The sequence below is a fragment of the Castor canadensis genome, chromosome 13 (assembly GCF_047511655.1).
Source record: "Castor canadensis chromosome 13, mCasCan1.hap1v2, whole genome shotgun sequence".
Classification (NCBI taxonomy): domain Eukaryota; kingdom Metazoa; phylum Chordata; class Mammalia; order Rodentia; family Castoridae; genus Castor; species Castor canadensis.
Genome location: NC_133398.1, coordinates 23,817,595 through 24,105,952, shown reverse-complemented (window position 1 = coordinate 24,105,952; position 288,358 = coordinate 23,817,595). Strand labels below are relative to the sequence as shown.

Here is a 288,358-nt window from a genome sequence, read left to right as displayed (position 1 = left end):
ATTTTTTCTCCAAATAACTGCCCAATTGTCACAATACCACTTACTGATCAAATATTCCTTTCCTGTGATTTGTGATAACAATGATGTAAGAAAAAAAAGCAGCCATATCCCATCCCAAGGAGACTTTAGAAATAAATAAAAAGTATGATTGAAATGAAAAACTTTCCTCGAAAATGCTAATGAATGCTACCAATGCAGGGTGTCCCATATTGTCCAAGTAGCACCTCCAGGGCAGCAGGAAATAAACTAAAAGGTGTGCAGGGTTGAAGACTCTGGAGTAAGGATGAGATTCCCAGTAATCTGAGGAAATATTCCTTTTTTGTATGAATTTAATTTGTATCTAACCCTCAACATAGTGTCTGTGGTTGAGAGAGATGCTTGTGTTTAGTCTAGCAGGTCTGCTCTTGAAAGGAACCCCATTCGTATAGCTCATGCTGGAATGTTCTGTAAAGGAACTTAGACCAAGAGGATCACAGAGCCACTTTGTACAAGAGATCCAGCCATTCATTGAGACTTGGGTAACAACAGATGTCACTTACCACTGGGGCTCTGCTCCAGAATGACTCATACAGCAATGGAAAGGTCAGCCCTCAGTAGGAAGAGATTCAAAAACTTGGAGAGGAAGTCCTTAGGGGAGCTGGTGGGAGAGCCAAAGTCTGGGAGAGCCAGGTGTTCTGTGGGGTTGGGGAGACCGATCCTGTCTTTGCGGAGGACTTCAGTTTGGAGTTCCACTTGGGACTCCAGGAAAGTTTCTTATTTCAATCCTTAGCTTTCTTTTCCCTACAACAATTTTGGTCAGGTATGATCTTACCCTACAGGCTAGTGAGGTAGCCTCAGAGAAACAGAAAGGGTAGGATGGAGAGAGAAGGGAGGCCTCCTGGGGCCATTTTCTCCCTGATTGCAGTGGCTGTGGGGTTCATCCTCACATGGGCTGTGATTTGGGGGTTTGTGTGGTGAGAGGCAGTGTCCACAGGAAAGCCAGGTACAATCGGGAAGGACTCAAGTATCAAGAACTGTTCCAGGACAGACAAATTCACAAATTCCAAGGTCTCGGCCTTACAGAGTTAGGAAGGTTCCTCTGCAAAAGAAGAGGGCAGACCATGGATAACAAAGCAATGGTTGCATTCATTGAGCTCAAACTGTAATGGACCAGGCACGTGCTAATCCCCATGAGCAAAATCAAAAATTTTCTATTGTGGTAAAACATGTGTGACACGAAATTTATTATTTTAACTGTTTTTAAGAGTATAATTCAATGATATTAAGTACACTTATAATGTAGCACAACAATCACCATCATCCATTTCCAGAACATGTTAATCATCTCAAACAGAACTTCTGTATTGGTAAATAACAATTCCTTTCACTCCAACCACTGATAACCTGTGGAAAACTTTCTGTCTCTATGACCTTAGGTTTTCCATATAAGTGGGATGATACGATATTTATTTTTTTGTATCTGGCTTATTTTACTTAATGTGATGTATTGAGGTTCACATCTGTAGTAGGTATCAGAACTTCAGTGTGTTTTCTGATGGAATAAAGTTCCATTGTACAGACATTCCACATGTTGTTCACCCATTCACCTGTTGGTGGACACTTGGGTTGTCGCTATCTTTTGGGCGTTGTGAATAACACTGCTATGAACATTGGGGTTCAAGTAGTTGAGTCCCTGCTTTCAATTCTTTTGGAAGTCTTAGACCATACTTCTATGTTTACAGTAATTCAATGGTTAACTTTGTGAGGAACCTGCAAAAATCAAATTTAATTTCCTATGAGAATATTCTGAGAGAATATATTTTCTCCTTCACCTTGTACATGAGATCCAGCCCCAGGCCCCAGCAATTCCAGCTCTGAAAGATATCTTGAATCCACCTGCTAGTCTCTGCCTCTACTAGTCTATGTTGTCATCTTTCTTTTTTCCTGGACCACTGCAATAGCCTTAAAAAATAAATTTATCTATCTATCTATCTATTTATCATCTATCTATCTTTCTATTATCTATCTATCTATCTTTCTATTATCTATCTATCTATCTACCTATCTATCTATCTATCTATCTATCTACGTTTGAGACAGAATCTCCCTATGTAGCCTGAGCTGGCCCCAAACTCACGAACCTCCTGCCTCAGCCTCCCGAGTCCTGGGATTACAGTCATGCACCACCATGCCTGGTTGCAATAACCTCTTCACTGGGCTCGCTGATTCTACTTCTGTCCTCTCCCATCCAGCCACCTCACTGCAGTCAGTGTTGTTCTAAAGGCACAAAGCAAATTGAAACGTGTGGCTTCCCCTGGCTAAAATGGCTTCCCAGAGCACTCAAACTCAAGTCCTTTTCATGACCTGTGGGGTGGGGCCTGTCCTTGGTTTGTCTCACTCTTCAGTCTCTGTGTCAACTTTCCCATGTTCTCAAGCTTCCCACAAATTCTTTATAGATATGACCCAGATTAGACTCACAGAACCTGGGCCGGCTGCCTCCAGGCATAAACAGCTCGTATTACACTGGCTGCAATGGCCCCACAAACAGTATCATTTTCTGGTGTGCATGGTGTGAATAAGGGGAGAGAGTTCTCTTCCTCAATGTCTTCCTCCTCAGAGACTATGGAGCTAGACTATATGTGTTTGTATTTGACTTTCCCTATTCTTAGTGTGCCTCTGGGCAAATTACTCAACTTCACTGTGTCTGTACACAGAGCAAATCCCAAAGAGAGGAAGGATGTAAGCTAAGCAAACCAGCAAGATAGACTTTGTGGAACATTATCTTCCTTCCAGATGCTAGGCACTGTAGCAATATTACTCGTGTGTTGATCGTTTATAGGAAGTAGGCCTCATATCATTATTCTCACCCTTGCTCTCCTGATGGAGAGCTTGAAGCTCTGCAATGGTAAGTGGATCAGCCAAGACCAAGACTTTCCAATTCCAAATGTTCCACACCTCCAGAATATCCATGTTACCTATGATGGGAAACGCTTGGGAACAGGGAAATCCTGACCTCCGGTATCGATCAGTATCCAGCTCAGGAAACAGATCCCCGACTGACCAATTTATACTGAGAGAGATTTCACACAGGGACTTAGGTGCTGATGAAATGCTTAGGAAAGCAGAAAGAGCAACGCTAGCTCTCCAAACCACCCTGTCACTGCCTTAGGTTTTTCTCCCAAGATGGTATAAGCATGGTCTTCTACACACTTTTTGCAACCGAGTTTGCCAATCCCTCACCAAGAGGTGGAGCCTTTGTTATCCTCTTGAGTCTGGGTTGGTTGCCCAACAGTGTGGTGTACTTAATGCTACGCCCATTCCTGGTGTAGCCCTTAGCTGTGACTTCTGTCAGCTTCTGCTTCCTGCTTGTCAGAACACCTTGTGATTTGCCTTCTTTGACCCTAGACACCATGCTGTGAATAGCCTGAGTGACATGGAGAGGCTGCCTTTAATTGCTTCACTCAACAGCCTCAGGTGAACTCCCAGTCAACAGCCAGCACCAACTTCCAACAGAGAGTGAGCTCCCACTACTACCCAGTCCCCCCCTAAACATCCAACCCAGTTGAGCCTTCAGATGACTGTATCCCAGCCAACATCTGAGTGGAGCTTTAAGAGAGACCCCAAGGAGAACTGTCTACCTGAACCCAGTCAACACACAGACTATAAGAAATAATAACACATTGTTATTTTAAGTAACTAAGATTTGGGATAGCTCATTACATAGTCATGGATAACTGGAACATTCCTGGCTACTGAAACTACTGAATATGGGAACAACCTGCTAAATTAGGAAGCTTCTAGGACAACTCCCAACCCCCAAACCACAGCACCCCTGCTATGAACCACACCTACGAAGTGGATGCCTGTATCCTGCCTCTCTATAAAGTCTTATGAAAGTCTTTGAAACTGTGACCACTATACCAGCTGCAAGGAAGTCTGGGAAATGTAGTTTTAAAACCTTCTCAACCTTCATAAGATAAAAAAGGATTGAAATGGACACTGAAGAAAGCAATGCACAGTATCAGTCACCCATCCTGATTCCTAAATGTCCAAGCAATTGCAAGACTCAAGAAAATTAAGAGATTTTTTTTTTTTTGGCAGAACTGGAGTTTGAACTCAGGGCCTTGTGCAGGCTAAGCAGGTGCTCCATCACTTGATTCACACTCCCCGCCTTGTTTTAAAATTTTTATGGAGCATAATTGAGACTCTGTTTTCACCCAAAAGATCTTTTGCATTTATTACTCTATCGGTCCTTCAAACTCAGTTATCGCACTCAATTATTATAAGGTGGAAAGAAATCTTATCTGTTGGTAGTTGAGTGCCTACATCTCTTCTGAGAGTTCTTTGATGTTTGCTTTTTTTAAAGCAAGTACAAAGAGTAATTGAAACATAAGATAGCACTTTAATGATTGGTTAAATATTAACAAAACGGATGGGCTCATTGTACATGAAAATGGAATAGCTTAAAGTCTTAAAATACAGGTAAAATTTATTTTAAAAATTTGTTGTGGTTTGTGCCTGTTTATTTTTTTATTTTGGTTGTCTTGGAGTTTAAATTAGGCCCTGAGGACTGGAGGTGTGGGTCAAGTGGTAAAGTGCCTGCTTTGCAAGCGCAAAGTCCTGAGTTCAAACCCTAGTACTGACAAAAAAAAAAAACAACTAAAATTATGAACTTAGGACCTTACACTTGCTAGGCAAGTGCTCTGCCACTTAAAGCAGCTCTTTTGCTTCAAGTTATTTTTTGGGTAGAATCTCACACTACCCTCACCCCCTGCTAGCCGCAGACTGTGATCCTCCTGTCTACGATTACTCCTTAGCTGGGATTACAGTTGTAGGTCACCATACCTGGCTTGTTTGTGGAGATGAAGTCTGGCTAACTACCTCCTGCTCCCCACCACAGGCTAGCCTCAAACCACAATTCTCTCCATCAATCTCTACCTTTAGAATAGTTGGGATTACAGGCATGGACCACTTCACCTGGTTCTCTTGAGTCTTTTTGTAGAGGTAAAACTCACATACTGTAAAATTCAGCATTTTAAGCAACCAATTGAGTTGCTTTGGTACACTCCTATTGTTGACAAGTGCCAACTTTCATTGAGTTCCAAATCATTTTCATCTCCCCAAACAAAAACTATATACTCATGAAGAAGTCAGTGTCCCTCCACTTCTGTCCCCATTCCCTGGCAACTACTGATCTACGTCCTGTCTTTATGGACCTGCTTAGTCTGGATATTCCTATAAACAGAACTGTACTATAAGTGACCTATCATGTCTGGCTTCTTTCCCTCAGCACAATGTTTTCAGGGTTCATTTGTGTTGTTGTTCTTCCTTTTAATTGTTGAACGACACTCCACTGTGTGAATGTATCACTTTAAAAAAATCCATTCATCCTTTGATAGACATCTGGGTTGTTCCACTTTTTGGTGCTGTTCTAAATATTTGTGCATAGCTTTTTGTCTTTGGGGCTATATACCTAGGAGTAGAATTGGGTTACATAGTTCTTGTACATTATTTTCATAAAACTTCCTAAGCTGAAAATATTCTGCATTTTGATGATATTAAAAGATTTTTGCACATATGCTTTGTAGAAAACCAAAATTTCTAATTACATACCAAGAGTTCTGTGTCCCCACCACAGGTGACCTTTGTGTGTTGGTTGGTTAATATCTGGAGTTTTTAGAAAGGGGACCACAGGTTATAATTCTGGATCATGTTTTGACAAAACAAGTCCCCAGCTAAAGCACAATTTTGAAAGAAAACGACATCTGATCTGTTTGTACTTTCCCTCTGCATCCTTCTTATTTCAAGTGGATTAGGAGTTGATTGTGACAAATTCATAGAAGTTATCACAAACTTGTTTTTCTGTGTCCTCTCAGAACCATTACTTATGCAGTTACTGCTTGGTGTAATAATTGTATAAAATTCTTAATAAAAATTTAGAGGCAGTGTAGTGATTGTGGATCTGAAGTCTGCAGTCAGAACACCCTTGTTTGAACTCTGGCTGTTCTACTTCTTGTGATATCCAGGGAAGGCTTCTTATCCTATCTGTGTGCCTCAGTGTCCTCATTTGTAAAATGGGGCCAGTAATAGTATCTTTGTAAGGATGCAAAGTCCTTAGGGCAGTGCCTGGCATGAGGTCAGCATTTATCGAATGAGAATTCATTCAGATCAATTACAATACCCAATCTTAATAAAATGTTAATAGCACAAGTTCTTCTGGTTTTAGCATATAAAAGTCATTGAAAGAACTCTATGGAACAACCAAACTTAACACCTAAAAACAGCTGCTATAAAATTTGAAAACAATTTTATCAATAGCAAAACACAATGTATCATAATAGCTTTCACCTTTTGGTTTTGAAGTCAGGATTTTTAAATTAATTCAACAAGTACTTATTCAGCTATTGCAATGTTCCAGACACAGGCTAAGTGAATAAAACAGGTGTTATCCTTATGGAACTTCCAGTCCAGGGGTGGGGGCAAAAATGAAAAGCAAGTTAAGTAACAAATGTGTAATTATAACTTATAGTGAGACCTGGGGAAAAGAAAGTAGCAAATAAGGAATGATGCATATGAAGTATTTAAGGGGGTCTGAACCCTAGAAATTGTGCAACAAATGTTCCGTACTTATTATTATCATTCTAATAATTATAATTTATCCAGTTTGTTCACTGGATAAACAGAAAGGTCCATCATCTTAAGTGTAAGTTTTCTGCCCCCTAGTGGGGACTCTCAGTCATAGCCACACAAGCAGCTGAGAAAAAAACTCATCCTTGTCTTTCAGCAGCTAAAATGGCTTCCTGATGATTCAGCATGGTTCATCACAGAGACAGTTGGAGACACATGGAGACACTTGCTGCCATAGGGCCTATGCATGGGAAACTCAAAGGGCTTCTTTATGCATCTTGGTGCCATGTGACTCACCACTCTTCCTGGGCAGTCGTGTATGGTTAGCCAACAGCTGGTGAAGTGACCTGGGGTAGAAGCTGTACTACCTAGCGTCCTCCACACAATGGTGGCAGGCTCTGCTAATCAGACCTCCAAAATAGAGCAAGAAAGAACCACTTCTCCACAAAGAAAAGGCACGGGAAATATATAAACCATGACGATAGCAGAGCATCAGAGTGAAGGATGCCTGATGTTCAGGTGGTCAGGCTACCTCCCATCCCAAAGAGATAGCAGGAGCCCAAGGGAACTCCAGGCGGGGCTCACAGCTGTGGTCTTTTCCCTGCTGTCTGTGACTGTCCTCATCATAACCCAACATTAGCCCATGCAGTTCCAACATCAACAGCCTGACTAACAAAGGTATTCCTTTCATCCTAACGAGCCCCTGAAAAATGGCTATTTTTATGCCCATATATAGATGAGGTGCTAAAGGCTCAGACCCAGCCAAGTAAACAATGAACTCAAGGTTTACACTACTTCTTTCTGTTCTCAAAGCTGGTGCTCACTCCACTAACGCCATAACCCTCCTACCATCCCAGTGTAACCCGAGTTAGAGGACTGTTAGGAAAATGCTGCACACTGCACACAAAGGAGGCTCATGAGAGGTTTCTCGTGTCCAAAAGTTTACTAAGCAGGCTGAGAAAAAATGGCGCAGCAGCTTCTCTTGGCGGGTCTGGCCTTAAGTAGCATTTGGGAGAAATCAAGGGCTAGGGATAGACAAAGAGAGGTGGCAGGAGATAAGGGACAGTGGGGCTTTGTTCTGCAAGGGGTGAAACCAGCTGCGGCTCAGGCTGCAGAATGGTGGCAAGGGGCAGTTCTTATCAAGTATGAGACTGCATGTTCTCCCCATTTTTATTTCAGTAAAATCGTCTTTTAGAAATTTAATCAGGGAATCATATAATGTTTTGTGAAATCTTTGAAATAAATTAACACCTAGGAATGACTTGATCCCTTGCTGTATCATCTTTGTTTTCTTTTAATCAACTCATTCTGAAACCGATCATTGATGGAGGAGTTTTCCCAAGAATTTCAGACTCACGTTCTTGAGAACTGTTCTCTGTTCTAGTTGTAGGCACATAATTGCTATCTTAAGACTGCGTATTAAGAATCACTTGAGAAGACGCCATCTTGAAAGTAGAGAGCAGCTCTCACCAGACAGGGAACCCGCTGGAGCCTTGATCTTGCATTACCCAGCCTCCAGAACTGTCAGAAATAAATTTCTGTTGTGTATTTAAAAACACAAATAAGGAGTCATCTGAGTTACTTTTTAAAGGTACATGTGGTGGGAATCAGCCCAACCAATTGAATCAAGTCACAGAAGGAGGAGGGATCCAGGCAAAAGCAATTTTAAAACTTGCCAAGGTGTGGTCAAAACCAAGAGCCACTAAACTACGTTTAAATGGTTGCTTGTCAAGCTATCTACTTTTGGAGAAAGTTTTTGCTTTTCGCCTTCCTTGCTGCGGAGCAGCATTTACAGGGAAGCAGAAGTGGATGGAAAGGGATTTGCTTCCACTCTCTGCCTTCCTTGATTTCCTGCCCCAAGTCTTCTGTCCTAACAGATTAAATTTAGATCCTCTGCTCTGCTCTCTGAACTCCAGACCTGTTACCCAGATTCAGGGAGGCAAAACAAATCTAATTTCATAGACTTACAAGCTGGACTGTCCTCACAACTGCCTGACCTGTGACTTTTGCCCTATCTTCTTATTCAGGCTGTGTCTTTTGTCCAAGACACAGGCCTCTGCTCTGTGGTTCACTTACAGTGGTGGCATCTGAAGAGTGTGCTAACCTGTGCACAGATCCAGATGTGTGCACTGAACTCCAGGAAAATGTACTGAAAATCCTACTGTTTCCTGCTTTTGTTTTTACCAGAGACTTCACCTGCATCCATTTGTGTCTTTTGGAACATGACCTCTTTGTTGTGGTTATTGTTGTTAGTTTATACCTTTATGTGGCAATCAATAAACTCTCACCCACATAAATCTGTAGATTTTTGAAAGTCCTAACAGGTATTTAGGTAACAACAATATAGAACTTGTTTGGTAAGTCTTTATCCTCTTACGTTTCCTGGACAACCACACATGGACACAGTAGGATACATTTCTTGTTCCTTTGGTCAACTAGGAACAAGTTCCTTTGGCCTACTAGGCTCAACTAGGCTTTGTTAAGCCCAATATCAATGCACAGGTTTGCAGTCCTCATCTTCTTGGTCAATTTCTGGATCTCTTTGTGTGTCCAAGGGACATGCTTCTTGAAGTCCACTCTGTGGAGGCACTTGTGAATGTTGATGGTGTGTTCTCAGGTCACCTCCTCATCAGAAGAGGCAGAATGAGGCCTCTGTTCTTGCCATCCTTCTTCGCAGGGGTCACCATGCCCAAGTTGGGAAGGAAGGTGGGAAATGAATTTTGAATTCCAAGGTGCTTTGCTAATGATTCTTGAGTTTCTAGAAATTACCCAAATCAAACAATCTAGGTAAAAGCTGATCAATTTGGCATAATTTCCCTTTTGAGTTTTGACATTTAATTTGGCCCTTCCTGGTATTTTGATTGGCTATGTTTGTCTTTTGGTGGATTAGAGGATGTGATTAGCCCAAGAGCAAATGGCCCTTTGAGAATCAGTCATGTTAGAAAATTCCAGAAGTTCCTTTTGTTCATTCTCAACTACTTGGTTCTCTTCAGAAACTCTGGGTGGAGATAGGCCTGGAAGGCCTCTCCATTTCCTCACTGGATGGTCATAAAGGAATACGTCTTTTATGTGTCTCTGTTTCGCTGAGTGTCCCCAATTTAGTCCAATATCCTGGGAGAGTGGACAGTGTTACGAATGGTCAAATGAGAAAGAATGTAGCAAGGCATTTGTCTGTGACAAAAAGATAAACAATGGGGCCTTTGGGAAGTTTGTGAACATGGAGGAGGTCAGGTAACTGAGTAGCTGATAATCCTAACTTCTTGTCTGTGCTCTGCACAAGCAAGTAGTCATAGAGTAACAGTTGGAGGAAAGCTTTGATCTATGCATAAATTTGAATTTGTATCTTATCTTGAAGGCCAATATACTCCTAGAAGACCCCCTCCCTGACTGTCTATTGATGCTTATTAAATCCAAAAATAGGTTCGTATTGAATCCACATAGGGACCAAAGTGGAGTGTCAATAAAAAAGTCAATTTCAAGCTATGCATAAATTCATGTAAAAATGGAAAATTCTCTTGAAATAAAGCAGCATTTATGGTCATAACCAAGATGGCTCTGTGGCGCACCAGGGGTGACACGATATTTTTAAGTCCATGAATATTCATGTGGGAATAAATCTTGACTTGTATCCTTACAAGGTATACACAACTCAGTTCTGGATGAGTTGTAGGTTAAACATAAAAGGACTGTAGATCTTGTAGAAGGAATCATAGAATATTTACTCGGAAGGCAAAGATTTTTTCCGTTGGTCAGAAGAACCATGAATGAGGAAGACCATGATTCATAAAACAGTCTAAATTAAAATTAAGAAATTCTTTTAGTATTATTGAAATACTATTTAAGAGTAAAAATGCAAAGCACAGAGTAGATATAAATATATTAGTCAGTGACTTATACTAGAATATATAAAGAACTCCTAAAATCAATAAGAAAAAGATAGATATCCAATACAGAAATAACCAAATACTTAAATAGGCACTTCAGAAAAGAGGCAGTAAGCACAGGAAAAGGAACTCGGTTTCCAAAACACTGTAGTCAAAGTGGCACTTTCTACAAAAGACGTAAAGTGGGGGAAATAATTCATACTGACTTGTTTTCTTCTTCTGGTAATTCAACAATATGTATAATAACTGCTAGTTGAAATGACTTTTATCTGTGATAATCTTATTAATGGAATATAAATTTCCTTTTTGAAATATTATGATTTTTTTTTCTAGCTACAAATCCATTTTGAATTCTCCATCCTGGATAGTCGTCTTTTTTTTTTTTTTTTTAAATCTATTCAGCCATTTTAGCAAAATCATTTATATTACTTTACCTTGGTCTCTATAGAGATTTTATACTCAGTTAAGCAAAGATTGTATCAACAGGACAGAAAACACTTCACTTAATCCTGTTTTTTTGAAGAACCTCAAGTCAATATTCCTACTCAGTATTGACTGGTCTCTGTCCAACATCAGCGGTACTTTACTGTTTGTTCACCTCCTTTTCATAGTTCTAATAACCACATCGTGCTTCTTTTTTGTATGCAAATGGCATTTCATATTCCTTTAATGAAGAATTGGTACAGACGATACCAACATTTACGAGTTGTAAAATATGTAGCAGTAGTAGCAAAATACTTTTCCTTGAAGGTAGAACATAAAAGCTAGTTCTACAGTTCCTTTCTCTGCTTTAAAATGAAAGTTTTATTATTCAGGTGTAGCAAGGCCAACAGATTAGACAATGGCTGCCATTGAAAAGATAGTGTTTTACTGACAGTTCCCAGGACTGGAGAGCTGTGGGTGAAAGAGTTCATGGTAAGTCATTTGCCATCTCTAGAAGAACAGTCTCCCCTGGGTCAGTAAGGCCCTAGATGTCAAAGCATCAGAATAAAAAGGCATATACATACTTTTGGGAAGAACTGGTGTTAAATGAAATACTATGGTTTCTGTTTTGTTTATCCAAAGGAAAATCATTATCGTTACTTTGAAGCAATTGTGTTTTGCTATAAGTGATCTCAGAGGGCTGGGAAAATGGTTTAAGAGGAGTGTGCCAGCCAGGCACTGGTGGTTCACACCTGTAATCCTAGCTCCTCAGGAGGCCAATTACCAAGAGGATCGTGGTTCAAAGCCAGCCCTGGGCAAATAGTTTGGGAGAGCCTATCTCGAAAAAACCCATCACACACAAAAAAGGGGCTTTTGGTGTGGGTCAAGGTGTAGGCATTGAGTTCAAATCCTAGTACCACACCAAAAAAAGAAGGAAAAAAAAAAGAGGTAGAGCGCCTGCTTGGTCCATGTAAAGCCTGAGTTCAAATCCAGTACTGAAAAAAAAAATGAAACAAAAATAGAAAGAGTAGAAATGATCTGCTGGCACGAGGACTGGGGTCACCCTCCAGTGATTATCCAACAACCATGGTAACACCCAGAAGTTTGTCTTTTTTTGACAAACTTTCAATTTCACGGATATGATTTTCATTATCTTGCAAGGTACATCCCAGAGTTACACTTCTTCCGAGTTATGCCTTTGATGTGAATAATTCTCTTTTTTATCTCAATGTTCGAATTAGTAGTTAAAGAGTCATTTAGCAAATAATACAAAGTTGCAAGGATTTAATCTGACTTGAAGTTCAAGCTGTAGATTTGATAGGAATGATTATCTTCATTCATTTTCATTTTTAATGAGTAATTGTCTTCTTTAATAATTTATAAAGTCCTATTTCTGAGTTTTCCGTGGATTTTGCTCGGTAAATCTGCTGATTTTCAGTGTTGTCAGTCTTAAAATTAAACTATCCTTCTTACTTGAAAATTTTCTATTTTCATTTTCAGTGTTTTTCTCTTCAGAGCTTTACTTTCATATTGCCTATTTGTATTAAGATTCTGACTGACACTCATTTTAGTGATCTAAAGGATTAAGACATGCCATATAGTTATTTTCAAATATTCAAAATTTGAATATATTCTTATTTAAAATTAATGCTAGAAAATAAAAAGAATTAGAATGCTCTCATGTTTTCAAAGGTAGTTTTCTCTTTAAATATTCAATATCCTCACCTACTTGGGATGTGAAGTTTCAGAGGATTGTAGGTCAAGGCCGATGAAGGTGGGTGGGGATGGGAGTTAGTGAGACGCTTCCATTTCAAAAAGTAGGCTGAGCATAGTGGTGAACGGCTGTGGTCTCAGCTAAGTGGGAGGTATCGGTAGGAGGATGGTGGTCTGAGGCTGTGCCCTGGCAAAACGCATTACTCTAGCTAAAAAATAATGTGAAAAACAAAAAGGGCTGGAGGTGTGGCTCAAGTGGCAGAATGTTCACAAGGCCCTGAGTTCAAACTCTAGGACCACCACAAAAAAATGCAATATTGTCTTAAAAATTAAAGGACAAAAAAAAGGAATTATTTATTAAGGTGAAAAAATTTAATTCGTGCAATGTTATTTAAATATTACTAAATATTAAGACAGGTGTGATGGCACGTGCCTATAAACCCCATACTTGAGAGGCTGAGGCCTGAGAATTGCAAATTTAAGGCCAGACTGGGCTACACAAGCAAGATCCTGTCTCAAAAAGCTAAAAAGAACAACAACAAAAAACTTACTAATTTTTTTTTTTTTTTATAAAACGTAAAACTAGGGAGTGGGGACATGGCTCAAATGATAGAGTGCCTTCCTAGCAAGTGGAGGTCCTGAGTTCAAACCCCATTACTGCCAAAAAAAACCCAGAAAAATAAAACTATTCAGTTCTAATATTCAGTGTTCATCTACTTTCCAATGTAATGAATTACAACTAGGATCATGTTACACCTAGGCCTACATACTTACATGCAAATTCAAGAACGAGATGAGTTTTGTTGTGTATACAACGTCCCTTGGCTGCCACTGCAACTTTTGATGCATTGCACTAGCTGCCAGTGCCTAGGACTGAGAATTGAAACACAAGAAAATGCAAGAGGATGAATTCTCCTGAGTTACAGGGAAACACTTTGTAATACAAGTATAAGGAGTGGGTCTGTTGATTAATTGTTCTTCCCTCTTACCTATCGCCTCTTCCTCTCAATCCACTCCCACCCCAACTCTGAAACAACGCCCATCTCTTATGTGGGCTGGACAAATACCTTCACAATTATAATGTATCAATTACACAGTGCAGTGTGGCAAACAAGGTCAAAACCAAGACTTGGGAAAACCAGTGTGTTAATTCTCTGAAAATCGGCCCCTTAGGTTCTTTTGTTGGTTTCATTTAATTTTATTAATTGCTTATTCTACTACATGTCTTTTGGGAATTTAGGAATTCTCTGGAGAATTCTTAAAATCTGTTTTTTCATCCTTATATTAATACCTATAGGCAATGACAGAATGCTCTAGGCTCTACGTCTAAAATATCTATCATGTCTCAAACTTCAGTGTTCTGAGAATTGCTTATTTAACATACAGATGACTGGGTCCCACCCTTGGCAATTTTAATTATATAGATGAGGTCCAAGGAACCTGTCTCTGATAGACGTTTCTAGGACCACAGCATAATACTGGTCTGCATTTGCATTTGCTCTTGGACTCCACAGTAACAGAGCAGGTCTCTAGCTTCTCCCTCAAGGCATAGACTCACTGCTGATACCCCATCCTGGGGCAACTGATCTGCCCATTCTCATCACCAGCTGTCCATTGAAATCACCTGAGAACTTCTTAAAGAAGTTTAATTGCTCTTGGCAATTAAATCAGCTTCTAGGGGTGAGACCCCAGCTACCACTATACTTTTGAAGTAAATCAGTAGATCTAACATCCAACCACAGCCACCAGTGAGGACTTCAAGTATTTGAAGATGGCTTCTTTATAGAGCATAGCTTTCCAGTCTGTATCCCAGAGAAGGCAAGCAGGCTACAGGTGTGGCAGCCTCTGCTGTGGTTCCTTGAATGTCGCCTGAGCTAAGCCAAGTTTGCCCATGTTCTCTACAGCCTACTTAGTTGTCCAGATGCAGGAGGACATGACCCAAGGTGCCCAGGAGCTCAGCCCAAGGTACGGCTGGTTGGGGAAGGGACTGCCACAGGATCAGTCCAAGCAGTAGCTCAAAGTTCTGTCTTGACAGGTATTTGGTTCGTTTCCTTCATCATCATGGACATGTCCTCTGCAGGACTCCAGAGTGTCTTCTGCAACAGCACGTGCACATTCTGAAAATTGGTTATTTTAGCATTTAGCAAAATTTGATTTGAGGACATGAACTTGGATTTGAAATCTACTAGCATTTCACAATAAATTCTAACCATATACTGGGTAATGAAAGACAAGGAAGAGCGGCTATTTCTTTTAAGTACAATTTCAGATTTAACAATTCCATACTGATTGCTAAGTTGTTTTAAATCTTTATCACCTACTTGTGTGATTAAAGTTTTTCTTTTATTGGTTACTAGCTAAAATAGAAGAGAATCATTTTATTTTAGTTTTTGCAGTTTTTATAGTAGCCTTTTTCATTTTTTAAGTTAGTATGTGCATTAAAGTAAATTAACACACAAGAAGCAAACAACAAAGTCACCCATAGCCACAAGCAGCTCAGTGAGATCCTGTGTGTACACACAACAATGAATTTTAGGTAACTGAATTTATGTAACTGCATTTATGGTCTATGTCATGCTTTTCCACACATTGTGAATTCCACACATCATCAATTCAGAAATCCCAAAGCTACATGAATATTTTGATAACCAATAATAGACTACACCAACTCAATCTGTTAGGAAAAACATTATAATTCTGCTTTCCTTGGGGACAAAAATTTTACTGAAGACAGAAATGCCAACAGGTCTCTAGAAGGGAAACATTTTAAAACTTGACTCAGAACAGGAAGTGTAACTTAAACTGTCATAAAAAAAGTCTGTGATGTTACAGGTGATTATCTAGTTGACCTCAATATCTCATCAATGTCCCAATCAAGAACTTCACCCACTCCATGAAGTGGGTGGGAAGACAAGCTCCATATTGAGAATACATTTGCAATACCAAGAATCAACAAAAGATATCTATCCAGAATGGATAAATAATGCCTAAAAACTAATAAGGATGGAGATTAAATCCCTATAATTTCCTCATTTTATAATTGCAAGTTTCTTTTCTTTGATTAACATCTTCCCATTATCCCTAATCCCTATTAACTACTTTTCTGCTCCTATGAGTTTGACTTTTTTGAGTCTATGTGAAATCAAATAGTATTTGCATTTCTATGTTTAAGCTTACCTCACTTAGTGTAATGTCCTCCCATTCTTTCTTAACTACATTAGGAATTCCCTTTTATTTATTTTCTATTCCTAGTTTTATATTTTTTTTACATTTTTATCTTGTTATTTACTGGGGGTATATTGTGACATTTACAAAAGTTCTTATATCACAGTTGAATTCATCTCCTCCATCATTCTCCTTTATCTCCCCCGCCCCTAATAGTTTCAACAGGTCTCATTTTTCCATTTTCATATCTTTATGAAGAGGTATCCTATATCTCTTATAGTCAATACTTAAAATGTATCATTTCTGTTTACATGATGGCAAACCCACCATACTGTTAGGAAAATGCTGCACACCGCACACAAAGGAGGCTCATGAGAGGTATCTCATGTCCAAAAGTTTAATAAGCAGGCTGGCTGGCAGAGAAAAAATGGTGCAGCAGCTTCTCTCAGCTGGTCTGGCCTTAAGTAGCATTTGGGAGAAAGCAAGGGCTAGGGACAGGCAAAGGGAGGTGGCAGGAGATAAGGGACAGTGGGCTTTGATCTGCAAGGGGTGAGATCAGCTGTGGCTCAGGCTGCAGAATGGTGGCAAGGGACAGTTCTTATCATTCCCCCATTTTTTGTTTCTTAAAGAGAGAGGGAGAAGAAAAGGGTTGGGTACTGGGGCATAGTTTGATCCTCTGGCTGCTTCTGGCTGGCGGGGGGTGGTGCATGTTCTCAGGCAGGGTCCTTAGGGTTTGGTGTCTTCGTAGGGGTTAGCATAGGGGTCCCCTCGGTGGCCCCGGAGAGGTTGCTATCCTTGGAGGAGGAGTTGATTGAATCTGATTGGTGGCTGCAGATATGTGTGCGGTCTAGTAAAAACTTTTGTAAAGTTTTTATAACACAGGGGAGAAAGCTCAGGAGGATAAAGACAACAATAAGGGGCACTAGGAGAGACAGTAGCCAAGAGAGCAAAGGGGATTGAGTCCAGTCTAGGACAGGGGAGTTTTTAGTCTTGTGAAGTTGGATTTCTTTGCTTAAGCAAGACAGGGTATCAATATTTTGTTCCACTAGGCCTGAGTCATTAATGTAGTAGCAACATTCCTCTCAGAGGAAAAGGCAAGTGCTTCCTTTCTCAGCGGTTAAGAGGTCTAGGGCCCTGCGGTTCTGTAAGGCAACCTGAGCTAATGGGGTAAGTTGTCGTTGAAGGGAGGCTAGAGAAACTGAGGTTGATTCAAGAGTGACCTGTAGGCGATTCTCGAAGTCACTGACTGAGATGAGTCTGTGGCAATTGATCATAAGCATGAGACCAAAGGAGAGAGTGAAGAAAGGTAAGGAGAGGATTGAGGAGAGTGGGGGAAATATTGGGAGTATTTGGCTGAAGAGAGGAGCTTGAAGGGGCTGAGCATGAGTGGTCTTTTTGGAAGGGCCTGGAGGCTTTGGGAAATAGAAGAAACAAACTCAGGCCCATTGTTTGATTGCAGGGAGGCCGAGAGGCCAAACTGTGGGATAATATCTGTGACCAGAATTGTTATTGTGGAGGCCCTTTTGTTAGTTGTAGGGAAGGCTTCTACCTATCCTGTGAAGATGTCGACCAGTACCAGGAGGTATTTAATTTTCTTTACTGGGGGCATATAGGTAAAGTCCACCTGCTAGTCCATGGCAGGGAGGCATCCCCTGGCTTGATGGGTAGGAAAGGGAGGGGTTCTAACATTGGAGCTAGGGTTTGTGCGCTGGCAGATCAAGCAGGATTGGGTAACCTGTTTGAGGTATTGTATGTTTTCTGGGGAAAGGGAAAGAGATTGGTGGAGAAAGGTGTAAAGAGCATGAAGGTTAGGATGAAAAAGTGTATGTAAATAGGAGAGAAGAGTTTTAACTCAGAAGGTGGGGAGAGAGAGTTTAATGAGGGGAGAGGAAGCTGGGGTAAGGGGGTACATGGCCAATTGGGGTGCAGTTTTGAGGGTTGCTTGCTTGGACTCTGTATCCACTTGGTTATTTCCTCTGGTAATTATGGAGGAGTCAGTCTGGTGGACTCCCGGGAAGGGAAGCGTGGGGCCTCTAAGACCTGGGCTATTAAGGCAGCATTGATAATGGGAGTTCCTCTTGTAGTTAGGAATCCCTTTTCCTTCCAGATAGCAGAGTGGGACAATAAAGTGTGAAATGTATATTTAGAGTCAGTGTAAATGTTGACAGTTTTGTCTTTTGCCAGGGTTAGAGCTCTGGCCAGGGTAGTCAGTTCTGCCTTCTGGGAAGTAGTGTCCAAAGGGAGAGGGCATGCCTCAATGATGGCAGAATCAGATACGATGGCATATCCAGCTCTTCGCTGTCCATTGTGAATGAAGGAGCTGCCATCAATAAACCAAGTGTAGTCAGCCTGAGAAAGGGTGCCCTCCTGAATGTGATCTGGGCAGGGGAGGAGCTCTTGAAGGATCTCAGGGCAGGAGTGAACTAGGGGTGTTGAAGAGAGAGGAAGAAGAGTGGCTGGGTTAAGTGGGGCACATGAGACGAAAGTTAGGGTGGGATCCTTGATACTGGAGGGGGGCATAGAGTAAAGACCCTTATATGTGAGGAGTTCTGAGAGGCCATGGGGGGAGCAAACAGTGAGGGGGGGACTTTTTACTTTCTTGAAATTAGGAGAGAGGCACCCGCCAGGGCCCTAAGGCATGGGGCCCACCCCTGGTTGTGGGGTCTAAGTGTTTGGAGAGGTATGCTACTGAAGTGAAGGAGGGCCCTATGTTGTGTCCCAGAACTCCTACAGCAAATCCTTGCCTCTCAGAAACGTAAAGGAAGAAGGGACAAGTGAGGTCTGGCAGGTGAAGTGCTGGGGCTTGTCATAGGGCTTGTAAGAGGGTTTTAAAATGACCTACAGGCCAAGAGGGGTCCAGGGGTTCTTGGATGGGGACCCTGGATGCCTCATATAGAGGTTTGGCCATTAGACTGAAGTTGGGTGCCCAGGCTCTGAGGTAGCCTGTCAGGCCAAGAAAGGAGAGAATTTTAGCCTTGGTGGTGGGGGCAGGGAGAGAGGCTAGCAAGGCCTTACGATCTGTGGTGATAGCTTTATGAGTAGGGGAGATGGATAGGTCCAGGTGAGTTACCTGGGTGAGAGACAGTTGAGCCTTGTTAGGGGACACCCAGTATCCCTTTTTTCCCAGAAAATTAAGCAGGAGGGCAGTGTGTTGTTGGCTATCCATGAGTGAGGGGCTGCAGAGCAGGAGGTCATCTACATATTGGAGGAGTTTACTTGGGGAGAGATGGAGGGTGAGGAGGTCCCTAGCCAGAGCTTGGCCAAAGAGGTGGGGACTGTCCTGGAACCCCTGAGGCCGAACAGTCCAGGTCAGTTGTTGGGAAGTATGAGAATCTGGATCAGTCCAGGTGAAGGCAAAGAGGTTTTGGGACTGTGGGTGGACAGGGATAGTGAAGAAAGCATCCTTTAGGTCCAGGACTGTGAAATGGGTGGTGGTACCAGGGATGAGAGACAGGAGAGTGTAGGGGTTGGGTACCACTGGGTATATAGGAGTCACTGCCATGTTGATTAAACGGAGGTCCTGCACCAGCTGGTAAGACCCACTGGGCTTTTTTACAGGCAGAATAGGAGAGTTATAGGGGGAGTGGGTTGGGCAAAGTAGGTCCTTAGTGAGAATCTCTGAGATGATAGGCTTTAGACCCTGTAGGAGGGTTGGAGAGATGTGATATTGAGATTGGTTTGGGAAAGTAGAAGGATCTTTGAGACTGATGACAGCTGGCTCATGATGTGAGGCAACAGAGGGGTTTTTGAGATCCCATACAATGGGGTCCACCAATGTTGCCAGTTAGAGCAAGGAATTGGGAGAAGCTTGTGGAAGCAAGGCACCTACGATGGCGAGGAGGGACTGTGAGGATGGAGACGAGGGGTTGATGGGTCGCAGCTTTTGTGGGGATGGATGTAAGGTGAGGGTGGCCTGAAATTTTGTTAAAATGTCTCTACCTAAGAGTGGAGTGGGACAATTAGGTAGCACTAGGAAGGAATGGATAAATAGGGTATCTCCCAGTATGTAAGTTAAGGGAAAGGTCATTAAGGGCTGGGAAGGAGTTCCCTCCACCCTGACTATGGAGGTTGAAGAAGGCTTGGTAGGTCCCCAGAACTCCAGCAAGGCAGAAAAAGTGGTGCTGGTTTCTATGAGGAGATAGGCCTACCGTCAATGATGGCCATTACCCTGGGCTCCCGTGAAGTTATGGTCGTTGGGCCTGGGAGTCCTGGGCTCTGTCAGTCTTCTGCCACAGTTGCTAGTTCTAGAAAATCAGTTAGGGAGGAGGAACATCGAGGTGGTCTAGACTCCTCACCTTGAGGGGCAGAGGGGCAGTCCCTTCCCCAGTGGCCCTCATGTTTGCACTTAGGACATGGTCCTGGTGGGCAGTGTATCTTAGGACAGGCACAGGCCCATTGTCCCTCAAGGCCACACTGAAGACATGAAGTGGGAGGTGTTCAGGATTTTCCCTGGCCTTGTGAGTTGGGGGCCAGGGGGTTTTGTTGGAGAGCTTGGGCCAACATCTGGAATTTGGTTTTCTCTCTCCTCTCCTTATCAGCCCGTTGTTGTTTCTCACAGTAATTATAAACCTTAAAAGCCACATTTAGAATTTTAGCCTGTGGAGTCTGAGGACCATTTTTTAGTCTTTTTAACTTTTTTTTTTTATATTTGGGGCTGACTGGGAGATAAAATGGGTCATAAGAATAATTGTCCCATCTTGTGTTTTAGGTGTGGTATGGCGTCATAGTGCCTCTGTGAGTCAGGACAAGAAACTGGCTGGATTTTCTTTTTCCTCTTGTTGAATTTCCCTGAGTTTATAAAAATTAACAACCTTTTGGGCAGCTCTCTTTAACCCTGCCACTAGGCAGGTGACCATCTGATCTCTGGAAGTTGTGTCATTAGTTTGATAGTCCCAGTGGGGTTCTGCCTCTGGAACCGCCAATGTTCCCATGGGGTGGGCAGGGGTGGTAGGGTGAATCTCATTTGCATGTGTCTTAGCCACGTCCCAGACCCTACGTCTCTCCTCTGGGAGGAGGGTTGAAGAGAGGAAGGTATAAATGTCATGTCAGGTGAGGCTATAAGGTTGGGCCAAATATTTAAATTTTTTAATATAAGAGTCAGGGTTAGTGGTGAAGGAACCAAGGCATTTGTGACAGGTCTGTGAGAGAAAAGGGAACATGAACTCACATGATACCCTTGGCACCAGCCATCTCTCGGAGGGAGTAGAAGGAAACCGGCTGGCTGAGGGGTCCGTGACAGCGAGTGTGTGGGGGACTCAGGGGATCTGGTGGTTCTGAGTTGGTAGGAGGGCAGGGGGAAGGGGAAGCAGAGGGAGGAGTGGAGAAAGGGGTGGGAGGAGGGGTGGGGGAAATGGCAGAAGGAGTGACAGAAGGAGGGGCAGGGGCCAATGGTTGAACAATGGCAGCCCGTGTCTGATAGGGCAGAGGCTCATTAGCGGGATTGAAAGAAGGGAAAGCATCGGAGTCAGGGAGAGTAGTTGGGGTCTTTGTAGCCAGAAGGACCTGGGCAGGGGAGCAAAGGTTACACAGAGAAGGTTTAGAGTGGAGGTAAGAGAATGCCTGGACATACGGAATTTCCTTCCACTTTCCAGTGCATTCTCAGAGATCCCTGAGAACGTTAGGGTTGAGTGTGCCATTAAGCAGCCATTTTGAGTCATTGTGCAATTGGTATTGTGGCAAAGCCGATTGGAGAGAAAAATGAGTTTTTGGGCTTTGAGATCAGGTGAGAGCCGTGAGGGCTTGAGGTTGGCCAGTAGGCAACCCAGAGGAGTGTCTGAGGGAATTTTGGAAGGTCCAGTCCCCATGGTGAGATCTGGTCTGAGAAGAATATTGTGGGCATCCCCAAGATATTGCTTTCTTGGACGAAACAGAGGAGTGGAGGACCTCAAGGGAATGTCTTCACCGAGAGGATTGTCCACGCCCCAGGAACCCAGTTCCTAGGGAGAGTGATCCAGGACCTAGTACTATGATTTTGACCAGCCAAGAGAGAGAGAGAGAATCACAACTCACGGTGCAAGGGAACTCATCAAGGGAGGACTGAGGAAATCAACTGGTGGTGGGTGAGTAATGGGAGCGCACTGACCTTGAGGAGCTTCCCTGTGAGTGAGAGTGGTGATGGTGGCACTAGTCTGGGGTCAGGGGTCCTGGAAAAGCAGGTCAAATCCCAGTAAATTTATCCAGGCTTAAGGAAGGCAGCTCCCACCTACATGGCTTTGGCAGGCCGGTATAATCCCCCGGACAGGCTCCCCTATATAGGGGATGTCTGCCTTGTGGCCAAAGTAGGCTTGGGAGTGCAGCATATATCGGGAGGGCCTGAATTTACTGATCGGGAGAGCAAGATCGATGCTGGAAGCTCACCTGGATCCGAGTCATGGCACCAAAAGATTAGGAAAACGCCACACACTGCACACAAAGGAGGCCCTTGAGAGGAATCGCATGTCCAAAAGTTTAATAAGCAGACTGGCTTGCTGAGAAAAAATGGTGCAGCAGCTTCTCTCAGTGGGTCTGGCCTTAAGTAGCATTTGGGATAAAGCAAGGGCTAGGTATAGGCAAAGGGAGGTGGCAGGAGATAAGGGACAGTGGGGGCTTTGTTCTGCAAGGGATGAGACCAGCTGTGGCTCAGGCTGCAGAATGGTGGCAAGGGGTAGTTCTTATCACATACTAGTCTGACACACAGAACACTTCTTAACTCCATCACTCAACTCTACTTTCTAGCAAAATTCCACATGGGTTCTATAAGCCCTGCCCTCACTTCTATTTATCTTTAAAATATTTTTAATTTATGAGCAATGCACAGACACATCTGCTGTAAAGAAACATCTAAACATTTATAGTTAAAACACAAAACCATCAATATCAACTGGCCCTCCTCTCCAGAAGTCACTGCTGTGAAGGAAATGTGTCCTTGGAGAGATTTTCCTGGTAATTTATACACAGATTTATCTAGAAATACCTAGCAGTGTTGTTCCTTACAAAGGGAATAATGCTGTTCTGTTAATAAAGTTGTGCAACTTGTTTATTCAGTAGCAACAATGAGATTTTTTTCTATTTCAATATTAATAGCTCTTACTCTATGTCACCTAGAGAGGATTTAGCATGTTTTGCTGCTCAGAATGATGTAAGAGTTATCATTAGACATTCTTCACAAACAAGGATACTTAGATATGAGAAGTGATTTCTGTTCCCACAAACCTGGCTTCCATCCCTAGCACTCTACAGGAAATTTTTGTTGCAATCACCAACTTCCATTTATGAGTATATATTAATTTTGTACAAACTGGTTTTGTCATGACATTTCTACACACGTATACAATGCACTTTTATCATATTCACGCTGTTACCTGTATCCTCTTTTCCCCTCCCCCTTCCCCTTTCCTCATCTCTAACCGTCCTCCTTTTACTTTCATGTCCTTCTTCCTACCCACAATTCTACAAGAGATAACATCTTTGTCTTTGTGAATTTGTCTTAGTTTGCTTAACATGATGATTGCCAGTGCCATCCATTTTCCTGTAAATGACAAAAAGTTCTTTAATTTTTTTTTTTTTGTTGATGCTGGGGTTTGAACTCAAGGGCTCATGCTTGCTAGGCAGGTGCTCTACCACCTGAGCCACTCTGCCAGCCCAAAATTTCATTTCTTTGTGACTGAAAACTCCAATGTGCATGTTATCACATTTTCTTTATTCATTCAACAGTTTGTGGACATCTAGGCTGGTTCCATAGCTTGGTTATTGTGAATGGCTCAGGGATAAACATGGATGTGCAGGCGTCTCCATACCCAGTTGACTTCGATTCTTTTGGATATATACCCAGGAATGTTATGGCTGGATCATATGGAATGTCTAGTTTATTTATTTATTTGGTAGTACTGGGGTTTGAACTCAGGGCCTTGAGGTTGCTTGCCAGGTGTTCTATCACTTGAGCCACAGCTCCAGCCCTTTTTGCTTTGGTTATTTTTGAGGTAGTCTCACATTTATGCCCTGGCTGGTTTGGTCTATGATCCCCCTTCTTTATGCTTCTTGCCTAACTAGGCTAACAACTGTGCATAACTGTGCCCAGGTTTTTATTGATTGAGATGGGGCTGGCTAACTTTTTGCAGTGACTGGCATCAATCATCCTCCTGCTCTCAGCCTCCCAAGTAGTTAGGGTTACAGGTGTGAGCCACCATGCTAGGCTGCAAGTTCTATTTCTAAGTTTTTGAAGCACCTCCATAGTGATTTCCATAGTGGTTGCACTAATTTACATTCCAACCAGCAGTGTATAAGGGCTCCCTTCCCTGTACCCTTGCCAACATTTGTTACTTTTGCTTTCTTGATGAGAACCATTCTGACTGGGGTAAGAGAATCTCAGCATAGTTTTCATTTGCATTTCCCTGATGGCTAAAGATGTTGAACATTTTTCATGTATTTATTGGCCATTTGTACTTCTTTTGAAAATTGTTTGTCACATTTGCCAATTTATTGACTGGATCATTAGCTTTTTTGTTGTTTAATTTTTTGAGTTCTTTATATATTCTAGATGTTAATTTAGTGAGATGAGTAGCTGGCAAAGATTTTCTGTAGGCTGTCTCTTCACTCTTCTTTTGCTGTGCAGAAACTTTAATTTAATGCAGTCCTATTTGTCAGTTGGTATTGTTTTCTAAGCTATTGGCATCCTACTCAGGAAGTCATTGACTATGACTAGATCTTGAAGTGTTTCCCCTATGTTTAGCTCTAGTAGTTTCTAAGTTTCAGGTCGACATTAAGGCCTTTGATCCATTTTGAGTTGATATTTTACAGGGTGAGAGACAGAGGTCTTGTTTCAGTCTTCCACATGTGGATATCCAGTTTTCCCAGCACCACTTATTAAAAAGTCTCTCTTTTTTCCAATGTCCATTAAGTTTTTTTTTCACCTTTCTTGTCCTATCAGCAGCATTTGATAATTGACACTCCTTTTCTTTTTGAAATGCTCTCCTCAGCTTTCAGGATAAAGCCTTCTGGTGTCCCGCCTATGGTTACCCATAGGTCTTTGTTCTTATTCCACTCCATCTCTAAGTCCTAGAAGTTCAGGCTGTATCTTGAGTTCTCTTCACTTTGGATTCTCCTCCTAGGAGTCCTCATATGCTCCTAAATGCTGTCTACATGATGATAGCTTCCAAATTTCTATACCTGTTTACACCTGTCTGTTGAGCTCTAAATTAGTACCCAGCTGGAGATGTAGCTCAGTGGTAGAGCACTTGCCTACCACTAGCATATACAAGGTCCTGGGTTCATTTCCCAGCACTGTTAAAAAAAAAAAAACAAAAAACCAAACTAGTACCCAGCAGCCTACATGGCAACTTCATTTGAATGTACAGCCCAGAAGCATCTATCTTAACATGCTAGAGACTGACTTCTTGATCATCTGTATCTGCTTCCACCAACCCTCATGACAGGCACCCCAGCTACCCAGGTGCTTAAGCTAGAGTAGATTCATTCATGGGTCCTACTCCCACGTCCTTGAATTCTTTGGTCTCTACCACCACCCATAGCTTCTCTAATCACTGCCATTATTAAATCTACCCCTGGTAACTGCAGAAACCTACCTGCTTTTCATTTTCAGTTTTTTCCATACAGCTATCAAAATGAGCTTTCTATCAGAGCATGTTACTCTTCAATGACTTCTCATAGCATTCATGGGTCCTGCTGCTCGATCCAGCTTTATTCCATATTCCATGCTTCTCTGATGGTCCTATAATGTACCAGCCTTTTTCAACTCAGGGCCTCATCTGGAAAGTGGACTCCCTGGCTCTTAGCAGGTCAGAAAGCCTTTTATCTATCAAGTTTCAGCTCAGTCACCTCATGGAACCTTACCCCAACCACCTGATCCAAAGCAGGTCTCCCTATTATTCTCAATTACTGAGCCTGGTCTCTTAGTTCATTTTGCCTCAGAATATACATCTATTACTACTTTGCCTTCCTCTCTAGCATGTATGCTGTATTAGGTCTTTACAGTTACAGCCCAAGCCTAGCACAGTGCCTGGGCAGACATTCTGTTAATGGTTTTGAGATCATCTAGTTCATCACCCTATTTTATTCTTTAATTAGTTATATTTAAAAATTATTACTGTATATAAATTGTACTAAGGGGTTTCATTGTGGTATTTTTATACATGCATATACTGTACTTCAAATTAATTCCCTCTACTACTCTGTATCTCCATTCCCTCCTATTTTTTTAGTGGATTTCATTATGCTGTTTTCATACATTGATATAATGTACTTTGACATTATTTACTCCCATCACCTCTTCCCTCTCCCCTTTCCATTAACTTTATGTCTGGACTCCACATGAGAGAAAACATGTAATCTTTCTGAACTTGGCTAATTTTGCTTAACATGTTCCACAATGTAATTTTTCTTCATGGTGAATACTACTCCTCCACTGTGCATGTATACCATTTTCTTTATCATTCATCTATTGATAGACACCTAGGCTGATTCCATAGCTTGGTGGTGATTACCCTCACTTTAGAGGAGGTGAGAAACCCAGGAAAGGACCCATTATTTTACTACATCCTCAGATCGCTACACTGAGAGGTGGTGTAGTGGTCAAGGGCACATGTTCTGGTGTCAGACCTCTTCGGTTCACATCCCAGCTTCTCCACTGACTAGTTGTCATGGTGGGGGAATTACTTAACTTCTGTGTCCTCACTGGTAACTGAGGATCAGAGCATCTACCTGATAGGATATTGCAAAAGATTAAATTACTAGAAGGATGAAGCCTAGATATAATTAAAAATTCTATGATTTTCATTATTAATTCTGGAAACTATTTCTTTAAGCAGCCTCCACCCCCCAGCTATATTTAGAACGGAAGAAACAAAGTTCTTTTACGAATAACTACTTTCCACATGGTTAATCACTCAGGCTGGAACCTCTATAAAAAACTAGGCTTAGAATCAAAATCTCTACTGTAATGTTTGGGGTAACTCCCTTGTGAGTGGACCATGGGGAATTTTTTTTTGGTGGGGGGGGCAGGATAGGGGTTTGAACTAAGGTCGTCTTTGTGCTTAGTAGGCAGGTGTTCTACCATTTGTGCCACTCCACCAGCAATTTTTACTTTTTGATAGGGTCTTGTTTTTATTCCAGGCTGGACTGGACTGTGATCCTCCTAGTTTATGCTTCTCACTGTATCTGGGATGACAGGCTCATTTTCTGTTGAAATGGGGTCTCGTGAACTTTTTTGCTGGGCTATCTTGGAATTATGCTCCTCCTGATCTCAGCCTCCCTAGAAACTAGGATTATAGGTATCTGCCACTGCACCCAGCTTCCATGGAGAATTTCTGATTGATGTAAGGTCTCTGTCACCATCGGATGTGAATTAGCAGTTCTGTGACCCATGCCACAGCAATCTTACAGCAGAGACGAACACTTCTATCATGGGTGGACATCAGTGTTGGTCATGCATACTTTCAGACGGCAGAGTGAGCTTACTTGCTAGAACAGAGAATACTATTTTTTTTCTGTTCAAAAAGACCAAAAAAGAGGAATTTTAACATACTGCTGTACTATGTGCATTGTCCATAATGAGATTTTTCTTTTTTAAGATAGGGATAATTTTTAAAAACTTTAAAATAATTGGTGGCTAAAATGTTACTAAAAAGTTGGAGAACCTATGAAAATAATTAGGGCATTGAACAGGCACTTCTCATTTACTTGGAACGCTATCCAGACACCAGGCAGTTTTACAAAGGGTAGAATTAATATTTTATTGTCATTTATAATCAGATGGCAATTGGAGATAGAGTCTCCACACTTCATACTTTTGTAAATTAAAAAAAATTACAAGTTTTAAACAGTTGACAGCTGGTTATGTTTTTCCAGAAAACACAATTAGACAAATTCATTAATGGTGGCTTCAAGCTTTTCCTTATTAGCTCCAGAAAATTCACCCACCTGTCAAGAGAATATTGAATTGACATTAGCTGTAATGATGCATCACTAATTCATACATAAGCTACAATCACAGAGCGAAGGAACCATGGGGGTTAGGGGAAGGAAGAGCACATATAATCTTATTTAAAATAAACTCTCTTGAATAACACAGTTCTTAATTAAAAACAAAAGAAATCAAAGAAACAAAAATCTTCAAGGAAAGACAGTGGTGCATTTAAAAAAAAAAACCATAAATCCCTCTAACAATGAGACATTTACGTAGGATATAATAGGTATTCAGTTAATAGTTGAGAGATCACCTTAGTCCATCACCTAATTTTAGACAAAGCAGGAAACCCAGGTAAAGACCCATCATTTTACTAACACTCAAATGCCATACTTAGGGGCAATGTAGTAGTCTAGGAAATCTAAGTCTAAGACATCCTGTATACTTTATGACAAAAATATGAAGCACTAATCACAAGGATTTAGGGTCTGCTTCTAACTAACACCAGCTTTTAACTAGAGATACCATTGTGTACTTCAGACAATGAAGAATGACATATTTAAATGTCCTTGAACACAGAAAATGATGACATGCTACAGTGTGAAGGGATAAGTTGCTTTGATTGTTTCCTCATTTATAGCACATTCTCCATGTGATTTTTCGTGAAGATCAGATGTACATACCTTTTTACCCTTTTTAAAAAACTGGAAGGTTGGCATGCATTTCACTTCACAATCTGCAGCAACATCCTTATGGGAGACAAGAGAGGATGAGAACAAGGCTGTGAGTACTGGGCTTTGCTTGGGACAGTCCACAACCAGAGGTTTTTCCCTGTTAGATATACTCCACATCTTAGCACTAGGAAATAAAAGCCATTTGTTTTAGCAAATGAAAACCAATGTAATGAATGCAAAAGAAACACAAAACTAAACTGGTTATATTCTCAATTCCTGGGCTGGGGACATGGCTCAAGTGGTAGAGTGCCTGCCTGGCAAGTGTAAGGCCCTGAGTTCAAATCCCAGTACTGTCCTCCCACACATTCCCTGCCCTCTAGTAAAGAATGAGGTAGAAATGCAATATCTTACCCCTAAATGGTTGTTTTTTAATACATGGTTAAAGAGCCTTGGTCTAAGTTTATCATTCCCCTCATTTAAAAATAGAAAGCTAGCCTATTCCTGTTTTTTTTAAGAATCTAGAAAATTAGCTTTTTAGAGTGTGTACAAGTTCTGGGAGTTTTGAGCAATGTACAGTCATGTAAAACCCTCACCATCAGATGCAGAACATTCCCTTCCTTCTCCTAATTTTCTTAAGATGCCCCTTTGTAGTCAAACTCTACCTGAACCAACCCCTGGCAACAGATGATCTGTTCCCCACCTTTATTGCCTAATCACAGATTTTTATTAGTAAATATAACAAAACTAACAACATTAAACTTAGGACATTTAATTTCATTGATTTCTAGGTTAGCACTCTATAGAGCCAGAGTAACTTTAAGAGTGCTTTTGTCATGTCTATTAACTCATTCCTAGCTCTTCTTATCAAAATTCAGACACATGGTATTTGAAAAGGTTGCAAAATATTCAGGTCTTAAACTACTTTGTTTCTTATTTTAGTTTATGAAGTTTGTATCAGACCCCTTGGCTACCAATGAGTACAATCAGTCTATCATTTTCAAAAGGGCTCACACTCTTCTATGAATACACAATTACTTCCCTGTGTACCGCATCACACATCCAGGCCTTCTAACTGTCCATGTGAACCTGTTATACCTACAAGATAATTTCTTCTCATTCATGTGTTTAGGAGTCTTTTAAGCCTCTCTGCTGCTCAATCTTTAAAGTACAGAGGCAAAGTTAAAGCCCCCAGTTTGAAAGAGGGTCACTTTAAGTTTTGAAAGACATTTCCAGGGTGATTTGTGTGCCCCAAGCAGTCAGGGAAGAAGAGTTGCCATTCGAAGGCCTTGCTGCTTTACATATGAGTTTAAGAGTGAGGCAGCAGAAGCACCTGTCCTCAGAGTGGTATGGGGCCCTGCTCTGCCCAGGTCACCTTCTGTGCTGCAGTCTCCTCACCTCTCAATGCGGATACTAATAAAATCTATTCTCCTAGTTACTGTGCACATATCATGACATAACACACGCAGAGGGCTTCCCACAGACTCTGGCATGTTATTACTTTCAAATAAAGATTACAGTGTTATCTGATAGGGTCAGTTATAGTGAGTTAATCTAGTTCAGGAGCAAAGCAAATTTTTCCTGGCTAAGTGACCATATAGAAAAAAATAAGACTGTAAGTTTACTAAAACAGGAAACAACTTTTTTTCACAAACGTGAACAATTATATTTGTATTTTTAAAGAAAAACTTGAACATATTTTAGAATGACTTTACTTAACCATAACATTTATTCACTCATTCCATACCTATACTACATGCAGACAGGTGTGCTAGGTAAAGAAGACAAAGGTGAGTAATACAGGGTCCCTGACCCCAGGAAATTTATGGAAACCAATGGCATAGAACAGAGCTGAGGATCCCTTATCCAGAATGCTCGGGACCAGAAGTATTTCAGAGGGTTTTATTTTTTTCCTTCAATTTTGTAATATGTAGAATTTACTGGATGATCCATTTTTGGATCTGAAAACCTAAAACTCCCAATCTGAAGCTGTTTAAGCATGATGTCAGCATTCAAAATGATCTGGATTTCAGATTTGGGATGTTGAACCTGTACCATAACCAAGTACTTACTCTGTGCCTGGCATTGTTCTACGTACTTGGGAGTTATTGCCTCATTTAATCTTGATAAGTACCTTATGTTGAAGTAGCACGGCTATTTTAGAGGGTAAAAGTGATGCCCAGAAAAGATAAGTAAGTTAACCAAGTCTCCACTGTCAATAAGGGACAGAACTAGAAAATTGAGAAAGTGGTCTGGGTACAGGTTCTGTTCCATTTCAGTACCATGAATGCAAAAGGAAAGGGGAGCAAAGACTATCACATGGACACAGACGAAGGGTAACAAATGTAGCCTGGGGTAACTGAAGAAGAGTGAGTAGAAGAGAAGAGATGAAACTTATGATGATGGACAGGAAAGGATGGACCAGGTAAAGAAGACAGCACAAGAAAAGACAGGTGTCTTCTGAGGCGTGGAATCAGAAACTCCACCAAGAATAAACAATCTGGGCTGATGGGCCCTTACATGTTTAGAAGGGTCTGCTGTACTCTTGTTTTAAGTGATCCTGTAGCACTTTAATTGGTCATTCCATGTCTGCTAAGCAAATAGCAACCTTGTGAAGTTGATGGTAGACAGAGAACCAAGGCTCAGGGAAAATGGGAGATTAGCTTAAAGCAGAAGCCAGTGAGCCAGAACCAGAACCCAGGTCCAATACCTCTACTGTCACATCACAACCCCCTAAATCCCTCTGTGACCATGGAGCTACAAGAAAATGCTCATATACCTGTAAAGAGCTGTGAGGTGCTACATCCTGAGGAGGAGAGGCAAAGTCACATGCTAAGAACATGATCTGCACTCATCACTAGACAGCATCCTCTAAAGTGTGGTGGGTAAGAGTAAGGGCAGGGAGCCAGATGCCCTCACTGTCACTCTTGACTCCGCCACTCCAACTTTACCTTTTTTTCACATGCACAATGGGGACAATAACAGCACAAAGGACAAAGGAGTCAACACTAGAAAGCACACAGACTAGTGGCTGGCCAGTACAAGTGTCAAACTGGAAATATGTTAAATAAAAACAATCCTGGCATTTTCCCCCAGTTACTCTCAGCTCTCTAAGACATCTTGGTGTTTGTTCCTTAAAACATTTGGGTTTTCTCATTGACTAAAACCAATCAAGACTAGAATAGGCTTGTGAATACCTGTTTCCATGCCATGAAAAGTTGACACGGAACCTTAAATGTGGACTTACAAGCTGATGCCATCAAATCTATGAATTTTATTTGCAAACTCAATTTCTACTTATTGAGCATCTCAGAATGGTTGGTAGAACACAAGGTCTTAGAAAGGTGGTAAGTGATGAAGCACTGTGCAATTTAGAGAAAAAGACCAATGTGAAAAGTTTAGTATCTCAAGTTTTCAACGACATACCTGACAGTCATCCACATCGACTTCAATGAACATCACATTGGGATATTTTTCAGAGAGGGCCTGGGGATTTCAAGTGAAAAATTGAAAGAGATTTAGAGCTGGATAATGGCAGGGAATACACTCAAGCTTCTCCAATAAATCTTAGTAAAAGGAGAGGCTAAAGGAACATACATTTTCTCTGAATCAAATTCTTCCTAGTGTAAAATAACTTAGCATGACAACTCTGAGGCCTGAATTCTAAATTGGGTCTATGTTTCAACTGGGAAGAAGGCAAAACCATTTAAGACAAATGAAATTAACTTCTGAAAGGAGTCTCTGATGGGCTACAGTTATCAAACCTATGTTACTTAAGTTGTTATGCTACTTTTAGGCCAATGATCCAGCAAAACAAAAACAAAAAATTCTAAACCCTTTACCATCCTCTCTCCTAGCTTTGTGGAGGCAGTGATCTCTTTACTCACATGAAAGAAAGGCTTGATCATTTTGCAAGGTCCACACCACGTGGCTGAGAAGTCAACTACAACAAGTTTATCTCCTGCAGCGTTCAAGGCTTCCTGAAAAGCATCCTAAAAAGGGTGAAAGAAAAGCTTATGTTAAAAATTCTGAGGACTTGAAAAGATGATAAAGCACAACTTAGAAGTCCTGCTATTTAGGGTCTGCTTTTTACACACTACTTTTGCCCCTCAACAAGCCAGATGAACTAGTTTTGACAGAACCCCACACAGTTAGTACTGTTATACTTGCTAAGATGAATTAAGATATAATGTTAGAGTAAATTGGTATTCATGTTTTTAGGAATATTTTACAAACTATTGTGAACTGGCTAATTTATATTCAAACTAAGCAAAAGAATGGAAAACAGATATTTGTATTAAAAATATTTCCACATCAAATCTAGATATGTGCTAGACATTCATTGAATTTTATAGATTGATGAAAGGGGTCACTGCAATTGAAGAAGTCACAATGTCACAGATTTTGACAACAGAAACATCATAAGCTATTTAACAACAGTAAAAACCCTTAATACTTTTGATTAATTTGCCTATGGTAGAATATGCCAAAATCCCCTACTCTTCCCCCACAAAAGTCCAGGGAAATTAACTGTCCCTAAACCCCAACACTCAGAGTGTCACTATGGGCATAAACATATTTTCTTGTTTGTGTGTGTGTGTTTTAAACAGGGTTCCCAGAGTTGAGATCATACTACCTATCAACCTTTGATTTTTTCCCATTAGCTCAAAAATATGCCCTCAATTCATTAAATGAACTGCAGCTTTAGTTGCTCATGAAGGAAAATTTCCTCAGATATTATTTTGCATAAGGAATACATGGCAAATGAAAATTCCCAGCAAAAGTGATGAAGAAATCCCTTACCAACCTCCCTGAATTATTTACCAACAGTCTCAATACTGTAACCTTAGGAACCTAACATTCTGGCGACAAGGGATTCATTTTTACCACAATTAGTCAGTTGGTGCTAAACAAAACCCGTACTAGGGCAACGAAGATGAATATAAACACAAACATCTGCATCTGAAGTCTAGGTTTTCTTCAGGGAAAAACATCAGTCAAATTGGTTTAATCTAAACTAACATTCCCCTCCCCCACGAGTTACAAATCACATTAGATTTGTTCCAGCTAAGGAAAGTAAATAAAGCACATGGTTTAACAGCCTCACAGAAAACTAATGTGAATTCACATGGAGCACAGTTACTTTTCCAGATTTTTAATTTCTACTTCATGTTTTTGGGGAAACAATTCACAAATTGTATTCATGAGAACAAATGAAGTGCTATGACATAACTTCTGTAATTTTTTTCAGTTATACAGGTCTGTCAATCCTATCTTTGTGTATGGAGAAAGGTGAGTGGGAGAGGGTGGGGGTGAAATGCAAGAGAATTAATTATGTTACAAGTATGAAAACTACTTTTCCAAAACATTACTGATTGTTCCAGATGAATTCATTCAAAGTCATTCCTAATGTGATTTTCAGATCAAATCAACCTTTTTTTGGTTTGGTTTTTTGAGACAGGGTCTCACTATGTACCTCAGGCTGGCTTCACACTCACAATTCTCCTGCCTCAGCCTCCTGGGTGCTGAGATTACAGATGTGCACTACAACACCTGGCCCAATTATTCTTTACTGTACAATACAGATAAGATGGTAGAAAGGTCAAGGACTAACAATGGTCTGATGGGCATTCAGTTTTGAAACACGGCTGACCTTCAATAACAACTCAGTAATATTAACTTTCAAGACAGACTATACTATACTTTCAGCCATCTTCAAAGTTTTCCCCAAAACAGTTGAATCAAATTCAAACAAAAGTACCTAAAATTCTGCAAAGAGGCCTGCAACTGTAAGTTTTGATTCAAGTGAACATGGATCATAAGCAGGTATGTGAAGACTTCATGTGCACATTCTCTTCTTTCCATACCCTAAGTTTTCCTGAAATAGGTATCGGCTTGAAAATTATTCAGGATTATTTAAGAAGGAAATCACAATTTCTAGCTCTCAGAAAGTAACAATTAGAATTGACAAAGGTCCCCATCACTGACACAAATAATCTGGAAACAAAACAACATAATTGGGGTAGATAACTAAGAGCAGAGTCTAACATCTTTTCCTCAATATACCCAAACCCGAAAGTAATAACCACAAATGGTTTGTAAAGCACTTAGCAATGTATCTTGTGTGTGTAGTTCAATAAGTGGTAACTATCATTCTAAAAAAACATTGTAAACCACTTGAGTTCTCCTTCCTCATTGCATTTATTCCACTTTTGTCTGCAATAGATACCAGTGGCCCTAAACTACCCACAGGCCTCAGGAACAAACCTGTTCTAGACAGCCAGAGGCATCAACTTTAGCCTACCAGGATGAAAATTTGAAGTGTACTCAGTATTTAAAAATAACAGATTAGTTAGCTCCTGATTGATGACTCTGGATCATAAGTCTGAAGATCAACTGTTACCAGGGCCATTGGGGCCCAAGCTTTTATCACAAGTAAGGAATTTCCTGTCACTCTTGTACATTTTTCTTACTTAGAGTGCCATAATGAGGACAACTCAAACACAGAAGGCCCCAGACCTGTGCTCCAGGAGCCAAAACCAACTTCTTGTGTTTAGTGGATGGATTCTAAGCAAACTAACCTACGCTACTCAAAGGTCTTCACAGTCCTTTATTGGGCTCTCACCTCCTGGGTTATCCAGGTGAGCTGCCAGACCAGATGCCAGAGAACAGAGCCCCACACTCCTTCCCTTCCCCAGGCAGACTAATTTGTCACACAGGTGTTGAAAAATGGATATGGAACAAAACTCAGTATTAAGGACCCCCTTTTCTACAAATGAGAAGGCTCACATAATTTAAAAAACGAGGATTCCAATAACAAGATTAAGGACAAGGCAGTAATAATGAAAAACACAAGAGAAAAAGTTGAGGTACTAAGAAAGTAACAAAAGACTCAGGGACCATCACAGACACTGTGTATGACATCACTTTGGCTTCTGAGGCCCAACAAGCACCAAACAGATGGTCAAGATGGGAGGGTGAAGAGGGTTCACCTTCTGCTGTTTTCCGGGGGCAGGTGTGGGGTTTTTCCATCAATTTCCCCCCACTCACTTTCGGACTCTCCATTTAACAAACATGTCCTGAATGGTTACAGTAACAGACACTGTATGTTAAGCTGTTTCCCAATCTTAAGTATGTTTGGCTCGCAGTAACTTTTGGATACCGGAACACTTTTTTCCCTTGGGCATTTCTAAAAGGACACACCACGAACTTTGGTACCCTTAGGTCGAAGGGCACACAAGAGACGGCTACTCCCAGTGGAGAAACCCTGGTTCTAGCAAAACCTACTGACTCTGGGTGAATCACACCACGGGTAGGGCAGCGAGGTCCCTGGGCCCAGCCTTGGGGACTGAGTCATTCCAAAGCCAGCCTGCCGGAAACACGCCCTGCGCTTGCAGGAGGAGGAGTCCCGCGGGCGCGGCCTGGACCTCACTTCCCGCAGCCACCTGGGGCACGAGCCAGAGGGTCTCCAGCCGGGACCCGCCTCCTCAGCACCGACACTGCCCGCGTCATCTTTGGGGCCGGCCAGTGATGGAGGTAGACGAGGTTCTCCAGGCTAGATCAGCTCCCAAGGGGTTCACCCCAGCACACATCGGCGGACCACCCGGCATACGGGAGAGGGACTGGCGGCCAGCGACCCCGCGCCTTCTCTAAGAGGCCCTCCATCTCCTGGCTTGGGCCGCAATTAGGACATCCATGGGTGCAAACGGTGGACCCTCTCCAGCCCTTCACCTTCCCTCTATCGGGGTTGCCCGGGCAGACGCGTGTGTCCAAGAGATGCAGTGCGGAGCTCGGGGCTGCTCCCCCAGCGCGTGCATTTCCTGGGCGCACCCGGCGTGGGCAGCACTGGACACCCCGCCCTCCAGGGGGCACCCGCCTGTCCCCTCCCTCAGGGCACGCTCAGCAGCCTTGGGCGCACCCAGGCCCCGGCTTCTCTCGTCCCAGGCCGAGCCACTGCGTCCCCTTCCCCCAGGGATGAGAAGGGACGGCCTCCCAACTCCGGCCCATCGCCTCCTCACTACGGAGGCTGCGCGTAACGCTCTGGTCTTTCCTGGTAGCACGTACCTTGCTCTCAATCTGCTTCACCATTTTGGCTGTTGGGGTTCTGACGAGCAACTGTAGAAACCGATGGAAAAGGATCCAAAGCGCCGCTCCAAGCTTAGAGGGGAACGCGCAGCCCGCCTTCTCTTTATAGCGACAGGGCGGAGCGCAGCGCGGCGGGGCGGGGCGGGCAGGCGGGCGCGCGCGGCGTGCGTGCGGCGGGGACGCGCCCGCTCAGCCTCCCGCGCTCGCCAAGGCTCCGCGGCAGGCCCCGCCCCCGGAGTCGTAGAGTAGGGGTGGGTGGGGCTTCTGGCGGGGGCGTGGCTAGCGCAGGCGCACAGAGGACTGGGGCGTGGACAGTCTCCCGCTGCTCCTCCCTGAATATGTAGCCGCCCGCCTGCGCTCACCCTCGTGGAATAGGTGTGCTGTGGGGGCGATCGAGCGACTTAAAGGGCGCTTGAGCCGCACATGGCGATGGGAGGTGGCACTCCAGAGCCACAGGGCCTCTCTAGGGTCACTTGGGAGTGTACCAACCAGGCCTTAATCAGACACGCCCAGACTCGAGGGGACAGTACTAGGCTCACCTAGGCAAGGGTCGGATTCCTGGAAAAGGTCGGCAATGTCCCGGCCCCCTAGCACCGTGCGCCCCACAAAATGCTGAGTAACGATGACTAGGAAGTCTGCGCGCGCCCTCGCCTCCTCTCCGGATTTTACTCCGACGGTTCTCCTCTGTCTTTCCTCCTTCCTATTCTTTCACTTTCGCCAGTGAACCGGCTCCTTCACAGTGACGCTGCAGTTCAGAGCGGTAGAGATGGCCGGGCGACATGTTGACCAGCACACCGCTGTAAGTGCGGCGCAGCGAGCCCGGCAATGGAGTCGTGCATTTGTGACCCTGGGCAGAGCCTCATCTCTTGGGCTCTCAGTTTCCCCTTCTGTAAAATGGGAATCAGGATGGTCTCCATCTCCTGGTGGTGGTGTCTTGAGGGAGTAAGTGCTTGAAAAACGATAGGACAGTGCTCGACCCCTAGTAAGCACTCACTAATTACAGCCGCTGTGAGTACTAATTAGGCTTGCTTGATGTCATGAGAGGCCTGGTGGAGCTTGGCTGTGGATCTTTACAATGGCTGCAGTACACACATTTGCGTGTTTTTCTCCCTAGGAGACGCCGGCGACCGAATATTGATACAGGGGTGCATGTGCGGGTCGGTTGAGATGACTTAGGGGTGTGCAAGGTGTGTTAGCAGCGTTGTGAAGTCAGGACCCGGCCTAAGCTGCTAGAGGAGGAGGGAAGGTGCAGGTCTGCAGTTCCACAGCTCAGCAGCCCTGGGTAAAACTGCATCCAGGGGTGACTGACTAGGGGTGGTAAAACTGCCTCCTGACTCTCCCCATCCCCTGTCTTCCTTTCCCCTGCTCTTTCAGAGATGTAAATCAAAAGTTTTGAATCAGTTGTGCAGTTTTTAGAGAGCTGAATAGCGCCAGGACATGGGAGAAGATGTGGACAAAGGGGTATGATCTAAGGACAGCCCTAATCAGGGAACTGCCCTGAATGAGGCCCTCCCAAAGAGGAGAGGGAGGGAAGTCCTGGAGCAGAATCCCTAACTTGGTTTTCAGTCCAGCTACATCTCAGCTTCCTGGCTTCGCTGTTAGGTGAATTTGTAGGCAAAGACAATATATCACAGAACTAGTAGGAAGTGGACATGCACACAGATCTCCAAAGTCCACCCAGACCACCCTTAGCTGACCTGGCCAGAGACCTTCCACATGGCCCATTCACTGAGTTGCAGAAAGTACTGACTTCCTCTTACCTGCACAGACTAAAACATGTTAAAAAGTGGAGGATGTTATAAATACAGAGAATATGGAGAATGAGGAAGTGGAAGGGTGGAGCATGTGTTGAGAATATTTGCTCTGCAAATAGATTCCCTCCTGGGAATAGCTGGGTAACTCCGGGCTGTCTAAATAGTCTTTCTATGCCTGGGTTTCCTCATCTGTAAAATGAGGTAATACCTCATGCTGTTACAAGGGTTGAGTGAGCTAACTACTGACTATGCAAAGTGACTAGATTGTGTGTCTGAGTGCCACATGAATTATGAGCACGGCCTATTAAATGGTATGCAGTCCGAGCAAGGATGGATAGGAGACTATAAAATGGTGTTAGTCTTAAGTGATTTAAGTAATGAGGAAGTTTGTAATGAACAGGGAACTCTGTAACATGAGTCTCAAGGAAAAGGGCTTTTTTTTTTTCACTCAAAGAATGAGAGAAAAGTGTGCTGGACTGGTTCTAAGAAGCAAGGGCCCCTGACTACATGGGCATGGGCATGGGAAACAATTCTTAGGATTTCAAGTATAGTAAGGAGGTGACATTCTGTGAGGAGAGTGATATGCAGGAGAGTTGTTTGGGACAGTCCAGGGAGGGAAGATCTTTTTGTGTAGAGTATGGGAGGCAAGAGGAGAAGCGGATGTAAAGGCCTTCATTTGGGGGACTGGTTCCATGTATTAATCAGTACTCTGAGTTGCAAGATCTAGCTTAAACTGACTTAAACCCAAAAGAATTAGGAACTCATTACCAGGAGCTCCAGGGACTCAGCACTGTCACAGGGGTATCTTGATTCTTTCATTCTCAGGTGGACTGTGTACCTGAGAGGCCAAGGCAGCTCCAGGCTTTGATTTCTCTAGTTGGGCATCTCTGCAGAAAGAACATCCCCGTCTCTTGTCCTAGATGTCCCAGAGGCTGACCTTCATTGACTTGGGGTGGGCTAGGGGTTAGCCTTGCTTGAACTATTGGCTTAGGAGTAGGGGAAATGCAAGGGGGTACCAGAGGAAGGGAAGGTGGATGGTAGAGGAGGAAACAGGTTGTTTTCATGTTGTCGAGAAGCACAGAAATAAGTGGGATGGTGTGTGTGTGTGTGTGTGTGTGTGTGTGTGTGTGTGTGTGTGTGTGATGAGCTCCCTTTGGGCTTCTGGGTCAGCACAGTTTGAGATCTGAGTCTGCTGCCTTACTTTGCTCTCAACCCCGATTTGAAGAACATGGCAGTCAAGGACTTCTGGAGCATGTTTTTCTCAAATTGCAGGTTTCTTTGACCATCTCATTTGGGATTGCTGGGGGTGCTGGGTGATACTGCAGAGTCCTGGACCACACCCAGACAAACATGAGGGAAGCACAGTTTTTTGAGGGAGAGCCCTGGAATCTGCATTTTAAAAAACATTCCAGGTGACTAGGTACATTAACATTTGATAAACCTTGACCTGGGAGGCCAGCATTAACTAAACTGAAACACTGTGTTTGCAAGGAGTTGAGGACGAGGACACAAAGGAGGACATGTTAAGTGTCATAAAATAAACTTAGGATACTATGGTGAGGAAAGTGGTAGAAGGAAAAGGAGCAAATAAGCACACGTGGGACAGTCATTTCTGCCGGGTCCAGAGCTGGGCATGTCTCATCATTCCTCTGAGTGTCCCAGGAGATAGATATTATTCTCCCCATTCTACAGAGAAGGATATTAGACTCAAAGAGGCCATCTAGTCATACTAAAGCTTACCAGTTCTTATATTCTGTTTATGAAGAGAGGGAAGTGCCACACAAATTTCAAACAGCGCATCCACAAATCTCTAGTCCCCCTCATTTCACAGTAACATTCCTTATGCTAATTTATGAAGTCTATAGGTTGCAGTACTTTAAAGGTTGGCTGTTTTGATTTTAAAAGTTAATGTATGCATATGTGAGATACTGCACTTTGAGTGCTAAGTATCTTAGTGTACATTATGGTTGCCATTGTGACCCCTGTGAGTAACCTACCCTGCACGCCACTGTTTTATTCCCTAATCTGGCCAAATGATCCATCTTTTCTGCCCCTAAAATCCTTTCACTGTGCACCATTGTATTCTTCTCAGGTGTTTCTTTTGCTTTAACCAAAACTTTAGCTCTGCTCAGTGTCCGTCACTGTCTGATGGCCACTAGGTCAGGCAAGTCCTTTCACTACTGCTTCCAAACTGTCCTTCAAAAATCTCATGAATTTTGGGGGAAATTTTCATATTTTTGGTCTGATCTTACCATGCAACAAAATTACTCAAAATGCACTTAATAACTTCTGGAAGACATTGGAGATAATCTTTGCAACCATGCCATGAACAAATATCTTTGTGGGTATATATGTGTGTCTAAATATATGTATGTATGTATGTTTGTACACACACATATCTGTGCTGAGTGGAAGTGGACTTTAAAGCTTAAAAGAATCCATTCATAGAAAGTTCTAGAACAGGTAAGTCTATAGAGATAGAAAGTGAATTCTTGGTGCTAGGGTGTGGTGTAGGGATGCAGAGAGGAATAGTGGAACTTTCTGGTGGTTGAATGGGTCTATGTATTTTCCACAACTCATGGAAAAATGTACTGAAATGATATATTTTATTATGAGTGTAAACTATATCTCCAGTAAAGTTGAATAAATACTAAAAACATGTAGTTGCTGAATAATCCTTTCCAGATACAAAGACCATCCTTAAGGACACGAACATACATTTCTAAGGCCACAAAGATGAGATAAGTTGAAACATTTAGACAGTGCTCTAATTTGGACTCTACAAATTGTAAGCATGGGTAATTGAAAGAATGCATTTAAAAGTAGATAAACCTTTTATAGCTATTGGAACTTTAAATATAGAATATAGATATTAATGTACAGTGTAATTGGGTGCCCTGCCAAGCGTATCCTAAATACAGAGACATGGAGACCACTGTGTTAGTCAGCTAACACTGGGACAAAATACCTGAAAGAATCAAATTCCGAAGAGGAAAGGTTAATTTAGCCCATGGTTTCAGTTCATGGTTGGTTAGCTCCATTGCTTTTGAGCCTACAAGAAGGCAGAACATGATGGGGGAACAAACCTGCTTACTTTAAGGTGGCCAGGAAGCAAAAAGAGGAAGGGGTACATGACTAACAGTCCGACTATGCACAGTTATGAACAGGTAAACTTTAAGGGAGAGAGACTCTCCCATAAGAGTTTTACATGGCTGTATCTTTGAGACAAAAGAAGTAAAAGTTTAATTAAAATACATGTCTGTCCAGGATCTCTAATCCTGGAACTATTCAGAAATCACTTGACTTCAACATAATAATAACTATTAATTATTAATTAAGTGCTCAAAGTACATTTGAATTTGTTCCTGGTAGTGGCAACTTTTGAGGGCATAGTCAAGGTGGCATAGCCAAGATATAACACATTATCATTGGATTTTTATGCTCCATTGGCATTTAGATTGTGTTTATCATGGTAAGTTGGCACCTCTTTGTGAAGCATAGGTTCTATCATAGCCCTTCTCCTAGTGAACAGGGTCAGTCCTTGAATAAAAGTCTTATCTGTTTAGGGGAACTGAAGGGACAACATTATTTTTTAGTTTTTATTTTTTTATTGTACTGGGGTACATTGTGGTATTTACAGAAGTTCTTACAATATGTCATAGTTGGGTTCACTCCCTCCATCATTCTTCTTTATCCCTTTCTCCCCCATTCCTGGAATAGTTTCAACATGAAGAGACAACATAATTTAAAAATGTATCCTAACTTTTGTCAGATATGAGGCCATCTTTATTTTGCTGATAAATGATGTCTACTCCAATAAAGCACTTGGAAGGCCTGATTCATGTAAAATTGCTATATGTTTATCTAGTTAACAGAAGTGTTTCTGAGAATTCACAAGTGATGCTTTGGAAAGGCCCAAATAGACAAAAAAAATTTTTTTTGAAAAGTACTTAATGGAAAATACAAAACTTGAGGCAGGGGTATAGTTCAAGTGGTAGAGCACTTGCCTGGCATGTGTGAGGCCCTGGGTTTGATCAAAACAAAACTTTAAATGGCAAAAAGGGAAGAACTTTTGGTTGAATGAAAGTATTCTGGCCCAAATGACTGTACAAATATACTATTACTTGAATTAATTGTGTCTAAACCACAACTTAGTTTTCCATTAGAGCTTCACTTCTGTGCTGGTCAAAATTTACTATAATCAAATAATAGTTAAAAAGTATTAATGCTCTAAAGACAAAAAATTGAAAGTAAAGAAAAAAGAAAAAAGTGGTTGCCAATTTTCTGTCCTGATTTAGTCTAGGTGTATTTGACTTTTCTTTTGATTTTGGAAAAAAGAAATTCAACTCCATATATTTAAGAACCTTTTATATAGTTAAAAAAATTTTATTTTAGGGCCATCCCTAAAATAAAAAAATAACCCCCCCCTCCCATGCCTGCCCTCTTGTTCTCCGATTTTGGCAAAGAAAAAACATAAAAGATAAAAAGAAAGCATAGCGTATTTGCTAGTTTGAGATGAAGATAGCTATACAGGGAGGTTCCTTGTGTTGTTTCCATGCACATGTATATTATAGCCCACATTGGTTCATCTCTACCTGACCCCTTCAGTACTTCCTGGTAACCTTCCCATAGTGGCCTCTGCCAGTTTAAGATTACTATATTTGCTCCTATAGAGTGAGCACATCAACCACATTCAAGTTTTAGGTGTCCTTCTCTTTTCCTATTCTTCCCGTGAGCATTCTCCCCTTAGTGTGTGACCCATATCCCTTTAGGTCTATAATCTGTATATGAGGGAGAACATGCAATTTTTGGCCTTCTGAGCCTGGCTAACTTCATTTAAGATGATGTTCTCCAGTTCCATCAATTTACCTGTGAATGACAAAATTTCATTCTTTGTGGCTGAGTAAAATTCCATTGTGTATAAATACCACATTTTCTTAATCCATTCATTGGTAGTGGGGTATCTTGGCTGTTTCCATAGTTTGGCTATTGTGAATAGTGCTGCAATAAACATGGGTGTGCAGGTGCCTTTGTAGTAACCTGAGTCACATTACTTCAGGTATATCCCTAGGATTAGTACTGCATGGCAGATCTATGTATAGTTTTTTAAGAAGCCTTCATATTGTTTTCCATAGTGGTTGTACTAGCTTACATTCCCACCAGCAGTGTGTGAAGGTTCCTTTCTCCCCGCATCCTTGCCAACATTTGTTGTTGGTGTTCTTGATGGGAGCAATTCTAACAAGAGTGAGGCGGAATCTTAGTGTGGTTTTGATTTGCATTTCCTTTATGGTCAGGGATGGCGAACATTTTCTCATATGTTTTTCCACCATTTGAACTTCTTCCCTTGAAAAAGTTCTAATTAGCTCAGTTGCCCACTTCTTTATTGGTTCATTGATTTTTGGGGAGTTTAGTTTTTTGAGCTCCCTGTATATTCTGGTTGTCAGTCCCTTGTCTGATGTATAGCTAGCAAAGATTTTCTCCCATTCTGTGTGGGTGGTTTCTTCAATTTAGAGACCATTTCTTTTGTTGTGCAGAAGCTTTTTAATTTCATGTAGTCCCATTTGTCAATTCTGTCTTTTAGTTGCTGAGCCGCTTGAGTTCTACTGAGGAAGTCCTTGCCTATACCTGTTGCTTCCAGTGTATTCCCTGCTCTTTCCTGTATTAACTTCAAGGTTTCAGGTCTGATATTAAGGTCCTTAATCCACTTTGAGTTGATACTAGTACGGGGTGACAGGCATGAATCTAGTTTCAGTTTTCTGTAGGCGGATAACCACTTTTCCCAGCAACATTTGTTGAAGAGGCTGTCTTTTATCTATTGTGTGTTATGGCACCTTTGTAAAAAATTAGGTGGGTGCAGCTGTGTGGATTCATATCCAGATCCTCTATTCTGTTCCACTGGTCTTCATATCTGTTTTTGTGCCAGTACCATGCTGTTTTTATTGCTATGGAAGAGTCTTTTACATTGATTCACTTTAAATTTGCAAGTCTGATAGCAATAATAAAACTGGGAGATTTAATTGAAATATTAAAGAATCTAATTTTTCATTTGGTATAGTTCATGCTCGAATCTCCTCACATGGCCTCATCCTACGATAGGTTAGACAGGGCTTCTTTACATGGAGATCTCAGGGCAGAGTTGGAAGAGGATGAGGGTACAAGTTACCAGGCCTCCTGAAGGTTAGGTTTCTAAGTCCTATAGCATCACTGCTTCTGTGTCTTCTGGCCAAAGAAATTCACAAGACCGAGGATGGGGAAGTAAACCCCATCCCTTGGTGGAAGAAGTTCAGAGTTATATTGCAAAGGTATGGACAAATCACTGGGACCATCTTGGCAAACCCTAGTCTTCATTTTCATGGTTCAAGAGATAGATTTAATCATAAAGGCCATGTGTTGGTCAGGATGGAGGAGGAGGAAAGGAGGGCCTTCTTTCTTTCTTTAGGGTTATGTCCCACATATCATATCCCTATCATTGATTAGAACTTAGCTGTATGGCTGTATTTAACTATAAGGCCAGAAACTGTAATCTTTTTTCCAGGTAGTCAAGTGCTCATGTGAAAAACATGGATTCTGTGCATTCTAGAAGCAGAAACAATAGTATGGTTGGGGGTGTGGTTTAAGTGGCAAAGTGTCTGCCTAGCAGGTTCAAGGCCCTGAATTCACCCCTCAGTGCCACCGAAAGAAACAAACAGAAAGCCCCAATGATATCTGCCAGATAAAGTACATGAATATAGAGTGCTGATTCTATACCCAAAATATTTTCACCTATTCTACATTTCTTATTTTTTTACTTCCACTGTTACTGCCCCTGTTCAGACCGCCTCATGGTCCTTGTGGTTCATACACCTGACCTGGACCACAGCCATATCCTCATAAGTCACCTCTCTTCTACAACGTTTGCTCCCCTATTGTCCATTTTTCACACAGCAGTGTGTAAATAAATATGAGCATGTCACTACTCTTCTTGAAACCTTTAATGATTTTTCATTGGTTTCTGACTAAAACTCAAATGCTAACCGTGATCACAAGACTGCCAGTGATCTCGTCCTCACCTGTTTCATGACCTCATTTCGTGCTGCTTTCCACATACACTTACTGTATCTCTAGGTACACCATGCTTCCCTTAGTTCCTCTTTCAAGTACTCTCCCATTTTGGAGGCTTTAGTGGAGGTTCTGGTCACACCCCTGACTCCTTTCAAGAATGTGGAATTCTTCACAGCGAGACTGTCTCAAAAAATTAAAGCAAAAAATAACAACAAAAAACCCAAAACAAAAACAAAGACTGAGGAATAGGGGATTCATCTTTACTTACTTCAGGCTCCTTTATTCTTAAATTTAATATAATTATTTTATTTTTTCTATACTGGGGATTGAACCCAGGGCCTTGCACATGGTAGGCAAACATTCTACCACTGAGCTATATACTTAGCTCTCTGCCTTCTTTCTTTCTTTCTTTTTTGAGGTACTGGGGTTTGAACTCAGGGTCTCCACCTTGAGCTACTCCATCATCCCCTTTTTTTATGATGGGTTTTTTTGAGATAGGGTCTAGCAAACTATCCCTGGGCTGGCCTCCTGATCTCTGCCTCCTAAATAGCTAGGATCACAGGTGTGAGCCACTGGCACCCAGCCTTATTTCTTAATGATTCCAGAAAGTATTAAATGATTTGCCTTATAGTAAATCAGCATGTTTTATGGTACCAGTTTACATCTTAAGCCAATTTTTTTTTAGTGGTACTAGGCTTTGAACTCAGGGCTTCATGCTTGCTAGGCAGGTGCTCTACCACTTGAGCCATGCCTCCAGCCCTTAAGGCAATTCTTGAGTAATTATAAAAACACTCCTCATTCTTCCTTTCAATATCACTTTTATAAATAGTAGGAAGTTTATAACTTTTGAAATTTATAGGAAATCAATTGTAGTTACACTGAGTCATTTTCTCAGGAAACACTGATAGAAAATCCTTGGCTCTTGTGGCAAAATCTAACCAAACCACATAATCTAACACCAACACCCTCCTAAGTAAAAGTAAGCAAGCTAGTAGATACATATCACTTAATCCTGAGTTGGAGGTAGGGTTTTGTGAAATATCATTTACTGAACATTATTGTATAGATTATTTATAGAATTAAAGATAGAACTTTTTAACCTTTTAACCATTCCCACATGAAAACAAGCCATGCACTCATAAGTGAAAAATGAGACTTAACTACTAGACTTAAATGTGAAGCCAAAAATAAACTGCAAGGTGACTGAATTAAAAGGCAATTTGCTTTGAAACTCTTATAAACAAAGGATTCACTCAAGGAAACACTAAACAAAAAAGTGTGGCTCCAAAGTTACCTCTTTTTGTAAAACTTTCTAGGTTGCTTGGTAAGCAAACACAGTTCTATGTTAGAACAGAAGAGTGAACCAAGTGCTTTTCTGTACCTGTTCATTATACACTGCTAATCCCACCTTGACCATGAAAGTCTCTAGGGCAGGTAAGATATTCTGTTAACAGGGAAGGAGTCAGAAACACTTACCTGAGGTGATTTGTCAGAAGTTACCCAGTGTAGCAGGAGATCCTGGATAAAACGCTGCCTAGTAGTGGTCAGAGGTTGAAGGCCTTGGCCCTCTGCCTGGCTCAAACTGTTCTTCATTCTGGACAGTCTCCTACCTGCATTTCTGTGGGGAGAACCAGTTGTATTAGTTAGAGGTCTGTTTGTTTCAGGGGATGGAAACCAAATTGACCCAGAAAAGAGAATTTCAGAGGCAGGGCTGATTTCAGTAATGGCTTGACAAAGGAGGTCAAGCAATGCCATCAGGACCTAGTTTCACTTTCATCTATTGGATTACATCCTCTACTTTGCCCTATTTTCTGACAAGTTTCTTCATTGTGGTAGTTGTTTGATTGAGTAGTCCCAAATCTAATTTCTATCACTTCAAATCCAATGAAAAATAACAAAAATGTTTTTCCTAGAAGTGCCAGGCAAGTTTTCTTGTGTGCCATTGGCTGTGACTGAGTGGACAGTCACTATGGCACTTTGGGCACACATGATATCATACCTGTCACATGCTTCCCTACTCTGGGTACGCTTGGGTAATATGAAAACCCAGGATTCTGTTGTGTCCCCCAGGAGCCTTCAGGGACACCTTCAGATTCTTTGGTAGGATGGCGGGCTTCAGTTTTACTGTCCCTTTCAACTTCCACATGGTGTGGGAGAGACACTGTTACTATATTTTAGTAACCTGTTCAAGTTTGGAATTATTCTCAAATGTCATGAGAATCTTTGCTTCAGATTTGTCTTCTAGAGCTGTGCCAACAGCTCCAGCTGTGAAGAGATGAAGCCGGAAAAATCTATGGAGGCTGCGTCCACCTTACAAACACTGCATTCAATCTCAGCAAACAATCTTTATCATCATGTAATCTGCTGCTAGACACCAGGCATGGTGTGCACTTCTGTATTCCCAGCATTTGGAAAGCTGATCAGGATGACTGAGAGTTCAAGATCAGCCTGGGCTTCATAGCGAGACCCTTCCACAGACAGACAGACAAAAACAAACAAGCTACTAGCCCAAGAGACCCATCATTCCTGACATGCATGTCAAGTTGTGAATTTCATGATCTAGAACCAACATGCGTCTTTCATGATGTAGAGAAGGCAGAAGCAGTGTTTCCATGCATAGCTTTAGTTCAAGTAAATTGCTTTAGATCCCCACCCATGATAACTGGCAGATTAGATCAGCTCTCCATTCAAAAGGAACCCAAACTATGAAGATATGTTATTCTGAAGAAGTAAGACAATAAGAATACAGAATAACTTAGACACCAAAATGTCCAAATTAATAATATTGAGGTTATTGTACAGGAGAAGAATTTAGTTTGACAAGTCAGGATAGGAAGGAGAAATCCTAGCAAAGGGAAGGCTTAGTCTATGCTAGAATTTTGTAATCCTTAGTTCTTAAGGCAATGAACATTTCAGAATCGTTTTCATTTTACACTTAGCTTAGTTGAAGCAGAAAGAATTGCATGAATTTCCTTCAACCGCTGACAAAAAAGAAACGTGCAAAGAACTCTGTTCTCCTAAGGGCCAGCCTTTAGACTAGCGCAGTGCATGCTACTTCTGCTTCAAAAGAAACATGTTATTTTCCTGCCTTTGTGTTTTATGATGGCCTCAGCGCTAGGGGACAGGTTCAGGGTTTTGTAGTGGATGTTGAGGTATGTGTGATCAATCTCCCTAGCTGTGAACCACAGAAGCTTACGTTGTATGATGTTTTCTGACAGAATTTCTGGTAATGCTACAGAGCTAGGCTTGGAAACTAAGCAGAAGAAAGGGAGGTGAGCAGCATGGAAATGAGTCACAAGCCCAGTCTGATGACAGTTCTCCTGCCTTTGCCACTCAACATGGCTGCCACTGCCAGACACTGGATGCTACTGGATTTGGCTTGTCAGATAAAGTGCAGTTAGGTATATTATTGGAATTTCAGGGTTTTTTGGGGGGCACTGAGGTTTGAAGTCAGGGCCCCCTGCTTGCTAGGCAGGTGCTGTACCACTTGAGCCAAGTCCCCAGCTAGAATTTCAAATAAATCATTTTTAGTTTAAATGTGTCCCCTGTAATATTTGGGGCAAACTTATACTAAAAATCATACTAAAATTATTTGTTATTTATATGAAATTCAAATTTAATGGGGCTACCTGTATTTTCTCTTTACACCTGGTGACCCTGTTCTGGATATCCCATTTCCATTGCCACCGCTATCCTGGAAGCTAGCTGCCACTTGCCACTCAAATGGATTTTCCAAGTTGTTCCAAGCTCCTTGGGCCATGGGTTGTAAACAGAACCTCACAGGTATGTGTGATCAAGAAGTCTCTGACACAAGCCCCTGCCCCAACGGAGAGGGAAGTCAAAAAGCTCATGGTGTCTTTAGCATTGTTAGTGGGAAGTGACCTCTGTCTTCAACTAAATCTCAAAATTTTCAAGCACATAGGTGGGGCAGTAGTAAGGTTGACATATTTGGGTGGAGGAGATCAATGCCTACCCTATTTTCTCTTTAACATATATTCCTCCTGTTTACTATTGCCTAGTGACCTGTGAGTTGGGGGCCAGGTATAATTGATGTAACTCTTTTTGCCAGTGATTGGTTCAAGAATCTAGACCTAAACCAGTTAGCAGATGGCATTTTGCTTTGGCCAAGGTTATTTTAAGATTAAGTATGTGACCCAGTGAGGTGAAAGTTTGCTAGAAGGGTCTAGAGAAATTTATTTTATTCCTGACCTGAATAAAGCAATGATCTTGGGGCTGGAGCGGGGGTGTTGCTCATACAAAGCTTGCCCAGCATGCCCAGGACCAAAAGAAAAGAAAGGAGAAAAAGAAATGATCTCATTCTTCTCCAGATTGTCTTCCTCCAGATACTTTTTTGTATGTGGTTGCATTCTGGAAATCCTGCAGACATCTTGCTTCCAGCCTGAAACAAAGAACATAGAGAGAAAAGAGGGGCAGACAACATCATGGAAATTAGCTGAGAATGGATCTGAAACCATTGAATTAAGTCTCCCCAGAAGCTTGCCTTACATCTGGACATCAGTTACATGCACCAATACTTTTTTTTTTTGACTTATGCAAACTTTAAGCTGGGTGTTCTGATACGTATAGCCAAAATCAACCCAACTGGAAAAAGGATTCATAAATATGTGAGGCACTTTTGTAAGCTTATCATTTAATGAAGTCTGAAAGTTTAGCATAACGTTGTTTTGATTGAATTAGAAATTATTGCTATTATGAAATTGTGAAACGTAAATTAGTATTTAAATTAATGCAACACAAACAACCAGAGAGCTGCTTCATTAGGCCAGAGAAAGAAACAACTTATAATTATTGCCAGATTCTTGCTCCTTTTGCATGACTGCCGGGACGATGAGACAGCCTTTCAGGGCATAAGTAACCATGAGGAGAGAAACATTTAAATTTCTGGAAAGGCTCACAGTGCATAAAGACAGCATTTTAGAAAACATTGCTTTCCCCTTCCTCTTTCTTCATGTGATAGACAGCTGCTGCTTGACACGCCTCATAACCATTCTCCCTGTTTTGGATACTGGCTCCTGCTTTTCCTTTGTATCACTCTCTCCTCCACTGCACCCTGTAGTCCTGTTGGGGCCAGTGATGCACAGATATCACACCTGTTCCCTGCCACTAGCCCCAAAGGTGAGTATGTATTGGCTTCAGATCATTAAAACTCTCTCACAATAACTCACATGTCTAGAGGGTGATGCAAGAAGAAGGATCTTGGAGTCATTCCCAAAGGGACTCTCCACGGGTGACTGTACTAAGAACCCCAGAGTTCCTTGATTCCAATTCTTTTTCAGACTCACTGCTAGGGACTCTGCTAAGGGAAGGGCTACAGGGTTTGGCTACAGTTTGAGTGTATCCAAGGGGTTTCTGTTTTGTAAGCTTGATTCTCAGTAAGGTGATGTTGGAGGTAGCAGAACCATCAAGATGTAGATAGAGCCAAATGAAAAATGATTGGGACATTAAGAGCATCACCGCTGGAAAGGATTAAGTGGTTCTCATGGGACTCCAGTTAGTTCTAGCAGGGAGGAGTGTTATGAAAGAGCGAGATTGGCTTCCCCCATCTCCTTAGCTTCCATTTCACTGTTTAATATCTCTGTCTTCCATACACTCCTGCTGTGATGCTACCTGCCATAGGGGTCTTCACCAGAGCTGAGTAGATGTCAGTGCTATGCTCTTGAATTTACAAAATTGTGAGCTAGTAAAACTCTTTTCTTTATAAACTATCTGGCTTCAGGTATTTTAATATAGTCATGAAAAATGGACTAATACAGGTAGACAGTATGAGTTTCTGTTGCATGCCAACAAAAACCTTAGGGATACTGTCCACCAAGCAATCCTTGAACAAAACCAAGTCTTTCTGTAGGAGTTAAATTTTTATTTTCACTAGGTATGTGTGAATATAAACCTGATATAAATCTGTTTATAGTAATTTCTATCATGTGCCTAAACGATCAAATGTTTAATTATTAGAAAAAGCTTATTAGAAGCTAATGCGTATTTTATTTATTTAACACTATATAATGTTTGTTGTTTACAAGGCATTACTTGTCTGTATATTCCTCCTTGCAGTCTAGTTGTATAAGTGCCATTGTTATGCCTCTTTTACAGATTTTGAAACTGGAACACAGAAAGATTAAGTAACATGCTCAAGTTCCACAGCAAGTAAAGAGCAGAGCTCCAGTTCAAACTGCGATAGTGTGACCCTTGCCCACAGTTCAACGCTGGCAACAGCAGAAGCCTAAGAAAGAAACTATAAAATTAACTCCTAATGAGTGAGAGCGGATATATGTAAAAGTGTCTTAATAATAGAATGTCGTCCAGGCCAGAAGCAAGGAAATTAAACAGATGCGTCTGAAAGCCCCTGGGTTCAACTGTCTTCTGAGCCAAATAAAAATTGCTTAGGTTTTCCTTGGGAGAAAAATGCTCATCTAATTAGTTTGGCAAGCATGAACCAAGCCCAAACACCTGCTGATGTTTTTCTTTCACTGTTGCCAGGTGATCCATGAGCAATCTTGGATCAACAGATAATTGGAATTCACGCTGACTATAATTAATTATGTAATTTTAACTTCTGAAGTTTATTTCCACTAGAATTACCCCATAAAACTGGGATGCTTAAAGGCTGCTGTGGAAAAAGGAGAGAATAGGGAACCAGAGACTTATTTACAGTTGACTCAGCTATGAGTCATATCCATCACAGTGTGAATTTTCTCAACCCACCATTATTAATTCTATCAAATATCTGTGTAATTATGCAGTCATTCAACTCCTGCAGTGAGTACCTACTAAATGTCAGGCACTGTTCTGAGCTCTGGGAATTTGACAGTGAGCAGGCAGATAAACCTCCTGCTCTCATGGTGTTCGTATTCTGTGTGTGTGTGTGTGTGTGTGTTGTAATCCCACCACTGCCCAATTAAAAAGCCTGAACTTCTCCTGGCTCCTTAATGTTTCCATTACTATCTGGAATCAAAGAATGTGTTTATCTGATGGATGTGCTGAATCTCTCAGGGAGGCATCACTTGGCCTAGTCTTTCCAGAGGCACCTAAGGAGAAGACACTGTGGCCAAAGTCTTCCTTGTCAGAGGCGACATCTGCTGGGAGATAATGATTTGTTATTTATTAGGTGTCCCAAATTCCATGAAAAAATTGTGTATTTCATATGTACTTTATTCTCACAATAATCTAAGGTCTACTACATGTCAGAAGTTTGATGATGAGCCTACTTCATACCTTAAACTTCTCTGAAGTTGAGATGTATCTTATAAGCCTCATTATTGGTGTTGTACAGGGTGACCAAAAGAAGAAACTGCAGAGAAAATTTGGGCAGACCTAATTTTGATCTCACTTTGCTTACAGACTAATCTGGGTTATTACTCTTAGGTAACTCTTCCTATCTGCTTGGATTTCTTTTTACAAAACAGAGTGGTTATGTGGATGGCATTCCAAAGACTGGTCAAGGACATAGACCAGGAGGGAGCAATTTTAATATATTCATTTTCTCTATTGCACTGACAAGAGTAACAGAAACGACACAAGTAACAATTATTGAATGTTGTTAGGTCCCCTTCAGTTTCCATGCCTTGTAAAAAGAAAGATGTCGGTGGCCTTTCTGGTGAAGAAAGTTGAACCTCATTCTTTGTCTCCTAAACTGGATGGGCTTGAGTACACATTTGAACTGAAGTGCTAAAGTGGCTTGGAAAAAACAACTTGACCAATATAGACTTCCACAGACTTAAACTTAGCATTGAGGAGACTGGCTCAATTAAAGGAAAAAAATACATCACACGTAAATTGTAAGATCTAAGAAGAGGCAGGAGCCATGACTACTTTGCTAAGACTGAGACTGTGTCATGGGAAAACAAGTTCAATGATAGCTGTAGTTAAATTAAGCTGGGAATGAGTGAGGACGAAGATTGGAGGATGGCCTCTGCATGGGTAGTGTTCATTTGCTGAGAGTAGACTGTCAATCACTCTGAACTCCTTTCCAGGGCAGCTGATGAGAAGGGTAGCCACCATCTTTGTTGAGGTGTTCTCTCCATGGTCCGTGCCTGTGATGCTGGCACATGTGCTGTAGAAAGTCTTGGTGAGAAATGCGTGAAGGGCAGTTTTTATACCAAAACCGTTCCTTGTTATTTTGAATATCTACTTCATTTCTCTAGTATTTCTTATTTGCCCAAACACAATCTGTCAATGATTAATAAAAGAAAGTATGCAGTGTACTAGTCACTTACAAAGGTTAATGTCTTGTTACACTTGTAGTTAAATATTGCCAGTTTTACGAAAAGCACTAAAACGAGCATTTTTAGAACTTGGGTTTATTTGGCTGTCTATAAGATGACTACTTTTTATTGCATTCTTTTTGTCTGTGGTACTGCAATTGAACTCAGGGCCTTGAGTTTGCTAGGTAGGCACTCTATCACTTAAGCCACACCCCCAGTCCTTTTACACTTGATAGTAGATGCTGGGAAATGCCAAAGAAGAGAGGAAAGAAGAAGAAAGATCTGGCTGTGATGGCATACACACACCTGTATTCCAAGCACTCACAGACTGAGGCAGGAGAATGGAGAGTTCAAGGCCAACCTAGGTTACATATTAACACCTGTCTCAAAAAAAAAAAGAAAAGAAGAAAAGGAAGGAAGAAAGGGAGGAAGGAAGGAAAGAAGGAAGGAAAGGAAGAATGAAAGGGAACAAAAAGAAAGACAGAAAAAAGAAAGTTAATATGTTCAAAGACATGGCAATCTGTCAAAACAACACTTAGATTTTATCTCACTCAGAATGGGCATAATCAAGGATAATAACAATAACAAATGGTGGCAAAGATGTGGTGAAACAGGAACCCTTATACACTGCTGGTGGAAATGCGAGTTAGTACAACCGCTCTGGAAAGCAGTATAGAGATTCCTCAAAAAACTAGAGATAGAACTGCCATATGATTGGTGATACTGTTCCTGGGCATCTTCCCAAAGGAATGTAAGACAGGATACAGTAGAGACACCTGTACACCAATGTTCATAGCAGCACTATTCACAATAGCCAAGCTCTGGAAACAGCCCAGATGCCCTACAACTGACCATGAAATTGTGGTGTACAGACACAATGGAGTATTATTCAGCCGCAAGGACTAATGACATGGGGTTTGAAGGCAAATGGATGCAACTGGAGGGAATCATGTTAAGTGAAGTTATCCAGGATCAGAAACACAAAAGACGCATGCTTTCTCTCATTCGTGGAAGATAGATCCAAAGATAAACATATAAATAAAAACGAGCATGATCATATACAAACTCAGATGTAGAATATGTTTGTAACAGTGGAACTTCTCTGTGGAACTCGGGGAAAGAGGGAAAGGAAAAGAGAGTGATGGAGCATCAGTAATATCGCATGACATAAGATGTGAAGGTAGAGGACACAAGGATGTGTATTGAAAGCTGTTGAAAAACGAGGGGTGGGAGGTGAAGGGGTAAGGGAGAGTATTTGAAGGGATTGAACAGACCAAATTAAAGCACACCCACAGGGGGCATACATTGAGGCATGCCTTCGAACATCAGCTTAAATATTAATAATGCAATCAGTACTGGAAAACAGGCACAGTGTGTGTGTGTGTGTGTGTGAGGGGTACTAGTGGGAAAGGGAGAGGGTGAAGGAAGGAGGTTAAGGTGATGGTATATGGTTGATGGATTTCATATACCTGTATGAAACAGAACTAAATAACCTCTTGCAATTGCTTTAAGTGGGATGGGGAGGGGAGGGAGGGGGAGAGACGATGGGGGCAATGTAAATAATGTACAATGTAAGTCTAAGTGGAATTGTCACTACGAATCCCCCCTGTATAATGAAATTTCTTAATAAAAATTTTATATAAAAAAAGGCATTGCAATCTGGCTGGGAAGGTAGAAATGAAGAGTCATCTTCATCACCTGCATAGTTGCCACTCTTGAACACTTACGGGCAGGTTCCAAACACAACGCTTCAGGTACATTATCCCATTTGATATTTTCAATGACGTTTTTGGAGGTAGCTATTATAACCTGGTCTACAGCTGAGAAAATCGAGCCCCAGGGAGAGTCCAGCTTGACACTGGCTGAGTGATAGCTGCAAATCTACGTCTGTCTGACTTCAGAGCTGTGATTCCTCCATGAATGCACACACCCACAGGAAAGCTTTCAAGCCAAACACAGTGATTAATTGGCAACTCAATTAATAGAGACAGAGCCAGTCACAACATGGAGTAGATTCATTGCTGGCCGGTGCTGCTATCTATTGTGTCTGTCTTTGGACTATGTAAAAGTTCTTACCTTAATAATGTGATCTGTGTGAGAGAAAACTGTAAATTTATATATAGAAGCCACAGGGGGTTAAATACAAGATACACATGTTAAATACAAGATAGAGAATAATGCAGACAACTTTGCTCCTTCCTACAGGACCAGTTTATAGATTATAGATTGTAGAATATATTAAATTTGAGCACATTAGCTTCTCTCTTTCTAGCTATGTTTCTAGGTAGAAATAGAAATGGGTTCCTTATGCGTTGTGAAATCCTATATGTAGTCATTCATGCAATAATTCATCCAATACTTAAAAGCTTCTACTAAGTACCTGGTACTTAGTACACAAAGATGGAAAGCTACAACCTTTGTCTTTAGGAAGCTGGCTGTCATTGGGACAGGCACGGCATTGCCAGATTTAGATATAAAAAATACAGGAAACACTGTACATCATGTTTAGGATATAGTTAGACTAAAAAATTTTCTTTTGGTAAGCTGAAATTGAAATATAACAAGGCACCATATATTTTAACTGGCAATCTTAAGAGACATGAAAACCCACTACATCAACAGAAAGATGTCTGCTGGAATGGATAGGCAAACATGGCTTCCTAGCCATACAAGGCTAAGGAACAGGTTTCCCTGTCTGAAAGGGCCAAGGGAAGCGTCACAGAAGAACTGTGTAGGTTGACTTGGAGGGTTGGGGAGTTTTTTGGATGATCTTGAAAGAAGAGTAAGATTTGATAGGCAGAGCTTGGGAAAGGAAGTTTCAGAAGCAGGGAAGAGCAAAGAGTTTAAAAATAAATCTTGGGGTACATGGGCACTGGCAAGAAGGGAAAAGTGAATGTGAGAGCCCATCATGGAAGAGTTTGGCAGAGAGATGAATGGTTTGAAATTCCATCCCATCATCAACAGGAAACCATTCAGAAAGTAGATTTATTTGGGGCAGTATTGGGGGTTTGAACTCAGGGTCTTGAGCTTGCTCCATCACTTGAACCACACTCTCAGTCCTTCATAAAGTAAATGTGACACTTATTTTTTTATGTAATCAAACTTTGGCTAATCAGTGTTTCACCAAATGTGGACTATGGACTAAAGTTATTTTGAGAGGAAATTTCCAGTAATAATTTCTAACAAGTTGAGGTAGTTAGAGAATAAAAATCTTGACTTACCCAGGGGGAATATTAATTTCCTAAAAAAGTTAGAAGTCCTAATTTTATTTTTATATGTATACTTTCAAATATTAAGACTTATTTTTGAGAGCAGTTTTAGTTTTCCAGAAAAATTAAGCAGAAACTACAGTAAGTTCCCGTGTATCTACTTCCTGATTTCTTTTCAATCCTCCTTAACACCACTGTAATAGTTGCTTCTCCTACTGGAGTGGGAAAGAAGGAAGGAAGGAAGAAGAGAGACAGCGATAGAGCACAGGTGTGTGTGAGTGCACACACTCAAGCTTCGGATCTTTGATGAGACACACCCCAAATAAGAATTGAACATAAAAGACTTTTTGCTTTCAGTGAATTCATTTTTATACTTTTCTTCGACTTCTGATAACAACATTCATCTTCTATTTGAGATAAGGTGATTTGGGCTTAGGGTGTAGCTCATGTGTTAGAGTGCCAGTCTAGCAAGCACAGAGTTCAAACCCCAGTACTGCCATAAATAAATAAATAAACAAACAAATAAATAAATAAGGTGATAAGTTGTGTTGTAAAAAATGTGATAATAAAGGTGGCCTGCAGATAACCAGATGACTAGGTTTGGAAAGCTGAGGAATTCTGGGAAAGATGACCTTCTTACCCACTGGTAAATTCCCACCTGGCCTTTTAAGCCCTAACAGAGTTTTCTAGGGAAAAGTCCCACTCTCTTGAGTGAGAAAGAGTAAGGATGGCCTTCTGGGAGCAGTGGCTTTAGAAAAATATGAAATATTGCTCTTTCTCTTCTCTGATCTTTCATTCCCCTACTGTTTCTTAAAAGTTGGAGGGATGCAGCTCAGTGATAGGGCATGTCCACAGTCCAGGTTCCATCCTCAGAACCACACACACACACACACACACACATAAATAAAATCTAAAAAGCCTGAGAGGAATAGTAAAAGGAATGCTTCCCTTTAAGAGGACACCTAAGGTGAAAACCCTAAATATTTGCTCTTAGAAGTTTGATTAAAAAAAGAGTGACAGGCTCAGAATTTTTTTTTAAATGGCGAGGATGCGGGGAAAAAGGAACCCTCTTACACTGTTGGTGGGAATGTAGACTAGTACAACCACTCTGGAAAAAAATTTGGAGGCTACTTAAAAAGCTGGACATCGATCTACCATTTGATCCAGCAATACCACTCTTGGGGATATACCCAAAAGACTGTTACTCCAGAGGCACCTGCACATCCATGTTTATTGCGGCACTATTCACAATAGCCAAGTTATGGAAACAGCCAAGATGCCCCAGCACTGACGAATGGATTAAGAAAATGTGGTATCTATACACAATGGAATTTTATGCAGCCATGAAGAAGAACGAAATGTTATCATTCGCTGGTAAATGGATGGAATTGGAGAACATCATTCTGAGTGAGGTTAGCCTGGCTCAAAAGACCAAAAATCGTATGTTCTCCCTCATATGTGGACATTAGATCAAGGGCAAACACAACAAGGGGATTGGACTATGAGCACATGATAAAAGCGAGAGCACACAAGGGAGGGGTGAGGATAGGTAAGACACCTAAAAAACTAGCTAGCATTTGTTGCCCTTAATGCAGAGAAACTAAAGCAGATACCTTAAAGCAACTGAGGCCAATAGGAAAAGGGGACCAGGAACTAGAGAAAAGGTTAGATTAAAAAGAATTAACCTAGAAGGTAACACCCACGCACAGGAAATCAATGTGAGTCAATGCCCTGTATAGCTATCCTTATCTCAACCAGCAAAACCCCTTGTTCCTTCCTATTATTGCTTATACTCTCTCTACAACAAAATTAGAGATAAGGGCAAAATAGTTTCTGCTGGGTATTGAGGGGGGGAGCGGGAGGGGGTGGAGTGGGTGGTAAGGGAGGGGGTGGGGGCAGGGGGGAGAAATAAACCAAAGCCTTGTATGCACATATGAATAATAAAAGAAAAATGAAAAAAAAATAAAATTATTGGAGTCACATATTTTCAGAAACAACCCCATCTGGGACAGGGAAAGAGGCCTGCAAAGGCAATTTTTCTGACACCTGTTTCCTAAATTACAGGGTGCGTGGGTGTGAGTATGCCACAAATAAAAAAAAAGTTGACTGAGGCAGATTTTATTTGCTCTGAGAAAAATCTTTGTCATATTATTAGTTTATCATGCCTTTAATTTTCTCCAGCATACCTGTGTTCCCATTTGACCTCAGTCATTTCCTAGCTGTGTGACCTTGGACAAGGTATCTTCTGGGAACTTTCTTGTCTCCATAATGAGAATAGTATAACCCAGTCATAGGGTTGTGTGAGGACTCCGTGAGATACTGTGTGTATGTGTATACATGTTGTGACATGCTCCTTTTGGAGAAGGAAAGGTTACCAAGTAGATGGTAACCTACTTGGTGAAATTGCATCCCTTCTAAAGGTAACTTCATGGAGCCAGGCTTGGTGGTTCACATCTGTAATCCCAGTTTAGTAGGAAGTCAGGTAGGAGGATAGAGGCTAGAGTCCCATCCCTGGCAAAAAGCACAAAGCCTGGGCTGGAGGCATTGCTCAAGTGGTAGTAAGCTCAAGACTTTGAGATGGAACCTCAGTCCCACTAAAATAAAATAAAAAGTGCGAAACTCTACTTGAAAAATAAACGAAATCAAAAAAGCCCAGGGATCTGACTCAAACGATAAAGCACTTGATTAAGAAGCACGAGGCCTGAGCTCAAACCCAAGTACTACCAAAAAATGTAACTCTGTGGTGACTTCAGCTATAAGGAGTTAGAAAAAACATAAACACCCCCCACTCCCAATGACACATATATTGGGAATATGACTTGCTCACTCAGCTGGTACCCTCTCAGTGTGCAGAATATATATATATATATATATATATATTTTTTTTTTTTTTTTGGTAGTACTGGGGTTTGAACTCAGTGCTTCATGCTTGCTAAGCCCGTGCTCTACTGCTTGAGCTATGCCCCCAGTCATGATTCCAGTATTTTAAGTTAATATTTTTCAAACAATTTGGCCCTAGACACAAGTCAACTATGCTACCTTCAATGGCCCCTCCATTGAAGACAGGATGATGTGTTCCAGGGCTGAAGAGCACGAAAAACCACATAAACTTACTGGGCCATGGACTGACTAGTTTTGTACTTTGTGGATAATCTTGACTGATGTTCTTTTTCTTTACCCACTGTATTTACATTTGATCCTTATAAAATGGGCTCCATTAAAGACTGTTTCCTGATTTTATAACTGTTTTTCTGAGTTGTTTACTTGAGATTCTTGGTTATCAAAAAGGGTTGCAAATTGTTTTTGTTATTATTCTTTTGTTCTAATGCCTGATTGTTTTTTTCTTTTGCAATAGGGTCTCACTGTGTAGGCCAGGTTGACCTGGAACTTTCAATCTTTCTGCCTTAGCCTCCCAAGTGCTGGGATTACAGGCGTGTGCCACCAAACTTGGAGTCACTAATGTTTTTAATCTTTGACATACTTTTCCAATGGGGCTCCAGCATGAGTGCTCATCAGAGCCTCCTGGATTTTCCACAAGTCCCCCACTCCACAGCTTCTGATTCAGGGTGTCTGAAAGGGATATAAAATGTACGTTTTTTATTAGTGTGTTAATTGTACAGAGGGGTTTCATTGTGACATCTCTGCCTATCCATAATGTACTATGATCAAATTCAGCCTATCACTCCTTCATATCTCCCTGCCTTGAAATGTGCTTTGCCAACAAGTTCCCAAGCGATGCTGATGCTCCTGCTTCCAAATCCTCACTTGGAGATCCCCTAGCAAAGACGAAACCCCACTGCATTGGCTCTCAGACTCCACTTACCAGAACCCACAATAGGATATGTATTTTATGTTATGAGACTAGTATACGTGTATGTACAACCAAACAGTTTTATGAAATAATACTGAACCAATACTATAGAGATGCCCTTTGATACTTTTTGTTTTAAGAAAATGCTGGCCCATGAATTGCATTTTATGAAAAGTTGAGCAATGTCCCAGCTGGAAAACAGAGTTAGTGTTTGGTAAGTAAAAATTGCATTGGTAAAAGAGCACAACTCAGCATTAGACATCAAGGCAAAATGGAGTTACGTCTCTTTCACTTTTCTTATTGTAAAAGAAAGGACATGGTAAGATCACAGGACCTCCTGCTCTTAGGCAAGTGGAGTCACATGAAGACCTTATCTGCTAAGGGTGAGATGGAGAAGGATTCTGAGGCATATGCTGCCTTATTAAGATGGAGGGCAAAGCTGAGATAACATGGAAAGCTGAACATCTGCCTGCTCTGACATGCAGGGCATGTGAATTGCCCAAGGTGGCTGGAGTCAGTCCATGTGTCACTTGCCACATCTGGGCATGGAATTCATTCTCCATCTGTTCCTCCTCTCCAAAGGCATTTCAAGGCTGCTTTTTCCAGATGGCAATGGCTCATGAGTCCTGATGCTAGAGCACAGGTCCTTGACTTTATCTAACGTGGGCACACTCCATGCTAAGGTTTGAACCCGTCTCCCAGATTTCATGTGTTGGGAATTCATCCCCAGTGCAACAGTGTTGCCTCCGTGCCAAGTCAGACTTGTGGCAAAGAAAGGCTGGAGTTGAGACAAGCAGCTGAAGCTCTCAAAAGCCGTGCACAAAAACTATCACAAGAGGATTCCTATCTGTGTCTTCTGCCTGGGGATGGGGAGGGGTGTGGGCTAGAAAGAGGCAAAGCATCGTTAAAAATATTTACAGTTTTTACTTAAGAAGGAAAAGGAAAAAACAAACCCCTTTAACCCAGGACCTTGTAAATGCACGCTATTTTCTTAAATCCTTGGTCTACTTTGGTATCTCACAGGCCAGGGTTTAATACAAATTCTTCTAGGCAAATTTGAGCAAGTCATTTAACCTCTTTGTCTCTGTTTTCTCTGGTGTGGAAAAATAGGGATAAAAGTAGTGCCTCCCTGGCTGGGGATGCAGCTCAGGGGTGAGCACTTACCTAGCATGCCTGGCACCCCAGGTTCCATCTCTAGCACCACAGGAAAAAGAAGGAGGGGTGGGAAGCAGTGTGGTGCTGCTAAGTCTTACCTGCTCCATGACAGCCTGTGACGCTTATCTCTTCCCAGATCTCTGTTCAATGATGCCTTTGTCAGCTTAAAATCTGTCTAGTATCTCCACTGTGGAAATTGGCAATGGCTACAATCCAGGATTTGTTTCCTCTAGAAAGCCAGCTCTTAAACACTGGCTCTGCACAATGCCACTGCATTGGTGATGGATGCAAAGGACTTAAGCATATTGCTCAGTACATAATATTTATATATGCAAACATAGTCGTATTGTGTTTCGGTGATGTTTTCTTTCTTTGAGGTAAGGTCTCCAGACGCAGGCTGGCCTCAAACTCACCATCTTCCTGTTTCAGCCTCCCAAGTGCTAGGGCTACAAACATGTACCATCACACTTGTCCAGCACAGATTTCTATATTGACAATTTCGTCTTCATTTTTTGGGGAGAATGATTTTGTTTTGATTGACACTTTAAAGTGTTTATTTTGCAGGGAGACAATAGTTTCAGTCCTTCTAGCCCCTTGTTTTTCTGGGATTCTTGTCATTCCCACTTCCACTCTCACAACAGGAGCACAATTGCTTTTTTTCAAAGTACTGAGGATTGAACGCACTGCCTCACCTTTGCTGGCAGGCGCTCTGCCACTTAAGTCCTTTTGTTATTAGTTTATTTTTGAGACAGGGTCCTACTAACTCTGAGGACCTGAGCTGGCCTGCGTCCATGATTTTTCCACCTCCACCTTCTGAGTAGCTGGGATTCCAGGCATGAGCCACCATGCCCAGTGGTGAAATTGTTTTTGATGTGTCTTCCTGCCCCTTGCCTATGCTTTCATAAGGCAATGTCTGCCTGGTTTCTTCAATGAAGACGACAATGGGCTCTTGGGAGTTACTGACAGGGACAATTTCTAGCTCACAGATTTAAAACTAAAGAACACCTTTCCTAGCCACAGAAAGGGTGATGAGGACAGAAATACCTGGAAATTCTTGGATTACCCGTAATCCTTCTGTTTCTCATTGCATGAGAAAGCTGACTCTGTCTCCAAGATGGATCCAATGAATCAACTCTCATTTTCAGTGACTGTAACAGTGGCTGGCATGGAGAAAGTGCTTGTAAGTAAGTGTTGGATGAGTAGCAGATGTGCCTTTTTGCTTAAGCTGGCATTTGCTTTTCCCCTTGCTTCATCGCCTAAAGGATTCTGACAAAGCGCAGGGCTCCTATGCTTTGTAAAAAATTATTTATACGAGAATTAATATAAGGTGATGTGTTGGAGAATGATTTCATACTGCAAACAAGGGTTCACTTGGAGAGAAGCTTCCATATATTTGGAGGGCACTGGCAATCTCTGAACAACCTCAATGACCTGCCATTGCTTAGCTGAGCAGGGCCTCTGCTGTGAAGGTCACAAAAACATTGCCCAAGGAATATGCTCAGAGCACACCCAAAGGCCAACTTAGAGAAATGACAAAACTCTGATATCGCAACAGTTTTAAGCAATGTTGCAGTGAGATTGCAGTATGGTTGTTCCTCCAGCAAAACACTATGAGAGAGACTGGTAGAACACTACAATATTTGCTGAAAATAAAACCACAAGCACATTTACTGTTGCCTTTGAAAATGTCACAAGTATATTTTGTTTTGGATAGTAGCTTACATTAGTTCTTGGATCTTCGCTTCCAATTTTTTAGCATCAGTTCCACAAAATTCAAATACCTGTTTCAAATATATAAAGGTAAAACACTTACTGGTTCAAGTATTACAAAGACATTGAAGCTTTGAGGAGTTTTGATCTCAACTGCAAAATTACTTCTCTTCATTTCCATAATCTTTAAGGTACTTTAAATACAAATATATTTAAATATACTTTAAATATCAAATTCATGATGTTTTAATATTTATCACCCTTTCAAAATTGCTTTTGATATTTTGCCAGGTCTGTATAGTTCTCTGCAATATTTCTTTAGTATAAGATCTAAAACCTATAAATGCATTGAAAATGATAAAACTCAATCCTGGAAACTTGGAGCTTTTCTACATTGGTGTCAAGGGTTTGTTAATTCATGTATACAATCTTCTGAAATCAAATGGCTTGTGACTTCCTATTTCCTGACTTCTTCCCAGGTAATAGTTGTATAATTGATTCTAAAAAGCACATTTAAAAATTTTTTTCCATCTCTGAATCAGGATGCTTTTACAATGGATAGTATGTTATATACATATATACTCTTTTTAGTAGTACCTGAAGTATTGGTAGTATGTCTTTTAATAAGCATCTCACTTTTGATAAAATATGGAAGTCAGGGACCCTGGCTACTCATTATTACTTTAGTATTAAGTGTATTAGGTAATTAGAGAGAAGGAAGAATAAGTAAACTGAGGCTGGGATTGAGTGAAGACTTGAGTTTTTAGTAATGGGGATTTCAGCCCCTCCCAGAAATGATGTTAGGACTTTGGAGCAGGGGCTGGAAAATTCTAGAACAAATTAGAGTGCTCACCATGCCACAGAGAAGTAACTATCCCACATTTAATGATTCTTCTCCAGGCAGCAGCACTCTGTCTAAGTGTTGTCATTTTATTTATTATTTGAAAGTGAACCCCAGGTATGAACTCCATCTGGATCTCATTTCACTTACCTCCTTGACAACGAATCCACTTCTATAACAGCATATTGTTCTTTTGAGTCTTGAGAATAGAGTTACCTATGTGTGGGTGCAAAATTTCATGATTTATGAGTTGTCCGGTTTGTATTTATAGGGGTTTGTTGCCCCCTATAAATAATTCTCTTGACTTTGGTCAGGAGAAGAAGTGTCAGAAAGAATCTGCAACAGATTCTCCTTAACAGTCTGATGGCAGCTGGGTGATTGCTGTGGGGCATGAAAGGAGCTTCATAATCTAGTCTTAAAGGAACTTGGTCCCTTGTCACTAACCAGAGCTGGAGTGGAATGAAGGGCGTGTGAGATTTTTGGTTCTACCTCAGTAGGATGGTACCACTATATGGGAGCAGTGGCTTTCACTTGTCCCCTTGTGCCTTCTGTCCAAGGATCTGCCCAAGTTTTTATCCTATATTTTTCCTCTACAGGGTAGCTTGATGCAAATGAAGGTATAAGTAAGACCATCAGAACAGAAGAGGGGCATTAGCAAGGACAGGATGAGAATTTCCTAAGGTGTGTCTGTTACCCACAAGCATCATCATGTTCTAGACAGTTTTCTGGACTCCAAGTGCTCTGCAGCAAAATATTTTTTGCTATCTCTTATGATGATAACCTTACTGGGTCTTATTATTTGTCTTAGCTTATCTCCTACTGCAAGTACAGTATGAAGTTAGAGTGTGGGGGGTCCCAAAAGATAGGATTCTCTTTTCTTGGAAGAAATTGCTTCTCATGGCAGAATGGCACAAGTTCTAGGAGTGCAAAAGGTAGGAGGGCACAGCCCTGAGGGGATATAGGGAGGGAGGACTTCCATGACTATAGGATTATAATGTGTCTGTTCTATGCCACCTGGACAGCCACCAAGCACCATCAGTAGTAGCCACAAAGTACAATAAAAGCCATGGCTACTGTAGAGCCTGACTCTTCCTTCTAGGTACACGGAATCTAGTTCAGGCACTATCACCCACCCTGCCATTCGAACCAGGAATCCAAAGACACATTTAAAAAATTTTCAGATACATTCAGAGAACTGCTAAATTCTGAGTATACAGCTTGGAGAATTATTACAAAGAAAGCACACTGTGTAACCATACCCATATGAAGACATACCCAGGTGCCTCCTTCCTCATCATTGCCCTATGCCCAAAGAACTTCTGTTTTGAATTCTTCACAATGAATTTCTTTTGCCTATTTGTGAGCTTTAAAAATGAAATTCTCCCATGTGTATCCATTTCTGCCAGCTTCTTTTACTCAGTATGATGCTCAGAAGAATTACGAGTGTAAGACAGTACATGCATTTTTCAGTATTCCATTGTATGCATATATAACCCAATTTAAGCATTTTGGCTATGACAAATGATGCTGCTGGGGCCATTCTTGCCCATATCTTTGTGGGGATGGAAATCTTTGGGACCACATATGAATTCTACTGTATCTCTAGAAGTGAGACTCTAGAGTTCTACTTTAGTAGAAGTTCCTCAATAGTTTTTTCAGATTTTACTCCATATACTTTCACATTATACTCTACTAGCAGGGAAAGAGTGTTCTGGTTGTCTCACATCCTTGACAACACTTGTTATCACCAGCCTTTTTTGTGTCAGCCAAACTGGTGGCTTTAGGTGACATTTGCTACCTGATTCCATGGTTTTTACCTTGGTCAGTGTTCATCTAGTCTTTAGTAACAACTCCCTCTGGGTCCCTTAGGTTCCCTCTCCTCCCTGAAACTCAAAACCATAAATACACTCAAGCCATCCTTCTTTGTAAACTTCTTCAGTGTTTATCCATCACCATGAAATCCAAGCTTCTTGCAAGCTTTCCTTGGTTTTGTCCCATCTACCTCACTGTGACTCCTTACCAGAAACTTTGAATACTAGTACTACTTTAGAGATGGATTCATTTTTTAGTTTAACAAACACAGATTGACAACCCATTATCTGAAATGCAACATACAGGACGTGTTTCAGGTTTCATGTTTCAGAATATTTGCCAAAACACAGTAAGATATCTTGGGGAATGGGACCCAAGTTTAAACAAAAATTCATTTGCTTCATATATATATACACCTTATATACATAGCTTGATGGTAACTTTATACAATTAAAAAAATAATTTTGTACATGAAACAAAGTTTGTGTGTATTTAACTATCAGACTTATGGCATTAGGTTGGTACTTAATAAAATTTCAGACTTTGGAGCATCTTGAATTTCGGATTTTTTGTGTTAGGGATACTCAACCTGTATTTCTTTTTTAGAAGCCTATATTTAACTAGTGCCTACTATGAGCCAGACTTTCTGTGAACAGAACAGACAAAATCCCCTCAGGGACTCATATGCTAGTGAAAATTTTCTGCTATTGCTCTATCATTTTGCAAACAATTCTTTCCACATACCCATGCTATTTTTTAACTCTTTGCTTCTTTCCATCTTTTCTCACTTGCTAGTCTTATCTATCCTTCATGATGGTTTAACTCTAATTTGCAAAGCCTCCCCTGAATCTTTTGTGATCCCATAATACTATTAAGTAATTGATTTTGTCGTCTACAGGACCAAGAATGGAGATTGTACCTTAATTTTTGTTTCATATTTTGGATGTCTAGTTTAGAACCTTACATAGAATAGGCCCTCGATTAATGGAGTTGTGCTACACTTATTTCTAGTTATTGAAGTATGGGCTCAAGCTTGGTTAGTGTTAAACTTTAGGGATTAGGCATTGCCTGTTTTATTCTTTGTCCAGTTTTCCAAAGACAAATGTTACATTTGTGTGTCCTCATTTAGAACTGGGCTTTGCATACCCAGGAGCTTAATAAATGGATTAATGTAGGGCAGCTACTGATAAGAGCTTATTTTACAAGCAGACTTCTTTTGCAGAGATAAACAGTCATCCATTGGTATTTACAGATTAGTTCTAGGAACCCTTGTGGATGACAAAGTCTATAGATGTTCAAGCCCTTTATTTGCATATAACCTACAAATAAAATCTCATAGTCTTTAAATCAACTCCAGAGTATTGCTTAATACAGTGTAATGCTTTGAGAATAGTTGTTATATTGTATTGTTTAGGGAATACTGAGAAGGAACAAAAAGTTGGTACAAATGTAATTTTTTTCAAATATTTTTGATCTGCTGTTGGTTAAATCCACAAATATAGAACCCACACAGGGTCAGCTATGAAGTATAACCAGTTTATAAATTCTGCCCTGTGTTTTCTCATTTTCATCTGATGTTGGGTCCTGCCTCCGAAAGGTGTGCTCCACTTGGAAGTAATTTTCTCTTCATTTTTTTTTGTTTGTTTTGGTACTAGTGCTTGAACTCAGGGCCTTCACTTTGGCTATTCCACTAGCCCTATTTTTGTGAAAGGTTTCTCAAGACAGGGTCTCATGGAACTATTTGCCTAGGCTGGTTTCGAACTGTGATCCTCCTGATCTCTGCCTCCTGAGTAGCTAGGATTACAGGCATGAGCCACCGACACTTGGCTCTCTTCATTTTTTAATGCATTGTTGCCACTCTAGTAATAAAAGGACATGCTCCAGTTTTGTGAAACCGATGGGATGGAGGGAGATTGCTTATGAGTAAAGAACCACCCATGCCCAACAATCAAGTTCCTTTAAAAACGTTTATTATGAACATTTTCAAACATGCACAAACATAGAGTAATAAAGTGACACCCCTCCCATTTATCTGTTACTTAGGTTCAGTCAGAGTCAATCAGAGACAGTTTTTTTACGTGCCAAAAGCATTCAATCACCTACAAAACATCTATTATTGCTTCTGGGCAAGTGTAAAGGCTGGAGACAGAGGCCCCCCTGCTATCAAATGAACTTCGGAGAGTAAAAATTAGACTTCAGAGTCTGATTAATGATGTATCCACAGAATAATTTTGATAAAATACTGTGGCCAGTTGAGATAGATCTGGCTGAGTGAATACTGAAGTTTTATTATACAGTCCAGATTGAGCTCATCAATTTTCAAGACATCTGTACTTAGTTGACAAAAAACAACAACAACAACAGCAAACACTGAAGCACCAGCAGCAACAGCAACAATAAACACAGACACACAAAACCACCATCACTGTAGAAATATTTGCACATACAAAACAGGGTCATAATTTATAATAATACATTCCTCTTCTTTTTAAAGAAGGGATCGCTAAGGCATTAGCTGGTATGAATAAGATGGCAAAAAAGGTCTGACAAGAGTTGCTTTAAAAGCACCTGTACCTCCTGTTGAGAGGTGGACAGCAGTGGTTACTGCTGATTCTATCTTGGCTCTTTCCTCTGACTCCACCCCACAAATTTCTTTCCCAGAATCATCGCATCACGTTGTGGGTGCCTGAATACTTCCCTTTTGATTTTCCTAACACTCCAGGTCCTTCTTGCAATTGCAAGAAGCTCAATTAAGTTTTTGGAGTTGAGCTAAATCTTTTCAAGAAGACCTCTTGAATATATTTTTGCCTTCTTTGTGCTAGCCTTCTTTTCAACTTGTTCTGTGAGATATGAGTAAAATATTGACTTTCATTTTCTTGTAGCTGATTTAGAGCATTGGTGACAACAGTAACAACAAAAGTGCTTTTCTTCTTCTGTGGTATGGGTCAACAAACTTCTGGTGTAGGGTTACAATACCTATTTCAGACTCCATAGGCTGTTTAAACTTGCTGTTAATACAAAAGCAGCCACAAACCATACATGTACAAAATGGGCATGGCTGTTCCTCAGTGCAAGTTTATTTACAGAAACAGGTGGAGGGTCAGACCAATCCTTGTTCTATGTTATCAACTAATGTTCTTGAGGAGACTGGTGAAGCTGCCTGAGGACTAGGTCCTCCGTACAGTGTGGCTTTCCACTGTAGGGATGGGAGTATAGGTCTGCAGTTCTGGGAATGAATCTCAAAGCGCACAAGGATTAGGAAGAGTGGTTTTGGACTCTGGCTGGAGATGTCATTTTGCCATTAGTGGAAATACAGGATTGAACTGTGTTCTCAGGGATGAACATGGATTTAGGGGCCATTCTTTTCAATGGAATGTACCCTTGTTCTCAGGTTTCTATTGGAAAAATTTGCTTAGATGCCCAGTATTGGAAAAACATGCCTGCTTCCTATAACCTTTCACTTACCTCCCCATAAGTTCCAAGGAGAGCCTATCTTTTAAGCATAGATGAAGCCAGGAGCCCATGTCTATTTTCTTTCTTTTGGGATTCACAGTTCAGGGACAGGCATGTGGTCCTCCTAGTCCTTCTAGACAGCACATGGGGAATGGGCCCTCTTCCTGCCTTCTGCAGATTGGCCTGGAAGGACACCAGCCCTTTCCTCACTTTTGGGTCTTGATAGTTGTGCAAAGCAGGAGTAACCCTTTTACCTGGGCAGGTAAATTTTCCTTCTGCAGCACCAGATTATCCCACAGATGGGTTATCTCAACGTTGAGTCTTCAAGAAAATTGTAAAAATCTTTTGACATGGGTTCTAGCCATGTTCTTCAATGAGCACAATTCAGCATCAGACTACTTACAATAAAAGTGATATTTTGATTATCAGAATGACGACTTGTGAGAAAAAAGCTAATGCAGCGGGCCTGGTTGTTCACTCCTTGCACGTCTCTAGGAGAATCCTGACTGACCTTTTATCTCTGCTAGAGATTGTGGCCCTCCAAGTGTGGTGCTCATGATCAATGACTTTGTTATGGATACCTGGAGCCATTGACCATGCCATACTGGCTTGTCAACTTGTTTTGCATAAACATCAATATTGGTGACATGCATCTGAATTTATTGTTGAGGCCCCGAGTTTCCATTGCCATGGTTGGCTGCTTAGCAATGATTGTGTAGAAAGATCTATCTATGTGACAAGCACCCATGATCACCTCAAAGACCTCAGTCCTCCTCAGCTCAAAGGGCTGTCCCTAGGTAGGGTCATTCCATACCTGCAGCTGAAGCTCATTGCTAGAGAGAGAGAAAGAGAGAGAGAGAGAGAGAGAGAGAGAGAGAGAAAGAACACACTACCATGTGTCCTCTGTGAAGGAAGGATATCAGAAGTCTGCTAGACCTTTCTGAACTCCACCAATGCTTATCATTTTCATGCTGTTTCTGTGCTTTATTCTTTGCTATAATAAATCTCACCTATGAGTATAACTTGCAATTAAGTCTTGTAAGTCCTTGTAAATCTCTGAATGAAATACTCCTATGTATCAACAATCAAAAATTCAGAGCAAATGAGCAGGGCCATGTGGAAAGTTTAAGGGGTGGAAAAACTCAGTAATCTAGATAAATGATTTTTGATTGATATTAAATAAAATATTAAAAGTAATGCAAAAACCTATGAAGAACAAAATATCAAACCTTTAAATAAAGGTAAGATTTGATACTATACGTAACAATATTTGGGCTCACTTGCCTCATCCTAAATCTTTCCCCTGAAGAAAAGACATACAAGCTGACAGCAGTATCTTTAGCAATGGCATAAAGGTGGCTAAACAGTGCTGAATAGTTGCTGTATTTTGATAACTTTTCCTTCATCTTGTTTAGTTCTTGCCCTCTGCAATTAATCTCTGCCAATGCTATCAGTTGCTCATGGGGCTGATAGGCAACACTTCAGAGTCCTGAAGACCAGGGAAGAATTGTTTTGCCTACCATATGCAGAGCCTCTTGGAGTCTAACACAATCCTTACCAGGTTGAGTATCACTGGGTAGGTGATTCCTGAAGATTAAGATGATTTAGACTAACTAGAAGTTGTACTTATTCAAAGAACTTTAGAGGCTTCTTGTAGACTTTATTTCCAAATTTCTACTTATTTATAAATTTTCAGGGAGACACGAACACAGCTAGATATTGGGGCTCTAATAATTGCTACATTTTTTATATGTATCAAGTTCAGTGCTTGGCACTTTCTATACATTTATTGCAAACATATCATGGTTCATAAAGGAGTGGTAGAGTATCTGTTTCACAGAGAAGGAAAGAGTCTCATGATAGTTAAACTACACGCCCAAGGTCCCACAGTAGCAAGAGGCAGAGTCAACATACAGTGGTCTGACTCCAGGGATGATAACAACCAGCTGCACACACTCTTTTGGGAAATGGATCAAGCACTGTTTGCTTATGAATTTGAACAATAAGCATTTGGGAAGATGGTTCTACACCATACTCACTTCTTATTTTCTCATTTTCACCCGATTTTTCCTACCTGGTCTTGAAGACAGTGAGTTTGTGACCTCTAGTTCTAGTCCTATCCTCTTTCTAAAACACCATGTAGACCATACTTGGGATTCCATTAATCTCTATGTCTCCTTTGAGGAGGATTCTTTGGCAATGATTTCCATGCTCTCAACAGGAGCCCTACAGTTCACAGACATATGGGCAAGAGCTTCTGCTCATTTAATATGAGAGTCCAGCAGATGGTTTCTTCTACATTATTCATTTGTGAATAATTCATTTATTAGCAGATATATACCCACATTCCATCACTAATATTCGTGAATCTGAGCGCTTTGGGAAGCCACTTCACTCTAATACGAAAGAATGAAAGATGAGGTAACTTTTGATAGTTGGCGCATATTTAGCAGTTGGCCAAGGCTTGCTAATTTTGTTCTTTCTTTCCTTTACCCTGTAAACATATGACAACATGAAACCAAAGTTAGTATTCTAATGGATACATTAGTGGGCCTTAGAGAGTCATGGAATACTCCAGAATTTTCTGTTCATGTTAGTTTTTGTGCCTATGTTCATTTTTTTAGAGAAGATTTTTAGCTTTTATTGGATTTTAGGTGGGCTTATAAATTAAATTTATGCACTCTAGTGGTCCCTCTTATCTGTAGTCTTACTTTCTGTGGTTTCAGTTCCTAGTTAGCCATGATCTAAAAGTATTACATTGACAATTACAGAAATAAATGATTCATAAGTTTTAAATTACATCCCATTTTAAGTTTCATAATGAAATATCATGCTGTCCCACTTGGTCCTGCTGGGAAGTGAATCATTCTTTTGTCTAATGTATCCAGGTGATATATACTACGCATCTGTTATTCACTTAGTAGTTGTCTCGATAATTAGGTCAACTGTCATAGTACTGCAGTGCTTGTGTTCAAGTAACCCTTGTTTTATTTAGTAATGATCCTAACTGCAAGAGTAGTTATGTTGAAAATTCCAATATGCTAAAGAGAAGCCCTAATGTATTTCCTTTAAATGAAAAGGTAAAAATTCTTGACTTAAGGAAAGAAAAATATTATATGCTTTGTTGCTAACATATACAGTAGGAACAAATAACAAAAACATAGTATATATAGGATTCAGTATTATCTGTGGTTTTACATACTCACTGGAGGTCTTGGAACATATCCTCCTTGTATAAAGGGGGAAAACTGCACTTATAATAGAATGCTGTAAGTGTAATATTCTAGTTATGAAAAAAATAGCCAAAGTTTTGGGTGCCCTGTCTAGAAGATACCATAGAAAGGTACTTGTTTCCACAATATATCTTCTTGGAACATGTTGTTATTTCCTAGATGAAAACACTAAGGCATTTAACAGGAATGAAATGTCAACTTATTTATTACCTGGAATTTACTTTGGCTCTCTCCTTTGACCTAAAACTGTGATGTAACTGTTGCTTATATGGCATTCCTGCCCAGATGCTCACCAATCTCTACACTAAAACTTCAAGCAGCCAGAGAATGTCCATTGATGAAAACATAAAGGATGGTGGTGTGGGAGTGTTAGTTAGGGAATGCCAAGAAACTGCAGGTAAGGGAGTTCTTAATTTGAGCAGAGATAATCTTAGCAGCATCAGGAAAAAGAGAAGCTCTAACTCTTCTGTTCCAATGCGAGGAAGAAGAGCATATTTTTAAGGGAGGCAAACATTCTAACCCTGTGTTAGGAGAAATTGTCATAGGCTTTTTATACCATGAATATTTGAAATAGCATAATGGAAATGGCTTTTTGCCAGATGTTTTACCAGAAATGTGAAGACATTTCTTGTAACTACCCTTAATAGAAACTGAACTCTAGCTTTAAAAAAAATTACATAAATGGTACTTAATTGCTTCAATAAGTCAATTTCCAGTTGTATTGTCCAAGATGAAAGAGTGCAGCACATTTATGGAGATGATTTCAGAGAAGTAAATTTAATTTCTACCCCTAGGAAGACAGTGGATGTCAATGAAAGCCTTCTCGGTCAGCTCTGGCGAGAGAGGAAGCAGATTTACAAGGAATGTGTGTTTTTGCCTGGCCACCCCAAATCTCCTGTAGTTCCAGTGGCTTTCCATGAAGACCATTGTGAGGTAGAACACAATGATATGGATTATTTGAATTATTGTCTCTTTAGAATAGCCTTCTCCTTGTCTTTTGCATAAAAGATATATATATATTATAATAATATATAATATGTATAAACGTATATATGTATATGTGTATGAATATACATAAATGTATATGTGTGTATGTGTATGAACATATATATATGCATATATACAACACACATACATACATATATTTTGTTAAATGAAATAAGCATTCTGATTTTTTTGAGGTTTTAAAAAAATTGATCCAGGTATAAATCTGTCAGGAGATATGATTACATATGAGAACAAAGTTTAGAAGTAAACTAAAAACAAGAAAAAGAGAAGTAAACTCATTTGTATATTGTGACACAAATAGTTTAAAATTGTGTTTTCTTTAAAAATTCTATAACCAAGGTGATAAGTTAATAATATTCATGAGAAATTCAATTCTTAAGAAAACTTCTTGAGACATGGCTATCCATATTACAATCAGAGGCTTTTTGGGTAACACTGGAGTTAGAATACAGGGAAGTAGATCAACTTACTGGCAGTATTATCAATTCAGTTAATTTTATGTTCTAATAACCACCTGGAAGTGAATTCAAATTTGGGATCCTTAGTGCTACAGTTTGAATCTCAAGTGTCCCCCAAAGGTCCATATGGCAATTCTTGCTTCCTGGTATGGCACTCTTGGAAGATGGTGAAGCCTTTAGGAAGTGGGACCTAGTGAGAAGTCTTCAGGTCATTGGGGGCGTGCCATTGGAGGGAATCGAGGTACCCCAGTCCTTTCTCCTTCCTCTGTCTTGCTTTCTGGTGAGTGGTTTTGATTTGCCATGAGCTGTCACCAGTGCTGCCTTACCACAAGCTTAAAAGCAATGGAGCCAACCAACCATGGACTAAAACTACCAAAACTGTGAACCAACATAAACCTGTTTTCTGTAATATGAGTATCTCAGGTATTTGTTATAGTAATGAAAAGCCAACTCACACAGTGATTCTTAGAGTACAGGCATTTTTGTTCCATCAGTTCAAAAGATCCAACCTTTTAGACACCAACCAAAATATAAATATTTTAAAATCCCTCACTGAGGGATTTTTTACTTCCATACAGAACTGAGACCAAGCTGGGCCAAGTCTTTCCCCAAAAGCATGGCTTGTTTTTACTCAAGAGCCTGGACATGTAATGAGATGAGTCCTGTATCATCATAACACAGGAGTGAGAATTGTCAAGTGTCAGCAGCCTCTAAACAATATCATTTGTAGAAGGAATGAAACCAGAAAATTGTACTGATATGTAGAGAAACTTGCCCTGAGTTCAAATGATACAAGGTCAGAGTTGGGAGGAGAGGCAGAGCTAGCAGTGGGATGTAGGGGAAAAAAGCATTCACTCATTCATTCATTTTCATACTCATTCATCACATACTCTACCAGTGAAGATCAACTAGGATTCTTCTAAACACTAGGCTTTTAAATCAGATACAAACTACTCCAGCAGCTTGGAATAGTATGAGAAATATGAAGTTAAGATCTGAGCTGGGCAGAAAAAGGCACGGAACTGTACATTGGGTCAAAATTACCAAAAAAAATGTGAATGCCAGCCTTGATTCTGTAGGCAATGACAGGGAGGTGTATTAAATTTTAAAAAAGGGAATCGCATTCATGGAGCTGTGTAAGGATCTGTTTGGAGATAAAAAAGCTATGGAGCTAATTTGGGGGTAAAGAGGGTTATTGCAATTGTCTAAGTAAAAGGTACTTATATCTGGAACTGGAAATAGAGATGAAATTGTTAAAGGAAAGAAAGTAGGATGAGAAGAGCACAGAGCCATGGGAAACACTTATATTCGAGTCTAGAGGAGACAAGCTAGATGAAGGCTGAGGGGAGGGAGGAGGGATAGAAGCCAATGTGAGGATGTTTCCAGAATATGGAAGCTTGTCAGTTAATAGTACTTCTATGTAAACAAGGAATACAAGGATGGAGAAAAGACTGTTTAAATTAGATTCAGGGTGATCCTTGGCGACTTCAAAAGAACAGATGGATGAGCGAATGTGTGGAAAATAAGAACTAGAAACAGTAAATATATTCTACTCTTTGAAGAATTAAACCATGAAATGAAGAAAAATAGTCTTTGGGAGCATCAGATGTCTTCATTACAAATATTTGGTTGCAAGCAACAGAGAAACCAACCCAAAGTTTACATAAATAAAGAATGTATGGAGATGATTTAGGCTCCAGACATGGACAAATTCAAGGTTCAATTAATGACATTAGTATTTCTTGGCTTGACTCTGCTTTCTTGGCTTCATTATCAGATTGCATATGGTGACAGGCTAGTTGTACCAGCTTCAACTCCATATTCAAATCTAGTTATATCAAAAATGAAGACTTTTACTTACCTGCTTAAGCAAAACCCTGAAATTAGCTCTAATTTGGCTGGAATTGGCTTGACTAGAGCCAAGGGCCCATTCCTGATGAGGATAGAGTTCACTGATTGGTTGAGACCTAGAGATGGTTTAGTCTAGGAAGCCCTAGACTAAAATGGGAAAGAGCATGGTTCCTTGGAGGAAAATCAGAGTATTCTTGATAGTCAATGGAGATTGTCTTAATAGACGATGAATGCTAGGTGACAAAAATACATGTCCAAACTCCAAGTTTCAAAAAGGTAACTGATGGATGGAGGCGTGGAACAGAAGGGAGAGGATGCAATCAAGGTATAAATGGAGGTAATCTATTTTGAAAGAAGGCATCCTCATTTCTGAGATGGGAAAGAAGATAAGAAAGATGATAGTAGGCAATTAGACATGTAAGCGGGGCAAGTAGAGGGTACATACTTTTGGCTAATTTAATTTTTAACTAAAAACCCAAGGGAGGGAATATGTAGTGTTTTATTTGTTTGTTTTTATTTTTGCAAGGCCAGCAAAGATGCATTTAGCAAATCAGGGAGAAATAGAAAGGGAAAGAGGAACCCCACCACTCACATGCAGAGGTGGGAGCAAAGAGGCTCAAAATGGTGGTCCTTATCTTTGGTATATTTATACCTTCTATATTAAGCTAGTGAGTGGTTTAAACTTTTCCTATATAAGTGGTGACTTCACTTGGCAAACTTTAATAATTCTTCTAAGTTCCTATTTTGACGTTATCCCCCAAACATGGAGATGATGAGTTTAGAGTGGCTTTACTATCACCCAAATGTGGAGACAATGGGTTTAGGGTTGGTTTATTACCCACACATGGAGATAATGGGACTAGTAAGTGGATACCTGCCTTTTGTGATCTTAAGCAGTACTTTCTGGTCAAAGAATTACCTTCTATTCTCAGACTTAATTACTCATTTAGAGAGGTTGCAACTCACTTAGTAGCTAATGGAAGGAAGGGGATGGAAAGACTGAAGGCATATACATTCAAGTCCTTGCTGCTGTAGTGATTTTTAGCTTTACTTTCTGGTTCTGTCTTAATTTCTGATTTTCCTGTGACTTCATTAAATAAGTTATATCTATTGCATCAATTTGCATACAAATAGAAACTGAAAATAAAATTCCTTTCAAATACCTTGCTATATATCAAATCACATAATCTTTACAAATGTTAAGCATGAAAATTTTTACTTTCCATGTATTCTTCCTAACATTAATTGCATAGACTCTCATAGAACATATGTATCATAATTTACTCAGCCATTAAAAAAAGACATTTAAGTTGCTTACATTTTTAAAATTAGAAACAATGCTATAATTATTATACATGATGCTATGTGTTTTTCCTCGAGGTATTACTGTAGCTTAAATTCCTAGGAATGCAGTAATCGTGTAAAGGGAGGGAACATTTCATGCCTACCAAGTTTATTGCAAAATGACATTTCATGATATATGCATGCTTGCTAATGTCCACTGGCCATATATGAAACTTCTAGCTTTATTATGAGTAAAATATTTTAGGCATTTTATTTCATTAATATCTTTCAAGATAACTAACATGACATGTTGGACCATTAGTTTCAGGATGGGTCTAGTACTTCAGGTATGTTAATATATTTAATTTTGAAAATTTTACAATAATACTTATCATGACCCCTGTTTTTACAGATAGGGAAGCTAAGATACAAAGATATTGAGTAAACTTCTCAAGGTTCCACAGCTAGGAAGTGAGAAAACTGGTATTCCAACCATGGGCATCTGAATCCAGAGCCTACATACTTAACCATGAGACCAGGTTTACTTGTCATAGTTTTTGATTAATATTTCCCCACATGTAGTCAATGACTTGTACACATTTGTGTGAGAATCTCATCATGCTATTCTCTGGAAGTTTCTTTTTTGATAGTTCTGCCCCAAGGTAGGGGAAATAGAGGGATAATTCTTTTTTTTTAAACACCTATAATAATGAGATGATTCTTATGGATTTGGACAATTCAGAGTCTAATGAGGAGACTTATTTTAAGTTATGCATTTTTTAGCCCTCACCAGTATGTAAAGTTTAAAAATTAATAATTACATTTCTAACTATTAAAAAGATATGCAGTAATTTCACCCACCCAGAATACCCTAGGGATTATTTTTTTGGATATAATGATTCTATAATCTAACTCATACTGATGGTTTCCATGGAGACATACCTTCTGGGTATTTTTGAACATCTGAAATGTGGGTATTGCTTTGATGTGACAATATTCAACCAACTCCTAGGAAAGAAAAGAAATGGCATGAAATCACAGTGTTGGTGTTCCAACATGCTATCTGGTGACTTCTCAGGAGTTGTGTTGTAAAGTGCGGGGGGCACTGACACTTTATAGACTCTCCTGCCAAGAACCTTCCTAACATATCTTCAAGGTCTCTAGGAATGTCAGGAGTGAAGAGAGCCTTCCGTCATTCCTAGGCTTGGTTATCTTAGAGCTATAGAAGAGAGATGAGAGACAGAGGTCAAACAGAATGGGCTCTGATTGACTTACCTCTACTTAAAGAATTTGTGAAAGATCACAGAGGAGTCCCAGGGGAGCACAATATGGAAAGACCTTACTGTGAGAATAGGAAGTAGTAAACATATCTGCATAAATCACAGTGAAGACATTGGGTGATACACTGGTCTAACACTTTAAAAAAGGCTTACACACTACTTTTTTTAAAACCCTACACACACTTCACTGCTCATCATTTTTTGTGAAAGATTTGGAGCCCGAACACAAGAAAATAGGCCAGATTACTGATAATTTTAATCCATTCCAAACTGCTCCCAAATGCCAGTTTTTGTTTCTCTTGTTTAGGAGTCAAAGCAAAATTAGCTACTCATAGAACGAACAGAATTGGACATCTCTCTTTAATATACTTATCATTAAACCTCTTTTACCACCCACAGGACATACATAGAAACACACATGCACATACAAACCAAATTATAATTTTCATGACCACAGAAATGACAACTAATGAATAAGTTACTATGAGAAACGTGTGCTTTTTCCCCTTCACCTTAAAAGACAAGGAACTGTAATAAAAACAACCAGACAATAACATTTGTTAGTAAGGATGTGGAGAAATCAGAACTCCTATTGTGGAGGTAGGAATGTGAAATGGTGTAGTTTCTTTGGAAAACAGTTTGTCAGTACCTTGAAAACTTACACGTAGTTACAATGTATCTCAACAGTTCTACTTGTATATCCAGGAGAAATGAAAACTTATGGTTAACAGAAGCTTATGTATAATGTTAATACCAATATTATTAACAATAGCCAAAAACTATGAACAACCCAAATGTCCATCAATGGATGAATGGATAAAAAATGCAGCATATTCACCATGGAATATTATTCAGTAATAAAAAGAATGAAATACTGATTCACTCTATAAATCGGATGAACCTTGAAAACATGCTAAATGAAATCAGCCAGTCACTGAAGACCATGTACTCTATGATTCCATTTATCTGAAATGTTCAGAATAAGAAAATCTACAGATGCAATGTAGATTTGTGGCTGCTTAGGTTTGGGATGGGAGATGAAGAAAACTGGGTAGTCTTGAAACAACATATGTTTCCTTTTGTAATGGTGAAAATGTTCTAAAATTGATTGTAGTGATGATTGCACAACTCTATGAACATTAAAAGAAAAAAAGAAAAAGAAAGACAAAAGCAGCCAGGCGCCAGTGGTTTACACTTCAAATTCTAGCTACTTAGGAGGCTAAGATTGGGAGTATCATGGTTTGAGGCACCCTGGGCAAAAATGTTTGCAAACCCCATCTCAACATAAAAAATCTGGGTGTGGTGGCTTGTATCCCTGTTACAGTGTGAAGCATAACATAGAAGGATCACGGTCCAGGCTGGCCTGGGCAAAAAGTGAGACCCTATGTACAAAATAACCAGAACAAAAAGGGCTGCAGGTATGCCTCAAGAGGTAGATCACTAGCCCAGCAAGCTCGAAGCCCTGAGTTCAAACCCCAGTACTGGAAAAAAAAAAAGAAAAGAAAAAAAAATACAGAGTTAATGTTCCTAGTTGCATATTTTGAATTCATAATGCACAATTCAGCAGAAAGAGCAATTAAACAATGTCACACTTTAATAGAGCTGGAAGGAAATGGAGAAATGGAACTTCTATTATACTCTGGGCACCATGGCATGTTTCTTATGTGTTTCATTTCATTTTCTCTTCTCTTAGTTATTATTGCCCTGTTTTACAGATGAAGAACTGAAGGTCATAGAGCTTAAATGGCAGCAGGTCACGAAACCATTAAAGTGTGAACAGTGGATAATGAATTTTTTTTTCACTCTAAAACTCAAAGTCCATCTAATGTATGTGTAAGTCACTCATTATTTATGGCTGTAGTCTGGAAGTAGAATGTCCCTAAAGGCCACCAAAGACTTGATCCCAAGGTGATGCTCCTGGGAGGTGATGGAACCTTTGAAAGGTGGAGTGTGGTGGGAGGTCTTTAGATCATTGGGTCATGCCTTTGAAGGGATTGTGGGATCTTGGTCCCTTATCTTTTTTTCTCTCTTTTGCTTCCTGACCATGGTGAGTGGCTTTGTTCTGCTGTGGGCTCCCTCCATGAAAATATGCTGCAGCCATGTCACAGCTCCCGAATCAACTGGGCCAACCTCCAAAACCACAAGACAAAATAAGCCTTTGCTCCTTATAATTTGATTATCTCAGGTATTTTGTTATAGTGACAGAAAGCTGATTGAACATAGTTACTTTTTCACATTATAAATTAACAAATATTAGGAAGAATAAATTTGTAGCGATATTGTGCTTATTAATAAGACACATTTGGATTGAGAATACAAGGTTGATTATTTTTTGGTGGGAGTGGGATAAGGAAGGATGACTCTAAGGACAAGGAAGGAAGTATTTTCTGGAATTCCTTATAATATTTAAGAAAACCCACAAAAAAGCACAAAATACAGCAAGAGAACAAGACATTAAAATATTATATTATAATGAGATACATTTTAGAAATTGATTAGTAACCTATCACAAGGTCAAAAGCATTTTTCACCATGAGCTCAAGGACTATGTGTTGGTAATGTCTGCCTGGAACAACCTGAGAGGATTCTGGGACAGAGTCCACAGCAAGTGTTGGGATTGATTCACTAATCAGGACAGGCAAAGCATGTATTTACTAACTGAAAAAAAAGTTATGTGCAACATAGGAGAGCATTACATGGGTGTTTACCACATTTAATCAGAAAAAAGGTGAAGTTCTACTTGATTGTACATTGATGATGTAATTATGAAGACAGTGCTATTCAATCACATAGCATTTGGGTTTTAAGAATTCCCACAGAGGAGTTAAGATTCTTACCGGAGAATTATCCACATCCACCGTAGCAAACAGTACATTTTTGTATTGCAGAGACAATTTCTGCAAAATAAAATAAAAAAAAATCCCCATTAACTAAGTGTTAACACACCAGATGTTTCTTTCTGGAAAAATGAAAAATGAGCAAAAAGATTGCTAAAAAAAAGAGTTAAGCATTGCTCTGGCATTTTGTTTCCACCAAGAACGTGAACCACCAAGTCAAATGCCTCCGTCAAGCAAGGATTAATGAAAGAACCAAAGTCTCAAGAACAAAACTAAATAGTGTTTCAACCTTGGAAAAGGACATCAAGCAAAGAAATAATGAAATACTATGTGGTAGGTCCAGAGTTACCCTGTGAAGAGAGGAGGGGGATAGTAGCTTTCCTCTAGGGGTACTGGTGGAGGGCACTATCTTCAGTGGTCATCTAGGGGCAATTCTCAGTGGTAGAGCTTGTGCCAAGGCCCCAGTTTTATTCCAGGAAAAGGTGCAATTTATCTGAACTAAATACCCAACTCCTACTTTTACTTTCTCTTCTTGCTGGCATTTTGGTAGGTGTTGGTGCTGTGCTGGCTGAGATGATATCAACATTTTCATGTTTGCTCATCAGCCTAATCAGAAGCCATGCTTCTGTGCTCTGTTATGGATTGAATGTAGATCTTCCAGACTCCTTTGTTAGCTGACTTCATTCGTTTCTGTCAAGGCAAGTGTTTGCAAGAAATGGAAGATGGGAAGGCAGGAGGAAGGAAAAAAGAAACTGTCTCCTACTTCTGTTTTGCTCTGGGAACCTCTTTGATAGCAGTGGTGACCGTGGCATCAGCCAGGGCTCTGGGAGTAGAGGATGCAGCACAGTAGTGACTATAAATGTCACCCTGTGTTTCTTTTCATACAGCTGTGTCCATACCTTGAGGACACTTGGCAGTATCTTGATTTTTTTTGCTTAAAAATTGTGACTCAAGCATTTCCAATGACCTATGTCAAATGAGATTATTCCCTGATGGTGATGTGAGGTGTCCAAAGCTTGCCAAGTGGAGACAGTTAACAGATATAGCTGTCGCTGGGGGATTCTCTCATGGAAATGCAATAAGGATGGCATAGAATTCTGCTGGAGGAAATTCTCCCCAGTTATTTGGTCTGTGGGTAGTGAATAAAATGTTTTTTTTTTTCTTCAATGGTTCCTCAGATGGTGAAATTGGGGTGAGGGGAACTCTTGAATGATAAACACAAAGATCTTTTGAAGTCCTTTTCAGATTGAGAAGATGTTGATTCTGAACAGCAGCATCTCTGTGTGTGGCAGGAAAATGGCATTGCCCAAGAACTGTGGAGTGACAGACTTGTACTTTTTGAGACTGAAGATAAATGGATGCTCCCTGATGGAAATCATGAGGATAGGTTTGATCTGTGGATGTGTATTTCCCAAGATCAGGTCCTATTTATGAAGTTTTCAGTCTCCCAAGTCTGTTAGGAAATGTACAGGTATATGGCATTTGTCATGTTTGTATCAAATAGTAGACAGAGATGTGGCTTGCATGGGAGATCCTTGCTAGGTTGGGGCTTTCTCATGGATGTTGTCTTTCCTCATTATCTCATCCCATTCTCCTAGAATTCCCTCCACCTCCAAACTACTACCACCACTACCACTGCTACAACTCTTCCTTCTGCTCTGTTCTTCCTCATATACACTGTTACTGCTTTGATCTTAACTATACAAATGTCTCCTGAATTTGATCTTTCCTGTCTCTCCAGTAGCCAATAGTGAGACTATTCACTTTGGGTAACAGCCTCCATTCTTTTCAGCCCGTTCTTATGCAAGTGACAAAGATATATTCTGGCCCGGGGCAGGGGGGTATAGCTCAGTGGCAGAGTGCTTGTTGAATAAGCGCAAGACCCTGGGTTTTATCCCAAGCACAACAAAATAAAGAAGAAAAAAGATCTATTTTTCCCCCCTGAAACTCACATTTGATTATGACAAAAATCCTTGTTAAAATTCTTCTGTTTTGACTATTAGCTGTAACTAATGAACTCACAAGATGAAGTCCTTTTTGATATAGGCTCAGCTTCCTTTTATTTTTGATGGTAATGGGGGTTGAACCCAGGGCTTTGTGCTTATTAGGGGGGCGTGCTACTACTCGAGCACCTTTTGCTTTGGTTAGTTTTTGAGAATCTTGCTTTATGCCTGGGCTTGCCTGGACCACAGTCTCCTATTTATGCTTCCTGTGTAGCTGGGATGCCAGGCACGTGCCACTCAGCCCAGGCGTTGTTGAGATGGAGTCTTGTGAACTTTACTCAGGCTGCTCTTGAACAACAGTCCTCCAGATCTCTGTCCCTCAAGTAGGTAGGATTACAGACTTGAGCTATGGTGACTGACTCAGCTTCCTTTTTTGAAGCTTATTTTATTTTTTGCCTCTTCCACAGTTTGGCCTCACAGATGTCTTGGCCTCCCACGCAATTTTTCATAAATTTATAGACTCTTTTTCTTCAGAAATGCTCTTTTCAGGATTCTATGCCAGGTGACCCTATTAGTGAAGGTCCCCAAATTGCATCTATGGACTAAATCCATCTGTTCATGTATTCGTGTAAATAAAGTCTATTTTTTTTGGTGGTACTGGGATTTGAACTCAGGACCTCATGCTTGCTAGGCAGGCACTCTACACTTGAGCCACTCCAACAGACTGTAAATAAAGTTATTAAAGCAGTTTGCTCCTTCATTTTTGTATTGCTATTGCCCTTTGTATCACAATAGCAAAGTTTAGTAGTTGGAACAGATTTGCTATCATGTCCTTTTAAGGAAAAGTTTGCTGACCCTTGCTCTTAGTCATCAAAGCCAAGATTAAATGAGACTGTGGAAGCTATTTTAAAGTTTTAACTTGCTTCTTCAAATCCATATTTTCTTAAGATTCATTTTTTTCTTGTTGAAATACATTCTTCCCCCCACCTCTTGAATAATGGTTTATCTAGCTAACCACATTTTCCACAGAGCTTGAAAAAGTAAAAAAGTAAAGATTTCTTGGACTCCCTTGCAGCTAGAGTCTAAGCATGCACTGTGTGTGGTGTTTGTGTGTGTGTGTGTGTACATGCATGTGCATGACTGTGTGGGGAGTGCTGGGGATCAAACCCAGGGTCCCATGCATGCTAGGCAAGTGCTGTGCCTTTGAACTCCATCCCCAGACCTACACATCTTGTTTTATCAATGAGATGCTTACAAGTGAGACTTGGAAGGCAGAAAGTGATTTTCTTTTGCCTTTGGGCATTGCTGCTGGACAGCAAGATAGAGAAGAAGGAGGTGGGTCTGCAGGAGGCAGTGGCAGCAGCCAGACTCAGGGCTCCAGTGACCAGAAATCAACTTATTCTACAGCCAGAGGTAGTCATGGCAACTGCAGCTCCCTGATGTGGGTTCTGGCTCCCTGGTCATTGTTCTGTTGGTGTTTTTTTTTTTTTTTTTTCCTAGCTGTGACCTTGCTTCTGATTATGGTAAAGTTAGGATCACCATGCCTGGTGCTATGCTGTTCTGCTGTTCACAAAATTTCAATCCAGAGCCCTTTCATCCAGCCTTCCAATAATTTTATAAGGATTTGATTCTTTGTATTAAATTCTTTTTATTTCTAATTTGGCTTCTGGTTCCTGATTTAACCCCAGATTGATATAGCTACCTAAAGTAAGTAGACTCTTCTCTCCAGCCCCCTCATGGACTATGAGTTAAAAAATACATGAATATGTTCTCATGCTAAAGGTCAATGATTACAAGAAAAATAAAGCAAAACATGTATTACCTCCATTTATAAATTCCCCTAACTTTCACTCATTGTTAAGCATTCTTCTGTTCTTTGTCTGCATATATAGTATATGCATATTACATAAGTGTCTACATGTCTACAGATAAAAGCTATGTACACATATCTTTATATGTCCCTATTTTACATAAATGAGACCATAATGTGTATGTTTTTCTATAATGTGTTCGTTTTGCTTGATATGTTCTCCTAGAGACAACTTCCCCATTACATTTGGGTTTACTTAATTCTTTTTTAACATCAGAGTATTATTTCAGTGTGAGTACACCAAAATTTATTGAAAAACTATGTTTAGATTAGTCTGCATTCCAACAGAAAACAGATGGCACAATCAAATTAGGATAATTTGAGGAGGTTAATTTATACAAGGACTAACTATACCTACCTATAAAGCGAAGATGGGTGTAGGAGGAGTTACAGTGGCTAGGATGCAGCAACAGAAGGGCCTGAAGGCATGGAGGAGGAAGAATTACCAATATTTCATTTTATTTTACCTTGTGAAAATATCTTTTATTGATTGTTGGAATTTTTTTGTCATTTTAAATTTTGTGGTATTTGGGTGGATTTGAACTCCCACACCTGAGTGCTGGCTATTTCTTTAGAAAAGTTAGAGCACTTCTCTTTCTTAAGGTTTTGAGTATCAGAATGGATGGGCCTATCAGATGTGAAAATGTTCCCTCTGGATATCCTGAGAGTTTTAGGAATAGCAAGGATGTTGAGTTGTCCTGTAGCCAATTTCTCTATCTGAATATAAATTCATTTTTAATCAAATTTCAAAGGTTGTGACTGTCATTGGAATTCATTCAGATGGATTCAAGAGTTCAAGTCATGAAAGTGGAAATGTTAGAAACCTCACAGAAGACAGACCAGATTATTTTCAGTCATGTTATAGAGGAATCAAAACTTCTCTATATTTGAAGAGAGGAATAAATTCAAAAAAAGTGACCATAAGTAATTGTGAAATTTTGCATAATAAAAAGAAATGAGAATAGAATTTCCTTAAATTCTTTCTGCCACATTTTACTGAAAACAAATAAATAAAATGATGACAGCTTTTAAGTGGGCCTAAAGAGAAATTGGATGAAACATTGTAGCGATGTTACCATTTTAATCTGGAGACTCTATAACTCCATGAACCAATGCATGTCTACAGAAAAGGTCTGAATATAAGCATATGATTCCAACTAAGTAGAATATTTTATTAGAACATTTTACAAAATAAAATGACCTTTCATAGAGCTCAAAGACAAGAAAGGAATGTGTAAGGCTTATGATTTACCCACCATTTGTGACAACATGAGCAGACTTGGAAGACCTTATGTCAAGTGAAGTAAGTTAGTCACAGAAGAAAAGATACTACCCGATTTCATTTACAAGAAGTGTCTAGAATAGTTAAACTTACAGAAGCAGAAATAGAATGGTGGTTGAGGTAGAGTAAATAGAGGGGTGTTTAATAAAGTTAGTTACAGAAACTAAATTAAGTTCTAGATTTCTGCTGTAGGATGTAGTGTATACTGCATGTAAAGGTTTGTTTGAAGTATAGTTTTCATGCTGTGTTCTTACCATGGGGTTGGGAAGGGGAAAGACAAAGAACACAAAAAAACTTGGAGGTGATAGATATGTTTATTATGATGATTGTGATAATGGTTTCACAGGTGTCTGTGTATGTCCAAACTCGTCAATTACATACATTAAATATGTTCAGCTTGGTCTATCAATTATTCCTTAAGGCTGTAGAAAAATAAAGAACACCTTTAAAAAGGACCTATGATTTGCTCTGATGAAAATGACTATTCTTTTATATTATAGCTAAAGATAAGTATTGTGTTTATCTGTAATCTATTCCAAAATTTGAATGCTCTGAGCTCTGGAACTTTGGTAAAATGTAGTTATAATATGAATATCCATTTTTTTGTACCATTGGACTTTTGTATGTCTTGTTCCTTACTAAACTACTCATAGACAGATAGTGTTAATCTTCTGGCATCATTAGATCTCAGAATATTATCTTTAGGCTCATCAGGATGCTTGAAAAGACTATTGTCCCATAAGGCTCATAAGTGCTAAACTTTTAAGAATTTACTGTGAACACGATTTTGGGACTTCCTTCTCCAACTGGTGATACTTACATGGAAAACAGGTTGAATCATTTTGCAGGCACCACACCATATTGCTGAAAATTCTACTACCACAAGTTTGTGTCCAGCTCCTTTCAAAAATGCTTCCAATTCATTCTGAAACCAGAACATACATGAGGAAAGGTGCATGATCTCAGAATCTCACTAAGTCTTGCAAAGGATAAAATGACAGGGTAGGGGTTAAATACCTTCACCCGGTTCCCTACTCCATTGTTCTGTAGGTTGAACTAATTTTTTCTTAATGTATCTGAAGTCAGATATATTTCTGGTTGTTAAGTACACATAAATGATGATAAAACTACAAAAATTAGATGCCTATTCACTAAAATGAAGGCTGGGAATGGTGGTTCCTTTTTCCCTGGGAGAAACTAAGATTAGCCAGGGGGAAGTGAGGATAAACTGCTGTTCAGGGTAGAAATCTGTATTTGTTTTTAAAAGCAAGGGCAAAAATGCAGTAATAGTGAAACAAAAATGAGAAGAACCAATCTAACACTGTGAGTCATTTCTTGTTTGGTTCTGGGGAAGAGATTATGATACCAAACATCTAAGGATTTGACATTTTTTTTTCTAAACATCTTAAGTGCATTTTAAATTAATTGTTGATATAATCTAACTTAGAGCTTTCCCTTCATAGGACCTCAGATCCCTATGTCTATATTCTCTTGCTTCATAAATAGTGACTATCCTATACTAGATATTACATGCCAGGTTTATCTCACAAGCTCCAATTGGACTTAATTCTGATTCACCCTATTTCTCCCATTGGTCCTTAACTGCTACATGCCAAATACTCATGGAATGTTCACTAGATGCATGAGTGGTTTAATACAGCAGAGTGGTTGGTTCAAGATTTTTCCTTTAGTCACTGGAATTGCAACAGCAGGTGCTCATTTACTCTATGCTTGATATTTTGTCCTAAAATCTCTATGCTCACCCTATTAGGTATGCAGTCTTATCATGTCCATTTCACAGATGAGAAAACTGAAATTAATTTTCTCATGGTCAGCCAACTGGTGAGTTGAGTAGTTGGGATTGTTAATCCAGGTGTCCCGACTCCAGAGCTGTTTCATTAACTGTTACACAAAACCATCTCCTGACTTCTTCACAGTAATGGGACACACTGTCCCTTTTCACCGCCCTTGATTACATTGTGTGCTCATTCCTGGACCAATCATTAAGTTGAGGAGGTAGGATAAGTAATTAGATTAGGTTGAAGAAGGACTATCCTTCATTAGAGATAGAACGAATTCTACACAAATGCTATATACTAGGGGGTCTAGACAATTTCAGTTGGTTTAGTTTCAAGCAAGTGAAATGGGTGATTCAAATAAGGTTCTTTCATGTCCTGTCCCAATTTTCCTCTAGGATGGGGTGACTGGCTTCTCAGAGAGCCAAGCCATGATTCTATTTCTCATTTGCTTCTGAAGTTAGAAGGTAGAGATGCCATCCTCAGATGCTCCCAACTACCCTTCACTCCCCAGTAGTTGTTCAGGTGTGAGTTGATGCAGTTAGATCCATGAAGTTGACTTGGCTAAGTTCCCAACACTAAGGGAATAGTTCCATAGTGTAGGTATATTTGTGCAACATGTGCATATTGAAGCCTATACACTGTCAGACACCAGACACCTTGCTAGAATATAACTTATATTAGAAGAGGAAGCTGACAGTAAGATTGACAGAAAAATATGTAGTATGTTAGCGATAACTGCTAATAAATAATAAATGGGGGAGGAAGAAAGTATGGGGTTGTTTTATAATTGTCTATTCCCAAAATAGATACCACCTGGAGGTTCACCTCAAAGAGAAGAAGACATCTAAATAAAGATGGGAAGGAGATAGCAGGTCTTTAGGATAGGTCTCTGGGGAGGAGAGGTAGAGAGATCCCCAAAAAATTAAAAACAGAAGTTTCAAAAGCATTATCACATGTGTGGTATTTTGAAACATTTTCTTAGATCTACAACTTACTACCTTCTTTTAGTATGGTCAGCATTATTTTTGTGATCATATGCATTGCTACATTTAGGAAAAATTACCTACATCCAAATCTGAGGTTACCAGTGAATGTGATGTTTAGGCCCTATGCCCTTCCCTGCCCCTACAGTTCTCACCCTCCTCTGACGAAGACGGGTATCAGCAAGTCTGGATTTACTGCCTATACCACTCTTAAATGAGGTAAGACCTTAACTTCCCTTTTAGAGGCAATTTTCTTTCTTGTAAATGAAGAATACTCTCTGCCCTATATACGGATTTAGATTTGTTGTGGCAGTAGCATTGGGCAATGGATAGAAAGTAACTTTACAAGAATCTACCTAAGAAATTGTTGATACTACTGGTCATCATTCTTTTCTACCAGGTTCCATCAGGGTGTCTGGGGTTTCTGCTTTCTTTCCTAGGATAAGATAAAAGATGTGGACTCTCTTACTTCCATAGAATTTTCCATGTACAGCTAAGGTGGAATCCATGGGATCAGATAAAGGACAGCACATGTTAGGAGCTGGTCTGAGTCCAGCTAGGGTAAGAGCAAGAAATAAGAATCAGGGAGGAAGAAATCCATTTTGATCCTTGGCTATCTCTCTAGACAGTGTCAACCCTCAGGGAACAACATGAAGAACAAGAATTTAAAAAGTTCCAGAGCAATGAACAAATACTGGGTAGAGCAAATAATTCTTCAAGTTTATCAAGTCTCATTGAATATTTCTCTTGAAATATTTCTTTTGAAATATTCCATGAAACCAAATGAGTACTTGCCATGTCTTCAATAATCTTCACCATGATTTACACCTGGTAATGGCTGATAAAATTCTCCCACTGATTCAGGTGGATCACTGTAGTTTTCTGTTAATTACAGGATCCTAGCAGGAATATACAGGTAACATCTCTATGACATCATTGAACGAGTCAGCTCAGAACCTGGAACTTTGGCAGATTTTGGACCTATTCTCCCTTTTATGCCATGACTCATTGGTTAACGTGGTGAGCCAAGAACCAGAGAACTGAAGGCCTTGTAAGCAGAATCACTCTCATTTTTGTCTTATATCATTGATACCCACACATTGCTCTTTGTGCTCTGACCCCCACCCCCAACCACCAAGTGAGAAGTAACCATGATAATATTAAATGGATTAAAGATAGTTTCATTTAGGATTTCAAAGAAAATATTTTGCCATTGAGAAAAATGCTAGAGCTATTAGCCTATAATAAGCTCCTGTAAATTCATTTTATGAGTCTCAGATCCTCTGAACTTTGCTATTTTGTCCTAACAATTTGAAAGGCAAAGAAACTTTACTTTTATGCACTAAATCAGGGGTTGGCAAGTTTTTTCTACCATGGGTCAGAAAATATTTTAGGCTTTATAGGCCATGTTTAGTTTTTCTTGCATGTTTTTTGTTTATAGCCTTTTAAAAATGTAAGAATCATTGTTAGCTAGCAGGTCACATATAAAAAAGCAGTTTGCTAAAAGCTATAATGTATCATTTGTGATTCTTCACAATTTAATGTCAGAGAAAAAGTAAACATGATCATGACCTATGTTCTTCAAATCTTCAGGGCAACAAGAAAAACATGTGAGAATTAGCAGATTCTATTAAAAAAATTAAAAACAAACCAGCGAATCCTTCTTTTGGTTTTCCCATACCTCCAACTCTGGACCATTAGTTGAGAACCATTGTTTAAATATGGGCTCCGTACCAGGCATCACTTTCATGTGTGTTATCTTATAAGTACCCATTTAGTTAAGGTGACTGTGTCTACTCTACAGATGAGAGGATCCAGGTGAAGCAAGTTTAGAAACTTTATGATAGATAGAATTAGTTTAGAATTCAAGCCTGGGTCACCTGTCACATAAGGAGGAACATAGGGTCAGCTAAACTATGGAAGTCTCTTAGAAAGCTGTTCAGCACCAGATAAATTGAAGTCAGGGTGCATTCTTTTTTTCTTCTGCATTAGGAAGATATCTTCCATTTCTGCCTTCCTTTTCTTTAGAGCACAAGCTCTTGAACTCACTCCACTGCATTTGGAAAAGAAGACCTCAGGATTAACTCAATCACTGCTACCAAAACAACACAACTTTTGCCACATCTGGGAGTTTCTGGAAGTTGAGTAAGGCTGGGCCCGGACTTCTGCTCTTCAGTGTTAGGGCTTGCAGACTTTTCCACAGAATTAGCTGCTAAGAAGCTCGCCCAGTCCATGGGCAGGGAGAGCACAAGCTGACGGCTCACAGAAATCTGTTTATTTCCAACTATAATTAAGCACTACTAAAATTCAGAAAATAGCCAGATTTACCAAAACTGACATCTTTTTTTATGTTTTGCAGTGAAAAGTGTCTAGTTAGCAAGCAAGCCAAATTTTATTCCTGGAAGGATGTTCCTAGTCAAGAACCTTCTAGAAAAGTGGAGCGGGGCATTCCCTTAAACTGACTGGCTCCTTGGTTTTCCTGACATGTGCTCACATGCCTTTCCTAGACTCATTTCTGACTTCTGGGTTGGACTTGTAAAGCTCCAAGACAGTCTGGGTGGAGTCTCTTTTTGAGAGTTCAGGGCTGTGTTTTGTTTTTTTAAATTTACCCAGGAGTGCAGTCCTGAGAGTGAGTTGGGAATTTTAAAGTTTAAAAAAATGACAAGAAAAAGAGTGAGAACGGGGAGAAAAGAAGTAAAGAGAGAAAAGAAAAAAAAAAAAGCCAGTGAGAGGAAAAGGGAAGAAGGAACAACAACAACAAAAAACTCCAAGGAAAAAAGTGAAAATGTAGTAAATGAATGAAGGAAGACAAGAAGGGACTTGTGTATACAGAGAAAAAACTACAGGGAGGACTTTCATTTCATGAAGTTAAGAGTAAATGCTCTTCAGTGCTCTAAGCCCTCGGTATTCAAGATCAAATCCACTGAGTAAAGGTCTGTATTGCAGATTTCCTATGTGATTCTTATGCACAATGGTGTTTTGAGAAGCCCTGGTCTCAGGTACATTCCTGACCCAGGCTGTCTGTGGACCTGTGGACCAGCCTCGGCAGCATCACCTGGGAACTGTGAGAAATGTGCACTCCTCCGGGCCCTGCCCTAGACTTACTGGGTGAATCAGGAGCTCTGAGGGTGAGGCAGGACAGAGCATGTTTTAACAAGCCCTCCAGAGATTCTTTTGCATGCTTAAATTGGAGAATTACAGGACTAGATTATTTTGTCAACAGCTGGATGGGTTTCTTTTGGTCATGTCTTCAACACCCTAAGGATGCAGGAGTAACATTCAAAATATTTAACAACCTCGGTACCTTGGTACTGATCAATCAGAATGGACCATATCTGTGCATCCTGCTTAGCTGGTCACTCTACCAGGTGTTAATCCTTTTAGTTTCTGGATTTGGAAGATACTCAGGGTGTTCTGGAGGAGGGACTGTTTTAGCCTCAATAATATGGGACAAGGTTATAGGGTAGGGGGGCCAGAGGTTATTAATCAACTTTTATGTTTTCTTTTTTGTGGTGCTAGGGATTGAACTCAGGGCTTTGTGTATACTAGGCAAACACTCTATCACTCAGTATTATGTATTTTAATAATTTAGTAACTGATATGCCATCCCTGCATGTATCACCTAAACATCAGCTGATGTGATATTGATGATAAATTGAACTGATGCTTGGCCTAGACACAAGTGGTCAACTGCAACATTCAGAAATGCGTTATTTGTCAGAAAAGAAATATACTTAACTAAAATTAGCATATTTGTTTGGAAACTCATCATTGAAATGGGGGTCCTCAACATAGTATATAACTTTTAGTGATTCTTTTACTATCACGGAACAAATCTCTGCAAAATCCCTTGGCCAAAGGCTAATGTCAGGGACAGGGCAGTAAGGAGCTCTGTTAGTATGTTGAAAGGCACTTCATACTGTCTCAAGGAGCCATGATGGTGGGTTGTACGGATAGCTTGCATGGTGGGTAGAGTGGAGAAGAAGGCAGGCAAAAGGTCAAGATTCAAAGAAAGATCAAGATGAAAAGAATCCTTCTCACTTTTTGCTCACCTCCTACCTTGTGCATTAAGGGAAATAAATGAATTTATTCAAATGTGTAAAAAACTGTGCCAATGGCAAATTTTTCCACATGTAAGCTCCTTAGTGTCATGTCAATTATTTGCATTATGAGACTTTTTTTTTTTTTGCCAGCATGGCCTTGGCTTTTATGGCCTGTGTCTGTGGTGTACTGCATGGGCCATGCAGACACTCTGATCACAGAGGAGGGGAAATTGGACACTGTTATCCCTCAGGCAGAAAAGAGTTGGAACCCAAAGATGGAGGTCAGGGAAATGCCTGCCTTTTTGTAGAAAGGCACTTGGAGTGCTGTTCCAGGGAACAGAAATGGATTCCAGTGAGTCCTGCATAACCAAGGCACAGGAGATCACATAAAATGAATATCAAGGAAAAGAATTTGCTAAAATCCAGTCATTTCTTCCTTTCTTGAAAGATGTCTTTGTTTTCTCTACACCAGGGAATGCAGAAGTCTTTACTGATTTTCTGTGTCATCTCATTTCTACAGGGGGCCTCAGTCTCTCCCAAAGCCTCCAGTGCCTCTTGTAGACATCTTTTGTTAGCTATACATTTCTGGTTATTTTTATAAACATTTGAAAACACTCAGAACTCTAGTAGAAAAATAATTAGCTGGGACACCATCACCAAGATTGTACTGTGCTATCACTATGGTTAATATTTTGGTGTGTTTATTTAGTCATGTATGTATGCATGTGTGAATATGTATGTAATTTAGTTAATTGAATTTGAATTACAACACGCTTTTGTATTCTGCTGTTTACTTTCGTGTCATGTCAAGGTCATTTGATTTTTATTGTTGCACACCATTCTGTTTTTTGTGTGCATAGTGCTTTAATTAACTTTTACAATTTATGTTCTTTAAGGACATGAACATAAAAGGGGGATTATGGGGGAATGTGGGAAGTGGAAGGAAGAAAACAGAGGGGGTGTAGGGGAAGGATATGATGGAATGCATTGTATGCTTGTATGAAAAGGTCACAACAAAATCCACTTACATTTTTTTTATGAGGTCTGGGATGTAGCTCGGTGGTACAGCGCTTGCCTAGCATGTGTGAGGCCCTGGGTTTGATCCCAGCACCAAAAAAGAAAAGACAAAAAAAAATTTTTTTAATGAAAAATAGATACAGTGTATGCGGAGGAGGTACTTTGTGGGAAGGGGAGGGTGAATGAAGGAGATTAAGGTGAGGGTATATGGTGGATGAACTTCACATACTTATCTGAAACAGAACAATGAAACCTCTTGCAATAGTTTTAAGTGGGACAGGGAGTGGGTGGGGGGGGAGATGGTGGGGGTGATCTAACCAGTGTACAATATAAGCCTATATGGAATTGTTACAGTGAATTCCCCCCAAACGATGAACATATTTTAATTTTTAAAAAATGGGGAAAAAACAGAAAAAAATTCTGTTTGAAAGTTAAAAAAGGCAAGGGGGGGATGGGGGAGAGGGGATAAGAAAACAGATAGGTGGTGAATATGGTCAAGGTACATTCCATGCATGGATGAAAATATCACAACAAAACTCCTCACTTGATACAATTAATAAACGCTAATCAAATTTTTAAAAATTTACATTCTTTGCAACCTTACAGTCATAATATACATTGTGATAAGTTTCTTTCTTTAAAGTCATGGTGGAAACTTATTTTTCTTAGGCTAATTTCCTAGGAATACAGCTATTTTTAATAAGTGTTTTGTTTTGTTTTTTGAGACCGTCTCTTTACGTAGCTCAAGCTGTTCTGGAACTCACCATCCTCCTGCCTCAGCCTCCCACGTGATGGGATTATAGGAGTGCATTACCACGCCTGGCTATTTTAAATGATTTTAATGTGCAATGCCCAACTTCGTTCTTGAGTGCTTGTTCCAATGCATGCATCAGCTGTGCACAAATCTCATCTCACCACAGTGCCACCAGCATTGCTGTTTAGTTTTATTAATTATTTTTCTTAAAGTGATAGCAGGCAGTATCTTTTTATAGTTTAAATTTGCATTTCTTTCATTACTAGTATAGCAAAAACATATTTCTATTTTTTATGTAAAATTATTTAGTATTTGTCTATTTTCCCCTTATGGAGACAGTTTGATTTTTTACTTGTGAGAGAATCTCTATATCTTTAAGTTTTTCAATAGCCAATGATTTTTTTAGGTGCAGAAATTAATTTTTTGAGTTAAACATACTGATCATATCTTGTCATAATTTGCATTTCTTTCACTACTGAGAACATATCGATATATTTCATACAAAATTGTTTAGTACTTATCCATTTCTTTTCTCTAAGGGGACTATCTGATTTTTACATTTTGAGAGGCTGTTTGACTAATTCATACTTTTTTAGGTGCAGAATATTATTTTAGTTAAGTCTATTGATCATGCCTTTTGTCATTTTTTCATTGGTTATATTTTAAAAAGGCATTTTTTGTGGTATTTATGTATTCTCATTTTTTTTTAATAGCAGCAAAAAAGTATTTTACTTTTCACATGAACCATTTTACATGGCAGTGATTCAAACATTTATTATAAAATCCAGTGATCTCTGACGTACAGGTGGTCTCACGGTTTCCCTCTTTCTCCCTAGGTCCCAGGCAGGGAAAAACTCTTTAATGTGATGGAGAGGAGTTCTCAAGTATGGCCCAGACCACCTCATCAGGATCTAAAGTGACTGACGCTAATTTATTTCACCTTTTTTTTTTTTTTTGAGACAGGGTCTTCCTACGTAGCCCAGGGTGGCCTCAAACTTGTCATTCTCCTGCCTTAGCCTCCCAAGTGCCAAGATTACAGAGGTGCACCACCATGCACAACTTTAGGGCTTTTCTTTTTTGCTGCTTCGCCATTTTGATTCCAAATTTTTGACTTATTTCAGGTGACCACTCCTAAACTCAAAACATTGTTACTGGTCTCAGTCTCTCAGTTTCCTTGTATGTAAAATGAGAGGCATCAATTAATGTTAAAAGTTCTTCACAGTTTTAATGTTTTGGCAAGAAAGAATTACCATGATAAATTTAAGGAAACTGCCTAGCATTGGAGCAGCCTACCATTGACAGGGACAGGAAGAGGTAGGAAGACATTACTAAAGGGGGTTCGTAAATGCTACAGCTTGTGGACAGAATGTATAATGTCACCTGTGTAGGAGCCATTCATTAAAATGCGTATGTGCTGTGGTTATGAATGATAATCATTCAAAACATTTCCTCAATCAATTGATACAGACATATGTAAATACTTGTGGGGAGGGAAGACTAGGAGAGTGTTTGAAGCTTAAACACCTGGTTTCATACTTCTAGAGTTCAGGGGAGTACTGTGCTAGGGTATTTACGGTAGGAGTCACAGGTCAAATTATTATAATTAGGTGTTGTGACTGATGTTGGAAGCATGGGATAGACCTGATGATCCTAGCTTCAGGCAGTCGAAGGAAAAGATTGATTGTTACCATGAGGATACTCACTTTGGGGAGGCCACTTTACTCTTTTATAAATAAGTTGAGATAAAATCAATAAATAGGTCAGTATAGGGGTAATCTTAGTTGTTCTAACTAAGGGAACAAAAGAGGAAGCAACAAGAAATTGTGGTTTACAAATAAGAGGGCATAATTCAGGTTGCACATGTACTTGTCACAACAAACTATCGTGTAGCGCTCTGTGTCTCAATAATATGGCTTTGTGGTGTCATGTAAGCTTACAGAAAAAAATGTGACAATAGCAGAAAAGGCAGATAGTCTCGGGATTAAAAAATTTACTATTTTCCCTCAGGCATTTCACAAAATAGTTTTTTAAAAAATAACATGCATTGTATCATTTTCTCTTTTTTATTAGCATATATTAATTGTGCAAAGGGGTTTCATTGTGATATTTCTCCACAGGCATATACTGTACTTTGATCAAGTCTACTCCCTCTATTATATAGCATTTAAATTAAAAGAATAATACATATTTTGGAAGAAAATTTAGAAACAAAGGAAAAAACACGTAAGAAATGTAACTCATCAACTAACAAAGAAAACCAGTTGGAGTGTCTTTCTAGCTTTTCTTGCATTTGCATGGATGTTCACTAAACTGGGAGTGTGCTATAAGCAGAGAGCTCAATATGTTTTTGAGAACCTATTTTAAATGTTTTTTATTTTCTTTTTAAGCAAGAAAGCAACATCTTTTAAATCACTCATTTATTTTCTCTGATTAAGGCCCTGTCTCAGGTTCTGGTAATTGAGTGGCAAAGTAGATAGGCATGGGACTTTCTTACCTAGAGTTTGTTTCATCCTTTTCCCTCAAAAAGCACTTTCTGAGCAAGGCAGAGTCCTCAGCAACTGCATTCCTGACAATCAAAGGATTTTTTGTTGAACTGAAGGGAAATTGAGCCTTTGATCACCTCCAGTCATTCTGCCAAGTGAAATTAGGAGAAAAGGGACACCTGGTTCAACACCCTTCCTCTTATCCCGTAAGCCTTCTCCCCTGCACAGCAATGACAAGACTTCATGGTAAGAAGCTCATTGTCTGGTGAAACATGACCAACAGTCTTCTGGGAGGGCCTTCTAGCTGCTACAAAATCTCCTGTGGGAGATGGAGCTGCACTTCGACTACTGGTTTAGGTATAAATTGCCAATTTCTACAAATTAGCCTTTGCTAGTCTTTACAGCAGGACTACCATGTCTCATTGAGGAGTGGTTAGCAAAGTTTTCTATGAAGGGCCAATAGTCATACAAAAGCATTCTCAGATAATAGTTAAAGAGTCATGGCTGTGTTTTAAAACTGTGTTTATAAAAACAGACACTGAACTGAATTTGGTCCACAGGCCTCAGTTTGATATCCCAGGCTCAAGAATAAAAAAAAAGCACTAATCAAAAAGAACCAAACCACCTGAAGAGGCATGAATAAATAAATATGAGCATCATGTGTATCAAGTAGGAGACAGTGGTTCAGTCTAAGGTAACGATCATTGCTAGGCCCCTCTGGACCATTCTGGACTGGGATGAGTCACAAGTGATCCTTCTAGAAACACTTGAATTGCAACCACTTTCTTTTATATTTCCCCAGTTGTTAATTAGTCTCTAAGATTTCTGTGCTAACCGAATTTATTTTAAAAAGGTTACATGGTTTCATGGAAAAAGTAGGAAAGGATAATATGTTATTGACTGCTTGTGTGACAGAAAGCCATTTAATGTCTTATTTTTTATTTATTAGCATATTATAGTTGTACTGGGGGTGCTTTTGTAATATACCTAGTTAATTTTACCCCCTCCATCATTTTCCTTTATTCTTCCTCCCCGCTTCTTACAATAGTTTCAACAGGTCTCATTGTTCCCTTTTCATACATGAACGAACACATAGTACTTCTACCATATTCACCCTCCTTCACCCTTTCCTTATGTCCTCCCCCCTCCCACCGGTACCAATGCCCGGATTAATGTCTTATGAATACGTATTTTCACTCATAGGTGTTTGTCTCAAACCATGATTCTTTGGAACACTAGAGTTCCTTGAGTTGAGCTGAGCTATTCTGTTGCTAACATGGCCAGATCAAGTGGTGTTCTAGGTGTGTCTGTGAAGGTGTTTCTGGGTGAGATCATCATTTGAATCCGTGGACTCAGTATATTGCTTTTTCCAGTGATGGGTCATCATTTATCTGCTGAGGGCCTGACTAGAAAGTAAGGTAGAGGAAGAATTCATCCCCTTTCCCTGTCTCACTACTTGAGCTGAATGTCTCATCTCATCCTCTCCTGTCCATGGACTCATATTTATACCATTATCTCCATTGGTCCTTGGCCCTTGAACTACCAACTTTCCTGAGTTTATAGCTTGCAGATGGCAGATTATGGGATTTCTCAACCTCCATGATCTCATTATTCAGTTCCTCATAATAAAACACCTCCCCCTCCACAACTGGGTCTCTTTTTCTGGAGAACCTTGACTAACACATTTACCAATAACCCTCATGGCTTCTGTCTGACCTCTAATCAGACACTGACTACCTCAGAATCTACAGTGAATTAGTACCTAATTTAAAACATTAATTGTTCAAGTTATTCCCCAAAGGGCACTATCACCTCTGATTGCTCTAAACCTAAACAAGTTTGAAAGCTGCTGATCTATAAAGTGGAGCCAAGACAACTCAGCCTGCTTATCCCACTGAGTTGTGAGGAACAAATGAGGTTACCTGTGGAAACTGGCTTTGTAAGCTATGATGGGCTCCACAAATGCATGAAGTTATTAGTGTCATCCATTTAACACTAAGCTAACAGTCACTGACACCTATACTCAAACCTAAAAATAAATGGCATAGTTAAGACATTTAGAAGCTAAATAGAACCCAGGACTTAAATTTACTGAAATGGAATTTGTCCATGGCCTGTTTGTGGAAAGAGGATCCTCTTTTGGGTTTTGATAATGCTATTTCACTATATAGAAGGAAAAGAAACTCAACTAGAGGATTAATGGATGGCTCCTCAGATTACCTTTCTCTCTCTGTCTCTTTCTCCTAAAACTATGCTTTTGTACAGGCGATGTGGCAAATAACTGGAGTGCTTGGGGCATCAAAGATGGAGATTTGGTTTCAGCATATGCAGGTCCATTCTTCTGGAAACTATTGGCTGATGAGGTAAATAGTTCACGCCCCTGTGACTCCCTGGACCTTTGCCACTGCCATTCTTTTGAATGATGCTCCTCCAGGCATGTTTTCTGGTCTGTTTGAGATCTGTACCACAGTGTGCTATGTGTGGTGCAGGGTGACGGAAAGGCACAGTCTGTGATTCCTAGTGTGTTTAACATGAACTATTCTGGGACAAAAATACCTGTAGGAGCCTTCCTTGGTGCTGGAGTTGGTAATTATTCACCACCCACTTTTGTCACCTGGAAACAGTTTGATGCTTGGTCAAAATCTTTTGTATTCCTGTCACTCTACCCCTTCTGTGGTCACATTTTCTTTCTCTCTTTCATCCTCCTTCTCCAAGAGATAAAGACAAAACATGGAGCAAAGCCCATGCAGGCAGGCCTGGGAAATTATATTACCACTTTCAAAATTACCATTTCAAGGAATTGAAATGTCAAAATAAAACACAAGGCTTTATTTAAGTGGATCAATTGGAGAGGGCATGGAAGCAAGTTAAGAGTCATTGGGAGGACATGGAGGAAGATTTGGGGAGCTAAGTTTGGGTCCTCTGTCTCACCCTGGGGAATTTATCTTCAAAATGACTGGATTTCACATACAGTGTTCATAAAATATGCTCTTTGATGATTATCATGCTAGACCATTGTCACAGTGGTTGTGTACAGGGGCATGGATACCTGTTAGGGAAGAACAGTGGCAAGTGGTAAAAGTAACCTCACAACATATATTCCTGAGATGTCTCATAGTCAGGAACTAGTTAGTACCAAAGAGAGATGGAACGTCTGATGGAAAAAAATGTTGAGAGGAAGATGTAAGAGGAGAGGAAGGAGGGTTTGGAGTGGGCTCCTCTCCATGATGGTAAGGAACATGTAGGAGGGGACATAATTGACATTTGGCAGGGACCAGATAGCTGAACTAGAAGGCACTGATGTCTGGTTCTTTATATCCCCACCAGTTATTATCAGGTCTGTCGAGTTTTTTATTTTATTTCCTTTACTTAGACAAAATGATCCTTTGGTTCATGAATGTGTATGTTGTATGTGTATGTGTTTGTGTACCCTTGTGTTTTAGCCCAAGAGGAAATGCAGCCAACATTGTTAACTGCCATGTTGAATAATATGGGGGAGGAGAGAGTACATGAATGTCATATAACTTTACTGTAAAGAATGGATGATGAACTGTGGGAAGAACCCTGAGTAGAGAAGGTAACTAAGGGTCAAAGACTGAGAGCCACTGCCCGTTGGAATGAAGATGCCGAGGAGGACAGCTTGGGACATGTCGTTCCTCACTCCACATGCCTCCCGACCTTGATGTGGACAACCACCTCTTCCCTGATCTTAAATAAAGTCAAAGAGCAATGTACCATCAAGCTCTATCTTCCAACCACACAGCCGAACCTCCAAAGCCACTGTTGTAATAGTGGTGTGCAGTCCATTCTCATAGCCCTTTATTATAATCCAGAAAGATTAGGAAGAAGTGATAGGTGGCTAGTACTGTAACTTAACTGCTATTCTTGGGTCTGTAATTGGAGAGAATCTAAACTGAGAGGGGAGATATTACTCCAAGAGGGAAGAAGGGCTGGAGGCAGTGGCTAACCGTCTATTGTTCACTCTCACTAATGACAGTGTCTCTTTTGGTAAGTCGCTCATTTTCCAAGCCTTGTTTTTAAAATCTGAAAATCCCAGGAGGATATGAAGCCCAAGGAAACTGTTCCAGGAGCTTCTCTTTCCTTGGATTATTTTTACAGTGGACTCACCCACTTCACACCTTACACTACCTTCCCCACCCAACGTCAGTCTTGTCATTAGGCTCCCCGGTGACTCAAATAAACACATGCTGCAGGCCTGCCTTTTTGGCAGCAGTATCTGGGCTACGCCCTACACCCTTCTTTGTCTTCCTGTTGCTAATATGATCATTCTTCTTTCCCTTTTCTCTCAGTTATTAAGAAAACCAACTGGGGGTCATAAGGGGAAGTGTCAGGGTTTAAGGCGACTTTGTGCTATGATTCTTAGGAAAGAGCCTTTCTCAAATCAAGGTTCAGGATTTCAAAGAACTCACATATTATTGTGCTTTCCTTTGTGTTCATTTTTATTTTTATTCTAAATGGTAGAGTTTTGAGAACAAAGACACCATGAAAATTTTTTCAGATTCAAAAAATACCTCTAGAGTCTTGGATCAGTAATTCACCAAAGCCTGAATGACACCATATACAAAGTATTATATTACTACAATACCAGACCCTGGAAATTTAAGTTTAACAGTTTTTATTCAAATCTAAGATACCACATTTGTCAGATATACCATTAAATTGCCAACTATACCATGCCATGCTATTGTAAGAGGGTTCCCATCTCAGAGATATTAAAATATGAGAAAAATTTTATGGATGAATGAAACATGATAAACACCATAACTCTGTTGGAGATTCTGACTGATGCTTGAGTGTTACTTTAACTGCTACCTAGATGCTGTTTTACCCAAGGATCTGATGAGATGCCTCTGGCCTAGACGTTGTTAATCCTCAAAGCCTTCTAATACCTGGATCAGAATTCTGAGCGCCAAGCCTGTGGAACTGAATGGGAAGGGCTATTGGTATTGTGTTGGTAGCAGGGACTCCAGGTAGGGAAGTTATAGGAAAACAGATTGACTTGGCCAATCAACAGCGTGGCAATCAGGTCCAGGATAAGTTTGCTCTTCAATTCCAAGTTTGTGACAGTGTATATATCTCAGCATTGACCATTCTTTAGTGGAAGAGTCTTGGGGATATTAAGGCATCAAATCCTTAAGATTCAATGACTCCTTTCCTCACATAGAGCATCAGCAACATCATATGGGGCTGATAATACTACCTGTACTTTCTTTTGGAAGCCTCACCTTTCAGTATCATTGTGACATTCCCTCCAGTCTAGTCCAGGTGGGTGGATGGAATATGGAGTTAGGAAATAAGAGCTTGAATTGTAATCCCATGGACTGTTAGTGTGGCAGTGAGACTTATAAGGAAATGTATTTAATTGAGAAAAGTGACTGATTAAGTAAAGTGAATTATTTGTGAGACCTCTTAGTCCTTACAACAACACTAGGGATTGGTCCTATGATTGATTTCATTACACAGATGGGAGAGTATGACATTTGAACAAGTACTTTGTACAAATCATGTGGCTGGTAAGGGGAGGGTCAGGATTTGAATGTGGGTGGTTGAATGCCAGAGCCTGTGCTTTGAATCACCACATCCACAAATAAAAAAAAATCACACAACAAGGGGATTGGACTATGAGCACATGATAAAAGCGAGAGCACACAAGGGAGGGGTGAGGATAGGTAAGACACCTAAAAAACTAGCTAGCATTTGTTGCCCTTAACGCAGAGAAACTAAAGCAGATACCTTAAAGCAACTGAGGCCAATAGGAAAAGGGGAACAGGCACTAGAGAAAAGGTGAGATCAAAAAGAATTAACCTAGAAGGTAACACCCACGCACAGGAAATCAATGTGAGTCAATGCCCTGTATAGCTATCCTTATCTCAACCAGCAAAACCCCTTGTTCCTTCCTATTATAGCTTATACTCTCTCTACAACAAAATTAGAGATAAGGGCAAAATAGTTTCTGCTGGGTATTGAGGGGGGGGAGCGGGAGGGGGTGGAGTGGGTGGTAAGGGAGGGGGTGGGGGCAGGGGGGAGAAATGAACCAAGCCTTGTATGCACATATGAATAATAAAAGAAAAATGAAAAAAAAATCAAGCTTATTGTGAAAGAGATTCAGACACATAAACTAGCCATGTTCTAAAGAGAAAAGTACTTTAATGGAGATGTGTAAAAGTGCTACAGAGCCCAAAAGATGAACCAATTAAATTTAGGGATCTTACATGTCAATAAGAAGCATGAGAGTGAGTCATCCTCTTGTCATTTTAAGAAGGGACGCATCTTATTATTCAATAATTTCACACCATGGGTTTTCTAGATACCACACATTTGTGGATACAAACCTTTCTGATGAGTAGTTTAGGTGGTTAGGAAATAAAAATAAAATGAACAGTTTTTATAGACTGCATGTACAGCATAACTTTACTTAGATGGTTAAAACCATCAAATATATTGAAAACCAGCCAGCAATGATGGAAATGAAACCATACACACCAAGGTGAGTACTGTGGAGGAGGTGGGCTGCAAAACCCACCAATACTGAGGAGCAGGAAGGCTGAGCAGGTAGCTCTTGAATGCTGTTCTACTTGTTTTCTTTGATCAAAGTAATTTTTGCTGCCAAATGACTTCCAAAGCTTCAACAGTCCACTGATGTGGAGTTACACGTGACCTCTTTTTAGTACCTGCTGAACTGACTCAGCCTTCAAGGTAATTATCACCAATTTGATCTTTCAGATTTCTTTTGCCTTTCACACTAGAAAGGCATATTTTGAAAACAGAATTTAAAAATTAGGATGTTTTCCTCTGAGGAAAAGTTACATATATATATATAAATATGCATATCATCATTGCATTCTTTGGGATGCCTCTGAATGCTTTTGGATTAAGTTGTGTGAAAATTCTCTCACTAGTCTTAATATTTCATTTTCCCCTCAGCACTTACTAAACTACTAAGTGCCAAATATTACCAAGGATACATTGATGAAAAATACATAATGCTTATCTTCAAGGAGGGAGGGGTCAGGTAAATGACAAATGTTTGCTATGGGCTACCCTCAGATCCATAGCAGAGGGGCAACTCTTGGTTGGGAGGAAATCAGAAAGTGATCTCTTGTGTAGGAAGAGGAAAAGGTAGCAGAAATAAAATGAGTCAAGTTAGTGAACTACAATGAACCACCTATCAGAAGGTGAAGTTAGGGGGGAAAGCCAGAAAGAACTGTGTGGAATTGTTTGAAGTTTTCTGTATATCAGAGAAACAGCACTAGTAATCTATAGTTTGCTCCATGTGCTCTCCTCTCCTAGTTTTCTTGGTACTGGATCCTGGAATGATAGGAGCTATATCAAAATCTAAAGCATAAAGTGAACATGGTCTGAAGAAGTGTCTGTGGTCTAGTTAACATCACCTTTGGGGAAGTTCTTGGGCATGGTTTGGAAAGGGCTCATGAAATTAGACAGAAGTTCAATAGATCAGACCATGAAGACTCTTCCTGCTTCTCAGGTTGGGGAGTACATGGAGTTGAAATGTGGAAATTGGCTTTCCTTCTGTTTTCTATAGAATAGCAAACTAGTAGTATGAATGAGATCAAGAATATGCATGAGATGTGTCTTCTTGTTGCTGCCCGTGTGTACTTGGTAGGGTTCTCAGTTTGATGAACAACCATATCTTTGAACCTCCAGGATGAACCTCCAGAGACACCTCCATCTAGGATTCTACCTGATTAACCTAGAAACATGCTGTTGTTATACCATGGGTGTTGGTTTCTGGCTTCTAGTTCTGTATTTTTGGGCCTACTCAGGTTTAAGTGTAGTAAGCGGGGCAGTGACTTAACACCAAGATCATGAATTGCTTTGACAAGGATAAAAAGATTTGTGGGTGGGTGTGCACATGAGTGGTTAAGAGAATGTATCTGACCTATTGCTTCTCCTTCTGAATCTCAATACTTGTCTCTCTCTCTCCCTACAGAATATTCATTCTGTAGGCTATCCACGGTAGTTTGTCTGTTCTATTCATTGACGTTGTTGACTAGAATGATTGAAGGAATGCTGGAATGATGGAGGTCAAGGTTGGCTCTCTCACTGTCAGCTGGCCTGAGGGTAGAGGTGGCAGAGTTTAGAACAAAGTCAACAGCATCTGAGAACCCAAGAAAAAACAGTGTGGGGTGTGGGACTATGGTGATGAGGTTCCATGAGAGCTGGGAGTAGAGGAAGGTGGTAAAGGCAAAGGAGACGACATATGCAAAGTGTCAAGATGAGAAGCTGGCATATTCAGACAGTTAATGGCATTCATCACAAGGTCGTCACAGTCACAATTATGACTTTGGGTACATTTTGGACTGTTCTTTAAATATTTGGAGAGACTTCCACATAAACCAAGGCTGCTTTATGATTAGGATTCTCTCTCTCTTTCTGTCTCTCTCTCTCTCTGTGTCTCTCTCTCTGAGACAGGGTCTTGTTATGTAGCTTGGACTGGCCTCAGCTTTTGAATCCTTGCTTTAGCCTCCTGAGTGCTAGAATTACAGGTATGCACCACCACATCTGTCTGGGAACACTGGAACATTTTCTTTTGTAAATATCAGAAACAAGCTGTAATAATAAATTACCAAAATTATAAAGCTTACATGGTGTTGAAAATGCCAAGGCCAGGTTCATTCTCTGAAACAGGGGCTGTGGCCAACCATTCTGAGCCCCAACTTTGGGCTTTAGGTGTCGGGCTATAATTTTCAGGTCTCATAAGCCTTGCCTCTCTGTGCCTCAGTTTCTTAAACGTCAAGAGGAAGCTTTGCAGAATTTGCTGATGGGCAGGGGCTGAGCAGGGGGAACAAACACTGTCTCTTCAGCTACTGCTAAATGTCAGGCATCCACATAGCTATTAATTCTTACAACTTTATGAGAGTATAAGAGAGAACACATTGTAAATTACAAAGCAGAATACAAACTTTAAGGCGGGCAAAAAAAAAAAAAAAGCCTTTGCAAGTATTTCCTCTTTGACTCCCTAGGTCATAGACTGTCAGTAATGGCTCTTTTGAAGACCATGGCCTGGTGGGAAAAGCACTGGGGCAGCTTTTGCTTCTTTTTTTGTGGTCTTTGCCTTGATCCGTTCTTTCAGGTTTTTCTAGTTTGTCAGTTCTTTTTTTTATTGCCCTTGCTGGTAGGATCCACTTTAACTTACAGAAGCATAAATCTGTTTGAATACCATACTGGGAGAGTAAAAAGATCCAGTGGTTATAATGACAGGAGGAGTCTGCATGACTCAGAAGGGTTGAGGACCAGGCTTGTAATTAGACAGGTCAGGACTGAGGAGGGTGGAGTGAACTCACTTGAAAATGGTTTCTAGCAGGAGTGGGTGTGAGCAGCATTTTCTCTGGCAAGGAGGGACAGCAGTGTGTACTGTAACTGTGACAGACACCCAGACAGCCTGTATCTTTGTAGAGGTGGCTTTTTCAAGTTGTTTGGCTTGGTTCACAAAACTTAAGGACCCCAAAAACATTGTCCCTAGGCTCATATTTTACATGGCTATACTTACTGTTTACTGTGGCTAGGAATGGGCAGCTATGGTGCCCCATGAAGTCTGGCACCCTTACAGTGTTTTTATTTATTTTATCATTTTTACATTTACTCTCATGTGTATACATTATTTGGGCCACACCCCCCAAAGTGTTTTTTTTTTTTTTTAATCATTCTCAGAATGGTGTATTTCATTCAGGTTCCATCAAACCCTACATTTTGGGCCCAAGTTATTTTGAATGGGTTGCTTATAATTAGGGGAAGAAAAAAAAGTTTAGAAGATGCTGCCACTGCAGCAACTATAATCCCTTCAAAGAAAGAAGTTTGCTGCTGTGTTGGTTGATCAAGAAGCTGAAAAAAGTGATTCTGATGCACCTTGGCTGGTGAATTTGAGATACTGCAAATATCTGTCTCTTACAGATATCTCTTACCTGGGGATCCCATACAGTACAAGGATATACTGTAAAAATACATGGATAGTTTTAAAACTTGATTTAATAAAATTCCTTAATTTGATCATCAGCAAATATTTTCCTTCTGGGAACACAAATGACTCAAAATTGACAGTTTCTCTTGATAACAGCTTCCATTTTTCCTTTCAAACTAATCATCATCTTGATCTGAACCCTAAAGATTTCTGAAGCTGTGTTTAAACAAAACTAAATGGAGACAAGATCTTTATACAATACACGCCAGTGTGTATGCCAAGTTCATTACATTTACACATGCACATTACTGTGGGGCTTCCACTTCAATTAATTTTTATGAAGATGATGACTTTTTATGAATAGGAAAGTATATTTGCAAATATAAAAGTATATATCATTTCAAAATTTTTGTGTTTTTTGAGATGGGGGTCTCACTATGTAGCACAGCCTGGCCTTAAACTTTTAATTCTCCTGCTTCAGCCTCCCAAGTGCTGGAATTACAGGTGTATACCACCAGGCCTAGTTCTAAAAGTAGTATATCTTCATTGGAAATAAGTCAGGCATAAAGGGTAAATTTGAATAAGAGATAAAAATCACCCATAGTCCCATGTCCTAGGTAAGGAGAGCCCATTATCAAAGGTGGCAAATCTTTTCCTATGTATATTGAATACACATATTTTAGGCACCTGAAAAGCACTATGAGCACACTTTATATTCTGTTTTCAATTGAATACATCATGCCATAATGATTGTTCATGTTATTAAAGCTGCTAATGTATTTACAAAAAATTTAACAACTCCATAATATTTAACCCCATAAATAAATCATGAATTACATAACCAATTCTAGGGTTAGGTCTTATAAGTCATAATTGGTTTTTAATAATGTAATAATGCTGTGATAATTATCTTTGTGCACAAATATTTACTGCTAAATCGGATTTCTTTATGGGATTTTTTTCCCAGTTAAGGGCTTGGGAAAGGTACACATGCATGTTTAGGAGTTTTTAATGCACACTGCCAATTGCTTGGAAGAAAAGTTGAACTAGTTTATATTCCATAGAGGTCTCAGAGAAATAGTTTATATAACAGCCAATTGCATATTATCATTAAAACAAGCACCACCACCACCACCACCACCACCGCCACCGCCAAAGCTTTGCCAATTTGGTGGGCAAAAGTTTAGATCACATTTTAATTCATATTCTTTTATTAGTGGGACTGCTTATTTTCTTTTTTCATTTATTTGGTGGCACTGGAGTTTGAATTCAAGGCCTCACGCTTGCTAGGCAGGCACACTACCACTTGAGCTACTCTGCCAGCCTGAGGCTGCTTATTTTCTTTTAGTATTTCTTCTTTGGTGAATTGCTTTTTCATCTCTCTGCCTAAAACAAAATGTTTTCTTATATCTATTGAATCACATCTTAAAATATTATTATGGTTTTAAAATTCAATTCATGTTTATGTTTGACTTGTGAGAAAAGTTTCCACATTTTTGCTTGAATTTGTTTCTTTTAGATTTTAAAAAAAATTATCTTTAAAGTATACAATATGGTGGTTTTTAGTAGATTCACACAGTTGTACAACCATAATAATTATCCAACTGCAGAATATTTTACCTTGCCAAAAACCATCTTATGCCTGTTAACAAGTACTATCCATTTTCTCTTTACTTGTGTCTGTCCCTATAGATTTATTCTGGATACATTATATACATACACTCTGGATATGTCATATAAATTAAATCATATGATATGTTGCCTTTTTGGGTCTGGCTTCTCTCACTTAGCATAATGACTTCAAGGTTCAAAACCCAAATGTCCATCCATTCAAGGGAATATTATCCAGCCACAAAAAGATAAAGTATTAATAGTTCTGCAGTATGAATGACCTTTGTGGACCCTTTTTAAGCTCAAAGAGTGCTTATTTTTGCAGATATTAATACACAGACATCATGTTCTAATATTTAGGACTTGAGTCTTTACACTGAACTCCTTAACACAACTGGAATGACTTTGGTGAGCAGTGGGCGGTGATAATGTAGACTGATTTTGTCTTTCCAAATGGTAAACAGGTTGGGAGGAAATGAGGCTGACAGGAACATCCTGCCCTCAGATCTCCCACTGTAGGGAGCATACTCAACCAAGGGTCCAGCTGCTACACCTGACCCCATCCCTGTGCTTGCACTCTGAGGCTGCACTGGTGCTCCTGGCCACAGTTTGAGAGAGGCAGGAGTACTAAGCTGAGCCTGTTCCTGGGACACAGGGATCCCCTCTTATGTCCTTCTGAACTTTTCTAAGGACTGCATTTCAATCTAAGATGCTTCCACTCAACTTTCTTCCATTTAACAGCAGGCCTGCATTTGAGTTTTTGCTATAGCTTGGATTATTTTGAATGTCCTGAGAAGTCCCATGTGTTAGAGGCTTGGTCCTCAGTTTGGGGCACTGTTGAGAGCTGCTGGAACCTTTGGTAAGTGGGGCCGAGTAGAGGAAAGTTAGGTCACCAGGGATGTGCTCTTGAGGGGGATATTGGATCCCTGATCCCTCTGTCTGTTTGCTTCCTGCACACCATGAGGTGAACAAGCCTCCTCCCCCCGCTATGTGGTACTATGCTGCCATAGGCAAAAGGGCCAAGTACCCTGGGCTGAAACCATGAGCCACAATAACCCTTTTCCTTATTGACTTCATTATCGCAGGTGTTTTGTCAGTGACAGAGGACTGACTAATTCAAATCTGATAACTCTTAGTTCCTTCCAGTTTCCAACTTATTATCTCTCACAAGCATTTCCTCTAATACATTTCTTGCTTATCTAATCTTGCATTAGCCTCTGTTTTTCTGAGGACCTCAGCTAACAGCGAAGGCTTTCTATATAATATGCTATCTTATATGTTCTAGGTTATCTGTTTTACTGCCATAGACATTGCTCTGGCTCTTTATAAGTCAATAGTAATTGAATTAATTGTTGAAGCTTTGTATTTTAATATCTGGTTAGCTTAATTATCTTTTCCACATTCATTTAAATTGTTCCCCACATGAGCTATCATATTTCCATATAATCTCAACTTTTAATAGTAACATTTATTTTCTGATATGTGTTATCATTATAAGAAATCTATAATATCTAGAAAATATGAAGAAAGAGAAATAATCTGTAATTCAACCATGTAGAGAGGACCACAATTTATACTGTGGATTCACTTTCAGTGAATTTTTGTTTCTACTTACAAAGTTGGGGTCTGTGAAAATTCTCTTCACGTTTGCTTTCATATTTAACATTTTCTTGACGTCATTGAAATATACTTTGGTTGCATGAATCTGAGGGCTGGACATTATTCCATCTTATGACCATGTGGGTTATTCCAAGTATCCCTCATTGTTGGCTTTTGTTTCTAATTTTTTTACTGCCATAAATCATAGTGCAGAGAACATAGAAGACCTTGCTGAGTTGACTGCCTTTGTTTCTTTCCTTTTTTTGACCATGCCTGACTTTGCTACATCCTTTTTCTGTTTTTGGAAAGCCACAGGAACTTGACATTTATTTGACCATACTGTGCCATAACTTGTTGGCTTAAGATAATTTCCTAGTCGGCTTCTATTGTTGCTTATGTCAGAACATTGAGCTTATATCAGAACATTGGATATTAGTTTGAAAAGAAAAACCTTTACTATAGAAGTATCTTTCTAGTGTGAGTTTTAGAGATTTTATTAAGCAGTGATGTTAATTTTTCCAAATGCTTTTCCTACATCAATTGAAATGACTATATGGCTTTTAGTATTTGACACTTCCATGATATAGGGTAGGAATAACTTCACTATGGTTGAACAATTTTTTCGTTCTTGTGGCAAAAGCCATGTTCCATTCAATTGTCATGTTTAGATTGATTTTTTAATCTATTGTTTTTAAACTATTTTATGTTTGCCACATGAATATTAAAGACAGAAGAAGCAGTGCTAAAACATAGTTTAAAAACCCTGCAGACACCTGGGGCCAGACATACCTGAATTTAAATTTGATCAATGATATATTCTTTCTTCTTCCCATCTCATCGTGTATACTTTTAATAGGTTTTTACCATATGAGCATGAAAAAATTTTTTGGGGGTGCTTGGGATTGAACCCAGGTCCTGTATGCTAAGTACACACTCTGCTACTGAGCTATTTCCTGGCCTGATAAATTTTGTATCTTAATTTTCCCAATTTAACTTTCTACTATAGACATTTTTCAAGACTGAAGACTATGCAATACAGCAAATGTCATCAAGGTAGCATGGTTTAGGGTTCCTTATTGTTGGACATTTTATCCATGCCCATATTTTCACTATAAAAATGCTACAGTAAGCTTTATTAAGCCTTATATTTGCTTTGGTTTTGTCAATTAATGACTCTGTTATCTTACACAAGTTATTTAACTTCTCAGAGCCTGACATTCTTCCCTGGAAAAATCCATAGTAATACATATTTCAATAAGATTGTTATGAAGATCCAAAGAAATAATGTCTATGAAACTGTGCAGTTCAGCACATAGAAGTTGTTCAATAACTGGGTTGGCAGCTAAATTATACAATTGATTTATAGTTGTTTACTTTTATCTTTGTTAGATTTTTGCATCAGAGTGATCTTGGTAAGCAGTACTCAATATCTATTATCTTTTCCAGTTTGTGAGCAAGGTGGTTTATATAGCATGGGAAATGATTCCTCCTCAGAAATTTGCCAGTAAATAAATCTAACCCAGAGGATTTAAAAATAGCTGTCATCTATTTTAGTTATTACTGCTCTGTGGCTTGATTTCCAAACATGTATTTTTCTTCAAACATCACTCTTACAGTGTTTTTTTCCTTACACTCTCTGTGTAACACAACTAACTCAACTCACTGTGAAAATGCAAACCTTTTAATCTATTCAAAGCAACCCTATACAAATTCTACCTAGCAGGTATACTTATTTAGTGGGTACTTTGAGAACTGAGTTGTTTTCAATTGTTTTCCTTTGCTTAGAATTTCCTGGTACTATCTTTGTTTTCATTACTCAGATTTTAAGCTTTATTGCATATTTTTATGATTATAAATGATAAAGATCAGCACGGTGTGGAAGTTAACACACTGTGAATAAACTGATTAAAGGTAGACTCACAAGCATGTAAGATGAGTCAAGACCATGAACTTCAGGAGAAAGGAAGGGCCAGTGGCTGGGGGAAAAGTGCCATTATGAGCAGCAAGAACTTTTTCATCATCCCTGCATAGAGCCACATAGGCACCACAGAGAGCCACCATGCACTCTGTGCCTCGTGAGCAGTTCTCTCAGAGGATGGAGCCAAGTTGGGTAAATTAATTGTGAATTTTTCTATTGTGAAACAAAACTTAGGGTTTATCTTTATTTTCTGAAGTCTGGGGAAGTCTTTATCCTGAAGTAGATAGAATAATGGAGGCAGATGAACTAGCTCTCTTGCGGGAAGTAGCATTCTTTTTCTGCAGGGTAGACTACGAGCATGCCTTTGGGGAACCTTTCTCAGTTGCCTTTTCCCTTCTCTTTCCCTTTCTCTCCCTTCCTATCTCCCTTCTCCCAAAGCATGGTTGTAATAGGGCCCAGGTACAGGCTCCCTATTAATCTCCCAGTTATTGCAATTCTTATGTCAGTTGTGAGAAGGAAGGAGAGCATGCTAATTTGTAAACTTCAGCCATTTTGATTTCCCCCCATCCAGGAGGTTGAGGCCTACAGCTTTCCAACTTTTGGGAAAGGAATTATCTAGGCCACCCCCAATAACAGGACAAGTTGGGCAGTGGTGGCTCATGCCTGTAATCTTATCTACTCAGGAGGCAGAGATAAGGAGGACCGCAGTTTGAGGCCAGCCCAGGCAAATAGTTCATGAGCGCTTATCTTGAAAAAAACCCATCACATAAAAGGGTTGGTGGAGTGGCTCAAAGTGAAGGCCCTGAGTTCAAACCCCAGTACCTAAAAGCAAAGCAAAACAAAACAAACAAACAAATAAAAAAAAAAGGACAAAATTCTTTGCGGAGGGCACTAGATCCAACAGTTATTCTCTGATTAAATAAAGGAAACCTTTTGTAAAAGAGATGGGGCTAGAAGGCAGGAGTCTCCTTTATTGTAATTGCTTGGTGCATTACATTTGATAATATGTGTGTCAGCAGCATAGAGGGAAAAATCATGAATCCTCTTTATTATTCCCTGTCCACCTCATAAAATGGCACTATCCAGAAAAATATTATTTAGTAGCAAAATATATTTTAATGGAAAAATCATTTTAAGTAACTGAATAAAATGTGTTCCAGAAAATTCCCCAGTAGATAGCAGAATATGTACATTTTATGAGGGTGGAGCAGCATCTATTTAATATAATTTTTATATAGAAAATACAGGCATATTTAAAAATGGAAACATGTAAGAAAGGATGTCACAAGTGATAACAAAATATGTCACAAAATTAAAGAGTCAACCTCAAATAACAAGCTTACTAAACAAAACAAGCCCCAGCACCGCACTGGATTTTCTTCGTGTAGGTTCCAGGAGGCCCAGGAGCTATCAGGAAGAGATGATTCTGCTTTAGGGGAGCCATTTGGGTGTGTGGTGACTAAAACCCACTCCTCCTTTTCCTGAAAAAATAAAAACAATGCATTCAAGAGAAAAGACTGAGCTGAGGAAGCAAGAGTTTGGGGTGGGGTATGAAAATCTCAGACCCTGGGCGTTATTCGTGATGGTGTTTGTAGGAATGGAGGCCATTCCTAGGAAGAGTGAAGGTGCATGGAGAACTGGTGTTAACTTGTGAAAAGATTGGAGAAGCAGCAGACTCGAGTTTTAGACCTAATTCTGTCACTGGTTTTCTGTGTGACAACGTTATATCTGTAAAATGTTTGGACTTCATGGGCCTAAAGATCTCTTAGAACATTAATAATCATGTTTTTTAGCAGTAGCATTTGTTTAGGATCAGTTTTCAGAAGATGTGCACAGAGATCAGAGGAAACACGATTTCTTTCTTAAGAACTGAATGACCTTAGATCAAGACCAGATCCGTCTCATTCATCAGTGGAGAGAGAGGGTTACAGGTTGAGGGACTTGATGGATTTCACAAGATATCTCTCTATGTTCTGTCACTCATACCAGGAAATTCCTCCATTGTCAGCAAGCATTTATTAAGCATCTACTTTTTGCACGCACATGTACTAAGCATAAAACTCCTTAATATGCTCAATCTTGTGGGAGAGAGGGAAAACAATTATTTGTAAATGTATATGGCTTAGTTTGGACTCTCAGAAAAGCTTTGTCCCCTCTCATTGTAGGGAATTATGCTCTACCTTCCTTTCTTCTAGGAAGTGCTAGCCTCCCATCCCCTTTACCAACTGTCTTGCCAAAATTTCCCTTGATACAATACAACCTAACTTAGTCCCACAATTCGTTGTTGCATGCTGGTCCCTGGCTTCAAGATGCAATCAGGGTCTTTCTCCTGGGTTTGGAAACTGTGATACTGTACCAGGGCTGTAATGCAATCCATATATCAAAAGTGTACTGGATGCTGTAGGATGACATGTGAAATGTGGGGGCTGTGAGCAGTTTTGTCCTTCCATAGGAACTGGCCAGCAGAGAAAACCACTGTGCAGCCAGAGAGAGGATGAAGCAGCCCCTGGAGAGAAGAGGTGAGGGAGGAGGGAGGAAGCCTGGGGTGGTTTCACATTCCTAGTTCTGCTCCTCCTGATGCTGTCCTCTGTCCCAGGGTTCCACACAGTTCCTTCTATTGTGGTAAGTTCCTTTCTTTAGCTGGTTAGAGTTTTAACAAGAGTGCCCTAATTAATCTGGGTCTCCTAGAAGAACTGATTACAGTAGAAGGAGGGGGAGCCTATCTGGTCCTGTTAGCTAGCCTTTCCTTAGGTATGTGACACAGTTTTCAGCTTAATTGGTTTCTATATCTACTTTTCATATAAAATCTGGTTCTGCTCTCTGTATTAATATACAGCATTTTTATATAAGCTCATAACTGCTCTTACTCCACAGTAGGGAGCTCTCCTATAGAAACATTTGCATGTTGGGGAACTATGCAAACTCTGGGTTTCTTTTTCCTTATCTGTAAAATATCAAGTGTAAAATTATAAGAAACTTTTTCTGTTCTTTTTTGAGTCACTGTTTGCTTTCTCCTTCTTCTCCCTCCCTCTCTCTCTCTCTCTCTCTTCTTGGCTCTTGTTTTCTTAAATACTTTCAACTCTACTCTCAGATAAAGCTATGTTCTTTATCTTGGCAGCTTCTAAAATTTGTTCATTCCAAAGTTCTCTTTGGGGCTTAGCTATTTGTTTTCTCTGCAGAGATGGCATATACTTGAGACAATATAAGAAAATCCATTGGCACAGATTTTTCTGATTACATTTTTTACTTTAATAGCTTTTTTCTTGCAAGTTGACTTTGACATTCCAATCGAAATAACATGCCAGCAGAGGGAAGAATTGTCCTCAGTTAGCTGAATATCCTACATTAAAAATGAATTTGACAATGCTAATTTGTTTTTACTTATTCCTATAGCATGGAGGTAAATGTACAAAACACAAATTTAAGAAATGCAATATGTATATTAAATGTCTTAAACTGGAATTGGTGGTTTTCCAACACAGCTAGGACAATGTTTGAATGCTGAAAATGTTTTATTCATGGAATGGTACAATATGTCTGGTATTTCCCAAGGTTTAAAAAGTTACATGAGAATTTAAAACTATTCTCCTTTAGACTTGTTTTGGTGATACTCTTTTCTCAGCTCTGATATTTATGTGATCAGAAATGAGAAACAAATTAACAGAACATATTTTTATAAAAATTTTCTTACAGCCAATGAAATATGAAATATGGGACAAAAATATTTGACTTTAGAAACACACTTTTTCTTTTTACTAATTTCAATAGTATCTTTTATTGTAATCAAGAGTTCAAACATTTTCATTTTCAAAACATATTTGGAGTTAATTATTCATTTTACATCTTTGCAATCTCTGTCCAAAATATGGTTTATTTATTTAAACTTTTTTTTGTTTCTTTCTTTTTTTAATTGTGAAAAGATTTGGACCCAGTACTTGGGAAGTTGAGGCAGGAAGACCAAAAATTTGAGGTCAGCCTGGACTACATACACAGTGAGACCTTGTCTCTAAATAAATAAATAAATAAATAAAAATGAAAGCCACAAAATGTTTCACAAATTTGTGTCATCCCTGAGCAGGGGCCATATAAATCTCTATAGTTCCAATTTAGCATATGTACTATTGAAGTGAGCTCAAGACTTTATTTTTGAGATATTATTTTATCAATCCCGAGCTAATAGTTTTTAGCTTTGATTTTATTTCAAGTGTAAGGAGTGTACCTAGATATGCGTACACTCAAACTAGAGAGATACCTTCTGGCTCTTGAGATAACTTACCTTGAATTTTAATCTTTATAGATAGACATTAGTTTTGTATTGTCTTACCTGGAACAGTCATGTCCTGTCCATGCTGAGAGACAATGGCATCGGTTTGGTCTTACACATTTTCCACCATTTAAGCAGGGGGAATGGCAAATAGCTGGAATGAAAAAAATCCTGCATTTATTTAATTAATACTTAAAAATTATGAAGATGTCCACGAAGGCTCATGGAATAAGACTTACTTCTACTTCCTGCTGCAGCCACCACTATTCCTCAAATACTCCTTGCAGTGCCCATTTCTGTCACTCTGCTTACCTCACACCCTTATATGGTACCATCTCCCTTTTTCCTTCCAAGATAGCCAGTTTCATAGTGCAGCCCCTGGTTAAGTTCCACCTACTTATTGGAAGCTCTGTGAATCACTCCAAGTCTCTGACTTTTTGTCTTCTTTAATCAAAGCTGATTTGTTATAAGCAAACACTGGATAGATCACTTTAATAGCTTAGTGTTCAGGATTATTTTTCCTTTGTGACATTCATGGATGACTCGGTTTAGGCTTTCATAGGATACTGAGAAAATAAACCACAAGAGGAAGCTTACCTGTATGACAGCGGGACCCTGTCCAGCCAGGTGGGCAATCACACTGATAAGGGGCCACACAGCGTCCGCCATTCAAACAAGGAAGAATGCATATTGCTAAAAAAAAAAAAAGGATTTGCTCAAGATATACATACTCAGACATATGCAAGTGTTCAAAGAACATTCATTTTCTAGGAAGGAAACCTGGCATGGCCCAATACAGAACCTTCCCGCATGTGTTCTGCTTATTAATGAACATCACTGGGAAAACACACTCAGGAGAGTAAGTCTGGATTCTTCACCAAATGGGATGACTTGACCAAATGCCAAATGCACTCTTCCAGTGAGGACACACTGTAATCAATGTCTGCTAAGTGCTTTGCTCTAATCTTCAGAAAACAAGCAGAATGATCTCCACTCATTATCATTTCAGATTTCCATTACAAATTATGTAAGATCCTCTAAGAGAGTTTGGCAGCCTCAGAACTCTCTAAAAGTAAATGTGAGAATGGAAATAAGATGAGCTCTACTGTAACATTTTAGTAGTAATGGGACAACTTGTCCTTCATTTCAGAACTGAGGCCTGATGATGACTGAATCAGACCTCTGCTACACCCTCCACGGCAATCACTTCTCCTACCAGAAGATGCAGAGTTTGTTTATAAGATGGGAGGTTGTTGCCTTGCTACTCCAACTGTGCTTCTCTAACCAATAGTACTGGAATCACCGAGAAGTTGGGTACTGATCTACTGAACCAGAACCTGCATGTTCACAGCATCTCTCTAATGATTTGTGTGCAAATTAATGTCTGGGATACCCCTCTATCCTATGCAGGAGGGAAGGCATATGTTTAGCAATCCTAAGTGAGTTAAACCAGGCCTGTAATTGGAGGACCCTAGAATAAATGCCCTCTGAGTCTTTGGGGTCTTGGTATGATAGCAGTTAGGTCTGGGAGCCCTAACTGAAAAAGATGAGGAGAAGAGAAAAGGAAAAAAAAGTGATTTCTCTTATTTCTTAATTATTGTGCAATTATTGCTTTGGTAAGCTTAAATTTATTTTCATCATTCCATCTTCCTTTATGAAAAAAATTGAAAAAAATCACATTTATTAAGTTTTAGTGTCTCATAAAATTCCTGACTTTTAGAAAAAAACTGGTATTGACCAATGGACATCACATTAACTACTCACCATGTTTTATATACATTTCTCCCAAAGAAAATATGAAATACATTTTATCCTAATATGCTAAGATATTAAAGCAATGTATACTTTAGACATTAAAAATACTCTACTTACTTACATTCCCCAGTTAAGTGAAATATATTTTCATAAGGATCAAAATTCTATATTAATTTACCAAGCATTGTATAGAATAAGAGTGCCAACTTTCCTTAACTGTTCTGAATTACAACAGGCAATGGTGGGCTGCAAATACTCCTGCAAAGCATGGTGTTATGCAATGCTGTGTACAGCGTTATAGCAATCTCTGGCATGGCACAGAGTAAACCTGACATATGGAAAGAGAGGTCTAGGAGACTCTATCACAAACTCCCTCCTAAGAAGATGCTGGTAATGTGTGCCAGGAGGCACATGAAAATGACTTTAGATGAGCCTTGACATCTGTATGTTCAAGGTCATTAATATTCTCGGTCTTCTGTAACCTACTGACACATTCAGACCAGCCTTATGCATTCTGGTCTGCTACAAGGATTTAGGCCAATGAATTCCGCCTAGCAGTGAAATTGCTTCTGGGAATTCCCCTAAGTTGGCAGCTTCCAGACAAATTATCAGGACTCAAAGTGAGATTTAAGGGCAGACTCACGCTCTTCACAGAGACGCCCCATCCAGCCGTCTGGGCAAGAGCAAGCATTTGGGCGTTGGCAGACACCTCCATTCTGACATGGGAATCGACAGACAGCTGGAAAGAAAGCAGGATGGTTCATAATTCTGGGGAATTCTGATGGGTGGTAGTAGAACGCGACATCGTTCATTTACAGTTTGTAATACGTCCTTGACACAGGCTTTAAGGAAGAGAAGCAAATCAAATCTCAAGAGGAAATTTCAACATATGGAGATGTGTGGCATGCTACTGACTGACTGTTGCCACTGAAGCTCCCCCTGGCTTTATTGAGGTAAATAAAAAAAATAAAAACTATGTATGTTTAAGATTTACAACTCACAGGGCATGGTGGCACATGTCTGTAATCTCCCCTACTTGGAAGGCACAAATAGAACGATCACAGTCTGAGGTCACCCAGGCAAAAGTGTGAGACCCTACCTAAATACAAACTAACAAGCAAAAGGATGGAGTGTGGCTCAAGTGGTGGAGTGCTTGAACTGATGTTTTGCTGTATGTATATGTTGTGAAATAATCACCACAATCACTGTATTTGCCAACTCACACAATTGCCATTTCCTTCCTCCTTCTCTCTCTCTCCCTCCCCCCCTCTTTCTCTCCCCCCTTCCTTTCTTTTTTCGGAGAACACTAAAGTCTGCCATTTTAGTAAATTTCAAATATACCATACAGTATTAACTACAGTCACAATGTTGTACATTAGATTTCCAGAATTTACTCATTTTACATAACTGAAACTTTATACCCTTTGATCAACATTTCTCCATCGGCCTTTCTCCTCAGCTCCTGGCAACCACCATTGTATTCTCTGATTCTGAGTTTGACTAATTTAGATTCCACATATCAATGAGATCATGTAATATTTGTCTTTTTGTGCCTGGCTATTTCACTTAGCATAATACACTAAGGTATATCCATGTTGGTGAAAACAGAATTTTCTTCCTAAGAAATATTACATTGCATCCATATGCATATGCACACTACATTTTCATTACCCCATTCATTGCCAATTAGGTTGGTTCATTATCTTAGCCGTTGTGAATAAAGCCACAGTCATTGAAATTTTTATTTTTGATAATTTCTGGAAGAAATCTCAGATGTAGCGCACCTCAATACTCACAGTTTCCCAAAATTCCATGCCCTTTCATGATGTCATGTTTTTGCAGATGCTGTGGCTTTCTCTGCCTGGGTACTATTCTCTTTCTCTTCCCTTTGCTCTAATTGTTTCCTGTTAAGCTTCCTCTCCGTCTTCAAGACCAAGTTCAAATATCCCCTTATCTGGGAAATATTCCATGATTTGCCCCCAAGTTCTCCAGCAAATAAGCCATGGCTTTCCTCTTCTTCATTCCTCAGCACTCTCAAACTCAAAAGGACTCCATTATGTGTGTGCTCACATCACATCAACAAATCACATATCACTCTCTATGACAGATATCTGTGTTCACATCTGTCTTGCCACTTACCTATCTTCCTCTAGATTACCAAAAGATTTGGTACACGTACTTAACAGTTTTAAATGCATTATTGTTGAAAAAATTTTCTCTGATTTCCAGATTGATTTGGGAGGTCTGATGACCTCCCAATATCCTCTAGGACATTTATCAGGGTTGAAACCCCTAAGTTAACTCCAAACCTTCCCACAATCTCTAGAGTGGTGGGTATCCTTTTTGGATTGAGTTAAGCCAGGTGAGAGGTAGATGTAGCTCCTTCCAATGGGACAGACCCTGGAAACTTGGGCTACCCTGAGGATGGGCTCTGTTAGACTGGAGCTGACTCCATTGAGTTAACAGGCAAAGTTGATTGTATATGAAGGTTCCCAGCTTTTACTAATTGCAGGAGATCATCTGGTCTACTTCCCCAGAAACTGCAGCATGATTCTTCCACAGAGGGGCCATGGAGCCCTTGCCTCCTCCTCTCGGCTTGTCCTGGTTGGGAGTGCTTGGTTGAGGATGAAAAGGAATCAGCTGTGTCACCGATTCCATCCCTTCTCAGCCTCTCAAACTCACTTTTTTTCTTTGCATCTTCCTTCCTTCCTTCCTTCCTTCCTTCCTTCCTTCCTTCCTTCCTTCCTTCCTTCCTTCCTTCCTTCCTTCCTTCCTTCCTTCTTTCCATCTTTCTTTTTGTTGTCTTTTAAGCATCTTTATTAGTATATATTAGTTGTACAGGTTGTCCTTGTGACAGTTCTGTATTTCTTACGATGTATCGTGGCTAGTACACTTCCACGAGCATTCTCCCTCTTCCCTACCCCTACTTAAAATGATTTCAGCGGGTTTCATTGTTCTGTTTTCATGTAAGCACATAAAGTACATTGACCACATTCACCCTCTTTTACCCTCTCCTTTCACCACCCCCATACCCTCTCCATTTACCTTCCTCCTCCCTCTAATATCCACTCCCTAAGAGGACCTGTTTTACATTTCTGTCCTTCATTTTAAATGAATGTTCATGTTCAAAGAGGTTTGCCATGGTATTTCACCTGTGACTATATTGCACTCCAATCAAATTAACCACCTCTATTACTCTTCCTTATCTTTTCTTCCCTACACCATTTTATTCAACAGCTTTCAGTGTGGCTTGTTATGCCTTCTTCCTACACAGATGAAATGAATTTCAATATTATTCACTCTATCATTCTCTTTTTGCCTTCCTTTCCCTAGTTTCCTCAAGTGGTCTCACTGTTGCAAACATATTCTACATATGTGTGTATATATGATCATGTTTGTATTTGTGCATATGTTTATCTTTTGGATCTATCTTCCACATATGAGAGAAAACAGGCAACCTTATTTTTCTGAATCTGGATTACTTTGCCTAAAGTGATGATCTCCAGTTCCATCCATTTACCCAAAAACAACATAATTTCATTGTTCTTTTTGTCTGAATAATATCCGTTACACACATACACAATATTCCATTTTCTTTTTTAAATATAACAGAGTGAAGGTGGGGAGGGAAGAGAAAGAGAGAAAACCATTTCCTGTTCCCCACACAGTAAGCGGGAACAAAGACTCCATATTCTATTTTCTTAATTCATTCGTCAGTTGTAGGACATTGGAGCTACTTTCATAGCTTGGCTATTGTGGATAGTGCTGCAAAAAACACGGGTGTGAAAGTGCCTCTATTGTATCCTTTACTTATATTCCTTTGGATATATGCCCAGGAGTTCTATTTTTAGGTTTTTGAGGAACCTCCATACTGCTTTGCATAATACTTGTACTAATTTACATCTCCACCAATAGTGAGTTGATATTTGTACTGGGTGAAAGACAGGAATCTAGTTTCAGCAGATATCCAGTTTTCTCAGCACCATTTGTTGAAGAGACTGTCTTTTCTCCACTGCATGTTTTAGGCAACGTTGGCTAGTCAAGGTCTTTTGTGCTTCCATATGAATATTAGGATTGCTTTTTCTATCACTGTGAAGAATGTCATGGGAGTTTTGATGAGGATTACATTGAACATACAGACTGACAAGCACTGCTTTACTAAGCTCTTCTTTACCCTGTATGTTCAACTTCTGCCACTATTGTTTCTTCTGAGAGGGTCCCAAAGGATGATGGATATAAGAGGAGGGTACAAACTGCAGTTTGGGTGGGAAGCAGGAGGAAGTAGCTACGGGGTATGTTTTGAAGGTGCAGCTCCAAGAGGAAGCACACAAGTTTCACTTACACTGATTACTGAGGGCTGGGGAGCTTGTGGAGAGAAGAGCGACATTTACCCCTCTAAGAAATCTTTGGTGATGCCATTTGCCCCCTGGTATTGTCTATCTTTTCTTTTTTTAATCCTTATTTCATATTCCTCTCCAATGGACCCCCAATAACCTAGTGTCAGATAGATTACCCCCTAGCCTGTAACAGACACCAAATATCTACTCTATCCTCCTTTCTAGTCTGAGTTCTAAAGAGTGGTTTGTGTTTGTCTTCATCATTTCTTGTGTTTCCTCCACACTCTTCGAACCATAGCAATCTGGCTTCTGTTCTCAGCACCCTCTCGCTCTGCATGGGTTTGTCTCACTCATATTGTACTGACTGTCCAGTTCAGTGGCTGTGCTTTAACTTCTCTTAGCTGTTGTTCCTCGGCATGAGTCATGGTTGGCTGCTCTTCTTTCAAAAATATCTCCTCCTCTGGATCCTGGGCCACAGCTCTCTTCTGGTTTTCTCTCCTTGCTGTCACCCTTTCTCATGTCCCTCCTTTCCTTACTGACCTGACAATGCTAGTGTTACTCAGATCCCCATTCCTGAACTCATCTAATAGACTTCTCTGGGGAACATGGAGAAATGGGGAGATGCAGGTCAAAGGATACAAAATAGAGAGAAAGGATGAACAGGTCAAGGGAGCTAATGTAAAACAGCAGGACCATAGAAAATAGGGCTTGTATTTGGGACTTTCACTAAATGAGATTTTAGCTGCTCTGGTCACAAAAAAGTATATCTATGTGAGAGGATGCATATGCTAATTTGTTTCAATACAGTCACCATTTTATTATCTATAACATCACGCTGTATACCTTAAGTACACACACACAATACTTTTTTTTTTTTTTTTTGCAGTACCAAGGCTTGAACTCAGGGCCTACACCTTGAGCTATTCCACCAGCCCTATTTGTGTTAGGTATTTTGGAGATAAGGTCTTGTGAACAATCTGCCCAGGCTGGCTTCGAACCATGATCCTCCTGATTTCTGCCTCCTGAGTAGCTAGGATTATAGGCATGAGCCACTGGCACCAGGCCACACAATACTTTAAAAAAGAATAAAAGTATTGACAAAATCCCCAAATCTAAATCTGACCATTTTCCATGTGGCCAACCCACTGAACAATTTGGCTATTCTTCAGTTATGACTGTCTCTTTCACTAGCATAGTTCTTGACTTTCAGTAAGTATCTGTAGAATGAATGATTTTATAATTAAAATATTTTTTAGGAAAATAAGTCCTAGGGGATATACTTGGATGCCTCATTGCTTTTTTTCCATTTTGCAGAGTTTAAAGCATAGAACCTCAGAGTTCTGTATGCAAGCTTTCAAAATGCAAGCCATAAACTTAAGATGCAAGTGTTAAGAAAAAATTTAAAGCCAAGGAAAAACCAAGTAGTATGCATACTAATTGTTGGCCATTTTGGATTTCTATACACATTTCCTTGTAGCATCACTAAAAAATAACCATTCAAGTATTTCCTTACCTCTGCAAATAGGAGGTGATGTCCATGTTCCATTTTCTAGGCAAACACTCCTTAGGGAGCCCTCCAGCATGTACCCACTGTAACAGGAGTAGGTGATCATGTCCCCATATTGGTAATGCACACCTCGAGCAATAGCATTTTCAACATGAGCTGGTGGACCACATGAGATTTCTGAAGGGAGAGGAAACAAATAATGATGCATGTGCCACGAACTTAGACTGAGAACACAAGAGCAAAGGCAAAACACATAAAGGAAACCTTCTCACCTCAATATATCTAGAACACTAGCAATTAAAAGAATAGTCTGCTGCTGTTTAGAATAACTAGACAAATAAGACCAAAAGATTTTTGTTCTTTGATTCAAATCTTGAAGGTGAAGACATTTTAAACTCCAGGAAAGAAGTCTGTAGAATCCTGAGAACTAGCTCTTGCACCTCACCAAAGAGATAGATGCAAAAGAAGGTCAATGTAGGATGCTTACAAGAGAAAAACAGGAGGACTGGTGTCCACTGTTTCAGAGTGAAGATAATGAATTACAATGCATTATCCCATCAGGAATGTTTTATTAGTGCCTAGAACAGTGTCTGGCACCCAAAGAACTCCAATACAGATCTGGAAAATGAGGAAATCAGTGAATATTGTCTGTAGCCTCTGGATGAGGTTATGGTATTTGAGTTTTATGTAGCTCTGTCTTGTAAAGGCATATGTGCCATATATTGAAATACAAATTTTTACAACCAATTTTGCTTTGAGGATTTTATAAAAAGCTCTAAGATTGCCAGAATTATTCTAGGTGGATCACAAAACAAGAATTGATTGGATTCAGGACTCTAACTGGTATTCATTTTGAGTAAATCTAGCTTTTGGATGAAAAGTTTTCATGAACTGACTTTTAATAGTAAAGAGTTTGTTGTCTCTGGCAGAGATTTGTGTAATCTCTAAATTTCCTTCTAGGGTGGACAAAATGGCTACTACATATTAGAAATTGGAAAGAAATAAATGAAGAATAGGCTGTCCCTTTGCTTACACAAGTATGGAACGATAAACATTATAATACAACCTCAAATGAACTGTATTACAGGAATGGATACCATAGTGTAGAAACATTGAGGTGAATGTAACTATGTTTACAATTGTCAGGGCATGAATCACAGTGAATGTGGCATTTACTCGGCTATACACTTGAGTGGGTCAGAGGGAAAGAGAGCCAGGCTAGGGCAACAGCAAAAAGATCATGTTGAACCAATGGTTGGCTTATAGCAGTTTGATAATCAAAACATGGATTTCAGACCACCTATGTGGGAATCACTTGGGGTTCTTTTTAAAATGCACATCTCTGGGGTTTCTGACTTATGAGTCTTCATTTTACTTACTCTCACTGTGTGATTCACATGTACACTAAGTTTTAATCACTGATTTATAGGAATAAATATCAGAGGTAGTGAACAGAATGAAGAAGGTTGCTGCTTGGGGGAAGGAAGGATATTTGGGTCTAAGCCCAAGACTTCCTGTCTAATAGAAATTGCAAAAGAGGATTAAGGATAATAAACAATAGTGGAAACTGTCTCCTCTCCAAGGCAACGCCTGACTCTCTCGAGAACATTGAGGAATAATTAAGTATGCATGCAAAGAACATTTGTAATAAGTGCACGTCTTTTCTTGCTTTTATTTTAGAGTGGCTTGAATGGTAAGTCTTGGGGAGCCGAGACCAAGGTGAGGATGTGTGAGCAAAATGAGGCCACTTGGCCAGCTTTTCTTTAGCCTGGTGGCTCTAAATCAGACTGGAGGGTAAAGAAACTTTAGGTTATACATACTTAGTTCTCATTTCATGAGGAGTAGATTTTGTATTTTACAGTGTACACCAACTTAATTATTCTTGAAAAACAAATTCACAAAATAGGTATTATTAACAAAAGAAAGCCCAAAAACTCAGAGAAGGTAAGGCATTAGCAGAAATGTAGAGTGAAAGTTTTTGAGATTAAAATTCAAACCCAGGTCTTCAAATGCATATTTCTTATTTCATTAATTGTTATAAACATTGTGTGAATAATATGTTCCTATACGATGTAGCCCATCACCTTGCAGGTGTCAGACCTAATGAATATTTTTACTGATTGCAACAAGGGAGGCTCGAGGGTAGTATGTTGAGCAGGGGAGATGTTTTAAATGGAAGTAAGAAGTGCTTGTTAAGAGATCTCACAAGTTATCACAAGGTAGTAAGAGGTATCACCAGATTGCAGAATATAGTGCGGAAACAATGGATGTATCAATGTGGTGTTAGCCCAGTGGTTCTCAAATTGTGGTTCCTGGACCAGCTTACTTTTCTCGTTGCTGTGACAAAGTACCTGACAGAAATAACCTATGGGAGGAAGGACATTTTTCTCATGGTTTTAGAAGGTTCAGTCCAAAGATCACTTGACCCCATGTACCTGGACAGAACATCATGGTGGTGGGAGTGTGTAGTGTAAGAATTCTACACCTCATAGTGGTCAGGAAGCACAGCTGAGACAGGAAGGGGTTAGGGACAAGATGCCACTCAAAGACCTACCCCTGTGACCTACTTCCTCCAGCTAAGTCCTAAAGTTTCTAGAGCCCCCCCAACCCCCAAATAGCACCTCCAGCTGAGGACCAAACATTCCAAACAGGAGCCTGTGGGGACATTTCAGATTCAAACCATAATAGTCCTCATTAGAAATGCAAATTCTCAGGTCTCATCCCAGACCTACTGAATCAGAAACTCTTGGGATGGTCCTCAGCAATCTGCGTTCCAGCAATCTCTCTAGTCGGTTCTGATACAGGCTCAAGTTTGAAAACCATCATAGGATAATTTTTGTATCCATAAAGCATTTGTAGCCTGTTAAAGGAGAGTCAGGGAACTCTGACAATGTGGAGATGTATTTTCAATCTAATTTCTTGCTTGTTCTTGAAAGAGCATGTTCTGAAATATGCCTGGTGAATCCTGGCCAGATAGGTGTTAACTTAGTTCTGGGACGGTTTTTGTTTTTTTTTTAAGTTTGGTATTTGAAGAACTTTTTTTGAATTTTGAACATTAATGCAAAAGATAACTTATGATAGCACCGAGATCTGAGTATATATACAATTAAGCCACTTGACAATAACGTCACAAAGATGGGAAAATAGTCCACACTGACTGAACTCACTGGGTTACACCTGTTGACTTACTTTCGCATTTGGCACTTGTTTGTGTCCACGTCTCATCCGGGTTGCAGGTGATGATGGCTTGGCCCTTGAGCAGGAAGCCTTCTCTACACTTGATAGACACGTTCTGATCAACATAAAACTCCTTTTCAGAGAGCAGAGCATTCTCGGGGATCACAAAAGGGACAGGGCATGGGTTTGCTGTTAAAAGAAAAGAAATTGCTCACTGAGGTTGCTCCTGTTCTGATTTACACATACAGGAGATGAGTTCTCAATGTTGGTGATATGAGTCTTCAGAAACATAAGACTTCAAATAGTAACCACAGATCTGCTTTGAATCCATGTGAAATTGCTAGCAAAGATCTGAAAATGCCAAGTTATCCAAACACAATACAAGGTCCTGAAAGTCTAAAATGGCAGATAAACTGTTGTCTGAAATCATGGTCCACAATATTTTAGACTGTTGTGTGATCAGCACTGGGGGAGAAAGGTATACTAGAAATTATACTTAAAGTATAATTCTTTACTTTTTTCTTATCTCCAATAGAATTCATTTATGGCAACATTTTTGTTAATTAAGTTGCATTTTCCTTTAGTGCCTTGAACTTGTAATCAGCTAAGGAACCTGATAAAAGCTGATTCTTGGATAAGATGTTTTACATAATACAAGTAGATTTCTAAACCCCATAAAACTTGGGTTGCTATCCACAGTTTGCTTTCTCTGGGCCAATGTCACAGTGGAGCTTCCTCTGTGCTTGAGATATATGGGAAGCTAGTTATGAAACTGGATCTGATTAACTAAAGTCAACACACACGTTTGCAAAGAGGGACTGGCTGGCTCCAAGTTCCATTTTCAGCGCAGTGTGCCTCTGGAGGCCCTTCCAGGCTGTAGCCTCTGTGGCAGGAGTAGATCACATGGGGTCCTGCTGTGGTGTTTTCCATGACAGCCTTCCCATTCGGAAACTCAGCTGGAGCTTCGCATCTGCTTTCTAAAAGGAAGAATAAAAGTCTAATACTAAATGCTTGCCAAATCCTCCCTGCTTCCTTTGCTGAAGTTGCTAAGGGCACTTATCATATCTATCATATACATATACACATATACATATATATGTGAAACATTGCACTATACATAAAATATTCATACTCATGTGTGAGACACAGTGCTACTCACTGATGGAGGAAAATTACTGAATATGAAAGTATTAGATTAATACATGTTTGTCTTTAACAATTGTTATTTTGTTCTATTTATTTCAGCTGTCTTTATATATATATATATTTTATTTTATTGTTTTTATATTTACTCACATGTGTATACTTTATTTGGACCACCTCCCCTTTCATCCCACCCAGCTTCCAGGCAGAACCTGTTTTGCCCTCTTGTTCTCCGATTTTGTTGAAGAGAAAACATAAGAGATAGTAAGACAGCTATACAGAGAGACTCCTAGCGTTGCTTCCATGCACTTGTGTATTGCAACCTATGTTGATTCATCTCTACCAGACCTCTTCACTACTTCCTGGTTCCCTTCCCACAGTGGCCTCTGCCAGTTTAAGATTACTTTATACACTCCTAAACAGTAAGCACATCAATCACATTCAAGTTTTAGGTTTTCCAGGTGTTGGCGAAGATGCGGGGGAAAAGGAACCCTCTTATACTGTTGGTGGGAATGTAAACTAGTACAACCACTCTGGAAAAAAATTTGGAGGCTACTTAAAAAGCTAGATGTTGATCTACCATTTGATCCAGCAATACCACTCTTGGGGATATACCCAAAAGACTGTGACACAGGTTACTCCAGAGGCACCTACACACCCATGTTTATTGCAGCACTATTCACAATAGCCAAATTATGGAAACAGCCAAGATGCCCCACCACTGACGAATGGATTAAGAAAATGTGGTATCTATACACAATGGAATTTTATGCAGCCATGAAGAAGAACGAAATGTTATCATTCACTGGTAAATGGATGGAATTGGAGAACATCATTCTGAGTGAGGTTAGCCTGGCCCAAAAGACCAAAAATCGTATGTTCTCCCTCAGATGTGGACATTAGATAAAGGGCAAACACAACAATGGGATTGGACTTTGAGCACATGATAAAAGCGAGAGCACACAAGGGAGGGGTGAGGATAGGTAAGACACCTAAAAAATTAGCTAGCATTTGTTGCCCTTAACGCAGAGAAACTAAAGCAGATACGTTAAAAGCAACTGAGGCCAATAGGAAAAGGGGACCAGGAACTAGAGAAAAGGTTAGATCAAAAAGAATTAACCTAGAAGGTAACACACAGGCACAGGAAATCAATGTCAGTCAACTCCCTGTATAGCTATCCTTATCTCAACCAGCAAAAACCCTTGTTCCTTCCTATTATTGCTTATACTCTCTCTACAAGAAAATTAGAAATAAGGGCAAAATAGTTTCTGCTGGGTATTGAGGGAGTGGGGGGGAGAGGGAGAGGGCGGAGTGGGTGGTAAGGGAGGGGGTGGGGGCAGGGGGGAGAAATGACCCAAGCCTTGTATGCACATATGAATAAAAAAAAAAGTTTTAGGTTTCCTTTCCTTTCCCTATTCCTTCCATGCATGTTCTCCCTTAAGTGTGTGACTCATGTCCAATAATATTATTGCATTTATTTTAGGTCTAAAGTCTACATATGAGGGAGAACATAAGATTTTTGGCCTTCTGAGCCTGGCTAACTTTGCTTAAGATGATATTCTCCAGTTCCATCCATTTACTTGTGAATGACAAAATTTCATTCTTCTTTGTGGCTGAGTAAAATTCCACTGTGTATAAATACCACATTCTTAATCCATGCATTGGTAGTGGGGCATCTTGGCTCAGCTGTCTTTATATTGTTAATGCTGGGGGGAGTAGGGGTGGTCTGGGGAACAGGTGGATTAGATGCTAACTGATATCTGTGGGCTTCTTTATAGTCTGGTGAGTCTTGTGTGCACTGGAACCATGGATTGTAACCTTGGCTGTATTTTGGAATCCTTGACAGCTTTACAAAGGTATGGATTCTGGGTTCTGCCCCTAGAGATTGTGATTTAACTGATACAAGGTATAGACTTGCACTGGGAATTTCCAAAGCTCTCCAGGACAGTCAGATATGCTAAAGGCTAACAACCAAGAGGCCTGAGGCAGTATTTTGCAAACCATAATAGTATGGTAGTCATCCAGGGAATTGGCTAAAATGCAAATTTTGATTCCACTGGAGTGAGACCTGAGAGTCTGAAGTTTGAACAAGATCCCAGATATCATTGATGCTGTTGGTTTGTGAGCCACACTTAGAATTGCATAGGCCGAAGAAAAGAGTATAAAATAAAATATATGCCAGAATAGGAATAGTGTTTACTCCTGAGTGGTGGGATTAAATTAACTTTATTTTTGCCTTTTTTGTGTTACCTAATTTCCTGAAATTAACTTATATGACTCTAATAATTCAAAAAGAAAAAAGAAAAAAGGTACAGGAAATAAGTTGTACCCACAGTTTTCTATTGCTGTCTTGCATTTCTGAAATGAAAGCTATGCAAATGATTGTCTTTGTAGTTTAAACTAAAGTTGCTGAAACTGAAACAATCTCACCAGCACCATGAAGGCTCCCTGTGTCAGATATGTATGACCCTTCTCATTCCTCGTTCCCCTCCCCTCTACACAAAGTATACATACATACACTTTGTGATCATGAGCAGTTTAGATAAAAATGTTAATTCAGGAATGCCCAAAGTCCTAAATAAGTGCTGCATTTTTGTGACTTGAGATGTTACTCAATATTTAAAAAATATTTTTCTATATAATATTTACCCAAGGTTTTGAGAAATAAAAAGTCATTATTCTCCACTGACTTGCAACCATCTAATATTCCTTAAAAGACTATAGATTCCTGTATACACAAAATTATCTCTTACATCTGCTTCTGAAAATATGACTGACCATAGTCAGCTGTAGTGCCAACTTAGCCACTAACTTGTTTTCTGACACTGGACAGGCCACCTCGCCTCTCCTAACATCCATTTATTTACTTATTTGTTAATCAAAAGGATGGCAACAGTCCATCTAAGAGGCCCTACCAATTTAAGAATTTGATAATTGCACCAGGATTATTGAGAGGTAAAAATGAAAATGCTTCCACTTGGATTGGTTTGAAACTATTGTCTCTGAATGTATTGTCTTTGGGTAGAGGAATCATAGGGGGCATAGATTGGAATAAAGTTATGTAGATTAACCTACATGCCAAATAAACATGGCTGTTCTCATAAAATGAGTTAATGCAACTTTTCATGTAGGATATTCACTTATTTGACAGATATCCCAACAGCGCTTTAAAAAGATGTCAGGATTGGTCAGTACCATCACCAAGAAACAACAGCTCTGAGCCTTCTAACGCATGTCTATTTCAGAAGAGGAGGAGGGGGAAACCCACAAAAATGCAAATAAACACAATAACCAGTATCAAACAAAATGTTTGCTATTTCAGAGCCAGTAATCTTGTACTCTTTTCCAAATAGTCATTAATCTCTACTACAGTTTTTGATGCTTTATTGGTTTGGTGCCTTGAACAAAATCCTATTAAACATTCCCTTACAGTACATGGAGTCATTTTGAGATTTTCTTAAATTATAAAACTGTTATTTTGTGTTCTGAGCATCATTTTGGGGATCATTTAGTGGTATTAACTTACTTTTACATGTTGCTACCTCTCCACTCCACTGTCCATTCTCCTGGCAGACTTGTTCCCTGTTTCCCTGTAAATCAAAGGAGAAAGGTCATGTACAAAATTGTAATAGAAAGGTAGTGAAGGAATGAAAGTAATCTTAGCTATGGACTTGAATGACTCAGCATTGAAATGCCAAATAAATATATTAAATAAATGTAGCATAAGGAGTAGGTTTAGACTCTTGATGTCTTCATCAAATACTTAAAAAGAAATTCTTCCCTGCCAGAGTACTGTGAATAAGGTACAGACTTTGCTTTGCCTTCTATTTTAAATGACAACTAATTATAATCTGTAGCAAAGACTGATAAAGAATGGGTTAGAAAATACCAAAAGTGTGTATTATCTTAGTATAGTTAAAAAATACTTTGAATTGTATTTACTTTCAATATCTGAGAGAGACAGTAAACACAAGATGCCATATTGGTATGGGGACTGAGTATTTTAACAAGGTAACTTATCTATTAAACATACACTTACCCGACTTTACCCTACTATGGAACCAGGCATTTAAACATATAAATATTTTGGGTTTTTCTAAAAGTTACTTTCTTTCCTTTTGAAATATAATTTTCTTAAAAAATGATTTATAATTATTTTCTGAATGTATTTTTCAATATCCCATATCCTCCTTAAAGGGCATATAGGTTGTTTGCACCCAGTGGTTATTAGGCTAAGGTTACTATTCTTTGATTCCTAGGTATAATTTTTATGGCTCTTTGCTTCTTCCCTTTCTGTTATCTCTTACTGTAATCATCTATGTTCTAATGATAACTCTTTTCCATACATTAAATTCCTAATCTACTATGGAATAATAAATAAGAGTTTGTAATATTATATATTAAAAAAGACTAGGTTCTAAGTAAAGTCTTAAAGAGTCAAGGATATAAACTCCTGAATGTGGGTTTTGTGGTATTTTTTTCATTAGTTATAACCTTTGGATATTGTATTGTTTTGAAAACATGAGCAAATTATCAAGATATCTGAAAAGGAGCTTTACATTGGATTTTAGTCTCTCTCATCAGGGTCTCACCATGCAGCCCAGGCTGACCTCGACCTCTTGGTGTGCACCATGCCTGGCTGCCTGATGTCTTTCTTATTTTCCTCTTCAGAGATATTTTTCTTAGAGCTATCAATTTAATTATTGAGAAATCTTCACCTCTAAAGTTTCCATTGAGTTTGGTGGGAGGGTTCTGTCTTAACTTTCCAAGAAAATAATTGCTTCTATAAATTTAAACTTTTAAAATTATCATTCATTAATAATGCAAAGGTGTTTCATTGTGATAATTCTGTGAGTGTGTACAGTGCACTTTGAACAAGTTCAACCCCGCTATTTTAGTCCCTCATAACCTCATTTCCTCCTTCCTCTTTTTCAAACATTAAATGTTTTTTTTAAAAACATGTATTATTCTCTTGTTAATGAAACAGTAAGATTTGCTCATGTAGAAAGATTAGAAAAATAAAGAAAAACAAAAACTTTAAGATTCTTCATCCAGAAGTAAATATTAACATTTCTACTTTTTCTGTGTGCAGAATAATATGCTTTTTTAAGTTGTGAATTGCTTTTTATTAGTTTAGAGAAGTAGATAATACCTAACTAACTAACCAAATAACTAACCAACCAATGAGGTGGGCACCATCAGAGTAGACCGAACTCAAGTGTTTAATTTTAGTCAACAATTTAACGTTTTACTAGTGCTGTTTTTCTTTCTTCTGTTCCTCTGGTGATCCCAACAACAAATATTCTGTTCTGACTATGTCAATTTTTATTGTAATAAAAACTTAAATAAATTATCAGAAACTATTGAAAAAAAAATCAAACACCATCTGTTGGCTCTCCCCTTTAGCAGGTTTCAAAATGCATTTCCTTTTTTCTTTTTCTTTCCACCCTTCTACTTACTTTGATTTTTACTAATTAAGCTGGTGTTTTAGATCCAGCACAGCATTGATTTTTTTTTTAACCTGATCATATCTGCTTTTTTAACAATTAGCATAGATATCTGTATCAAGCTTTAGATTCAGAACGGCCACTTTATTGTTCATTAGTAGTGGTTTTATAACACGATTATCCCATTTTTGAGTTCTTTACCATTCAGTTGGCTTTAGTGTTTTATTCCTAGAACTATAGACATAGAGCAAAATTGTTGAGATTTATTTATTTATTTGTTGGCAGTACTAGGGTTTGAACTGAGGGTCTCTCACTTACTAGGCAGGTGCTTTACCACTGAAGCAACTCCTATAGCCCATTTTTGCTTCAGTTTTTTTTTTTTTTCAGACAGTGTCTTGAGTTTTTGCCTGGGCCATTCTTAGACCACAATTCTCCTATCTATGCCTCCTACCTATCTGGGATCATAGACAGGTACCACCACCCAACATGTTGAGATGAGGGGTCTTGCTAACTTTTGTTCCATACTGGTTGTGGACAGTCATCCTACTGCTCTCTGTCTCCCAGGTAGTTAGGATTAGAGGCATAAGCCACCGGCCGGGCTATTTAGACAGCTTAAAAAAGTTGTTCACTCAGACATCAGTAGCCGCTTATTTACATAGTAGAAGAAAATATAATTTCTATCAGCTGTCTTAATTGCTTTGTTTGGTTTTCGTAATAATACAAATACTAGAAGTGATGACAATAACTACCCAATACTGAACTCAAACAACGTACAAAGGGCACTGCTCACTGGCAGTGTAATGCCAGCCCAGCCATTACAGTCACTTAGCAAAGATGGCTACTGTATTACATGTGTAAATACAGGGAGTCAGAGGCCCAGAGGGTGGTTCAGCTCCCCAGTGCACTCCATCCAGCACAGCAGAGAGTTTGCAACACGGGCCCACCAGGGCTAAGACCCGACTGAGAACCACTTTGCCACCAGTTGACCTGTGGCATCTGGGGTGCTAGTTAAAAATGCAAAGCCTTGCATAGCAGAGTGATTGCAGTAAGAAAGACTGAATAATACATTTAAAAAATGCATGTTTCACTGTCTTTGTCAATCTGCAGGTTCCTTCTCCATTTCCTTCCTTCTCTTCTGTCAACCTGTTTGTTTCAGATACTAGGAGCCTGGATCATTTGTTCTGCAGACATTCTCACAGGCAGAATTTTGCTGGTCAATGTCTCTGATACTGTTTCTTGGACTTAGAAACTTGATAAAATTCAAATTCAACTTTTTTGGCAGTCATTTTCATAAATGGAGTGTGTTTTTTCACCCAGAGTTTTGTAATATCTAGTTGTCTCTATTTTTTGTGACATCAGCTGCCATGGATGATCAAAACCTAAATCCCACTCATAGGGGTTGCAAATTCTGGTATTTAAGTTCTTTCACTTTTAACTGGAACATGTTTTGTTTTGTTGGCGGTACTGGAGTTTGAATTCAGGACCTTGTGCTTGCTAAGTGGTCTCTCTACCACTTAAGCCATGCCTCCAGCCCAAGGAATACTTTTATAAAGTGAACTTCCTCTTCTTTACTATTTGGTTATTTGGTCATCCACTCAGCATTGAAAAGACAACCTTCTCCTTTAAAATCAGTTTTCTGGTTGAGGCAGGATAGATAGATGAGACGACAGGGATTAAAAATAAGAAATATTAAAAGGGCCACACTCAGAAACTAGAGTCAGGATATAAACTGAAAAATGAGAGCAGCAAGCTCTCCTCCCACCACTTCCTTTTAGATGTTAAATTACAAGAATAGGGAGACATGCAGGGGCTTTCTGCATCTGCTTTCTTCTTTGAGATGTTAAGAAGCTACAAAGCTCTTTGCTCTGGTTATTATTATTATTTGGTACTAGGATTTGAACTCAGGGCATCATATTTTGCTAGGTAGGCACTCTACAACTTGAGCCACTCCACCAGCCCTTTTTGTGTTGAGTATTTTTGAGATAAGGTCTTGTGGCTATTGCCTGAGCTGGCTTTCAGTGGCAATCCTCCTGATCTCTGCCTCCTGAATAGCTAGGATTACAGGCATGAGCCACCAGTGCCTGGCTGCTCTGATTATTTTTGTGATAAGGTCTCCCTTTTTTGCCAGGTTAGCCAGGACCTGGACTGCCATCCTCCTATTTATAGCTTTCTGCTGTAGCTGGAAGACAGAATTGTGCCACAGTGCCCAGTTTTTTATGTTGAGATGGAGTTTTGTGAACTTTTTGCCCAGGCTGGCCTTGAAACAAGATCCTCCAGATCTTAGCCTCCCAAGTAGCTAGGATTACAAACATGAGCCACTGTATCTGGCAAGCAATGTGCCCCACCCCCCCTTTTTTGGTGGTACTGGGGTTTGAACTCAGGGTTTTGCACTTGGTAGGCAGGTGCTCTACTGCTTGGGTCACCATCTGACATTTCTTACCCCAGATCTACATTAGTTATTCTTCCAAGTAGCTAGGCATCAGTAGTTTAAAAAAGTTTCTCAGGTGATCCTAACATGTAGCTTGGAGTGAGAACAATTGTTATATTACCTCTCTTAATTTTGTAGTTAACGCCAGGATATTCTCCCTAATTTTGAAAATAAATGATCTTTTTCTTTAAATGTAATGAGTTTGCTGTATAAAATCTGTATTACTTTTCTTAATAAATAACAAGAATAGTACTCTCCACAAAGAATATAGACTTCAAAACTGGAAAATTCTCCAATTGCAATCAATCATTATCTTGTTATTCTTTTTACATTTATTTTTTAACTTTTTGAGGAAATGATCCATAAAAACCTAGTTCTGCCTTTCTTTATTTTTGGCGACACTGGAATTTGAACTCAGGGCCTCATGCTTTGCTAGGTAGGTGCTCTTACCACTTGAGCTACTCCACCAGCCTTTAGTTCTGGCTTTCATGAATCTATCTTAGGACAAATCTTTGATTGCATGGTGAGAAAATAATGGGTCATACTACACAAATTTAACAGATGACTGGCAATTAATACTTCTGCAAAACCTATATTTAATCCCACTGTAAAAATAAAGACAGGAAAGAAGAATTTCCTGAAAAACCAGATTACAGTCTTATGTAACATAAAACAGGTTACTTAAATGTCAAGACTGATGCCAAGATAATGGTTTTATTCCCTTCCCACTAAAGTAAAGAGGGGCACCTAGGCACTGTTGAAGGGGTTTTTATATTACAACCGAGTGGTTTTAAGGACAAAGCTGGTGTTTGGTTAGAACTTTTCTGAGGATTTTGTCAAGCCACAGTTGTCATAAGAAAATCTGACATCTCAATCAAGAACTTACCAATGTATATGAGGAAATCTTGGCTTTGTGTACCTCAATCCTAGTTGTGGCCTCACCGTAGTAATAGGTGGACTGCCTTGTTATAAAGTGTCATTACCAGTGAACCAAGATGTGTTTAGATGGTCAACAATATGTGTTTGTGGTCAGAAAACTTACTTCCTTTTCCTTTACATAGCCTTCCTTTTTTTTTTTTTTAATTTGAGACGTTTTGCTTCTTAAAATTCTAAGTCACTTATTTCTTGGAAAGTGTTAGAGTATAGGGCAACAAAATATAGTATGATATTTTTAGACCAAAATGGGTGAAATAAATTAGTGCTAATATTCAAAATATTTCCAAGTACATAAAAAAACCAAATTAATTTAGTTAAGCAATTTGTTTGCATACCTCTAATTCATAGCCAGGTTCACACTGATAAATAATTACACTTTCAAAGCTGTATTCACTGCCAACAACAAATCCATGCTCTGGGCTTTCAGGCTGTCCACAAGAAACTGGACTGCAGGATTCATCAGAGAATGGTGGCTCCCAGGTACCATCGAGCTGAATAACAAACAACAAACTGTAACTTATATTTAGGAATTAATAAAGAGAAAAAGTTTACTAATATGGTGAATGGCAGAATAATCCCCAAAATGAGAGTCAAAGGATCTAGAGTTTGGCCGTCATTGAGTGGTTTATTATCGGTAGCTCTAAAGAACACACATTAATCATTAGATGAAATTCATGGTTGTCACTAAACATTCATTGACATCTCTTAAACACATAAAATAAGCATTTGCTTCCTAATAGAATTCACTCAAAAATCAAGATCACCAAGCAGTATGTTTTCATTAAAATCATGAGGACTGGATGGCTGATATCAACATTCCATGACTTACATCAATGTACCCTTGTATTTCATCTGATTCCACATTTTCATATACAGTTCATGAGAAACAGCAACTTTTAGACATACTACTTAAAGTTAAAAAGATGGCTTCCTGTGTCTCCATCCCAATGTGACTAACTCAAGATTCTGTCATTCACTTTTTTCTTTAAATATCTTTCTCTTTACCACCATATTGGTAACTTTTTCGGCTTCTAGTTGGGTAAAGTGAGGTACACAGAGATATTTTTCTTTTCTTTTTGGTTTTTTTTTTTGTCTTTGGCATTTTATTACTCAAGCCTTTTGCATTTTCAAAACAGTCTTTTTTCTCCTTGCCATGCTGGAGATTTAATAGGACTTCATTCGTGCTAGGTAACCAAAGGGGGAGAAGGAAAAAGCTTCATATTCTTTTAACTTAATGACTCTGTGCTTGTGCCTTCAGCACTTTCCCTACAATTTTCTGCTCATCAATAAGGAAAGCAGGTTTGATCCTTGCACAGACACATTAGGACCCATGGAACAACCATATTTCCTACTAACATGGTTTTTCGTTTTAGACAATCTCATAAGGACTTTAGGTCCCACAGCATTGGCCTGGGCACACACCACATGCAGATTTTGGTGCTTTCCCAACCTTCCTGGCACAAAGGTAAACAGTTCTATTGCCAGGGATTCAGGATAGCCTAGTTTTGTATTGTATTGTATGTCAAATTCTGGACAACTGTGAAAGCCTCTAAACACCACCCCCAGAAGAGCTAGCTGTTTTTCTTAAAGACTGTTATTTGATTGGGAAGTGTTGAGTGTGTCTCTTTCTTGGCTTTGTATATCTAAATCCTTGCCTTGCCACAGTGATAGAGGGACTTCCTTGTTGCAAGGAAGGAAAGTGGTAGGCCCCCCACTTTCTCATGTAATTGAGTTTCTCTTCCCAAAGCACATCACAGAAACTCAAATCTCTGTCTGCCTTTCTGTCATGAAGCTGTCCATAAAGACATTCTGTGACCTATCTTGTCTGGCATCAGCTCATAATGCCCCCACTTCATTAGTGATCCTGCCCCCCATTTGAGAGGAAGGAATGCGGCACAGAGGCCAAGAAGAATCTGAACAGTAGGCCGTGCTGGGTTTCCACACTTAGTCTAAGCAATAGATCATATACCCATTGATCCAACTGCATCTGTTCACAGTGTCCATGTTTCATTCATGCCTGTGCAATGGAATCTCCAAAAATCCCAAAAGGACAGGGTTCAGAGAACTTCTGGAAAGCTGGACACAGAGGCTTGCAGGAAGGTGAACAAGACTTACTCACATGTTGGGAAGCAGTGTATCATAACCTTGTAAGGACTAACTAGAAGCTCCTACCTTCCAGACTTTGCCCTGTGTTTCTCTTCATCTGGCTGTGTTATTTGTATCATATAAAACACCCTTTAAAATAAACTGATGATGTAAGTAACTGTTTCCCCGAAACTGTGAGTCAATCTGGCAAGTTAATGGAACCCAAGGGAGGGGGTCATGGGAGCCCCAATTTGTAGCCAGTAGGTCGAAAGTTTAGTGTCTGAAGAGGAGCAGTATTGGGTACTGAGCCCTCAACCTGTGGGACCTGATGCAACCTCCAGGTTAGAGTTGAGGTGAACTGGAGAACACCAGCTGGAGTCTGCTGACTCATTTTTTCTATTTTGTTCATTTTTCACTCTACATAAAGTTACACAAATACCACACTGGTGGGAGTTTTGTAATTCCATAACCTTTATTAATTTTAAGCAGGTCTTTCAGTATTCATTTTTCAAAAATTATATTGATCTCTTTATTTTATTTGTTGTATGCATTATAGAGTCATTTCATTACAGCATAATAAATATTTCTAGGCACCAAATATAGTTTTATGTAACTTATGCATTTGAATAATTAGAAAGGGTTTGTTCTACCTATCAAACCAAAAAATTAAACCAGGACTCAGTTGGGCCGAGGATAGGGGTCATACTTGTGTTGAGGAAGTCATGAGGGTTGTCATAAGGAATTAAGAGCTTAGACACCAGTGTCACGGGGTCCTGGAGAGCACACACAGGGATCCCCCTGTTGTCCACACACCCAATTGGAGAACATCAGTTTAATTGTGGTAGGACTCTGGTTGAGCTCAAGGTCTCGTAAAATATTTTCCCCTCAAACTTCTTCAGCTCTAAATCTAAAAGAGACCTTCTGGATGATACAAATTTTGAGAGTATGATAATCTTGGCTGTCATTTCACCTGCTCTTTAGGATGTTTCTGCCTTTAAGTCTGGCAATAACCAATCCTTGAGAACACATGACCACAGGACTTATAAATGGAAAATTAGGAAGTGAGTAAAATAATTCTTGAGTTCCTCTTATATGTCAGGCATGTTCTAGACACTTTATATATATTAAATAATTTAATCATTTCATATTTGCAAATAGAGCAAACTAGCTGAAGGAATATAAGGTCACAGAATTTATTTAAAGTATTATTTTAATTTTATTTTTGAGACGAGGTCTCACCATGTAGCCCAGACTGGCCTCAGATTCATGATCCTCTTGGTTCATCAGCCTCCTGAATGCTGGGATTATAGGTGAGTATCACTATTCCCAACTCAAGTAACTTTTTAAAAGTAACTCTTACAAGTAGCAAGTAGTAGAGACAGGATTTGACTCCAATTTTCTGTCTGCTCCTGCAAACTTTGGCCTTTTCACTGAAACTAGAAACCAAGTTGGCACAGTCTGTGATGGATTTCTGCACAGAGATACTCTTTTGAACATAAGTTGCATGATTAATTTGCTGTGAATATTTTGTTATAGATATTTTAACATTTTATCCAACATTGGCACTTTCTTAGTTTGAAAATTGACATACTAGAAGGAAAGATATATTCTATCTGAACTAAATTTCTCAAATCCTTTAATGTGAATGAAAACTTGAAGCATTTTTTTTCTTTTCAGCAAGATCCACATTTGCCTTTGTGGCATATGTGTATGTAGGAGTTAGACTAAAATAAAATCTTACCTGACACATTGATATGTTGACTCCCTCATAGGTATACCCTTCTGCACATGACACAGAAACTTGCTTATTCACACTGAAATCTTCGCCATGAACAAGTATATGTGTTATGTTTGATGGCAGAGGACATTTTTTAGGACTGCAGGAGATTCTCTCAGGGTACCAGTGACCATCTTTCTGACAGATGAATGTATCTAAATCTGTATCCATGATATAACCTTCCAGACACCTACAATGGGAATGTGAAAATGAATGCCTTAAAGAAAGTAAAATACAGTTCCTATCTATTCTTAAAAGTAAGAAGGTGTTCAGTAGACATTTTATGTGATATATCAAAACTGGTTCAACTATCAGGTGAATGGCATTGCCTTGCAAAAATATTACTATAACAACGATGTCCAGCTCAATCCTTTAGTTATTCACAGTCAAGATTAGCCAAGAGCAAAGTATCTATAATGTGGTTGATGTTATTTACTTTCATTGTGAATATAATTATTGAATTCATTTTCATTTTAAAAACAGCTAAATAGTTCAAGAAATTCTACTCAAAGTCCCAAATAGACTCAGCTAGTAGTAGGAATGTAACATAATTTATATTTGTGGTGTATCTCCTATGTAACAAACACTGTTTTAGGTCTTCACATAAAGCACTTCTTTTAATCTTGATCATTAGGTGTTGTCACTTCACTCTAGTAGTATTGGTGCTCAAACTCAAGTTCAGCTGAATCTAAAACCCTACATTATTTAAAATATGTGCATATGTATTTAGCAAATGTTTACATAACCGTTAATTTCTGGTTACTATTTTATGTGCTCTACAACTATCTACTCATTCAATCATCACGTCAACCTTATTAGCAGATGCGATTATTACTGTCACCCTCATTTTGCAGTGATGAGGTTGACACTAGAGAGATTAAGTAGCTTCTTCAAAGTCACACAGCTGGGGAACAATATTGCTGAGTTCCCTCTACTATTAAAAGGCAGTGTGGTACAGTGATAAAACTGGGGACTCTACAGGAACTCTGGCTTTGGAATATGTGCTTTTACCACCATTCTATGCCACCTTTTTAATTAAACCACTTAATTATTGTTTATCACTGAATAACACTTTTTAAATTCCACAAATTATCAGGGTAGATAGGAGTTATAGGTCATAGGTTTGAGGAACTTGGAGCAGTCTGGTGATCTGATACAAAGTAAAGATCTGCTTTTTATGGCAGTTGGAAGTAAAGGTGGGGCTAATGTGTTCACAACAGATTGTCTAAGGAGAGTTGTTGAATTATTAGTCAAATCAAACATGCTAATATATGAAAGACAATCCACAGTTCATTCAGAGATGTAAATGAAATTTAAATAGTTTGGAGGGTTGAGATATCTTTGAACATTATGGTTATTAACGCCAATAAAAATTTAATTCACAAATTCATTCCAAATATTTCATCTTTCATTTAAAAATACATTTTAGATAAAGAAATATCCAGAAAAAAACATTATTTCAGCATGAAATGCTGGTTTGTAGCACAAATTGGAAGTCCCCTTTAAGCTATCTCCCCATCCAAGACTTGTCAGCACAAAGTCTTGCTTTTTGCCTTATTTTCCCTAACGTTTATATGTATAAAAAAGGCAAAAGATTTATATGATCTGAAGAGAAACCAGAGTATGTATGTATAAATATAACTATCATCATGATGTTTAAAAAAGAGCTTTATGATTCAAGAACTATTCAAACTAGTCAGAGGACATTGCTGTTTTGTGTGAGTCATGATAATTATATTAGGAACCACAGTCTGAAAAAAGGTTTAAATTTATTTTTACAATCAGTGGATTTTTACGTAGAATCAAGTCATGTGTTAAAAGCTTTAGTTTTTGGAAAGAAATTCAGAGATGGTAGGTTTTTTTCCCCCCAATTAGCTATATTTTGACCTATCATTTTTCACTTCAAACCCTCCGAGAGCCATGGTCTTACCTGAGTTTCACTTTGCTTTCATAAGTGTATGCCTCTCCAGTTGCCTCTGCATTGGCAACGGATGGTGGGGGTCCACAGGACAGTGGCTCACAGATTGGATAAGGCTGGCTCCATGTTCCTTTCTCTGTACAAATCAGATCTGAACTGCCTTGCATGACATAGCCCAACCTGCAGCTGTAAGTTACCACATTTTCCTCTGAAGAGCTGCTCTCCCTGATGAATGCATTTGGTATGTTTGGAAGAGAACCACAAGAAGTGTGTTCACAGTGTGGGAAGCCAGAGCTCCACTCACCATTGGCTTCACAGGTGATTTCAGAAAGACCCAGGAGCTTGAAACCTTTGAAGCATTGAATCTGGGTTGCCTTTCCACAACCAAAATCAGTCCCATTGAGAGTTCCATATTGAATGACTGGAGTGGGACATCTGCAAGGTAGGCATGAAGGTGGGATGCCACTCCAGGAGCCATTGGAGAGACACCTTCTAGAGGGACTTCCATGGAGTTTATAACCAGGAAAGCACTGGTACTGTATATGGCCCCCATGATAAAAGGAAAACCCATTGCGGAAGCCATGGGGAAGATCTTCAGGAGGTCCACAGTTGACTGGTTTACAGAAAGGAACCTTTGCATCCCAGGTACCATCTGATTGACAAGTGAGTTTCTGAGCACCATGCAACACATAGCCCTCCTGACAGCGGAACACCACCTCTTTCTTGAAGCCATAGTCCAGGCCATCCATCACACCATTTGCCACCTGTGGTAGGGTGGCACATCTGACAGGTATGCAGTCAGGAGTGTCTCCACTCCAACTCCCATCAGCAAGACAAACACGACTCCTGACTCCCTCAAGCAAGAATCCTTCATTGCAAGTATACTCAATCTCTTTTTGGAATGTATACTGTTCTCCTTTCACTTGGCCGTTGACTAAGACTGGGGGTGAACCACAATCTACAGCAATGCACATTGGCTCCTGCCCATTCCAATTTTTATCTTCTTGGCATGTTCTCTTCTCAGTGCCAATCAGCACATATCCAAGATCACATTCATAGTTGAGCACACTCAGGTATGTGTAGTTGTTTCCTTTGATGGATCCATTCATGAGCGGATTTGGTTTTTTGCATGAAATGGCTTCACAAAGTGGGGAAGTACCACTCCACTTCCCATTCTGTAGACAAAGTCTCATCTCAGAGCCAACTAAAATATGCCCTGGTTTGCAGCTATACTGCACAGCACTGGTTATGGTAGTCTGTGTAAAATGCAAAAAGCCATTTTCAGGAGCAACTGGCAAGTCACATTCAATTGAAATGCAGGAAGGTGCACTGCCATTCCAAGTTCCATCTTCCTGGCACATTAGCACGGGGTTCCCCAAAAGTTTATATCCTGGGTTACAGGTGTAGGAAACCTTAGTGCCATACAGAAAATGTGATGAATGTATAGCAGGAGACTCCTTTGTATTTTCCACGGTTTTTGCCACTGTTCGCAAAGGATGAGGGTGAGGAGTCAGATATGGAACTTCCATCATGTCGTCTTCTTGATCAAAATATCCCTGGTCATCTTTGACTTTACTACAGTCTCCAAAATCTATGTGAGGAGGGAGACCACAGTCTATGGGTACACATGTTGGGATAGAGCTTGACCATCCTGATTCTTCACAGGTCTGCATGGCATGACCGGACACCTGAAACCCAGGGAAGCAGCTGTAGATGATCATGGCCCCATAGTTGTAATCTGCACCTTCCACAAAACCATTTTCAATGGGCTGTGGGGCATTACAGTGGATGGCCTTGCAGGATGGGGCATCTGTATCCCAATTTCCTGATTCTAAACAGGTCAAAGCTTTGGGACCTTCAAGCCGGAAGCCACGGTTGCAAGAATATGTGATGGTCTGTCCATAGTGAAGGCTGGTGTAAGAGAATTTGCCATTCAAAATCTCCTTGGGCTTTGCGCACTCAATGGGTTTACATGTTGGCTTTCCTCCAATCCAGTTGCCATTTTCTCCACAAAGAGTTGTAGTATTTCCCACTAACTCAAAGCCTGGCTTGCAGGTATAGAGAGCTGTGCTGAGATAGGCAAGGCCTTGCACATCGATGATGCCATTGAGGATTTCCTCTGGTTGGGGACATTCTACTGGAACACATTCTGGCAGTGGAGAGCTCCAGGTACCATCAGCTTGGCAGAGGGTGGTAGGATCTCCTCTTAGGAAGAAACCATCGACACAAGAATACGTGATGGTACTTCCAAAATGAAGAGTGGAAGAAGAAGCAGGTACACCGAAGGAAATCAGGGGAGGTGGAAGGCAAAGAACCATCTTACAAACAGGAAAAGAATCGTTCCATTGCTGGGATGGCAAGCATTTCAGGACAGAAGGGCCTTGTAGGACATGCCCTTCTTTACAAGAAAATGTCACTATGCCAACTTCAGAAGTTAGCTCCTTTAAGACAAGCTGGTTTTCCAAGAGTGGTGGCTCTGGGCACTTGGTGGGCACACACTTTGGGCTTGGCTTCTTACTCCATTTTCCAGATTTCTGGCATGTCCAGGAACTGTCACCAACAAGCTCATAACCCTCATTACAGAAAAACTGAACCTTGGAGCCCATTTCAAAGCTTTCTCCTTTCATAAAGCCATTCTGGATTGGGGGAGGTTTTCCACAGTTGAGAGGGATGCATGACAGAGGGGATTCACTGTGCCAGTGGCGATTGGCTTGGCAGACAAACACAGGACTTCCAACTGATTTATAGCCTGGGTTACACTGGTATCGCACTTCACTCTCAAAGATCCTGCCAGTTGTGTGCTGAATAAGAGAGAGAAAATAAGTGTAGACATTTGATATTACAAATAATCTAATTGACAATATTTTAATAGTAAAAAAAGAACAAAACTAGGCCTACTTTAAAAGGAATCAGGGCTTCAGCCAATAGGCTCACTCTAGTTTTTAAAAATAGGTAGAAATGCAGATGTGAAATGTAGATCAAATTAAGTAATCCCTACTTCAGAAATGAGCCTATAATAAAGAAATCAGTAGTCTCTATATTAATTGATGAATTGAAGGGGCAATACCAAAAATTATAGATAAGTTGGTAAATTCAAAAACTTTTATTGACCAAAGAAAGCTACAGTGTTGTTTTAACCACACACAAGGAAACAGATACACAAATGTACATGTACTTGTTAATGTTGCTAGATCATAAAAAATGCAAATAAAATATTTTTATGCATATGTCCTGAGAATATTACAAGAGTTTTGCTTTCTTCATAGCATACTTTCAAAATATTACTGATGTGGCATAAAATGGAAAATAAATATCAGTCTTCCACCTTTTAAACTAAAAAATTAATATTTATAATTTCCAAATTAAAGTAAGTATATAATATAGTAACTGGTCATTTTAAGCAGATAAACTGACTGTTATAAATTTTAAAGATTATTATGGTTCTTTGTAGTGTTAATGGTAAATTCTAGTTTCAGGGCTATAGTGAACTCTATATAGCAGTATTTGGAAATAATAATTTCTTCTGTTTTACCTTGCTTGAGTTCTCTATGTATGTGTAAACACAAGACCATCACAGGCTGAACCTGTATTATTCAACGCCTGATCTCCAGACTCAACTATGACTAGCACCTGGTAGGAACTCTGGAAATATTTGTTCAATAAATAAATAGTTTACTTACATATGCTCCACACCCTCTACCAATGGAAAGCTAGTACATCCAAGGAAAAATCTTAAATAAAAAAGATTTTTACTGTTGTTTTGATTTTTTTTAATATAAAGGAGAAAAGGCAGTACATACATGTGGGCTTTAAAAAAGAGTTTCAATTAGGATTTTGTCTATTTGAAATGGCCCTTGATTTGAAGGAAGAGATCCTTATTCCAGTTTTCTTGATGGACTCACTGAGAAGACACCTATTAGTGTGGAAACAGATGTGCCTGGGTCAGACTTAACTCTGTGCCCACCATGGTGAAATTTAGATCTATTAAGAGAGCAATGCAAAACTGCATCTTAGTTGGTTTATCCCATGTTTTGTTGAAAAATAGGATGTGATGATACATTTTTCTAGGTCCTAGTTAGACTTGATTTCATAAAACAAGGTGAGTAACTTGTATAAAGAAAAATACTAGGTTATTTAAATGGCTTACTCTAACTTCTCATTTAGGGCCAATATTACCACAGAGCACTTAGAATGCCAGTAAAATATACCAGTAAAATGCAGAAAACTATATACTAAAATGATTCATAATCATCGTAATTAAGTTTTCTTCAATACTCATTGCCTATAGATCTGAGCCATTTCTGCGTTTCAATTAATCTGCTCACTGCCTCTGCTTCTGAATAGTAGGTTAGCTACAATGGACTGGTCCAGTAAGTGATGAAAACCATGGACCATTTGCTGTTCTGTCTCTTACCTCCAGAAAGCTGTTCTCAATCTTAGGTGGCTCACTGCAAGACACAGGGTGGCAGGTAGGTATGGGGCTACTCCACTGTCCTGTGGCTTCACAAGTGCTCTTCTTCTCCCCTTTAATGTAGAATCCCTTGTGGCAGCTATAAGCCACCATGGCCCCAAAACTGTAGTTTGATCCAGTTGCATAGCCATTCATGATGCTGGGTGGCTCCCCACAGCGCACAGGGATGCACTGTATGGACATGGGGGAAGGGCTCCACTGCCCACCTCTCATACATTCGATCTTTGCTGAGGTGTTCAGCACAAAACCTTCCATGCACTTGAAGCTCACAATAGAGCCAGCTGCAAATTTTGCTTTGCTTACAGATTCCAAGATGCTGTAGGAAACAGATGGGGGTTTTTCACAGAAATGAGCTATACAACGAGGTATGTCCTCACCCTCTGGAGGAACCCACTTGCCCTGGGCATTGCAGAGTAGTTGAGAATTGTCCGCCAGGCTGTAACCATCTGTGCAGTAGTAGAAAGCAACATCTCCAAAGAGCCGATGGGCAGTCTCTGGAGAGGCGTGGTCCACATTGGGGGGCTCATCACAGGAGACAGCCAGACACTGCTGGTTACTTCCGCTCCACTTGCCATTGGCCAGGCATTCGATGGTGTCAGGACCAACAAGGGTGTGTCTATGAGATTCAGGGAAAGAAATAAGAGTTAAGCATAATACTTCATAAATAACATTTGCATCTTGTGTTTTTATTTTTCTGTTTTCAATATTGACTTTGCTTTTATTCTTTGTTCTTTAAAATAATCTTTACTGTTGAATATGGAGCTTATTGGTCAAATGACTTTTATTTGAGATATGTCAATACATCTTGGTAGTAATGTTTATCCAGAAAGGGACATGGATTTAAGATTTTTGCTATTAAGAAACTCAAATAACTGTCACACATTTTTTTTAAAGAAAAATGAGGAGTAAGCTATGGTCCTATTTGACTCAATTCAAAATTGAAAGTCTATCTCTTTTTAGATGGTTTTAGTCTGCTGATTTTAGCACTTGTCTTTGAAACAAGCTCTAAGGAGCCTTAGAGCTCATCAGCAATTATAATTTCAGTCTCCGATGCTTCTAAAATCTTTACCCATTGTGTGTGCATGTATCACATTTTCTTAATTCATTCATCAGTTGTAGGACATTTGACTGTTTCAGTAGGTTGGCTATTGTGACTAATGCTGAAATAAACATGGAATTTTTTTTCTAATTTTGTATGTTTTATTTATTCACTTATTCATATGTGCATACACTGTTTGGGCCATTTAACATGGAATTTTATTCAGCCATTAAGAAGAATGAAATTTTGTCATTTGCAGGTAAATGGATGGGAATGGAGAACATCATGTTATGTGAAGTAAGCCAGGTTTGGAAAAAGAAAGGTCACATGTTTCCTCTCATATGTGGAAGACAGATGCAAATACAAGCATTATCTTATATACATATGCATACAGAACACGTTTCCAATGGTGGGACTGTTCAAGGAAACTAGGGAAGGAGGGAAAGAGGAAAAGAATGATAGAGTGAACAATAATGAAACATATCACATCTGTGTAGGAACGAGATACAATGAAGCACACTGATAATTGTGAACAGCACAGAGTGGGATGGGAGGAAAGGGTAAGGAAGAGTAGCAGAGGGTGTTAAACTGATTAAAGTACAATATATTTACAGATAAGATACCAAGACAAAACTTCATGAGCAACAGACAGACACTTAACAATGAAGGCCAGGAAAATACAACAGGTCATGTTAAGTGGAGGATACTAATGGAAGAGGGAGGGTAAAGAAGGGTGAATATGGTTGTACACATTTGTACACATTTATGAATAAGAAACCTGTTGAAGTCATTTTTAAAAGGTGGAGGGGGAAGAGGGAGAATAATAGAGGGGATGACCCAAACCAGAATACATTGTATGCATGCATGGGAATGTCACAATGAACCCCCCCCCCACCACACAACCATTATCTACTAATAAAAATGTTTTTAAAAACCCCAAACCTTTACCCATTTGGTTAGAGTTAAAAGCCAGGTTCCGAATATGGCTTTACTAGTCAATCAGTATGAATAAATTTTACTTCATAGCTCTCAGCCTTTCTTTATACACAAGGTATTTGCCCATCTTTGATAACAGATTGATGGTGGGCAAAGATCCTAAAGTGTCCTGTTCTTGACAAAACACAATAAAATATTAGGATATGCAGTAGTAGCATAACTATATTTAGACACTCTTATTTCCATTATCACTTATTGAAGAGAAAGATGACAATGAGTTTTTGAAAGAATATCTAATACCTTTTCAGTCTGTCATTTTGATACTAATGAAGGGTAAGGCCACTAAAATACTTAGGTAGTTAATTGAATCCTGTCTAGACAAATAGATCAGTTTATTTTTATGGCTAACTGAATGGTGATATAGAAAGACTGGTTAACTTGCCTAAAATCACACAGCTATAAGCAACAGAATTGGGATGTGAATTTGGTTTATCAGATTCCAGTACTTACATATTTTCCACAATACTCCTCTGTATTTCTTTTTCTTTTTTCAAAATGAGTTAAGTAAGACTGATTTGTGAGTGTACCATGGAAATTCCATTGTAGTGTCAGCAGTGCAAATTATTTGACCATCAGCAAATATTCCTAAATCATTATTTAGCAAAAATTTTATCTGAAGTCCTTTTAGCTTTATAAGTAGTAGACTATTAGACAGAGGTTGGGACTCCTACATCTTAGACAGCAATACTTATGAAATCTATAGGAGACAGACAGACAGATCAACAAAAAATGACAGTGCATCAGCAGAGACACATATATCCACTCTGCATATGGTCTTGTGTCATGCAATGGACAGAGTGTTCTCTAAATGAATACTCCTAGACATTCCCAACATCTGAGTGAGGTCTCCATTCAGGCTACTTCAATTCATTGTTTTGAATAAGCTCAGTTCTTTGTACAAAGATCTGAACTTAACAAATATTTAGGTGGCTTCTACCTTAGAGAATTCAGGAAGGTATCCATAGACAATAGGCTAAGAGCATAATTTTATTATTAAAAATCCATTATCCTTGGTCTGGGTGTACAGACTCTGTTGTTCCTGTGTAGGATGTGCTCTGAGTGGATATTGCATTTACTGAGGTCCTTAATGTTTTATAGCTCAATTTGCACCACCTGAATACTTTGAAACATGCATCATTATATTTGTGGGTCCCTTGATGTGGCTAGCATATTTCACTGGTTTAAGTTCATAGACGGAGCCTTGGACATCCTGACTTATAAGAACCCACTGCTCCATCCAAAAACTCTTCCTTTGTGTCATGGTACCTGCCTCTAGAGTCTTCCTTATTCCACAGAGTTTTTTGAGAACATAAGAATTGTGCTTTATAATTTGGCAGCATTTTGATAGGCCTCTGACCCCTGATCTTCTGAAAAGCCTCCACCAGCTACTCCTTCATGATGAAAAATCACAGAAAAACTCTTCTATAATTTAACGGAAAATTACCATCAAACACATATTTTTAATTAATGAATTTGAAGAATGCACTTCCAACACTACCCTTTGAACTTTCAGTATCCTTTGGTCTGGTATTAGATCTTCTTCATGATTTCATTAACACTTAGTTCATTAAATGGCTTTTAGGAACCTGCTATGTGCAGATTCTGCACTTCTGTGCCCTGGGGAAGTACTTGTTTGCCCTTCCTCCCTGGAAAAAGGAGGAACAAGAATTAGGATTGTGTGTGTGTGTGTGTGTGTGTGTGTGTATGTGTGTGTATGTATGTGTGTGTATGTGTGCATGTATGTGTGTGTGTATGTGTGTGTATGTGCGTGTGTATGTGTGTGTATGTATGTGTGTGTATGTGTGTATGTGTGTGTATGTATGTATGTATGTGTGTATGTGTGTGTGTGTGTGTGTGTGTGTATGTGTGTGTGTATGTGTGTGTATGTATGTGTGTATGTGTATGTGCGTGTGTATGTGTGTATGTATGTGTGTGTACGTATGTGTGTGTACGTGTGTGTGTATGTGTGTGTGTATGTGTGTATGTGTATGTGTGTATGTGTGTGTGCATGTGTGTGTACGTGTGTATGTGTGTGTACATGTGTATGTGTGTGCATGTGTGTGTACGTGTGTATGTGTGTGTGTGTGTGTATGTGTGCGTGTGTGTGTGTTTGGTTGATGGAGAAGGATGTGGTAGGCAGAGATTAATTGCAACTTCATAATAAATATGCATTTGGTCTTTGTGCCTGTTCCTGACAAAGAGCTCCTAAAGCCTTTATAATTTCCTGAGTGACAGGGGTGTCAATACTTGGGATAATTGGATGAGATAGTCAGTGAAGATGAGGACAGAGGTTTTCTAAAAATAAATATCTTCTAAAATACATCAGTCAGCCTCTGAAGATGGTAAAGGAGGGTATGTTTTCCCAATGACATAAAATTATTGCCTAATGAAATCATTAGCTATTGCTGGCATGAAACTGGTCTCTCTTCAGACTGCTGCATAGTTTAATTCTGTTAGAAGTCAGAGGTGTAGGATTTACAGGGGGTATATTTTACCCCTTATTTGATTAAAGAATTACTTAAAGAATGATGAACTTTTGTATAGATGATGATGAGATATGCCCATAAATGCTGGCTACCAAAGCCAAAAAAGACTGGAATGGGTATATACCTAAAATGAAGGAATATTTAATGAAATTCCACGCAACACTTTGTATCCTTATTCAAGGAGCATTGGAGATACCCGTACACACTTTTATTAAAAATCAGCTGTACATATTACAAGCATAGTGTTTTACTCCATAAGAAAAATGACCCATCAATATCACACTGGCAATTAGAAGGACACATGTTTGGAAAAACCGGCTGGAATGAATTTTAATGTTCTTGGAACAATAACCAAACATCCTTTGAAAACAGGCGGAGTACTTTCAGATGCAGTTTTCAGGGATTTGATCTGTACACCAAGTGGAAGCTTAGTAATGAACATGCGTCTGGGAAGCTGTATGAGAGGGCTGGCGAGAGGGGTGTTCTCCTAGCAGAGAAGACCCGCCCCTTAAATAGTTGTGCTTTAATAAGGACAACAGAAATTGTTAATGTGCATCAGTAATCTTGTTTTCAATTAATAAAAGATCAAAGCTTTTATCTTAACATATCTGATAATTGCATTTATAAGTTTATACTTAAGAATCAAAAAGAAAAATGTGATTAGGTTTTTATGATATCATTAACCCTTCCACCCTTCTGAGTTTCACACCAAGAACTAGCAATCTAAGGATGAGAAGGAGAACAGGAAACAAATGACTATTTATATAATTTCTCAGGCAACTGAAACCTCCTGCTGTTTGGAGTTTGGATAAAAAGTTTAAGAAAGATAAATGTTTTGGTAAAAGATGAATTTGCAAGACTAAGTTTAGGGCAGGATGTGCAAATGAGGATTCTTGTCTCTTTTTCTAGCACTTATCATCCTATTCTGGTCTGTTAAAGTCTCTGCCTTTCCATCCTAAACTTGACAGTGGATCTTGTTTGTGCGATTCAAGGAAAAGTTGATGCAAAGCACAACACCAGTATAAAAGAAAAGAACAGACAGCAGCATTATATACACACAATAAGCACACCTGGGTGCTATAGGGTATGCAGTGCAGAAAGGAGACAAAATTGAGAGACTGGAGAAGGAAATTAACCCTCAACTTCATATAAGGTCAGCAACTTCTCAGGATGGAGGGACACAGCAAGACAGGGTACATTATACAAAAGCCATGTCTTGAACATAGCTTGTGAATAAAGCAAGACACAGTCTATGTTAATCTGTGCCAATAAATCCCTTGGGAGAAGAATGGAAAAGAAATAAAGAGAAGATGAGAACTGAGTCTTAGTTCTGGCTATAACATAGTCTGAAAACCCTCCCTATATCATATTTGATGAAATATAACAGACATTATTTTAAGTGCATAGCTGAACTGACCAGAAATGAAACCTCCATGTTCCAGACATGAGGAAGAAATTAAAACCAGAAAAGTAAGCCTAAGAAGAAATGTCGTGGTTGTCCTGGATTAGATAAGGAGGGGAGGTGGGGAGAATAGGAAATACAGTCTTGGGGTTGAGTTAGAGAGTAACAGCTGAGGCTCTGACATGAGTCTATGAACTAGAAGAACGTTTACTGATATAACCAATATTATGAAACACGGGTCATGCTAAGGGAAGGTCACATATGAGAGAGAGAGAGTAAAAGAAGGAAGTTAAGAAGGTGAATATGGCTGATGTACTTCCTATACCAGAATGAATATAGAATTTTTAAAACTGTTGAAATCACAATAAGAAGGGAACTAAGATAGAAAGGAGAAAAATAGAGGAGATGAACCATTTTGGGTTACAGTACATATAGACATGGAAATGGCACAATGAAAGTCCCTGTATCTTAAACAAACAAAAAATGTCATTTTTTAAAACAAAAACATAAATGGAAAGGCAAAACAGGTCCTGTCTGGGGTTGGTACCAGTGGGAGGGGAGAGGATGTAAGGAAAGGGTATAGGAGGGTGAATATGGTGGAGACATTCTGTACTCATATGTGTAAGTGGAAAAATGAGACCTGGTGAAACTATTCTAGGAATGGGGAGAGGGGGATAAAGGAGAATGATGGAGGGGGTGAATTCAAGTATGATATAGTGTAATAACTTTGTAAATGTCACAACGTACCCCCAGCACAACAATAATTGAAAAAGAAAAATATATAAAAATAAAGTTTGACATTCATAAAAAGGGGGAAAAGAGAGGCATTCACTGAAAGGGCGAACTTGAACTTGGTAAACTCCTACCCCAGGCTCATCTTTGTATCTTTAGGAGCTCTGGATGGAAAACAAAGTTCCTGACAAGGTTACTGATCTGCGGGTATGTGGCCCAAGTGAATTTCTGGTCAGAATTTATACTGCTCACTTTATTTGGAAAACCTTCAAGCTGGTAAACATATAAAATTAGGTTCTTGGCTGGTAATACTTTTGGTGTACCTTGTAGAAAAATATTTAAAAATCTACTATAAGGAGACAATCTGAAGTTATACCACATACACAAGCATGCTTTCCATCGTGAAAGGGTCAGCAGACAGAACAAATTACAAGATTAGAACTTTAACAAATGAAAATAGAAGAAAACTATCATCTAAGAATAGTATAAAGTATATTGAAGTGAAGACAAAAGACTCAAAATTCTATTTAAAAAGAAGTGATCAGAAAAAAGAGAAATATTAAAAAAATAACCAGAAATTCTAGATATAAAAAACAAAAGAAAGTAAAAAACTAATCAACCCTTCAAAAACAGACTGCAGATAGTAGAAGAAAAAATTAATAACTCAGAAGATATATATGAGGAAATTACCCAAATGTAATACAAGTTGAAAAATAGATGAAAAGTACAATGAAAAGGTCCTACACACACACACACACACACACACACACACACACACACACACACACACACAGACTTCTAGAAAGAAAAAAGAGAAAGTGAGTAAGAAGAAATATTTGCTTTGAAAATGAGGATTTTCAAAAATTGGTGGAAGGTCTTCATTCTCAAATGTACAATGATTAGTAAAGAAGATGAATGACAATAAAGCACTGATAGTTATATCATACCGAAGCATTAAAACAATAAAGAGCTGAGTGTGGTGGCTCACGCCTGTAATCCTAGCTACTTGGGAGGCTGAGATGGGTGGACTGAAGTTTAAGGTGAGCCAGAGCAAAAAAAAGTTCATGAGACCCCAATAGCGGGTGAGGTGGTGCATTACCTGTCACCACAACTGTGGTGAGGAGCATAAAATAGAAAGATTGAGGTCCAAGCTGACCTGGGAAAAAAAGCCAGACCCTATTTCCCAAAATAACCTGATCACAAAAGGGCTGGAAGGGTGATGTAAGCAGTAAAGCACCTGCCTAGCAAGCACGAAGCTCTGAGTTCAAACCCCAGTACTAGCACAAAACCAAAAACAAATACAAGGAAATAATAAGCACAAGTTAAAAAATAATCAAAGGGAGGCTGGGCACGGTGACTTCTGTCTGCAATCCTTGCTACTTAGGAGGTGGTTTGAGGCCAGCAAGGGAAAAAAGTTTGCAAAACTCCATCTCAACCAATGAAAGCTGGGTATGTGTCTGTCATCGCAGCTACGTGGGAATCACAAGCAGGAGGATCACAGTCCAGAATGGCCTGGGCAGAAACAGTGAGACCCTATTCAAAAAGTACCTGAAGCAAAAAGGTCTGGAGGTGTGGCTCAAGAGGTAGAGTCCACCTAGCAAGCACAGGACTGGCCCTGAGTTCAAATCCCAGTACAAAGAAAATTTAAAAAAACAAAAGGAAAAGAGATTACTTAAGGAGACTAGCAGTTCACCTTTCTCAATCTCAGCACTGTGTTTCTGTCATTTGGACCAGATAATTCTTTTTAATTTTTTTCCTGCACTGGAGATTGAACTTTGACCTTGAGCTTGCTAGGCAAGCTCTCTACCACTTGCACCATAGCCTCAGCATTTTGTGCTTTAGTTTATTTTTCAGATAGGATCTTGCATTGTTGCCCAGAGTAGGCCTCTGGCTGGAATTCTCCTACCTTCACCTTTTGGGACTACAGGTGTTTGCCACCACACCCGGCTTGTTTTTGAGATTGGTCTTGTTAACTTTTTTTTGCCTGAACAATAATCCTCCCATCTCTGTCTCCTGCATAGTTGGGATTATAGGCACTCACACCTGGGTGGACCAGAAGACTCCTTCTTATTTAGTTATTTTGTCATTTTTTACATTTACTCACATAAACACACTGTGTGGGCCACCTCCCTCCCTGCCCCACCCCCTGGGCATTGCATTTGCTAGGCTAGCACTTTGCCACTTGAGTCATCCCCAGCTCCAGATAACTCTTTTTTTTTCCTTTTTCTTTTATTATTCATATGTGCATACAAGGCTTTGTTCATTTCTCCCCCCTGCCCCCACCCCCTCCCTTACCACCCACTCCGCCCCCTCCCTCTCCCCCCCTCAATACCCAGCAGAAACTATTTTGCCCTTATCTCTAATTTTGTTGAAGAGAGAGTATAAGCAATAATAGGAAGGAACAAGGGGTTTTGCTGGTTGAGATAAGGATAGCTATACAGGGCATTGACTCACATTGGTTTCCTGTGCGTGGGTGTTACCTTCTAGGTTAATTCTTTTTGATCTGAGGCCAATAGGAAAAGGGGAACAGGTACTAGAGAAAAGGTTAGATCCAGATAACTCTTTAACTGGGAATGGTTTTGCTGTTCATCGTGAGGCATTTAGCAGTATCCCTGACCTACAATCACCAGATGCTGGTAGTGTCTTTCCTCCAGTGTGACAACAAAAGTTTTTTTAGATATTCCCAAATGTCCCTGGAAGGAAAATTGTCCTTGATCAGGAACTACATTAAATTGATAACAGAATTCTCAGTAGCAGCGCTGGAAGTCATAGGCATGGAATAATGGAATAATATCTTCAACGTTTATGGAAAAAACTACTCTTTTCTTCCCCAAATTGGCTTTGAACCATAATCTTCCCAATCTCTGCATCCCAAATAGCTGAGATACAGACACGAATCACAGTGTCAGCTCTATTTTTCTGTCTTTGTTGCTTCTTTAAATAAAGCACTCTAAGACATAGATAGACTTAACATTAGGGACTTAACAATTATGATACAGGTGAACTATTTGTGAAGAAAAATATGATTTATGAACCTAAAAATAAACTTGCATTCATCATGATCATTAATATTAAAAAATACCCTAAGACAAAAAAATTCTGGGAAATTTTAAGGCATTATTGAAGTAAAATATTACTATATTATTTGTTTCTGGGTAGTAAAATTATGGGTAATTTAAATATATATATGTATATATATACATATATATATGTATATATATACATATATATATTTGGATTTTCTAGCTCTATGTGATGGTCATGCATTACTTTTTTATCAAAAAAAATTCCCAGAAGGTGTGGATACCAAGAAATCATTTGGAGCCTGTATATTTCCTGAGGTTTCACAAACACTTACATGACTACTTTTAAATAGTCATATACAGTTCATGAGGGGCAGTTCTGACTGTGAGTCAATCCACAGTGCACAGCTGGGGCTTCAGAAGCCACTTCTACACTGGCATTTTAATATTAAAGATTTCTTGCTCACTTTAGAAGGTGCCAAAATTTGGAGTTCAAAAAGTTGGTCTCATGACGTTTAGAGCTAGAATAGTGGTTTCCTGAGGCCTGAGAGAGTGAGGGTGGGAAGGGGTGGAGAAAAGGGTAAGGGAGAGTAATAGAGGGGGTTAAACAAAATGAACCGACACTTAAACAATGAAAGACAGGAAAGTAAAACTGGTCATGTTAAAGGGAGGGTTCCATTGTGGGGAAGGGTTAGGGTGAATATGGTTGAGGAACTTTCTATACATGTTTGAATATGGAACACTGAAACCTGTCAAAGTCATTTCAAGAAAGGGAGTGGGGGACTATGGAGAATTATAATGGAAGGATGAACCAAACCCGGTACAATATATGTATATATGGAAATATTACCACAACCCCCTCCCCGTATAACTATGATATACTAATAAAAACGTTTAAAAAGAAGTGATGAATATTTGAATAGATAGGTATGTTTACCCTGGTGTAAATATTACATGATGTAAACATCAAAACATTATATGATACCCTATTTATATGTACCATGTTTTGTGTTTTTTTCTTTTGGCAGTACTGCAGTTTGAATTCAGGCTCTTGTGCTTATTAGGCAGGCACTCTACCATTTGAGCCATATCCCAACCCCAATATTTATGTTTCTATGCATCAATTTAAAAAAAACATTGGGATTTCAGACAGCTATTTATGCATCTGACTCTTTTGTAAGAAAGTATTGTCGCCACCTGCTGGCAGTCCTGTGCCTATGGCATAGTCATGCAGGGGTGAAATGAAATCCAACTTCCAGGGGAGCACAGAAACTCATTTAGGCTCCAGTCAGCTTAGTAATGGTAAGCTTATCGGGTTTACTAAGTTTTTTTTTAACTGACTAAGCTATGCATTATATAATTTTATTCTCACACTATCCCGCAGTATGGACCTTTAATGAACTAATTTTACATGAGAGGACAACGAAGACAGAGAGGTCACACCACTTCCCTAAGACCACACAGTTAGTGAAGGGCACATCTGAGATATAAGTCCAGAGAAAAGCAACTCCTTTCTGTTGTTGCTTCCAAATGTGTAGTGAGCACACTAGGAATGGTGAAAATATTTGATGAGGAAACATGGAAAAAGAAAAAGCATGATGACTGCAGTGAAATGCACATCTGATGACCTGGGACTTAACTATCTCTCAGTGCTTTATTGGCTGCCCCAAGATCATAAGCAGATCACCCAGAATGAGTCCTTCCCTTCTGTGTACCCCCAGGGCTTTCCTGAAGATCAAATGAAGCAGTGAGTGGGAAACCCTTTATAATTTGCTTCTTGTTCTTCCAAATATTATCTCTGGTTTAAGGAAGATCATCAGAAACGTACAAGCTTGAACTTTATCTATTTTGTTTTCCTGCAGAGATATCATCTCATTGTGGTGGCTTAAAGTCTTGCCTTGGTTTTGCAGAAGATAAATTCCTAAATGCTTGCTTAACTCTATTTTATACTTCTTCGGTTAAAGTAGAAAGATAGTTTTCACTGCATTGCCCAATGTCTGTTATTCAAGACTTGATTTAATAAGTTTAATGAATTCCAGGAAAACATTGTTTCCACAGGAAAATATGCTCCCTTTTGACTGTCAGAAAATCATAGCACAAAGCTTTTTTTGGTTTTGGCTGCCAGGAAATTTAATTTTATGTCCGATGGAGCCTATGTCTGCGGTCAGGAAATGTCCCTTCCTTTGGATCTTAATGTGCCTCTCCTCAGAGGCATGCTACTCACCCTTCTTTGCATGTGTAAGTGACAGTGCTCCCAAAAGTGAAGTTACTGCCAGTGATGACAGCATCTTTGATGGCAGGAGGTTCTCCACATAAGATAAGGTGACAGGTAGGTGGCGCTCTATCCCAGCTGCCAGAAGCCATGCATACAATGACAGAAGGGCCCTGTAAGCTACAGAAGGAAGGAAAGACTTGTCATCCCTTTCATTGATTAAAGTTTTTACTGCTGTGGAGATGAAATAGAAGGACTTAGGACAGAAGGACATAAGAAGTTTTAGTACGGAATGTTTCTTCATAGTTTATCGTTTTATATAAAAACAAGGAAATCTAAGCAATTTAAAACAGCAAATGGGTTAAGACAACGTAACAACAACTACTTGGTACAAAATAAAGTTTAATGTGCTCATTGGTAATGGTATAGGGCGCTTCTGAATTTGTGAATAGCAGATTTGGATAAGAAGGGTTAATGGGATAATTAGTATCCAGGCAGAAGGGAGACTCCTACCTCAACAGATGGGTAATCAGAGTAACTGAGAACAAAGGGCCCCAACCCTACCATGAGTTTGAGCATTTGAACCATGTTACTACTCATGACTCTGACCCCTGGTCCTCCTTTGACTTTACAGAGTTTGTACCCCTACGCCATGGCTACCCACCTTGGCTTGCAATGTGATCTGATTTCTTGCATTATGCACTCTACTTCCTGTTTGCTCCATCTGTTTTACTTCAGATCCTGTTGACTACCTTTCTGATCATAACCTGACTTTCTGCTTTGTTCCTTCAATTTGAACACACTCACCATTAATCAAATTAACCTCTTAGAGCACCAAGATCTAGGCCCTTACCTCTGCATCCTCACGCAGTCATGAGTATAAACTTGGTAAGCTGCTTATAAAAAAAAAAAGACTCATCACAAAGCAGTCATCAGGTAATGTGTGTTATCCTTCACAATTTTTGCTTTTATCATTAAAGTCTGAATGCTTAAGCAAACAAACTATATGGGTTCCCAGAGTCACAGTTAGACTGAAGAGTTCCCTGGGTGTTTACTGCAAGTTAGGCCTCAGGAAGCATGCAAATTTGAGAATTATCTTTATGTTTATATATTTGTTTTTAAAGTCAGCCAATCACATACAAATGAAACCTGGTGAGCACACAATGAACAGCAGAGTAGTATTATAGAGCTGGGCTGGGGTCTCCACACCTTACCTGTATCCATCCTCACACGAATATGATGCTGTAGAAAGGTATGTTAGCCCACTCAAAATGTATTTTCCATTATTTATGTTTTCAGGATGGGAACACTTCACCAGTTCACACACAGGAGAAGAATTATTCCAAGAACCGCTAGCAAGACAGGATGATTCTTTATCACCAACTAAAATATATCCTTTATTACACCTGAAAAAGAGGAAAAATATAGAATGTAATTTATTTTCCGTAACTTTATCAGTACCAAGAATCTCAAAAATTATTGGGAATTTACATATACTTGGAAATTTCTCTTTTTCTCTGTTGAAATGATACTTTCCAACAATGCATTTTTCAGGGTTGTTGAATACTATTCTTAAGCAAAGGATAGATTAAAGAATTTGACTGGTCTCCAATTTATGCCACAGATGAGTAGCTGCAGACAGAAATTCTTGGTTCAAGAGCGGTGTGTGCTAGTGGAAGCTCCTCTGCTATCAGACTTGGAATCTCAGCCGTTAATAATAACTAAGAGTATTCATTAGCTGGAAGTGCCTTCCTCCAAAGAGCTATCTTCATGGCGCCTCAAGGGAACACTGGTGGCAACAGTAGGCTGCTGGTCAGGGGATTTAAGGGTTCCAGATATGACTGCCATTAGATTATTGGATTATATTTCTTCCCAATAGACCTCATTCAATTTTTTTACTTCACTCAATTAATTCCATATTAATTCAGAAACATCCTTTAGGATTATATCCCCACTTTTATACTGCCGGCATGCCATTAACAATTGTAATGTGACTTTAATTGTTAATACTTACGTATATATCACTTTACTGCCATAAGTAAATGCTGACCCATCAATGCCACCATTTTCTGGAATAGCTGGTGCACCACAGGAAACAGCTGAAAGGAGGGAGAACAAAAAGCGAGACTTTCCAAGATCATGTGTACAAAAATCTCTGAAAGCTTGAGGGACAGTTCTAGATTTGTCTTGAATTTGTGATCCTCCTCTTCATCCTCTTCTCATGGCCTGCTTTTAGATTTGGTGTTTGTTTTTTGTTGTTCATTTAAGCACCACCCTAATACTTGAGTTTCAAATACAAAGAAGACGTAACAGTTGACATGTCTACATGTGACTTTTCTTAGATTACTTAACATAATTAAACATGAAAATTTGCTCAATGTACCTTCACAATATGGTCGTAGGTGACTCCATTCTCCAGACTCCAAACATGTGATTTTGGTCACTCCTATCAGCTGATGTCCTTCCTCACATGTAAATGTGACTTCAGCACCAACTGTATAAATCTCGCCAAAAGAGTGGCCATTTTCTGGATTTCCTGGAGCCTTACATTTTATGGGTTCTTGAAACAAAGAAAGTTTTGGTGGAATATGTGATTTCACATGGCCATGCAAAGTCTCACAGCTAAGGAATTCCACTACATTTAAAGTACCCAAGAAAATACTGAGAGAAAAACTTTTGTAGGGAGATATGTGAAGGCCAGGGACTCCTTGGGGAGTAGGCCAGGAGTATAAAACATAATATTTTGAAACAGGAATGACCAAAAAGGAAGTTGTTTATTGGGGAAGTAGTGATGGTGCAGGAGCATGGCTGAAGAGGGCTTTGCCCCTCCCAATACACCATAGCCCACTCATTTTTTTTTTTATTTTTATTTTTTCCCTTTTTTATTATATTCGTATGTGCATACAATGTTTGGGTCATTTCTCCCCTCTTCCTCCCACCCCCTCCCTTACTCCCCCTTACCCCTCACTACAGGCAGAAACTATTCTGCCCTTGTCTCTAATTTTGTTGAAGAGAGAGTATAAGCAATAATAGGAAGGAACAAGTGTTTTGGTTAGTTGAGATAAGGATAGCTATACAGGAAGTTGACTCACATTAATTTCCTGTGCATGTGTGTTACCTTCTAGGTTAATTCTTCTTGATCTAACCTTTTCTCTAGTTCCTGGTCCCCTTCTCCTTTTGGCCTCAGTTGCTTTAAGGTATCTGCTTTAGTTTCTCTGCATTGAGGGCAACAAATGTTATCTAGTTTTTTGGGTGTCTTACCTATCCTCATACCTCCCTAGTGTGCTCTTGCTTTATCATGTGATCAAAGTCCAATCACCTTGTTTTGTTTGCCCTTGATCTAATGTCGGCATATGAGGGAGAACATACGATTTTTGGTCTTTTGGGCCAGGCTAACTTCTAGCCCACTCATTTTACAAGAGCAATTGACTTGATCTCCAGCTGATACAGTGTTGTACTGCAGGTTCAGGGTCATACCCAGCCTTCCTTCCCAAACAGACTGTGGATGATAAGCCCCTCTAGGTACAAACTGGGCTCAGTTACCACTGCTAAAGCAATGTGGTTCAGCAGTACAAGTGAATATGAGGCAGGGTAAAGTAAGGAAAGGTCAGGACTCTTAGACATAAACGACAACACACTGTATTTCAGATTGAGCATTCTCTCTCTTTCTTGCTAAACTTCCTTTCCAATTGTAAATACTTGCAGCGCGGTCCTCTACCCCATCCAAACCCCTCCCACTTGCCTATTATTGGTGCTTGGGAAATGCCAGGCCTTTCCCCTCCCACAGATTAACACCATTTTTTAAAAGCAGCCTTCAAACAGAGAGCTCTCTGCCTCCAGCTTCCTCCTGGCCCACCCTGGCCTTTCGTAACTCCTTCCACTAACTTCTAATAAACTTTTATCACCATCCTCGCATCCTGCCTGGATGCACCCACGTAGGATGTAAGAATGTGGAATTTTCTGTTTATCAATGCTACAGCAAATACAGTGCTTGAATTCTCAAAATGGGAGCCTACATTAAACCTTTCAAAAGGTCATTTGAGCTATATAAATTAAAGAATTTAGGGCAAACGCTCTCAAAAAAATATAATGCAATCATAATGCTGGATTTTTGAGAAAAAGAGCCAGAGGTAAGCACAAAGATTTATGTGCAAAGATGTTTATTAAATGATTTTCCATAGTAGATGTCATCTAGTTTTAACATATTGAGAAAAGTTAATCATGAGAAATCTACAAAGGAGGCTAGCAGGAATTAAGATCATCTTCTCAAACTACTTTGTGACATAAAAAATATGCATGATATAATATTATATGAAATAACTGAAAATAAAGAACCGCTTATGTGTTTATATATACATCTATAGGTATATACATATTTTAAGTACATAGCATATAGAAAAATATTGGAGTATATACCTTGGATTTCTAAGAGGAGGCATTTGTGGGTGGTGGGATTAAAGATGATTTCAACTTTTTCTTGTTTTAATAATTAGCATATTTCTTCAAGGAAGTTGTGGGGCTTAATAATTAAGAATCTTTGAAAATATTCTTCAATTTACATTTATTTGACTATATACATATATAGATTAAAACAACACCCTCTTAGTCTTTCATAAACTCACCTACAACACCAATCTCATATATTTCCTTACCCTTCCCATATACCTAACACTGCTAATATAATTGTTAATACATTTTTTTTTAATACTTACATTTCAATAATATATTACAGTGGTTGCATGCATTTTGAACCTAAATTTAGAGTATCTATTCAGGCCAAACCGCATGGTAAGTTGGTTTCAAAGCTCAATGTCTGATATGTTTTCCTTTCTTTCTGTAATGTTTTCTTTTCTGTCCTGTTTGAATTTTAGCATCTTCTTATGACTTTGTGTTTCAAAATTTTAATAGAAGTGATATCTCTTTGTCTTCTATTGTGTATAAGTAGTCCTTTGAGATTTCCTTTTGGTTCCTGTGTTAACTCATTTTCAGTGTCATATTATGGGTCTTCAGGATTATTTTCCCTTCACCTTAAGTAGGATTTTTTTTCCCAGAATTCCTACATTTTATGTTGTTTAATTTTATTCATCTTTTAAAGAGATGTATCTAAATCAAGTATTTCCCTAGGCTAGTTTTGCATTGTGTTCTTAAATAGTACACAAATAGTATACAAATTTTCAGCCTGAGAATAAGATAATGTATTCATAAACATCTGATAGTCTCTGTTTAACTGAAAGATTTCCTATCTTATCCTAGCTTATGTTTCTTCTTCTATTGTGTGACTCACTGATATTTTGTTTTGATTGTTACTGTTATTTTTTATTTTCTCTCTCTATCCTCTCTCCTGTTTTACACTGGGAAGCATGAGCTCTATATCATGTATAACTCCTGGGTCTTTTCTCTGTCTCAAATTCCAAATTTACTTTTAGAACCTATAGCCAGATGCTTTAAACCAGCATTTTAAATTTCTCTTTACTTTCTATCTTACTGTTTTCTGGTAGGTGTCCTTACACTAAATATAGAAAGGTATCAATGGTTGAGAGATGTGTCAGTATTATCAAAGTTCTTACAGAAGAATGCAGAGATGTGGTAAGTCATGATAGCTATTTTCTTTAATGATATAATTTTGTATGACTGAGGCAGAGGACAGACATTTTAGGTGAAGTTGTGAGAAAGCATTTTCTAGTCTTTGATTAAGGCAGAAAAGCTACAGATTATATTTCTAGGTCCATTCTATTATTCTTGTACTATGTCAACATTTCTTCAACATCCTGGCAACATAGCTCTGGGCAAATTTAATACCCTTTTGGTTGTTACTTGGAGTGTGTTTTATATTTACCTTCTCCATCTATCTGCATACCTTTTGAATTTGTAATTATTGTCTACTTCCACATAACATAGCTTTAAAATCTAGAGTTGCATTAAAAATTACAGTAGGAATTTCCAATTACACATATGTTACCTGCACACTTTTTGCCATCTCCTGTGTATGGCGGGATACAAGAGCATATGTAGGATCCGTTTGTATTCAGGCAAGAGGCATACACATCACAATCTGATCCAACTGCACACTCATCGACATCTAAATGGAAGGCAGCTTATGAATCAAACATTCATTCTTACTCACTACATATCACTTAGTGTATAACACTATATATTTTTATAAAATTTAAATATGACAGTCACAATAATATTGCAGATCTATCATAAAAGCTACCACATCTTTAGTTTATTGGTTGGCAAGCAGAAGAACAGGGCCAGGAAGTGATAGTCTTACTATCCTGATAGAAACTTAAGACATTTTTGATAACTCCAGGGACAGACAGCTGCCTTGTCATTGTGGTTTGACCTGAGTTTACTGGGACGAGATGAAGTTAACAAAGGAATGCTAAAAGAGCCTCAGGAATTTGTGGTTGTTGAGTTAGAATAAACCCACAGAGCAACTGCCAACATTGATCTCACCAAGGCATGATGGTGAAATGCCATTCCAGCTTCCATTATCTGTACAGAACATCCTTGAATCACCCAATAAGTAGTAGCCACTGTTGCACTGGTAGGTCACTGTGCTTCCAGCATAGAAGTCCTCGGCTGAATAGAAGCCATTCTCCAAGGGGGGAGGCACCCCACAGCGAATGCCTGGAATGGGACCAGGAAGAACACACTGCTTTAAGAGAAAATGCTCAAAACACATCTTCTTTGTGTTAACCTTGTTCTGTGAAAGTTCAGTTAAGCAAGAATTTTTCATTGCACACAGACATTGATAGGAGAGTGCTCTAGGAGTGGTAGCTGGCTGGAACCACAAGTACACACCCAGCAAGCAGCACACTGTCTGGCTCATAGTAGGCATGGCATTCATTCATTAAAAAAACAGATGTCCCAGGTGCTAGGTTTACAGCAGTGAACCAGATGGTCAAAGCTTCTGCCTCATGGAACTTACTATTCAGTGAGATAGACAAGAAACAGGTAAATGCATGCCTGTTGTCAGGGGTCAAGTGGTGCAATTCTATTCTTCTGTCTAGAATGGTACTTTTGACTCCATCAAACCCCTTTCTTGTAGTTTGCTACCTGCTTAATTTCTGCAGCTCTCAGCATTATTATTTACTATAAGAAAATAATGGCTGGGCGCCAGGGGCTCATGCCCACAATCCTAGCAACTCAGGAGGCAGAGATCAGAAGGATTGTAGTTTGAAGCCAGGTGGGGCAAATAGTTTCACGAGACCCTATCTCAAAAACACCTTTCACAATTAAAGGGCTGGTGGAGTGGCTCAAAGTATAGGCCCTGAGTTCAAGCCCCAGTACTGCAAAAAGAAAGAAATAGTATCATATTTTACTTGCTTATTTTTCTCTCTCTCCTATTAGAATGTAAACTCTGTAAGTTCAGTGACTTTTTCTCCAAATGTTGCATCTTCAGAACTTACTCAGTGCCTGGCACGTGGTAGGCACTTTAAAATTTGTTGCGTAAATGAACAATGGGTACACTCAGCTCAGGTGACTTCTTTGTGTTTTTCCACCCAGTAATGAACCACCTGCCTCTGGGCCACCAGCCTACACAGTCTGCCTTTTCCCCAAACCTAGTTCATGGAGTCACTTTAGGTGAATTTTCCAGTTGTCTGTTTGGGTCTTTGTCGCCCACCTTCCTTATGGTGCATGGCACAGTTCTTTACACAAAGGAAGAATTCAATGGGTGTTTGCTATGTTTGCTACTGTGAAGTATTTAGCTTTTGTCTAGGATTCCTGAAAAGTGTTCTTTTGGTTCCAATGTCTTTCAAGAGCCATGGGAGCGACTTAAACAAAAGACAGCTCACGTTCACAATAAGGGAGGGGTTGTGTCCATTGTCCTTGATTCAGACAGTACTGCACAGGGTTCCCGACCATCTGGAAGCCCGGATCACAGAACAGACTGACTTTGGAGCCTGGCTTTAAATCTCTTGATGCAGTTCTCAGATGGGGTACTGATCCATCTAAAGATGGACAATCTGAGGGCAAAGAACACAGGCACAGAGCTTGTAAGCAACACAACAGCAGTTCCACCCAGCCAAATCCTGTTTTGTGGGAGAGCCACGCTACTGAGAGTAAAACAAGTCAGCATGTACACTAATCACTGGCAGGCAAAATTATTGGAAAAAACTACTCAAGCCAACAAATAATTTTCCCTCTTTCAACAGAAATCTGATAAATATTTTTTAAAAGAAAGTGGTATTTATGAATATTAATGAAATGTTCTCATAAGTTACCAAAGGCCATGAATTCTAGGACATTTTAAGAAACTCATTTAAATATTAACTTTAGGAAAGAATTTTGATTCTCCAGAATCTATTTAATGTGTGAATGCAAAATTCATTTCTTTACTCCATGTTTTACATGTTCCTAGAAAGTATAGGACCAAAAGAGTAACCCTATATCAAATAAGAGCTTAGAACTTTAGTGGGCATTTATACAAAATAATTGTTCTTCCTCTCACCCTATCCTCCTAATCTTATTTTACCTTTGTCCAAATTTTATCCCCAGTTAATTTGTATTCTGTTATGTAGAATGTATTTTAGCATTCCTTGGAAGAACATAATATATATATATATATATATATGTAATATATATATATATATATATATATGTATGTAATGACAAAGAGAGACAAAGAGGAAAAAAAAAGGAGGAAAACTGGTCTGATGGTCTGTTTATTCCCCACATGCTAATCTAGTGAAAGAATAGCCAATATAAATATATGAAAAATACCAGCAAAAAGCCATATTATATAAATTTATTACATGGTTTATAAGGACAAATTCAAATTAAGATCTATCTATCTATCTATCTATCTATCTATCTATCTATCTATCGATACCTTACTACTAGTGAAGGAGTATATTGCCAGGCACCCATGATTCAATGACTTGAGAATTCTAAATTATCTCCATTCCCTAGAAAACTCCAAGAGATGGTAAAGTCCATGCAAGAAGGAAATTCTCACCAGAACAGAATATACTTTTGTAATCAATCTTCACTTTTCCCTCAATTCCCCACAAGAAATCAGGCCAGGCTAACACATTTCCTCTACTGAGTTCCTCTGGGCAGGAAGTAGCCAGCAATTTCACCTGAAAGTTTAAAAACACATCTTTAGATAAGTCTTACTTGTTCCAAGAAGATGGAGTCATTATGTCATAATTTAGTTCTATGAAAATAGCCACAGATTTTTTTTTTTGGGTGGAGCTGAAGGAAAGCAGGATTTTGCTGTGATCTCAGGGGCAATAAGAAAATTCTCTTTCCTCTCCCTCACCTCCAGCATTTCCTCTCCCACTTAGTCTTAAAGTTACCTGAAAATATGAATCCTAAGCATAGAGTTTCTTGTCTAAACATTTATAGTTTGTTAAGAGATTTTGTAAAAACCTTCCCACCCCACAATTCTATGTCTTTGACCTCTGACATAGAGTTGAGGAAACTAAGACTTTGGGAAATTCTGCCACTATAATAACAAGAATGAATCCTTACTATGGGCTAAACAATGTCAAAAATGTATATGTTCAATCCTGTCAAAAATCTGCTGTCTCCATCTTTTATAGATAAGAGAACTGAAGCTTAAATAGATGGGGGCAACATGTTCAGAACATCCCAACAAGTCTGTGGTAGAACTGGGATTTGAATCCTCGCTGAGTCCAGACTGCCTTCAACTACTAGCTTATCAGTTGCTATCTAGGCATAATCTTGTGCCAGCCCTAAGTTTCTGCAAATCAGAGAGCTTTGAAATATTCTCTATGATTCTTTCCAGTTCTGAAATTATAAGATTTTTATAAAATACTCATTTCCAGTAAAATATCAGAATAATACCAAGAAACTAAAATGGGTGATCATTGAAAATTACTGATAAATTCTGATAAGAGTTTACAATAAGATATGTCATCATTAGGCTGTTCACATTTTTACTAGGTTTGTACCTTTGCATCTCATTACTGTCATACAGTGAAAATGGAATTGACCTGCTGTGGAGAAAGGACATAGTCCCAGAGGTTGAGCTGGCTTAAGGAGCCCACAAAAGACTCAGCTGGGTTGAATCCTTCTCCTTTTTTGTCTTGCTCTTGCCCAAGAACTAATGCACCGCCACCTAAAGACAGACAAAGAGAAAAAAAAGGAGGAAAACTGGTCTGATGGTCTGTTATTCCCAAAATGCTAATCTAGTGAAAGAACAGCCAATATAAATATATGAAAAATACTAGCAAAAAGCTATATTAATAAATTTACTATATGGTTTATAAGGACAAATTCAAATTAAGCTTATATAACAACTTGAAAATAGTTGGATGAGGCTCAGATTATTATATTGTATTTATAAATATATAAGTATAAAACTATACATAATACATATTTATATAAGCATAACACATATTATCAACATAATAGGTAAGTCCTACCTTGCTTACTTCTGTCTAAGAAATTACCTTCCATGACAGGCTATTAGTGGCTGTTCTTCATTTTTCATATTTCTTAGGCTACAATGCTATAATTTGTATTACAAATTCCAAGAAACCTTCTAAAGTTGCCTGGGACCTCCTAATTGTTAGATCCAAAGGAAACTTCAGTATTTATCTCTCATGACTTCTCTGTGTCATCTATTTTTATTGGACATCTCATGCTACTAAATTGTCTCTCCTGGTTATACTGAGTGGTCTGTGTTTGTCCCATCAGATCTACCTTCCATCTTTCTCTACTCTGCTCTGTGTTGCAAAGGTTGTACTTATATGCTACACCACCTGACTTTCTTGTCCTCTGGCTTCAAAGACCAGTTTGTGATGGGGCTGCTTTTTGTCCCTGTCTACCGTGATTACTTCTACTGAGTGATTTCTCTTCATTACTGGCTTACCTAAATTCTGGCAATGACTCCTATATCTTGTCACTTCAGGCTCATCCCTTACAACTTTTCATTATTGCTAGCCATGTGTCTTTTGCTAGCATATTTTGGTTCTCAATTTTGCCTGCCATCATGTTGAATCCATGCCAGTTATACTCTGTCACTAAAAACAACCTTGCCAATTTGCTATAAACTTGTATCAGATCTATATTTTTAGCTGTGTGTATCTCTGTCACTAAAAATACAAGAGATTTCAAACTCAATAGTCTAAAACCAAATACATGATCTTCCCCCTCCCATCAACTTCTTTCCTTAGAATTCTTATCTCAACTAACATACTTTTCCATAAGTCTAGTCACCCAAATTGAGGCCTGTCAATCATTTTATGGTCTGAATTGTGTCCCCATCCAAATTCATACACACTGGGATGGTATGCAGGAAAGTAATTAGTCTAGTTGAGGAGGCACCAGAGAGCTTACTCTCTTTCCCTCTCCCATGTGAGGTCAGAGTGAGGGACTATGAAAGTCCAGAAAAAGAGACCCTACTAAGAAACAGAGCTGGCATCCTAATCTTAGACTTATAGCCTTTGGAACTATAAGAAAGTAAATTTCTGTTATTTAAGACACCTGAGCAGACTAAGAGAGCCACTAAGGCTGTCAACTGGAGTTCTGTAATATCATGGACTCTAATCCTGCCTATCCTTACTGCTGTGGTCAGACAATCATCTCCGTAGCTGGTTACTATAAGAATTTTGTGGTTTTATTTTCCTGTTCCTCCAATTGACTTTTCAATCTTCCATTAGGGCTTAATTTTTTAAAGAAATAAATGTTCCTTTCTCAACATAAAAGTAACATAATGTTCATTATCAAAATATCATAAAGGAATAAGAAAATTAAAAAACAATCACCAGTGATCTCACCATCTAAAGAAGAGACAGTTGGAAGCAAGGACCCACTAAATTAAATACAGAAAACAGCCCTGACACACCATTTTATTTATAATACTACTTCTTATTGAAACATCTTTAATGTCTTCCAACTAACTGAAGAAAACAATGTGCATTCCTTGAGGAACATATACTGGCTTATTACAGTCCAACAGCAGGCTATTTTTCAGCTTTTTTTCCCATCAGATCTTCCTTTTCTTTTCTTCCACATACCCTTTGCTACAGCTATAAGGAATTTTCAACCACTTCTTCTCTTATAAAATCCATTCATGGCTCCCTGCATGAGCATGAAGAGGTCTTTTCATCTCTGACATCTATCACCATTCTCCTGCCCAGCCAGCTCAGACTCAGCCTTCAAGACAGGTGAGTTGAGTTCAGTAGATGCTTGTGAAGCTACTAGTGACGTGCTGTCCACAATAGCAGGATCTGGACTTTTGCAGATGTCAAGGCAGAGCTAACTTCTTTTTCTGCCTCTGGAAGGTTATAATTCTAAGGAGAGTGTATGTGTTTTGGTACTTTCCAGTACAGTGTGACGAATAGGACAATGGAGTTGTGTAGGATGATGGAAAACTGGAAGAAATTGAATGTGAGGGAGAGAGAGATTAGGGACTGGGAAGACTTTCAGATTTGAGTCTTCATCATTAAACAGGAGTTAATCTTATGTAGATAGGAGCTATGAAGAGCTTCTAGGCAAAAGAGTGAGTAAAAAGCAAGAAAGAATAAAGTAACATGGTGTGTATGACATATACTGAGGATGTCTGTCCATAGCCCCTGGGATCGCTCCAACCACTTCTGTGTGTTTTAGTTCTTAAAGATCCCACACTTGGTATATATGGAATCAATATGCTAATTTAAGTAGAAAGGCAGAGGAGGCAAAGAAATAAGTCAAAGGTATTAGACTCCAGCAATGTGATTTGAGAGTCATTTCAACTTTTATACACCTTGCTCTTTACTTATCTCTAAAATGGCAACAATTACTCTCTATCACACTCATATGATCATCATGACAAGAACATTCTGCAAATTTTATAAAAGTATTAAATTTACATAAAAGGGTAATGGGCATAAATAGCATTACAACAAACTTTTGGGTTGTATATTGGTGTCCTGTTCACATATGTTTTATAAAGAGGCAAATGTCGATAGACCAAGATATTTTAAATTTGCTGAATGTGCTTTCATCAAAATCTTATACATGGTATCCTAATCTTATAATCGTATGTCCATCTCAATCTCCCAATATTACTATCTTACAATGACTTATTTGATCTTTCTAGTTTGTCTGTTTCCCTTTCCTTTTCTTCCAGATTAATCTTCCCCAATCCATTTCTTTACAAATGGACCTTTGTTGCCTACATTCATTAAATCTCATGAGCTTTCTTCTCCCTCTTTTCCTTATATAAAATACATGCCCTTGTCCTTCCTTACAGGTAGCGCTGCTCTTTGAGGCTGTCATTTCTGCAACTTCAACACTTAGGCTGCTCTGTTGACAAGACAGGTTCTTGGCCAGTACTTAGGGGGTGGATATGCGTCCAGAATCCATGGATCTGTTTTGTCTACCTCTTCAATAGTCTAGGGTTGTTTAAGGAAGATCTCCTTTCTCCTTTGCTTTTCATGTGCCCAAGTTTCCCTCCTAGTAGAGGCATAGTAAATGCTTCTTCTTGTTCTGACATTAACTCTCAGTGACCTCCCTTTACTGGGGTGTATTTTGTCTTTTGGTTAAAGACCTTTTTATTAGGGATTTTCACACATGCCTTATTGTTGCATTCTGATCATGTTAGGAACTGCCTGACTGCTCTTCCAGCCACCTGCCTCTGCCATCTTAAAATTCATCAATGACTTATTATTATTTTTAGGATGAAAGTCTCAATCCATAACCTCCCCTACAAGGCTTTATGTGATCCAGCTTTGACCTGTTTTGGCCACATGTCCCTCATGCCCTCTTTCATTCTGCTTTCCAGATGCATTGGTCTCTTGTAGCTCTTTCAGTAAGGGGCAATGCCCTTCATGAGTTAATTCCTGGTTATCCTTGAGAATTCAGCTAAGACATGGTTCCAAGCCTCCAATGGCTCTTCATTCTACATCAGCTCTTTGGTTATAAGCTTTTATGAAACAGGACTTATTCCTCCACAGTGTTTACTTCAGTGTGGAGTCACACATCATTTAGTGTGATTATTGAGTTAATATCCCACTCCCCCTTCATAGTGACACCTTCTGGAGAGCAGGGAGCACACGAGTTTTGCTCGGCATTGGGTTTCCAGGTGGATGGCACCCACCTAGTGACTCACCCACCTAGCAAATGCTCTAATGATCTTCTTAGTATTAAAAAAGAAACAAGGCATAGGCAATAATTTCTAAAAAATAAAATGAAGATCTTTTGGGGTTTTGCAAAGGTAATCTCAATATATTTATTCTTGTTCAATAAAACTAACTTCCAGAATATATTAGTTAGTTCTCATTTTTGCAGTACTGGGGCTTGAAATTGAACTTGAACTCAGGGCCTTTACCTTGAGCATCTGCCAGCCCTTTTTTGTAATGGGTATTTTTGAGATAGGGTCTTGTGAACTATTTGCCTGGGCTGGTTTTGAACTGTGATCCTCCTGATTTCTGCCTTCTAAGTAGCTAGGATTACAGGCATGAGCTACTGGCACCTGTCTTATTAGTTAGTTCTTAAGATTTTAAATTATTTTTAGTTTTAGTTTACCTAGGAACTATTTTTAAATATCTGAAATAAATGACGAAAGTTAAAAATAATGTCATCAGTTGGGCACTAGTGGCTCACATCTATAATCCCAGCTACTAGAGACATGGAGATTGGGAGAATCATGATTTGAGGCCAATCCCAGGCAAAAAGTTTTTAAGACCCCATCTCAATCAAGAGCTGAGCACATTGGCATGTGCCTGTCATCTCAGCTATGTGGGAGGCTGAGACTGGGAGGATCCTGGTTCTAGGCTACCTTGCCAATTTCAATAGAAAAAGCTGGATGTGGTGATACACACCTGTCATTCCAGCAATTGCAGGAAGCATAAAATAGAAGGATCATGGTTCAGGATGACCCACAAAAAGTCAGATCTACTCAAAAATAAACAGACCAAAAAGAGCTAGAGATGTGGTTCACGTGGTAGAGTGTCTGCTTAGCAAGTCCCAAACCCTGGGTTAAAACTGCCACCAAAAGAGAAAAAAAATCCAAAAGAAGTCATCTACATCATCTTTATATTGATGTATCTAGATAAAGCAAACTTATTGCCATGTAAACTTTTGCATTTTTCAAACTAAAGCTCTCTGCATCTGTATTTTTTGGAGAGGTTGAGTTCTATTTGATAAGGGGCATAAAAGATAAACAGCTGTTAGTAATAGTCCAGCTTATATACTGATCACACCCCTCCCAAAGTCCCTAAAACAAACAAGCAAAAACACCAAGAATTAATTTCCTCCTTGGAAAAAGTTTAGCAAACACCTTTTAGCTCAGTTGCTCTGTGGTAGTATGAATCTATATTCCCAAAGGCATTTCTTATACACAATCACACAGTTCACCTAGAAAAAAGCAGACTCTAATAGCTTAGAGTCTGGATGATTGAGGAGAGGTGGATCCCTGTCTGAAATCAAGGACAACAAAGGTAGCACACAATACACTATCTCCAGAGATGGACAGAACTATACTCATTTTGCTGAGACATACCAGGTATGGGTGTACCAACGGAGAGGCCAGTACCACTGTCAGATAATTTCCCATCGATGTAGACTTTCCAGACTCCACCAGAACTTGTCCAAGTAATTGCAATATGATGCCAACTGCCATCGTTCACTGCGGGACAGTTTGTAATCTTCTCCTTGCCATTCACATAAAGAACCCAGCTGTGGAGAGAAAGGTTCCAGGGAAGACAGTCATTAGTCATATGTTGCAATCCTTTCTGTGGGGCATGTCACTACTTTTCTTCTTTTTCTTTTTTTTGTGGGTAAAGTACTTTATGCAAACCCATTAGTCATTTTTTTCCATTTGATCATATTTCATAGAAGCAGATTTGGTTTATTAATTACACTAAATTGTAGGTAATCAGACACTATGTTTTTCAACTACTGAGTGGTAGGAAAAAGTCATAGGATAAACCAAGAAAATTGTCCAATTTGGGACAATTCACCACCTGGCTATTGTGGAGAGTTAAGAACAAGTGAGAATTGTACAAATGTCAGATATCCTTCCCTTGGAATGTATGTTTCTATGAGCAACATAGGGATGTGTTTCACACATCCCATGGAAGGAAAGTCAAAAATTCATGTGTTTAAACCTCATTAGCAATGTGATGGTATTAGGAGGTGGGGCATTTGGGATAAAGTAGGCCATGAAAAGTAGGTATGGAAGTATATAGCTATAATACCAGCACTTGAGAGACTGAGGCAGCAGGACTGCCAGTTTTAGGTCAGCCTGAGCTACATAGCAAGACTCTGTCTCAAAAAAAACCCCAAATTAAAAATAATAAAAAGAGGCCCCAAAGAGACTCCTTGCTGCTTCACCATCTGAAGACATAGCAAGAACATGTAGCTATGAATAAGAAAGTAGTCCTCACTAAACAGATTCTGCTACTGCCTTGACCTTAGTCTTCCTAGCCTTCAGAACGATGGGGAATACATTTTTGCTGATCATAAGCCACCTTATGATTTATGTATTTTGTTTTATCAGCTAAATGGTCTAAGGCAGTTACCAGAGTAGTCACGCAATAGACAAAGTACCTCAATTCAAAGAAAAAAATAATTGGAACTAAGCAAGGGTGGCCAGTTGGAAGAGGTTTCCAACAATCACATCACTTAGGGAAACAACAAAGACAATAAACATTTTAAAGTGAAAACTCTTCAGAAGCAAAAGGATAAAAAGAAATGATTATGGAGAGTTGATAAGGCAAAAATTAATTCATTAAGTACCTCTCATAGAATCATCTCAAACTCTATTCAAAGATGCTTATGAAAAAGTAATATTTTTGTGATATTGCTTCCTTTGTGCATTTTCCCCTCCCCATTCAAGCAGGCAACAGGTTGTATCTATAAATATTTTGCCTCAAGTTTTTGTTAACTTCTGAAATTTTTCCATGAAAGCTTAAGTCCACTAAGAAGAGCAGTGTTTGAGGATGGGGAGATTTCCACCAGATTAGTGATACTCCTTGCACTTACGGAGAGGAGTGAGAGCTCTTGGGTCTCTAGAGCCTTCAACCTGTTCATTAGGCCTACAATGTTGGTGGACCTGAGAGAAAAGGCCCTGTGGGACATATCAGAGTCTATCCGGATTAAAGGCATGGACTCACAGCCTTGCCAAGGATTGCACATATGGAATAGAATAGTGATCTTAAAGGGACCACAGAGGCTGAGCCAGTGGATGTCTGAGAAATGAGACGTGTAGACAGATGACCAATGGTTAAAGTCCTGCCCAAGTCTGCAGCTCTTTAGCAAACCTCTGGGTAAAACTGAAGTGACTTTACAGATACTGCAGAGGGAAGGGGCCCTGGAGTTAGAATTAATTGATCCTGAGGACTGCATATTAAGCCTGAGGACTGGTTCATACTCAATCCACCTGTCTCCTATGGTTCAATAATGGCACTAAATTCCCTTATCCTTTGGAGGACTTGCTATGTGAAGAAAGAGCATCAGTTTTAGGGTCTGGGTTTGAGAGCTAGATCTGCCCCTCCCAGAGTGTGAGATTTGGGTGAAATCATTTAGTTTTGCTGAAATTTTGTTTTACCATTTGTGGAAGGAGCACTAATTCTTCAGGCCATTGTGAAATGAAGCAACACATGAAAACATGAAAATGCGTAGTAAGCAGCAAAACACAATATGTGAGTGAGCAGCTATGATTGAAACTTTGCTGTCTTACAGAACTTGTCCAGATGTTCTAGTTGGCTATTGTAATTCTTCTGCCTCAACCCTTCATGCTCCCTCTTCCCCTATCCCCCAATGTCACAAAGTGAAGTCCCACCAAAAAAAAAATGAAGTCCTGGCACTTCTGCTTACCCATTATAATCAGTTAGGAGGAAGGTATTATCTCTGTTGTCCTCAAGTGCATAGGAGATTGGTGTTCCATAGTTGATGAGGTCAGAGGATTTCATCCAGAAGGCACAGGTTATAGCATGGAGAGCTGGAAGCATGCCATCTAGCATGACATATTCATAGATGCCAGAAACTTCGAAATCCAGGTTAAAACCTATAGACTGTTCTGCAACCAATAAGGAAGTGTGCAGACTGTGGCATTTGTGAGGCATTTCCAACAGTCTAAAGTAAGTAGCACTACTGTCAAAGAAGCTAATTTTCAGTAAATAGAATTATTTGAGAAGTAATTTAAATATATACAGATTATTTACAAAATGCATCGCATATTATTTTAAATGAAATAACCAGTGAGTAGGAAGGTAGGAAAAGCACTCAATTGTGGAAAGAAGCAGAGAAATAAGGGAGTCTTTGGAAAGGAGAGGTATAACTGGGGTGTTATACAAGCTGAAAGATCAAGTATGTTTGCTTATTGATGAGAAGGAATCAGTGGAGAGGAAGAGATTGATGTTGCAGGAGAGAGCACGAGGAACTCAAGGGCAGCATCTGCTCCCACTCAGACATTCCCTAGCTCGTGAGCAATTCAGCTGCGCCCCAAACATGCAAAATCCACTCCATAAAACAAGAGCCCTTCAGCTAAAAGATTCTAGAAAGCACTTTAGCATTGATCTATTGATTCTCAAAGGTGTCCGTGGATGCTTACCTTCTAAGTCAAGTGGCTTAACATTTTCCTCTCTAAACATATAGAAGCATTCTGCTAAGTTCAATTTTATCCATTTCCCCTTACATTTCTAAGTCTCAATGGCCTCATCTCTGCTTTTGGGGTATTGATCATAGTATCTAGTTTATTGGAGGACTGTGAAGAGTAAATAAGTTTTTATTGTTATTGCTTTGTAATATAGTTTGAAGTCAGGTATTGTGATACCTCCTGCATTGTTCTTTTGACTGAGTATTGCCTTGGCTATTTGTGGCCTCTTGTGTTTCCATATAAATTTAACAGTAGATTTTTCAATCTCTTTAATGAATGTTATTGGAATTTTGATGGGAATTGCATTAAACATGTAGATTACTTTTGGGAGTATCGACATTTTTACTATGTTGATTCTACCAATCCATGAGCATGGGAGATCTCTCCACTTTCTATAGTCTTCCTCAATCTCTTTCTTCAGAAGTGTATATTTTTCCTTGTAGAGGTCTTTCACATCTTTTGTTAGGTTTACACCTAGGTATTTGATTTTTTTTGAGGCTATTGTAAATGGAATTGTTTCCATACATTCTTTTTCAGTTTGCTCATTGTTAGTGTATAGAAATGCTAATGATTTTTCTATGTTGATTTTATATCCTGCTACCTTGCTATAGCTATTGATGATGTCTAGAAGCTTCTGAGTAGAGTTTTTTGGGTCTTTAAGGTATAGGATCATGTCGTCTGCAAATAGGGATATTTTGACAGTTTCTTTACCTATTTGTATTCCTTTTATTCCTTATATCTAGCAATAAAGGAAATGCAAATTAAAACCACGCTAAGATTCCACCTCACCCCTGTTAGAATAGCCATCATCAGCAACACCACCAACAACAGGTGTTGGCTAGGATGCGGGGAAAAAGGAACCCTCTTACACTGTTGGTGGGAATGTAGACTAGTACAACCACTCTGGAAAAAAATTTAGAGGCTACTTAAAAAGCTGGACATCGATCTACCATTTGATCCAGCAATACCACTCTTGGGGATATACCCAAAAGACTGTTACTCCAGAGGCACCTGCACATCCATGTTTATTGCGGCACTATTCACAATAGCCAAGTTATGGAAACAGCCAAGATGCCCCAGCACTGACGAATGGATTAAGAAAATGTGGTATCTATACACAATGGAATTTTATGCAGCCATGAAGAAGAACGAAATGTTATCATTCGCTGGTAAATGGATGGAATTGGAGAACATCATTCTGAGTGAGGTTAGCCTGGCCCAAAAGACCAAAAATTGTATGTTCTCCCTCATATGTGGACATTAGATCAAGGGCAAACACAACAAGGGGATTGGACTATGAGCACATGATAAAAGCGAGAGCACACAAGGGAGGGGTGAGGATAGGTAAGACACCTAAAAAACTAGCTAGCATTTGTTGCCCTTAACGCAGAGAAACTAAAGCAGATACCTTAAATCAACTGAGGCCAATAGGAAAAGGGGAACAGGTACTAGAGAAAAGGTTAGATCAAAAAGAATTAACCTAGAAGGTAACACCCACGCACAGGAAATCAATGTGAGTCAATGCCCTGTATAGCTATCCTTCTCTCAACCAGCAAAAACCCTTGTTCCTTCCTATTATTGCTTATACTCTCTCTACAAGAAAATTAGAAATAAGGGCAAAATAGTTTCTGCTGGGTATTGAGGGGGGCGGAGCAGGAGGGGGTGGAGTGGGTGGTAAGGGAGGGGGTGGGGGCAGGGGGGAGAAATGAACCAAGCCTTGTATGCACATATGAATAATAAAAGAAAAATGAAAAGGAAAAAAAAACAATAAAAAAAATAAAATGAATAAAAAAAAGTAAATAAGTACACTGTGCTTAGCATGGTTTTGCATGTAGGCAGAGCATAGTAAACATCGATATTGTTAGTATATTACTGTTTCTAGCATTGTTAATAATAAATTAGTTCATATATACCTGTCTCACACCTGCTGCCTGAAAATCCTGGCCGACATTTACAACTGTATGAGTTTAATTCATCCATACAGGTAGCCTGATTTTTACATGGGTTAGACTGACATTCATTGATGTTCAGTTCGCAACGTGACCCCGTGAAACCTGATGCACACAGGCACCTAAAAGAAAACAAAGTGTTGTAGCAATTTGAAGAGTTGCAGAAAGATGTTAAAGGGAGTCTTCCATTTGTGATGACCTTGTTGTATCAGAAGGCTTTGAAAATCGAAATGAATGCTGAAACATATTTTCCATATCTGAATAGGGTTTTATTGATTAGGCACATTTTTTAGCTCATCTGATTAAAGCTATTTAAGACAACATGTACTAGAAATGTAGAAGCAAAAAAAAAAAAGTGGGAAATAGTTCTGATCCAGGTGAAATATTATTTATATATTGTGGTTTCTCTATGCAAGTTCTTGGACAAATATAAAAAGTTCAAATGGCCATTCTAAAGCCTTTCTATATGTAAGTCACTGTTGATAGCATTGTAGTAATAATTCTGCTTTACAGTAAGTGTAACTGTGGCTACAAAGGTGAAGTGATTTGTCCAAATCTTCTTGTTGCTAAGTGGTAGAGTGGGATTCTGGACCTTGTTCTCAATCAGTGTGCCAGTCTCTGTGGTAGGCAACAAACCATTTAAGCCTGCCAGAATGGAAAATATAAATGTTGTGAAATAGGAAATCACAGTCAGGAAGTAGAACTATAACTTGCCAAGAGAAGTGGAGAACGTGCATTTGCAGAGCCCTGTATATCAATTTCTTGTTAGCTACTCCAGGGATCATTGCAGAAGACACATAAGGATCCATGTGACAAATGTTCACAGCAGCATTACAAATGGCTGAGTTGAGAGTCACAGTAATATTCTACAATGATTCAAAAAATGAGAGACTAGCCAAGAAAATAAAAACAGGCAAAAGTCCAGACTTAGCCTTTTACCTGAAGCCACTGGCACCATCCTTACAAGTGGCTCCATTTTGGCATGGCTGACTGAGACACTCATCAGCGTTTTTTTCACAGCGGGTACCCCAAAATCCAGGTGGGCATTTGCACAAGAACCCCCCAACTTGGTCTTCACAAGCTGCATTATTTAAGCATGGGTTTGATCGGCATTCATTGACTTCCACTTCACAGTGAAGACCTGGGGATGGATGAGGAGGAGAAAGAGTCCAAATGATAAACTCGCTAGGAAAACTGATCAAAGAGTTGGCTTTTTAGAGGATGCTGCTTCTGAAGGGGTGACACCACTCAGAGGTGGCAGAGTCACCGGTCTCTCAAGCAAGTTCAGGACCCATGTTGTAATTGTGAGTCATTTTAGGACTCCACAGTTTTTGATAATCTGCTGTTTTTATCTTCCTTCTGAAACTAAAATTAGTAATGGACATCTACTGAGATAATGTTAAAAATATAATTAGTACATTTAGTTCAAAAATTTTCATTGTTTCTTTGGCGTTTCCTTCATGGGCTATTTTCTTTCTTGGACTTCTTGTCACTGAAGAATTTTTTTTTTAACTAGTTTATCTTGCATGAGTTTGCAGCATCCATTTGTAAAATGTATTATTTTTCTCCATTTACATTCATTTGTAAATATCATTTATATCATTTGTTTCCAGGTCTTTCCTGAAAGTTTACCTACACACACACACACACACACACACACACACACACACACACGAACATATTGCTTTTTTCTGAGCTGTTTGAGAGTAAATTGCAGATCTGATTCAGGGTGTCTTTATTCAAAAATGAGAACTTTCTCTTGCACAATCACATTATGCTCATAAAGTCCAAAATAACACTTGCATGTTGTTAGCAAATGCATTAATTTTTACTGCTTTACAGGATTTTAAGACAATGCAGGAAGAATGGAATACTTTCCATGTCTTACCAATATATCCCTTCACACAGGTGCAGTGATAGCCAGCCAAGCTATCAATACAGATTCCTTTATTCAAACAAGGACTGGAACTGCACTCATTTACATTTTCTTCACATAGCTGACCTGCAAAGAATCAGAGACTCTCTGAGCCAGAGAAGATCTGAGAGGACTTGAAGACCAATAGTTTTCAGGCAAGTTGTTCAGGTATACGAATTGAGCAATTGAAAATCATGACTAATAAGCCTGTGAAAAATGTTGCTCTTTGTCAAGTCCTTTGAAATAAAATGTTTTTATTCATTCTATGAATTGCAAAATCCTTTCTCCCAGCCTCCCTCCCTCATTGCAAAATCCTTTCTCCCAGCCTCCCTCCCTCCTACCCTCCCTTCTTTCCTTTTTTTTTGGTGGTAGTGGGGTTTAAAACCCAGGGCCTTGCACTTGCTAGGCAGGTGCTCTACCACTTAAGCCATACCCCCAGCTCTTTAGTTACTTTTTGAACAGGGTCTTAAACTTATGAGTTAGGTACAGTAGTGGTTTAGATGATCTCAATATACCCCATAATAATTTTATGGGTTGTTGCTACATATAAGATAGTAAATCATATTTTATTTTATGAGAATATATTACTAATTTTGAAAGAGGGAACTGACAGTAAGGTTTCTGAACTGTTTGGGGGCTAGGGTGTTGGAGGTTGCGACTTTCTGACTCAAATGAGAAACACACTTAAATATGTGCATTCATTAAGTTGAAAGGAGAGGCAGAGTGGTCCAAAATAATACAAGTACCCAAAGTCCATGGTTAGTAACAATTATTACCCTCCTCCGCCTACACACCACCCAGAAAAAAGTACACACACTTCATAAATTCAGGCCAGTGAAGAGCCTGGGAAGGACCAACTGATTGCCACCTTACTAGTGTTTACATATTTCCTCTCATTTTCTGACCTTCATTTGTAATACGAAATACAAGTTCAGAGAAGTTAAGTGGCTTGTCTATGGTCACACATCTACTAGGTTAAGATGGAACCAGGTCTTCCTGTTTTATGAACCTTAAGCAATTTCATTCTCTTTACATAACAGCGTAACAGAAATGGCACTTTCCAAATATGTATAAATAATAGAAAATATGCCTCTTTGGGATGTTTATAATACCTTATTAGTATAACATTTACCTCAGTGGTGAAAGTGCTATGCTTTCAAGCTCTATAAATGGAAAAATAAGTCTTACCCCTTACCTGTGTAACCCAATGAGCACTCACAAGTGAATCCCCCAACTTGGTCTTTGCAAATTCCATTGTTGAGGCAAGGCAGTGAGCTGCATTCATCAATATCTGTTTCACACTTTAAGCCTAAAATGCAAACAAGACATTGAAGGATAGCGAAAGAGAGAGATGAACAGAAACAGAACTATGATCATTTAAAGTAATTATCTCAATAGTCTAAATTACAGGGAGAGGGTAGTGGCCAAGCAAAAGACTACCACTTCATTCAGTGTTTAATATCTGTTTCTATATGGACTCAAGATACCTTACAAGACTACATAGAAGATAGCAAAAGATCCCAAATTAGAAGTATGGATGGGGAAGGGAAGCTTAGAAGTCTAAACTGGAGCCGGGAATTATGTTAAATCTCAGGTGAAAAATACGAAGTCATACATACTTGCTACCAAGGTTACCTGGCTGAAGGGTGAAGGGGGCTAAGCTCTGCCACACCTCAGCTCACATGCCGGGTGCCTAAGAGTGGACTGCACCTTCCCATGGGGTGCAGAGTGGCTTTCTAAGGGCTAGTTCTGCTGAAAATCCATGTTCTTCCTCAAGACTAGGGGGGTGTCAAAATGTGATCCAAGGATCTCTGGCATCAGCATGAACTGGTAACGTGATAGAAGGGCATCGTCTCAAGTACTGCCCCAATACCTACTGAATCAGAAATTCCGGGACTGTCATGATGTCTGTGGCTACTGATTTGTGTTTTAACAAGCTTCCAGATGATTCCACGCACAGTAATGTTTGAGAACAACCCAGTAATGTTTGAGACAAGAGCCACTACTTCTTAAGGAATTCCAGACATGAGTGTTAATGGAAATTTACACTAAGTGTAATAACCAGAATGCCAGTATTAGTGTTCTTGCCAGCCCCTAGACATATTTTGTTTTCCAAATTTCCTTTTGCTTACTTTTTTTTTTTTGGTCAATTCTTTTACTTAAATACCACCTTTTTTCATTAAAAACCTTCAAGTTGGTTGCACAAAAAATTTTAGAAAAACAAAAATCTGTCTAGACGAAAACAGAATAATTTTAAATAAATTGTCATTTTAAGGTACAGTTCATTTCCCCTTAAAATTGTTTCTGGACTCAGCTGTAATGTGAACCAAACTGCAAGAAAACAAAATTCTTACGTAATTCCTACATAACCAAATCCAAAGTCATAGTGTTCTTCTAAGCACAGCTTCCAGAAAGATAGAAACAAAGCAACAAATCTTAGCTATTGTGTAACAAATGAGAATGACTAGGAATTTGTTTAAAAATGTTTATGCTGAGCAATCTGTTCTATGTCCAGTGTTATGCATCTAATTTGTTTTAGGATGAAACTTGGGACATGGCTCAAAAAACTGTATTCTAATTTAAACTATGAGTTATGATGTGAGTTTTTCATAGAGAAGGTAATTCTTGTTTTTCCTCTAAAATGTGCAAAGGAAACTTATTTGTGGAGTATGCATACTTCTGTTACCTATTGGTTTATCTTGTTCAATCCATTTTTCCCCACTGATAGGGTGTATTGTATCTTACATGAGGTAGCTTGAATATTCCAAAGTTTGATTCTGCACAACACAATGATTTCACAAAAAACATACTAAAACTTGCATTCCTTTATGTTACCTGTATATCCAGGTGGACAGAGACAAACATAACCACGCCCAAGTTGTTGGCAGGTTCCACTATTATGACAAGGGTTTAGGAAGCATTCATGGAAAACCTACCAGGGGCAGAAAAGACATCTATCAGAGACAGAGCACGCTATTCATTCCAGTCCTGCCTAACGAGTCAGAGGGTGCAACCTGAGACAGTTGGTCCTTGCTTCCAGGTGGGTTCACTCAAGCTAGCTGAACCAGTGTCTGAGTAACATTGGTGCCTGCCATATATGGCACAGATGATAAATACTATTGTTAATGATGTTCTGGTAAATCTGAGTAGTGTTCCTAATTGCTGGCTGCATGTTAGCTAGATTCCATTTGAGATGTTCTAAATATATGAAAGAGAAGGCCCTAACCCAGGTCAGCTAAATGAGAATCTCTGGGAGTGGAGTCTGTCCATTATTATTTTAAAAAATTGACCAGTATATTCCATTATTGCCTCTAGGTTTGAAAGCCTTCCTTCAAATTACTATGTCCAATAGGTTCAGCTGCAAATATGACTTATAAGTTCCTAGCAACTCATTATGTTGTAGTAAAGGAAGTTGAAATAAGAAATGTAACTTTCCAGTCTTAAAAGACATAAAGCCAAGGAATTTATGACATTGGGTGAGGTGAATTCAGAGAAATGGGGAAATCTACCAAAATAATCAAAGGTAACAACTAGTCTTTTAAAAAAAGTGGAAAATAATTGGTTATGTTCATGAGTTGTGTTTAATTCTTTCAAACTCAAGTTATTCCAAGAAGTGATTTCTTTTGCTGATGAAAATATGTAAATAATTTTGAAGTGAAACCTGAATAATTTTTTCCCCTGTTCAAATGATGGGTTATGCCTGTGGTAAGTGTTAGTTAATTCTTAGTGACTTCAAAGTCTCCTACATCTACACATTCTTGAGCAGACATTGCTGGGAAAAACTCCAGTTTTTGTACTTAGAGCATCTAATATGTCATTTTTTAAAAGTTTTTACTAGAAGTCATAAAAAAATACAGTTATTCATCTGTGGTATTCATGGGTCTGCTTAAAGTTTCAATCCCAGTAGTTGTCCTTTGTGTGACATGTACAGTGACAAATTATCTTCCAAGCATTCCCCCAGAGAAAAATTTTCTATGTAGAAGATGGACTTGCCTGACTGCTGACTTCATACTTCTTTTGCATATGTCCAGGAGAGTGGGGGAGAGAGATACTTTCCTCAGCTGCTGAGAAACTTGAACTAAAAGCTAAAAATTAACAAGAAAACATATCAGTGCATTGTCAGTCTTGCTAATAATGAGACTCTACTGGAATACTTGAGTTAAAATTCTGCTTGTAGAGTGAGTAAAGTCACATGTATTTTGTTTCAGTAGTATCAAACAAGAGAGTAAAGAGAAGGATGGCATACCATTAAATCATAGACTCTTAGAAAGATATTCAGAAATTACCAAATCCAACATTTCCAAAATGATTCTTTGAGCAATTGTCATCAAAAAAGATCTTATACCTGGTATATTTAATCATTTTTGCTGTCACACTGTTTTATCAGTGGGCCAAAAGAGTTCAAGGTTGGCCCACTTATTCAATTTGGGCCATTAGACATAGCTGTCGGAGCATCCTTTTAAACAAAGGACAGATCCTGCCAGATGCTCCCTTCAGGACAGGTATCCATCCTTGTGATAAGTATTTTCCTTTGTAGACACTTTTTATGCCCAGAGAAATCAATTTCTCAAGAGTCCTCCCCACCCCCCCACTCCCACGATAAGTGTCTTTCTTTAAGATAGCCTTGCCCTGAGTTCAAACCCCAGTTTCCAAAAAAAGAGTACTAAAGATGCAGGTTTGGAGTGAAATATCAGAAGTCTGGTTTTGGACAAGTAAAATTTGAGATGCCTTCAAGTGGAGTTGAATAGCAAATATAATATATTAAATAATTCAATTTTTAAAAAAAGATCTTAAAAGGACAATTTAACAAGCCTGGACCTCAAATAAACAGAAAATGGTGACATTCAAAAGTAAAGAGACTAGAAATAAACAAAAATAAGTCTCTACCCTGGGATTTGTAAGATATGAAGTATGTCAACTTACTTGAACAATCCGTGATGGATCTGGTACCAGAGCTAAGTGTAGTTCCATAAAAGGGACAAGATAGACAGAAAGACTTTCCTGGGTCAGGCTGATAATAGTCTCGAGGACATGGGAAACAAGGCATTAGTCCAGAACGAGAGAACTCTCCTATGGGACAAGGTACTGCAAAGGAGAAAAGGCAGGTCATTGTACACATAAAGCAACATGTTACATGGAAAAGAAGTCCTTTAACTTTTGGTTGTAAGAAAGCTACTGAATATTAATACAATCCCTTCCACATATTTAATGCCTATACTATTTTACCATCCATGTAAATATTTTTGCATCCTGTCTTTAGCAACACATATTTACTCAGTAAAGATTAGAATTGGCCATATAATATTGTACATTGATTTTTAACATTATATCAAAAGCACCGTTCAAATCATCCCCCAAATCATTAAGCAATGTAATTTTGATACATGAAAAATATTGCATCTCACTGACAGACTGTAATTGTAATATGTGTCCCACTATTGGACATGCAGGTTGTTTGCACGTGCTTGCTAATAATGCTGAAGCGAAACAGTCCGCACGGATCTCTGTACGTAGTGCTTATTGCATTATTGAGATAATATTTGAATTTGAGTTGCTGAATTTGAAAACTTGAATTATTGCATTTGAATAGTTGGGTCTAAAAATAAGAAGAAAATGTATAATGATATATAATGTCAAATCATTAAAAGAGAAATTCCCATTCATACTTTCATCAGCAATTTATGAAATTGTTCTCATTGCATTCTTTTAAGCAATAACGATTAAACTTCTTTTAAATTTGAAGGTGAAAACAGAGTTGCGCTGTTATTTTCATTTGCATTTTTCTGATATATTCATTATTCTTTTTATACCTACTGTAATTTTTTTTTCTGTATCGTTGCCTGTTATTTTCAGGGGGTTTGTTTATGGTTATTTTACATATTAAAGATATGAATCCTTTGACATACTCAGAGCAAATATTTCTGCCAGTCCTGTTTTGTCTGCTAATTTTTTAACTTCTTTCATTGAATAAATAATTAATTTGTATTCCTTTTTATTTAATAAGGTAATGGATTTGTCTATAAAATAGCCTTAGCTAAATCATTGTAGATGAATAATTAATATTTTCATTTTACTCAATTTTTTAGCAATATGAATTATTACTTGATTTTTTTTTACCCAATTATTTCAGGGGGAGAATAGCTTAAAATATGTTAGTGTTTGGAATCTATATTAAACTTTTTTTATTAATTTACATTTTTGTTGTCTTAAGGTCAGACCAATTGCCACTCTTTGAAATTTATTGAAATTTTCTTTTTGGTTACTATATCTAAAAATAATTAATAAATACCTTAATAAAAGTTATCACAGTAAAATAAAAAATACAATACATAATGATCATTTTAAGTTTATCAATTATATTCTGTGTTACTTTTTCTTTGGAGGGGCAGTGCTGGAGATTGAACTCAGGGCCTCATGCTTGCTAGGCAACAACTCTACCACTTAAGCCACACCATCATTCTTTTGCTTTTAGTTTGGATTGGCCTCCAACTGTGATCCAACTACCCTTGCCTCTCATATAGCTGGGATTACAGGCATACACCACCATGTCCACCTTGTTTTCTTTTTGATTGCCTATTTAATCTTAGAAAATCAAAGGACAGTGTTAACATTTTCCATGATAATTATATTTCTCCAATTTTCCCCTGTGAGTTACAGATTTTATTTCATGTATTTTAAGGCTATTATTAAAAATAAAGCCTTATCACAATGATTCTATTGCTTGTAAATTTTATAATAAAACTAACACTTTTCTTCCCTACTGGATGCTATTCGGCTTTGAACTCAACTTTTCCATAATCCACGTGGCCATCTCTACAAGTAATATTAAAGTCAAGGCAAGGCATTGTTGTGATACCTATAATCCTAGCTACTCAGGAGGCAGAAATAGGAGGATCAAGGTCTGAGGTAAGCCCAGACAAAGTTAGATCCTGTACAAAAAATACTGTGAGATCCTATATGAAAAATAAAATTAAAAAACCAGCAAACAGAAAACAACTTGGAGGTGTGGCTCAAGTGGTGGAGCCTAGAAAGCGTGGGGCCATGGGTTCAATCCCTACTACAAAAAATATCAAATTAAAATTAATGACATAGCGGGGTCAGGGGGCAGAGATGTGCCCAAACAATGTATGGACATATGAATAAATGAATATATAAACCAAAAAATTTAATGACATTAAAAATCCAACTTAAAATAGTGCATTGAAAACACCAGGAAAAAACATCCGGCATGTGCTGTCTCCTGATGGTGTTAAGGGCATGACAGCCCGGGAGCTCAACAGCTCCTTTACATGGATTTCCTGACTATGGATAATAATATTATATTTTATTCTGGAAATTTGCTAAGGAATCGATTTCAGTTGCTAATACCACACACAAAAAAAGGATAACTATGTGAGAGAGTAGAGCATGTGAATTTGCTTGACTTCAGTAAGAATTTCACCATGGATGTAAAAATATGTTGCATACCTTAAGTATACACAAAAATAAGTAAATGAATAGGTTTTGAAGACAAAAGCAAAGGTCAATGACCCTCAGCCTGAGCCTTGCCTTTAATTTTATCCTGGAGGTTCAGGGGAAGCTTTGGTATCATTCTGGCTCAAAAATAATTTTCTTTCTCCTATGGTACATGTTAAAAACAGCAACAAGAAGTCATTTGTAGGTCTTATTCTTCTTGGTACAAATCACTTTTAAAAAATGAAAAATTTTGGACTTTGAGAGAATATTTAAAGACCTAAGAAATGATAAAAGGTGAAATGTACAGAGAATGTATTACTTAAACACTTCAATGAACTTACATATAATTGCTATATTAGTAATATTTCATGTTTGACATGCTAAAGAAATGCAAAAATGATATCTTGGCCAAAAGTAAGATGAACTATACAATATTCCAAAAAAAAGTAAAAGAGAAAATAAAGAGAAAGAGAAAGGAAGAAAGAAGGAAAGAGAAAGGAGTGCGTTGAAAACTAAGAAAAAAAATATGAGACAGCCACTTTAGAACTCACATATCTTAACTTTAAGGTAAAATGGTGTTTATCCAAGCCTCAAGGGACAATGTTGAGTTTAATTCCCATTCTCACTCATGACAAGCAGATTGTGGTTAAACTTATGGTAGGAATAGTAGTAGAAAGGGGGAAGTTACCAGAATTTTAGAGACATTCTGGGAATTATGACTGCTTAATTACAAATTTGGTGGTAGACAAACCTCAACGCTTATTTAGAAAGCAAAAAGAAAAATATGTCAAATATGAACTTATTTCACTGTAAAAATCCTTGCTGCTTTGTGGTTGGAGGAGCAGGAATGGGGACAGAAATTTTTATTGCAGACTTTCTTTCAAAATTAGTTTGTGGATCGACAAAACGAATCTTTAGCAGATCTGTTTCAACCATAAAGTGAAGCCTGTTCAAGTACAAGACATCTGAAGCTTGCTTTAGATTTGTGAGTTTCAACAAGGTTCTAGAAAATTCTCTCCTCAACTCTTCAGTGAAGCATTAGGTTATGAACACTGTCTACCTACTTTTTCAGGTCTAACACTTTTATCTCCCATGATCCTAAGTAGACTGAGATAGTTTACACATGGGGTATCTAAAAGCCTACATAATTCAATGTATGCTTTCCCTTCTTATGGCACTTAACTTGTGAGGACATTTCCCAGGATGCAAAGCTGGACACCCCCCCCCCCGTACCCAATATATTGCCCATGCAGCTGTTTTCTAGGTATCTTTGTCTCCTACTGGATGCAGTTGTGTGTAAGGCTGAGTGCACTGAGAGGAGGAGGTGTGTGAATGTTCTGTGTAGGTTAGAAAGGTGGGGAAGGCACAGGTTGACTTGTTAAAAATATCACTCCTTCAATTAGAAAACAGCTTTTTTATCTTTGGCTTGCCACAGACTTTAGATTTTTCGATAAGAGTATAGAGAATGGGGTCGAGGGGAGTTACACAATTTAAAAAATCTTTTAGAGATGATTTTTAGTGTGGCATTTTATTTTAACACAGTTCCACTCACTTTGCAAAGTAGTTGCAAGTTTTGGGGATGTCTGAGGCCCTAGTCAAAATATAACTAAAACAAAAACGGGCCAGGATGGGGGAGGGGAGACACTTAAGAGGCAAAGTGTGCAAGGCCCTGAGTTCAAACCCTAGTATCACCAAAAAATAAATAAAAAGTAGAATGCTAATCTCATTTCTATTTAAAGCAGTTGTTCTCAAAATATGCGGCTCCTGCACCAGCAGAATAGGTGAAAACTAGCTAGAGGTGCAGACTGTTACCCTTTCCCAGATCCCAGATCTACTGAAACAAAATTCTACGAATGGCCCAAAAATCTGTTTTAACAAGTCCTTGGTGCTCTCAGTTGAAAACCAAAATGTGGTGCTCAACTTTCCCACTGCCAGGCTCTACCCCAGACAAGTTAAATTAGAATTTCTGGCAGTGGAAGTTGGGCTTCACTATTTCTTAAACACTTACATAAATGTAAAGAGTGAATGCCCCTCACAAGCATCTTCAAACCGTAGGGAATGAAATGCCAGAATTCACAGCAGACTCTATTTTTAGAGATTCAGGGAGCACTAGAAAGGACATCATTTTATAAATAAAGAAACTCAATTGTAATTTAGATGTATTTCTCCCATACCATAACATCACATGGCTATTGATGAGGCTGGGACCAAGCTTTGTACTAGTGTTTTGCTCTGAACAGCATTAGCCCAGGGTTTGTACTGAAGTCTTATGGACTGGTGGAATAAAAAGAGATATTTGTTTACATTCTTTGCATACAGTAGACATACAGTTTTTCTAAAAATATTCCACTTCTCCCTGCACAGAACCTAGTTGGCTTAAGAAAATATCAGTGTTTAACCTCCACAAGCAGAAATGTTCACTGCTCCTCTTTTCACAGTTGAAGTGTGTTCTGGACATAATAGGCAGCTCCGGGAACCAAACTCTGGCTGATAAGTGCCCAGTGGACACGATTCACAAGTCTCGAGCCCACTGGATGAGTAGGTGCCTTGTTTACACTGAGCTGAAAAGAAAAATGTAATTAGTAACAATGATATGTATCTGTACAAAGTAAGTTCTGCACAGGATAAGGATGGCTGCACTTTAGAATAGGACAGAAGGAGCAATGTGAAGAACTCATCCCCTTGACGGTCAAGCATACACATTGTACCCCCCCCACCTCACTGCTTCTGTATTAAGTTTTAGACTTGTTTCTGGTTACTTTCATTATTATCTATCAGTATATCAGTATTTGGCAGTCAAACACCGTTGGTATGTTCAATGAGTAGTTCAGTATGCAAGTGGAGAATATCATCTTAAGTGAAGTTAGTCAGGCTCAGAAAGCCAAAGGCTGCATGTTTTCTCTCATGTATGGAATATAGGCCCAATGCAAATACAGCACACTAAGGGGATGTCACATATGAGAGAGGGAGAGTAAAAGAAGGAAGTTAAGAAGGTGAATATGCTTGATGTAATCTCTATACACAATGAATATAGAATTTTTAAACCTGTTGAAATCACCATAAGAAAGGGGCTGAGGTAGAAAGGAGAAAAATAGGGCAGATGAACCAGTTTGGGTTATAATACATATACACATGGAAATGTCACAAAGAAACTATCTTAAACAAACAAAAATGTCATTTTGTTTTTTCCTTTGCAAAGTTGGAGAACAGGAGGGTGGAACAGGTCCTTTCTGGGGGTTGGTGCCAGTGTGAAGAGGGGATGATGTGAGGAAAGGGTGTGGGAGGGTGAATATGGTACAAACACTGTGTACACATGTATGTAAATGGAAAAATGAGACCTGTTGAAATTATTCCAACAATGGGAGGGTAGGGATAAAGAAGAATGATGGAGAGGGTGAATTGAATTATGATAGATTTGATATAAGAACTTTCATAAATGCCACAATGTACCCCTAGCACAACAATTTAAAAAAGGAAAAAAAAAGTAGTTCAGTATGTTGAATGAAGCTAGGAATCTATACTACAGAAAGGCATCATCATAGGCTGAGATATACACTGGGGAACTTGTTCATGTAGAAGCTTTCAACTTGTGCAGCCTTCTCCTGAGTGACAGAGACAAAACCCCAAACTGGGTTGGGACCTGATAACCCTCTAACACCTTGGTAGCTCTAAACGAGACTGCTACCTCCTTCTACTTAGATGCTGTTTCTTGTGAGGGCAGCGGGAACAGAAAATAAAAGGCATTAGGCCCAGAGAGATTAAGTTCATCAAGCTTAGCTAAACATACACAGGTTTTCTTATAGAGCAGGACCTGGGCCAGAAGTACTGACTTCTGGAAGTTGCCCTAGCCTTCTTTCCTCTTCTCCAAACCACTCGTTTTCAGCATTGCTAACATTTTTAGTGAATTTCCAATCACCTAGCACCACCCTGGAGTTTATATTTATCATTCAACAGTTGTACCTGCCTTGGCAACAATGACAAAAAGGCACAGTTTTGAAATTCTTTATGTTAGGTGTGTCTTCTGTATTTGTGGTTATGAAAGAAAAGAATTTTATCAGGAAACCTCATTGAGAAGGGCAGGAGGAACATTTTGAAAAGATTGCATATTTTAGTAGCAAGAATTTGTGCATATGTGCCTGTCGCAATTCTATTCCAATAGAATTGGAATTAATAGGGAATTACTCTTCTCATATCAAATACTGATCTAACAACAATAATAACAACAAAAAAGCAAGCTAATGATTGCTAAATGTCTGAAAGTCCTTTCCACTGATCATTGTGAGATTCAAGAGGAAAGTTCAAGCTGGGTGTGGTGGTGTGTGTCTGTAATCCCAGCACTGGGACAGGAAGGTCACAAGTTTGAGGTCAATCTGGGCTATATAATGATATCCAGAGAAAGAGAGAGAGAGAGATGGAGACTGGAAAGGGAGGAGGAGTGGAAAGAAGAGAAGAGAGAAGAAAGAAAAAGGAAAGAAAGAAAGAAAAAAAAGAAAGAAAGAAAAAGAAAGAAAAGTAAGAAAAGAAGGAAGGGAGGAAGGAAGGAAAGAAGGAAGGAAGGAAGAAAGGGAAGAAATTTGTTCAGGCTAGTTGATGAACGTGTATTAGAGTTTGACTTAAAGAAAGCCATGGAATATTTCCAAAAGGAAAGATAAATGGATTTCTTTATAATGAGGGAAACATTCAGGTAATAGTTTATAATTAAAAGAAAGAATAAGCAAAGTTGCTTTTAATCGTATTTTCATTTCATACTATTTTCCATTTAGATTTACAAAGTGTGACAGGGCTCAAAGCATTATACCCCCAAATAAGGTGCCTTGGCATACTGGGTATTTTAAGCTGAGGAATATGAGGCAACTGAAGAAGCAGGAAGGCCTCTCTGACCTTCTCCTGCCTTTCTCTCCTGAAGCAGGTCATAAGACCTTCATTGAGAGATGCCTACCCTGTTACCCAGGGGAAAAGAATATCCTTATCTCTAATCACAAAAGGATACAGAGAGACCAAACAAACAAGCCTTGCCAAGTACCTTCCCTTCTAGCTTATTACCATTAATTCCAGTCATAATTCTCCACAGCTATCCACTTCTTCATTAAACTTAGCATAAACACACAGGTTTCCTTGTTTGTTGGCTCTTCATGTATGATGACCCCTATGTCACACAAAACTTACATTAAATAAATTGATATGCTCTTCTTTTGCCATTCTGTCTTTTATTATAAAGGAACAAAACCACAGGCCAAATGATGGGTGAAGAAAAGAAATCTTTCTTCCCTTACAACTAGACACAAAATTCAGGCTACTTCTGCCCAAAATGTCCACAAAACCTTTACCTTTACATTCAGAGATGCTTCTGGAGTGGAGATACTCGGTGTGAGTTCCAGTAGGACACAGCTTGCACTCAAGTTGCCCTTCTTCATCTTGGTAGGATCCCATCCCACAGCTTTCACAGACAGAATGTTCCAGAGAATAATAAGTTCCCAAAGGGCAATTGACTGCAAAGAAAACAAATGGAAAACACTGAAAAAAGTATCATCGCCATGAAACACACCCCAGTTCTTTTCCTCTGACATAAACATAAGTAGTAAAACATTGCTTCTGGGTAGTATTTCTTGTTCATAAATTAAGTTTTTCCACCAAAGGTAGTAGTTTTTATTTTTTACTTTTTTGAGAAGCCAAAAACTTTTATTGAGCAAGCTTAGTCTTATTCGATGTAGCCTTAAAGTAAGGATAAAACTTATGATTAAACTAGATCATCATAGGAAGTAAACAGTGAACAAATTAACATTTGTCAGAAGGAAAGGAAAAACAATGAATATTTAGATTAATTTGAGGCCTACTGGTATTAAAGATGTTTTTATAAATTTTTCCTCTTATGAGACCAACTGCTTGTCTGTTACAGTATCATTTCTAGAGACAAAAATAGGCAAAGTGAGAGTAAAACGCTAAGTGGAGCCTTATATTTGCTTGTAGGAATTACTGCCTTCTGAATGCATGTCTGAGGCATCCTTAGTCCTAGTGGCCACCTGGAAACAGGCCAATTTTAGAACTTTCCTTCCTTAGAGATTCAGTCTACTATTTGGTAGATTTGGGGAGGCTCAGAAATTGTGAGCCAGAGTGAACATTAAACTCACTGAAAAGGCAGCTATCAATGTTAGTGTTTGTACAGATAAGACACTGATGTTAGTACATAGGAGATTCTGAGACATTCAAGTGTAATCATTACTGGGATACTTATTAAAAATGCAGTCCCCTACCTTCCTGTTATCAAAGTGTCAGGAGTATACGTTCTGGGTGAGGGCCTGTGTCAAGATGCATTTCACAAGCATTTTAGGTGATGCTGACACAGGTAGCTTGAGACCATACTGAGAAATGAGAAATACTTTTTGCACATGGTGGGGAGGAAACCAGCAGATGCTCAAATGACAACAATTTTAGTGTCTTTTTGATGGGCTGAATTTGCCACTCTCTGAAAGCTCAACAGAGTCCTTGGAATGGCGATAAGAACCACTGAAGAAGGTTTTCTGGACAGGGCACAAGAGCATGTCTACAGAGATTAAGATAAGAGTCAGCTGAGTGGACAGAGGTTAGTTAGAGGAGCTTTCATTACCTACAAATGATGGAGGAATGGGTTGATATTGATCAACATGGTGGTAGTCTAGAGCAGGGCTTAAAAGGTGAGGAACTGGGAGGAGAGAAAATGAGGCATGACTGCTTAATTGATATGGAGTCTCCTTTGTAGGGTGGGAGAGGGTGAAGGAAATGTTTTGGAAATAAAGAGAGATGATGATTGCACAACACTGTAAGTGTACTTAACACCACTGAATTGTACACTTGAAAATGGTTAATTTTATGTTACGTGGATTTCACCTCAATTTTTTAAAAATGTTAAGACTTTGGAAATTGTTGCTTTGGTAGGAATCTTTGTCATATCACTTATTGTCTTAATGGCTAAGTCCTCTCTCTGGCTTTGGTTTTCTCATCTGTATTATATATATAATAATAAAGGTACACCACAAAGGTACTGAGCAGGCTCAAACAGGAGGAGGCTTATCCAGCATATAGAAGTGCTCAAAAAATATTAACTATGGGAAGCCTTCCTTATTTGCAGATCTATTACATGTGGTTTTGACCAAGTGAGGTGAAAAATAAACAAATAAATAAAAAAAAATTTCAAACACAAAAAATTTAAATTCCCTGCACACATCAGGCAGCTCAGTTGATGTAGAGAAATGCTCAGAAAGTCTGGTTTTAGAGTCAGTTGTGTTTACATTGTTGTGTGATCTGCTGAGTTTGACCTTAATTTTGTAAAAATATGTTTATCAAAAAAAAAGCAAATGGTACCCCAAAAGCAAAATGAAAGTTAATGGGCTCCATTGAAGTAATCAAGTGACAATTTTAGATCTGCTGAAAGGTGGATGTCTTTAGCAGAGGCAGAATGATGGGAGCAGTGAGTCAAGCATCTGCAGTACAGCACAGAACTCTATGCTGAGCCTGCTGTTTTCGTCAGTGGAGCTCTCCTTGGAACCACAGACCTGCAGATAACAGGGTTCACTATTCTAGTATTGTAGGTACTGCTAAGAGTTTAAAGTTCTATAAATAAAAAGATTTGAGTCCCTCACCTAAAACAGGTGTCTTGTCTAGGACAGTAGTGCTTATTTGGGTCTTGAGATAATGTAGTAATAATAACAACCACATAAAATAACTCCTTTCTATGTTGTTGTAAGTGGCTGTATCCATCTCAGTTGACTCAATGTGCAACTAAATATTTGTGATCACAGGAAAAAGTCTTACCACACATGCGCCCCCTCAGCACCGAGCCTGGTCTGCAGAAGAGAAAAGCCTTTTCTGTTTCCAGGGAATTGCTGTCAGCTACCAGTGTTTCTGAAGCGAGCTGGAAGGAATACATGGGCTCTTCATTGAGGGTCCTTTTCAGTTGATTTGTGATTGTTTCCAAGGTCTTAAGGAGTCGTTGCTGATTTTCCAATTCAAGGGTATCATTTCTTTCATCAGGCAATGGCACACTAGCTGAGATTAAAAACAAAATGAAACATAACATAACACACACATGGTGTTTCAGGAAGCCATTTGTAGCTAGTTTTTACCAAAAAGAAATGGTATCTTAAAAGTCCTTCGGGAAGGATGAGCTCCCAATAAGTTCAGTTACACCCACTCAACATCTAGTACACAGAGAGTGTTAAGAACAATATAATTTGTTTTAACCATTCTCTCAGATGCCGAATCTACATCATCTCCTGGGAGAAGATCTTTACTATCCCTTATTAAATTGCTGTAAATTCTTGCAGTTAAAAAAACATATCTTAGTTCATCATGGTAAGATGAAAGCAAAGCAGGGCACTTGTTCCTGAAAGGACCATAAAATACATGTGATACGTCTAGCAAAAAGAGTGACAAAACTTGGTTGGTTGTGCTGTCCCTAATTCTTGGCCATAGGGCCATTTGCTTAATAAACGATAATGAATGAGAGATTTAAGAACTAGGTTTCTAACCCCATGTAATATTATTTCACATTATATTACTTTTTCAAATAGACAGTTTATCCTTACCTGTGATGTTAAAAACAAACTGAATTTTGAGGTCAGATGATGGGATACTTCTTATAATCCGTGGAGACCTGGCTTTGCTCAGGACAGTGGGTGTTTCTTTCACAGAATCTAGGAAGTCCTCGTAAGAGTAATCCAGCCTGTTAGCTGTGCTCCAGCTACCGGGTCCTGGCAGTTGGGGCAGAGAAACAAATGACCATACAGTTGCTTCTTCATCATTGTTTAGGTTCTAATGTTAAATTAGTCTCGAGTCAAATAGCACCTAACCATTTCCTCAATTGCCCACGTTGCACCACAAACAGGGTTTGGTTACAAGCTTACATTGTCATTCTGGGGCACTTCATATTTAATTGGGATTACCAAAGAATTACACTAAAATAATGTACCTATGAATGAACTTAGGCATTTTTACCTTTCTCTTTTTGAGTTAATAGTTAATTATCCTGATTTTATAGAAGCAAATTGGGGGGGTGGTGAATGCAGAATTCTAATCAATTCTTATTTCCCTTCAGGAAGTTCTCCAATGTAAAGAAAATAGGTTTTATAAACTTCATGCACAAAAACAGATTTCCTTTTGAGAAGATTGTTCACCATGTCCACATCATAGTTTAACAGTGGGGTTGTTGCCAAAAGCAGCATATAAGTTAAGTGCTTGTAGGATGTAACCACTCTGAAGGCAACATGAATGTGTGGGACTTGTTAGATGCCCTTGATGTCACTGTGATTGACAGTTGGCCTTCAAATTGTGACATCATATATATGGTGTATGCTTGTATGGTTGAATAGTCTTAGTCAAATCATTCTCATCTTTCTGAACCTCAGTTCCATCATTTGTAAATGGAGACGAGTTTTACCTCATAGATTTGTGGCATAGATGAGACTGTATATACACATATATATATTTATCCCATCTGGCTTAGTATATGACTTATAAAACCTCAGTTAAGTGATATTTCTATTGTTCTGGCCATATTCATGCTTGGTCATGCAGTGTAAGCAATAAATTGTATCTATTTATTTATATTTATATAGCTTGTCCACTTAAGTAAATTGTTTTCAGAGCTTTTTGACTTTATTTATGCATTTGGCTACTAAAATGAATTGGATCAATATTTTTGCTATTTCACCAAGACATTTTCCCCACAAGTTATCTAGCTATTATGGAAAAAATGACATACCAGACTTAGGAAGAACTGTAATAAAAATGTTCAAAGTCTACAGGGAGAAAATACTCAAAATTCTACTCACAGTATATTTGACTTGAACAAGTAAGTCTTAACATATTCTGGATGAGGGATCAGAATATATTCCATGTGTGACTGTTTTAAATTAATGTTTTAATTGTGATATCCACTGAAATCCATATAAAATTTGCTGCTAGTACTTTACAACTGTCACGATCCTCTTCTATGATATCATATCACTACTTGAATCTTTGGCCAATATTTTTATGTAATTTATTTAGTGTCAAAATTTAATACATCCATGATGACCATTAGCATAAGATCAAATTATACAGCCATTCTAAAATACTCGATGAATAAATTAATAAAATTAATTTTTCTAGTTTGCACCACTCTTCTGGAATTATTTTATTTTGCAAGTCAATCTTGTAAACTGTAGACACTAAATAATGGTAATTACCAATTGCAAAGCCATTTTCATAGTCATAATTATATTCTAGGCAATTTTTTTTGGTCAGGTTTTCCAGCCTGCAGTCAATGTCATCAGCATCACTGCAAAACGATGGGACCTGTGAATAAAACATGAAGAAGACAAAATACAAATCACATCTCCATGTGCTTTGGATGAGCCCTTTGCTTCCCTGGCCTTTATATCTCTATCAGCAGAAATTCCAGAATTCCAGGATTATAGAATTTCAAATTTTTCCAAAATATAGAATATTTCTGGAAAATATTCTAGAAAACTAGAAAGTTGAGTTTCATTTGGACAAAGGTGAGGGGAACATGAAGAGAGAAGCAAGAAATTATAGGTGTAGGGGGAGGCTCTACAAATTCCTCAAAAGACTCCTTAACCCCTCTTTCTCCACCCCTTAAGCCTCTAACTGCTTGAAGATTACCAGGATTGACTTCATCATTTTTATCTCTGTTTAAGTCACTCACCACAGGAAACCCAGGACTCCTGGGATAGCTCTATCTCTAGACTTTTATCCCTTACCCCATAGTGTTCTTTGTATTTATTTATTCTGAGACAGGGTCTTGCTGTGTAGACAAAGCTGGTGTAGAACTCACTATGTCCACTGCCCAAGGTCAGGAGAAAGTTGGGCTCATTGAAAGGTTTTTCCATCTCACTCAGAGTAAAAGGCAAAGTCTTTACCTTGACTTTCAAGGCTTTCCACAGTCTGATTTCTCACTTCTACGTTCACTACCCCATGTGATCTCTTCGACCATCTTCTCGTTCCATTATCCTCTCTACTCTTGCCATTCTGTTAAATTCCCAAACATACTCAGCCTCAGGGCCTCTGAATTTGCTGTTCCCTCTGCATGAAACAGTCTTCCCCTAGGGATATCTGCAGTTTGCTGGCTCATTTTCAGGTCTCTTCTCAAACAGGAAACTTATTAGCGAGTTTTCCCCATTTTTCAGCTTTATTTTATTCATAACTCCATGCCACTGGCATGCTACTTATTTTCCTTGTAATTACTGTTTGTGTATTCATTGGGTTATAAATTCTATGAGTACATGGAGTTTGAGCTGTTTTATCTACATCAAAATGCTCAGTGTCTGGGATAGGACAAAGATACTTTGTAAATATTAATTAAATGAATGCGTAAATATTTAATAGCCCATCTGATCCACTTTACCATCTTTAAACTGGTACAGATGAAGATTATGATAGATACTGAGTCTAACACACGTGAAAGTCACTTTCACACAATCTTTTAATATTTTTATATTTAATAGTTAAGGAACACCTCACTAATTTGGGGTGGTGTTTAAAGTATAGATCAATAGTAATAGTGACCTAATGAGTATATTATTTTTTTTCCTGGCTTGCTACCAATAATGACAATTATTTTTCTCTTTGGAACTTGGTTTTATCGAATGGGTTGAAATAAAACCTTTTTAATAAAGGTGTTTATTGAATGCATGCCAGGTAGTTCCTTTAACATATTTATAATGATGCTTGGCACAAGGCAAGCAGCACTATAAAATGCTTGTTAAGCAAATAACGTGCTTCCCACTCTGTCAGGCATACAAATATGAGATACTATGTTTCCTGCCTTCAAAATGTTCAACACAGTTGACTATATTGTCCTGGTTTTCTGCAATTGCTGAAAGAGACTGAAACAAAAATGCATTAAAAAGAAAGTCTTTTAAAGGTTCAATTAGCTCCTCATCAGGAAGCTACAATGTTTGGCATTTTTGTCAGACTTTACATAATACAGCTGACATTCTCAAACCATATGGACCTTAAGTTTCTCTGTGTTTCTGACTCAAGGTTCATTTTTAAAAATTAACATTTTAATGCAGATTTACTTATAATTTTTTCCAGAAGTCAATGTGTAACCCTATTTTTTCAGAAGCCAAAAGTCAATGTGTAACCCTACATATTAGGTACAACACTGGATCACAAAGAAGTGGAAAATGATTAAGAATAGGAATTTCAGTTGTGAGTGACCCAGAGAGGCTATGATGACTTTCACAGTGTCCTTTAAAATATGACACACGATAAAGGACTACTACTGACATACCATTTTCCCCAGGGTACTTTCAAATGCTTCAGTAAACTTCTTCAACAGATCCGTGTCATCACAGCGAGTGGCTTTGTACAGTGTCACAAAGGACTTGAACCCATGGTTTGCAAAACGTTTTACTGGAAAATGTTGGGCAAAACAGCTTGAGTTGGTTAGTGTTTTTGAAACAAAGATTTAACTTTCTATGGAACAACTAACAATTAAATTTTTAATTCTAACGTGATTTGTGGGATCGATCGCTCCAAAACTGAGAAATGACAAGGAAAAATTCTAGGCAATTATCAGTAGTAATAAATTACAGGTCAACTGGCACTCTACTCAGTTCCTCAGACATGGGCTGATTTCCGGTCTATTATTCTTTACCTTCCTGTCATATGAAAAAGTAAGGATCTGAGAGACTAAGCAATCCTTTGATCCTGGGTGAATCAAGATTATTTTCATTTTGTATTTATATAAATTTGTATTATACATTTACATTATATTTGCAACCAATAGACATTGAGCAGTTTCTAAATACTATGTGCAGGCATATTCCTTGAAAGTATAATTTCAACAGAGGCAAATTTCTTCTCGGATTAAAGGCTTGCATTGTTTCATTTAGCAAGGTATCCCAAAATACTCAGGGGCAAGGGCTTCCATTAGCATCCTACCATTTTTAATTGTGAAAGAGGCCTAATTTGGCAAAAAATAGCTTAAATAAGTGGGCTTTCATGTGTGTATATATCTATAGCTACATACATAAATGTATGCATATATATTGACATTTATATCTACATATATTTATATTGGCACTTAAACTCCATCTATAGGACTGGATCAAAGATTTGCCACAGGGATTATTTTACACTAGACAAAGAAAGACACTGGGTTATTTTTATAACACATATATTTCAGATGATAGAGTAGCTCTAAATCTAATGAGAAAGCAACTGATCCATTTTATTCTATCACCTGTGTGTTGAATATTAACTTAAATATAAACTCTTCTACAGATTATGAGACTGCAAGTTCATGTTTACAGGAAAGAATTAACATGCTGACAAATCTCTTCACGTATTTCTGGTAAATCAGGAGTAGCCAGGATGGTTCTGCCTTCCTATAGCAACCCAACTTATGACAAGACTCTGGGGGTTAATATGGTAAACTCAGGGAAAAGGAAGTCTCTTACTTAGAAACATTTCAAATTCATGATACCACTTTCCACTAATTCATACAGTAAGGCAGGTTTCTTCTTTAACACTTAGAGATGCACACATGCAAACACACATTAAAGGAAGGGGTCCAGAGCAAAATTAAAACTTACTAGCACAGTCTGGCCATTCAGCAGAATATGGTGGTTTCCACAAACCATCGTCAAAAGCACAATGGTACTTCTCAGTAGACCCTTCTGTGAAATCATAGCCCTCCAGGCAACTTAATGTGCAGTTAACGCCAGCACTATCTTGGGTACAGATAAAATCCCCATTTATAGGTGTGAAGGGGACTTCACAGGGAGAAGCTGTGTTAAAAATAACACTGTGTTAGTTGTGTACAGTGGTTTGAGAAAATGAAATTCTAGGTGTTTAAGCTGAGTTTTTGAAAGGACACCTCTTGTCTACCACTATTCCTAGGAAAATTTTGCTACAAGTCTTCAGTGTGGGGCAGTGGCAACGACTGCTTTTTGGCTCCTATTTGGCACACATCAAAATTTGTACGTATGTGTACATAGGGATTCTGCATGTCTCATAAAAAGCTAAAAGTATTTCTGATTTTGGCATTCGTTTAATAAAAATGAAAACTATAAAACAGTTTTATGTAGCACAGACATTTTCAGTATGTCTCTTCAAGCATTCAAAAGAGGATTATTATGGGCTGGTGGAGTGGTTCAAGTGGTAGAGTGCCTGTCTAGCAAGCGTGAGGCCCTAAGTTCAAACCCCAGTACCACCAAAAATAAGACTCAAACTGGGATCATTATAATAATACTTTGTAACATTAAAGAATGTGTTAGTAAAATAAAATGGTAATTAAAGGTTATTCTGGAAAAAAATCTCTATCATGAGCTCAAGGAATAATAATTGGAAATCTAAATAAAACCCGTCAGTATTTTAACTTTGAAAGCCCAGTGCTCATAACCTATTTTCAATCACAAAATAGCAGACTACAGCAATCACATATATGAAATGTCAACTAGGTTTCTGGGTCTAATGAAGAGAATACCTTTTATGACAATGTGGATGTCACATGTTCTATTATTGCCTGAGGGGTCAGTGGCTGTATACTGCACTATTGTCTCTCCCTGAGGAAAAAGGTCACCTTGTGTGTGACTCCTAGTGATCACCAAGTCAGCCCCTAGAAAGGAAAGAATGGATTGAATTTTTGCATTATACTGGCCATTAATCTATTTCATATGAAGTTTCATTTTACATTTGTGCAAATCACTGGGCATTCCAATTATGTTAAAATATTCAATATTTATGCTATAACATAGAAATGGTAGAAAAACCCCCACTAAGTTAAGGCATTTCTTATGAAACTATTTTTTTTTAACAAGTCAGTCAGAACATTGAGAGTTCAATTACAAAATCTATTTATTTTGCATTTTGATTGTTGTTTTCTAGGCCTTACTGAAATATTTAAACTTCAGTTGTATGTTCTTAAATTCTTTTCTACTTTCCTATAACCTTTTGTAATTTATTTGACTAATGCTTAAAAATGATATGAATACATAGAACTGGACTAGTGACACCAACAGAATGCATGGTTTGTACTTCCAGGTTATCATAGCTTGGATAAATTCATAGCTTCAATAAATTCACTGAAACATCTTCAGTTACAAAACCTAACAAAGATTTCATAAATACACATTGAATATTGAATAAAGAGAAAATCCTGTGGGTAGGTAAGATTAAAAATGTTAAATATTTCTGTAATTATACTAGCATTAAAATACATTGCCTTACATAATTATTCATTCTACTTACAGACTTGCTATTTTTCTTTTACCTCGTTTATTCTTTTCAAAAGCTGTGAAAAATAAAGCATCATTCAGCGTTACCATGCTGGTAATGAAATCCTTGTATCTCACCTGAGTTATCTGAGAACTGAGGCTCATCCCAGCTGGCGGTGTGCTCCTTCTCTGACACCTGAATTGGAGGTGGAGATCGGCACCAGTCTATGACAGGCGGTTCTACATCTAAAGAATGTGAAATAAGATGAAGAAGTCACACCAATCTTCAAAGAAGATGAAGGGGATTACGAGCAAGAACTGAAATCTGTTTATGCTGGCAGAGAACCTTGGCCTTGTAAAAAACAAGGCTGGGACTTGTGACTACCTTGATAATCAGGTATGTCTTATTCTTTATCCTAACAGCAAAAGAACTGCTTTTGTCTATGCTACCCTCCATTTATTGAAGAAGAAATACCCGGTTCTTAAAATTACTGTGAGCACAGGTATGTGGAAAGCATTCTAGATATGGTGACCATTGAATTTGTTGGTTCTGCTCATAGTAATTGAGCTGACCTACCTGGAAATGAGGAGAACCTTTCCAGATAATCTGAGGAGTAAAATACCAGACTAGTCGCTCCCATGATCCTCCTCTTATCTGTAGGGTCATGATAGGGTTGATAGTTAGCTAAATGGAAAAACTGTGGGAGAGGTCTGAACCATGCTAGAGTAAGCAAGATGTGAGCAAGGAAGTGATATTTTGGGAAGGCCAGGATGTTATGTCCAAAGGTGGGACACTGGAGTTCGAGATTCTAAAACTGATAAATTCTAGGTGAAGACAAAGAATACAAGTGGGGAAAATGGAGGGAGGGTGAAATCCACTGTAGAAATTAAAGAACTGTGAGCCTGTGTTTCTGAGCATTAGAATTCAGACTGAAGGGTGGATTTGAGGTGTGATGGGCAAGCCTGGCTTCAAAGCCCTGATTGAATGTGGTGAAATTTTTGGACTCCTGTAAAGGAAAACAAAGAGAATATATAGTGAGGGGGTGTTAGGTGAGGAGTTAGGGCTGGGACCAGCAGCTGTAGCAGCCACCCACCAATGACAGGCAAAACTACAAAAGAGGGATAATAAATTGCCAATGTCCCTCTGGTATTCTCACCCTGGTTTTAACACATTTCTGCCACTCTGTCAGTTCTATGAACCCCTGCCCTGTGGCTTTTTGGTCCAATTCTGTAGAAATCCTGCAAGAGTCTATACAAAAGTTAGGCAAAGACCTCATTAACATACAATTAAAGTTGTGGTCTTATGTATATTCAGCCTTAAAAATCCCCATCTTGGTATTAAATGGACCTGTAAGATAGTCTCCTCCCTAGCCAGTCCTTTCCAGGAAAGGCCTTTCCTTTTCTTAGTAAACTCCATAATTGTGTGCATCCTATTAACATAATCACTAAGCAGTGATCCTAAAAGCCCTGACACCCTGAGAGTTTGGAACACTGACTGCTTGCTCAGTGTCCTCTGAGGGTGCTCTCTCCTCTGCTTTGCTTGCTTGTAACGAGCCTTACTGTTCATTCAAACTCCTCTGTCTGTCTATCTGTCCCTGAATTCTTTCTTCAGCGAAACCAAGAACTCATCGGGTCCAAGGTCCCAGAGACATGTGGGAAGTAGTTCAAAACAATTATCAATTTTATACATTTAAAGTGTTCTTATCATGTGCTTTTGAAGCCTGAAGGAAATGGGACAAATACTAATTCTAATTTAGGTGAAGAACATAGACTAAGCAATTTGAGGAGCTTGCCAGAGGTCATTAACCTAGTAAACTGCAATCAAGAACATTAGATCCTGGTATTGTATACATAATATATAAAAACATGTACTCTGAAATTAAGTAAGCTACACCCAAAGAATACATGTATTTCTATTTTAATCTATGTCTTATGAATGATGTTCAGTTTTTGTCTTTCCTTCATGCTTGTCATTTCATTAGTGCTGTAATTTAGATTTACTGCTTTTCTTGATTGCAAACTCTATAGAGTAATGGAGCCTCTTGCTCACAATTAGATCTCACTAAATAGCACAGCATCTGGGTTATAACATTGCTTCAAACAAGCTGCTGAATAAAGAAAAAGAATAAAGAAATGTTCATTGTAGGTCAGTGTGCTTTGAGAATGCTGAACTAAGTCGGTTCACAGTTTAATTTACAAGTCTGGAGGTATTTACTGTTTGTCCAAAAGAAGTTAAAAAAGGACATTCCAAGATTAGCTAAGTTTATCTGATCTTAACCAAACATTTTAAGGTTGAATTATAGGTAGAGGAGAGCAGAAAGACTCAGTCAACTGCTGTTAAGAGTTGGAGGAGCCTCCAGGGACAGGGAAAGCCCACTTCACTCCAAAGCAAACGAGCTGCACTCTGCGTAATGCCAGGCAGACGAATTCCTTGCCATTCAGTTCTCAATAAGGTGCCAACTGCCTGATGAAAACAAGAAAAATGCAGGCTTGGGAATATTTTCTCTCTGCTTCTGTCTTCCTGTCTCCCATGTCTCCCTTCTCTCCTTTTCTCCCGTTCCTCTTTCCTGTCCTTTCCCTTTTTCTCTATTATAGTTTGGAAGTTCAGCTAACATCTAGTAAGATACTGGAGTACACATTTTCCATATCACCATGCTGAATCTTCATGTGAAACTTGGCAGGCTCTAAATCATATTTCCATGTTTAAAATCATAATTTCAGAAGAAATGTCTAACACATTTTTCATGTTTAAAACAATACTGAAAAAACAACTGCACAACTAAGCACTGTGAAATGAGTTGATTGTTTTTTTTCCTTGAGTCTTCTATCTACTTCTTCTAAAACCTATAATTTACAGCCTGTGGAGCAAGTTTGAGATATATTGATTATCTTAAGAAGGCATGTAAAATTCTCAAGGTAAATTGAATGCATTAAATTTGCAATAAATATAATGAAAATAGACTTAACATAAGTACAGCAAAATACAGATGCACTATTATGAAGTGTTTACATAGAGTTTAATGTGTGTTTGGCAATAATTCAAGTGGTTTATAGACCTTAACTAATTAAAAATCCCATAATAACCTTGTAAGATAATATATTTATTAATCATAATTTTGGATGAAGAAACTGAGGCACAGAGAAGTGACTGGTCCTGGTGCCTTTACATAGTGAAGAAATGAACCTAAGCAGTTTGGGTTTAGAGTTTGTGCTTCTGACCATTAGAGACCCCTACATCTCCTGACTATGAATTACATTTTTTTTGTTGGCTTTGGTTTTTGAGACAGGGTCTCTCTATGTGGCCCAGGTTGGCCTTGAACTTGTGGTCATTCTGCTTGAGGCTCCTGAATGCTGGGACTACAGATGAGCACCACCACCCTGGCCATGATAGTGGAAACTGAGTATCTATCGAATTGACTGAAGTACAAAGACCAATTGGGAGAGAATGCAATAAGCCTCCTCTACTCCCCCTCCAAAAGGACTGATCTGCAATCGTGAATGAAGACAGAAAAGCTGGAACAGATTTCAGAGACCTTAAGTAGGTAAAATCAGCACGATCTGAAAACTTATTGGATGTTCGTGATGGAGGAGGAGTCAAGGATGACTTCCAGGTTTTTTCTTAGTAACCTACAAGGTTGACTGTGTTATTTTCTGAGCTAGAAATATATTAGGTTTGAGTAAATCTGAGCCGTCTGGGGAAGCCAAGGAGGAAGTTTCTTTCATATTTGGATTTGGAATTCAGAAAAGCGGTCAGAGCTGGAGATAGACATCTGGGAGTTGTCAGTCAATAAAATCACCTAGAAAAACTATAGACAGAGAAAGGGGAAGCCCAAGGCTGGTACCTAGGGGGGATCAGCATTTGAGAGTTGGTGTAAGAAAGAGAAGCATAGGAAAGAGATAAAGAAGGAATAGTGAGAAAAATGGGGGAAGAAACCAGGAAAGGTTGGTGCCAAGGAAGTTAGGGAAGTAGAAAGTTTTGATAAGTAGAGTTGTAGTTGGCAATGAAAAATCTGAGAAAAGATGTAAAATAAGGACTGAAAAGTATGCAGTTGGAGTAACATCAGAAATCACTGGTGACCATCATGATAGTAGTTTATAAGAGTGAAGGAGACAGAAACCAGACTTGAGTGACTTTAAGAACTAGTGGGAGGAAAGGAGAAATGGTAACCATCCAGAACTTTCCAAAAGGCTGATATGGGAAGAAATCAAAGGAATGTGGTGATAGTTGAAGGCTGTGAAGGTTTCTAAGAGAGAGGGGCTTAAGCCAGTTTCAATACCAGGAGGAAGAATCAGTGGAAAGAAAGCTGTTCAAGATAAAGAAGAAGCAAAGTCCCTGGGGGTACTGGGCTGTTTTTGCAAACTACTCACGTGATTTGAAGAAGACTTACCAATAACCTTGATATGGAAAGTGCAGCTGGCTTGGTTGCTGGATAGGTCAGTGGCTGTGTAGGTGACAGCCACTTCTCCAATTGGGAAAAGGTAAGGTGGGGTAAAGGCTGGATGAACATGAATTGACACCTTTTGAAAACAAATAAATATTTTGAAAGTTAAAGTTAATATCAATAGTATCTTCTGATTTATATATTATTATCATATATTAACATATAATATTAAAATGATACAATATTTCCTAAAGGGAAAAGGTAAGAAAGTGAGGCACAGTCTTCTGGTGTAGTTTTTTTCTAGACTGCTACTCTGTCTGCATAGTTGATAGTGTTGGCATGCATATGAACTGTTGTTCATAAACAGAACATATTAAAACATTTGTATGTTCTTACACAGTCTTTAGGATTGAAGATGACTTTTAAATGTTTCCATAGTGTTCTGTAGAACAAATATATGACAATTTCTTTAAGAATAATCTGTTCAAGAATATTAGTTTGATCCAAATTTTTGCTCTTGACAATAGTTCTGGGATGGACAATTTTGCCCAGATAATTTAGCAATATTTTTATTATTTCATTATAACAGATTCCCATGAACAGAATTAATCTTAAACCGGGGACATTTTATTGATAGATAATACAAAATTTCTTTCCCGAGGTACTGTAACAATTTGCATTTTCATTGTCAATGGCTATCATGTCAGTGTCAGAGTCTATATAATCATTTTTGGAAAGAAAAAAGTATGGCATTCAGTCATTGTTTTAATACAGATTTTCAGTTCTGTGGATCCAACACATGGTAGGCCTTGAGCTACCTCCAGCCATAGTTTCTTGATGTCTTAGGATAAGGTTAAATTCTCATATGTTTGCGTGACATTACATTTTTTCTTTTGAATTTTTCTTTTTGAATTAAGTATTTATCTTCACCCTTTCAAAATTGTGATGTAATAAAAATATTATTAGCATATTATATAATAAATATTCGAACATTTGACAACTTTAAAGTATTTTCTTCTGGTGTGATATTTTTTCTTTTAATTCAGCTATCTTAAAAATGGCAACTTAAAATACTTATTAATTAAATATATTTATTTTTCACCACATTTAAAAACCCTCAGGTAACCTTAGAAAGTGATTTGATAAGTACCCAAATATATTTGATGACACCATTTTTAATGATTTAAAAATAATTTAGAATGTAATCTCATATTTTAAAGATCATTCATCATTTATATAAGCTAATTGATTCTCCTGTATGATATTTTTAAATCCATATATATATTAAATATATAGAGATATATATTTAAAATCCATATATCACTCACCCATTATGGTACAGTACCAAACATTTTATTGATTTTTATTTTATAAGATTTTGATTTCTGGCCGATTAAGCTGCCCTACATTATGGATGCTATTGTCATTGTTCTTGTTACTGATTTGATGCTAGGATTGCACCCAAGGCCTTTCATATGTGAAGCACATGCTCTAACACTGAGCCACAACCCTAGCCCTATTTCTCTAATTTTTTAAAAAAATTTTATTATAATAAATTAATTATGCAGAGGGATTTCATTGTGGTATTTATGACATGCATATAATGTACTTGATCAAATCCACCCATTTAATTCTTTTTAATGCTTAATCTGTGTATTCTACTTTATACTCAAGAATGATTTTGTTAAGTTTCAAAAATACTATGTTCATAGTATTGACATATATTTGTTCTATAAATATTTAACTTTTCCATCTATAAATACAGCATGTATTGCCATTTAATTTCATTTTTTATCTGTCAGTTTTTAAAATATTTTCTTTCAGTTTTTATTCACTTTTCTCATCAAGTATATTGCTAAATGTTCTACATTTTATTTTACATTATCAGTAGAATTTCTTTTAATTAAACTACTATTCACTTTTATGTAATATGTGGAATATATATATATATATATATATATATATATGTATGAAATCATATCTGGGTGCTCAATTTAAATAGCTACTTAGTTCCAGATAATTAAATCAAGAATATAAAAAGTAAGCTTTACAGTTTCATTCAGAACCCAAGGAAAAAAACCTAAGAGTACAAATAATGGAATGGATAATAGATATAAAAGAGTAAGTAGAGAATGTAACATTTGAATAATTGATGTTACTGAAAAAAATTGAATGAATGGAAAAGGAAGAGAAAATTCTAAGATACAGAAGAAATTCTAAGAAAGTTGAAGAAAGCTATGGCTGCAGATAAAAAGACTCTTGATGTACCAGGAAATTAGTTTCATTATTAACTAATAATAGTTATTATTAATGAAGATAAACCAATACGCAAACAAATCATAGATAGTTGCATCTATAATGAAAAATTTCTACAGCATTGGGAAAAATAAAGATTTCCTAAAAGTGGAGAACAATCATCTTACATAAAATTCTCTTTGTCACTAAATGCTAGTCTGGAAATAAAAGATATTCTTGACCATGCACAGGCCCTGTAAACAAGAGATGAATCACAAATCCATCACAAGTGGGAAAGACATGGCATGAAAAGAGCTGCCAGCAAACACCAAAACTATGCAAATAAAGATTTACATAGTCTGACAGAAGGCTATAAATGTGGCCATAAAACAGATCTCAAAGGTTATAATTTTAGAAAGGTGTGTGTATATATATATATATATATATTATATATATATATATTATATATATATATATAATGTGAATAACTAATAATTAAATGGAATAAAAACTACAGAGTATACCAACACAACCAAAAATGGCTGAAAGTTAAACTAATAGTTTGCTCATTTTCCCTGGGAGAGTCTCAACAGATAATCATGCAAGGATAATTAGGTAATTATAGATTTATGCATATTTTAAGACTTTTATTTAGAAGACTGTGTATTCATTCTGCATAATTGCAGCAAAAGTCCCAACATAGAAGAGTTTGAAGATTAAGTAATGCCATGTTCTGAGGACAGCCCCTGTGGATGGGCAAATTATCAGAAGGCTTACACTCAAGTAGCTGATGGGTTCTGCACCTCAGTGCCCATGTTAACAGAGCAATTTTGTGGAAATAGGAGCATTCACTTGACTAGAATGCTGGCATCTTCTCTCTCTTTGTGGGGACAATGACTGCCTCCAATCAAGTGGGTGGGTTTCAATCAACCCTTCATAGAACACTGGGGGGGGTAAAGTGCCTGCATAAATGGGAGGCTTGCAAGGCTACAGACGCGCATAAGTTGACCCTAATGTAGTGAGGGCCGGTAAGGTTGCCACCCATCCCCTGGAGTTTAGAGGTATATATGAGTGACACATGAGCAGATTTCAATTTCTCCCCTGTGAATGCTGAGGGCAAGAGCTTGACCAAGCAATGCACGGGAGGAAGGAAGCTCTGACCATGGTTAGCTCACACGCCATTCTTTGGCAATGTGAAGACACAGGCCAAGGGAGAAAAGAGCAGTACTTGAGCTGTGGTGCTTCTGCGCTCATTCTGGAGGTTGTGGGATCTATCACTGGGTCTGGAGGTGAAAGGGGGGAAGGAAGAGATACTGCCAGAGAGCGTCTCCTGCAGAAGCTAAATATGGGCTGGATGAAAGAGTCAACATTTGCATGTTTGCTTCTCTGAGTGCATCAGCAATTTAGAGAGGACCAGACAGCACTCTAAATGAAAGACTTAAACCTTTCCTCAAAACTGCTCCTCGCCCAGCCATGCTGGTTTCTTATTGTCATAACCAATTCCTACAAACTTGGCAGCTTAAAATAACACAATTTATTATCACAGGACTATAGGTCAGAGATACTAGTGAGTCTTACAGGGTAAAGATTGAGGTGTTAGCAGAGCTGAAGCTGCCTTTTCTAGCAGAAAGACACTTTCTCTGTGGCTTCCTTTAGCTTCTAAACTCAGCAGCGAAGGCAGATCCACTTCATATCTCTCTAGCCCTTCTGTCATACCTTCTTTCTCTCTCACCAGAGCTGGGAAAACTACTTTCTTTTTAAGGCCTAGGGGTCATCCAGCCTCATCTGGATCATCCAGGCTAGTCGTCCCATCTCAAAATTCTTAGTTTAATCATGCTACAGAGTCCCTTTGCCTTCTAAGGAAACATTCACAGATTTTGGGGATGAGGACAAAGACATTTTTGGGGTGGCATTATTCTGCTTATTACACCAGCTCTGACTTTACAAAAACCAGGGACAGGGGTGAGGGAGGTATAGAAGAAATCAAAAGCTTTGAAGTGGATACAAGATTCAAATTTTTATTTAGATAGTGGGATTCTTCTTTTTAATCCCTGAAAGTGGGTTTTAATTATGGAAAGAAACTATTTGTATATCCTAAAGTAACTAAAGCCTCTGACTAGAGAAAAAAAAAAGTTGTTTTGCTACTGGTGCCTATCCCAGCTCAGATTGTTCAAAATGAGTTATATGATTATAGTTTTGACCACTCTGTTCATATAATTTAACATCAAGAAATTTCCCTTAGTGAATAATCAAAAATAAAGGCAAAGATTCAGTAAAAGGATATTCATAGCAGCTCCATTTGTTCTCTCCCCACTTCTCTCTCTCTCTCTCTCTTTCCCTCTCTCTCTCTCTCTTTCCCTCTCTCTCTCTCTCTCTCTCTCTCTCTGTGTGTGTGTGTGTAATGGGGATTAAGGACTAAATTCAGGGCCTCTCTCTTGCTAGGCAGGCACTTTACCACTTAAGCCACTCCTCTAGCCCTTTTTGCTTGTTATTTTTCAGATAGAGTCTCTCATTTTTGCCTGGGGCTGGCACATGACTTGGGGTTCTCTGCCTGGCTGCCCAGGAATGTTACCCATGTGCAGGGCCCACATGGTCTCCCCTTCTTTTAGCCATGTGGTTATTTTGTGAGTCTAGCCTCTCCCACCCCACAATATATATAACCTAAATTGGTTCCCAGTATTTTCCTTCAATCTGTTTGCTCATTTTTACATTCCATTCATAATCTCTGTAAGAACTGAAGGCTGGTGGCTTCACATGTCTGTGTTCATTCTCCCCAGAGTTCTTCCTTAGTTATAATCATGTGGATTTACAAATGGTTTTAACCATTCAATCTATTTACTTGAACATTTTAGTTATTTATTTCCCTACAGTATTACAGTAACTGTCAAATAAAAGTATCCCATAACCTCTGTTACTACCCAATTTCTCCCTCTTTTCTTTTTTTCTATAGTGAACATCAAAGAACTTGGTCTCCTCAAGTCTAAATTGAATTCTTTTGTGCACTGGACTCCCTCTCTCTGCCTTCATAAGGACAAGTGATGAGTTCTCTTTGCTCCTCCATTTTCACTTTCTATTAGATCCGTCTTATCATTAATTAAACCTGCTTAAATATTTTTTTTTTTGGCAGTACTGGGGTTTGAACTTAGGGCTTTACAATTGCTAGGCAGGTGTTTTATCACTTGAACCATGCCTCCAGCACCTTTTGCACTGTTTATTTTGGAGAAAGGGTCTCACTAACTCTGCCTAGGGCAGCTTGGACCACAGTCTTCCTATTTTATGTGGCCCGCCATCACTGGGACAGGTAGGCACCACCAGACTCAGCTTTTGTCCATTGAGATGGGGTCTTGCAAACGCTTTTGCCTGGGCTGGCCTGGAGCCTAGATCTTCCTCATCTCGGCCTCCCAAATTGTTAGGATTACAGATATGAGCCACAGATGCGCGACTTGTTTAAAAGTCTTTTATGACATTAAATGAAAATGAAAACAGAAATTTGTCCTCAATCCCTTACTACACAGTAATTATCTTCTTTTCCTTACAGCTAGCTTCTTTGAAGAGAATCTACTTCTGTAACCAACTGTGATCTGTTTTCCACGTGCTCTACTCTGTCAAGGTAAGTATTCAGTTTTTGTATCCTAAATCTAGCTGACATCTTTCAGTCCTGTGAGAATAAATTTTAGTCCAGTCTATGATATAGTTGACCAAGTCCTTTGGTATGAAATGTTCTCTTCCCTTAATGCAAACAATGCAGCAAATCCATGCAGTGAAAAGTTTCTGTTTCAGAGATGTTTTAATCTGAGATTTCTATTTAAAAAACCTCAAGGCTGATGGCTCTTCTGACAGATGAATCTTCAACATTCATGAATATACATTATCATTATTATAGTAAAGTTTAATAAAATTTCAGTGTCACACACATGTGCAGTATATTTAGAATCCATTTGAAAAAGGATGCAAATATTTGTGCAAGCCTTACCTTCTCACCAGAGTTGTCTTTAGCTGTTGGGACTTGCCAGGTAATGTAAGCTGAGTCTTGCTGTTCCTGAGTCTTCACCACTATGTCCTTAGGGCAGTCAATTTGAGGAGCCTCCACATCTGACCCAGAAAATACACTGATTAGGTACTACTAAGTCATTTAAAAAAGAGATAAAAATCTGGTTATACTAATGCTTTGTGGTTTATTATGCCCCAATTGCTGATTGATTTGGAATATGTATTTGCCTTCCACAATCCATCTTGGCCTAGTGAAAGAGAGCCTTCCTGAATTGGTATCTGCTGAATTTCACTCATTTTTACAGCTCCCCTTCTGCACTCACTCTTCATATGGAATTACTGTCAGTACCAGGAAAGCTCAGTGGTCTTTGTTTTGCTTGAGTCTTTTGCCCATGCTCTTTATTTGCCTGAACTGATGCCCTCTTTCCCCTTTGTCTTGACAACTGTGGTTGTCCTTTAATTCTCAGTTCAAGAAGTTTTTCCTCTTTTGGGTCATGGGGTCCTAACTTCCCAAGTTCCCACAGTCCCCATACTTCCCAGTTATAAACTCAACACAATTTGAAATTAAATTTTGTTCAGTAGAGTTTAAGTCCTTTAATATCCCTTATTCATTGGATTATAAAGGAGCCTGGTAAGTATTTTTCCAGTGAAACAAAGAAATGCACAGAAAAAACAAAAAAAAAAGATTGTTAACTATGGCACAAAGAAACTACACTTGAAAATGAGGCTACTAAGAAGAATCAATTAGATATCTTAGAATGTCCTGTCAAAACGAACAACAGATTAGAGTCAGTGATCCTTTATGCAGTGTGAGACTTTGCAATACTGAATTAAATGTGCTAACATACAGATCCAAATAAGCAATATTGTAGCCACAGTCTTATTATATAATATGATGCATTGCTTTAGTTTAAGCTATGCTAAATTAAGTCTTCTGTAACTGGTAGCTGAATCAATCTGAATTGATTACACGGCATTTCATATCATCTCATTTCTTTGACTTTTTATTCTATTTATATTTTATTTTTGTTGGAGGATCTTATACCTGGACAATTTTCTCCCAAAGATGTGTAAAGTGGCATATCAACTCTGACACTCTAAAAAAAAACCCCAACTTTTCATTGCTAAATTTTAGTAGTAGCTTGGCTGGATTTGGAATTTAAAGCTTATGTATATTTTGTCTCTGTATTAGAAAGATATAGTTGCACTTCCTGCTGGCGTTTAGAATTGTACATGAAGTGTAATGTGAATCTGAGTCTTGTGTTTGGGGGTGAATTTCTTTCTCTCTGGAAATTTAAGTTCTTATCATTGGTTTTGCACCTCAGAAATTTTACTGAGAGAAGTGAGGTGTGCCAACCTTATACTCAAGGACTGTTTTTGGGCAAAGGGCTTAAATCTTTCTGGGGCTCAGGGAATATGTACTGTATGATAGGAAAATCCTTTTCCTTCATCCTTTTCCCCTGGGCTTCTGGTGCTTCTTATTAGATGGACACTGGGGTTCCTTGGCTTATCACAACTGTCTCCGGACTTCCATATTTTTGGTTAGATCAATTGGAATTCTCAAGTTTCTTGTTTATTTCTTCTTCACTCTGAAGGAATTCTCAGCTAGGTTCTTCAAATCACTAATATTATTTTCATCAATATCCATTCAATTTTTTATTGTTATTTTTGTCCTTTTGAAGATATTAACAATACTTTTTAGTCCTAAGAACTCTTGTTTTGAATACCTTTTTCATAGTCATCTCTTCTTGCTGTGGAGAAAATGACAGTGTCTTCTTATGAATGTAACAAGTGCCGATAGTTCTAATTTTTTAAGTTAATTCAGTCTCACCTACTTTACATAGACCAGAAATTCCTCAAAGATTTTCAACTCCTGATGAAAAAGTTACCTGATTTCCTGCGTGACTATTAACCTTACCTTCTACTTCTTCTGTCAATGCCTGACATTTTGTAATTGGATTTTATAAATCCACCATTTTGAGACAGAAATTGTCATAGTGCCTATTGGAGTAGCACTTGCCATTTTGTCACAGGTTTGCTGGGAAATTTGCAAGATGGGACAGTCCCATAGCGTGCTCACACGCCATTAGATAGGAATGTGGCTTTTAACCTGCCCAATGTAATGACCTACCTTTGCACACAGTGGCATGAACTTTGTGACTCCATTTTCCTGAAGAGGTACATCTCACTTCTCTTACCCCAGATAAAATGAATCCTGGGCGGCAATTTAGCTGGCACAGCATCCCAGGTTTGGCTGGCTGCTTGCCGCAGTGCAGAGGGTAGAGGATGACACCTCTGGGCTTCTGAAAGGTGGGACAATGGCGTTCTGTGGAAGGAAGATGAGAGAATGTATTTTGCATTCTCACAAATTAGAAGTGTCCTTTACCCAAGAAAAATAGGACTGTGCTGCCCTGAGGTTGGCATAAAGTACTACATAACTGTCTATGATATGTTGTACCTAATGCTGAACTGTACCTTTTAATTATCTCTAGTCACTTTGCTGATGTATTAAAATAATACACAGTGTAAGTTGTTTGCCTGCCCAGACTTCCTGTTCTGTTCTGAGCAACAGAAAATTCAGAGCAAAATTCATGGTTCAAATACAAGAACTACAGGCCTCAATATCCTTTCTGTAGGGCTGGCCTTTCCTATAGTAAGAAAATTACCCTGTTGTCTCTTAAAATTCTTGGAATTTCTATTTTTATTGTTTGCTTATGGTACTTTAGGTGAACACGTCTCTAAAAAAACTTTTACATGGCCCAGACTGGCCTCAAACTCTTGATCCTTTTGCCTCAGCCTCCTGAGTGCTGGGAGTGTAGGTATGTACCACCACACCTGCCTTAGTGTTTGTGGGGTTTTCTTGGGTATTTGTCTTTGAACTCAGGGCTTCTTGCTTGCTAGGCAGACACTCTGCCACTTGAGCCACTTTGCCAGCCCTTTTTGCTTTAGTTTTTTTTTTTTCAGATAGGTCTAGCTTCTTGCCTAGGGCCAGCCTCATACTATAATCTTTCTACTTATTCTTCCATGTCACTGGGATTAAAGAGATGTATACTGCTATGCCCGGTCTTGCTAATTTTTCATCCTGGCTGGCCTTGAACCATGATCCTCCTGATACCCGTGTCCCGAGCAGTTGAGATTACAGATGTGACCTACTGCGCCCAACCCTTCTGTTTTAATTTTTATAGGTCTGATATACCAATATTTTCTTCTTAATATATTTCCATTGCTTTTATGCTTGATAAGTTCTGAGATTGGCTAGTGTTCATTTACATAAATTAACTATATTTTCTCCTAGGATTTAATTTTGACTTTGTACTTTAAAGTCTATAAAGAATTTATTTGTGTGTGGTATAAAGAAAATGTTTATTTTTTGTTTTGCTTTTCCCAAGCTAACAATTTCCCTGTCAGTTGAATAAATCTTCCCCACCCCCCTCTCCCCTGCAACTGACCTGTGTGGCTTCCTCAGTACAGAGTACATGAAACTTGGAACTGTCATGGTCTGTTTAGCATCCTTGATTTGGCTGGCAATCTTTTGGTCTTAATTTTTGAAGCTTTAGTATATATTTTTAAAAAACTGGTTAAGCTATTTTCTCTTTGCTAACCCTATCACTCTTCCTTTTCAAGCTTATTTTAGTGATTTTTGACTATGTTAGTTTTGTAGACAAAACTTGGAATAACTTCCTAATTTCATGAAAAGGGGGAGACAAAATAAAATGCCTTTCAGTGTACTAAATGTGGTCACATTTTACCTATATATATGGGGATAAAACTAAACATTTTGATAAAATTGTGTGTAAATATTAATATACTCTTCTTTGTCTCACAGTAACATTTTCTAGTTTGTTTAACACAAGTTCCACATTTCTGTTTAAGATTATCCTGTTATTCTGAATATGATTTTTCACCATATCTCCTGGGTAGCATTGTAGCTAGAAAAGCTATGTATTTGCTATTATTGTGACTTCAATGAACTCTCAGTCTTTAGGTAGACTTGTTCTATTTTTTAGGTAGACATCTACAAATGACAATGATTTTGAATCTCAGTATCTCTAGTGTCATGATTGATTATCAGGGGTAAAGCTCTGAGCATCCATTTCTTTTTCCAGATGTAATAAAATTCTGTATCTTATTTCTCCATATGTGGCTGCAGGTGTAAAATGGACATTTTTATTATATCAGAGATACCTAATATATATCAGTTTCTTAAAATTATATTGAAATGTGTTTTAAATGATGTCGAATGCACTTTTTTGTCTTATACCAAGAAGCCATACAATTTGTCTTATAATGAAATGCTTTATTATGTTGATAGATTACCTAATCTTAAGCTGTTTGCATTTCTAGGATAAACTCTATTTGTTTTGGTAGACCATTCTTTGGAATGTGGATTGCTGGCATATTTATTACTATGGTTATACATAAAGTAAGTTAAGTTGACAATACAATAATAGTTTGATAATATGAATTGGATAGCTTTTTTGAGTTAATTGCATGGTATGAGAATTACTGGTTCTTAAATTTCAAAAGAATTTCTGCTCATTGATCCTTCAGTCATTTTTGGAGGAGTAATTAATACTATGACAGGTTTCTCCACTTTTATGAGTAAATGTACATTAGCATTTCTGTATTTTTTGCATCATTTAATAATTTTTATTTCCTTGCAAATCATGGATATTATCAAGAGTTCTCAGTTTATGTGCACAAATCTCTGCACTGTCTTTATTATACAAAAATCCTCAGAATTCTATATACTTGGTTATAGCATCTTAGAAAAAAATTCTGCTTTTACATTTTCCTTGCTTACATCTTAAATTCTTAAATGAAGCTTGCGTCATTGAAAGAGCTCCCTTTCTATCGTTCTACAGTATTCCATCTCCCCTTAGAGTTCACTTTCCTTTGCTTAAAATATTACTGTATGTCTTCCTTTAAATTTTCCACACAATTGTTCTTTTCTTCATTTTTGAATTACATGCTCAGTTATTTTTTCTTTTTTTTCTCCCCACATTTCATTAGTGCATACTAATTGCACAATGTGGGGGGTTTCATTGTGATATTTACATACAGGCATATAACACACTTTGATTATATTCACCCCCTTTATTCTTTAGCCCCTCTCTGTCTATCCCCTCCATAAAAATCTTTCTTGCAATGAGTCCTATTCAACCATAAAGAAGACTGAAATTATGTTGTTTGCAGATAAATGGATAGAGCTAGAGAACTTCACGTCAAGCAAAGTAAGCCAGGCTCACAAAGTCAAAGGTCACATATTTCCCTTCATATGTGCAAACTTGACCTTTAAGTTAAATGTACACATAAATACATATATGACGATATATGTATTCATATATATATATAATGAGAGAGGGAACAAGATTGCTGTCTCTGTATAGTGTTCTGTCTGAGGGGACTATGGGAGGCAAGAGAGGGAAAGAAAATGTTGGAGAATGAAAAATGTTGAAACAGCCAGTCCATGTACGAATATAAAACATGATGCACAATAAGCTGTTGAAATAGGGAAGCATGGGGATAAAGAAAGATTAAGTAATGGGGAGGTTAATCTGATCAAAGCACGATATATACATGTTTGAAATGTCAAGGCAAACACCTGGACAATCAATATACACTTTCAAATCAATGAAGGACAGGAGGTAAAACAGGTCTTTTCCAGGGATGGGGACTTTGGGAGAGGAAGGGTATAAGGAAAGGGTAAATGAGGGTAAGTGTGGTGGACGTACTTTGTATTCTTATATGAAAATAGAATAAAACCTGTTGGAAAAATATAAAAAGAAGTAAAAGCAGAAAATTTTCCTGCAAGTTTTAATAGGTTTCATTATGCCTTTACAGTCATGTTCAGTTTTTTTTCTCCTGTTTAACAATGACAGGAGTTTTTAAATTCTCTGGCTCACAGGTTTGTTTTTTCAACAAGGAAAAGGTGATATTTAACAAAGCAAGGGGATTATGCAGCACTTGCTCTTTTAAAAAATCCAAAAAGCATTGTCATTTGAAACTGTAAACAACAGTGAGTTGGAAAATTGAGCTCAGTGTAGAAATCTTTTCAGCAGAGGAGAGGAACAAAGCAATGTACTTGCCCAGGTATTTCCAGCATCATGATTCCATGATTCCATCCACCATGTGGGTGTTTATTTCGCTCATTACAGACCAGGTTTTAGTTCTAGGTCTTCACAGAATATGATAAATCAGGGTGCTGGAGACATGAAACACCCACCTTCCAGGAACTTACCCACACACCGGGGCTCTGCACCATCCCACTGGCCAGTTCCTTGACAGGTAAGCTTAGTACTTCCTTCTAGCTGGAATCCTTCATCACAGGTAATCATGCATGTTGTATTGTAGGACATTTCCACTGTAGAACAGCTGATGCGGCCATGTTTGGGCTGGCGGAGATGGGGGCATGTTCTCACTACATAAAATGCAAACAACTAAGATTACATTTTACTAAATAAGGACAGAATCATAATTCTAAATTTAATAATGTCTATACATTGCAAGCAAGAAAAACTCCTGCTCTTAAAATGGCAAAGCAATAAGTAACACACCATCAAATTTTTAGTTAGTATAGGTTAATTAAAAGTCTGTATTTTAGCTGGGTGCAGTGGTGTGCACCTGTAATCCCAAACTACTCAGGAAATTGAGATCTGGAGGACAGTAATCCTAGGCCAGCCTGGGCAAAAAACTTCACAAGACCCCATTCCATGGAAAAAAAGCTCAGTGTGGGAAGTATATCAGTCATCCCAGCAATAATGGGAAGATTAAAATAGGAGGATTGTGGTTCCAGTCTAGCATGGGCAAAAAGTGAGACCCTATCATTAAAGTAACCAGAGCAAAATGGACTGGAGGTGTGGTTCAAGTGGTAAGAGTGCCCATCTAGCAAGCCTGAAGCCCTGAGTTCAAACTCCAGTAAACCAAGCCCCCCTCAAAGGCTATGTTTTATCAAGCACATTACCCAAACAGTATCACTGTTTACAGTGTTTCACACATGGAAAATTTAAATTTTCTAGGGGGTCTGGCCCTGAATAGACTATGATAGCTGCAGATTGATGGTAGGTTACAAAGTGAGGTACCTGCAGCCCTCAGTTGGCCTTTGCTGTGATTTCCAGACTATATTCCAACAAAAGCCAGAGGTATTTTCTAGGCCAGAAGTTTCAAATTCAAGATCAGCTCAGGTCTTAGACTTTCTCACCTCTGCAAAGCTGCTCAACTTTCATAATGCTAAATTCCAGTATTCCACTGTCTGATCACAACCTTGGTTCTTTTAGCATTTTCTTTACTTTTTACCCACATACCTACAGCAAATCCTCATTCATACTAATCTTGATTTATGTGCTATAACATCAGTTTATTTTTTCTTGCTTTAGCAAGAAAGGTGGACTGTGAATTGCCCACCCAGTAGCTATTTGTCCAGTTGTAGTTAGCTTAGTAATTTGTCCAGCTATAAGATTATAATTCATTGCAATTAATGAGAGCCAATGAGGTATGGATGAAGTTGTGTGGGACTTCTGGGAAAGTTTTAAAGGGGACTGTCTCAACTGATAGAGTCCTTCTTTGCCTTCCCCTTTTCCTCTCTTTCTCATAATATACAGATACGAGATAATACCCCAGCATACCACTGTGTATACAATACTATAGGAAATGCATCATGCACTAAGATGATAGAGAAATTAGGAGGTAAATAAGTAAATAAATAAAGCTTCTGTCTCTGATGAGAAAGGAACTATTAGGTCAGCCATTGATTGCCTATGTTGTCTGTTTAGATGGGAGAAAAACCTTTAGTTGTCTTAAGACATTGTTATTTAATACTAGTAGCTAGACACAAGTCCTAAATCTTTCTAGGCAGCATCCATTCACTTTTCCTCTGTTAGTATTTTAGGAAAAGATCTTTCCTTTCTTTCAGTTGTAGGACTTGTGTGTTCTAGTGTTCCAACTCTGCCCAGAGGCAGAGCATGTGACCTGGGATCTCACACTCACACAGACCAGTTCTGTCTGAGAGGTGAGCAGTAAAACTGGTGTTCTGGTCCCGTTCTTGAACCTCTTTCAATCCACAATGTGAGACCAGTCAACATGGTATTTACCAATCCCTGGATGCTGAAAACATCCCCATCCCTCAGCCAGCCTCAACACTACCATCAGAATAAGTTCCCTGCGGTGTCTAGAGATATTGCCATTTTCCATTCTGCTACTTCTCACCCTCTTGCCTCAATGTTGCATCAGAGAGGCTACAAACCGGCAATAGGACTGCTCCTGCCTCTGCATGTTTACAAATGACATCTGTGCTCTGAATTCTCCTGTCAAGATTCTCACCAAACCCCCACCATGCCTTACAGCCCATTTCAGTTAAACCCATCATGTCTTATATTCCTGTTCATGACAGTCTTTTTGGAAACCCCAGCCTCCAAGTCATCTCTCATCTACTGGAGTTATTCCCACCCAGCTGTGCTACAAACCTCACTCCACAGACTCTGGCACTTGCCCCTGGATTATGTGACCAATCTTCAGCAATTCCCCTCATATCTTAAACTTCCTTTTGGAACTTCTTTACTTTCTTACCCTAATCCAGATCTTATTGTCTTCTGCAGACAGAGCCTGGAGGCCAGAGAGATAGCTTCATTGCTCTTTATTGCTCCCCAGATCATTCTCTCTTCTCTCCACCTCTCTTCTCACCTTAGAAACCTCTGGATCCTTTGAAGTATCATATTATAGTATATCCAACATCTTTTTTTTTCAATTCTCTGTCTCACACACACACACACACACACACACACACACATACACACACACACACACACACACACACACACACACACACTAGTGATTTCATTATATATGTAAATGATCATTACTGTATCCTGGAGTCGTATTCTTGACCATTCCAACACTGGTTCAAGTTTCTCACTCTGTAACAGTCACTTCCTGTCTTCCTGGATCACTCCTTCAAGTGCTTCAACTCTATGAATGTCTACACCCAATGTGAGGGAGCCTCTGACCTACTGTGCATTCCTTTTGGGGAATAAAACAATCTCTGAAGCATATATTCTCTTTCTGCACTTCCTTTCCTCTAGCTCTAGGTTAGATCTACTCCAGTCAGGGTTTCCAATAAGAGAAAGGAGGGGGGAGAGTAAGGGAGAAAGAAAAGGGGAGGAGAGAAGAAAGGGAAGGAGTGACATGCAGAGGGAGGAAGGAGAGAGAAGATAAGAGGAAAAAGATGGGGGGAGCGGAGTGTAGGGAGAAGAGAAAACATCAATGAATCAGGGATATTAAGCAAAACTATGGAGGCCATTATTTTGAAATGAGCTCTGCACTTGGCCCCAACAGACCAGACCAAGCCAAAATGGAGTCACTTGTGCTAAGTGCCCCATAATCAAACTGAATTTGCAGGAAGCACATAGATCCCAAAACAGATGCATTTTTCTCAGAAACAGGAGATCCTAGCCTACCTGTGTCAGGAAAGAAGGAATTTACCTCTGCCTTAACCCTACAAAAAAAGTAGCCTGAAGTAAACTGATGTTGGCTAATCAGGGTTTTCTTCCCCCCCTTAATATACCCTGTTGTTCTGACATTGTTTAGCACGAGCTCTCATTTTATTGTGTAGAAGGACGATGTCTTGAAAAATGAATCACAAATAAAAGCCAATTTGATCTATGACTAAATTTGTAGTAATTTTGTGTTTTTACAGGGGGGAGGGGAAAGCGAAAAGAGAGAGGAACAGGGAGATGGGGATGCTGTCCAGATCATGGAAAATGAACCCTTCTCATCAGAAGGCATGTGCATTGCAGTCAGGAACATAGGGGAAAAGGGTGGACTCTGCTAAGTATGACAACAGATGGGTACATATATTCATTTTGATAGCTTTTTCCCCCCTTGAGATAGGATCTTGCTAGGTATTCCAGGCAGACCTCAAACTTGTGATCCTCCTGCCTCAGCACCTGAGTGCTGGGATTAGTGATGTATGCGCCATGTCTAGCTCTCAATAGTTTACAGATGTAGTCCTGCAGGCATCAGACATTGTACAAAAAACAACCTCTATAAGAGTTTGTTCTCAGTTTGTACTTGTGCAACATGAAAGGACAGAAGGCACTATAGCAATCTCTAAAAATTTGTAAATATGTTTGGGACTCAAGAATTGTAGGGGGATTGTGGGTGAGATGTATGCTTCTGTCCTCTACTTTTATGCATTTACCAATATTTAAACCAGGCAAATGTATATTTATTTTTATGATGAAAACTTAATTTTATTTTACTTTTTTCTCAATCTTCTCTCTGTCTCTCTAATGCCTGTTCAGCTTACTGTTGATTAGTACACTATCTCTCCCTGTTTATATCTTTGAAACTTTTGTTTGTTTGTTTGTTTTGGGTTTTTTTATTGGTTTATTTGTTTTTCCCTCTTTCTTTAACTTCTTTGCTTTCCCTCTCCTCTCACCTTTCCATTCTAAAACTTAACTTTAACAGTAAAGAAAGCTGGGGCAAAATATTGAAGTGCATCTTAACTGAAGTTGCTGACAGAATTTATTCTGCACGGACCCATTCAAGTTACACTACTTGGCACAGCATAAATATTGAGTGAACCAAATATAAGTTGAGAATTGAGTACCCTGAGAGAACTGATTTATTGAGAAATTCAAAAATTAGATTAGAGGTGAATATATAAAACTCTTCTATCCCTCTTCTATCCCCAGGATGGTTTGGCTGCAGACAACTACTAATAAAAAATGAAATCATAACATTTTGCCTTTTGCGTTTTGTCTTTTATTGAATGTGTCCATCAGGTATCAAGTGCCAGGTTGGCTTAAAAGATGAGTAAGATAAAAATTCTCTGATCTGGAAAACCATACTAACAGCTTGTAGTTTTCAATAAATAAAAAAAAACACTATGCTTGTGATATCTCTCAAGAGTACTGACAATAAGTTAGAATTGGTGTCTCAGACAGATGTAAATTATATTGCTTCTTGAATGTTGGTTTTAATAAACTTTCATTGTTCCTTAGGGAAAACAAAGCAATAATTCCTATTTGTTTCTTAAACATTTTATATTTTTTCACTCAAGAATGGCTATATATTACCATGGTTAATAAGAACCCATTTATTTGTTAGATTCAATTTAAGGTTTTTTATTTTAACAAGCAGAAAAAAAAAATCCTGCAATAAATGTTTCTTAACTTGCATTCATTTTAAAGCAATTGCTAAATATTTATGTAGCCTTTTTAGGAAACAATAACTTATCCTATATTGAGTTATTATATTGTACTTCAAAAACATGTACAATTATTGTATGTCCATTAAGAATTTAGAAAAATAATAGTTAAATTTTAAAAACAAACCCAGCAACTTGGTCTTTTAAGAGAACAGCCTATTACATAGTAGACACAGACGGAAACTGTGAACCTTCTGTGGTTCCCATCTTAAAGATGAATCAGATTTTTTTCTAGACACATGATTCCTGCCCATCTCCAAACTGAAAATGTCCACTACTGCAAACAAAGACAACCTGATGTTAAATGTAGGCTTCTTGTTGATAAAGCTTTTTCTCAGGAGAAAACAATAGTATCACAAAATTTAATCTACTATGATGTTGTGTTAGCTAGTTATCATTGAGAAACCACAAAAGAATCCTTAGTGGCTTAGAAAAAAAATGCCTAATTCAAATAACATTGAAAACGCCTATAAGCATTGTGTGACGCGTGCCTATGGGGAGTAAGAATGTAGCCCACCAATTATTGCTCAACATTACGAAAACATTAACAGTGTGCCATGAAACATGTAAGAAGGCTGCATTTCCACTGACTGTTCCTTCTTGAGTCAATTTTTAAAAAATGTTCACCAAAAAGAAAGACATTGCTAAAATTATTTTTTTCTTAATATTAAATTAGACCTCTAAAATGTGACTTTGTCCATACTACTCTCCTAGAAACAGAAGTGAGTCCTGCCCACTTGCTTGTGATAGTTCACAGGACCCCAGACAACCTAACTGTAAGATGCACACCATTATTTTATGAACCACTAGTGAACAGCAGTAACACCAATGATGTGATTTACTGCCAGTGATTTTTAAGAGGCATTTCAGCTTTAGAGATGTTAAATGCAAAAAAAAAAAAATGTGTTTTAGATTTGGTGAAATATGGTATGTGTCTCATAGAACACTCTCTCAAGTAATTAAATCAGTAACCACTAATGATGAGGCAAGGGGAAGGCCTGAGGATCATCATTCCAGACACCTCTACTGGAAACCTAGGTAGTAGCTTTGGTAGCGAACTTGAAGGGATTTTATCATCTTTCCTGCTAGGATTAAGATTATTTTATGTATGTTGGAGTAGCAGTTCAAATGACATAAAGGAGAACATGCATGCTTTCTGAAGAGAACTGACAAGAGTAGGCCATGCATGTACATGTTTATCAATATGTTAAATCCAGTTTTTCATTCCTTCACCAGAGGTGGGACCAAGGACTCTGTGCTCATAATGCATTTGCAGTTGAGGTAAGGAGCAAGTTAATCATAGTAAAAGTAAGTGTTGTGGTTCATTTGTGGGTCCCCTCTCCTTTAGGGTTTTTAGACAGGGTCTCACTATGTAGCCCCTAACCTCAAACTTCCTATGCCATGGATGCTGGCCTCAAAATTGTAATACTCTTGCTTCTGCCTCCAGAGTGCTGGGATTACAGACTGGTACCACCACACCCAGCCCAAGTGTTGTGGTTTGTATTGTAAGAAGTTGGTTAATCTGAGGAATGTGCTTGTCAGAATTCCCTTTTGTGGTCCCAGGTTAGGACTGGTTAAAGGAGGGACCTGCACTTGATTTTGGAAGGCAGAGGTGAAGCAGAGTCATTGTTGTCAGATTCAGTAATGGGCATATGCAGAGAGGCCCAGGCCCTCCCGCTTTGTCCCTGCCTGTCTCTACTCTACATCCTGCCTGATGACCTATTGGCTGTATTTGTTGCTGATGGCAGAACCACTGGTGGCTACACAGAGGTCAAGACTTTCTTAGACCTCCCGATCTTTCCTTTGAGGTTCCACCTCCACAATGCGGCAGGCTTGGGTTCTGGGATTGAGGTTATCAGGAACTCCTGGAGCCTCTAACTTCTCTCTGGACCTTGTTTCCAAGCTCCTTCTAAAATTGTGTAGGGTCCCATTCCTGAAACCTCTTACCCAGTAGCATACATGGTGTCTGTGCCTCCTGACTGAGCCTGTCACGCATAGCAGGATGGCTGGCATGAGGGAGGACAAGTCTGCCACATGTACATGGAGGCCAGGGCCTTCAGGCTGAAGAGGCTGCTCACAGGGGAGAGTTCATGAAGACCAAGACCAAAGGAAGGGCAGTGGCTTTAATGTAGGATGCAAGGCTCAGGCAGGGATTGTGGAGGCTAGAGATAGGGGCCTCATCCCAAAGGTACAGTCCACTTTGCATCTCACTGTTTATGGGACAACCACAAGGTAGAAAGTCAAAATGCAATGTCTCTCACTTCCCACCATGAAGAATTTGAAAGAAAGGGTTACATTTTATACAGAAATGCTAACTGCTGTCTTCATAGGAATATATGATTGATTTTTCTCTGTAACAGTGTGTGGCTTTTTATGACTTGAAATGTAAACTTTTTTTTTCAGTGAAGCCATAGGACATTGGGACTGTGTGACGGTTGTAAGTAGGGAAGTAGACACTGGAGGTGGCAAGTAGCAGCGAATTGAGGCACTGGTCTAGGTGTTGTTTCCCTGTACTTGATATGGGAGCCTTGGTCCCACCACTGCTACTGGCCTCTTTTCTACTGGCCTGACCTTGGTTCTCACCATAGCAATTTCTTCACTTTCTATTGCATGTTGTCCATCCCAGAAGAAAGCTAGAGACATGCAAGTTGACTGTTCCTGTTTCAGAACACTGGTGTGCTTCTTAAAGTCTCACAGTCATGGTTACTATCTAGCCCTACTTTGACTACTGCAAAATTTGACCTCTGGCCTTCATGCCCTTTGCAACCTGTCTTGGCTGCTTGACATGTGAGGTTTGAGTAGCCTGTTTATTAACTCTGCAGGCAGGCAGGTCTTTGCTTTTTCTTCAAAGGAATATGAAGGGCCTAGTTTATGATCACATGGTCAATTGAACTTAGCATTTCTAACTTCAAACTTCTGTAATTTTTTCCCCTTTCTGTGGTCTGTGGTGTGTGAAATAAAAAAAAAGAAACAGAGAACTGACTGGTTCAGTAGCCTTCCAGTCAAGAAAATCAAGCAAGACCATCAATAAACAAGGGGAACCGGCAGTTTGCATACCTCTGCAGGAGCTCTCTGACCCGGACCACAAACCATTGGGTTGACACAAAAGGATGCTGCTTCCCACAAGGTCAAATCCAGGGCGACATCGGACCCCACAGGCTGCATTAAAGCGGTTGTTGCAAGTGTTCTGGATAAAGTAACCATTTTCAGGAGGCTTCAGGACAGGGCAGTGGACAACTAACATTTATAGAAATAAAATGGAAAAGCAGTCAGCCTTCGTCTACGGAACATGCTCCTTTTTGGTTTGTGTAGGGGCAGGTCTTACACATGTCTCAGCTCCTCACAGCTTTTTCAGTGGCTGCATTTGAGTTTCTAAGTGAATGTTTGAAACAAAAACGCTTACATTTGACTCCTATTAGACATTGATTTCCAATTAAAATTTAATAGAGGCTAAATATTGTTATTTAAGTTTAAACATGTTTATTTTGATACTTACATGGACAGATACAAGATGTTTTAGGTTTTTTTTTAAATGTTAGGGATGGAATCCAGGGTCTCATGCCTACTAAGCATACATTCTACTGCTGGACTGCACCCCCAGTCTCTGGTTCTCGACTTTCATATGTCATTAGATATTTTCCCTCTTAGTTAAGGTAGCATGAAATAATGAACAATAAGTCTAGCAAAGTGTATCTGCCTCAAGCCCCAAGAGTGATAGCTTCTCGTACATAGTATTACTATTTAAATGTTTTTCATTTTTGGCATGATTAATATTTACTTACGAAAATATATATTTTTAAATAAATTTAACTACCACCAGGGCCAAGATGAGCTCATTTGTCATTCAAATTTGTTCTTATAATTACAGCATTTTTCTTTTGGATTCATTTTATATTTTTTCCTAATCGCTACATCTTTCTGTTTTCACAATTATATTATTCCTAGAGTCTCAGATCTTCAGTCTCTGGAGCAGATCTGTATTATATTCGGAGACAAATAAATGCTACGTAATAAAATCAAATTACCCACCCCCCCAAACTGACTAGAGAAATGGATAGTAATGATCATTCTAAATGAATCAGATGAAAACACCTTATATCTGCCTGAGTGCTCAACGTTTCTGTTTCCTGTTTGCCCACCAACCTTCGCAGGTCTGGCCAGAGGCCCGGTATCCCTCCCTGCAGATGCAGTCTTCAGGAGATGTGCTTCCAGGCGGTGAGGTGTGGTTTTCACCAGGACACGGGAGGCACGTGCTGATTCCTCCTGGAGAAGCTTCAGGCTTGTACGTCCCTGGAGGGCAAGCTGCGGGCAAGCGACCAGAGAAGTCCATTCATGTGGTCCCTCAATCCAGAATTACCAAAATACTTCAAACTAACTGGGCGGGGGTGGGGAGCAGCCAAACAGTAGCTCTTTAAAGAAGTAGTAACATAATTCAAGCAAGGAGAGCAACCAACATTATTTTTTAAAGAGTGTCACAGTTTGTTTGTAATATGCAGGTTTTGGAGGCCTATTTTGGTCCACAATTAGTTTCAATCACAACATAGCACAGCACGACATGTCTGATTTGATATGTGGGAAAACTCAAAATAGCAATTTATGTTAAGGGACTAGAAGCAATCAAGAATCCTCAACGGATTAAACAAACCTTAGTAAATATGATGCCTTCCCCATTTCATCTCCCTCATCCTCTACAGCACCCCACTCCATCCTGAGACCTCAATATCTGCTAGGTGTGGAGGAGAATGTGGCAGATATGCAAAAGGCTCTAAGCCCTTTGTTTCTGTTCAAAACACTAGATAAAGGATGAGGAGAAAGTGAAGGCGTTGAGGGAAATAATCCAACTGAAGAGAAACAGGCCCTTTGAAGAAAAAAGAATTCAAGACCCTGCTTTTCCCAGGCTCACAGGAAAAGAAGATTAAAAGCAGAATCTAATTGACCTTGCTTCAAGTCTTCCCTCCACACTGACAAAGTTGGCTTTGAATTGGTAACTTTATCCCTTTGGGGTTACACATCTGTACAATAACTCAAAATTAAGAAATTCAATAGTAAATAAAGGGGCTAACAGGACTTGCTGTGCTCATTCAAGTCATTAAATGTAGGGTAGTCCCAGGATGCACTGGGTTATGAAAAAACAGTAGGAACCAGGGAATGTGCACTTACTTGGTGATGTTTTATATAATTCATCTCATTTAATCCTCACAGGTTAATAAACATTAAAATTATTATTTATATGCATTATTTTTATTCATAGCATTGCATCCATTGTAAAGATGAGAAAATGAAGGCTTAGAAAGATTTGTTGGCTAAAGCTACTCAGTAGATGATAGAGGTAGATGTTTTAAACAGAGCTACAGATTTTTATAGCATTTGTTGTGTTCTGGGGACTGTTCAATGTATTTCATAACTATCATTTTTAAATATCCTTTAAAACCTATGAAGTTGCTAATAGTATTAAATCCCTTCTTCTAGATGAAAAACTAAGGGTTTAAGAGGTTAAATAACTTGCCAGCATTGCACAGTGAGTAATTGTCAGAGTGGGGATTTGAACCCAGGCAGTCTGGATTCAGAGGCTTGTTCTTTACCTTGTGCTGTGCCTCAAACCCAGGTCTCTTGGATGCTTAAGCTAAAGCAAAACCACACAAACATAAAACTAAAAAGTATAAGGAAGTGATAGTCAGAGATAAGATTAACAATGTAATGATTGGAAAAATGGCCATGCTTCTAAAATTCTTGATTATATTTAAAAACAAAAGATACCACGTCTTCATGATATAGTAGAAAATTCTAACTCTGGAGAGATTTGCAACTACTAAAAGTGAGGTAAATATTTAAAAACTACTAATAACGATCTGGGATTCATGAAAAATAATTCAGCATTCTTCATTATTTATGAAAAATAATTCAACATTACTTTGAGTATTGCTTTCAGTATTACTGCATATTGAATTATTATTGACTTACACATCATATGACATATTTCTTTCTATGACTGTTTCAGTAAATATCTGATCAGAATCCTCAAGAAGGTAAAAGACAACATAGGCTTCTACAAACTGAAGGAGCTGTAGGAGAAGCTGAAGAAGAAAGTGACTGAGATAAATACAGACATAGAAAAGAAATTTGAATTGTAACTGCAAAATTACCATTGCCATTGGGGATAAGAAAAAGAAGCCATATAATCTCAGAAAAACACAACTAAGCAGACCTGGCAGAAATAATAGTCATGATATTAAAGAATGCTGTATTGTTTATCTGAAGCTTTAGTGCAAAAATAGTCATCAGTTTTCAGGAAGAATTAATAAAGTCACACCTGGGAGAAAGGAAAAACATTAAAAACTTACAGGAAAGATAAATAAGATATGTATAAGCAGGTCAAGTGGATATTTCACTTGTCCTGTGCAAAAGCAAATACCAGGAAAAAAGAATGGAATAAGATATGTAACTGTGTAAATAAAAAAAGTATGAACCTAAAATATCCATTTTGGGCAAGATATTGGTAAGTACTGGGAAGAGAAAGAATGGATGTGCATGGCTTGAGGAAATAAAGACACATTTCACTGACCGAGGAGGAAATCAAAACACAAGAACATAAGAAGAAGAAAACAGCATTTAATAAATTATGTGAGATTGAAAACCTTATGGAATGGTAAATTTCTGAGTATCATGTTAAAATAACTGAAAAAAAGAAATATCAAATAAATCTCCTTTTTGTAAAGCTGATGCACGATCAAAGGAAGAAAATAATCATTGTGTATTATAAAGAAGAAAGGTCAAACTATGAAAGAAACTGGGAGATGGGTGGAAATAAGTCAGCAGCTGTAGGAGAAAGGAAACAGAAGCTATCAGGTTTATTTTTGTTGATCTGTAATTTCTCTCATTTCCTTTCATATACAGCAATATGATAAAGTGGAAAGAAAACTGTAAGCTCAAATTCATATGTTAACAATATATACATAGGGAAAAGAATGTATGACCTTCAAATTGGTGGGGAAAATATAATAAAATCTAAGCAATCAAAAGCATATAAAGAAATAGCAAGGAAGAATGAAAAATAAAACTATGTAAGGCAGAAGCAGAACCAAGCATATCAGTTATTATAAATATTAAGAGTTAACGTAGCACTGTTGATAAGCTATAAACCTAAAATGAATCAGACACAGAGTTTATAAATAATTGCATGTACAAAGATAAGTGAAATATTTGAAAATATCTTGATAAAGCAAACAAATTACTGTCTTAAGGTGAAATAAAAAATATGTTCAGCAGTCAGGTGCCATGGCTCACATCTATAATCCCAGCTACTTGGGAGGCAGAGATAGGAGGATTACTGTACAGTAATCTCAGGCTTTTTCATTGCTGACCCCATGAAAAAGCCTGAGACCTTCTCTGAAAAATAACTAAAGCAAAAAGGGCTGAGGGCATGGCTCAAATGGCAGAGCACCTGTCCAGCAAGCACAAAGCCCTGAGTTCAATCCCCAGTACTGCCAAAAAAGAAAATATGTCAGTACTTTTTATAAGATATGAGAAAGATATGAATACTCAGTAGAAAAATTAAAAAAGTGAAAATTTCCTAAAGAAGAAATGTGATTAACCAATAATTACTAAACTCAAAATAAAGATATGAAAATTAATGGCTATCTTTCAATTTGGCAGAATTTTAAAAGGATGTTAATACCCAGAGTCAGCAGGGATGAGGGAAAATAGGCAATATCCTGCTCGGTTGAGGCCATGTGAAGTTTTTGTGTAGGGTAACCTGAGAGGAGACACCAAAAGGATCACCTGGAGCTTTCTCTTTCATAGAGTATTTTGCTCTTAAGAATTTGTCCCAGGTAAAAGTAAACTTGGAAGCAAAAATGTGTATATAGGTGTAATTATTATTGTGTAGCACTGAAGATAACACAAATGTTCAGAGAGGGGTTTGTTAAATTCTTATGACATGTCCATCCAAAGGAATACTAGCCATGAAAATTTAATTGTTGATATGCAAAGTCTTTCAAACTTCGTAGTTAAGTGTGAAAAAAGCATATTTCCCAAACTGGTATGAATTGTATGATCCTATCTGGCTTATAAATGCATTAATTAGACCTAAAGGAAATGGTCCTTAAGGTTGTGTACATGGTACATGTTCATTTGTTCCAATGACTAGGTATTACTTGACAAAAACAAAAGTAAATACAACTGTATATTGTATCTACAAAAAAGAGAGTCATCATCTCACATCCTCTATTTTATTTCACATAGTTGGTTCTCTGACCTTGGAGATCATCTTGAATTTCTCCTTCTTCCTCTGTTTCTTTCAATAAATGAATAAAAACCATGTTCTTTGGATCTAACTTCCTAAAGATCTTTTGCATTACCCTCCTTTTCCTCTGAGAGCTTTACTACTATCTTAGATGCGACTTTAGCATCTCTTTTACAATTTTCCAATGTCCTCCTCACTGGCCCCTCAGCCCGTATCTCCGCCCTTCAATTCAGTTTAGATGTTGCTGCCTTAACATTTTTCAATAATGTCAAATCACTTTCTCCCTAAACACTGAGCCAACAGGATAAGGCCATTGCTCTTCAGGTCTGGAGTACAGTGACATCACGGATCTGTTGTAGCCTTTCTACCTCTGTCACCTACACTAAACCAGTGACTTCCACATCCTAGGTAGAACCCACTTCAGAATCAGCCAGCACTAATTTTGTGTTGTACCCCTTCCCCATTTCCATGATGTTTGTTGGATTTAGGAGTTTGTGCAATTTGCTTAATTTTTCTGTGACCTTATTTCTTTGGGTGGACTAGTACTAATATTTCCCTTACGTGTTTTTTATTAGGACTCATTGAAATAATATCAGTATCTGCCATGTAGTTTGGCACTCAGCACATGTTAGAATAATGTCCCTAACCATTCATTTTTCTCAACCCTGAAAAGATAATTATACTTCATTATCATAGGTTGCTGTGCCAGATAAATACACTAGCACTTAGTAAATATTGCCTCCGCTTCTTTCCTTTTCCTATCTTCCACTTAGCACCTGCTTTTATATATGTTTTCCTATCTCCAAGTGAACCTCTGATGTCCTTGAAGATTCTAAATTGTTTGTCAAAGCTTCCCCAGCTTCTTCAGACAGATTGTGTTGCCTTCTTTTCTGGGCACCCAGAGCACATCCCCCTTATGTCTGCTCTGGTGCATATCACACTGTATGTAACACGCACTTGTCCCATTCTCTGAGTGGGTGACATGCTCTTGCAAATTCAGTCTTCCAATTATTTGATCTCCCCAATGTCTATCCTGCTGGCTGGGCTGGCAGTATTCCATCAAAGGAGAGCAAGAGGAAACAAAGTCTGTTTGATGGTGGACATAGGTTTGGGTTGAGGCAGCACACTGATGTCAGGAAGAGTAACACAGGGTAAGCTGAAAGGACATTAGACTTGAAGTCTAGACAATTGAGTTGCAATCTTGGCTCTTTCACTAACAAGCTATGGGTCACTGGCAAATGCTTTCTTTTCTTTTCTCTTCCTACAACATACAGAAGTTACAAGTAATGACAGCTATGATCATTCCAAAACCAACTTGTGATGATGCCATAACTAGACTAATACTGAAAAGCAACCTAAAGAAATTTCCATATGAGTGATCAGATACTAGCTACAGATTTTATAATTCATTCTGAAATAGTATAACTTGAGAAGGAACTAGCCTTACATTATTATCTTCCAAAAAATCTTTTTAATAATTGACTTTATAACCCTGAAGAATAGTATTCTGGACAAAATACATTTGGAGATATATTGTGAAATTCATAATGATAATGAGAAACAGACATTAGAAGAACTATTTAAAGGCATTGCACAATTCTAGGGGGAGAGGTATAATCATCTGCCTTGATTCCCAAGGGGGAAAATCCCTCATCCAAAACTAAGCAAAGTTGAAGAGATGAAATAAACCTGTGGTTTGTACAAGTTTCACAAATCTTAGTAAAGGTCTATGATTTTTTTTCTTTTTAATATGAGACATTTCCTTCCTGGACATGTACCAAATATTATCTTTAATTCCTCATTTTTGTTGTCAAAATAAGCACTTTCTCTTTTCAGAAACATGTGGGCAGTTATCAGTGACTATTACTGGAAGGGTGATTCTTGAAGTTATGGTGCTGTGCTAACAGCAGATTCTTTTTTCTTCAGCTGACCATGCAAATTCTTTGACTGAAGTAGATTAAACTATGAACTAGATTGGAATTTGTAATACAAGGAAGTCTTCATTCTCTCCAATATCTGGCTCATTCCATATCAGCTTATTAGATGACTACTTGAGTTAACATTAATCATATAAACTACATAGTGATTTATGTTTTACAAAGTTCCTCTTTGTACACCATCTAAGATTAACTTTTAAAAACATGGTAAATATTAAAAGCCTTTGTTCCTTGTACTATTCATCTTTAAAGAGTACAGTTTCAGGGTAGTTGTGGGAGTTGCATTTGACTTGCACAACACCACTTCAAGGGTGCCCATTCATGGAGCCTATAATATTGCTCACGAGGCTGTGGAATTCCAAGGTCCTCATCTCTACTGTCTAGGTTGGCCACCAGGCACGTGTATTGGCCCCCAGAGGAACACTCTTTATTAGTACAACACTGAGCTTCTTTCCAACTTTATGGATTGGACCTCAGTAAGGAATCTGTTCCTGCAAGTAGTTGGGGTAGAATTTTGAGTACAGACTTCCATTGCCATGGAAGAGAACCAGATTTTCCCATGCCAAGCCAATGTTTTCACAGTATGGGACAAGGATCTAGGCATGTATAGCGGGACTTCCTTTTTATTAGGCAGCCTAGATCCTTTCTATTTTTATCAATGAATTAGATAAGGAAAACTTCAACCACCCTGAAGTCTGTACATCAGAACCGATGTGGTCTCTCTCCCTGGGGTTGGTTAGCTCATTTGGCTGGAATGCAGACTATTTGGACACAACTGAGAATTTGAACCCTGTGTGGTGCCATAACAGCAAATGACAACCTAACTGCAGGGTGCCATGTTGCAAATGCAAGCACTATTGATTTGCCAAGATGGTGATGGATCACAAGTCTATCAAAAAACAGAAGACCTAAAATCTTCAAATGGCTGTATACAAAAAAGAATGCATCAGCAAAGAAATCGTCCTAGGTTAAGAATTAATGTATGCACATTAATTATTAATTAATTAATTAATAATTAATTAATGTGACATACACACATATAGTCACATTAAATACAATCTGGCTGAGTATAGAATATTTAGGCAAAGCAATTTTTTTTGTGGGAAACAGTATTCTTAATTGCCTTAATGTGTTTACTGTCAGGATAAAAAAATGTGAGATCATCCTGAGTTTTATAATTAAAATCTTATTGGCATGCACTTTTAGGAGGTGCCTTCTGGAGAGTTTTAGAATTATCTTGGATCTTATTTTTCCTTTCTAAAATAGCTGATAAATCAGAATCATGAAAAGAAGATAACAAAATATATGATAAGCTAATTAGTTGAACTATTCTTCAAATGTTTGACATTTTGACTGATTCTAACTTTTTTACAATTTTAAACAACCTTTATATATGCATCTTGCTTCCTTAAGTTCCCCCCCAAGCAAAATAATGTTAATTTTTCAAACTTTTTAACTTAGTATTTTATATTCTCATTATCAGAATTGAAAGTACACGACTGGCTACTCTTTTTTTTTTTTAACCACTGGGTATTGAGAGCTTCAAAAATTACCAGTTAGGCATTATTTAAGTGTGAAGTCCTGATCATTCCCACACAATAGTGTTTCAACTTGAATCTAGGGCGGGTCCATCCCTGGGATTTACACATTTACGTTCTCAACAGAAACCTGTTTGGTTGAAGAATATGAGAGTCTTCTGAGAGAACACTCCATTTGTATCAGGGATAATATTCAAACTATTACAAACCAAAATGGCATACTCTTTGATGAATGAAGGCAGACATCATTGTAGCAGGAAGCAGATAGTGTGTGCTGACTTATCTGCCAGATGTTACCTATACAGGTGTGATTGTGGGATAGGGCAGTGGGCCTGCAAAAAAAGATCAATAACAGGGCACCCAAGGGACTTGGGGCAGCAATAATTTGCCAGCCAATGCATACTATTTCAACATTCTAACAACCTTGTACAACTGTACTGGTACATCCCTACTGAATGTTAGCCTGTCCTAAAGAAAGGGAGAATTGACATACATTGAACCAATACCAAAATCTTCAATGGTTTACTATTGCCCATTAGCCAAGCACCAGATTTGCAGTCTGGGACTCAGGTCCAAATACTATGTGGTTTTCCTGCCCTGAATCCCACTCTATCCATAGATTCTGCTTACTTTCCTATCCATACAAACTCCAGTGCTTCTCACAGGCCTGTACTTCTCATGCTTCACAATAGTTTCTCCAATCTCTAACTGTCCAAATCCTACCATTCAAACACAGTTCAAATCCATGACCCCCAGAACTAAATGCAAATGATTTTTGAATACCAATAGCATTTTTATATCACTTATGTCACAAGATTTTTGTTTTCATTCAATCTTAGTTGCTTAGAAATGGATTAATCATAACTCTTGGTTCATGATGCACATTTTGATTTGTTTATACTAATTACAGTTTTACTTCATAATAAGCTGTTTTAAGGCAAGTACTAAAAGATAGTCAATAAATAGTTGGAGGAATCAATGGACAGGTTTGAATAATTTCTTTCTGTGGTTTCCGTAAGAGCTGATTTAGAATGATCCAATTTGCTTGTGTGGTTTACTCTACTGCACCATGAAGTACTCCAGTTATCTAGTAAGTTTTTTCCTTCTACAGTGCCATATTAAAATATTTGGAGTGTCTTCTGAAAAATATTTGTATAAATAAAACTGCAAGCATTTTACTGTGGTGACTGCAATGCTTTCAACACATTATATTTTACCATGTCACCACCTCTTTCCCATTTCATCCATTAAAGTAAAGTGTGGTTACAAAGGATAGAGTGGAAGAGTGAGAATTCTGCAAATTATTACTGGTCCTGACTCTGTCTGACCTGCTCTAAGTTATGTAACTAATTGGGGAACTGACTTTTTCATTAGCTCAGTATGGGTGATCATGTGTGCAGCCAAGTTGTAAAACTAAAATTCCATGACCCTCAGCCAGGGTACAAAAGATACAACAGGTAATACAATAATAAAGATAAAATGAAGAATAAGACAGAACTCTACCTGTGACCCTATGCCAACTGTAGTCTTCAACAAACAAGGGGAAAGTACTGTGTTGTGTGACAACATAGGAGATGGACATGATCCAGACTTGAGAAAGCAATAGAGTGGTCGGGTAAGATTTGTTAGTCAAAGTAATTTCAAAGGTAGGTCAGAGAGGACAAAGAGGAGGTACAGCAGTAGTGCTATGTTACTCCAGATTAAAGAACCAACATGGGCTCCCTCTGAGGCAATCGAGGGCCTGGTATTGTTGAAAACATAAAAGTTCAACGCTGGCAGGAATAGGAGGGTGAGGCTAGAGAAATAAATGGGAGAAGCATCAAGGTTGAGTAAGCCATATTCAAAAGCTAAGAGTTTATTACTTAAACATTAAGAAACAATACAGAGATAGCAATATTTAAGCTACCGAGTATAACAAGATCATTTTGGATGCCTTTTGGAAAACAATGACATTTCATTTTCAAACACATGGTATAATTCTCTCACTTCCACATATTTCTATACATAAGGATAATCAAAGAAGAACTTTAACACAATTGGCTAATTTTTTGCTGAATTAATTTCATGCTTTTCTCCATAATTATTTCTAAAACATTTATTTTTTTATTGTTAGCCAATGAACATTTTTTTACCATTTCACTTGGTTTCATCAGAAATAAAAGTCATCATTGGGCATAAGATACAGGAAAAGTTGACATCACTATACTTTCACAAAGAGTGTCTTTAATTAAGTCAACACATCACAAACATTAACTGCTGAATTGATATAACCAAAATAGAAAATTCTGTCAACAGAGAGGAAATAATACTCACAACAAGCATTTGTTTCTGGGAAGATGGAGTGTATCCACTTTCTCTTAATCCTCCTGCCAAGCACAACTAGAAATCCTAGACATTTGATATAAAATAAAGAGCCATAAAATGATCCTGAAATATGGAGATCAGAAGGGAAACGTGCCAGGAAACTTGAGAATCAAAAGAATAATGGTGAGTTCTTTGTGTTTTCTTTTTCCTCATGTATCCCAGACTTAGAGCTGAATGAAGCAGCCAACAACCAAGAACATCAGTGGGCATTGGCAAAAACAAAGCAAAATAGCCAGCAAAATGTGCTGTCTCTAGCCAAAGGATGAAGAAGGTTGAAGCCCAGCAAGATAGACAACAATGATCCATCCTTCAGACAACAATGCTCTACTCCTCCACTCTAGCCAAATATTGCAGAAAAAGCTGTTCCAACTCCAGTCATACAGCAGGAGCAAGTGCAAAGCTGAGATCCTTTGGATACGAATGTCCCCCAAAGGCTTATGGGTGGAACTTGGTCTCCAGCTGGTGGTACTATTGAGAGATGGTAGAAATTTTAGTATGTAGGGTCTATGAGTTGGAGAAAGCAGATCACTAGGGATGTGCCCTGGAATGGTATATTAAGATCTCTCTCTGTCTCTCTCTGTCTTTTTCTCTCAATCTCTCGCTCTCTGATTCCTGGCCACCATGAGATGAACAACTTTGCTTCATCACATGCCCTGTACGTAATGTTTTCTCAGAACACCACAGGCCCAGAAATAATGGAATAAAGTGAACATGACTGAAACCTCTGAAACTGTGAGCCAAAACAAATTATTCTTACTTTAAGTTGATTTTCTCAGGTATTTTGTCACAGAAAAAGAAAAGCCAACTCACACAGGAACCTAGATTTCCACTCTTAGAATGCTCTAGCTAAGACCTCTGATGTCTCTGCCAGAATGGTACCAAAAAAGGCCAAGTAGGGAGATGGGTCTTTCATGCCAATGGAGACCACAGTGGGGTTGTGCCTCACTTTTACCCTTTCTCAAAGGTCCTTTCCCTTCCTCACTGGGGTGGTGTCCAAGGTGAATTAGTGGACAATCAGTACATTCCCCAACAATAAATATAAAGAAGGCCCTGTGTTGTTAGTGGAGGCCTTGTGAGGAGCACTCCTACCCCACCTAGACAGGAAGGTATTGGTATTGCTTAGTAAGCAAGTAGACCTTCCATCTACCCAGCAGTAATGAGGTCCCTAGCCACCCCCACATAATGGTGTCAACAGAGGCAAAATGAGGAGCCTGACTTTCTAACGTTACCTGGTAGGCACAAGGCAGTGTTCCTCATCCCCCTTCCCTGGCTGGAATAATGTCAGAGAAAGCCAGCTAGGACAGAGGATTAAATGTGATCTGGGGTCACCAAACATAATATGAAAATGTCTAGGTTTCACTTGGAAATCACAAGTCAGAGCAGGAACCAAGATAATCCTCAATTGAATGAGAAAAAGACCATCAATAAAAACCAACATAGAGACAAGATAGAGATGTTAGAATTATCTGACAAATTTTCCAAGCAGTCATGAAAAATATTTCAAGATACATTTACAAATGCTCTTGAAACAAATGGACAAAAAAGGAAAATATAAAGAAAAATTAAATAGAAATTTAAAAGTTGTATAAGAAACAATTATAAAAATTCATTGGATGGGTACAACAACAGAATAGAGAAACAAAGGAAAAAAATCAGTAAACTGAAAAAATAATGGAAATCCAATCTGAACAATACAGAGAAAATAGAAAAATGAACAGAACTTTAGGGACATGTGACAAATGATCTAAGTTCCTGTCATCAGCATTTGGAAAAAGCAGATACTGAGGTGGGCAGAAAAAGTACTTGAAGCAATGAATAATGGCTGAAATTGTCCCAAAATTGGCAAGAAATATAAGGCTACAGATTCAAGTAGTTAAATGAACATCAAAACAACTTGGAACCAAAGAAATACATGTCAAGACATACCATAATTGAACTTCTGAAAAGTAAAGACAGAGAAAAAAATCTAGAAAGCAGCCAGAGAAAAATGCCACCTTAACTACTGGGGAAAATCAATTAGAAAGAGAACAAATTTCTCATCAGCAACTGTGGAGGTCAGGAGGGAGCCACAATATATTTTTTATAGTGCTGAGAGAAAAGAACTGTCAACCCAGAATCTTTTATTCAGTGACAATACCCATCAGGAATAAAGAAGAAATCAAGAGGTGATCAGAGAGAGGAAAAAAGAGAATTTGTTACCAGGTGATCTGCCTTAAAAGAATTGTTTAAGACAGTTCTCTAAACAGAAAGAAAATACTGAAATAAGGAAATCTGGGACAACAAGAAGAAAAAAGTAAATTAGCATATGAGTAAATACAATACATTTTCCTCCTCCTCTTGCATTTGCTATATTATGTTTGATGGTAAAGCAAAAATCGTAACACTGCCTGTTGTGGTTTTAAGTAAGCCTCTCTTTTTGGGGTACCAGGGCTTGAACTCAGGGCCTGTGCTTGCTAGGAGCTGTGCCTCCAGCCCTCTGATGTGGTTCTAAATGCATGTAGACAAAATACTTAAGACAATTATATTACAAATGGGAAAGGGTAAAGAGTGGTGAGATTTCTGCTCTTCACTTGAACTGAAAAATGACATCATCAGTTGATGGAAGTAGGTAAAATGACCCCTAAACAAGCTCCACACAAAGATCCACACAAGACCTATAGACAAATCAAAATGAAATTCTAAAAATATTCAAATCATCCATGGAAAGGAAGAAAAAGGTAAATAGAGAAACAAAAGTCAGAGAGAACAGACAGAAAACCAAATATTAAATTGTACATTTAAACCCTAACATATCAGTGATTGAATTAAATATAAATTGTATAAATACACCAACTAAAAGATACAGATTAGCAGAATGGAGGAAAAAAATGAATGACTCTATGAAACAAGGAGAGAATGTGATGAAAAGTCACCAAACATAATATAAAAATGTCCAGTTTCTTATAGAAACTCACTTCAAATACAACAAGAGAGTCTGTCAGATTCAAATTAAAATGATGAAAGAACACAATTATGCAAACATTAACCAAAGGAAAGCAGTACTGGTTGTGTTATCTGGTATTGGGTTAAAAGGGAAACTGATAACACTAAATATATACATCAGGAAAGGAAGAAAAATCTCAAGACAGTAATCTAAGTTCCACCTCAAGAATCTTGAAAAACAAACAGCAAAATAAATCCAAATTAATCAGAAGGAAACAATAAATATAAGAACAGAAATCAATGAAATTAAAAACATAATGACAAAAGAAAAAGGTCAATGAAATAGAGTTTTGAAAAAAATCAATTAAATTGGTAAACCTTTAGGAAGATTGACTTAGAAAAAGAGACAAGGCACAAAGTGCCAATATCAGAAATAATTGTTGTTCTAAAATTGTGTGGAAAGACCAAAGAACTAGAATAGCTAAGACAATTTTGGTAAAGAAGAATAAAAGTCAAGGAATCAGGCCACCCAATTTTAAGACTTATTATATAGCTGTAATAATCAAAACTGGGTGGTATTCATAGATGACTGAAAAAGAAGAACAGCACCAAATAGACCTACACTAATGTGTCCAGCTGATTTTCAACAGGGTGCAAAAGAAATTTAATGGAAGAAAGATGGTGTTTTCAAGAAATAGTGTGGAAAAATTTAGCATCCATAGGTTAAAAAAAAAATTGACCTTAACCTAAGTCTTACTCCTTATAGAAAATTTAAATGTATCATGAACTGAAATATAAATGTAAAACTATAACACTTTTAGAAGCAAATATAAGATAAAAATATTCAGGAATGAGGACTAGCCAAAGAGTTCTTAAACTTGACAGTAAAAACATAATCCATAGAAGGACGAATGGATAAATGGGCTTCGTCAAGTTTAAAGACTTGTGCTCTGTGCATGACCTTTTTAAGGGGATTAGAAAGACAAGAATGAGAGAAAATATTTGTAAACCACATAACTGACATAGGACTAGTATGTAAAGTAAATAATGAACTCTCATAACAAAACAAAAACTGCAAACAATCCGATTAGAATATTGAAAAAAGACTCAAGGAGACAACTCACTAAATAAGATATACAGATGGTAAATAGCATAGTAAAGATGCTTGAGACCATTAGTAACTGGGGTTATGCAAATTAAAACCTACACGGGTTATCACAACACACGTTTCAGAATGACTAAAATGAAGTCACAACAGCAGTATATGCTGACAAGAATGCAGAAAAATGAATCACTCGTCCATTTCTCATAGGAATGTGAAATAGTTCAGCTATTCTGGAAAACATTTTGGCTGTTTCTTTAAAATCTAAGACCACAGCTATTGTACTACTCCACAATTTTGCTGCTGGGTATGTAGCCTAGTGAAATAAAGATTTATGTTCCACAAAAACCTGTACACAAATGTATGTAGCAGATTGATTCATAAAAGCCCCAAACTGGAGTCAATTCAGATGTCTTTCAACAGGCATATGGTTAAACTGAGGTATATCAATACTCTGAAATACTGCTCAGTAATAAAAAGGAATGAATTATTGAATGCACAACAATCTGGAAGAATCTCCAGAGAATTACACTGAATGAAAAAAGCCATCTCAAAATGTTACATTCTACATTATTTCATTCATCTACCATTTAAAAAATGACAAAATTATAAAAATAGAGAAAAGGTTGGTGGTTGTTAGAGGTAAAAGAGTGTAGGGTAAGAGCTGGAGGGACATGGTTCGGGTCTAAAAGAACAACATAAGTGACTTCTTGTTCCGTATCAATATGTCAATATCCCAGTTGAGATTGGATTCTATAGCTTTGCAAGATGTTGCTTATTGGGGGAAACTATGAGAAGAATAAAGGCAATTTCTCTATATTATTTTTTAAATATCAAGTGAATCTGTAGTTATCTCAAAAAGAAAAAGTATAATGAAAAAAATTTAAATAGCAGAAGGCAGAGAAGGAATATTCCAAGGTACATCCAGAAGTATCCAAGGAAGAAAAACCATAGTTTGGGGATGACTGGACCCTGGTCACTACAAAGGTATCTAACGCTGCTTTAGAGATGCCTTGACATGTGAAACAGAATATGAAGAGCACACCTAAGTATCGTGACTGGGAGGAGCAATTAATAAATTTGCATATTTACTCATATATCAGCTGCAATAAAATTTTATATCTCCTCATGAGGCTCACACAATTCTCTTTTAAAATATTCTGAGGCTATCTCTATCTATCTATCTATCTATCTATCTATCTATCTATCTACCTATCTATCTGTCTTCTTGTTAGTATTGATGTGATCTTATCAGAGTTTTAACTTAATGTTTCTTAACAGAAAAATGTATTGATTCCAAAGTATTTATTAGGCTATCTTACAAATCTATTCTACTGATGTTAGTTGATCCCTTTGAATTTTCCAGGGGAACAAAAACATAACATGCAAATAATAAAACAACTCTCTTTTTATTTTAAACATCAAATGATGAAATAGAGCATCTTACTTTATTAAACGTTTTGCTTTGCCTTAAATATTTCATGTCTAAGGCATATTTTTCTCATTACTTTTTCTATAGTTCATGACTTGTTTTCATACAACTGCTTTCATATTTTGATAAGATTTGAAAACAGCGAGGTTTAAAGGAAAATTCCCAAATGTAAACATCATGCTACATATAGTAATAATGGTTAGCCTTAGGTATTTGTTAAATACTTGCTTAAATGGCAAAAGTCTACAACACCCTGGAATGCTCTCTTACACTATTATATGGATTAGAAACACTACCTCGAAACATCAGTACATGCAAATAACTTTAACACACACACACATACACTATGGTTTTAAGAACAAATTTGGAAGCAACCTCAGTAACTGGTTAACGTGAAAGGGATAAATGTGTTATTAGCCACTTCCTACTGTTGCACTGGGCCTCCCAGATGGCTTACTTTGATACTAAGCCAGTGCTTCTCAGGGTCAGCAGACTTGTTCACCTTAGCTTCTCCAAAAAAGGAATGGAAAATTCCCAGGAAGCTGTGAACCAAGCAGAGTTTCCATATGCTGTGTTCTAATATCTGAACACACAGTTCATTTTATTTACTTCTTCATTCATTCACCCCAAATTCACTAATTCTTACTCCAAGTCCATGTGCGTGTAGTACAGGCTTAAAAAAAATCCTATCCTAGCCTGAAGGAAGTCATACATTATTAGAGAAGAAAGACTTATACAAAATTATACTATATACTAAGTAAGTGTAAACAGAACGAAGGTATTTAAAAGACCAAAATATCTAGATCTAACTGTATCAAGCTGATGAATCCATGGAGGAAAGGATGAGAGTGAAGTTCTGTTGGAGAAGTGACTTTGTTGTGAATCTAGAAGAACTGGTCAGAACTGAACAGACAGACAAGCCACTGGAAAATCTAGACAATGGGAACAAAAACGCACAGACATGTAGCCCTGAAGGAACTTAAAGGGTCTCAGCAGCCACAAGCAGCTTGGCGTGGCTTCCATGTAAGATGCTGTCATGGTCAGACCCAAGCAATAATTCAACTCTCACTGGAACCACAGGACTTCTGTGTTTCTTCTCAGAATGATTAAAAGGGGACAGCACTTCAATGCGTCCATCCAATCTATCATATTGATATGGAGTAAGGTTTTTTCCAACCTCAGTACTATTGAATCTGGAACGTGAGGCTGTGTGGTGATCTGAGGGATGTTTTGCAGCATCCCTGGTCACTACCTACTACATGTCAGTAGCTCCTCCCAGCAATCATCTCTAGACACTGTTAAATATTTCCTGGGGGAGGGGCACACAAATTCACTCCCAGTTAAGAACCACCATTGGTAGGCAAAATAATTGCTAATAAATTACTTACTATATGCCAAGCAATTTAGCAAGCTTTTACATTCCCCTTTAATAACATACCTACTGTTACTGATCCACATTTTATAGACTAAGAAACTAAAGTCCATAGAGTTTTAAAAAATGCCCAGGAAGAAATACAATGCATAAATGACAGAACTGGATTTATGATACTAATTGCTATCCATAACGATTTATGAACACATGGTTGCATAAGGACTGGATCATGCATATTTCAGCATCAACAGCACTTAGCATACTACAAGGCACATCATGATTTCACTGAGTTTGGAATGAAGCAACCAGCTGGAGCAACCAAAGCCCAATTCCCTCTAGCTTGAGCTCATCGTTTCAAATTGCTAACAGCAGCTATCGTCCAGCTTGATCAATCATCTAACGTGTAGTGAATATCAACCTCATTTGGACCCTATGGAAGTAAACACTGGGAACAGTACATTACAACTTAGAAGCATCTTTTATTTTCAGTGTAACCTGGATAAAGCAGCAAAATATTTCTGATCCTTTCTTTGATGGATAATGACTGCAATGACAGCCATGGGTGGAACACAGTAATGGCATGGGCTCTGGAGTCACATTACGAAAACTTCTTCAATTCTTTAAAACTGTGTCCTTTTATTTTTTTTTTTTGCAAATGAGGAATGTAAGGAGGCAAAGACTTCGCAAGTGACGTGGTTGTAGCGTGGATGATTTTGAGAAATCTAATTTCCAGAACTCAACATTCCCAAGTACCTACATTGACATGCCCAAGAAAGTACCAAAATATCCTTTTTACAATTGCCTGTCTTTCATTTTTCAAAAGAAATGCACACTTCTCACCTTTTCTAAATCTTACCATGGTGCATTGCCCCAAGGTGAGAAACCTACAGCATCATTCTAAAACCTTCACATCTATAAATTTGTTTCAAATCAAGATACTACTGTAAGCAGAGCCTCTAAGAAGCTTTTTTTCTTAAAAGCTAAGTGAACTATGTTGAACTTGTCTGGCATAATTGAAATGGATAGACTTTTAATAAGTCTTAATTAAATCTTTGCTAGGAGGGTGCTTCCCAGAAATTGGGAAAGCAAATAATAGAAATGATTGGGTAACAAAGTCCTTTTGCAAGTTAAAAGTTTTTTAGTGAGATTGAAAAGGACCTAAGGGTCTTGTTAGCAAATAGGTCAGTAACAATACTTTTTAGATGATAGATAGTCAATGTTATTTTTGGCAGGAGGAACTCCAAGTATTGGGTGCCATCAATTTAACACAATTCTTTCAAGTCCTATTTGTATATTTATATGAAGGTTTTCAGCACTAAAATCTATAAAAATTAAAAGAGAAATAAAATTGATGCTGCATGTTCTCTTAATTCAACAGTGAATAATAAAAATTCATGGGTCCATGAACTAATGATGATCCATATCCTTAAGAGATAAAGTTCCAACAGTATTTTTATGTGTAATAAGTATCAAAATGTATGTTTGACAAATCATATACAAATAACAATTGTGATAATTCAATATAGTAGAAATTTCTATCACAGAAAATTTAAGAATTAATTTTAACTTATATCTATAATTTTTGTAGCCAAAGAGTATAATGCCATGGACAATAGAAGGCGTTGGGACATAAAAATTAGAATAGAATTATATTGTAGAGCTGTACTAGAACTAAGAAAATAAGAATTAAAAATGTTATTGTTCATGAATGAATGCTGGAAAGAATCAATTTGCTATAGCATTTAGAATTCAATGCATACACTTGAAAATGATACAATATTTTTATTTTAAAACGTCTGTAGAGCCTTAGTATCATCTTTTAAAGTCTCATCAAAAAATTTTAGCTGGCCACGTAAAAATCAACCAAGGATACATGAATTTTCATTATTTGGCTGGGAGTGGGGAAGGAAGCAAAAATGTTTGAAGGCATGACTTCGTAGATATTAAATGTTTTTCCTAAGTAAGGTCCCTTGTCATTGTTATTGGAAAGAGTCACATATAATAGAACTGGGGAATATAAGAATTTACAATGATAAGCAGAAATTGGTCTCAATCCTTATCTTGACAATTCTAGGTTCTTGGATATATTTTTATGAGTATTTCTAAAAAGCACTATCTTGACAATTTTACACTCCTGGATACATTTTCTGAGTATTTCTAAACAGTGCAACACACTGACCTTGGGGGTTTGCAATGGTTCATACATATGATCTGTTTTTCTTGTTACAAAACCATGATGACCTGGAAAATGCACTGTCAGGACTGCATACCTACCTTAGTCAGAGGAAAACTGAGCCCACTAGCCTTGTCTAGGCATCAGTTACACATCTTCCTCCTTGAGTTGATGGAAAGTAATGTCGACATGCTAGAAATATTCCCTCATAAAAAGCAAAGAGGAATACATTGCACAAATTCCTTACACCTTACAAATCCATTATTGGATTCTGCTGGGAATATTTTTTGGAGAAAAAAAATCAGCTAAGCTCTGCTTAGAGAACAAGATTTCCAAATGTCTTGGTTTCCATTCAAGAATAAAATTTCTCTCTCTTTCCAAAGAAATGATATAATATTAGACAAGAAAACGTGTGTGTGCAGGGTGGGGGTGGGGATTTGTGTGCATTTACGTAAATGCAGAATAAGTTCTTTCCACATGAATATCTCAGTGTTTCTATTTCTATAGAGTGTCCTCTTCTGATGAAAAATAATGTAACTGGAACTTAGGCTCAAGTCACCTTGGCACATATCCAGCCATACTTTTCAATTCACTCATTCCAAGCTCACTGAAACGGAGTCAGTCTGTGGAAAGGAACACTGACCTCAGGATGCCTGTTGTCTCTATACTCCATGTCTCTCAACGCTCCCAGAGGGAAACAGCTGCAGCTACTTGGATTTATAAGTTCACTGGCAATTCACAACTGATTTGATGATCTACCCATCTTGAAATGACCATTTGAGTACATCAACTGTATATTGATTGTGGGTGAAGGTTAACCAAATGTAAATACTTTGCTTTCAAAGAAACCAAATGCATTTTAACAATGCATCTCAGCAAACGCTTTTGTGCTAGGGGTTCTGTGTGCTCAAGGCAGACCTGAGAACCACGCCATTGCCTAATATTCTAATAACGAGTCCTTGTCCACTGAAGATGTGGGAATCAAAGTCAATTTCTTACTGACACCCTTTTTACTATGCGCCCAAAAGGCAGTGGGTGGGAATACAAAGTGAAACTGAGTCATTGTCTTCTAGAATCTCTAGTTTACTAAAGTGAGAACAAAAACAGCAGTTTTTGCATGAAGCAAGGCCTAAGAAATGAAATAGCATGGTATTTGGAGAGAACAGTAAGTACTGCTAGCTTTTAGCTCAAAGCTAAAGGAGAGATCAAACCACGCATATCGTTTACGTCATGCTGAGGAGCTTGAGTTTATCATATGAATGTCTCCTTCACTTTCCTTAGCTCTAAAATGGAATAATACTCCACGGAATTATTGTGAAGATTACCTGGGGTGATATACACCAATGCTTGGGGAAGTATCTGGCTTGTAGTAATTATATTACTTAACATTACCTACTTCAGTATTACTTTCAGTTATTCTGCCATTATTGTTATCACTATCATTATCACCATAACTCCCCAAATGCCTGTGGAAGGTTAAGGGTGAAGAAAGTCATACTGGTACTAGAGCTAGAAATGGAAGCACTTTTCTCAGTTAATCCAGCCATTTATGTACACATGTATGTGCACAAGCACACATACAGTTATCCATGTGCATGTTTACAGATACATAGATATTCCTATATCATATCCACATAAATATATATACACAGATATACATATAGATGCAAGTATATGTATTTATTTATATATGTACATATATATATAAAAAACTATACTTTAGTAAGCCCAGTTTACAGAAGAAACAGAATCAGAAGAAATTAAGGTGCTGACAGCCATATAGTTTATAATAGGCAAAGGTTGAACTTGAGCCAAATCTTTCCAGGTTTTAAATATTTTTAGTACAGTTCTATGTCTATGGTCTTGGAAAAGCAATGTATACAAGAAGTTATTTTTAAAAAAGAAGAAAAAAAGCAGTGTGCTACTTGGAAATAACAGAGGACTTAGAGAATCGTGTCCTGGGTCCCTTCTTGTGTTCTGCTGATGGCTGGATAAGTCATCTTGAGTAAAATACTCAACCTTCCTGAGGCCTCAATATCCTCTTTCAGAATGAGGGATTTACAGGGGATAAGCTCTGGCTGTACAAAGGAATGACTTGCTTCTGAAAGGCGTTGTTTGTACAATGAGGACAAAGGCTCAGCATTCCACCTACTCGGAATGGAAGGTGAAATCTTCCCCTTGAGTAACAAAACAGCGATGGCTTCACATCTTAGCTTAGAGCTGACTTTAGCCTTCTCTGGAGTGTTCTCTTCATACCACAGGCATTTTTATTTGATGGCACACCTCCCATCAATTTGCAACTGCAAATTGCAATTACAAGTTGACTTGCATGGTTAGATTGTAAATTCCAAGCAGGCAGTGAGCACGTCTTTGTGTTCACTATCACACCCCTACCTGCACCTTGCTCTGGGATCAGCATGGGAAGATGCTTAGTAACTAACAGGGGCTCACTGCTTCCAGGTTTTCAGCTCAGGATAACTTAGAGGTAATATTCTCTCTGCTTTTCAGAATGTGTTGAAATCACCATAAGATGGGGACTAAGGTAGAAAGAAGAAAAATAGAGGGGTGAACTAATTTGGGTTATAATACGTATATACATGGAAATGTCATAATGAAACCCCATGTGACAGGTCCTGTCTGAGATGAGGGGTTGGTACCAGAGTGGGGGGAGGATATAAGAAAAGGGGTAGGAGGGTAAATAGGGTGGAAATCTTATGTACACATGTATGAAAATGGAAAATGAGACCTGTTGAAACTACTCCAGGAATGGAGGAGGGGACATAAAGGAGAATGATGGAGAGGATAAATTCAACTATGATATATTGTAAAAACTTTTGCAAATGTCCTAATGTACTCCCAGCACAACAATAATAAAAAAGAAAGATTTGATAATGAGTCTTTCATGCTATAGGAAAGACATAATTTATTTGTTTTTTCTTAGCTCCTAGTACACCAGAGAAGCTAGCAATGCATGCAACCCCTGCAAGTCTGCAGACACCATGGACATCTTGGGGCTCTCACAACTCTTTTCCTAATCTCTTATGAACAAATAACGAAGATGATTTAACAAATACCAAAGATGACATATGAACATTTAATTTATATCAGTGTGACCATATCTGACTTAAATCTTGTATGTCAGGAAATACCAAGCTGAGGCTGACTAATTTGAGAGAAGGGATGGAGAAGCTAACCCTTTTGTCCACGGTGTTCCTGGCTACAATCTGCTGAAGGCCTCCAATCCCTTCAACTGATGCTCTAATTACAGGCCCACCCAATCTCCTACACGTTAAGGAGTGCTGTGCCTTTCAGCCTGGAATGTGCTACTGGTGGCAGCCCAAACCACTTGGTAACTGGAAGAAGGGGCTTTGTGAACTTCCCCCTCACTCTTCCTGCAGTTTGTCACCTGGGATATATGATTCTAGTGCCATGGAGCAATGAGGACTGGGATCCACAATGGCTAAAGCTTCTAGGCAGCCACACGGTGATGACAGTAACTTGTTGGCAGGGAAAAATAGTTCAGTCTAGGACCACACGGAAGGCAGACACGCTGACTACAGCATGGAGCACAGAAAATGAGATTTTCTGCCTGTGCTTGGTGGGCTAGGATGAAAGGAATCAGGGAGGGGGTGTTGGGGAGAGTGCCAAGCTGGGTTGTTGATGAGAGTGTGGGAAGATTCAAGGGGAGGGAAAGACAAGAGGAGGCACTGTGCCAACTCAGTTGGGCTGATTCCTCTCCCTTTTCTACTTAAGTGAGAAATCCTGCTGGGTGGGGTGGGAGCCAGGCCAAGAAAGGAGACGTGCTGCTAAAGGAACAAGGATGGTCAGACCTGGCAAGGGTGTGTCTGCCAGTTAGGATCAGTGCCAGAGGAGAGAGGAGAAATGAAGGGAAACAAGAAAGAACGCATGAGAGTGAAAAAATGATGTGGGAAGAAATGCCCTACATGGAGAAAAGAAGGAAGGAAACATGTGGGGCGGAGAAGAATCATGGTTCTGTGGTACAGACCAGAACTACCTACCAAATGCCAGGATCAAGCAGCAGTCACTTGAAAAAGAAAAAAGCAGCTACGTGGGGCAGGAGAAGGCAAACCATTCTGCTCCTAAGTTTTCTTGGTGGGTGTTAATTTCCCTGGGAATACAGTTTCCCAAAGCAGCAAATCATGGAAAAGCTATAAGTCTCTGTTTGTTTGTTTGTTTAAAGTCACTTTTTAGGTAGAAACAAATAAACAAAACGCTATTCAACACAGAAAAACCACATACTACTTCCAAATATTAGATATGTCCTAAAATATAATGTAGAACCTGAGTATCCTAAGAATACCTCTCTAACAAAATATAAAAAAACTTAGAGAAGGAAGAGTTACAAATGTTGAATTAAATTCTATTTCGAAATGGCACTTTTAGAAACTTTTGATGCCCTTTTACAGAGCCTTATAAGAGCTAAAAGATTAAGTGAATGCTGCATTTTTTGGTGACAATCCAATAAGATATATATGGGCCAGGGACCAGAATCCCAGTGGCTTTAATATCATAGGGACTGAGGCATATTTTAGCTTAGGTACCTAGATGACAGATGTGACTAATTACACTAATTATACCTAAAAGGCCCCAAACCTTCCCCTCCCAGTTCTGAACCTAGCCTTCTGGAGGCCTTGGAAGCTTTCATTCTTTCTCCTGGGAGCCTGTCACCATCCCCTGGGCTAGCTGATAGAAGATGAAGGACCACAGAAAGGAGAGCCTCCATGTCTCAAAGTCATTCTAGATCACCTGACTGCAGAACACACAAGAGAACCCAGCAGAAATCAGTAAAGCAGCCTACCCAACTCTTCAGTTGGCTCACCCAATAATGACAACTGCACAATTCAGGACAGTTGAGACCAGAAGAGCTGCTCAACTAACCCCCAGACTAATAAGTAATATTAAACACTCTTTCTTTTAGACCACTGAGTTTCAGAGGGTCATTTGTTACAGAGCAACAAATAACTGATACAGTTACACACAAGCCAGAGACTCACCTGTGCATTCATGTCGTAGACCTTTCCCGTAATAGCCCTTTTCACAGATGCATTCATATTGACCTGTGTGTGTTCCACATTTGCAGCTGGCCATTCGATCACAGCAGTCTTTGCCAGCTTCACAAAGGTAGGAACAGTGGGACATGTCCTCTTGAATAAAACTCCCAGAAGGTAGATCTACCAATAACATATGACAGAGGACAATGAAAAACGATGAGCAGTTGAATGTTACATTTTCCAGCCATTACAATTCAACTGCAAGCAGGAGAAAATATCTTTCCTCATCCATCTAATTTCCCGCCAATCCCTACTCCCTCCCAAATACGAATGTGTGTTAATTATGATCTGGTCCCAGTCTGGGACCTCATCATAAGTTCTGAAGGCCACACAGGGTCAGGCAGAAATTAAGTACTTTAGAGAGGAATCTCCAGATGTGGCAGGAAGTAACACAGTCGGTTCTTCAGGTCATTCCCCTGGCTTCCAAACCAGCAGCGTCCCACTGCCTCCGTATGAGGTCAAGCAGAAGTAACTGGACTTCCAAAATCCTTGTTTAAGTTAGAAATAAAACCACAATCCTGACCGCTGCACAAGGGGGCTGACTGTGAGTCATTGATTGGAATAAACATCATTATTTCTGTAGTCACATGATTAAAGACTTAATCACCTAAGTTCAGTAATTAAATCAGAATTGGGTCTATTTCTTCATTTTAAGCACAGCAATACCTGTTGTGTAGAGAAAGCATCCTCATTATTCGAGCCATGCTCTGAAGTCAAATATGCTAGGAATTTGGCAACTCGGGTAGAGCTGTTCAAATCGTGTGTTAGGACAGGGTAAAGTTGGATATGACTGACATAGGATGGATGGCCTGGAATGGGGCAAACAGTAAATCCCCTGGTGAAGTTACAAAACAACAAAAACAGAAACAAAAAAATCAACCTAGCTTGAATTCTAGTGCTAGGTCCATGGTGCTAGGTCCAGGTATAGAGGTCAGTCTATGGTAGGAATGCAAGTGGAAAAGTGTCAGCAAGACACGTGGGCTACAACTAAATACTGGGGGAGGAGATGGGAGATGGCAATAGCTGTCTCTATGTATTAAGACTGAGCAACAGATAAGGTCAAACTAACGGGAAGACTTCAGCCCCAAAAGAAAGGGACCAGCACCACCAGGCATCCTATTAAAGTGCTACCTAATAGACTATGGTGTGGGTGAACGGTCTGCAACAGGGGTCCTTGACGCGTAGTCTTGAGACATTGGGACACAGTTTTATTTGGTAGTAGAGCAACTTAGGATGAAAAACCTAGATATTAGACTAATGGACTAGCATTCAGGTCTGGGAGGGAGATGAGTAGAGGAATTATGTATGGGAAAAGCTGTCATTCTATAACCTATGTCTATTGAGAATGGCCAGAAACATGGACCAGTTTTGAGACCAGAAGTGGATCCATCCAAATTGAAAGTATTCTCAGAGACTACAGAACCAGGGGAATCAGGCTTGTTCCTTTGATCTGATTGTGTCTTTCGGGGAAAAACAGGATTTCCTCTTACTAACTCTAGAAATTCAACCAAAGTATCACACAGTTTTTATATTTATTTACTGTAATAACTGTGGTGCTTTCCAAACTTTGTTGCTTAATAGCCCTAATCCTCTTCTGTGAAGCACCCCCATCCAGTTTCTGGGCTAACTTAATTCAGGGACAGTACGCCTATAAAACAGAATAGTAGGACTGGAGACCCATCTGCTACACCACCTATGGCTAACAGCACCCTTAACTTTATAATCCCCATCTAGTAATACTCACTGTCCCCATCCATGAACCACCCTGTTTTCCAAGTGAACACACTTTCCCTGGAGAAAAGGAGGAAAAGACAGTCCTAGTCACTGAATTTCTACCACAGGATAGACAGTATGAAGACTTGGTGAGTTTAAATAGTTGATTCAATCCTCCTGAAAAAAAAGCTATCTGTTACATATTATAATACTTTCCATTTTGAAAAGAGTAGAAACTGAAGCTCCTACTTGCCAATAAATTGCCTACCATGATTAATGATAAATAACATTCACCAGAAATAACCATTAATAATTAATAAATAGTAATTGTTATTGAGCCTTCATAAAATATAGATGTCGAAGCCTACTTAATCTTTGTAAAAAGCCTGTGAAGTAGGTACTAGTCTCATTTCCTATTGATCAGAAACCCAAGGAGTGAAAAAATTTTTTTAAAAATGTTAAAAAACATGCAGCAAGTAGGTGACAAATCTGGAATTCAAAACCAGGAAGTTTTGATTTTTAGGGCTTAGCTCTTAAAAATTATACTTCATGAAGTTGGAGGCCCAGAACTTGAATCCAAATCTGATTTTCCTTTCCAAATCTATTTTCTTGTTGCTTCTAAGTCCTGCCTTACATTCCTCCCACTTTAGTAAGACTTCAACCTCCAATACCTTTCAACAGTGTGTTGCCTTAGAGAATTCAATTCTTTTTGCTAGCTCTGCAGCTACTGCCTGCTATCCCACTCTGAATTCTTCTCCTGGAACTACAGTAGGGCTAACCTGCTTATTACAAACTTACAAACATTACTGATTGTTTGGAGTCCTGCATTGTGATTTTCACCTCACACTGAACCTTTCATATGGAAACTTGCGAGGACCAAACCTAATACTGCAGACATGTCACTAGACCTCTTGCCATTTTGTAGCAATCTGCCTTGTTTTCTCCTGGCTCTCCCTGTTAGGGAACCATACCCTAACAGGCAAGTTCATCTAACTTAAATGATACAACTCAACATCTTTGTAAATGGTGTACAAAGAACTCTAACGAATGCATTTGCTGATTCTCTCTTCTTTTAAGGTGGATGCTCTTAAGCTTATACAAAGCACATTTATCTTCAAATTGTCAAGGCAAGAAGTGTTAAATATTTATCTTCCCTATATCTTCATGGTATTTCTGGAAACATTCTGAGAGGTCCACTAAGCATGTCTCTGAACGTTTACTTCCTCTGTCCAGATAACCAACTGTTAATGGTTAGTTAAGGCTTCCCAGTCTGTGTGTGGCCTCCATACACACCTCAATTCATTCCATTGATTCTAATGGTTGTAAATGGGGCTTATGGATATTCTAGTGAAAATACATTGCAGCTGTTAAGAAACAAAACAAAACAAATGCTCTTGCTGCAAGGTCAGAATGTCACCTCTAGGTGACACCTCTAGGGAGTTCAGCATATCTCATGATACTCAAAGTACACAGGGTGTCATGCTCAACAGAGACCTTGTCAGTGAATCCCAGGCAGTAAGAGAGAAGGAACGCCCGCTAACCCTATACTTTTGTTATGCCATCATGTTCCATTACCTTCGTGCAATGCCCGGCGAGCTAAAGCCTCAAATTCTTCAAAACTGCGCAACAGGTAGCAGTGCTCCTCCTTTGGGGCAGAAGCCATGTCATTCAGTTCCCGAATGTTTCCCTGCCATATGCCGAAAGTGAAGATTTCCACTCCCAAATCTCGTAGTGATGCCGCAACTGGCCTGGGGTCTCCACCATTGGAATATCCATCGGTAACGAGAAATATAACTTTTGTTGAGTTTTCTCTAGCATGATGAAGAATTTGCTGTAAAGACAGGGAAAGTTAGTCTGTTTGTGTTGTGTTGGCCTACTTTCTGCTTCCCTTCTTATAACAAGGTGGTACTGTACAGAAACGAGAAATGGAAATACTGATTAGGGAGAAAAAAAACAGAAACAGGCACAGACCAGAACCTATAATGGTCTTCTCATAGAAACACAATAAACCTCAAAAGCATATAAAATGTATCATCACCATCGTCATTGTAATCACCATCATAATCGTCATCTCAATGGAGCTTACTGATGAAGAACAAATGTTTACGGAATAAATTTTTAAATTAATATCACTTATTGTTAAACTATCATTGATTCCCAGGGTCTCAAAATCTGTGTCCTATCCATCTTCTTCCACACATATGTCTCTATCACAACTTCTCTGTGTCTCTCTCTAGCTATCTACGTGACCACACGATCATACACTGATTGGAAGAAAATTTAACACAATGTGTCTTTTCCAAAGTTAATAATGATTGACCTGGTTCCTATATTTGTTTTTCCACTGCTCTTTCAAAAATGTAGAATTGATCCAATGCTTAATCTTTTTGGACCACCCAGGATTAGTATAAAATCAGCTGGTTTTGGCGGTACCCTGTCTTCCTGGGAAAACATTGATTCACTAAATCTGACACTTGAGCATTATTATTTTAAGACAAATGAATTCTGTTTCACAAAGCTTTGTGCTATTCCTTCTCTACAGATACAACGGAAAAATAAAACCTTTTAAATAGACAGCCTACTTATCATATTGATGCTTTGTAACATCAAACCACGAAGGCACAGAATCTCCCACAGTGAATCCAGAATTGGGATTCAATTTGCTATTGTTGCTTTTCATTAGAATTCTGAAGGCAAGGTAAAGAAATGCTAGGGTATATTTTCCAGCAAGTTCATAGAAAGAATTCATGATTATTAGGCAATTATTCAAGAAACACTACATGTTTTCTTTAAGGTCAGCAATAGTAGTAATAATTGTGCCTTACATTTTACTGAAATTAGAAGACCTTATGATTTAAAACAATAAGTTCAACTCTGTTCACTTTAGAGGACAGATTCACTGTAAGATGCAGATTTGTCCAGATTCTAAGATTTACGTCTACAGAAAACAAACTCCATTAGTCAATGGATATTGATTATAATTTGATAATTATAACCTAAATGTTATTATTGCTTGTGAGCTACAGATGTTACACCTGAATTTAAAGAATATTAAGCTAAAAAATGACTCTGGAAAACATCTGGAAAGCCAGCAGTTTGAGAAGTATTCAAACACTTCACCCCACTCCTTCTCCAAACCCAAGTAAGATAAAGGAGAATTGTGCAAATGGGAATTTACTGAAGAAAGGCACAGAGAGTTGTTTGAGTGACAGAACAACATGCAAGATGTTAATGGAGACATTCCTCAAATACACACAACAGGGTCCCAATAAACAGTCCCAAGATCCAAATTCTCAAAGTTTAAAAAGCTGCCCTCGTGATGAAAGATAAGAAGATTTGGGATGAAGACTTCCTATGAGACTTTTTTATCCTCCAGACAAGACAAAAACCTCTGAGGAGAGGACAACAGAAAGAGGTAGAGAAAAAGAGAGGTTAATGTTGCTGTGAGACCCTGGAGCCTCCACTAATCTCTCCCCACACTCCCAACTCAGTCACGGAAGAGATGATTGATAGACATCCCTTTAGGTACAGAGATTCATAGGTCATCTGTTCATTTTAATATTCAGGATGGTGGCAGTCTCACCAAAGTGCCCTTGATCACAAATACATGGAAGAATTGACTGTAATTATAGAAGTGGTAAAAGACAGAGGAACTCATGAATCGTCTGTATTCCTAGAGAAGCATAGGAGAGAAAGTCAATTCAGTATTAAGACAATAGCAAGGGATATGCCAGGGACCAATGATAACCATCATAACCATTGATGAGACTACTGTACATCTCAGAGGATGCAAGTGTAGGACAGGACAGAGCTGAGAGGCGAACATTCCCGGCCGCTTTGCATAAGTCCCAGGGGTTAGCTGAGCTACAGGGAAGAAGGGGGAGAAGAAGAGTTCCTGACAGTTCTTGACAGTGACTCAAGTTTTCCAAAGTGAAGTGCTCAGAGGCTTTTGATTTTGAGTTTTCTTGGAGGCATCTAGAGGGAGGTATTTTGGTCATCAGGTAGATTGGGGTCTCAACATGTAAGCTATAGTTCGAATTAAGAAAAGAGAGGGTTAAAATTATCTCAGTCAGCGATTGGTGAAATACTTTGTCTTTTGCACACAGTTTCTCTTCCCAATGGAATCTTGTGATATCTTGGAAAGTGGAGAATATTTCTGGAATTCTGCCATCCCCACATATTTAGAAGGAGAAGCAAGGGCTAGAGATGAAGACCAGGAGGGGAGAGAATGAGGTCATTTTAGTAACCCCTTTGCAGCACAGCATAAAGATATTCAGAGGTGACAGGCTCAGTATTTACAGACATCTTCAAACAGAAGCCTGGTCCTCTTTACAAACGTGACTTCCTCAAAGACAGGTATTTTTAGCTACTTTTTAAATTCTCAATATCCCCAGTCTCCAGCAATGCTTGGCAAACAGAACACACTCAATAAATATCTTCCAGTAAAGAGCAGCCACACTGCAGTAATTCTTCCAGTTGCTCAGGCAAAAACCCCAGAGTCATCTTTATCTGCTGTCTCTTCCTTTAACTTGCTTTAGAAAATTTCCTGACTGGACATGGTGGTTCACACCTATAATCCCAGCTATTCTGGAGGTGGAGATAGGAGGATCATGGCCCAAAGTTGGCTCAGGCAAAAGCATAAGACCCTATCTGAATAACAAACTGAAAAAGCAAAAGAAATGAGGGTGTGGTTCAAGTAATAGAGCACTTGCTTGGCAAGTGTGAGGCCTTGAATGCAAGCCTCATAACCACCAAATAAATAAATAAAATTCCCCACCCCAACCTTGCTAAAATATTCTCATATTACACTAATATTTTTATTTTAAAAAAAGTCCTTAAATCCTATCAGGCACAGTGGCTCACATCAGTAATCCATCTACTTGGAAGATGGAGATTGAGAGGCCAGTCCTGGCAAAAAGTTTGAGAAACCCCATCTCAACCAACAGCTGGGCCTGGTGGCATGTGCCTATGATACCAGCTGTGCAAGAAGCATAATAGGAAGAATCATGGTCCAGTCTGGCCTGGACATCAACATGAGGCCCTATCCCAAAAACAGCTAAGCAAAAGGGCTAGGGGTATAGCTCAAGTGATAGAACATCTGCCTAGCAAACACAGTGCCTTAGTTCAACTCCTAGGATCACTGGGGGGAAAGACTGTAAATCCACAACGGATTTTTTTGGTCTTTGGTGTGAGGTAAGGATTATCTTGATTTTTATTAAACTGGATAAGAGATTTTCACAAACCCATTTACTGATTTATCCCTTCTTTCCTTGATTATAAGCTCTCCGTTCTATTTTGTTGATCTACTTGTCTGTTCTTAGCCAATTCCACACAGTTTTGGCTAGTATAGCTTTATAAAAGTATTTTTTCATAGCTGGTAAGGAAAATTTGCTATCTTTTGTTTTTCTATTTTAAAATGTTCGTGGTTAACCTTAAAGTTTTTCTTTTCCAATTGAGCCCCAGAATCAGCTCGTGAACTCTCATTAAAATTTCTCTGCCTAATCATTTGACCCCATAATCCCACTCTAGAACAATATTTTGGCACACAGACATCTACACAGTCAGAATTGAGGGCCAGCCCCAGTACAAATGGGCATCTATAAAACTCTGACTGCAGCCTTCAAATACCATTGCCCCCAGAAGGAGCCAGGAATTCATGAATAAATGGTTGATTTCAAGTCTAGATCAGGAAACATACAACACGAACTGGGACATCTTTTTATGTCAGAAAGCAAAGAACTGTGATAGACTCTCAAGGGTAAGCCAACAGGACTGGGAACTAGCCTGAGGAGACTCCTTCTGAAGGCCAGACAAAGGGCAATTTGAGTGTCAATAAAAATAGTAATTCAAATGGGTCAAGTACAACACAAATATAGGTAGTTGTATGTGTGTACACATATACGTATGAAGGTATCAATGTTTGTAGCTAGTACACATTCTAAGGGAAAAGTCTTATTGACATAAACAATAATTCAAATGGACTGAAATAAACACACACACACACATACATGTTCTACTTAGTACCATTTCTGGGACAAGTCCTATGATCTATTATGGATGACATAAAGAAAGATATTATTTAACTTTTCCTTAAAATTATACTTTTCCATATTCAAAGAATAAGTCCTAGTTCTAGTAGTCCAAGATGAGCCAAGTTGTATTTATATCACCCTTGTTTTTGACTCAATAATAAACTCTCTTTTTTTCTAGTTGTTCTGCTAAGAAGTCATAATCTAACCTTATGGGCACTTCACTGTTTGTCTCATTTTGAAATTTTCCTCTTCTACAAGGTCATGACCGTAAACTGTAAGCAAAGCACTTAAAAAGTGAGAATAATGATGGGGAGGAGAAGAAAAGAAGTAAAATTTTCTTTTTCAGAATGATACTCTTGATAGTATCTGGCATTGAGTATGTGCTCATAAATATTTATTCAACAATGGAATTAGTGAATGGACAGAGTGGATAAACTCTAGGATATTCTGGAAAGAGTTACTTCAGTGAATGGATCTTGGGTGAGTAGTAGGGAAGTAAGTATGCAACTCACAGCAAATGTGTGCTATTTTATGTAGTTCTTTACCAAAAACAACAACAAAAAAAAACCAGATCAATTTTGTGTGTGTGTGTGTGTGTGTGTGTGCCTTTACTGTCCTAATGCAAACAAATGCTCTCTTGCAAATTAATCTTAGCTTACACCAATATCATCAATATCATTCTTTATAATCCAGGTTGGGAATTAACACAGATTTCTCACTATATTATTAATCATAACACGACATACTTTAAGCTGTGATTCTATTTTCCTTCCTTCTAGTAGAGAACTGCTGAGTATTTACAGGAACTATTAGATCTGTTGGCAAGACAATCTATTAAGCTTAAAATAGCAAGAATAATGGCAGGACTAGTAGTCCAAGCAAAGAATTACACAAGATCTGGGCCTGGAATGCAATTTAAAGAGAGAGGAGGGGTGGACGATTTACTGAAAATAATTTACAGTCCCCCCCCTTCTTTGTGTTTCATCATGTTTGAATAGAAACATAATTCAATAAAAACATTCTTCATACTAATATTTTAAAGTAAATACATCTGTACTAATACCTGTGGAATGTGGTAGAAGCTTGGCACCAGTGTTCTTGAAATAGTCTACATCATCTGTTACCCTTGGTGAGGCATTTTAGAAACAGATTTTTTTGGTCCAGAATATTGAATGAAGCAAACCGTTTGCTGCCAAAGAAAAACTCAACATGGACTTTGTAAAGCAAAAGGTTATCACCATCTGTATTGTATCAAGCCTCTGATTAGCTTGTATAAATATCTGGCAGGGAAGTAAGCTTCCCGGGTCCAGCAATAGTCATTAGAATGATAAAAATGCAGGGTTGTGTAACATCCTTGTAACAACCCAAATCCATCACCATTACACAAGACTGCATATCCCCACCCCCACCCCACAGGCCACAAAAGAGCTGTTCTGAAAAATGGTCTTGAAAGAAAAAGAGAGGTCATGACAACTCTGGAATGGGAACAATATTTGCACTTGAGATCCATTAATTAAACTACATGCAGGTATAATATTGATCTCACATGGCCAAAGCTACAACTACCTCTTGAGAGCAGCCTCAAGTAAGGACACTAGCAAGAGAAGGTAATTAGTTATCCTTTACAAAATTTGATATGGTGGACTAAAACCCACCATGTCTGTGTCACAGCTACTCCCTTGCCAAGGAGCAGAAAATTAGTAAATTAAGTCAGTATTTCAGATTATTTTCCACATTTTTTTCCTTGCCAGGAAACAGTAACTATAAACAAGGCACCAAAAGTTACTTAAATACTTTCCTCACCATTCAGCTTTTAAAATTTCACCAACATTTATCTGTATTTAGTTAATATTTTTAATCCAAATACTCTGACATTATTTAGATCAAGAAATGTCTATTGTTTTATAGTTTTGAATATTATTTACAGGAAAAGTTAAGTTACTCTGTTGCTTCATTATTTTCTGGATTTCATACATTCATTTTTACCTCAGCTTAGTTCCTTCTGAATGTAGGGGAAGTATCTCCAGCTTTTCTTCCATATCGCTGTGGTTTTTTTTTTTTTTACAGTGTTATTTTCCTCCCTTTTACTTCTAATTACTGCTGGCATTACATTTTATTTTCCCTGTTACAATGCATTTTTATCTTATTTAGTTTTCTATTTCTTTCAGTTTTTCAGTCAGTTTTGTTTTCATTTCACTTTGCTGTTTATCCTCTTATTTCAGTCTCTTATTTAAGTGCATGTAACAAATGCTTTCTAGGATTCTGTTTTTCATAGTGAGTGCTTACACTTTATTTATATCTTACACTGTGTATGTTTTATCTAGCAGAAGAGGTCCAAAGAAGCCAGACAGAGTTGAGGGTTTTTTCCTCATCCATGACCAAAGAGATATATCAAGAGTGTTTGCAGCAAACAATAAACAAATGGGTGAAGTAAGTTTTGGAAACTATGGCCATATAATTTGTTATTATTGTGAAAACAAGCTGATAACCTACCCAAGTGATCAGTGAAGTGGGTTACAAATAAGCCACATGCTTTTTGTTAGAAAACAGAGAGCCTAGCTCAGCACTGTGCACAGAACTTTCTGTGATGATTGGCAGGCTATCTGTTCTGTCTACTACACCAGCCATCTGCCATATGTGGTTAGTGAGCACTTGACATGAGTTTATTGCAGCTGAGGGACTAAGTTAATAATTTTATTTAATCTTAATTAGTTTAAGTTTAAGGATACAGTTGTAGCTACTGGCTACAGTACTGGACAGTGCAGGTCAAGATCACTATATCCTCATTCTAGGATTACAAAAACCCCACAAAAAGTCTAGAGCGGGTCTATGAAAAATGTTCTGTAAATTTAAAAACTGCAGTATCAATGTAAGGATCTAGAAGAGGACATCATTTAATGCTGAGATAGATGAAACTAGATGCTAAGAAACCATTTAACAAAATTAATTTCTGCTTTTTTATGAATAAAAATATATAATTCATAGGATAGATTATCTATCTTAAAACAATAATGGAAACAATGCTCAACCCAGCAAATTTCCAGTAGATAAGGAATAAAGTTCACTATGAAGAGCCCTTTGAAAATTTTAGCCAAGATATAAGATCCAAAATCATAGATAGCATTGCTTTTCTAAGGGCTTCTACTCCTTCACAAAAAAATCAAAATTAGAAAGCCAGGAAAATATGTACATCATGCTTATCAAATACAGTATCAATGTCATTAAAATATAAAGCACTTTTATAGGTCTCAAAATAAAAAGAAAGAAAAATAACATGTTAGTGTTCTGTCCAAACAAAACAAAGACAAAGAAAGAAAAGAGAGTAGAAGGAGTGAGAGAGGAAAGAAGAGAGGGAGAGAGGAAGAAAGAAAGAAATTCTATTTGTAGAAAGTACAAAAATGCTTAACCTCATTAATATAAATAATGGAAATTAAGTAAAAGTGATAGCATTTTTGACTTCTCAAATATTTATAGTTACTTTAAAATTTCAAAATTATAAACTATCTGGAGAGGCAGAGACTTTTTTGGGAATACCACCTGGATTGGGTAACATTTGGTTTGACAAAGTGATCAAAGTCATAAAAAATTTCACATAATTTGAACTTAAACTCGACTGGTGAGAATATCATAAAGAAATAGTAATGGATGCATATATAAAGATGATCAAAAGGATACGTCTACCAGAATAATTTGCAGTAATAAAAAATTAGCAACAATATAAAATCCCAGAAACAAGACAACTAGCTAAAGAAATTACAGGGCAATCATATAACATCACTACAAATGACACTGGGGAATAATATTAACATTAAGAAGTGGGTAACCAAGTGCAGTGACTTCATTGCATGCATGTACATCAGTGTGTACATACATGTCATTGGATTACACGTGTGTACATGTATGTATGAGCACGGCTAGCAGTATACTCATCATTCTACTTACTTTGTAAATTTATCAATTAAAAATTTTCTCTTTCTCTTCTCTGCTTTCCCTACAGAATGACACGTGAACTCAAAACTTTGAGTATAATCTCCCAATCAATGGCTACTAAATCTTTGTCAAATTAAACTCAAACTCTTAACAGGTGAAGTTCCAGTGGCCCAGCAGACATCTCTCCCTGAATGCATGGTAAAGCCTCTCCAACTCAATACATCCCATTTGTACACAAATAAGTTTCCTCTACCTGTTTTCAAGATACATGACATATGGCACCATCATCTACCTACCTTCCAACCATAAGATCTGGAAAGAATCTATCATATTTAACCACCATCCAGACTTAACATTTCACCTCTGAGTGACCTACCTACCTCACAATCTTACTGCCCCAGTCCTGCTTCAGGTACCTCAGACTGAATATGTGAAAAAATAAAAGTTGTTTTAATAATCTCTAGAGGAAGGTGCTCTTCTTTCAAATTCATTTTCTGACCTGCTATCAAAGTTATTTTTCTGAAACACCAAGATGATCATAGTTTTAAACTTCTAATATTTCCCTCTGTCTACATGATAAAATCTAAACTTCTATGTCCTTGTACTATCTAGTTCTACAAAAATACTTCCCGTCACATCCCTTACTAGATCCCTGTCTCCTAGCTACTTTCCCAATTCACCTTTTCACTCTATTCTAGCTACACCAGTCTATTTGGTGTTTTGGAATACACAATGATTTCTTAATAGTTGGTGTGCCTAGAAATTTTTTAATAACTCTCATTTCTCAGTGTATTCACCTCCATTTTTTACTAGTTCTTCAGAATTTGGGCTAAAGTTCATCTCTTCTTTCCTAAATTCTTCTGCATAAAACTAACCCACTCCAGTACCCCACACTCGTGCTCCATTTCACTAATTATGATTATAATTATAGTTAATTATAATCATAATTATAGTTAATTCTTACATGTCTGACTATATCCCAAGCTAGATTGCAAGGTATTTTATGGCAAGGTTTAAACATTAGTATTTTCAGTATATTGGTGATCAGAGCATAACTGAAACCAGTGAATGAACAAATAAACAAATGACACAATGTTTGCTAACTATACGTCCAACATGCAGAACAAACGCTAGACCAAAAATTGGTTACAGTAATCCTGCTCTGCAATCATGAAATGAAAACTAGGATAAATATCATCTTTACATTTATTTCACAAAATCCATATTGATTCTATATTATATATTAGCCACTGTGTTAAGGTTTTCTAACTGTGCTATTTGATGACACAAAATAAACATTAACTAAGAGCAAATAAAATTAAAGTGTCTAAAGTATAACTGGAAAGAGTATTTTGTAGTCATTGAGATTTCCTATTTATTTTGCAATTTCAAATGAATCATATTCAGTATGTCTCATTTATTTTAAGTATTTACTCAGGCTTCATAGACTGAAATTCTAGAAAGGGAAAAAATGTTGGCTTAAGTAACCTTTGGGCTATTTATTATAGTCTTGCCAAGTCAGAGAAGAGCTAGAGGGTCAAAGAAAAACTTAATGTCAGATTTATGGTAACATAGCTCTTCCGCCCACATGCATGCTTTAGTTATTAAACATGGACACATGGACCCATAGGGACAGTACATCAAATTGGAAAATGGTGTGTCCAGGAGTTGATGAGTAGCAGTCTTCATCCAGACTGTAAAACACAACAGAACAAATACGCAAAGACCAAACAAATTTCTAATCATGCCAGTTTCCAACATTTATTTGTATACACATGGAAATCAAGAAAATCTAATAAAAGTCTCAGAATCCAAATGAAAATAAGAGGTCAAAATATATTACTCTTAAGAAAACTACTAATTTACTCAGATAAAAATCAAATTAAAATTTTATTATTGTTATGAATAACTATAATTTCAGTTGACATGTTAAATGTCTATATAATATGAACAAGTAGCATTTTAGTTCCAAAAGTCAAAGACAGAGAATTTATTAATGTGCTTCACATCAAGAGGTCATAGGAGAAAGTTAGATAATCTCAAATAGTACAAATATCATTTTGTATATGGGCATGCATTTGTAATTTTACAAATGAATTAGGCAAGAGAAGCACTTACTTCATGTGACAAACAGAGTTATCATAAAACCAGTGGCCAAAATCATGCTTACTTCGTCCCCATTAAGTTCAGAATGAGGCAAGAACGCACCATCACTTCAATGTGGGAATATTGGCCAATGAAATGAGCCAAGAAACAGTGATAAAAAGTTGATTATATTTCAGATAAAAAAATCAAAATGAAGAAATGTTGAGAGGTGTTAGAAAGATTTATGTGTAAGAATAATTAACTAGTTATGTACAACTAACTACTTGTTACTAATAATGAATGACCACTAATAGATTTATAATTTTAGTTGTGAGTTGGGGATATAGCTCAGTGGTAGAACTCTTACCTAGCATGTGGAAGGCCCTGGGTTTGATCCCCAGTAATGCATACACACATACACAAAGATAAGTAAGATGACCTCTGAAAATTCAGTTTTGGTTCTGTCTACATGATAGTATATGCCTGAAATATAATTTTAGGAGACTGTTCTTATATACAAAAGTTTTCATTATGCAACTTTGAGAGTAAAAATTATAAATATGTTCTTCCTACATATTCTACATAATTATATATGCATTCATGCATGTATATTCACACACACACACATACATATATATATGAAGGATGAGACCAAAACTATAATAATTGTATTTCTTGCCTCATCCAAAGCTTTTAATGGGTACATTATTTCCAAAATAAGAAAAGAAGGAAAAATACTTTAGACACTTGCAAAAAGGAGTTAATAAATAATTTCATGGTTACCCTTAAATTAAAGGTATTTGCAGATTTAAGATAAAAATTTACAAAGACTGCCTTAACCACCCATAGTTGTGACTAAGGATTAGGTATTCACTTAATTGCCCTACTCAAAGTGGGAGATTTGCTAGAAGCATATAAGAGTATCTTTTCCCAACCAAAGATCAAGGAGACCTGAGCCTCAAGAGAGACTGAACCAGGAACAAGAATTCACTGCAAATCATGGCAGCTATGCCTTCCAATCTTCAACCTACTTCGTTTAGGGCTGCGTGGTACGTAGTCTCAGCTTCTCTCTGCATATTTTTATTTACCCTTGTTACATTGGTGGTATATCTAGGACTCACTTTGCCTACTCCTAACCCTACATTCCCCAACTACTGGTTAAAACAAAACCAAAACAAAACAAATGTACTCTCTCAAGGCCCATCATGTCCTAATTCAAATTGCCCAGAGAAAGACTATACAGGGTCCATCTCAAGGTCTGGATTGCCCCCCTCAATCCAAACACAGACAACCTCCATGGGTGGTCAAGAGAAAGGGGAGGAGAGTGGTGTGATTCTCAGTGAAAATAATTGTTGATTGACATGGACCACAAAAAATGTGAGCTACAAAGAGAAGAAAGAATTTAATGCTAAGCTTAGATCCTTCCAGTAGAAAAATTAATTTGGAAATTTATCAGGTCAAATTATCTTTCCAAAAGATCACCAAATACCAGGATTGGGCAAGTTAAAGTGTAAAAATGTTTCTGAGAAAGTAGAAAAATGTTATTTATGATTCAAAGCCATTAGGAAAGAAATGAGGTCTTCTTATGAGATATTTAATAGCCATGATGGAAAAGTTTGCAGGAATTTAGAGTATATGAAAGACACAGAAAATCTAGACATTTTATTGAAAACATTTAGGCTTCAGCAATATCCCAACTTTGGGAAACTTCAAAAAGCCAACGTTTTTCAAATCAAGCCTATTAATACATGAAGGATTCAAATGGGTGGGGGTTGAAGGGAGATTTTGAGTTCATGAACTTACTGTGTATCTTATTTGTTATAATTACCCTAAATTTTTCAAAAACATTTAATTTGTGACATTTATTAGCATTCCAAATAAGTTTTATTTGGAAGTTTGTTATCTTTTTCTTTCTTTGTATGTTTGTTTGAATAATCACATCACCTAACTATTATGGAGCAAAAGCTTCATAAGAACTGAAGTTGAACCCCAAATGATTGAGGGTTGATTTTCATTAAGAACACAACAAATGTTGGTCAGGATATGGGAAAAAGGAACCCTCATACGCTGTTGGTGGGAATGCAAATTAGTACAAGCACTATGGAAAGCAGTATGAAGGCTCCTCAAAAAGCTAAAACTAGAACTGCCATATGATCCAGCATTACCACTCCTAAGGATATATATATACCCCACGAAATATATCAGGTTACAACAGAGGCACCTGCACACCCATGTTCATTGCAGCACTATTCACAATAGCTGAGCTATGGAAACAGCCAAGATGCCCCACTACTGATGAATGGATTAAGAAAATGTGGTATTTATACACAATGGGATTTTTATTCAGCCATAAAGAATAATGAAATTTTGTTATTTGCAGGCAAATGGATGGAACTGGAGAACATCATCTTAAATGAAGTTAGCCAGGCTCAAAAAGCCAAAGGCCACATGTTTTCTCTCATATGTGGAATACAGACTTAATACAAATACAAACAATATTATTAAAAAACCAGGTCATGCTTAGGGGAGGTCACATAGGAGAGAGGGAGGGTAAAAGAAGGAAGTTATGAAGGTGAATATGGGTGATGTACTTCCTATACAAGGTTGAATATAGAATGTTTAAACTTATTGAAACCACCATGAGATGGGAACTAAGGTAGAAGGGAGAAAAATAGAGTGGATTGAACCAATTTGGGTTATAATACATATATACATGGAAATGTCACACTAAAACATCCTGTATAGCTATCTTAAATAAACAAAAATGTTATTTCTTTTTACAAAAACAAGGTAACAAATGTCTGGGGGTAGGGATAGGAGGGAGGGGGAGGATATAATGAAAGGGGTAGGAAGGTGAATATGGTGGAGATATTATATACAATGTATGCAAATGGAAAACTAAGGCCTCTTGAAACTATTCCAGAAATGAGGTGAGGAGGATTAAAGGAAAATGATGGAGGGAGTGAATTCAACTATGATATATTATAAGGACTTTTGTGAATTTTCACAGTGTACCCCCAGTACAACAACAATAATAAAAAAATTCTAAAAATAAAAAGGTTAAAAAAAGATTTATTATAAATGGAGCATCTCTAATCAGAGAATCCAAAAATGCTAAAAAATATGAAACTTGTTGATCACCAACCTGATGTCATAAGTGGAAATTCCAACAATGAAATGTTGTTGCATACTCAATATTATTTAAACTTTCTTACAAAATTACCTCTAGACTATGTGCATGAGTCTAATATTATAAATGTAAATAAATTTTATGTTTAGACTTTGGTCCCTTCCTTAAGATTTCTCATTATGTATTTGAAATCTGAAATCCCAAACACTTCCAGGTCCCAAACACTTTGGATAAGAGATATTCAAACTATACATGGATGTGTTTAAATTTTTAGTCAATGGCTGTATAAATACTTATATCCATCATCATTCAAAGGAGTTAACTTTCAAAATTACTTTGAGTCTAGTGTAGCCTCTAGTGGATTAAACAATTCAAATAATGTAGTTACATGCCTGCTTTTAGAATAGTGACAGTGTTTTTAAAATATGTATTAGATATGTAAATAAATATATTTGTTACCTATAGTATTTGAAGAAAGATTTTTCTAAGCACTGACAATCATGCAACTGGTTGCTAGAGCAAGATTTTTTAAAACCCAAAGAAACCACTAAGATAGTCAAAAAGGATTTTGTGTGTTTGTGAAATGGGATAGCATACCAAAAAAAAAAAAAAAAGAAGAAGATTAGGATACAGGGAACACTGAGTATCCCAAATTAGAATAAACTGAACTTAGTTGGAGACCAGTCTTAGTTTGTGCAGAGATTTGGCATGCAAATTTATAAACTTAAGTTCAGGCTGTAATGATTGTTTGAGAGTGGGACCTTAGGACACCTGGGAATAAAAATACTGTTTTTTGCTTCAGTCATATTTTTATTTTAGTAATAGTTATTAGTTAGTGCTGAACTTGGATTGGGTAAACCTAAAAATTCAGGAAAGTAGATAAGTAAAGAGAACAGGGGCAGATATTTTGCAACTAGAAGACATGGTCTTCTACCACCTTGGTGGTGTGGTGTCTGCAATGATCAGTAGAGACATGTGCTAAGGAACATATGCTGGCTGATGTCACATGAAAATAGCATCTGAGAAGCAATTCTCTGGAACACAAGGGGGAGGAACAGGTGGGGACAAAAGTGATCAGTGGGCATTATTAGGTATTTAGAGAGTATCCATTCAAATGACAGTCTCCAAAAGTTCACTCCTCTTAGTCCTGTGTTTGCTCTGAGCCTCCTTTGTCATCCGCATATGCAAGTCCCTCTCACAGCTGTCTTCACTTAACTCAGGACTTGGCAGTGAATTTCACTGGTGAGTATGCATCTGTGTGTCTTGCATCTAATATCTTCTGACAACACGCTATAGAGGGAGTTTTGTATGGTGGTTATGAATTCAGATTTTGACCCAGACTTCCTGTATTTGAATTCTGGCTTATCTACTTACTATTAGTATAAACTTGGTTCTATTTACATTCTCTATATCCCCTGTACTTCGAGAATAATAGTAATAATAACAATAATAATAATAACCTAACTAAGGAGCTTTGCTCTCATTGGGGAAAGTGCTTCAACTACCTGGACAGTAGTCATCACTCATTACTACTTATGATTTTTCAAAGGAATTCTAATATTTTGCCAGAATGTGTCCATCAAATAGATAAATCAACCACAATGTAATCAACATTTCATTCGGAGCATCCTTGTGGAGGCTGACAAGATAGCACAGAGGATTAGGAGAACTTGTGATTCACTAACCAACTCTAACACAACTCAACCAGAGGCAAGAGGATTTGGTAATGCCCTGGGCAGAGGAGTGGAAAAGAATTCCTTGACCCTGTCAAGAATCCCTTATATGATTCTAGGTGTAGCTAAGGGTAGTATTGCTGGTAACACGATCAGGGACATTCCAAAACTCAGAGCCTGCAGATTCCCTCAGGCTTCTTCTCTGAAGGGCTATAGGGTTTTCTTCCTTACCCATATTTTAGGGGAAAAAAATGCAGGGCTTCACACTTGTCTGAGATTCTTCTCAACACTTCCTATTGCTCCCATGGGAAAATGAGGTGAAGGTTGAATTTGTCAAAATTTTCCTATCATTTACAAAGTCTGACATCCATTGAGAAGCCAAGAGTACCTTGTTTTACTTTAGTTGTTTAGTATCGTTTAGAACAGAAATCAGAGAAGCATTAGATGGTCCTTGGTATACTAAAATTAAATATATTAAAGACATGTCTTAAGAGACCTCTGTCATAATGAATACCATTTTCTAGGTCCTATAGGAGACAGAAAGTCTAATGAGTGGTGATTTCTGTCCTCAACAAGCAGAGGGAAGACTGGTGCTACAGAAGAGGTGCATGCTCTGTTTCTTGTGTTTCTTTAATTTCCTTTTCTAATAAGGTATTTCCTTCAGTACTTCCCCCAACATATCAAAAAGGTGAATACAGAGCACCCTGTAGAATACCTGAAGAGAACTATATTGCTGAGATTTCTGCCACCTCTGCTCACTAAATTTTAATATTGGGTCTTTGGCCTTGACACTGTAGGAGAAAGGAAATTTTTGAATTAGAAAAAATGAAAGGAAGTAAAGAAAAAGTTCATTTGCTTTCTGCGTTTGTGAACTGTCAAAGGTTGACCCATGCGCTGTGTGAGTTCTTTGGAGAGCTTTCCATTTCTTTTCTCAGCTCCCACTTGTAGTAGTACCCATGCCCAGTAACCTTGCAGTGCTGGAGATTGAACCCAGGGCTTTGTGTGTGCTAGGCAAGCACATTGCCACTTTAGCCCAAGCAAATTTCCAACCGCTGTGTAGAATGCAGGTCTCTGCATTCTGCAAAACGTGAGGAAAAGGAGAGATCTTTCATTACAAACGCTGCTCTTCCCTAAAGCCAAAGATACCTATGCTTGCTTGGTCTCTCTGTCTCTTTCTTGCTCCTAAATTCTGTCTGTGGAAGAGTAAGGTACTGCGAAGGGGGAGAGAGGATGATTGATCTTGTAGGGCTGGATCTCACGATGTCCATGAACTTTGAGGAACAAATCCTTCTCAATTGGTGGTGGTTTTCATTAAAATGTGGAACACACAATGCTCCTTAGTGTGAGCCATGGGCCCTAGGACCAAATCTGGGCCAGCAGAGAAAAATCCCACATCACATACTTTGCAGATGCTTATTTAAAATATGGATTCTCACTAATTAGATCAGGCTATGTACAAATAGCCTAAACTTTTGTATCTTTATTGCCAGAAAATTCCAACAATAACTTCCTGAAATCATCACTTTTTGGAACAATATTTAAAAGTCACACATGCATATTTTGAAGGGAAATGTGACTAAAAAGAGAGAAATCTTGGCTAGAGACACTACTGTGAAAAACACAAATAGACAAAGGAAATTTGCTTAATTTCTGTCAAAGTCCGTTTCAGATTCATCTGGAAAGGTTAGTCCTATAAAAATAAGACTAAAATTCATGAAGCCTTATTCTGAAGATGACTAAACTGGTGTAGAGCAAAACGAATGAGCCAAGTTGAAAGAGATGACTATAGCAAAACACACTATCAAACAACATATGTGAACGTGATGCGTCCCTTTTCATTGACAACAACAAGTGAAGCGAATGCCTTTTGTTGTATAGCACAAAAATCATAATGAAAAAAATGAAGCTTGAGAGCTAGGGAAAGAATATACTGTGGAAAATGGGCCCTTTGAGGCAACTACTTTCTTTCCATGGGATAACATTGGATGTTATCCCATGAAAATGTTCTCTGAAGTGTATTATCAGTGACACTAACAGATTCTGACAGAGCAGTGGGTCCCTGTCCCTGTCCATGTGTGACAAACCAAGGAGGGCCACCATCTCCTGACCTCTCCCCAAGAGAATGCAGTCAGGTTTTCGACCATCTGCAGCCTCAACACCTGCTCAGCCTCATATCTTGGCCATTGGGTTCCTCTCCTCAGAGAGCTCACCAAGCAATGGGTCAAATGCCATCACACATTTTCATATTTTTGTGTGAGCTTGAATTCTCAAGACCCAGCATGAGCTAGGAGGGAGACGAGAACAAGCAGAGTGACCAACTGGGTCCACAGGGTGGTACTCTTCAATCCAGCACAGTCTTCCAACTCTCACAGACTCAATGCCATCGCACTTGGCAGTTGACCAAAAAAGATCAGAACTGTTTCATTTCCATATCCTGATAATAAGCTAAAGTATCATCTTGTTTTCAAAGCAGAGCTGTATTGTGGAAGAGAATGCTAAGTTTTCATGAATATTTAAGATAAAAGCTGAGACTTAAAAGGATGTTTACACTTGAGACCAATCATTCCAAGATATGCTTACAGATGCCTCAAAGGCATTTTCACCTTTCAGTCATTTTTGCCCAGATAAGACAACAATATTTTACTTTCTAATAAGTTCTATATGCTCAGCACAGTTCATTTTACAAATGCAGGAAAAATGGATCTATTTAAATTGGTACATATACTACCTGAAAACAACTCCTATTAATATTTTGGAAGTTTTCTGACCAGTTTTTTTCCATTAGTACCCATATTTTAGGAAAGTAGTTTTATGTGATAGAGTTTCATAGACTGATGGTAAAAACACAGTTTCACCTCATTTAATGTGATATTTGGCCAACTTGCTATGCTACTAAATAGTCTTAAAATACGGTTTTATTGACTACAATACATGTCAACATGAATACATCATTATTTCATTAACCTTATGAGAAATTCCTTGATTGGTAAATACTTAATTTTAAGATTTACACTTGTATTGCAAACATACTGACAACTTACCACATTACTCTGGAAACATGCCACTAATCCTGTAAATACAGAGGCATGATTGGGAATGCTTCATGTTTAGAGAAAAGAGCCCATTAAGAGGAGGATCCTAAAGGCACTAAGAAGGAGGGGAGCACTTGGTGAGAGGTCTCCCTTGCTGAGGGACAGGACACTGTGCTGATAATGGAAGGAGATAAGGACAAATGCAAATGCCCAAGGTTGATGGGTGAAAATAGTGAAATTTTCTGTCCATAACTGATAAAATTAGAAGTGTGTGTATTTTAACTTTACCATGTATACATTTTATATACCATCTTTTGGAATTAACAAATATATAAACATATTTTACATTACTGGCCAGTGTACCTTACAAGATGAACAATAAAAATTGAGGCTATTAAGAGTACTCCTGTGGGAATTAAGAAAATAATACATTGAACTCATGTGTCTCAAAATATATTTTGTATATTCTGGCAATAGCTTCCAACTGGAAAAAATGTCCAGTTTGGTCTTATTACCTACTTAGTATAAATGACTCAATCATGTAATAAGTCCTGCTAAGAACTTTCCTTTAAAATATTTTCTCTATTCTTCATGTTAGAAACTAATATTTTCCTCAATTTCAAGTTTCATTTATTCACATGAAACAAGGTAGCAATCACTATTTTTAAACATAGTAATTGGAAGCTATCTTCCAGTCTATAGATTTCACATTTAGTGTAGCTAAAAAAGAAATATTTATGCTCTAAATTGAAAAGCCTTTATTGCTTATCTCTTCACACAAATAAACCATCGACTCCTTGGATGACCCTGTGAGAAGGACAGACAGCAAAGAATGTGAATACTGTTTAAATCTTTTTATAAAGATTATAAGAAAATGTACCTATGAAGGTTTCAAGATTTCATTTTCTACTGCTTCATTCATTCTGCTATAACAAACTTCACAGCTATGACAATAGCTCTCACAAGTCTTTCCAACCACAGTTGGCCTCTAAACCAGAGCAGGTTACCTTCTGTCAGCAGACTCTAAGAAATACACTCCTCATATGGCCCAGTGAGGTTTAGAGAAGAGACTTGTAGGAAAGGTGGAGATAAAACACAACAGAAGATTCCTTTCCATGTAGAGGTCTCTTAACCTGACAGCTTGCCCTAGAAAATTCAAGGAAAAACCATGTTTTGCTCAGATATGTTCACTTGTGCTTACTAAAATGAATACTGAAATGTTAATTTTATCTAGCAGCATGTGACATGCCATTTCACTTTCAGTGTAAGCATTGGTTTGTCCATGAATGCCATATTGGTTACATACTTTACTGCCAATACTTGAGCAAGTTGCTCAGGAACTGTGAAAGTCTTCAACTAAAAGAGGTTAAATCTAGCACAAAGACGAAAGTGTTTTTACTTAAGCAAGGCTTACTTGAAATCACCACTGATCTGCCATATTACCTCCAAATTTTCTACTGCAGGCTTAATCTGAGGGAAAAATACATGCTTACCATGTTTGAGCCAATGGTACCTGTGATTCTTCCATTACACTCAGCTGTACTCCCTCCCAGCCAGTTCACTAGACGAAAAAGGAAGCTTAGAAGACACAGTAGCAATATATGCATGTGTGTGTCCACACAGGCATGTATACACACATATACACATGCACACGTGTGGACACACACATGTATATACACTAATGCACATAGGCACAAACATACATACACTCACAGTACACATATACACATATACACACGCATGCATACATACACACTAGCATGCAGGCCAACTGAAATGCACCTATGGTTTGAATATAGCCTTAAAGCCACATTCCATCCTCTGGGTTGTGACATTTTTACAGCCATGGAAATGGAATCCCTTACTTTTCCCTGGCTTCGATAAAACTCCACAGACAAAAAGAATACAGTAAAGTGTGTGGGGTGGGTGGGAGGCCAGGGGACAAGTCAAAGGCTGAATCAGCTTTCTTTGGCATTTGCTTAGCTTTGTGATTAGTGTTTAGTTACCTTCCTATTCCCTGTTGCCTTTCTGTTAAGTTGAGACAAACATCACAAGACGAATCACTTTGTAAACAACAAGTCACTTTGCAAATTAAAGGTCTAGGTATTGAAGAGTGATTACACTTAGTAATCCTACTTCTCGGTCACTGATGAAAGAAATCCCTTCTGAGTGCATCTGCATCCTAAGGTCCTTGGGAGAACTTCCCTGTCTTTTAACCAGGCAGAAACCTGCCAGTCGGGGACCAGAGCACAATATGTCTAAGCATTCAAGCCAATGCTCTTCAGCCACACATAATACAATCCAGGCAGCCAATAATGAAAAGTGACTTTGATAGTAGCACCACACCAGTGTCCTATATGCAAGGAATCACAAAACTAATAAAATATGTGCAAATGCTAGGTTAAGAAGAAACTGGAATTTAACATTTGAGAATCATTTGCTCACTCTCTCCAAATTAAAATTTTTTGCCTAGGAACTATACATAAGTCTATATGTACTTTTTTTTTTTGCACTGAGCATCATTTGTTCAAAATTTTGATGGGATTACAGAAGGGGCTCCTATAGAAGACCAAGGGCCAGAGGAGGATTGTTTAAAAGTTGAGGAAGCACAAAAGAGAGAATGTTCCTAAGGGTACATTTAGAATATATCTTTTCAGCATCAAAAAAGAACTTAGCTTATGCAACTATTCTTGACATCAAAACCATGCTCTGACTTGAGGGCTGGGGGCGTGGCTCAAGTGGTAGAATGCTCACCTAGTGAGCACAAAGCCCAGAGTTCAAACCCTAGTACTTCCTCAGGAAAAAAATGCTGTGAGCTGCAAACAGCTGAATATGCTGAGGATTGTATGAGCCCCCACATGTTCCTACAGCGAAAGACAACCCAGACTTTCCTTATTCCTTACAGCACTACTGCAGTAAGGCCACTGCAAAATGGACAGAGGCTATTGTACAAACAGAGAACAATGTGATCTTAACTTTCTTCTTTGGGGTTTTAATTTAGTGGCATATCACATACCTTCTGGTTTTCTTAGAAAATGTAAAAACAGATGCATTCTTCCCATAAGACTGGGAGAGATTACTCCCTCTCCAGATGAGAGTATGACTATACTAGTGTGAACATGGAACGGACAGTGCTCTTTCCTTGGAGCTACAAAATCCTTTGCCTATCTAGATCCAACATCTAGCCATCAAAAGCTTGGGAACTGGGCAAAATAACACATTCTCCACCTGCTGATAATATTTATGGGATTCTGAAACAATGAAGAAAGTAAAACCATTCTTTTCAAAGGAAGATTCATGCTATATTTGTTTAACAGATCTTTATCAAGAGCAAAGAGGGAGTAAAGGGCTCTGATTTTAGTTTGATGTGAAATGCCTGGGATACAGAGAGCCTAACATTCACAGTGGGCAATCGAAAATATGTAGATTAGGAAAAGCCATTTATAAATGCAACACATAGTAGGAATTGTTCCTTGGAGAGAAAAGCTGAAGAGCTTTCATTAATTTGTAAAAGTTTTTCATGTAAGTTCAAGATGCGAAGTATCTCCCCACAAGGTTATGGATTGTGCCTCTGGAAGGGTCAATACTATATTAGGAATTCATTGCTCTAATTCACTGCAGTCTTTGATGAGGTTAGGGGGAGGTGTCTAAAGAGAAGATGTCTACTCTGTGGTTCATCCATTTAAATCAAGTGTGGAGATAGTGAGTATCCACCCATTGACACCCCGTCCGAGTTGTACCATTCTGATACCAAATAATTTAAAAATTGAAGTTGTATTCTCTTTATGTAGGCAATCATATGTGGTGAGAGATAAAAGCAAATGTCATTTTGGTGAAGGAAGTTCTACATCTCAATGTTTTGCATAAGAGGAATAAGATGTCTGAGTTGAGAGGAGTAACTGTGGTGTTTACAAGTGTATACTGTATGTATATACTGTATATACAATATATACTATATATACAGTATATACAAGTATATACTGTGTATATGTGTCCATCTGTCTTCTTGTGATTATTTCTGTGTAGAGTTGTGTGGACAGTTTCAAATGGAAAAGATTTTCAAAACGAATTTTTCCAGAGAAAGTAATTTCATAAGTCAAAAACATCTCTGTGATTTTCAATTTCATATAAAGGCCAAATCAGAATCAGTTTTAATGTTATCATTCTGCTAACACATGGGAATCTGACTAATGGTCCATTTCCATGGTGAAATTTATAGGCTTCATGTCCGAACCCAAACTATACAGCTTACCATTTTCAGACAAACCCGGCTGGAAATGTACCTATCTGATCTACTGTGAAAATTGACATTCAGACCTTCACCTTCATTTCTAAACATTGGTCACCATCCATCAACTTTCTCTATTCTACTTTACACCTAGGAACGCCCACAGAGGCTTGGAAGGGTTACAATAAAGACATGCAGGCTTCCAGGTTAGACAGCCCCGGGGTCCAGCTGCCTCTGCACCTTCTTACAACCCAACCAAAATGAGAAAAGAAAAAAAAAAGTCAAGGGGAAGTTCAGTGAACACAAACTTGAGAAATCTCTGCTTGTTAGATTACAAATGACTCCAGACTGAAGAAAGACCTGGGGAACCTTGCTGGCAATTGCACGTTCCAAGACAGGATGTCATGTTTTGGAAAGGGAAAGCTGAAGACAGAGTAGGCCTTAAGGAGAGCACTGTGTACTTGACTTATTACCCACTTTGCTGTTTTGGATCAGCATTCTCAGAAACCCTGGCTGAGCCTGGCCAAACTAAACAGAAGCGCTGGTTCATGGCAAGTTTCCTCTTTGCAGTGGGGCTCTTCTTTGGTGAAATGGACAATGAGATAAAGAATAAAGCAAGTTGGGCATGGCGGTGCATTTCTATAATTCCAGCATTCAAGAGGCAGAGGCAGGAGGATTGCAAGTTCAAGGCCAGCCAAGGGGCCCTCAGGAGTACTTAAAATATAAGCTATGCTAGAGAATAAATCTATAAAACTGAGCTACAGGTGTGACCACTTCAACAAACAGAATCTCTTGCTATTACTTCATCTCTTAAAGGCAAAAGCCTACAAAATCTCATAAAAATGACAAGAAAAATAGATTCAATAGATTGACAAAATGGCAGGTGCCATGACCATAAATAAAACCAAAAAGTATGGAAAAATACTGAAAAATAATTTACCAGATAATTGGCAGGCAGCTAAAAGTTATTAATATTTAAAATTTGCAAATTAATTAGAAAAAGAACCACCCTCAAATGAAAAAATGGATAATTCCAAAATATTTTTATAGATATTCAAAAAAGAAGAGCTACATATGGCCAGAAGATATGGGAAAACATGTTCAGCCTTATTAATAGGGAAATGCAATATAAAGTGGACTGTATTTCTCACACATAAAGTTGATATTCAAATGATGCTAGCTCGTGTTGGTCCGTCTGCATCTCAGGTACTGACTCTGGCATTGCACTGGGGAGTAAAATTTGGTAACATTTTCTGCAGAGCAGTCTGGTCCATGTATCAGTGGAGTGTCCATATTCTTTGATTCAATAATGTCCTTTCAAATTTTTGCACTAATGCAATGATTGAAGATGTAGGCATGGATTTTACTGCACAATGTTATTTGTAACAGCTTAAATATATAATAATAGGGAGGTTTGTGATAAAAAACATAAAGGCACATTTTATGGTGGAAAACTGTGTGACATAAAAATGATAACGTACAAGTGTATTTCTTATTATGGAAAGAAGACTGAAAAACAGTGCAATAGAAAGTTTCAAGAGAATGAATAATTTAATCTCTTTCTAGGTGAACATTATTTATGCATTATGTATACATACATGCATGAAAATACACCATTGCCTAGATAACCGCAAAAAGTCCAGAAAGAGCCTGAACTTGCAAAATAGTTTGCAAGACCCCATCTCCAAAATAACCAGAGCACAATGAACTGGAGGTGTGGCTCAAGCGGTACAGTACCTGCTTTGCAAGTGTGAAGCTCTGAGTTCAAACCCCAGTCTCATCAAAATAAGTAAAGTCCACAAAGGTATGAATCAAAATATTACATGTATTTATAGGAAATTTATTCTGATTATTTTATTTTCTAAAATAAGCATTTATGATAAGTAAAGTAAAATCTATTTTAAAGAAACATGTGATATACATACACAACAGAGTATTATTCAGCCATAAGGAAGAATGGGATTATGTTATTTGCAGGAAAGTGGATGGAACTGGAGATAAGTTAAATAAGCAAGTCTCAGAAAGACAATCTTGTATGCTTTCTCTCCTATGTGAAATCCAGAATTTAAAAAAGGACATGAAACAGAAGGGTGAAGATGGGGAAGTCAGTAGAAGGAGGGAGGGGGACAAGAGAGGGATGGGTGGGTGAATGTGATCGAAGTTCATAGTATACAAGCATGAAAATGTCATATTGAAACCTATCATTGTACAATAAATAAAATAAGTTTAAAAAAATAAAAGGAAAGAAAAAATGACTCAAAGAGACTTCTAGAATCTAGAGAGCTGGGCATGGTGGCACCACCTGTAATCCCAGCTACATAGGAGGCTAAAGCAGGAGAATACCTTGAGATCAGGAATTAGAGGACAGCATGATTGGCATGGCAAGATACTTTCTCAACAAACAAAAATAAATCGGATACAGACACAAAAATCAATGATCATTTAAAATCTAATTTAGACAATGACATTGATGGATAGTAATGTTGAATACAGTATATTTAAGTATAAATTTGAAAAATATAGTCAGGACTTAAAAATCCACAACTTTATTGATGGGTGTAAAAGAACTTGGATAAATGGACATTCCATACTTTTGAATTGGAAGAACTATCACACAAATCTAATGGTTCATAGTTCATTCAATATTTTCTATATTAGAATCAAAATCCCTATTGATTTTGTTTAGACTATATGAAACTAAATTAAAAATTCACACTAAGTAATAAATAGGTCAGATCAATCAAAAAAGAATAGATATAAGAGAATTTGCACTACCACAAATTTAAATATGCTGTAAAGTTACAGGAGTTAAATCATTTTGGCAAACTTAAAAATAAGATAGATAATAGGGTGAAATAAAAAACCCAGGAGACCAAATTCCCTTTCACATTTAGCATGTGGAAAAAGAGGCATTCGATCAAACTGTGAAAGGAGAGATGGGTACTAAGCAAAGGTTCCAGTGTAACTGATTAACTACTTATTTTTTTTTTTATTAGATGTCTTTGTCACATCATGGTCCAAATAAGTTCCAGATGGAATAAACTTTTAAGTAGAGAACTATTTTTCCAGCTAGGGAAATAAAAAAGTATTTCCAATACCAGAAGCAAATATAGGATCTTAAGAACAAAGACTGATAGATTTGAGCATATAAAAATTTAAATCATCTAGCAACACTCCACAAACAACAGTAAAATGTGATGGACTTAAAAAAACCACTTGCTGTATATACCAAAAAAGAAAAAAGTTCCTGGCCTTACTATGTAAAGAGCTTTTACAAATCACTAATAGCAAATATGATTGTAATGGCAAAGGGCAAAAGTTATGGCCAGGTAGTTAGCAAAAGAAAACAGTACAATGCCCAGTAAATGTAGTAGCAAATGTTCATCCTGAAAAAAATTGAATTTGCTGGAATGATGCTTCTATTTACCTGCCAAATTAGCAAAAATATTAAAAAAATAATAGCATATTATTATACTACTAAAATATACTATATTGATGAGCATGTAGCAAAATACTCTGCTAGAGGAACTGTAAATTTATACAACTCTCCAAATGAGGAATGGACCACACACATCAAGAAGTTAAAAAGGGGGCTGGTGAAGTGGCTCAAGTGGTAGAGCACCTGCTTAGCAAGTGTGAGGCCCTGAGTTCAAACCCCAGTATCACCACCACCAAAAAAAAAAAACAAAGTGAAAAGGCTTAGACCTGTTAATTCAAGAACTTGTAAATTCCTCCTAAAGAAAGGATCAGAATAGTCCACAAATATTTTTATCTAAAAATTAGTGAAGAAAAATTACAAGTGTTCAGCAATTGGTGATTGATAAAGTAAATTACGGTACTTGTATGCATTGGGTTAGTATACAGTTAACGCAGAACATTTTGATCACGATGTAACAAATGAGAACTGTAGGCTGCAGAACTGCAGGATGTCAGCTTGGTTGAAAAGTATGTGTAAGTATGCTTGCTGGACAAATGTTCCCCCATATATAAATAGTGGCATTTTAAGGGTGATGGGATTATGTGTGCCTTTTCCCTTTTCCTCCTTTTTGTTTCATTGTTCAAGCATTGACTGACTTCCTATCATATGTTAGATATTTCTATATGTTCCAATGGTCTTCAATTGACTATATATTAATTTGTAATTAGAAAAAGATATATAATTTGTGGCCAGACATGGTGGCTCACACCGGTAGTCCCAAACTACTTGGGAGGCAGAGATTAGAATTATTGCAGTTCAAAGCCAGCCTTAGCAAAAAGTCAGCAAGACTGTCTCAACCAACAAGCCCTGTGTGCCTGACATCGAAGCTACCCAGGAGGTACAGGTAGGAGGATTGTGGTTCCAGTCCAACCCACCTCTCCCTGCCCTCCCAGACCCTATCAGAAAGAGAATTAAAGCAAAAGAGGCTGGAGGCAGGGCTTAAGTGGTAGAGCACCTGCCTAACAAGCACAAGGCCCTGAGTTCAAACCCCAGTACCACCCTACTACAAGTACTCTGTGTGTGTGTGTGTGTGTGTGTGTGTGTGTGTGTGTGTGAGAGAGAGAGAGAGAGAGCGAGAGCGAGAGAGAGAGAGACAGAGAGAGACAGAGAGAGAGAGAGAGAGAGAGAGAGAGAGAGAGAGTGTGTGTGTCTCTGGAATGTTGGTCTAACATTCCAAACTGACTTCTTCGAGATGCTAAAACTTTATTTGTAAGACATGCACTTAATATTGAAAACATGAAACATTAAAACGAACCAATTAGGGGCATATTTAGGCCACCGCACGTGCTACGGTTAGAAACCCTGCGAAACCACACTCACCTGTCCCAGCTGCTCCTATCAGTGTGCGTGTGCAGAGACTTAGGGCTCCTTCCTAATAGGAGCCTCAGAGGGACAACTGAGGAGCCTGACACCTCCCTAGCATCTTTAATTCCACCCCCCCCAATCCCGTTGGGCCCACGACAGGAGGGCAGGGATGACTATCTTGCGCGTGGGGACTCTTGACGCGGGCAGGTTATGCCTTGCGCAGAACTGACGCCCAGGTCAGAGCCGTGGGCGGGAAGGGCTGGGGGTGGGGGGTGACGGCCAGGTAGGGGGTGATGGCCAGGCCGGGGCGGACACCTTACCGCGGCTTGCTGGAAGGCGCCTTTGGTGTAGGTGCCGCCGCCGCGGTAGGTGATGGCCGGGAGCTCGCGGCTGAGCAGCGCGCACTTGTGCTGGTGCGCGCGGCGGGACGAGATGTGATCCACGCGCGCCACCACGTTGTTCTTTGACGAGAAGGTCACGACGGCCACGCGCGTGGCCGTGGACACCACGGGGAAGTCGGACAGCAGCTTGCGGACGAACTTGAGCTCGTTGAGGAAGTTGACTGGGCCCACGCTGGACGACTCGTCCACCAGGAAGACGAGCTCCAGGCGCCCGCTGAGCGCCCGCAGCCGCCGCACGCGTCGTCGGAACGCCTGGCCCAGCCGCTCCACTTTGCTCCCCGCCGCCTCCTCGTCGCCGGGCGCGGGCGGCACCATCAGCCGTCCCGGGGCCCCCGGGGCCGCGGCTTCGGGGAACAGGCGGAAGCTGAAATTGCGCGACGGGGACAACTGCTGAAATGTCGACCAGCCCGAAACGAGAGCCAGACCCCAGCAACAAAAGGCCAGGCGCGGCCACATTGCGCTGGGGACCAAGCGATCGCCCCCCGAGCACAGGCGGCGGCCCCGGCGGGGAGAGGCGCCCGGACGCCCCGCTCACTCACAGAAGGACGTGCGACAAGAGGGACGCGGGGCAGTGGCCACGAGCCTCAGCGCCCTTTCATCTGACACCAGGGACACAATCCAGACTCCGGCAGCTCGGGGACTCAGGAGGGACCGGCACGCGCTCTATCCTTCTTGCTCTTCTCTCTCTCACTCTCTCCCTTTTTCCCCCTTCCCTCTCTCCTCCTCCTCTCTCCCTGAAGCCTATAAAATGTTTGAAGGAAAGGGGGCAGTCAGGAAGAATCTCCCGCTTCCCTCCTTCTCTCCCCCTCTCCCTCCTCTCTGTCTCTCCCTCTCCCCTCCTCTCTATCTCTGCCTCTATCTCTCTCCTCCCCCTGTCCCTCTCCTCCCGGGATCCAGCCAAAGACATGGAGATTCCATGACACCAGAACCCCGCGTCTGTCAGGCTGTCAACATTCCCTCAGCAAGCTCACCAGCCCGAGCCCTGATTGATCCCATATGTCTGGCAGGAGCTGCAGAGGAATTCACTGGAGATGGATCCAGATCCCGAGAGTGCCACAGTAATTGGAAACACTTTGTAGACGAACACACACACCACACATACACACACACACACACACACACACACACACACACACACACACACACACACCACCACCCCCCACACACAGAGGGATTGGCCCCGGGAGTTGTAATATCCTTTGAAAACTGCTTGCTCACCTTTGACGTTCCTTTTCTACCCTTCAGTGCCCTTCCAAGCCTTCACCCGTAGATGTTTACACAGCTTTCCTGATAGGGATGTGTGATCAGTAGTGTGTGATTGTGTGCAGACTCTTGGGGTCCCCCCTCTCAGATCTCACCCTGTGCATCCCATAGGGAGGATTTATCACATTGCCTCAGTTGAGCATTTATTGATTCATCTGTTCATTCGTTCCTGCATTTAACAAACATTTTTTGAGTGCCCAGTATAAGGCAGGATTTATGCTAGACACCAAGAATATGAGAAGGAACAAAAATTGACACAGATCCTGTCCTCAAGGAAAAATGTAGAAGTAATGTGACCATCAATAACAAGAAATATACATACATATATGTAATACACAAAAATATATAATATCTACATGTAACAACAACAGTCCATACTAAGTGCTATTAAAAAAAAGCTTAGATAGATTTGACCTTGGTCAAGGCCAGGAAAGGCTTCTATGAGAATATGAAGTTTATGCTAATTCCTGAAGTATGAGTAGGGGCCTCTTTTCCCTAATTCCTTTTCTTTTGATCTGTTTAAACAGGTGAGATCCACCTGGCCTTCTATCAACTTTTAGAAACACAAGCTGCCACTTTGGGTGTTTTTTTTTCCCAAAACAAGACCCTAAAGGGAGTGCAAGTGTAAAGTAAGCACACACTGCAAGAGAGGCTGAAAGATTCTAGCTAGAAGTCAGGAGCCCTGCATGGAAATGCCTGTGCAGTTAAAAAAAACCCACCAAAACAGAGTCACTTCTCATCCTTGGCTCCATTTCTGCATCTCTTTCGTGATGGAGCTCAGCAACCTCAAACTTTTCTCTGTCTCTAACAGTGAATGACTAAATTCCATCTAAATTTATTGAAATACTTTCAAAATGGGAACAATCACAGTACATTGATTGAAAGGTTAGGGCTCAGGCATCAGTTTGCCTGAGATGAAATCTTGGCTCTGCCATTGACTGGTTATATCAGTTTTGAAAATGGAGTGATAATGGCACATTAAGAGTCAGTATAAAAATCACATCATAAAAAAGTAAAGCTCTTACAACACAGCATGTGCTCAGGAAGTGCTGGTTGCTGTTAATGCCACCTTTTATCATGAATGCCCTCAAAGTTCTTAATTTCCTAACACAATTATTGAGCATCTACTCTGTACTGAGGATTGGAAGGTGAATGAGACTCCATCCCAGGCCTCCAGAAATTCAAAATATAGCAGAAGAGAACAAAGAGTTGCAAATGATTACAAAAAATATGATGATTGTAAGATGAAAAAGAGGGA

General features: G+C 38.6%; 3 protein-coding genes and 2 long non-coding RNA genes across 8 annotated transcripts in view; 2 read left to right on the top strand and 3 right to left on the bottom strand.

Annotated features, from left to right (window-relative positions):
* LOC141415389 (uncharacterized) overlaps window positions 1–32,354 on the top strand; it is a 61,557-nt gene extending 29,203 nt beyond the window's left edge. The window contains exon 4 of one of the 2 annotated variants that reach the window (XR_012440349.1): window positions 32,219–32,354. This is a non-coding gene — a long non-coding RNA (uncharacterized lncRNA). Of the gene's footprint in view, window positions 1–3,384; window positions 4,557–32,218 lie in introns of those variants that run through there. The other variant, XR_012440348.1, reaches the window with a different exon arrangement.
* On the bottom strand, window positions 27,492–36,583 carry Txn (thioredoxin). Its single transcript, XM_020173902.2, has 5 exons — window positions 36,426–36,583; window positions 32,249–32,353; window positions 31,788–31,847; window positions 28,374–28,439; window positions 27,492–27,704 (listed from the first exon to the last, which is right to left on the bottom strand). The coding sequence occupies exons 1-5, from the start codon at window positions 36,447–36,449 to the stop codon at window positions 27,642–27,644; spliced, it is 318 nt and encodes a 105-aa protein (XP_020029491.1). The 5' UTR covers window positions 36,450–36,583; the 3' UTR covers window positions 27,492–27,641.
* A 26,571-nt stretch (window positions 36,584–63,154) lies between these two features.
* On the bottom strand, window positions 63,155–90,465 carry Txndc8 (thioredoxin domain containing 8). Of its 2 annotated transcripts, XM_020173909.2 has the most exons (6): window positions 90,078–90,465; window positions 87,321–87,425; window positions 81,406–81,465; window positions 78,231–78,296; window positions 64,340–64,405; window positions 63,155–63,419 (listed from the first exon to the last, which is right to left on the bottom strand). In XM_020173909.2, the coding sequence occupies exons 1-6, from the start codon at window positions 90,099–90,101 to the stop codon at window positions 63,357–63,359; spliced, it is 384 nt and encodes a 127-aa protein (XP_020029498.1). In that variant the 5' UTR covers window positions 90,102–90,465; the 3' UTR covers window positions 63,155–63,356. The 2 variants fall into 2 exon arrangements, with proteins under 2 accessions (XP_020029498.1, XP_073907395.1); XM_074051294.1 differs by lacking the exon at window positions 64,340–64,405.
* A 17,104-nt stretch (window positions 90,466–107,569) lies between these two features.
* Window positions 107,570–286,661, bottom strand: Svep1 (sushi, von Willebrand factor type A, EGF and pentraxin domain containing 1). Of its 2 annotated transcripts, none has more exons than XM_020173900.2 (48): window positions 285,757–286,661; window positions 258,119–258,374; window positions 254,774–254,950; window positions 230,820–230,978; window positions 229,734–229,913; window positions 221,712–221,891; window positions 217,602–217,796; window positions 215,454–215,572; window positions 209,252–209,381; window positions 205,002–205,109; window positions 204,134–204,265; window positions 203,241–203,435; window positions 201,935–202,056; window positions 199,866–199,974; window positions 198,225–198,389; window positions 197,452–197,685; window positions 194,991–195,152; window positions 192,063–192,224; window positions 187,132–187,293; window positions 186,202–186,293; window positions 185,044–185,140; window positions 183,404–183,517; window positions 182,182–182,295; window positions 181,233–181,434; window positions 180,258–180,415; window positions 177,564–177,765; window positions 175,246–175,421; window positions 169,751–169,875; window positions 168,748–168,871; window positions 167,585–167,755; window positions 166,242–166,415; window positions 165,742–165,861; window positions 162,166–162,342; window positions 161,797–161,881; window positions 160,997–161,188; window positions 159,795–159,962; window positions 147,836–148,508; window positions 143,434–146,222; window positions 141,468–141,693; window positions 137,977–138,132; window positions 132,357–132,420; window positions 128,491–128,664; window positions 127,700–127,876; window positions 124,517–124,687; window positions 119,310–119,405; window positions 117,509–117,604; window positions 116,972–117,065; window positions 107,570–114,128 (listed from the first exon to the last, which is right to left on the bottom strand). In XM_020173900.2, exons 1-48 carry the CDS (start codon window positions 286,291–286,293, stop codon window positions 114,107–114,109), a joined length of 10,713 nt encoding a protein of 3,570 aa, XP_020029489.2. In that variant the 5' UTR covers window positions 286,294–286,661; the 3' UTR covers window positions 107,570–114,106. The 2 variants fall into 2 exon arrangements, with proteins under 2 accessions (XP_020029489.2, XP_073907385.1); XM_074051284.1 differs by lacking the exon at window positions 285,757–286,661 and adding an exon at window positions 256,575–256,621 and having other exon boundaries at window positions 258,119–258,252.
* Window positions 119,154–132,434, top strand: LOC141415390 (uncharacterized). Its single transcript, XR_012440350.1, has 3 exons — window positions 119,154–119,619; window positions 130,609–130,686; window positions 131,982–132,434. It is a non-coding gene; the product is annotated as an uncharacterized lncRNA (long non-coding RNA).
* Window positions 286,662–288,358: the final 1,697 nt, after the last annotated feature.

Coding starts and splice junctions, on each gene's coding strand:
- Txn (XM_020173902.2), bottom strand. CDS start 36,449: ATGGTGAAGCAGATTGAGAGCAAG. Junction 28,440..31,787: donor TCGATGTGGATGACTGTCAG/GTATGTCGTTGA, acceptor GTCTCCCATAAG/GATGTTGCTGCAGATTGTGA. Junction 27,705..28,373: donor TTTTTAAAAAGGGTAAAAAG/GTATGTACATCT, acceptor TTCTCTTGACAG/GTGGGTGAATTTTCTGGAGC.
- Txndc8 (XM_020173909.2), bottom strand. CDS start 90,101: ATGGTGAAGATTATTGAAGACATG. Junction 87,426..90,077: donor TGAAGATTATTGAAGACATG/GCAAGTACTCAT, acceptor TTCTGGTTTCAG/AATGAATTGGAAGCATTTTT. Junction 63,420..64,339: donor GTGGATTCGTTGTCAAGGAG/GTAAGTGAAATG, acceptor TATTTGAAACAG/GTATTTGAATTTTGTGGAAC.
- Svep1 (XM_020173900.2), bottom strand. CDS start 286,293: ATGTGGCCGCGCCTGGCCTTTTGTTGCTGGGGTCTGGCTCTCGTTTCG. Junction 204,266..205,001: donor TCAGTTCTCAGATAACTCAG/GTGAGATACAAG, acceptor TTTCCTTTCTAG/GGGCTGACTTGGTGATCACT. Junction 132,421..137,976: donor AACCTGGCTATGAATTAGAG/GTATGCAAACAA, acceptor TTTGATTTACAG/GGAAACAGGGAACAAGTCTG.